The 288,358-nt window shown below is 39.3% G+C and overlaps 1 long non-coding RNA gene across 1 annotated transcript; it reads right to left on the bottom strand.

The window, feature by feature from the left end:
* Window positions 1-121,246: 121,246 nt before the first annotated feature.
* Window positions 121,247-259,023, bottom strand: LOC139030688 (uncharacterized). The gene is made up of 5 exons (XR_011483097.1): window positions 258,851-259,023; window positions 189,006-189,094; window positions 187,211-187,323; window positions 122,120-122,229; window positions 121,247-121,987 (listed from the first exon to the last, which is right to left on the bottom strand). It is a non-coding gene; the product is annotated as an uncharacterized lncRNA (long non-coding RNA).
* Between the last annotated feature and the right edge of the window lie 29,335 nt (window positions 259,024-288,358).

Below are 288,358 nucleotides of genomic sequence, written 5' to 3'. Positions count from 1 at the left end.
CCGGTTCAGGAATTTAAAGAACAGCAGACAGGAACTTTTTTCCTGCAGAAGGAGAGGATGATTTAGATGAGGGGTTGGGGAACTTTCTATTAAGGAACAGAGAGTAGAAGTTTTTGGCTCTGCAGGTCATATGATCTCTGTCACTCAACTCAGCCACTAACAGCATGAATGCAGCTACAGAGAAAACACAAACATGGCTGGGGGTGGGGGCCAAGGACTGGATTTGACCCAGAGATGGTAGTTTGCCAACTCCTGGTATGAAGTGCTATTTTTTGTCCTTGAACTATAGTGAGATAAACTATCTCAGAGTACATCAATTTTATCCTAATGAATAAATAACCAGACCTCCTAGGTGGCAGGGATGTGGCCTGATCAAGGCCATGGGTTCTTAACCTGTTGTCTGTGGGCATTCATAAGCAAGTTTCAGGAAGTCTACAAATTGGATACAAGAAAAGGTATTTTCTTTTATGTATTTCTTGGCATTTTGAAGATTTTGGAGGAAACATTGATGAGTTTGAGTTAAATTGTTTTAATCCAGACAAGAATAATGTGGCATGGACTGTAACTACACCCAGGTGAAAATATGCAGTCATCATCCTCTTCAGGTATGGACATCATACAGTTTCTTATTAATAGGAATTGAAGAAAACTACTTATAGCAGTATTATGAACTTTTTTCTTTGGCTTACACTGGGTGTAGTTCAGGTTCGGAACATAAAAGCAAGTATTGATGAATTCTTTGGCTTTTAAGTCAGATGTGTGCTCAAATCTTGGCTCCCTTCTTGGCAGCTGGGCCAATTTGTACAGCCTACTCACTCTTGCTGAGCCTCAGATTTCTCAGTGTAAAGTGGAATTACAAAGACTGAATTAAAATATGTCAACCATTGAGCACAGCATCCCAATAAATGAAAGCCCTCATCAGCCATATTGTGAGACATGGTGCTACGTATTTACACTCCTCATGTGTAAGGTTCTTGCCAGTGGAAACTGTGGGGAGAACTGTAATCCTGAAATACCCTGGACACTGGGACTCTTTAAAAGCAAAGAAACTCTTTTAATAAAGGCTGGAACTTGATCAGAATTTGATTTTTCTCCAAGACAAAGGCTTATAGTAAGGTATTTTGTAAGACTGATTCTTGTATTGCCAGCCAAAACCATCCCTTATAATTAGACAGGCGTTGGTGAAGCCATATGTCCTAGGAATGGTCCAGTAGGTTTATAGTTTGGAACTGAGGACAGGACCTCTGTCAAAACATTATCTTCACCCAAACTGTTGACATTTCTCCAAATTTGCTGAAGCAGATCTTGTTGAGATTGGCAGTTAGACCTTTGATGTGCAAGTGGACGAAATCACTGCAGATCTTCCTCAATTTACCATGGGGTTATATCCCAATAAGGCCATTATTAGTTGAAAATATCATAACTTGAAAATGCATTTAAGACTCTTAACCCATCGAACATTATAGCCTACATTACATGTGCTCATTATATTAGGTTGTAATTCAAACTCATCTGACCCAAAGCCTATTTTATAGCAAAGTGTTGAATCTCATGTAATTTATGGAATACTGTACTGGAAGTGAAAAACAGAATGGTTGTCTGGGTACAGAGCAGTTGTAGGTGTATTGGCTATGTACCTGTGTGACCAAGTGACTGACTGGGAGCCATGGCTGACCTTATTAGCTCTTGGGTTTTACCCATTATGGCCAATTAGGGACTTATTTTTTGAAATTTGATGTAGGTCTGAAAGAGAAGCATATTTGGAGGCCTGACTTTATGCTCTGACCGCATAGTTCCTGTGCAGATTTGTCTTCAGGGGTCTGTACCCCCTGCTGCAACCCCTCCAAGGCAGAGCCAGTCTTGCCATCTCTGTACCTCACTCCTTGGTGGTGGTTTAGCCGCTAAGTCATGTCCAACTCTTGCAGCCCTGTGGGCTGTAGTCCACCAGGCTCCTCTGTCCATGGGATTTTCCAGGCAAGGATACTGGAGTGGATTGCCATTTCCTTCTCCAGGGGATCTTCCTGACCCAGGAATCGAACCCAGGTCTCCTGCATTGCAGGCAAATTCTTTACTGACTGAGCTATGAGGGAAGCCCTTACTCTTTAGTTCATAGTAATGATACTAACAGCTGGCATGCTTTGTCTTATTTTATCCTCATACCCAATTTACAGATGAGGAAATGGAAGCCAGAATGGTTAGGTATATAATTCTGACATAACTCCAACACGTCTCTGACACTATCAAGCAATTCACTGACACCAGCTGAATGTCCTATTAGGCCCCACAGGTAAGGGTTCAGCCCTACAGTACTGCGGCATCACCCACTTCAGATGCAAATCACAAGTCCAGATTGTTATCCATGCTTCTGAACAACTATATATTGGAGGTTCCCACTACCTGCTCCTTGAGATTTATTTATTTGCTAGGATGTCTCACAGAACTTGGGTAAAAATATTACTTATGAGATTACCAGTTTAAAAGTGTATAACTCAGGAATAGCCAGATGGAAGAGATGCATAGGGCAGGGTATGGGGAAAGAATGTGGGGTTCCCATACCTCTTGCAGGAGTGCGTTTCCCTCCAATCCCCATGTGTTCACCAAAACTGGAGGCTCTCTGAACCCTACCGTTTTGTTTGTTAATGGAGGCTTCATTTCATAGGCATGATTGATTAAATCGCTGACCATTGGTGATTGATCTCAATCTCTAGCCTCTTTTCCTATTCAGGAGTGGTGGGGAGTGGGTGGAAGTGAAAGTTGCCACTCTTCTATCACACCACTGGTTCCCCTGGCAACCAGCACCACCCATCTCCCACTTCTTAGGTTACTGTCACCACACTGACATAACAAAAGACAGCTTTATTCCTTTCAATACTTTAGAAGCTTTGTTCCTGGACCAGGGATGAAGACTAAATATATATATTTCTTATTATAAATCACAATATCATAGTTAACTTGCCCCAAATCATATACATAGTAAATGGTAAACCCAGGAGAAGAACTGAAGAGATGTGGTTTTATGCAGATTCTACATAAACCAAAGCACTGTGCTGACTCATAGCAGTGACTGCTAAACTCATCCAAACATTACTCAGCATAGACAAATTTATAAAGACATCTGTACTTGAGGAAATAAGTATAAACTTAAAGTCTTAGGTTGTTAGATACTATTTAGTATAAGGAGTACAAAAAGATGATGTCATATGATCCTCTACATAGAAAACCCTAAAGACTTTACCATAAAATTACTAGAGCTAATCAACGAATATAGTAAAGTTGCAGGATATAAAATTAACACACAGAAATCCCTTGCATTCCTATACATTAACAATGAGAAAACAGAAAGAGAAATTAAGGAAACAATGCCACTCACCATTGCAACAAAAAGGATAAAATATTTAGGAGTATATCTGCCTAAAGAAACAAAAGACCTATACATAGAAAACTATAAAACACTGATGAAAGAAATCAAAGAGGACACAAACAGATGGAGAAATATACTGTGTTCATGGATTGAAAGAATCAATATTGTCAAAATGGCTATACTACCCAAAGCAATCTATAGATTCAATGCAATCCCTATCAAGCTACCAATGGTATTTTTCACAGAACTAGAACAAATAATTTCACAATTTGTGTGGAAATACAAAAAGCCTCAAATAGCCAAAGTAATCTTGAGAAAGAAGAATGGAACTGGAGGAATCAACCTGCCTGACTTCAGGCTCTACTACTAAGCCATAGTCATCAAGGAAGTATGGTACTGGCACAAAGACAGAAATATAGATCAATGGAACAGAATAGAAAACCCAGAGATAAATCCACGAACCTATGGACACCTTATCTTCGACAAAGGAGGCAAGGATATACAATGGAAAAAAGACAACCTCTTTAACAAGTGGTGCTGGGAAAACTGGTCAACCACCTGTAAAAGAATGAAACTAGAACACCTTCTAACACCATACACAAAAATAAATTCAAAATGGATTAAAGATCTAAATGTAAGACCAGAAACTATCAAACTCCTAGAGGAGAACATAGGCAAAACACTCTCCGACATAAATCACAGCAGGATCCTCTATGACCCACATCCCAGAATTTCAGAAATAAAAGCAAAAATAAACAAATGGGACCTAATGAAACTTAAAAGCTTTTGCACAACAAAGGAAACTATAAGCAAGGTGAAAAGACAGCCCTCAGATTGGGAGAAAATAATAGCAAACAAAGCAACAGACAAAGGATTAATCTCAAAAATATATAAGCAACTCCTGCAGCTCAATTCCAGAAAAATAAATGAACCAATCAAAAAATGGGCCAAAGAACTAAACAGACATTTCTCCAAAGAAGACATACAGATGGCTAACAAACACATGAAAAGATGTTCAACATCACTCATTATCAGAGAAATGCAAATCAAAACCACAATGAGGTACCATATATGCCAATCAGGATGGCTGCTATCCAAAAGTCTACAAGCAATAAATGCTGGAGAGGGTGTGGAGAAAAGGGAACCCTCTTACACTGTTGGTGGGAATGCAAACTAGTACAGCGACTATGGAGAACAGTGTCGAGATTTCTTAAAAAAAACTGGAAATAGAACTGCCATATGACCCAGCAATCCCACTTCTGGGCACAGACACCGAGGAACTAGATCTGAAAGAGACATGTGCACCCCAATGTTCATAACAGCACTGTTTATAATAGCCAGGACATGGAAGCAACCTAGATGCCCATCAGCAGACGAATGGATGAGGAAGCTGTGGTACATATACACCATGGAATATTACTCAGCCATTAAAAAGAATTCATTTGAATCATTTCTAACGAGATGGATGAAACTGGAGCCCATTATACAGAGTGAAGTAAGCCAGAAAGATAAAGACCAATACAGTATACTAACGCATATATATGGAATTTAGGAAGATGGTAACAATAACCCTATATGCAAACAGAAAAAGAGACACATATGTACAGAACAGACTTGTGGACTCTGTGGGAGAAGGCGAGGGTGGGATGTTTCGAGAGAACAGCATTGAAACTTGTATATTACCAAGGGTGAAACGGATCACCAGCCCAGGTTGGATTCATGAGATAAGTGCTCTGGGCTGGTGCACTGGGAAGACCCAGAGGGATTGGGTGGAGAGGGAGGTGGGATGGGGGATCGGGATGGGGAACCCATGTAAATCCATGGCTGATGCATGTCAATGTATGGGAAAAACTGCTACAATATTGTAAAGTAATTAGCCTCCAACTAATAAAAATAAATGGAAAAAAAAAGTAATTGAAAAAAAACCTATATAGAAAAAACATGGTGAGATTAGAAATAATCCCTGAAAGTAGAAGAAATGTTATCGTGATTAAAAATGTATTTTGATCATGGATAAAAAAAAGAAAAAAGATGATGTCATGGTTTCTAAAATAGTGATAACTTTTCTTTGCATAGAACAAAATTATTTCAGAGGCACTCCGCTGGTCTCTCAGATTGGAAAGTGTTTTTCATCACACAAGTGTAATGGCTGTGTTTGAAAAAATTTATTTATTATTAATTGGAGAATAATTGCTTTGCAATATTGTGTTGGTTTCTGCCATACATCAACATGAATCAGCTATGATATATCCCCTCCCTCTTGAACCTCCCTCCCATTTCCCACCCCACCTCACCCCACCCCATGTTTGTGTTTTAATAATTGAATCTTGTCTTACTATCAGTTCAGTTCAGTTCAGTTGCTCAGTTGTGTCCGACTTTTTGCCACCCCATGAGCCACAGTACGCCAGGCATCCCTGTCCATCACCAACTCCCAAAGTTCACCCAAACTCATGCCCATTGAGTCGGTGATGACATTCAACCATCTCATTCTCTGTCATCCCTTTCTCCTCCTGCCCTCAATCTTTCCCAGCATCAAGGGCTTTTCAAATGAGTCAGCTCTTCGCATGAGGTGGCCAAAGTATTGGAGTTTCAGTTTCAACATCGGTCCTTCCAAAGAACACCCAGGAGTGATCTCCTTTAGGATGGACTGGTTGGATTTTCTTGCAGTCCAAGGGACTCTCAAGAGTCTTCTCCACACCACAGTTAAAAAGCCTCAGTTACTCTGTGAACTGAGAGACTCTCTCAGCTCTCTGAGCTTTCTTTTTTTTTTTTTAATTTTTATTAGTTGGAGGCTAATTACTTTACATCATTACAGTAGTTTTTGTTATACATTGATATGAATTAGCCATGGATTTACATGTATTGCCCATCCCAGTCCCCCCTCCCACCTCCCTCTCCACCCCATCCCTCTGGGTCTTCCCAGTGCACCAGGCCCGAGCACTTGTCTCATGCACCCAACCAAGGCTGGTGATCTGTTTCACCCTAGATAATATACATGTTTCAATGCTGTTCTCCTGAAACATCAAAGTCCAACTCTCACATTAATACACGACTACTGGAAAAACCATAGCCTTGACTAGATAGACCTTTGCTGACAAAGTAATGTCTCTGCTTTTTAATATGCTGTCTAGGTTGGTCATAACTTTCCTTCCAAGAGTAAATGTCTTCTAATTTCGTAGCTGCAATCACCATCTGCAGTGATTTTGGAACCCCCCAAAAATAAAGTCAGACACTGTTTCCACTGTTTCCCCATCTATTTGCCATGAAGTAATGGGACTGGATACACTTTCTAAAAAGAAGAGCATCTTTTCAAATGAGAACTGAAGGAGGTTTCTTTGAATTACTGGCATCTGCTGTTTTATTGAATAGAACTTGGGTCTTCTTATCAACCAAAAAGCAAAGCCAAATTACCGACACTGGGCTGTGGTGAAGGGGAATACAGCATTTATTGTGGGGTCCAGCAAGAAGTAGGGGACGTTCATGCTCAAAAGACCTGAACTCCTTCATAGTTTCCAGGGGGGGGGTTTCTAAAGGCAACATTTGGGGTGAAGGTTACAGGATTCCTGACTTTCTTCTGATTGGTTGGTGGTGAGGTAACAGGGTTGTGTTTCAAGAATCTCAATTATCAGCCTTCTGGTTCCGACCATTTTATCTACTACTGTGGGCAAGAATCCCTTAGAATAAATGGAGTAGCCATCACAGTCAACAAAAGAGTCCAAAATGCAGTACTTGAATGCAACCTCAAAAATGACAGAATGATCTCTGTTCGTTTCCAAGGCAAAACCATTCAATATCACAGTAATCCAAGTCTATGCCCCAATCAGTAATACTGAAGAAGCTGAAGTTGAATGGTTCTATGAAGACATACAAGACTTTCTAGAACTTACACCCCCAAAAGATATCCTTTTCATTATAGGGCTGGAATGCAAAAGTAGGAAGTCAAGAAATATCTGGAGTAACAGGCAAATTTGGTCTTGGAGTACAAAATGAAACAAGTCAAAGGCTACCAGAGAGAATGCACTGGTCATAGCAAACACCCTCTTCCAATAACACAAGAGAAATCTCTACACATGGACATAACCAGATGGTGAATACCGAAATCAGATTGATTATATTCTTTTCAGCCAAAGATGGAGAAGCTCTATACAGTCAGCAAAAACAAGAATGGGAGCTGTCCGTGGCTCAGATCATGAACTCCTTATTGCAAACTTCAGACTTAAATTGGAGGAAGTAGGGAAAACCGCTAGACCATTCAGGTATGACCTAAATCAAATCCCTTACAATTATACAGTGGAAGTGACAAGTAGATTCAAGAGATTAGATCTGATAGACAGAGTGCCTGAAGAACTATGGATGGAGGTTCATGACATCGTACAGGAGGCAGTGATCAAGACCATCCCCAAGAAAAAGAAATGCAAAAAGGCATAATGGTTGTCTGATGAAGCCTGACAAATAACTGAGAAAAGAAGAGAAGTGAAAGGCAAAGGAGAAAAGGAAAGATATACCCATTTGAATGCAGAGTTCCAAAGAATAGCAAGGAGAGATAAGAAAATCTTCCTCAGTGATCAGTGCAAAGAAATAAAGGAAAAGTTTAGAATGGGAAAGACTAGAGATCTCTCAAATAAAATTAGAGATACCAAGGGAAGATTTCATGCAAAGATGGGCACAAAAAAGGACAGAAATGGTGTGGACATAACAGAAGCAGAAGATATCAAGAAGAAGTGGCAAGAATACACAGAAAGAACTATACAAAAAAGATCTTTGTGACCCAGATAACCACAATGGTGTGATCACTCACCTAGAGCCAGATATCCTGGAATGTGAAGTCAAGTGGGCATTAGGAAGCATCACTACGAACAAAGCATGTGGAGGTGATGGAATCCCAGTTGAACTCTTTCAAATCCTAGAGGATGATGCTGTGAAAGTGTTGCAGTCAATATGCCAGCAAATTTGGAAAACTCAGCAGTGGCCACAGGACTGGAGAAGGTCAGTTTTCATTCCAACCCTAAAGAAAGGCAATGCCAATGAATGCTCAGACTCCACACAATTGCGCTCATATCACACACCAGCCAAGTAATGATCAAAGTTCTCCAACAGTATGTGAGGCTTCAACAGATTGTGAACTGTGAACTTCCAGATGCTCAAGTGGACTTAGAAAAGGTAGAGGAACCAGAGATCAAATTGTCAACATCCATTGGATCATCGAAAAAGCAAGAGAGTTCCAAAAAAACATCTACTTCTGCTTTATTGACTATGCCAAAGCCTTTGACTGTGTGGATCACAACAAACTGGAAAATTCTTAAAGAGATGGGAATACCAGACCACCTGACCTGCCTCTTGAGAAACCTGTATGTAGGTCAGGAAGCAACAGTTAGAACTGGACATGGAACAACAGACTGGTTCCAAATAGGAAAAGAAGTACATCAAGGCTTTATATTGTCACTTTGCTTTTTTAACTTATAGCAGAGTATATCATGCAAATTTTTGGGCTGGATGAAGCACAGTCTGGAATCAAGACTGCTGAGAAAAATATCAATAACCTCAGATGTGCAGATGACACCACCCTCATGACAGAAAGGGAAGAAGAACTAAAGAGCCTCTTGATGAAAGTGAAAGAGGAAACTAAAAAGGTTGGCTTAAAACTCAACATTCAGAAAACTAAGATCATGGCATCTGGTCCTATCACTTCATAGCAATAGATGGGGAAACAATGGAAACAGTGACAGACTTTATTTTTTTGGACTCCTAAGTCACTGCAGATGGTGACAGTAGCCATGAAATTAAAAGATGCTTGCTCCTTGGGAGAAAAGCTGTGACCATTGTAGACAGCATATGAAAAGAAGAAACATTACTTTGCCAACAAATGTTCATCTAGTCAAAGCTATGGTCTGCCCAGTAGTCATGTATGGATGTGAGAGTTGGACTATAAAGAAAGCTGTGCACTGAAGAATTGATGCTTTGGAACTGTGATGTTGGAGAAGACTCTTGAGAGTCCCTTGGAAAGCAAGGAGATCAAACCTGTCAATCCTAAAGGAAATCAGTTCTGAATATTCATTGGAAGGACTGATGCTGAAGCTCCAATACTTTGGCCAGTTGATGCGAAGAACTGACTCATTGGAAAAGACCCTAATGCTGGGAAAGATTGAAGGCAGGAGGAGAAGGGGATGACAGAGGATGAGATTGTTGGATGGCATCACTGACTTGATGGACATGAGTTTGAGTAAGCCTGGGAGTTGGTGATGGATAGGGAAGCCTGGCATGCTGCAGTCCATGGGGTTGCAGAATTGGACAGGACTGAGCGACTGAACTGAACTGAACTGAGTCCCAACCAGTCTGGGATCTGTGTGTTTGTGGAAAGTGTGTAGTCACCATCCACCACCTGGGTTGGGTTGGTGGGGATCAGTGACTGTCTTAGTTCTTGAAGAACAACAGAAAGATACCTGTCAGATTGTTACGTATATTCCTTAAGGGGGAACAGGGATTGTGTTCTATTGCTGAACTATTGTCATTATTTTTCTGTTTATTTGTTTTTTCTTTGTTTCTAAATTCCCTCCTTTCCTAATTAATAACTTTCTGTGCCTGCTCTTTGGAACTTAGGGAAGGTCTAAGAGGCTAAAGCGTTTTCCTATGAACAAGAAATAGGGGGACATATAAGGGCTTTGGTACCTGGACAGGCTCCATAAGATCCTGCTTGGCTTTAATCTCTCCTTTTCTTTGATGTTCCTTAATCTTAAGGGGAAAAGTTCTGGGACAAGAAAGAATAAAATTTTGGATAAAGAAGTTAATCATAAACTCAGCAGTGGAATTCATTTTTAAGGGCACTTTGTTTCAACATGAGGGTTTGAACCCCATCTCATTATGCTTGAAATAAGCTTCTGTCTTTTAAAAGATCCACTCCCTAAGGTCACTTAGGTTAAGACACAGTTGCTGTTCAGGCAAAGGTATAACAAAGGGAGGAACTCTATTAAAGTTCTTTATAAAAGTTCTGGAAGTGTGAAAAGAATATTTTAAGATCAAAAAGAAGACTTAAAAAAAGACATTACAGTAGTGAATGCTGATGTCTGTTTTTTACAGAAAGACTTGGCCCCAGGTGGGGCCTGATCTCTGGCATCAGGTAGTCTTGAAGATTGAAAGGATTGCAGGTCCTGCAATGCACCCCAATCCTTATCAGCAACCCTGACCCCCTCCTCAACTATAAAACTCCTCGCAACCTCATGCACCCTGGGTTGGGACATACAGTTTTTGAGGGCACAAGCCTGCAGTGTCCTCCTTTGTCTGACAAAGCAATAAAGCTATTTGTTTCTACCTCACTCAAAACTCTGTCTCCAACATTTGATTCAGCGCTGGTGTACAGAGGCCAAGTTTTTGGCATTGATAATGATAGTGATGGCAGACTGGTGTGATGGAGACAGAATGAAACTCAAAAGCAAAGGTTGATTTATTTCACATTTAAAATTTCCATATTAGAAAATATAAGGCATGCATGCAAAATTGAATATCTTCTATCAAAAAAGTAAAATGGTCATTTTAAAATCAGATAAGTTTTTTTAAAAATGGTTTACCACAGTGGAATATGTAGAATATTTGTCACTTTTTGGGCATTCTAGAATCTTCCCTTAGCTATACACACCTGGATTTCCTATTGGAGTTTGTTTTTATGCCCACTGAGTGAAGTTCTGGTGAGAACTCAAGGTTTTCTGCTTCCTGCATCAGGGGCTCAAATGGGTCCTCTAAGCAGCTTTGGACAAGCCAGTCATCTCACCACGCTCGGGGGAATGAGTGTTCATGACCTGAAATTAAGCTCTGCTCATGGGATTATTTCTACCAGGACTTCAATATGAGGTGAGACAAAAATGGAGCAAGTTTATAATTTATTCCAGTGATGATTCTCAGATCTTACTGTCAATACCTCATATTAGTTTGCTAGGGCTGACATAACAATATATCACAGACTGGGTGATTTAAACAACAGATTACATTTCTTGTAGTTCTAGAAGTTAGAAGTCCACAACCAAGGTGTTGGCAAGTCTGGTTTCTCTGAAGTTTCTCTCCTGGACTTGCAGTTGGCTGCCTCCTCCCTGGACTTTCATGTACTCTTTCCTCTGTGTCATATCTCTGATGTCTCTCTTAGCATCCTACTCTATTCTTCGTATAAAGACACCAGTCAAATTGAATTAACTTCCCACCTCCCCCAGTTTGAAAAATCTGTGGTGGCTCAGACAGTAAAGTGTCTGCCTGCAATGTGGGAGACCTGGTTTTGATCCCTGAGTTGGGAAAATCCCCTGAAGAAGGAATGGCAACCCACTCCAGTACTCTTCCCTGCAAAATTACATGGATAGAGGAGTCTCGTAGGCTACAGTCCATGGGGTCGTAAAGAGTCGGACATGACCGAGCGACTTCACAGCACTTCACTTCACTTCCCCCAGTTTATGGCCTTACTTAACTTAACCACCTCTCTAAAGGCCCAAATATAGTCATGCTCTGAGATACTGGGGAATAGGGCTTTAACATACGTACTTGGGGAAACACAGTTCAACCCATAACATCTCTCATTTCTTGTTTACTCCAAGCTACCTTCCTCCACATTCCATTCAATTCTGTGCACTCCCTACACCCTTCACTGCATATTCTTCTTATTTAAGTTACCCAAAGTCATTTTTTGTTATTTCATAAAGTACACCCAGCATCAGGTAGACTGACAAGCATTCCTGTGGGATTATGTAAACCCTGATGTGCTGGAACAGTTTGACATAGAAAGGGTTAGTCTTTAGGAACTTCTTTTCCTGTCTAAAGTTTGTTTAGCCTTGCAGTTGAAAGGTACAAACTTCCAGTTAGACCATAAATAAGTACTGGGAGTGTAATGTAAAATATGATAAATATAATTAACACTGCTGTATGTTACATATGAACATTGTTAACAGAGTAAATTGTAAGAGTTACCACAAGGGAAAAAAACCACCCTTTTTTCTTTTAATATTTCTTTTTTAAAAATAATTTTTTTATTTATATAAGAGGATTCACCAACATTGTGATAATCACTTCATGATATATGTAAGTCAAATCATTATGCTTTATGCAGTAAACTTGGGCTTCCCATGTGGCTCAGTGGTAAACATTCTGCCTGGTATAATGCAGGAAATGCAGCAGATGCAGGTGTGATCCCTGGGTTGGGAAGATGCCCTGGAGAAGTAAATGACAACCCACTCCAGTATTCTTGCCTGGAAAATTCCATGGACAGAGGAGCCTGGCAAGTCACAGTCCATGGGGTCACAAAGAGTTGTACATGCCTGAACGATGGAGCACCCATATATTAAACTTATGTGGTGCTATACATTAATTATTTCTGAATAAAGCTTGAAGAGAAAACTAGTTTTTCATGCACACACAAAGTTTTTGAATCAAAATCTCCTTTCAAAGGCAACTAGTGAGAGAGACCCTGAGAGGCTGGAATGATTGGGGTGAACTAATGAGATGCTGTGATGGAAACTACAAATAAAATTGTATTCTTCAACATTTGCACTTATGAGTGAATTTTGTCATTTATCTGTGTAAATGATAAACCTTTCTTTTCAGAAACTTCCACTGACTTTTTACACCATTCACATTAGACACAACTTTTCCTCTAAGACAGTAAGGAAGGAGGAATCTGAAAAGAGCACTTGTGAAACAGAGAGTGTGCAAGGGCAGTCACCCCACAGGACTCCGTCCTTTCAGCAGAGTAAAGATGCACCTGTGAACTCTCCTCACAGATTTCGGGCAACTCAAGTAGTTTTATTTCAGTTAATGCTTGTAACCAAACTGTGGGAGGAATCAAGGTCACTCACAGGGTGAGGCGAAGGGGAATGAGGAACAAGCTTGCAAGGAGACGTATCCAGAGCCACCAACTAGAAATGAGCACATTTCCATCACAACACAGCTGAGGACAAAGGGAACATGTGTGAGGGAACAGTTCATTTTTAAGACATTCACTAGTAAACCTCATGGTTTTTCAATAGGAGAAGAAACACAAATTAGAGGATTTTTTTTTTTTTGGTAAGAGGCCCCAGTATCGGAGTTTGTCTTATTTTTCTCATGGTAAGACTCGTGTTGTGGGTTTTCGGGAGGAAGACAACAAAGATAAAATGTCATTTTTATTACATCGTATAGAGTACATTGCTGTTATTGTTGTTTAGCCATTAAGTTGTGTCTGACTCTTTTGTGACCCCATGGACTGTAGCACACCAGGTTTCTCTGTCCATGGGGTTTCCCAGACAAGAATACTGAGGTGAGTTACCATTTCCTTCTCTAGGGGCTCTTTCTGACCCAGGGATGGAACCTCATCTGCATTGCAAGCGAATTCTTTACTGCTGAGTCAGCAATGAGTCATGGTGTATATACTATCAGCAAATAATTTATGAATACTGATGCTGACTTTACTCACCTGGCTTGTTTGTCAGATTTCCCTATTTCAAAGTTACTCTTTTCCCCCTTTCCTTACAGTTCTCTTTAGAAGGAAGTCACTATGCATAGCCTGTGTCTAAGGAAGGGGGAGAGGATTCTTTTCAAGGTGCGGATTAACCAATTAAGTACAAGGGAAGTCAAGGGAGGGAAGTAAGGGTACCAGATGGAATGATGGGTGCATGTCTAAAATGACCAACCACTGGCTGGAGAAGGGGAGGAAGAGGAAACAGACTGATAGAATCGAGGACAGACAGCTAATTTAGCAGGAATAAGAAACTGTAGAAGAGTATAAACTGGCAGTCTCTTGGAGCTGGGTCAGTTAAAAATAATGTGGAGGTTAAAAACAGAAGCCAAGTGAGGGTCCCTGTTGCTGGAGGAGAAAACCCTGCTCACACAGCATGGTGAGTGAGTCCCAAAGAATGTTTATTTTTTACTACAAGAATTGGGCTGTGAATTGACATTGCTATATTCTACCATGTAAAAGCCTGTCAGGACATGAAAAAGTTTTTCATTTCCTTATGAAACAACAAGACTACAGATCACAGCTTAATATCTTGAAATAGTCTTAAAAATGTGCTACACTTCTCTTCTTTCTGTGTGAACACATTTGCCAATTGCCTGACTGAACAATGGCATTGTTTATAGCTGATTTTACAGCCCAGCTCATCATTTACACTGTTTCCATCTGAATTCATAGACCAGAAACCTTCCCACAAGTGTTATCTTCATAAATTCTCTTTAGAACCAGCCCAAATTTGATTTCATATAATAATATCTTTTAAAAAAAAACTACAGTTAAGGCCTCAAATAAATTATGTCTCCTATTCAGAGTACATTCCTATTCAGCTAAATTCTCCTGAATTAATGAATATTACTAGATCCCTATTACCTCATTTGTTTAGAAATGGATGTGTGTGCAAGAAATAAATGGGAAGAGATCATTTTTATCCATCTAATAATACTTGGGTAGAGTGGGACTTTCTTGACAGCCCAATATCACCCTGCTTTGTAGTTTTCCAGGAGAAAAGCAGCGGCGGCAGTGCTGTGGACACCACCTCGGGGTGGGGACCCCATGGCGATTCAGCCAGGCGCACCGTTTGCTCAGTCGTGCACGAAAAGGATGCAGTAGCCCATGCTGGAAAAGGAGGTGAAGAAGCAAATGAGTCTGAGGGTGTGACGGAGGCCCCTGCGCATTTCATCCCATGTAAGGAACTTTGTAAAAGCTCATTCTGATCCTTGAGAGAAGCTCACATATTTCACTATAGGCTACACTGCATGTCTGCTAGCTCTTCATTGTCACAGAGAGCATGAGAGGTTTGTATTGGGTGCCCAAACTGCCCTGGATTTCAGCAGCTCGGGCATCGTGACAAGTCTCACTAGCATATTCTCAGATCCTGAATGAGCCCCCTGACCCTTGCTCCCCACACATCACGTCACTGGCACTGTACACTACAGGCACTGTATGTTTGAGTTTGGACTCTGTGCTGCAGCAGGTCTTGTCTTGGCTTTGTGGGGTAGACAGCCCCTGGGGCTCCATAGCTGGTGTTGGGAGAGATACTGGTAACAATTGGTCTCTCTCTCCAGGGATGTGCTGCCTACTATGTCCACACTGTGGCCAGTCAAGTCCTTAACTTAAAGGAAAATACATCCAAAGACCAACTCGGAGCTCATCACAGGCAAGCTGTATTGATACAATTTTCATTCTGGCTCTGGCCTAGGTTTTACAACAGACACAAAGAGCTCACATGGTGTCTGAATGGACCTCTGGCATGTTGACATCACATTTCTAAACACCTTTGGATTGGGGGATAGAATGTGCTCCTTCCTGTCATCGCCTTATCTGCAGAGATACTTCCTGGACTCAGAAGAACATGTGAGTGATTTTAATATGTAACTGTGTACAATTAATTGGGCTCTTTGAAAAAGTGAAAACAATAATTATAGAACAGTTTAAGAATGAAGAAATCTGCAGTAAAGGCATCTATATTACATAAAAAAATAAGTCACCATATATATGGGAACATATATGTGTGTATATGTGTGAATATGTGCATCTATCTATCTGAGTATAGCCTATTCGATTATTCATTCTTTCAGTCATTCACTCTCATTTGTGTGTTAGCATGCTAAATCCTAAGGATATAATTGTGAATAAAACAAAGACCCTGTTATCAAAGAACTGAGTGAGGTTGGTGTGATTAAAGAGAACATTTAAATGTCTTCATTCCTAAACATGTATATCTCCTTTTAAAACACATCTTTCCACTTTTCTTCTGTTTAACAAGTTTCTTCTGTTGAAAATTCTGGCCTCAGGTAACCAGGAAGTAAACCAAGTGAGCTCCAACTCCAGGCTTCAAGTTGTTTGTAAGCTGGGGGGAGGGTTCCAGAATCCTGAGGCTTCAGAGTTTACTGCTGACTCAAGGGGTCACCACCCTACTTACTTCTGGGCAACAACAGCTTGATTGAAGAGTTTGATGCCCCTTTCTTCACCCTGTACCACCCACTAAAGTCAAAAGTACTTTGCATTGAGTCCTGTGCACACCAGAACTGAGATAGCAGCCAAATGGTTCTTGGGCAGATGAGAAGTTGATCCTGAGATTCAGAGGTTACTCATCAATACCCGGGAGTCAGCACATCTGGCCTGTCATCAATTTTTGAATAAGTTTTACCGAACAGAATGGTACTCATTTATTCATGTTTTATTGATGGTTACTTTCCCATTCTAACAGCTGAGTTGAATAATAGGAAGAGAGATCATGTGGCTCACAAATTTAAAAATAGTTACAATCTGGGTCTTCACAGGAACAGTGTGTTGATGCCTGCTACAAGGTGCTCCCACAGACATGTTGAGACATTTTGAGTCCTTGGTTTCCATTCAAAAATCACTGAACCCTTATTATGAATCTGGCCTCTTGTAGGCACTGAGATCATGTAAAAGAATAAAAATAGATAAAAATTTGTACTTTCTATACTGGTTTCCTAATACATCCAGTTATGTTCCCAATAATAACGAATCTCTATAAATGGTTTATAGATGGTTTAAAGCAACAAAAATTTACTCCCTGACAGTTCTGGAGGACAGAAACCTGAGGTCACGGTGTTGGCTGGATCAGTTCCTTTGAGAGGTTCTGGGAGAGAATCCATCTTGTGCTTCTCTTCCATCTGTCAGTGGCAGTGCACAGCTGCTTAGTCATGTCTGACTGCGGCTGCCAGCAATCTTCAGTGTCCCTTGGCTTGTAGACACCTTTCTCCAATCTCTGTCTCTATCTTCATGTCATTTGCCCCCAGGTCGTCTCTCCTCTCCTCTCCTCCCCTTTCCTCCCCTCTTCTCAAAACACTTTGGATGTAGGGCCAACTCTAACCCAGAATGATCTCATCTCAAGATCCTTAATTTTGTCTGCAAAGATCTTTTTCCTGAGTAAGGTCACATTCAAGTAAGGTTCTGGTGGACGTATCTTTTAGGGGAGGTACCATTTTCCTACTACTACATATTCATATGACTTATATTCTAATAATGTATTTTGGGGAGAAGACATGATTAACAAATTAGAAAGCATATAGTATACTGCAAGATGATGAAATGCTCTGGAGAAAAATAAAGCAAGGAAGGGCTTCAGAGAATGTGGGGATGGAGAGGAGATTGCAATTTTAAATAGGGTGGTAAGAGCAGGCTCATGTAGATGATGAATTTTGTCCAAAGCCCTGAAATAGGAGGGGAGCTAGCTCTACAAATCCCTGTGTGGCACTGAGGTCAACTCATTCCCTTCTTACCTGTGTACGTGCGTGTGTGCTGTCACGTCCAACTCTTTATGACCCTATGGACTGCAGCCTGTCAGTTTCCTCTGTCCATGGGATTCTCCAGGCAAGAATACTGGAGTAGGTTGCCATCTCCTACTCCAGGGTATCTTCTCAACCTAGGGATCAAAACTGTGCCTCTCACTTCTCCTGCATTGACAGGTGGGTTCTTTATCACTAGCACCAACTGTGAAGCCCTTACCTGTATACAGTAATACCACTAAGAGCAGATCTTTTTCTGAACACATGTGAGGCACTGAGGAGCTTCCATCCATTATCTAAGTTCATCCTCAAGCTACAAGTCAATACTTTTAATGTTATATTTTTATTAGTGAAGATACCTGCCAGCAGCTGCTCCTTGGCCCTTTCTCAGATGTGGTCAGATCTCAGGAGGAAAAATGCAGCAAGGAGGCTTGCATAGGCTCTGGAAGTGGGCCCAGGGTCATGTGGAATAGGGCTCTGGGGTGCTGAGTACACAGAACTTGGACTAGGAAGTGGGGACCTGAGTTCAAGTGACCACATCCCTTGGAGCCTCACCTGCCTCAGGTTCCTCTTACCCTATTAGGAAAGGTATTGATGAGGAGGCCCAGAGCCCTCAGATTCATAGGCCTCAGGATTGGCATTTATTATATAATTTAGAATTATAGTTCTTATAAAAATGCTGTGAAGGAATTACTAGTATCATTACCTTTTACAGTAAGGAGTTAAATAACATACACATCAGGGGAATCTGATGTGCTTATCTGACTCAGTGTTCTATAACCCAGTGATGCTATAACCCAAAAGAAAGAAAGAACTATTGCCTTCCAATTAATGAATCTTCCATAGGCATCTGAATTAAATAAAATCAAGATAATTCTTTCAAAGGCCACTGCTCTGAGATGTAGTTTGAACTGAGAGCCCATATAAAATGACCCTAATTATGGTTGAAAATTTCTTGGCAAGAATCATGTGACTTAAAAACCTGATACAAATATCTCAGAAGTCAAGATGTTTAATTTCAATACCTGCTTTAATTCAGACTATAAGAGTCAGGATTGTGCCAGGGTATTCTGAGAGGTGTGCTTACTTCACTGATCAGAGTAGGGCAAATGCTCTTTTTAAGAGTGGTAAATAAAGTGCATGAGAATCATGTGCTTTTCTGACCTTCTAGTAGATGAAATCAGAGGCCAGCTTGGCCTGGCTCTGGGAAAAGTTCTGGGCTGCTGACCAGAGAGCTTTTCAGTGGTGCCATTATGAACTACTGATATTTGACAAAATAACTGGAGATCCAAAAGCCAAACTGAAGGCTAGCTCAGTATGAAGAAGTCAAACTTAAGATGCTTTCTGAAGACCTGTTTGAGGAGCACTACTCTCATTGCAGAGGATGAACACCAAGACTCTTTCATTCAAAGCCTGATGGTATGTCTGATTACAAATGTGATTTTTTTGGACAAGCTGTTAAGCATGCAATGCCTATAACAACTAAAGACACTGGTATTTTTCACTCATGGTTTTCTGATGCATGACTAGTGGAAATTTATCAGGAAATACAAATCAACAACATTTAGCAAAGTGTTAAAACTGTCTCATTAAACTTTTAAATTTTGTTTAGTTACTACCTAAAGAGTATATTTTTGCTAACCACCCCCAGTAGTTTTTAAGTAGTGTGGCATTATTTTCTATTCTAATTTATAAAAATTACAATTTTCAAATTTTGAGGCAATTATTTTGCTCTTTACTACAGAATCACTGTTACAAAACTCAGATCCAGTTGCTAGCCATTTGAAAGTCAATATGAGAGACAAGTGTTAGTAGGAATGGGAAAGTTGCTTAAATCAGAAAGTGGTCAATTTGAGGAGAAGGTTGGACTCATGTCCCCAAAACAACTCAGAAGATACTGCGCAGGCATGAAAATTTTTAAAGAGACAAAGGGGAAGTAATCTCAGTTAATCATTGAGATGTGGGGAGTGTCATTACCATCTCCCATTGTGTGCAGGCTTATGTGTAGGCTTGTTGATTTCTTGTGATTTTTCTTTAGCTGCTATCTTGTTCACATGGCTTGTTTGTGAGATTACTGAAGGGGAAGCTGGGGAAGAGATCTGGTCATCTGTTAATTACTTATTCTTCATTTCTACTTCTTTGATCTAAGGAAAGAACTAACAGGTGAGGCGAGGTATTGTGTGATCAAAAGACTTGAAAGGTGTGCTTGGGCCTGAGGTTAGTTAAGATACTTTGGTAAGTGACAAGACAAAAGCAGCCTCAGGCAGAGGGCTCTTTTTTGCAAAGAGCTCTTTGCTGCAAAAAGTTTCTTATATCATTTATTATTTTAATTACACACAGTAATGAGAACTTCTTTTATATTGCAAAGAATGAAACTGGGCCTTTTTCACATGTAAATGTACATAGCAGCTTTCTAAGAGTATCTATAAATAACAATAGTGACAGGGACAGACACAATCCTACTATGTTTTTGTTAAGAAAATTCAAAGTTGCAAGTGAATTAATATCTTTTGCATTTTTTGAAAAGTAACATTCTAAAAAATGAAAAGCAACTGATTGGGTTTTGAGGCAGCAGCTAGATGGGCCCCAGCTTTGTCAACTGGAGTTGTCCCCTGTGGATAGATACTCTAGCAGAAGTGAGAGAAGAGCTGAGGACTGTCCAGATAAAAGACAGAAACCACATATTCTTCATTCTCAAGGTCAAGGAGACCTTTCCAACTACTCATGTGCAGAGATGCTCCTCAGAAATCAAATCACCTCATAGTAAGTGATGTCAACCTACTTATAGACTTCTTTGCTAGAATCCGTCTTGGCTAATAGCTGCATATGCACACATGGGAGGATCCTGATATAAACCAAATGTAGACTCAGAACCAGGCAAAGAAAGATGATTGGCCAAAGGAAACCTGGAAAAAATGGCCCATAAAACTGATTCAAACTAAGATACTCTCTCTGAGCCCACCAGTGTATCTATCTACATGTACTATTTTTCTGCCTAATAAACAAAACACTTTACTTGTTTCAGCACTTTGCATTTCTGTGTGGAAATTCATTTTCCTTGTCACTGGCCACTGGTCCCTGGTAGCCTAGTGCCTAGGATTCAGCGCTTTCACTGCTGTGGCCTGACCTCAGTCTCTGACTGGGAACCAAAAACCTCAAGCTGCTGCAGCTCAGGACACCCAAGATCAGCACCAGAGTAATCTGTATAACAAATCATACTCACTAGTTCTTATTCATCATTAGTTTCCCCACATATTTGCCTTCCATGAATGCTGCCCCCTTAGAAGCTTTAAGTCTTTTGCCTTTACCTTGTCACTTCTTTATAAATTGTCCTTTCCTAAGATGCTCCATAAGCTCAAGTTCCAATCATCCCTTTAGCTTATTCATCACTAAGTGCTCCCACACATAGGCATGAAAATGTGTTAATAAATGTTTTTCTTATCCTCCTTTTTGCCAATCTAGTGTTTAGAGCCTCAGTCAAGGAATCTAACACAGGTAGAGGAAAAATAAATTTCATCCCTACAAATAGAACCATATTATCTCATATGGTAATAAAATGCTACTGTGTATTCATCTTTTGGCCTCAGGTCAAACAACAGGGAGGGACACAGCCCCCCCCCCCCCACAACCCCAGAAAATTGGATTTAAGATTTACTGAGCATGGCCCCGCCCATCAGATCAAGACCCAATTTCCCCCTCAGTCAGTTTTTCCCATCAGGAAGCTTCCATAAGTCTCTTATCCTTCTCCATCACAGGGCAGACAGACTGAAAACCACAATCACAGAAAACTAACCAATCTCATCACATGGACCACAGCCCTGTCTAACTCAATGTAACTATGAGCCTTGCCATGTAGGGCCACCCAAGATGGGTCATAGTGGAGGGTTCTGACAAAATTGGTCCACTGGAGAAGGGAATGGCAAACCAATTCAGTATTTTTGCCTTAAGAACCCCATGGACAGTATGAAAAGGCAAAAATATATGACACTGAAAGATGAAATCCCCAGGTTGGTAGGTACTCAATATACTGCTGGAGATCAGTGGAGAAATTACTCCATAAAGAATGAAGGGACAGAGCCAAAGCAAAACCAAAGCCAGTTGTGGATGTGACTGGTGACGGAAGTAAAGTCTGATGCTCTAAAGAGCAATATTGCATAGGAACCTGGAATGTTAGGTCCATGAATCAAGGCAAATTGAAAGTGGCCAACAGGAGATGGCAAGATTGAACATTGACATTTTAGGAATCAGTGAACTAAAATAGACTGGAATGGGTGAATAACTCAGATGACCATTGTATTTACTACTATGGGCAAGAATCCCTTAGAAGAAATGGAATAGCCATCATAGTCAACAAAAGAGTCCAAAATGCAGTACTTGGGTGCAATCTTGAAAATAAATGATCAACCTCTGTTAGTTTCCAAGGCAAACCATTCAATACCACAGTAATCCAAGTCTATGCCCCAACCAGTAATAGTGAAGAAGCTGAAGTTGAATGGTTCTATGAAGACCTACAAGACCTAGAACTAACACCCCCCAAAAGATGTCCTTTTCATTATAGGGGACTGGAATGCAAAAGTAGGAAGTTAAGAAATACCTGGAGTAACAGGCAAATTTGGCCTTGGAGTACAAAATGAAGCAGGGCAAAGGCTACCAGAGTTTTGCCAAGAGAATGCACTGGTCATAGCAAACACCCTCTTACAACAACACAAGAGATGACTTTACATATGGATGTCACCAGATGGTCAAAATAGAAATCAGATTGATTATATTTTTTGCAGCCAAAGATGGAGAAGCTCTACACAGTCAGAAAAAACAAGACTGGGAGTTGACTGTGACTCAGATCATGAAGTCCTTATTGACAAATTCAGACTTAAATTGAAGAAAGTAGGGAAAACCACTAGACTATTCAGATATGACCTAAGTCAAATCCCTTATGATTATACAGTGGAAGTGACAAATAGATTCAAGGAATTAGATCTGATAGACAGTGCCTGAAGAACTATGGATGGAGGTTCATAACATTGTATAAGAGGCAGTGATCAAGACCATCCCCATGAAAAAGAAATGCAAAAAGGCAAAATGGTTGTCCGAGGAGGACTTACAAATAGTTGAGAAAAGAAAAGATGTGAAAGAGAAAGGAGAAAAGAAAAGATATACTCATTTGAATGTAAAGTTCCAAAGAATAGCCAGGAAAGATAAGAAAGCCTTCCTCAGTGATCAAGGCAAAGAAATAGAGGAAAACAATAGAATGGGAAAGACTAGAGGTCTCTTCAAGAAAATTAGAGATACCAAGGGAACATTTCATGGAAAGATGAGCACAAGAAAGGACAGAAATGGTATGGACCTAACCGGAAGCAGAAGATTATAAGAGGTGGCAAGAATACACAGAAGAGCTATACAAAAAATATCTTCACAACCCAGATAATCATGATGGTGTGATCACTCACCTAGAGCCAGACATCCTGGAATGTGAAGTCAAGTGGGCCTTAGGAAGCATCACTATGAACAAAGCTAGCAGAAGTGATGGAATCCCAGTTGAGCTATATTAAATCCTAAAAGGTGATACTGGGAAAGTGCTGCACTCAACACGCCAATTTCACAATTTCCAATTCAGAAAATTCAGAGTGGCCACAGGTCTGGAAAAGGTCAGTTTTCATTCCAATTCCAAAGAAAGGCAATGCCAAAGAATGCTCAAGCTACTGCACAATTGCACTTATCTGACATGCTAGCAAAGTAATGTTCAAAATTCTCCAAGCCAGGCTTCAACAGTAAGTGAACCGAGAACTTCCAGAAGTTCAAGCTGGTTTTAGAAAAGGTAGAGGAACAAGAGATCAAATTACCAACATCTGTTAATCATCAAAAAAGCGAGAGAATTCCAGAAAAACATTGACTTGTGCTTTGTTGACTGTGTCAAAGCCTTTGATTGTGTGGATCACAATAAACTCGGGAAAATTCTTAAAGAGATGGAATACCATACCACCTTACCTGACTCCTGAGAAATCTGTATGCAGATAAAGAAGCAACAATTAGAACTGGGCATGGAACAACAGATTGGGTCAAAATCACGTAAGGAGTATGTCAAGGCTGTATATTGTCACTCTGCTTATTTAACTTATATGTAGAGTACATCATGAAAATCACTGGGCTGGATGAAGCACAAGCTGGAATCAAGATATCTGGGAGAAATATCAGTAACCTCAGATATGCAGATGACACCACCCTTATGGCAGAAAATGAAGAACTAAAGAGCCTCTTGAGGAAAGTGAAAGAGGAGAGTGAAAAAGTTGGCTTAAAACTCAACATTCAGAAAACTAAGATCATGGTATCCGGTCCCATCACTTCATGGCAAATAGAGGAGGAAGCAGTGGAAACAGTGACAGACTATTTTTTTGGGCTCCAAAATCACTGCAGGTGGAGACTGCAGCCATGAAATTAAAAGATGCTTGTTCTTTGGAAGAAAAGTTATGACCAACAGAGACAGTATATTAAAAAGCAAAGACATTACTTTCCCAACAAAGGTCCATTTAGTCAAAGATACGGTTTTTCCAGTAATCTTGTATGAATGTGAGAGTTGGACTATAAAGAAAGCTAAGTGCTGAAGAATTAATGCTTTTGAACTGTGGTGTTGGAGAAGACTCTTGAGAGTCCCTTGGACTGCAAGGAGATCCAACCAGTCCATCCTAAGGGAAATCAGTCCTGAATATTCATTGGAAGGACTGATTCAGAAGCTGAAACTCCAATACTTTGGCCACCTGATGTGAAGAACTGACTCATTTGAAAAGATCCTGATTCTGGGAAAGATTGAAGGCAGGAGGAGGAGGGGACAACAGAGGATGAGTTGGTTGAATGGCATCACCGACTCCATGGATGTGTTTGAGGAAGCTCCAGGAATTGGTGATGGACAGGGAAGCCTGGTGTGCTGCAGTCTATGAGGTCACAAATAGTTGGACACGACTGAGCGACTGAACTGAACTGAACTGATTCTTTTCAATCACTATTCTTTCTCAAATATTTACTTTGAACTTAAGTGGCAACTCATATTCCAGGTACCAGTGAACCACTTGAATCTTTGCTTCAGAGGATTGAGATTTGCTGGGAGTGTGGTTAGTGGTACCCCCAAGACACATCCATGTTTGTATCTTGTAGTTTTGACATTATTTGGAAAAGGATCTTTTCAGATGTAATTACATTAAAGATCTTCAGATGAGATCATTCTGGATTTTTTAGGTATGTCCTAAATCCAGACAGGTGTTCTTGAAAGAGACTGTGTGAAATGGAGACACAGAGAAAAGAGAAGGCCATGTGAAGATGGAGGCAGAGATTGGAATTATGCAGCCACAAATCTAGGAACCCCTGGAGCCACCAGAAGCTGGAAGAGGCAGAGAAGGATTCTTCTCTAGAGTTTTTAAAGGGAGTATGGCCCTGACACCTTAATTTCAGATTTCTGGCCTTCAGTGTATGAAAGAACAAATTTCCATTGTTTTAAACCACTCAGGTTGTAGTAATTTTTTGTAGCATCTCAAGGAAACTGATACAAGGGATAAAGATGAGGACACAAGTAAGATATAGTGTGCGTGTGTGCTCAGTCACTTCAGTTGTGTCTGACTCTTTGTGACCCTATGGGCTGTAGCCCACCAGGCTCCTCCCCCCATGGGGATTTTTCAGGGAGTGGGTTGCCATGTCCTCCTCCAGGGAGTTTTCCTGACCCAGGGACTGAACCCATGTCTGCCTGTGTCTCCTGCATTGTAGGCAGATTCTTTATCCACGGAGCCACCTAGGTAACAAATATTAATTATTCACATAGCACCTGTGTTCTGGGGAAAGCTTTTTCTTCCATGTCTCTAAAATTTTTATAAAAAGTAGTATTAATTTAAGAGAAGGTTATACTGGGCCACAGAAGTCTATTGTTTAAGTTTCTTAAGGCCACAGTCGTGAGGAGTCTGGTACTGCAGGACCTACAAGCACATGCCTTATTGCTTATTTTTCTTGCATTGAACCAGTTGGTCTAGTATTGACCCAAAAGCCTCCATATATTTTATTAAGAACTGTATGTGTCAAACTTGGTGGTAAAAGAGAGAGAGAGAGAGAGAGAGAGAGAGAGAGAGAGAAGGAAAGAAAGAAAAAAGAAGGAAAGAACAGAAAAAAACAGGAACTCTGGTTTAATGTACAATTAAAGCAGGTATATTTTCCATATGCAGAGAGTGTGAGATATCTTTTAGATTGAATTCCAAATAAGTATCATATTTTCCTTTCTAAAAAATAGTCTATCCAATTTTTATCACATCTGCCTAAAATGGTATGTTATAGATGCATTTCTTTAATGTGAAGGGTTGTATTTTCTCTAATTTTAGAACAGTTTGGTAAAAAAGTGACTTGTACATGGTACTTGTAACAAGAAGACACCATGCAAAGAAAGCATTTTTAGTTCCCTTAATCATCAGTGTTTTAACTTAAGGCTTTGTCAAAAATTTTTCTCTAATATGCAGCCATTTTATAGGGTGAAAAACATTATTAGAATTGACACAGTATCTCTTCCTCTTTCTCTTCCTTTTTTCCTCTATTCCTTCCCCTCACCCCTCCCTACCACTCTCCTCCTTTCTCACCTGCTGCTGCTTCTGCTTCTCAAATATCAAAACCTCAGTTTAGCTACAAAATTTCAGGCTTCCGTTGAAAGTTTGATTTTATACTCCATGAATTAGAACTTTAAAAAAAGCTAGACAAAGCAACATAAAATTTTTAAAGCAGGCTTCAGATTTACCAAAATTTAAATTTACTTTAATTTAAAGAGTCTAGACCGAAAATATCCTTTCCTTGATTCTGATCTGTTGAGGTCTAACATTGACATGCACTTGACTGGGTGATAAGCTCTTATTTGGCCTCATGGATGTTGGTTACAGGGTAAAGTCTCTGAAAGCTGCAGCCAAGCAGGTATTTGAGGCTGAAGCATGGAAGGATCAAAGCCTCAGTGACTTCTGTGCAGTGGAGACTCCTTGGGTAAGATTTAATCTGGAAGCTGCTGGCTTCTGTGAGCTAAGATAAAAAGGATACTTGTGATTTTTTAATCCAGAAATCTGATGGATTGAAACATTTCTAGAAGATTGTATACAACTGCAATCTACAGCTTCTTCATATTCCCCAAATTTTCAGAACCATCTAACAAGTAATTTTCTAGTTCCCTATCCTATAAACAGGGTCCGAAGAACTTCATATTTCATATAGACAGATATAGAAACGTAGCTATATATTTTTCCTGCATTCTTTTTAACATATTCACAAAGCAACCTGAAGAGCAAGGTCATTCATTTTATCTTCTGAGAATCTATCTAGGTTCTAATTTACCTTTTAATATGAAACACCACTTTTCACCTTATTGATTTCTTATCAGCTCTATGTGACATCTCTAGGTATGAGAAGCAGTGTAGCCTAGTTATGAATAAGAGTTCAGGTTCTTGGGTGAGGAAGTCAAATTAAGTTTCCAGACCTGTGCTGTCTACTACTTTAGTCACTAGCCACTTGTGGCTATTGAACCTTTGAACTGTGGTTCTGTATTATTTTCCCATATGGCACAGTGGTCATGAATCCACCTGCCAAAGCAGGAGATGCAGAAGACTCCAGTTCCATCCCTGGGTCAGGAAGGTCCCCTGGAGTAGGAAATGGCGAACTGCTCCAGTATTCTTTGCCTGGAAAATTCCAAGGACAGGCGAGCCTGGAGGGCTACAGTCCACAGGGCTGCAAAGACATGACTGAACACACACACACACACACACACACACACACATATATCTGAATTGAGGGATGCTATAAGTATAAATAATAACATTACATTTTAAAGACTTGATTAGAAATAAAGAATATAAAATATCTTATTAATAGTTTTTTTTTAAAATGCTGATTCTATGTTGAAATGATGATATGTTGGATACATTGGGTTAAATATATGCTGAAGTTAATTTCATCTGTTTTCTTTTTTATTTATTTTTAATGTGACTACTAGAAACAAAAATTCCCCATGTGGTGTCATGAGTAATTATGAATATGGTTTACACTATGTCTCTATTGGAAGTACTGTTCTAGTTGATTTTAATTTCCTCATCTAGTAGGTGGGGACAACAATAGCAATTATTTTATATGGTTGTGCTAATGATAACATCTGGAGCATATATAATGTTTAATAAATGATAATAGGGTTATATTGGGCTTCCCTGGTAGCTCAGCTGGTAAAGAATCCACCTGCAATGCAGGAGACCCCAGTTTGATTCCTGGGTTGGGAAGATCCCCTGGCGAAGGGATAGGCTACCCACTCCAATATTCTGGTCTGAAGAATTCCATGGACTGTGTAGCCCATGGGGTCACAAAGAGTCAGACATGACTGAGCGTGTGTGGTTTTGCTAATGATAACATCTGGAGCATATATAATGTTTAATAAATGATGATAGTATACAAAAATACTTTTATTATATTAGAGTTTTCAGAGAAACAGAGCCAGCAGATATATCTGTATATACTGTATCTCTATTTTTCAAAGTCTCTATCTGTAGAGAGAGATTTGTTATAAAGAATTGGCTCACATGATTATGGAGACTGAGATGTACCACAATCTTCCCTTTGTAAGTGGAGACTCAGGAGAGCTGGTGGTATAGTTCCTATCCTAGCCTGAAGGTATGAAAACCAGGGATGCTGATGGGATATGTCAGTCTGAGTGCAGGCAAAGGCTGATGTCCCAGCTCTATTTGTTTCATTCGTGCCTTCAAAGGATTGGGAGATACCCATCCACATTGGGGATGGCAATCTGGTTTACTCAGTCTGTCAATTCAAATGCTAATCTCTTCCAAATACATCCTTACTGACACAGTGAATAATAATGTTTAACTAGATATCTGGTATTCCTTGAACCAGTCAAGTTGACACATAAAATTAACCATAAGTTTAATTAATCATAAGTTTACTGTTGAGCATTAATTTTTCTGAGGCAGAGAACTAGTGAAATATTTATATATTATGGGTAGAAGGTAGATGATTGTCAGCAATTCAATCTACTAGAAGTGTATTCATTTTTTAAGGATGCAAAGGTACTATAAAATTCAGTGCAATAAAAATGTTCCAGTTCAGTTCCTCAAAAGATTAAACATAGGGTTACCACAGAATCCAGCAATTCTACTATGAAGAAAATATCCAAGAGAAATGAAAATACATGTGCATAAAAAACTTGTACACAAATGTTCATAGAGCATTATTTAGCAATAATAGGTGAAAGAAGCCAGTTACAAGAGACCACATTTTGTATGACTCCGTTTATAAGAAATGTCCAGAACAGACAAATGTATGGAGACACAGACGAGACTGTGGTTGCCAATGGCTGGAAATGTGGTAAATGGGGAATAACAGCTAATAAGCATGGGATTTCTTTTGGGAGTGATAAAAGTGTTCTGGAATGAGATACTGGTTTTAGTTGCACTATTCTGTGAATACAGTAAAAATCATTGATTTGTATTCATTAAATGGGTGAATTGTTTGTGCATGTGTATTATATCTCAATAAAATTGTCATAAAAAAGCTTCTGCTCTCATACCCATTAGGACAACTCTTATTGAGAAATGGAAAACAGCACGTGTTGGCAAGGATGTGGATAAAATGGAAACTGTGCACTATTGGTGGGAATGTAAACAGTATAGCTGCTCTTGAAAACTTATATGGTGGTGCCTAAAAAAATTAAAAATATAATATGATCCAGCAATTTCACTTTAGGCATATATCCAAAAGAATCGAAAGTATGGTCTTGAAGAGATGTCCGTACACCTATGTTCATAGCAGCATTATTCATAATAGCTTATAAATTTTATAATATGTATAGAATATTATTGTCTTAAAAAGGGAGGAAATTCTAGTACATTTTACAACATGAGTGAATTTAGAGAATACTATGCCAAGTGAAATAAATCAGTCACAAGAAACACAATATTGGATGATTCCACTTATATGAAGTATCTAGAGTAATTAAACTCATAGAGACAGAAAGTAAAATGGTGGTTGCCATGGGCTAGAGGGAGGGGGAATTGGCAATTTATTGTTTAGAGTGGGCAGTGTTTCAGTTTTGCAAGATAAAAAGAGTTCTGTGGACAGATGATGGTGATGCTGGCAAAATAAAAATGTGAATATCCTTAATGCTATTAAAGTGTACACTTAAAAATGGCTAAAATGGTAAATTTATGTTATGTGCATTTTACCACAATTAAAAATTTAAAAGCTTCTAGTCAGGGCTTACTATTGCACGGTAAACATAGAAAAATGAAAACAGTGGAGAATAAACAGCAAATAGCACAGAGAACCAGAAATTAGGTGACTTAGGTTCTTATTTGTCTCTTATGAGCTCTGTGGTGACAGAAAGTTCATTCAAACACTCTGAGTCTTCATTACTTTTTCAAAAGGACATAGTATTTCCAAACATATGTACTTCACAGAGTTGTTGAAACACTTGAAATATATTTAAAGTGACCACTCTGTGAATTAAGGTGCAATGTCTTCAAACTAGGTCATATGTGTAGATATGTATTTTGGGTATGATTATTAGCTAAGCTGTCAAAGAAACATGGGACTACATCTGTGAATACATTTAAAGTGAATACATACATAAATTCCATTTATGAATGTCTGCAGTTACCAAAACTAGCTAGCTTTTTAACAGAATTTCCTGAAAGTATTTTAAAAATAGCAACTCCCCTATGGAATATTATTTATTTTAAAAGTTTTGATTCATACACAATTTTTCCAAGAACAAAATATTGTGTATAGTGAGTTCATATTTTATATGAGCTCATGTCCAATTCTTGGGACCCCACAGACAGTAGCCGATCAGGCTCCTCTCTCCATGTGATTTTCCAGGCAAGAATACTGGAGTGGGTTGCTATTTCTTTCTCCATATATATATATATGTGTGTGTGTACATAGATATATATACACATATATGAGATTGTGTTGTGTTTTAGGTGCTCAGTTGTGCCCGACCCTTTGTGACCCCATGGGCTGCAGCCCACCAGGCTTCTCTGTCCATGGAACTTTCCAAGCAAGGATACTGGAGTAGGTTGCCATTTCCTTCTCCATATTGGAGATAATATATATATTATATATATATGTAAAATTTGCATGTCTTTGTGTTTTAAAAATTCTTACTTTGTCTAGGAAATCTCTGTATCTGCTTTGCAGATTCTGGTGGAAAAAGAAATGACACATTTGTCAATAATGACAAGAAAATAAAATGGAAAAGAAATGGAAATATCAGTGCTAAATCCATTCATAGCCTCAGACTAATGTCACAGTCGACTTTAAGCCTGCTGGGTGTCACCTGCTTTTTAGCTTATCTCATCCATCCAGAGAAACACATTTCATAACCTTCCTCTCTGAGGGGTTTCAGAATCTGAAACTGCCAAAACTTATTTGTTAACCACTAAAAGCAAAAGAAGTTAGAAAAGAAATGAAGAGCTTTGCAGAGGCAAAGGAGAAGACAATGGCACCCGACTCCAGAACTGTTGCCTGGAGAATCCCATGGAGGGAGGGGAGCCTGGTGGGCTGCAGTCCATGGGGTCGCTAAGAGTCGGACACGACTGAGGGACTTCACTTTCACTTTTCACTTTCATGCATTGGAGAAGGAAATGGCAACCCACTCCAGTGTTCTTGCCTGGAGGATCCCAGAGACGGGGGAGCCTGGTGGGCTGCCGTCTATGGGGTCGCACAGAGTCGGACACAACTGAAGTGACTTAGCAGCAGCAGCAGAGGCAAAAAGAAGAGAGACAAGTGCCAGGGCCTAGTGTGATTTCTTTTAACTTAGACTAATTTATCAACTCATTTGTACTAATAAACCAAAATATTGCCTTAAAATTGCACATATAAATAATATTGTATAAAATATTATTTGTATTTTCACTTATGCTCATCTGAATTCATAATATTTTTCAAATTTTTCTTTAATTATTGGAATTACCATGACTTTTTTTTTTTTTTATTAGTTGGAGGCTAATTACTTCCCAACATTGCAGTGGGTTTTGTCATGCATTGGCATGAATCAGCCAGAATTACCATGACATTTTTTACTCACAATATAGGGCTTAATGAATATATACAGTTATCTTTCACGTCTAATATGACTCTGAGTTCAGGTCTCAAAGAGTTGGAACGGTTCATGTTAGCATAGCAAGAGCAGGGAGGCAAACAGTTGAAGTCAAATCTTCCCATCCTTATCATGTGCTATTCTAAACTAGAGTTTTAATCTATGTCTTAGCCTGAAGAGTAGGTCAACAAACCTGTGCTACACTCTGAGGCTAGGCTATACAAGACACTGTGGCTTCTGCCCTCCCTTGAGTGTTACTTACTCTTGATGGAAGCCAGCTGCCATACCTCAAGAATTCTTTTTTTTTTTTTTCCATTTATTTTTATTAGTTGGAGGCTAATTACTTTACAACATTGCAGTGGTTTTTGTCATACATTGAAATGAATTAGCCATGGATTTACATGTATTCCCCATCCCGGTCCCCCCCTCCTACCTCCCTCTCCACCCCATCCCTCTGGGTCTTCCCAGTGCACCAGGCCCGAGCACTTGTCTCATGCATCCAAAATTCTATGCAGAGGCCCCCATTGCAAGGAACTGATAACTCAGCCAACAGTCACATAAGTGAACCTTCATGCAAGCTGATTCTCCAGTCCCAATCAAGTCTTTAAATGAATGAAGTCTCACACAACAGCTTGACTGGAAACTCATTGGAGACCCTGATCCAGAACCATCAGTTGAGTCAGATTTCTGACCTCCAAAAAGCACACAACATAATAAACACTGTTATTTCCCAAGTTGCTAAAATTTATGGCAGTTTGTCTTGCAGGAGTACGTAACTAGAATAGCATTTTTTTCTGTGCTAAATGATCTTTTTTCTTTTCGTTTTTCCAACAATGAGAATTTTTGCTGTTTTCCCATCATTAACATGCTTAATAATACCTGAGTAGTATTTGATAAAACTTTGTAGTTTCTAGATTATATCTTTGCCTCATTCACTCAGATTTATAGATATTCACTTTATTCTGCAGTGAAATACTACCCAGTATATATTTTATTTTCTTGGAGGGATTTAAAAGCACTTTTTATTGAAATATTATTTTCATATAATAAAATAAATAGATCATAAGAATTTGATTTGTCAGTTACACGTACCCATGTACGTACATAGTCATTCAGTATGTATTATATATCTTCAATAACTCAGTGTAATGTTTCTGAGATTCTGCAACATTTTTTATGTATTGGTATTAATAGTTTTCTTCTTTTTATAACTGAGTAGTATTTCATTGCATAGATGTACTACAGTTTGTTTATCCATCCTCTTATTGATGGATACCTGGACTTTTCCCAGTATTTTACTATTATGAATAAGACTGCTATGAAGTTTCTTGTACAAATACTTTGTGGACATGTAGTTTTTTACTTTTCTTGAGTAAAATACCTAGGGGTAGAATTTTTAGGTCAAAAGATAAATGCACACATAGCTTTTATTTTAAAAATTTTTTTTCATTTATTTTTATTAGTTGGAGGCTAATTACTTTAAAATATCGTAGTGGTTTTTGTCATACATTGATATGTATCAGCCATGGATTTACATGTATTCCCCATCCCGATCCCCCTCCCACCTCCCTCTCTACCCGATCCCTCGGGGTCTTTCCAGTGCACCAGGCCCAAGCACTTGTCTCATGCATCCAACCTGGGCTGGTGATCTGTTTCACCCTAGGTAATATACATGTTTCAATGCTGTTCTCTCGAAACATCCCACCCTCGCCTTCTCCCACAGAGTCCAAAAGTCTGTTCTGTACATCTGTGTCTCTTTTTCTGTTTTGCATATAGGATTATCATTACCATCTTTCTAAATTCCATATATATGCATTAGTATACTGTATTGGTGTTTATCTTTCTGGCTTACTTCACTATGTATAATGGACTCTAGTTTCATCCATCTCATTAGAACTGATTCAAATGAATTCTTTTTAATGGCTGAGTGATATTCCATGGTGTATATGTACCACAGCTTCCTTATCCATTCATCTGCTGATGGGCATCTAGGTTGCTTCCATGTCCTGGCTATTATAAACAGTGCTGCGATGCACACATAGCTTTTAAAAAGCTGCCAAGCAATTTTCCAAGTGAGTCTATCATTTTGGAGCCCCTCAAAATAAAGTCTGCCACTTTTCTATTGCTTCCCCATCCATTTGCCATGAAGTGATGGGACCAGATGCTATGATGTTAATTTTCTGAATGTTGAGTTTTAAGCCAACTTTTTCACTCTCCTCTTTCACTTTCATCAAGAGTCTCTTTAGTTCTTCTTCAATTTCTGCCATAAGGGTGGAGTCATCTGCATATCTGAGGTTACTGATATTTCTCCCAGATATCTTGTTTCCAGCTTGTGCTTCATCCAGGCCAGTATTTCTCATGATGTACTCTGCATAAAAGTTAAATAAGCAGGGTGACAATATACATCCCTGACATACTCCTTTCCCCATTTTGACCCAGTATGTTGTTCCATGTCCAGTTCTAACTATTGCTTCCTGACCTGCATACAGGTTTCTTAGGAGGCAGGTCAGGTGGTCTGGTATTTCCATCTCTTTAAGAATTTTCCACAGTTTATTGTGATCCACACAGTCAAAGGCTTTGGCATTGTCAATAAAGCAGAAGTAGAAGTTTTTCTGGAACTCTTTTGCTTTTTTGGTGATCCAATGGATGTTGGTAATTTGATCTCTGGTTCCTCTGCCTTTTCTATCCATTTTGAACATCTGGAAGTTCACAGTTCACACACTGTTGAAGCCTGGCTTGGAGAATTTTGAGCATTACTTTTCTAGTGTATGAGATGAGTGCAATTGTGCGGTAGTTTGAGCATTGTATGGCATTGCCTGTCTTTGGGATTGGCAAATAGATGGGGAAGCAATGGAAACAGTGACATACTTTATTTTTTTGGGCTCCAAAATCACTACAGATGTTGACTGCAGCATTGAAATTAAAAGACGCTTGCTCCTTGGAAGAAAAGCTATGACCAATCTAGACAGCATATTAAAAAGCAGAGACATTACTTGGCCAACAAAGGTCCATCTTGTCAAAGCTATGGTTTTTCCAGTAGTCATGTATGGATGTGAGAGGTGGACCATACAGAAAACTGAGTGCTGAAGAATTGATGCTTTTGAACTGTGGTGCTGGAGAAGACTCTTGAGAGTCCCATGGACTGAAAGGAAATCCAACCAGTCCATCCTAAAGAAAATCAGTCCTGAATATTCATTGGAAGAACTGATGCAGAAGCTGAAACTCCAATACTTTGGCCACCTGATATGAAGAAGTGACTCATTTGAAAAGACCCTGATGCTGGGAAAGATTGAAGGTGGGAGGAGAAGGGGATGACAGAGGATGAAATGGTTTGATGACATCACTGACTCAATGAACATGAGTTTGAGTATACTCTGGGAATTGGTGATGGACAGGGAGTCCTGACATGCTGCAGTCCATGGGGTCATAGAGAGTTGGACCTGACTGAGCGACTGAATTGAACTGAACTGAACTTGTATCATTTTAAATTTCTAACAGTGATTTTTGTGTTCCATTGCTCTATATACTTGCTAACATTTTGTGATGTCAGGTTTTCTTTTTAAATTTTAGCTCTTCTAGTGGGTATTAAATTACATATATATATATATATTTCATTTATTTTTATTAGTTGGAGGCTAATTACTTTACAATATTGTAGTAGTTTTTGCCATACATTGACATGAATCAGCCATGGATTTACATGTGTTCCCCATCCTGAACCCCCCTCCCACCTCTCTCCTCATCCCATCCCTCTGGGTCATCCCAGTGCACCAGCCCTGAGCACTTGCCTCATGCATCCAACCTGGGCTGGTGATCTGTTTCACACTTGATAATATACATGTTTCAATGCTATTCTCTCAGGACAGAAAAAGAGACACAGATGTATAAATTATAACTTGTTTTTAATTAACATTTCTCTGATAACTAACAGAGAACTTTTCATTTACTCATAGTATATTCATATAACTTCTATTGTGACTTGTCCATTTAAATCTTTTAACAGTTTCTTAAAATTGTTAATATTTTGTTGTTGAATCATAGTTTATTATATACAATGGATATAATCCTTTGCTATTTGGTGTGCACAATGACTGTGTTTTCTCAGTCTATGGGTTACTTATTACTCTCTTCATGTAGATTTTTTCTTGTGTTTAATACTTCTGCATCTTGTTTAAGAAAGTTTGTGGTGGAACAGATATGTCACTTTTTTCTTCTAAGAGCTTTATGGTTTTGTGTTTTATGCTTATTTCTATTACATATCATGAATTAATTTTTATAAAAGGGGTGAGATAAAGGTCAAAATTTGTTTTGTTCCATAGGGATATTTAGCTGTTACGGCATCATTTACAGCTCACTGAACTTCTTCTATGTTTGGGATACTGCCTTTAAAAAATTTTGGAAAATTCTCACCTGTTATCTTTACAAGTATTTCTCTCCTCTCTCACTCTCCTGTCCTTATGGAATTTCAATTACACATATGCTAGATTATTTATTGTCCCAAATATCTTAGGTGCTCTGTTTTTTTCTCTGTTCTTTTGTGCTTCAGTTTAAAAACTTTCTGTTGTCCCGTCTTGATGTTTATTCATTCTTTACTGTGTCCAGTATGCTATAAAACCTATGTAGTGAATTTTTCTAATTCCATATGCCTTATTTGTACCACTTAAATTTCTTTTTTATAGTTTTCATGTTTACTGAAATTATTCATCTCTTCACATTCATTTTACTCTCTTTCCACTAGATCCTTTGGCATTTTTATGACAGTCATTTAAAAATCCTGGTCTGGCAATATATAGCTTCCTTTTTTGCTTCTATCGACTGTTTTCTCTTTACCACTGGCCACATTTCTTGCTTCTTTCTGTGTCCTATAACTTACAATTTTATGTTAGGCATTTTGTGTAGTAGAATAGTAGAGGCTGCGGTAAATAATATTTATCTCTATAGAAATCATTTTCCTTCTTGAAGGACATTGAAGAACTGAGTCAAACTGATCTGTGATTAATCTGTGTCTAGGTTTTCTTGAAGTTTCAGTTCATGCAGCTTATCACTGGTTTCAGATGTTTTAAGACTAGGATCAGAACTTCTCTCTTGCAGACTTTGAATGTAAGCTCTCATGAAATTCCAGTATTAAATATTTATGTATTTACCTATTATTGCTATGCATGGGTTTTCTCCACTTGCAGGGAGCAGGGGTTGCTCTAGCTGTGTTTCTTGGGTTTCTCCTTTCAAGGGCTTCTCTTGTTGCAGAGCACAGGCTCTAGGATGCACAGGTTTCAGTAGTTGTAGGGTATGGGCTTTGTTGCTCCAAGGCATGTGGAATCTTCTTGGACCAGAGATGGCACCTGTGTTTCCTGCATTGGCAGGTGGATTCTTAACCACTGGACCACCAGGGAAGTCCAAAATTCCAGTATTATCTTTGTGCTTTACATCCAAGCAGAAGCTTTCCAAACTGTAGGAAATATCTCTCAGCTTTAGAGCTCGTGATTGGGGAATTTGCTTTGATCTTCAGGCCCGCCCTAAATTTTCTGCATCCAGGGGGATGTCATTCTTCTGGAAATGCTTGTGAGGGGTCATACTTGCTCTCCTGTCTGCTTTTCATCCCTGCCATCTGAGTCTGGATTGCCTGCAGGAGTTTCTGTCAGCTCTCCTACTCCACTTGGAATATTTTCAGTTGATTTTTCTAAGCTGTCTGTTCTTTCCACAACTAGGCAAAGAATTGGGAAGTGCTGCTAAATTGTCAATACAATATTAGCTGATTTCGCCTGTTCTCATGGACTGTAAGCTCTCATGGTAAGCTGTTTGTACTATCACCTCTTGAAGAGCAGGGTCTTGTTACCTCTGTGACCAAGACCCCATTTCTTCCTGACACACATTCTTTGATGTTTCTTGCCAGTGTGAACTCCTAAGCTTCTCCTGTTGCTTTTGAAGACATCTTACTACCTCAGAGAGGAGGTCACATACTCATGCCTGACCACTGCCCTTTTCCCTAATTAGAGAGCTTGTCCTCATGGCATACGCACTTTTCCCTTTCTGGTCCCACTCACCCAACTCCAGGGGTGCATCTACCTTTCCTTACTGGACCCATTCTTCTTACTAAGCAGACTTATGCAGTCATGTTTCAAAATGTGAAAATCTTTGCACAAATCCTTTTTTTGGAATCTTCCATATATTTTCTATGACATTATTTTGACTCACAAATCAATGGAAATTTAGAGGTAGTTGAAATCTTAGAAATCATTTAACTTGATTTTGTAAACATTGAACCATAGTTTTTCAAATTAAATGTAAAAATCATTTGTATCATGGGCAGCCAGTTGATATTGTTAGGAAAGAAACTGGTTAATATTCAGTATCTGCCATGAAAAATATTAATTGAAAAAAACAAGTAGGATTTAAATTTTGAAGTAACCAATATAATGGAAAGTGTCCATTTCATGGTGTATATATTATGAATAAAGTCACATTTTCTTTGCATTTCTCAAAATGTCCTTACCTTTCTGATGGATCTTCATATTAGATTACTAAATTATGCTTGTGTATATTTTAGATAACTGAACTAAAATTCTCATTAAAGATCCATTCAAATGTTTCAAATGTGGGGGAGAAAAAGACAGGCAGCGCTGCCTATTTAGTGGCACCAGAATTTTAGGTGTTTTTTTTTTTCCCATTTATTTTTATTAGTTGGAGGCTAATTACTTTACAATATTGTAGTGGTTTTTGCCATACAGAGGCTGAATTTTAGGTTTTAAAAAACACTGTGGGAGACTGTCAGAGGGGTGTTAAGTAAGGATATAAATAATTAGCTATCAGGAAGCTTTAATTTTGTAAAGTAAAATATTATGAATAAAACTACCATTGGCCTCTATTATCATTTCACAAAAGAAAGGATTTCCTAACAGCAACAAAATAGAACCCACATAATTTCAAGATTTAAAAACTATTTAGATTTAGTTTCATGAAAAATTTGTTGTATTATCTTCCTTTAATTTCCATGTGGCCACAAGTCAGTAAAAGCTGTCATGGCCCAACAGTCCACAATGTTCCTTCAACTCTATTTGGAAGTCACTGGGGTACACCAACCTTCTCATTTATTATATCAGAAAGTAGTCATGTGGCAAATTTCAATGCTTTTCCAAGGTTACCAGCTACTTCAATGCTATTTTTACTACTTTCGCTAAATTAAGTTTCTGATAGCATAAAAACCTTGCCTGGTGATGACAACATTGGCGACTATTAGATTCAGGCTCAATTAACCATCTCTCCCCTCCAGTGACTCTGAAGCACCAGAGATTCACACGCAGAGAGAACACAACAGAATGGATCTCACATACTGTATGTAACATCCCTCAAGAAATAAATACGGAACTTCATGTTTATTGAGATTTTTATTTGACTAAAAATTTTCACCATATATTAATAAATAGGATTATTATATGTACCCTTCTGGATAAAAATAAGAGAACAAAAATTTTTTAATAGATCAATTTAAGCCATAAAAATGTTTGCCTAATCAAAAAGGATACTCGTAAACTGTCACTTGTCATCAAAATAAAAGATTATTCCCATATATTTTCCTGATGAAATTCTGACTCAAACACTATACAGTGCTAAGTAGGTGGTCAATACCAAGGAACCATTCCCATTCTCCATCCAGATTTCTGAGTGCAACTGAGAGGAGGGTAATATTGGGATACTTTTGAGGTTAAAATGGAGAGAAAACAGACAGCACACATAGAATATCTATAATTATTGACTTATTTTTATTCTTAAAACATCAAAAATACTTTCAAATAACTTTTATTGAAAAATAATAAGCTGTTTCTCAACTTGTGCTAGAGACTTATAAAGCACATAATGGGCTGACTGTTTCTGTAGTCAATTGAAAACAGTGTTTTGAGATATCTCAATTAAACTAAGATCTTGGTCCTTAAGGGCTTGACAATTTTGAAATCCATTTCTAATTAAAACACTTGATTTTGTTCATTATATTGCTAGCTCAAAATCATACAAAGTAATGATTTCTTGATAATATTTTGGCTACTGATAATTGATTTTCAGAAAATGGTTATTCTTATACATCGTTTCTAAAACGATATTATTTCAGAGTCTGTTGAGGCAATTCCAGAGATCATTTAGTCAAATGAGAAAACTTTGGCTTAAAGAAGCTTCATGTCTTGCTCCTGGACATGTGACTGAAAACTGCCAGAACAAAGACTGTGTTCCTTGATTCAGGGTTATTTCCAGGTATCCAAAAGGAAATGTCTTGGAATGCTGACACTTGAGAAGAGAAGAAGAGAAGGGAAGAGGAAAGAAGAGAAGAGACAAGCTTTAGTACAGTTTAAGGATTCAGAGGTAAGTGGTATTATGCAATCTCACATGTCTGAATGTCTTTATAATTTTTAAATCAATACTTTGAAGGACAGATTTCTTGAGATTATTCCCTTTATAATTTTATTTTAATTATTTAAAATTTGCATTTATTTATATATATAAAAATAAAATTGTGTATATTCAAGTTGTACAACATGATACTTAATATATATACATACATAGTGAAGTGGATTTTACAGTAAAGCTAATTAACATATCTTCTTTACATAATTATCATTTTTGTGTGATAAGTTTCCCTGAAATCTATTCTCAGTTTGTTTCCCATTTTTAAATTAAATAAAGAAGGGGGAAAGAAAGAAGATAAGAAATTAATTATAATCATTCTACTTAACATAGTTAATACTTTTACACAGATCAACAAATATTTCTAGGAAGTCACTACTATAATTATGCTTAATAAACACAGACACTTGGACAAAGAAGTCGTTGTAAATTATTGCTGCTAAAATCCCAAATTCCAGTCAATATTTCATGTGGAGCCCTCGAGCTTTTATCTGGAAGTAAGCACTGTAAGCTAGAGTGAACATGTGCAAACTTGATATCATCTAGCTTCCTCTGTGGCTGTTTTTTAAACTGAAGTAAACAGCTTAACTCTACAAGGTTGCAACTGTCATTATATATGGAAAGAACAGTCTCTCTGGAGTCATCAGTGCTGATGACAGAGGACAGGCCTCGTAAAGATGAGATCAGGACCAATTTACATTCCCATAATAGGGTAGGAAGATTTCCTTTTCTTCCACACTTTCTCCAGCATTTATTGTTTTTAGACTTTTGGATGGTGGCCACTCGGACCAGTGTGAGGTGATTCCTCATTGCGGTTTTGATTTGCATTTCTCTAAAAATAATAGCAATGATGAGCATCTTAATGTCTTCTTTGCAAAAATGTCTATTTAAACTTCTACTCATTTTTGATTGGGTTGCTTGATTTTGAGCTTTGTTTATTTTTGTTTTTATTTTCAAAATAAATAAGGTGAGTCAAAAAAAATCTTGCTACAATTTATGTCAAAGAGTATTCTGCCTATGTTATCCTCTAGGAGTTTCATAGTATCCAGTCTTACATTTAGGTACAGAGGTTCCTTTAGAAACTAAAAAAAATAGAGTTACCATATAATCCAGCGATTCCACTCCTGAGTAAACTACAGAGAAAACTACAGTTTTTCACCCAGAGAAAACTACAGTTTGAAAAGATACATGCACCCCAATGGTCATAGAAGCACTGATTATAAGAGCCAAGTCATGGAAGCACCCCATTGACAGATGAAAGGATAAAGAAGATTTGGTATATATATATATACAATGCAATAATACTGAGCCATAAGAAAGAATGAAATGATGTCATCTGCAGCAACATGGATGGACCTAGAGATTATCATATTAAGTGGAGTAAGTCAGACAAAGACAAATATATCACTTATATGTGGAATTTTAAAAGTGATACAAATGAATTTATTTACAAAAGAGAAATAGACTCAGACAAAGAAAACAAATTTATGGTTATCAAAGTGGAAAGGGGTGATAAATTAGGAGTTTGGGATTAAAATGTATACATCACTATAGATAACCAACAAGGACCTACTGTATAGTATAGGGAATGTTACTCAATATCTTATAGTAACATATAATGGAAAAGAATCTAAAAAAGAATAAATATGTATATACATACACGTATATATCTTAATCATTTGCTGTATACCTGGAACTAACACAACATTGTAAATCAACTATATTTCAATAAAATAAATAAAATTAATTGAAAAATTAATTAATTGAAAAATTAATTAATCCAGAAGCAGTAATTGCCTAGGCATGTATAGAACTCTCTTGGCCACTGTGTAAACCAGCCTGAAGAGCAGGTTGCAGGCTGGGATGAACTGGAAAACTGGAAACAACAAGCCCACCAAAACTTCCCTGTGTTCTGGCCTCTGAAACTCAAAGCATTGTTATTGTTTTAGTTGCTAAGTCCTGTTCAACTCTTCTGCGACCCCGTGGACTGTAGCCCACCACGCTCTCCTGTCTATGGGATTTCCCAGGCAAGAATAACGGAAAGGTTGCCATTTCCTTCTCCAGGGGATCTTCCTGACCCAGGGACTGAACCCGTGTCTCCTCTTCTCCTGCACTGGCAGGCAGATTCTTTACCACTGAGCCATCTGGGAAGCCTAAACACACAATAGTGGAGGACAAATTAATCTGGTTTTAATTCCACTGCAGTCAATACTTAACCATCTCTTTAATTTCAAGTTCTTATTGAAGGAATGAATAAATTAGACCAATGTAAACCTTTTGATCAGTGTGCTGAATTCATCAGAGAAAGCCCTCAGGCTAAAACCTTTGGCTTGTGGAGCTATATGCATGTACCCCAGACACACATTTGCTTCCCAGAAGCATCTGCTATTTGTATAAAATGATCAGTGACCATTACTTCTCCTTCTGGGCTGACCCTACAACAGTCCTGTTTCTTGGTCTGGCTCCTTTTAGAGTCCCTGTGCCCCCAGGCAACTCATTCCAGGGAGCAAAGCAGTTGGGTAGGATCAAGCTCACTAAGACATCATGGAGAATTATTGTCCTTTCAGAAAAAGAATGAATTTAAACAGCAACAGCAGCAGCATAAACAAAAACCCACCAGGAAAAACAAAGCTCATCATGAAGGAAATTAAACACTAATGGTGAAATCTGGTGTTAGTGAGGGAGCTCATTGGAGCCCAGTTCTTAGTACCTCTTTCATTTAACCAGTAAGCAAATATTTGTTCCATGACAATTGTTTTTGGAATAAAAACTTTACAACAATTTATTAAATTGAGGAAGAACTTTCTCTGATATTGTATATATTAATTTGTTGGGGTTTTCCTATCATTTTTAGGTAAGAGAAAAATGTCTATTTATTATTAGTAATATGTTGCAATGGACAATAAAAAATAGTTTTTATTTCCATGTGTATATACAATATATTGCAGTCAAAGGAAAGCCTATGTAAAATAGACTTTAATATATTGAATGGTCTTGTTTTCTAGTTTAAAAACTGTTTAACAATAAAACCATATAGAACTTTCTGTTTCCATTGAAAGTATTTCCCAAGAACATTTAAAATAGTTAATTGTAATTAATAATTACAGAAGAATGAAAAAATTTAAAAAAGAGCACTTAATACAAACTATTAATACTTTAAGAACACAAGAGGAAAGATTTTAAACATTTTGGGATATTTATTACCTGAATCTTCTTTAAAAATTTTGTTTTTGACTATAGAGTAATAAAATTTCTAAAAGGAATTGCATTTGAACAACTGTGCTTTGGATAGTTTCTTTTAAACAATGGTTTTGTAAGTAATTATGCTATTTTTTACCTAAAAGAACTATAGCTTTTAGATTTAAAATAAAAAGGAAAAAGAAAAAAAGCTAATATTAACAAGCTTTTATCTCAGATACAATAAGATGTTACATTTCGATCCTTGTTGTTCAGTCACTCAGTCCTGTCTGACTATTTACAACCCCATGGACTGTGGCACACCAGGAATCCCTATGCTTCACCATCTCCTAGAGTTTGCTCAAACTCATGTCCATCAAGTAGGTGATGCCATCCAACCATTTCATCCTCTGTTGTCCCTTTCTTCTCCTGCCTTCAATCTTTCCCAGCATCATGGTCTTTTTTAATGAAATGGCTCTACACATTGGGTGGCCAAAGTATTGAGCTTCAGCTTCAGCCATCAGTCCTTCCAAAAAATATTCAGGATTGATTTCCTTTAAGATTGACTGGTTTGATCTCCTTGCAGTCCAAGGGACTCTCAAGAGTCTTCTCCAACACCACAGTTCAAAAGCATCAATTCTTCAGCACTCAGCTTTCTGTATGGCCCAACTCTCACATCTATATATGACTAATGGAAAAACCATGGCTTTGACCATATGGACCTTGGCTGGCAAAGTAATGACTCTACTTTTTAATATGCTGTCTAGGTTTGTCATAGCTTTTCTTCAAAGGAGCAAGTGTCTTTTAATTTCATGGCTGCAGTCACCATCTGCAGTGATTTTGGAGCCTAAGAAAATAAAGTCTGCCACTGTTTCCATTGTTTCCACATCTATTTGCCATGAAGTGATAGTACCAGATGACATGATCTAAGTTTTTTGAACATTGAGTTTTAAGCCAGCTTTTTCACTCTCCTCTTTCACATTCATCAAGAGGCTCTTCAGTTCTTCTTTGCTTTCTGCCATAAGGGTGGTGTTATCTGCATATCTGAGGTTATTGGTATTTCTCCCAGATATCTTGATTCCAGCTTGTGCTTCATCCAGCCCAGCATTTCACATGATGTACTCTGCATATAAGTTAAATAAGCAGGATGACAATATACAGCTGTGACATACTCCCTTCCCAATTTTATTATTGTTTTTCATTTATTTTTATTAGTTGGAGGCTAATTACTTTACAATATTGTAGTGGTTTCTGCCATACATTGACATGAATCAGCCATGGATTTACATGTGTTCCCCATCCTGGTCCCCCCTCCCACCTCCCTCCCAATCCCATCCCTCTGGGTCATCCCAGTGCACCAGCCCTGAGCACTTGTCTCATGAATCCAATCTGGGCTGGTGATCTGTTTCACACTTGATAACATACTTGTTTCAATGCTATTCTCTCAGAACATCCCACCCTCGCCTTCTCCCACAGAGTCCAAAATTTTGTTCTATACATCTGTGTCTCTTTGTCTGTCCTGCATATAGGGTTATCATTACCATATTTCTAAATTCCATATAATGTGTTAGTATACTGTATTGGTCTTTATCTTTCTGGCTTACTTCACTCTGTATAATGGGCTCCAGTTTCATCTATCTCATTAGAACTGATTCAAATGTATTCTTTTTAATGGCTGAGTAATATTCCATTGTGTATATGTACCATAGCTTTCTTATCCATTCGTCTGCTGATGGGCATCTAGGTTGCTTCCATGTCCTGGCTATTATAAACAGTGCTGTGATGAACACTGGGGTACACGTGCCTCTTTCAGTTCTGGTTTCCTCGGTGTGTATGCCCAGCAGTGGGATTGCTGGGTCATATGGCAGTTCTATTTCCAGTTTTTAAAGGAATCTCAACACTGTTCTCCATAGTGGCTGTACTTCCTTTCCCAATTTTAAACCAGTCAATTTTTTCATGTCTGGTTCTAACTGTTGCTTCTTAACCTGCATACAGATTTGGCAGGAGGCAGGTACGGTGGTCTGACATTCCCATGTCTTGAAGAATTTTCCACAATTTGTTGTGATCCACAGAGTCAAAGGCTTTGGTGTAGTCAGTGAAGCAGATGTTTTTCTGGAATTCTCTTGCTTTTTCTATGATCCAACACATGTACTTATGTCCACAGATCCTCCGTCTATGGAACTACATTTCTGTCCCTCCAAAATTGAAAAAAAGAAAAAAGAGCAAGTGAGTTTATTTAAAAGCTCTGAGCTGTCTTCAAAATTTATAGTTTGAGCTTACAAACTACATCTAAATTCAAGAATTTAAAGTACTTAATTAAAACAACAACAACAACAACAACAAACACCCTTATAAGAGCTTAGAAGAATCCTGTAGTTCAGTTCAGTTCAGTTCAGTCCCTCAGTCATGTCTGATTCTTTGCAACCCCATGGACTGCAGCATGCCAGGCTTCCCTGTCCATTATCAACTCTCAGAGCTTGCTCAAACTCATGTCCATCGAGTCAGTGATGCCATCCAACAATCTCATCCTCTGTTGTCCCCTTCTCCTCCCACCTTCAATCTTTCCCAGCATCAGGGTCTTTTCCAGTGAGTCACTTCTTCGAGTCAGGTGGTCAAAGTATTGGAGTTTCAGCTTCAGCATCAGTCCTTCCAATGAACATTCAGGACTTATTTCCTCTAGGATTGACTGGTTTGATCTCCTTGGAGTCCAAGAATCCTGTAACATAAAGGAAATATTTCCCAAAAAAGTTGAGAATAAATCCTAGAGAATGTGGAGTGTTCCCCATGAACGCTCGGCCTAATAGTGATGTTCTTTTTTTATATATGCGCTTTTATTTTTCAGAGAGAGTTGACATTTTTGGACTCTTTTTCAAAAACGGAAATAGTTTCACAAAAGTATTATTGTGTCTTCCCAGAGAGATTTTTAAGAGATTGTAACACCCCCTATTAATTAATCCTAAGAAGACAAGGGCAGGGATTGACAAATTCTGACCGGCTCACTATCCACGTCCCTGGATCATGTTTTACCCAGTGAGCTGCCTCCCCGCCTCATCGCGATTGTTGGTGAACGGCCCTCACTGCGGCTCTGAGTCATTGCCTCACAGTCCCAGTGTCACACCTTGCTGCCTGACAAAGGCCTTCTTCACTGTGGTGGCACATGTTTATGCTCTTATGCCTCCGGGAGCCAGTAGGTGGGTAGGAGGCACGTGTCCCAGGCTCGCAGAGGCCCGATCGGCTGCCTCACTGCTCGGTTCTGGAGCCCCTGCAGCAGGTGATCAGAGTGCTGCTGCTGGTGGGATTGCAGAGTTGGGGCTGCAGGCTCCAGGCACCGCCCTTATTCCCTTCCTGGCTCTCATCCCAGTTGTAATTACATTTTTTTCTGTGGCCTCACGTTTACTAATGTCTTCACCAGACTCTGAGCTCTATGAGGACAGGAGCTGGTCAGCTGTATTCAGAGGTGCGTGGTTTCTGCTCAGCTCAGTGCCTGGCACTTAGTGAGTTTTTAGAAACATTTGTTGAGTAAATCAATAAATGAATAAATGTTCCAGGTGAGACAGAAAACTGGGTGTGAGAAAGGGAGAGGATGGAGAGGGTTTCCTGATGGAGGGGACAATCTGGGGTTGAAAACTAAGTGAGTGAATGCTCACATGGCAGAAAAAATTGAGGAGGGGCTCAAAGTGAGGGTCTTTCCAGACAGAAGGTAAAATGTGACAAGTGAGGCTTAAGGCTCAGAGCTCTGCCCAGCAGTGCTGGTTCCAAAGGTTCCTCCAGCTCAGACAGGTAGTGTTATGTTACTCTGTGATTTTAGGTCGTTGGGAGGAAGGGCAGTAAGAAAGGGGTGGGGGGGTTCCAGAGCATGTGGTTTGACAGGAGAGGAGGGGAGGTACCCTCCCTGTTTTTATAGGGTGTGCTGATCTGAAAAGGCAGGAAGCAGGCCTGTGTTTTTCTTTATTTTAAAAACATCCTCATTCCTTCCCTGCAAATAGGTTCATCAGTGCTATTATTCTAGATTACATTTGTTATTGTTCAGTTGCCCAGTTGTGTCTGACTCTTTGAAACCTCATGGACAGCAGCATGCCAGGCCTTCCTGTCCCTCACCATCTCCCAAAATTTGCTGAAGTTCACATCCTTTGCATCGGTGATGCCAACCAACCATCTCCTCCTCTGATGCCTTCTTCTCCTTCTACCCCCAATCTTTCCCAGCATCAGGGGCTTTTCCAGTGAGTTGGCTGTTCCCATCAGATGGCCAAAATACTGGAGTTTTAGCTTCAGTATCAGTCCTTCTAACGAGTATTCAGGGGTTGATTTTCCTTAAGATTGACTGATTTGATCTCTCTGCTGTCCAAGGGACTCTCAGGAGCCTTCTCCAGCACCACCATTTGAAAGCATCAATTCTTTGGCAGCCTCTGCCTTCCTTACAGTCCAGCTCTCACAACCATACATGACCACAGGGAAGACCATATCCTTGACTATATGGATATATCGTCAGCAGTGTAATGTCTTTTCTTTTCAACACAAGCTGTCTAGTTTTGTCATAGCTTTCCTGCTAAGAAGCAAACTTCTGATTTCTTGGCTGTAGTCACCATCCATAGTTATTTTAGAGCCTAGGAAGAGGAAATCTGTCACTACTTCCACCTTTTCCCTCTATATTTGCCATGAAGTAATGAGGCTGGATGCATAATTTTAGGTTTTTTTTTTTAATATTTAGATTAAAAAAATTTAATTAAATTTTTAATTGAAATATAGTTGCTTTACAGAATTTTGCTGTTTTCTGTCAAAACTCAACATGAATCAGCCATAGGTATATATATAACCCTTCTCTTTTGAACCTCCCCCCCTTAATATTTAGTTTTAAGCCCACTCTCTTTCACTCTCCTTCACCCTCATCAAGAGACTGTTTAGTTCCTCTTCGCTTTCTGTCATTAGATTGATGTCATCCACACAAATGAGGTTGTTGATGTTTCTCCTGCCTGTCTTGATTCCAGCTTGTAACTCATCCAGCCTGGCATTTCTCATGATGTGCTCAGCATATAAATTAAACAAACAGGGTGACAGCAGACAGCCCTGTCATACTCCTTTCTGAATCTTGAACGAATCTGTTGTTCTGTGCAGTTCTAACTGTTGCTTCTTGACCAGCATACAGGTTTCTCAGGAGACAGGTAAGATGGTCTGGTATTCCTATCTTTTTAAGAGCTTTCCACAGTTTATTATGATCCACACAGTCAAAGGGTTTGGTATAGTCAATGAAACAGTGAGAAGGAATACCCTCACTTTCTCTGTGATCCAGTGAATGCTGGCAGTTTGAACTCTGGTTCTTCTTTCTTTTCTCAACTCAGCCTGGGCATCTGAAAGTTCTTGGTTTGCATAATGCTGAAGCCTACCATGGAAGATCTTAAGTATGACCTTACTAGAATGGGAGATGAGTGTAATGGTCCAATGGTTATCACATTCTTTAGCACTATCTTTCTTGGGAATTGGGATGAGGATTGACATTTACCAGACCTGTGGTCACTGCTGGGTCCTCCAGATTTGCTGACATATTGAATGCAATACTTTGATGGCATCATCCTTTAGGGTTTTGAATAGCTCTAATGGAGTTCCATTGCATCCACTAGCTTTGTTAACAGCAGTGCTTCCTAAGGCCCACTTGACTTCACTCTCTAAAATGTCTGGCTCTGGGTGACTTGACTACACCATTGTAGTAATCTGGTTCGTTTAGATTTTTTTTTTTACAGTTCTTCCATGTATTCTTTCCATCTCTTCTTGATCTCTTCAGTGTCTACTAGATCTCTACAACTTCATCTTTTATTGTGCCCATCTTTGGGAAAAATATTCCCTTTATATCTCCAATTTTCCTGAAAGATCTCTAGTCTTTCCCCTTCTGTTGTTTTCTTCTAGTTTTATACACTGTTCATTGAAGAAGGCCTTCTTGTCTCTCCATGCTGTTCTTTGGAAATATGTGTTTAGTTGGATATACCTTTCCCTTTCTCCCTTGTTTTTTGCTTCTCTTCTTTATCTAGCAATTTATAAGTCCTCCTCAGATAACCACTTTTCCTTCTTGCTTTTCTTTTTCTTTGTGATGGCTTTGTTCACTGCCTCCTGTACAATATTACAGACCTCTGTCCATAGTTCTTCAGGCACACTGTTTTCTTGATCTAATCCCTCAAATCTATTCATCACCTACATTCATAGGGGATTTAAGGCATATTTAGGGCATATTCATAGGGGATTTAAGTCACACCTGGCTGGCCTAATGATTTTCCTCACTTAAGTTTAAGCCTGAATTTTGCTATGAGAAGCTGATGATCTGAGCCACAGTCAGCTCCAGGTCTTATTTTTGCTGACTGTATACAGCTTCTCCATCTTTGGCTACAAAGAACGTAATCAAGTTTGATTTTGGTGTTGACCATCTGATGATGTCCATGTGTAAAGTGGTCTCTTGTGTTATTTAAAAAGGATATTTGCTATGACCAGTGCATTCTCTTGGCAGAATTCAGCTAGCGTTTGCCCATTTCTACCCCCAAGGCCAAACTTGCCTGTTGTTCCAGGTATCTCTTGATTTTCTACTTTTCATTCTAATACCCAATGATAAATAGAATATCCTTTTTTGTTGTTAGTTCTAGGAGGTCTTCTAGGTCTTCATAGAATGGATCAACTTCAGCTTCTTCAGCATCAATGGTAGGGGCACAGACTTAGTTCACTGTGATGTTGAGTGGCTTGCCTTGGAAATGAATTGAGATCATTCTGTCATTTTTGCGGTTGGTATATAGGTTCCATATATATAGGTTAATATATGGTATTTATTTTTTTCTTTCTGACTTATTTCTGTCTGTGTAACAGGCTCTAGGCTCATCTACCACGTGGGAACTGACTCAAATTTGTTCCTTTTATGATTGAGTAATATTCCATTGTTTAAATGTACCACATCTTTATCCATTCATCTGTGAATGGACATCTAGGTTGCTTCCATGTCCAGGCTATTGTAAATATTGCTACAAAATAGAATGGACTTGTGGACCCAGTAGGGGAAGGAGAGGGTAGGACAAATTGAGAAAATAGTGTTGTCATAAATACACTATCATGTGTAAAATAGATAGCTAGTGGGAAGCTGCTATATAAAGCTAGGCTAGGGAGCCTAGCCTGGTGCTCTATGATGACATAGAGTGGTGGGATGGGATTGGGGAAGGAAATTTAACAAGGAGGGGATATATATATATATATATATATATATACACACACACACACACACATATAATTATAGCTAATTTTCATTGTTGTACAGCAGAAACCAATACAATATTGTAAAGCAATTATCTTCCAACTAAAAAATAAAATAAAAAAACAAAAATAAAAAACATTTCACTTAAGCTCAGGGCAATCTATCTAACTTCCATGAAGATAATTTTTAAAACAATAATATTCACAGATGATTCTTTAACCTAAACTTTAATTGTCCATGCTACTATTTGTCCTCCCTCCTCTTCAACCAGCTTAGTTAGATTTAAAATATGTCAGAAAGTATTTCTTTAAAACATGAGTGAACATGCCAAGCAGAAAATGGGAAGTTAGGAAATTTTTTTTTCATTTTTCAAGTAGGGATTTGGGGATATTTTCCAAAGGAAGCACTTTAATTTCCTAGAAGACTAATTTAATTTTTAGGAAAAGAGTTAAAAAAACTGGCTTATTTTAATTAACCAGGAAAGGGAATAGAGATTAGAATTAAAATAACTAATAATATTGCTACTAACAGCATATATTATTTTACCCATAAGCAACTGCATGACTTCAAGAAAATTGCTTTTTTTGTGCTTTAACTGGATGATCACCTAAAAAGAAAGGTAATATCTGATGTAGCCTGTCTTACAATGTACTTGTGAAAACAGAGGTGGAATATCAAAGCATTCTCCATGGCAGCTATTACCAGCTAGAGTCTTCTTTTCTGTCTTGGGAAGATACAGAAAAGTTTCCTCCTGAGGTGCAAAGAGGTAAATGCCTTCTCCCAACACCTGAGAAGAGTCTCCATGGTGACTTAATGTAGGCCAAGTCACTCAGCTTCTGCACAGCCACACATCTGCCAATGGAAGAACAGTAGTTTTATTCAGTGCTAGAAAAGATAGCTGAAGTGTAACCTGGGAGCTCCTGCCTGTCCCTTCTTCTTTTACTCTGAGCTCAGCTTCCTTATTGGGCATAGGTGAGGAAACAAAGATGCACATATAGATAAAAGTGGACACAGACATGTACACAGACACAGGCAGCAATGTGGGGCAGGAATATCTGAGGGGCAGTCTTATGGTGAACTGAAAGTCCCTCAGTCGTGTCCAACTTACTGTGATCCCATGAACCCGCCAGGCTTCTCTGTCCATGGAATTCTCCAATCAAAAATACTGGAGCTGGTTGCCATTCCCTTCTCCAGAGGATTTTCCCGACCCCAGAATTGAACTTGGATCTCCTACATTGCAGACAGATTCTTTACCATGTGAGCCACCAGGGAAGTAATAAAAGTTAAAAGCTGATTCTGAAAGTGCAGTCACTTCTGCCTTTTTTCTTAATGATTTTGTATTTGGCTGTGTCTCTCATTGAGGTTTGAACTGCCATAGTATTATGCCACAGAAGGAACAGGACAGATCTCCTATGACTTGAACACAGACCATATCTGTTTCTCAAATATAGACATGGTCGACCAGATGACCCATTTAGTTTTTTATTTCCTCTAAAAACAATAGAAGAAAGTTGAACTGGAGGAGAAAATGGTTGTTACAGGACATCAAACAGCATGGCTGCCAGCCCATGCACTACTTGGCTCAAGTTGGCAATTCATTTGATAAATTTTGTAAACTCTGAAATGCAATGATAAAATTTCAATGAAGTACTGAAATAGCTGGGAGACAGAAGTAGATTTATATACTTTGGTCTTCTCCCAGTCAATTCGAAACTTGCTTTTCCAAGGCTGAACTTTCTTCCCCAAGAGGCATCAATGAAAGACGAATGAAGGCAGATTAAAATCAGTGTGTTTATAAAATTACAAGACATACTATCTCATTCTTCTATCACTTATTATTGATTGTCACCTAGAAGATGGTGCCTTTGCTCTGTAAAGGAAATCAATAAGGAAAAAAACCTAATATAATTTATAGAATTTCACTCACTTGGTAAAGATTCAATTATTTTAGAGTTATATATTCTAATGAGAGTCAAATGTTCATGATATTTTATCAAACAAATATGGTGAGAAATTTCTGGCTTACTTCATGACATGTAAAAGTAACATTAAATTCAGTAAGCTTCTGTTTTAATAACTAAAAAGAAGCAAAAGATTTAATTATATTACAGCTTTGGAGGAGCGTCTATTAACAGGTTTGATTCCTGCTATCACGCCAGATTTATGCAAGGCAAAATATATTCTATCATCAAAATATGTTGAATTTCCTTGGAGAGAACCTGGTTTCCTGTTTCTTAGACATATGGCTAAAGTATGATGGATTATTTTGTTTTTTAAGAGGTATTTAAAAAGCTACTTTCACAGATAACTCACGTAAAAGAATAGTTCACTTTCTATATAATTAAATATACATTTAAAAAGTTGACCTCTATCATGTAAAATATCTTCATTTCTCATTTAAATTTATCATTTAAATAAATATCATTTAAAATAAAAGTGACTCAGATGTATGGAACAGACTTGTGGACTCTGGGAGAAGGCGAGGGTGGGATGTTTCAGGAGAACAGCATTGAAACATGTATATTATCTAGGGTGAAACAGATCACCAGCCTTGGTTGGGTGCATGAGACAAGTGCTTGGACCTGGTGCACTGGGAAGACCCAGAGGGATCGGGTGGAGAGGGAGGTGGGAGGGGGGACTGGGATGGGGAGTACATGTAAATCCATGGCTAATTCATATCAATGTATAACAAAAACTACTGTAATGATGTAAAGTAATTAGCCTTCAACTAATAAAAATTAAAAAAAAAAAAAAAAATATCCTGCAAGCCACAACTAAGACCTGACACAGCCAAATACATTTTTTTTTAAGTAGTAAAAAAAAAAAAAAAAAAAAAAAAAAAAAAAAAAAGATATTAAAATATCTTTAAAAAATATTAAAAATAAAAATTTAAATATCCCATTTAAAGTATCTTCATGACCCAGATAATCATGATGATGTGATTACTCACCTAGAGCCAGACATCCTGGATTGTGAAGTCAAGTGAGCCTTAGGAAGCATAACTATGAACAAAGCGAGTGGAGGTGATGGAATTCCAGTTGAGCTATTTTGAATCCTAAAAGATGATGCTGTGAAAATGCACTCAATATGCCAGCAAATTTGGAAAACTCAACAGTGGCCACAGGACTGGAAAAGGTCAGTTTTCATTCCAAATCCAAAGAAAGGCAATGCCCAAGAATGTTCAAACTACTGCACAATTGCACTCATTTCACAAGGTAGCAAAGTAATGCTCAAAATTCTCCAACAGTATGTGAGGCTTCAACAGTATGTGAACCATGGACTTCCAGATGTTCAGGTGGATTTAGAAAGGGAAGAGGAACCAGAGATCAAATTGCCAATATCCGTTGGATTATCAAAAACACAAGAGAGTTTCAGAGAAAATCTACTTCTGTTTTATTGACTATGCCAAAGACTTTGCTGTGCGGATCACAACAAACTGTGGAAAATTCTGAAAGAGATGGGAATAGCAGACAATCTGACTTGCCTCTTGAGAAATTTGTATGCAGGTCAAGAAGCAACAGTTAGAACTGGACATGGAACAGCAGACTTATTCCAAATTGGGAAAGGAGTATATCACAGCTATATTTTGTCACCTTGCTTATTTAACTTATATGCAGAGTGCATCATGTGAAATGCTGGACTGGATGAAGCACAAGCTGGAATCAAGGTATCTGGGAGAAATATCAATAACCTCAGATATGCAGATGACACCATACTTATGTCAGAAAGCGAGGAACTAGGAAGCCTCCTGATGAAAGTGAGAGAAGAAAGTGAAAAAATTGGCTTAAAACTCAACATTCAGAAAATTAAGACCATGGCATCTGGTCCCATCACTTCATGGTAAAGAGATAGGGAAACAATGGAAACAGTGACAAACTTTATTTCTTTGGGCTCCAAAGTCACTGCAGATGGTGGCTGCAGCCATGAAATTAAAAGATGCTTGCTCCTTGGAAGAAAAACTATGATCAACCTAGACAGCATATTAAAAAGCAGAGACATTACTTTAATGACAAAGGTCTGTCTAGACAAAGCCATGGTTTTTCCAGTAGTCATGTATGGCTGTGAGAGTTTGACCAGAAATAAAGCTGAGAGCCAAAGAATTGATGCTTTTGAACTGTGGTGTTTGAGGACTCTTGAGAATCCCTTGGACTGCAAGGAGATCCAACCAGTCAATTGTAAAGGAAATAAGTCCTGAATATTCTTTGGAAGGACTGATGCTGAAGCTGAAACTCCAATAGTTTGGCCACCTGATGTGAAGATCTTACTCATTGAAAAAGACCCTGATTCTGGGAAAGATTGAAGGCAGGAGAAGAAGGGGGGACAGAGGATGAGCTGGTTGAATGGCGTCACCTACTCAATGGACATAAGTTTGAGCAGGCTCCGGGAATTGGTGATGGACAGGGAGGCCTGGTGTGCTGCAGTCCATGGGGTTGCAAAGAGTTATACATGACTGAGTGACTGAACTGATCATTTAAAAGGACAGTTCGAATTGACTAATAGAATGCAGCAATGGATAGAAAAAGAAGCTCTGTATTTAAAAATTTTACCAAATACTTGTATTCATGTGACCTTAGCTTAGCAAATATTCACATGCACATGCATCAAGACATGGAAGTTGCATCCATAAAGGGACAGGTTTCCACCAAATGCTGTTCACCTAAGTCTTTAAAGCATATCTAAGAAAGAAGAAACCATATATATATATATATATATATATATATATATATGAGGCTTGCATGATATATATGCATCATGAGGCTTGAAAATGTAATTACTCAGTTGTGTTGGACTCTTTGGGACCCCAGGGACTGTAGCCCACCAGACCTCAGGCTCCTTTGTCCATAGAATTCTCCAAGCAAAAGTACTGAAGTGGGTTGTCATTTCCTTCTCCAGGGGTTCCTCCCCAACCCAGGGATTGAATCCTGGTGCCTCATATTTCAGGCAGATTCTTCACTATCCCAGCCACCAGGGAAGCCTGAAAATGTAGTAAAGACAGTAAAAACTCAACTCAATGATCACTAATTGGGAGTTGTTTTTTTCCTAGAAATTTCCTTCAAAATGCAAAAACAAATGGTTTGGTTAAAAGCACACAGTAAAACTAGTTTTCAGTAGTATTTGGCATTAATTTGTTGCCTAAAAAATGTCCTTGTTAAAAGCAACTTATTATGTCTTATCTATATATAGTATTGGTGTGTAGATGATTAGAATCCACTGGTTGAGTTACTAATATCAAAAGGGACTGTGATAGATTTGAATGAGTAGAATTTTTTAAAGATCCAGGAAGGCTGAAAATAAATGTATTTCTTACATTGGGTCACTTTTTAATATCAAATGCCAAAGGCCTGGTGTTGGAAATTGACTGAAGCCATTTTGGTTGCTTGAGGATTTCTGGGTACCTTTTGAACACTAGGGGCTACTTATATTTGGAGCCAGAGGGGATATAACACTGATAAAATACAGCTGGAAATACAAACATTTATCAACAAGCAAGTAAAACTCTTGGAGTCTCAGGGAAGTGCCCACTCAGTCTTGTAGCTCTCCTACACAGCGTTGCATGGAACACTCTCTCTGAGGAAAATGTAAAAATACTCTGAGGCATAGCAGCCACCTTCCAGTCACGTCAAGCTCAGAACCTTTGTGAATTGCAAGGACAAAGGACCCAACAGAGCCTGGGTTCTAGCTCAGTAAGGCTTCTGGGCTTCATTCATTCAAGGGAGATGTACACATTTTCTAGCAAACCACCTATTTTGCCCCCAGTTACTCACCAGTACAAAGTTACTTTCTAACAATTCTCTCTGTGAAGAACAAACCTCTGTTATGGATTTTGACAATAAAATTGAAAGAATATGTAGAGGCCCCTTAAGAGCAAGGACTTTTGAGTATAGTACTTTACTTTTTTCTTCTCATTGAAGTATAGTTGATTTACAAAGTTGTGTTAGTTTCTCATGTACAGCAAAATGACTGCTATATTTATATATTGTACATTAAGTTAACTAACCTCACATGAGGCAACAATGTTGACATTGATTAATTTTTAAAGTGACAATAAAATGTCCCATTTTATGCTGTTGTCCTTCCCTATTTACTTTGTGTCTCTTTTCAATCAACAGTCGACCACATGAAAATTTGACTTTCCTCCCAAAATATTTTCTATTTACTGTCAACTGGTTGCCATTTAGTCACTAAGTCATGTCTGACTCTTGCAACCCCATGGACTCTATCCAGCCAGGCTCCTCTGTCCATGAGATTTCCCAGGTAGGGAAACTGGAATGGGTTGTCATGTCCTACTCCATGTGATCTTCTGGACCCAAGAATTGAATCTGCATCTCCTGTATTGGCAGGTGGGTTCTTCACTACTGGGTTAGAAACTCTCCATACCTTTAAAATAAAAAGCTCCACAGATATACTTATGTAGGCAGTGATGTTAAAGGGATAATTCTGTGAAGATTTGTTTGACTGCTGTTATTTTTGAAGTGAACATAAGTTAGAAAAAATTTGAACAATGCACTGAAGGAGTCATTACAAGTCTGTACAAATACCCTTCTTTTCTGAAAGAGACACGTGCACCCCAATGTTCATCGCAGCACTGTTTATAATAGCCAGGACATGGAAGCAACCCAGATGCCCATCAGCAGACGAATGGATGAGGAAGCTGTGGTACATATACACCATGGAATATTACTCAGCCATTAAAAAGAATTCATTTGAATCAGTTCTAATGAGATGGATGAAACTGGAGCCCATTATACAGAGCGAAGTAAGCCAGAAAGATAAAGACCATTACAGTATACTAACACATATATATGGACTTTAGAAAGATGGTAACGATAACCCTATATGCAAAACAGAAAAAGAGACTCAGATGTATGGAACAGGCTTGTGGACTCTGGGAGAAGGCGAGGGTGGGATGTTTCAGGAGAACAGCATTGAAACATGTATATTATCTAGGGTGAAACGGATAACCAGCCCAGGTTGGGTGCATGAGACAAGTGCTCGGGCCTGGTGCACTGGGAGGACCCGGGGGGATCGGGTGGAGAGGGAGGTGGGAGGGGGGACTGGGATGGGGAGTACATGTAAATCCATGGCTAAGTCATTTCAATGTATAACAAAAACTACTGTAATGATGTAAAGTAATTAGCCTCCAACTAATAAAAATTTAAAAAAAAAACAAAAAAAAACCAAAAAAACAAATACCCTTCTTTAATATGTCTAAATCAACATTTCTCAAATAATATGCAAGGTATTTAATGACAGAATCCCTATTTTTAGTAAATCCTCAGTATTCAGAACACACTGAGAAATACTGGTAATAAACTATCCCAGACAGAATGAGGTTAAAAATAAAAGTTTCCACATAAAATCTTTTGAGAAAGGAACCATCTCAAAATCTGACAAATTATCTGAAATAATCCTTCTTGCCATATTTTGAACTAATTTTCTGCTTTCCTCTTTCTAGTATATATGAGAGCAACGGTTATCATTTTCATTGTAAGAAATCATTATTCCCTTAGAAAATCTCACAAACGCCCATCTATTCCTTCTGCTGCAACAGAATATATAGTCATTAAATATATCTTGAATTTTAATCTTCAGCGAGGGGTAATCTTCTTTGTGGCTGTGCTTGGAATGCCATGGTTCTTAGAGACCACCATATAGTCATATGGGTGTTAGATGCTACAAGCAGCACATAAAGCAAAAATCACATATAGTAAAGATTACTCCTGAAATTCCTTTAAAATGGCCCCATGTTTGAGAGTGACATACCATATCTCAAAAGCTAAAGCAAGAGAAATCATTCTTTATAACTGGAACACGTGGCTATTTTGTCAGTTGAGTACTAGAGTCTTCTCCAGCGCCACAATTCAGAAGTATCAATTCTCCGGTGCTCAAGCCTTCTTCATGGTTCACCTCTCACATCCATACATGACTACAGGAAAAACCTTAGCTTTGACTATGTGGACCTTTGTCGAAAAAATGATGTCTCTGCTTTTAATATGCTGTCTAGGTTTGTCATAGCTTTTCTCCCAAGGAGGTAACATCTTTTAATTTCATGGCTGCAGTCATCATCACTGTGATTTTGGAGTCCAAACTTATTTTGGTTCATTTCAATAAATGTTTTGCAAACACCCACTATATGTAAACAGTGAAGGAACTTTGGGGCAAGAAGATGAATATTCCCATAGACTTCAAAACTGATGTACATATGAACAAATAAAACTAGAATTCAAGAAAGACTGTTAAGGGCTGTAGCTGAACAAAATTTTCTTCCAGCGTAGCTCAGTCAGTAAAGAATCTGCCTGCAATGCAGGAGACCTGGGTTTGATTCCTGGGTTGGGAACATACCCTGGAGAAGGAAATGATAACCCACTCCAGTATTCTTGCCTGGAGAATCCCATAGACAGAGGAGTCTGGCAGGCTACAGTCCACGGTGTTGCAAGAGTTGGACACAACTTAGCAATGAAACCACCATCACAAAATCCTCTTAATTACCTAGTGTGTCCTGTCCTCAGCCGCTCAGTCATTTCTGATTCTTTGAAGCCCTATGAACTGCAGTCTGCCAGACTTCTCTGCCCTTGGAAATTTCCAGGCAAGAATACTGGAGTGGGGTGCCATGATCAAAAGCTTCAGTTCTTTGGCTCTCAGCTTTCTTTATAGTCAAACTCTCACATCCATACATGACTATTGGAAAAACCATAGCTTTGACTAGATGGACCTTTGATGGCAAAGTAATGTCTCTGGTTTTTAATATGCTATCTAGGTTGGTCACATCTTTTCTTCCAAGGAGCTCAAGGAAATAAAGTCTGTCACTGTTTCCATTGTTTCCCCATCTATTTGCCATGAAGTGATGGGACTGGATGCCATGATCTTCTTTTTTTGAAAGTTGACCTTTAAACCAGGTTTTTCACTCTCCTCTTTCACTTTCATCAAGACGCTCTTCAGTTCTTCACTTTCTGCCATAAGGGTGGTGTCATCTGCGTATCTGAGGTTATTGATATTTCTCCTGGCAATCTTGATTCCAGCTTGTGTTTTGTCCAGCCTGGCATTCTGCATGGTGTGCTCTGCATATAAATTAAATAAGTAGGTTGACAATATACAGCCTTGATGTACTCCTTTTCCAGCTTGGAACCAGTCTGTTGTTCCATGTCCAGTTCTAACTGTTGCTTCTTGACCTACATACAGATTTCTCAGGAGACAGGCAAGGTGGTCTGTCATTCTCATCTCTTGAAGAATTTTCCAGTTTGTTCCACAAACTGGACAAAAGTTTGCAGATATTATCATCAACATTTCGAAGTGTGAAAAAATTCACAGATATAAAATCATATAATTTGTATGAAGATTCAGAAATAATGTACCAGCTGCAGTTTTCCCGTATATTTTGTGCAACTAATTTTTAGCAATACCTTCTGGGGATTTGTTTTTGGTAGTATGTTCTCCCCAGGAAAGTGTGTTCATCATGTTCATCTCACTTTTATAGAGACTTCAGGCAGCATCTTTAAGAGTAGGCTGAAACACTAAGGATTTGATGATAAATTACATCTGTCTCTAATGCAGTAAGGCATTTCCAACAGTTTTTTTTTTTTTACTTTAGCTGCTTTTATCCCTAAGTACACTTTCTGTGATTTTTCTAGGATAGGAAAGGGTGATGATAAAATCAATTTACTGAAGAACTAGAAGGGACTTGATCCAGCAATTGTCCATTTCCATCATTTTATAGCTGGGGAAATGAGAATCCTCAGAGGTGAAGTAACTTGCTCATAGTTAGCATCACACTGGGATGGGAAGAACAGAAGAAACAAGGGAGGGGCCTTGCAGTAGATGGGATCCTGGTGAGTGGATGTTCATTAAATCTTTGCCAAATTAAAAATAATTCTCCTGTGAGTTTATAGATACTTTAAAATTTCTGATTTGTCTCATTTTCACTTAAAAAATGAAAAATTTTGACATAGTTTTAGCATGTTTCCTTTTGTGAGATAAAGAAAGCAGATTTTACCAGGATGAGTTGTTTTAAGATTTTAGCTTGTAATCTATGTGAGAAATGCATGTATGCATGTGAAATATAGACATATTTTCCTAGAAGCAATGTTTCAATATTTAGTAGCTCAGTGTTTGCTTCTGTTTTATAGAACATAACTACCACAAATAAAGAGAGCTGGCTGTTAAAATTTTTTTTATAAAATAAAATTTCTGGGGACTTTTCTGGTAGTATAGTGGCTAAGATTCTGTACTCCTAATGCAGAGGTTCCAGGTTCAATCCCAAATTAGGGAGCTAGAGCCCATATGCCACAACTAAGAGCTTGCATGTTGTAAATAAGACCTAATACAGGCCAATAAATAAAACTTTTTAAAAAAAAATTTCTGATTAAAATTTTTTCTTTTTTATTTTTAAGAGTGCCTTCTGGGCTCAAGTCAGACTGTGCAACTCTTTGTGATTCATACAAATTTCCCTCCCTGAAGTCATTCCCCAGGTTTGTTCACCCCCTTTCCACTTCCTGAAATGTCCAATTCCAGAATTTCACCCTTTTTTTCTTCATCATCTTCTTCCTGTGGACTCCTGCACCTGGATCCCTGACGTTGCTCTGGCCACTCTCCTCTGATCCTTCCAAACCAGGGTGACCTCAGGCTCTGAACAGTCCTCATGGGGCCAACACAGAGTCTCTTAAGGAAACAACTGTAAAGTGATACCATCAAGAAATGTTTGAATTGAATGGAGGGGGAGATTTCTAGAATTGTCTTAGGAATCTCTGCTACTGCTAAGTCACTTCAGTCGTGTCCGACTCTGTGCGACCCCATCCCTGGGATTTTCCAGGCAAGAAGCTGGAGTGGGTTGCCATTTCCTTCTCCAATGCATAAAAGTGAAAAGTGAAAGTGAAGTCGCTCAGTCATCTCCGACTCTTCAGTGACCCCATGGACTGCAGCCTACCAGGCTCCTCAGTCCATGGGATTTTCCAGGCAAGAGTACTGGAGTGGGGTGCCATTGCCTTCTCTACTCTTTCCAAAAAAAAAAAAAGAAAAAAAAAAAAAAAAAAAGAAGAAACAAATTCCATTAAGCATTCAAATGTAGAATTTAGAAAGAATGGAAAAGAATGAGATTGATTTACAAGGACATTCACAGGAAGGTTGAAGCAGTCCCAAAGTCGAAGATGGCAGCAGAAACTCTGAGATAATATATATTGTGTATGATCAAACAAATCACTTAAAAAAATACTAAGAGTAGGAAAAAAAAAATGTGTCTCCTGGGGCTGGGGAGTTATTGACTGGTTTGAGGCCAAGGAGAAGATTTTTTGTGTGAAGGCAATTTCCTGGGATTTTCACCCTGACAATAAATCACTCTTCGGAGAACATAATGGTCCATCGAGGGGAGGGAAGATGATGATAAATGTGTCCAGCTGCCTAGATGAATAAGGAGCACATTTAGGAAAGGTAGTTGACACTTTGCCGAGCTCTGCATTTGAACTCCGCTCAGCATAGTGTAAGGGATAGCCTAGCCCCTGGCTTACAGGCACTCAGATTGGGTTTTGTCCTACTCACCGTCTCATCTGACTCCTCACATTCATCCCCCAAATATCTTCTTATGTTCCTTAGGAGGTGTCCCTTCCCAGTTTTCCTTCTGCCTCAATTCTATCTGCCTCTTACTTCTAAGGGAGCAGATGCAGAAGCTAGAGTTACCACCCAAGTGAGTACTAAGTACTAAGTGAGCTCTGAGTCCCTCTCTGAAGACCTCCTAGTGAAAAGCGGAATCCTCCTTCTCCAAAACAACTGGGCTGTTTCAGTCATTGCAGTCTCCCCTGCACAGAGGGCTCTGCTTAAATGTCAGGAAGACTGAGATACAGGAAACTTATGGGCTTCACTTCTTTTTACTCTTACTCATTTCATTCCACTGACTTTTACTAAGCACCTACTGTGGACAAGGCTGTGTGTCAGGCAATGAAACAGCTGGGCCATTGCCATAACAACCATTGTTTTTGATTAAAAACCTCCAAAGACTGTGGGGGCAATTTTCAGTATGGTTCATGCAAATGTAAGGGGAATGCTTACTACAGATACTCATACTGCACTAAGCTGAAGATGAATTCTCACAGGTCTTGTCTTTGCCTATCTGCTAAGATAACCTGAGATTCTTGTTATATTGCTAATTTGAAAGGTATCTCAATTTTATTTTTGCTGTATATGTGTGTTTACTATATTTTAAATAAAAAAGATAGTCTGCAGGCAAAGGGTTCTCAGATGCTTTCAATTTGAATGAACAAACACTTATTGAGACTCATTCCTTCATCCATTCATTCAGCTAACATTTCCTGAGAACCTCCTAAGGTGTTGTCACTGTGCCAGGGAGTGGTGTAAAAACTAACGGCCAACCAACCTGCAGGAAAAGCATGGTTTCCAGGCTAGGGAAGGCTGTAGTTGAGTGGAGGGTTGATCTCATTTAAACTTACACATGTATGTGACCCTCCATTCTTATAATTTCTGATGTGATAGAGGGAATTGCAGAGATTAAAGTGTGTGCAGGATGCAATGAAAGCCTGAAGAGAGAATCTGCTTCCCTCTTAATGGAAACCTATTAGATGAGAAGTGGAGTCTCTACCTCTTAGCCTTTTATTCATAGTCCCCACATTTCTAACTCCATCATCTCTTACTTTCATATGCAAAACCCAGAGTAACCAGTGGCCTCATTTTTATCCAAACACATCACACACATTTCCAATTTCATGCTTTTGCTCACTTCCTTTTCCTGTCTGAAATGCTATTTCTCTAGTCCCAACTCATTTAAATTCTACTAGGGGCAAGCTCATATGACCTTTTAATAATAAAAACCTTCCATATCAAAACCCTCCCAGCTCAGTGCCTGGCACTGCATAAGTACAATTTCACTGATAGAGAAGATTAATTTCTAGCCTGAACCAAGCAGAGTCTGCCTATGTCACTTATTTGGTAATTTTCTCTGCACCCCTACATTCTGAATTATTACTTTATTTCTATATCCTGCCTTCCAACCTGACCCAAGGCAATTTCACATCAGAGATCACATAATTTACAGCTTTGTTTCCTCATGCCAGCAAAGGACTTGGCACAATTGATGTTTATTTTTGTTATTGTTCTTGAAGGGCACATTCTTTCAAATGTAACATGTTACTAAATTCTTTCATTTTTCCAATATTAATGGAGTGGCTGCTATGTTCTGGTACTATTTGTTCTAGTGCTGAACATAAAGGTCTACTCTTATGGAGGCTATATTCTAGTGGAGGAAGGCAGAAATAAACACATAAATGTATAATATGTCAGGTGCCAATTGATACTATGCAGAAAGATAGAAAGTTAAGGAAGATGGTGGCAAGGTTGCGGAGCGCAGTTTTTTATCCATCAGTCTAGGAAGGTACTTGTGATAAGGTGATATTTGAGAGGGGTCTGGAGTAAGTGAGGAAGTCACATAGCTATCTGGGGGAAGAGTGTTTTAGAAGAAGCTGGAACATGATGGTAATGGGGAAGAGTGGCAGGACATGAAGCCTCTGGGAGGACATCTCATTTACTCTGAATGAGATGAAACCTTTGTAGAGACTAGAGCAGAAGAGTGACATCACTTGACTAACATTGTATAAAAGGAGGTCCCTGATTCTGTGTGGAATGTAGGTTACCAGGGGCAACGGTGGAAGAGCAGAGAGTAGTCAGGGGGATTTTACAATGATTTGGACCTGGATAGTAGTCTGAGACAGAGAAGGCAATGGCATCCCACTCCAGTACTCTTGCTTGGAAAATCCCATGGGCCGAGGAGCCTCGTAGGCAGTGTTCTTGCCTGGAGAATCCCAGGGATGGGGTCACACAGAGTAGGACACGACTGAAGTGACTTAGCAGCAGTAGCAGTAGTCTGAGAAGTGGAAAGAAGTAGTCAGGTCTGTATGTATTCTGGACATATTTAAAGGTAGAGCCAATGGAATTTACTGTTGGAGAGTGAGAAAGTCAATTCCTAGGCAGGTTGATAAGAAGTCTGGGGGTCCCCAAGGAGAGAGGGCTCTGGAATTCTCAAGGAGGAGAAAAGGACAAATTTTTCCCCCCTCTACATTCCTTAGTCTTAGTCACATAAAACGTTGTTATCTTTAAGCCTGGAACTGATGATTATACAACAGATGACTCAGCTTAAACTCTGTACTAAGGATTATATAGCAACAATGTATCCTGCTTGAGGACAATTTCTCCTTCCTAAAAACATTCTGGCTAATCCTGTTATCTTAAAATGTAAATTATGAGAGTGGGTCTAGTAAGATCTTTACAACTTCCAGACATTCTTTTGATTCATTGTAATAACTAATTAAAAGGCATATGACTCCACTGCTATAACTAGCAAGGGGGTACTCTTTCTGCCCCCTTCTGATGTCTATATCAGAAGCATTCTCTATCTCTTTTATACTTTAATAAAACTCTATTACACAAAAGCTCTGAGCCATCGAGCCTCGTCTCTGGCCCTGGATTGAGTTCTCCTCCAGAGGCCGAGAATACTGGCGTCTTTTGTGATTCAGCAACAACTTTTCAGTAGGATATGGGTGTAAGAGAAATAGGAGTATAGATGATGGCAAATTTTTGGCCTAAGGAACTAAAATAATGAGCTTATTATTTATGGAGTTTCCAAAAGCTTGGTTTGATGATAGTAGGAATCAGAATATTTGTTCTGGACATGTTGTGTGTGAGATGCTCTTTAGATATCCATTCAGAGATGTCAGGAAGTTATTTGGGCATATAAATGTGTAGTTCAAGGAAAAATTCAAGCCAGAGATATAATTTTGTATTTGAAAGTGTATAGTAATTTTTTTTCCCCATTTATTTTTATTAGTTGGAGGCTAATTACTTTACATCATTGCAGTAGTTTTTGTCATACATTGAAATGAAACAATAAAAAATATTTTGCAAGTAAAAAAAATAAAAAAATAATAAAATAAAATATGCAAGACAAAAAAAAAAAAAAAAAAAAGAAAGTGCATAGGTGTTATCTAAAGCCAGGAGACTGAATAGGATCAAAAGAATGTTGATAGAGAGGAATTCCAAGGGTGGCACTTGGAGTACTCCAACATTTAGAGGAAATAGAAAAGAAGAGGAGCCAGTAAAGGAAACTGGAAATGGACCATGAGGGGAGGAGAGAACTAAGAGGGAGTACAGCCAAGGAGAGAAGAAGGGGCAGCACTTCTGTCAAATGTTGCATAGGTCTAGTAAGATGAGGACTTACAGTTGACCAGTAGGTTAGAAAATGGGGAAATCACTGGACACTTTGACAAGAGCTGAAATGGGCTGAAGTGATGCAGTTGGAAGACTGACAAGAGAGGATTCAGAGAGAACAGAGGACAGGTGTGTGAGCAAAGAGAAGAGATGTGAGGTAGTGGCTGTAGGGACATGTGGGAGCAAGGGAGAATTTTTAGATGGGAGATAGTACAGCATGACTATGCAATGATTATGCACAAAATAACTGAGTATTGAGTAAGAATGACTGAGAATAATTCAGTAGCATGAGAAAAATGGGTGATGCAATAGAAAGAGTGGCAATGATATTTCTGAGTAGATAACAGGGGAAAGGGTCTGGTGTAAAATGGAAGAATGTGGACAGTTTGCCCACATCAAAGGGAGAGAAGGCAGAGTCTACATAGGGTAAGTTGGGAGGTGTATGTGTATGGTCTGTTTTTGTGTTTTCTATTTTCTCAGAGAAATAGAAAGCACAGTCATGAGCTAAGAGTAATGTGGAAGGAGGAATTGGAAGTTTGAAGTGAGAGATGGAGGCATGAAATAATTATCTATTAAATGAGACAGTGAATTGGCAAAGAAATGAGTAGGATCACATGGCAGCTCCAAGGGCCCACTTGAGGCAGGTGGTCATAAACCTAAAGTGAGATCAAATAAAATTATAATGACAGAATGTGACTCACAATTTGCATCCTATATAAAGAAGAAATAACATAAATGTATCTGAGATATAAAAATAGTTGAGATAAAGCATTAGCAATAGGAATGGTCCTTTAAACATGTTTCATTTTAAGGTAATGTACAAATCTTGATTCTATATAGTTTTAAACACCATGTCAAATAAATCAGTAAGCTCATTTTAAAACACTGTTAAAATAATGTAAACACAAATTTCAGCTTTAGAACACAACCTAAGTACCAAAGTTAGTTACAGATACAGAACTGGAAAATGAACTGAGAAAGTAGCAGAAAGTTATCATAAGTAAACAGGTGGCAGAACTAGGAGTCAGTTCAGAATAGTGAGAAGAGGCTGACCCAGGTGAGACTGTGGTAACACTGAGGCCAGGGACACAGAGTGACAATGAACATGCCCAGGGCCCTCACTGGTAGTCAGAGATGGACAGAATATGGTGGTATATGGCCAGCACATCTATCAATGATCGCTGTGGTCTCAACACAGAATACGCTCGCACAGGCAGTAAATGGCCAGCATGCAGAGGATTTTCATGTAATAAGGTCAGGAGGTCAGGAGGAGGATGGGGAGCATGGTGTCTGGGGAGAGTAGAAAATGAAAGGTGAAATGTGATCTAGAGGAAAAAAAATGATTGACATTGGTATAGTGCCATTCACCATCCAAAACAATCTTCATTCTCTAAGTTCAACTTTATTTTCTATTTTGTATACTAAGTTGTTGCTGTTTCTCAGTCACTAAGTCATGTCCAACTCTTTGCAACCCCATGAATTGCAGCATGCCAGGCTTCCCTGTCCTTCACTGTCTCCCAGAGTTTGCTCAAACTCATGTCCATTAAGTCAGTGATGCCATCCAATCATCTCATCCTTTGTCTCCCTCTTCACCTTTTATCTTCAACCTTTCCCAGCATCAGGGTCTTTCCCAATAAGTCCACTGTTCACATCAGGTGGCCAAAATATCAGAGCTTCAGCTTCATCATCCATCCTTCCAATGAGTATTCAGGGTTGCTGTACTAAGACATGATGCTTATTCCCCCAAATTTCATGATTGTTCTTTCTGGAATTGGTAAATGTATTACAGAGTGTTATATGCACCGCAAAATCACTTGACTTTAGATATAGCTGAGCTAGATGCAAAATGCCTTTTGGTTTACTGCTCATCTATATCAGTGCAGTGGTCTCTGTACTGTACTGTATATCCATAATTTAGTCCACATCTATTTTGGAATGAGATGAGATATAATGAAGTAATCATTTCACAGTAGCTTGGTAGACAGGTTCTAAGGTGGCCCTGTGGTTCCTGTCTCCTGTGATTGATGTCTTCGTGCAATTTCCTTCCATGGCATGGGAGCTGAACTTGATTTTAGCCATTAGGTTATGGCAAAGCTGAGGAAATCACTCCTGTGATTACAACCTCTCCATCTTGCCAGCTGACAGGTACTAGAGACTTTCTCCCTTTCAGGTTTTGAGGAAGTAAGCTGTCTGCTGTGAGAAGGCCTATGGAGAGGGCCATGTAGCAAGGACCTACATGAGCTACAGTTCCTCTAGGAGCTGAGAGTGACCCCTAGCTGATAGCTAGCAAGAAGCCAGGGATCCCACCCTAAAGATACAAGGAGATGAATTCTACCAATAACTGAATGAGTTTGGAAGTGGGTAAATCTCAAGTCAAGCCTGTAGGTGAGAACCCAGCCCTGGCCAACACCTCGGTTGTAGCCTTGCAGAGGATCCAACTAAGCCAATGCCTGGACTTCTAACCTACAGAAACTGTGAGGTAATAAATGTAGATTGTTGTAACCTAAGTGTGTGATAATTTATTACACAGTAGTAAGATAACTAATAGTGGCTCAAATTCTAGTTTTATTTTCTGTTGGGGTGTGGGTATGTTGAGAGACAGACAGAGGTTTTTTTTGATAATCTCTGTTTTTCAGTAAGGTATCTTTTGTGTTATTTCAGTGACAAAATGGAGTTGCAGATAAATAGCCTGGACACAAGGATTGAGAAGATACAAGAAATGTTTAACAAGGACCTAGAAGAAACAAAAAAGAAAAAAAGAGTCAATTAATAATGAATAATGCAATGATCGAAAACACTCTGGAGGGAACCAACAGTAGAATAATTGAGGCAGAAGATAGGAAAAGTGAGGTAGAAGATAGAATGGTGGAAATAAATGAAGCAGAGAGGAAAAAAGAAAAAAGAATAAAAAGAAATGAGGACAACTTCAGGGACCTCTGGGACAATGTGAAATGCCCCAACATCAAATCATAGGAGTCCCAGAATAAGAAAGAAAGGCCATGAGAAGTTACTCGAGGAGATAATAGTTGAAAACTTCCCTAAAATGGGGAAGGAAATAGTCACACAGGTCCAAGAAACTCAGAGAGTCCCAAACAGGATAAACTCCAAGGTGAAACACCCCAAGACACATATTAATCAAATTAACAAAGATCAAACACAAAGAACAAATATTGAAAGCAGCAAGGGAAAAACAACAAATAACACACAAGGGGATTTCCATAAGGATAACAGCTGATCTTTCAATAGAAACTCTTCAGGCCAGAAGGGATTGGCAAGACATACTTAAAGTAATGAAAGAGAATAACCTACAATGCAGATTACTATATCCAGCAAGGATCCCATTCAGATATGAAGGAGAATTCAAAAGCTTTACAGACAAGCAAAAGCTGAGAGAATTCAGCACCACCAAACCAGCTCTTCAACAAATGCTAAAGGATTTCTCCAGACAGGAAACACAGAAAAGGTGTATGAACTCGAACCCAAAACAACAAAGTAAATGGCAATGGAACCATACTTATAAATAATTATCTTAAATGTAAATGGGTTGAGTGCCCCAACCAAAAGACAAAGAATGGCTGAATGGATACAAAAACAAGACCCCTATTTATGTTGTCTACAAGAGACCCACCCTCAAAACAAGGGACACATACAGACTGAAAGCGAAGGGCTGGAAAAAAATATTTCATGCACATGGAGACCAAAAGAAAGCAGGAGTCGCTATACTCATATCAGATAAAATAGAATTTCAAATAAAGGCTGTGAAAAGAGACAAAGAAGAACACTACATAATGGTCAAAGGTTCAATCCAAGAAGAAGATATAACAATTATAAATATATATGCACCCAACATAGGAGCGCCACAATATGTAAGGCAAATGCTAATGAGTATGAAAGGGGAAATTAACAATAACACAATAATAGTGGGAGATTTTAATACCCCACTCACACCAATAGATAGATCAACTAAACAGGAAATTAACAAGGAAACACAAACTTTAAATGACACAATGGACCAGCTAGACCTAATTGATATCTATAGGACAGTTCACCCCAAAACAATCAATTTCACCTTTTTCTCAGCTGCACATGGAACCTTCTCCAGAATAGATCACATCCTGGGCCATAGATCTAGCTTTGGTAAATTCCAAAAAATTGAAATCATTCTAAGCATCTTTTCTGACCACAATGTAGTAAGATTAGATCTCAATTACAGGAAAAAAACTATTAAAAAATTCCAACATATGGAGGCTACATAACACGCTTCTGAATAACTAACCAATCACAGAAGAAATTAAAAAAAATCAAAATATGCATAGAAATGAATGAAAATGAAAACACAACCCAAAACTTATGGGACACTGTAAAAGTAGTGCTAAGGGGAAGGTTCATAGCAATACAGGCTTACCTCAAGAAATAAGAAAAAAATCAAATAAATAACCTAGCTCTACACCTAAAGCAACTAGAGAAGGAAGAAATGAAGAACCCCAGGGTTAGTAGAAGGAAAGAAATCTTAAAAATTAGGGCAGGAACAAATGCAAAAGAAACAAAAGAGACCATAGCAAAAATCAACAAAGCTAGAAGCTGGTTTTTTCAAAAGATAAATAAAATTGACAAACTGTTAGCCAGACTCATCAAGAAAAAAAGGGAGAAGAATCAAATTAACAAAATTAGAAATGAAAATGGAGAGATCACAACAGACAACACTGAAATACAAAGGATCATAAGAGACTACTACCAGCAGCTCTATGCCAATAAAATGGACAACTTGGAAGAAATGGACAACTTGGAAGAAATGGACAAATTCTTAGAAAAGTATAACTTTCCAAAACTGAACCAGGAAGAAATAGAAGATCTTAACAGACCCATCACAAGCATGGAAATCGAAACTGTAATCAGAAATCTTCCAGTAAACAAAAGCCCAGGATCATACGGCTTCACAGCTGAATTCTACCAAAAATTTAGAGAAGAGCTAATACCTATCTTACTCAAACTCTTCCAGAAAATTGCAGAAGAAGGTAACCTTCCGAACTCATTCTATGAGGCCACCATCACCCTAATGCCAAAACCAGACAAAGATGCCACAAAAAAAAGAAAACTACAGGCCGATATCACTGATGAACATAGATGCAAAAATCCTTAACAAAATTCTAGCAAACAGAATCCAACAACATATTAAAAAGATCATACATCATGACCAAGTGGGCTTTATCCCAGGAATGCAAAGATTCTTTAATATCTGCAAATCAATTAATGTAATACACCACATTAACAAATTGAAATATAAAAACCATATGATTTTCTTAATAGATGCAGAAAAAGTCTTTGACAAAATTCAACATCCATTTATGACCAAAACTCTCCAGAAATCAGGAATAGAAGGAACATACCTCAACATAATAAAAGCTATATATGACAAACCCACAGCAAACATTATCCTCAATGGTGAAAAACTGAAAACATTTCCCCTAAAGTCAGGAACAAGGCAAGGGTGCCCACTCTCACCACTACTAGTCAACATAGTTTTGGAAGTTTTGGTCACAGCAATCAGAGCAGGAAAAGAAATAAAAGGAATCCAGATTGGAAAAGAAGAAGTAAAACTCTCACTGTTTGCAGATGCCATGATCCCCTACATAGAAAACCCTAAAGACTCTACCAGAAACTTACCAGAGCTAATCAATGAATACAATAAAGTTGCAGGATATAAAATTAACACACAGAAATCCCTTGCACTCCTGTATACTAACAATGAGAAAAGAGAAAGAGAAATTAAGGAAACAATACCATTCACCATTGCAACAAAAAGAATAAAATACTTAGGAATATATCTACCTAAAAAAACAAAAGACCTATATATATAAAACTATAAAACACTGATGAAAGAAATCAAAGAGGACACGAATAGATGGAGAAATATACTGTGTTCATGGATTGGAAGAATCAATATTTTGAAAACGAGTATACTACTCAAAGCAATCTACAGATTCAATGCAATCCCTATCAAGCTGCCAACAGTATTCTTCACAGAACTAGAACAGATAATTTCACAATTTGTATGGAAATACAAAAAACCTTGAATAGCCAAAACAATATTGAGAAAGAAGAATGGAACTGGAGGAATCAACGTGCCTGACTTCAGGCTCTACTACAAAGCCACAGTCATTAAGACAGTATGGTACTGGCACAAAGACAGAAATACAGATCAATGAACAGAATAGAAAACCCAGAGATAAATCTATGTATCTATGGACACCTTATCTTTGACAAAGGAGGCAAGAATATACAATGGAGAAAAGACAACCTGTTTAACAAGTGGTGCTGGTAAAACTGGTCAACCACTTGTAAAAGAATTAAACTAGAACACTTTCTAACACCATACACAAAAATAAACTTAAAATGGATTAAAGATCTAAACATAAGACCAGAAACTATAAAACTCTTAGAGGAAAGCATAGGCAAAACACTCTCCGACACAAACCACCGCAGGATCCTCTATGATCCACATCCCAGAATATTGGAAATAAAAGCAAAAATGAACAAATGGGACCTAATGAAACTCAAAAGTTTTTGCACAACAAAAGAAACTATAAACAAGGTGAAAAGGCCTTCAGAATGGGAGAAAATCATAGCAAATGAAGCAATGGACAATGAATTAATCTCAAAAATATGCAAGCAGCACCTGCAGCTCAATGCCAGAAAAATAAATGATCCATTCAAAAAACGGGCCAAAGAACTAAACAGACAGTTCTCCAAAGAAGACATACAGATGGCTAACAAACACATGAAAAGATGCTCAACACCACTCTTTATCAGAGAAATGCAAATCAAAACCTCAATGAGGTACCATTACATGCCAGTCAGAATGGCTACTATCCAAAAGTCTACAAGCAATACATGCTGGAGAAGGTGTGGAGAAAAGGGAACCCTCTTACACTGTTGGTGGGAATGCAAACTAGTACAGCCGCTATGTAGAACAATGTTAAGATTCCTTAAAAAACTGGAAATAGAGCTGCCATATGACCCAGCAATCCCTCTCCTGGGCATACACACTGAGGAAACCAGATCTGAAAGAGACACGTGTACCCCAGTGTTCATCGCAGCACTGTTTATAATAGCCAGGACATGGAAGCAACCTAGATGCCCATCAGCAGATGAATGGATAAGGAAGCTGTGGCACATATACACAATGAAATATTACTCAGCCATTAAAAAGAATACATTTGAATCAGTTCTAATGAGGTGGATGAAACTGGAGCCCATTATACAGAGTGAAGTAAGCCAGAAAGAAATATATATATATATTTATTATAATTTATATTATAATTATATAATTATAAGTATACATATAATTATAATTATAATTTATATTAATTATATATAATATATATATTTATTATAAATAAATAAATATATATATATACTGTGTACCAATACAGTATACTAACACATATATATGAAATTTAGAAAGATGGTAATGATAACCCTATATGCAGGACAGAAAAAGAGACACAGATGTATAGAACAAACTTTTGGACTCTGTAGGAGAAGGTGAGGGTGGGATGATCTGAGATAATAGCATTGAAACATGCATATTATCAAGTGTGAAACAGATCGCCAGTTCAGGTTGGATGCATGAGACAAGTGCTCATGGCTGGTGCACTGGGATGACCCAGAGGGATGGGATGGGGAGGGAGGTGGGAGGTGGGTTCAGGATGGGCAGCACATGTAAATCCATGACTGATTCATATCAATGTATGGCAAAAACCACTACAATATTATAAAGTAATTAACCTCCAACTAATATAAATAAATGAAAGAAAAAATAGATTTTGGCATTAATTCTCTTAAATAATAAAAATGTAACTGGCTATTTTCCTGATTAATGTCTCTATTTATTACAGGTATTATTATTTATTACAGGTATTACTAGGTATTATTACCAGTATACCTAGTTCAACTTGAATCTTCAAGAGTCATAAAGGAAATGCACATAAAGTGCATTTTAGCCTGATATCCTACTGGGATATAAACATTAACTATTCATAGAAGAAAATAGAATAATTAACCTTCACTGCTTAAATATCCTTCAATTCTACTGTATACATTCAAACAGAGTGATTATCCTAATCACAGTGTTGAGAGAAAATTAGTTCATTTAAAAATCATTTAAAAATCATTATTGACAAAGGAATTATTTCAATGGTGAATTTATAAATTGATCTCTCCATCATGTAAAATTAACTCAGCCTGAGTGCACAGGGTTGTGAGGAGTAGGAGGAGATGATGGAGAGGCATAGGATGGACCAAATTCTACATTAGGTAACAAGGGCCACATTTCTCTGAGATACAAACTGACATTTTTTTCTGACAAATAATAAACTACCACTCAAGCCAAAGTTTCTTAGGCTTTGAGAAAACAGACAAGGACACTTTATGTCTAGCTTCATCTTGTGATTGTTTCCCTAGGTTAACAAAACCTTGAATTCTGAATTTTGACTCTTTTTCCTCAACTACGGACAAAACTTTGACAAATTAAAAAATCTATGCTCTGTCAAACAAACGAAAACAACAATATTTCTGTGTTTAGACCCAGATGGCAGCAATAACACAATACTAAGATACCAGAGATGCTTTTGTTTCTACATTTAGTTAAGTCGCTTCTCATAGCACTACTCAGCCACGGCTAGTTTACAGGTAGTCATGAGAAATATCTGGCTGGGTCCACAAGGAGAGCCCTCTAGCGTAACATTCAAGGAGATGAAACTGTGGTGTGGATAACACAGCTATGCCCATGGCCCCATAGCTTTTTAGTAGGGATACTACTCAATAGCCAACATCATTGGTCACTTGATGTACGCTCTACTGGACCTATTTCCTTTCAGGATTGTTACAACCACGGATTTCTAAATCCACTCCTTGTTTCATCTTTTTCTTCTTTGTGATGCAATGCTGTGATTTGAAGTGTCACATAAAAAGACATGAGCTATACGTGTTCAACAAAAAAACCGTTGGATGAACTGAATTCAATAATTTTTTTAATGTTGCAAAAAACACCCCTAAATCTATGCTATGTATCATGTATTTATACAAATCCTCCTGATGTTGAAGTGTCCTGAATTCCTCTGCAACCTGAACAGTATCTAATTCAATTTACTTCTTAAACATACAGAAGTGTTTGTTTTATTGTGTTTGCTTTATTAACTGTAAAAATATACAAGAGCAAATATTCTATCCTGTCCTGGGAGGGTGGAATTTAGGGAAGGGAAAGATAATGCATCAGGAATTTTATTTTAATTGGTGTTTTATTTCTTAAATGTCTTGCTCTGTAGTTTTATAATATGTAGTTTAAATATACGTGAAGAAATGAAGCATTAAAGACAATCACAGCAGGATAGAATAGTCAGTCACTCACTTCCCTGACTCATAGCAAGGTAGAATGGCAGAACAAGATGTTTGTAAGTTGAAAAAGAGACAAGTTTGCAAACATAAAAATGCACCAAAACCAACATCAGTAAAGGAAAGATTTACATGTCTTGTAGGCTTTTAATTGACCCAAAGTCTATTTTTCCTATCGATCCCCATCCCATCTCTGCAAACACACCCAGAAACATCTGCAGAATCTGAATTCTTTTCCCCTAGTCTCCAATTTCTATCCCTGGTTCCCTTGACAGAACTGCTTGACTTTCAACAGAGAAGTCAAGTGGAAAGAAACATGGCAGGAGAGAACAGAATAAATGAGGCTTAAAAAGACAGAGGTTTGAGGAATCTACAGTATCAATGTAATCCCTGTCATATTACCAATGGCAGTTTTCACAGAACTAGAACAAACAATTTTAAAATTTGTATGGAAACACAAAAAATCCTGAATAACCAACGCAGTCTTAAGAAAGAAAAAGAGCTGGAAGAATCAACCTTTCTGACTTCAAATTATACTGCAAAGCTACAGTCATAAAGACAGGATGGCACTGGCACAAAAGCAGAAATATACATCAATGGAATAAGATAGAAGGCACAGAGGTAAACCAACCCACCTATAGGCACTTTATCTTTGACAAAGGAGGCAAGAATATATAATGGAGAAAAGACAGCCTCTTCAATAAGTGGTGCTGGGAAAACTGGACAGCTACATGTAAAAGAGTGAAATTAGAATACTTCCTAACACCATACACAAAAATAAACTCAGAATGGATTAAAGAACTAAAATGTAAGGCCAGAAACTGTAAAACTCTTAGAGGAAAACATATGCAGAACACTCTTTGACATAAATCATTGTAAGATTTCCTTTGACCCACCTCCTAGAGTAATGGAAATAAAAGTGAAAATAAATAAGTGGGGCCTAATTAAAGTTAAAAGCAGAGGAAAATATAAACAAGATGAAAAGACAACCCTTTGAATGGGAGAAAATAATTGCAAATGAAAAAACTGATGAAGGATTAATCTTCAAAGTTTACAAACAGCTCATGAAGCTTGATGGGCTTCCCTTGAGGCTCAGCTGGTAAAGAATCTGCCTTTAGTGCAGGAGACCTGGGTTTGATCCCCGGGTTGGGAAGATCCCCTGAAGGGAACAGCTACCCACTCCAGTATTCTGGCCTGGAGAATTCCATGGACTGTATCATCCAAGGGGTGGCAAAGAGTCGGACTTGACTGAGCAACTTTCACTTTCACTTCATGAAGCTCCATACCAGAAAAACAAACAGCTCAATAAAAAAATGGGTGGAAGACCTAAACAAACATTTCTCTAAAGAAGATATGAAGATGGCCAACAAACATATTGAAAATTTTTTTGTGGCAAATGAGTCATCTCTTTGCTATGTCATTAAGAGGGTTTGATCAACCATGGGTCAGATGCATGGGGTCACATTATCTCTACTATAAAGCTGACTGTAGTTATATATTATGTACAGTTGTGCAGAGTAAATAATAATCTTTGAAAAATACCCCAGGCTTCATTAATAAAACTCAACTAAACAAAAAGGACGGGGGTTTGATCTTATACATACACATGCACTGATATACACACGTGGACAAATGCTCCCTCACCTCCGATATCATTTTAAATGGCTCTATTTTGCCTCACCTTGTTCCAGCCAAGTCAGCCTCCTTGCTGTTCTATGTACACTTTCCTCATGGCTCTGCCACTCGTTTTTCGTCTGAGATGTTCTTCCCCAGGTAGCCACATGGCTCATTCCCTTACTTCCTTCATGCCATTGCTCAAATATTACCTTATATTCATGGTCTTTCCTGACTACTTCACAGTATGAATCAATACCTGACACACGTTATGTAAATACACATAAATAATATTTATGTTAATGTTTATATAAATAGTAAGTTAATATTTATATAAATTAATACTATATATTATTTTAACACAATATATTTCTATAAATATTAATATTTATATAAATATTAGCTTAATATTTATATAAATTTTAAGAATTTATATAAGTAAATGCTTCACATATATTATATATATATGCTGGCCGTGATAAGTTGCTTCAGTTGTGCCTGAAGCAGTTCATGTGCAACCCCATGAACTATAGCTGAACAGGTTCCTCAGTCCCTGGGGTTCTCCAGGTAGAATATTGGAGTGGGTTACCATTCACTCCTCATTATCCATATGAAAGAAAAGAAAGGTGAAAGTCACGTCCGACTATTTGTGACCCCATGGACCATACAGTCCATTGAATTCCCCAGGCCAGAAAACTGGAGTGGGTAGCTGTTCCCTTCTCCTGGGGGTCTTCCTAACCTAGGGATTGAACCCAGGTCTCCCGGGTTGCAGGCAGATTCTTTACCAACTGAACTACAAGGGAAGCCCAAGAATACTGACATGGATAGCCTATCCCACTTCAGTGGATCTAACCACCTCAGGAACTGAATCAGGGTCTTCTGCACTGCAGGCAGATTCTTTACCAACTGAACTCTCAGAGAAGAATCTAATACAAATATAAGATCCCCTGGAGAAGGTAACAACTATCCAATCCAGTATTCTTGCCTGAGAACTCAATGGATTGAGCAGCCTGATGGGCTACAGACCATGGGATCACGAAGAGTGAAACACAGCTGAGCAACTAACACTTTCACTTTTTCAATACAACTATACATATTTACTGGAAAATTTGGCCTTGGAGTACAAAATGAAGCAGGGCAAAGGATAACATGGTTTTACCCAGAAAACACACTGGTCACAGCAAACACCCTCTTCCAACAACACAAGAGAAGACTGTACACATAGACATCACAAGATAGTCAATACCAAAATCAGATAGATTATATTCTTTGCAGCCAAGATGGAGAAGCTCTATACAGTCCACAAAAACAAACCAGGAGCTGACAGTGGCTCCGATCATGAACTCCTTAAATTCAGACTTAAATTGAAGAAAGTCAAATTAATTGAAGAAAGTAGGGAAAACTACTAGACCATTCAGATATGAACTAAATAAAATCTCTTATGATTATACAGTGGAAGTGACAAATAGATTCAAAGATTAGATTAGATAGACTTCCATAGGAACTATGAATGGAGGCTCATGACATTGTACAGGAGACAGTGATCAAGACCATCCCCAAGAAAAAGAAATGCAAAAAGGCAAACAAAATGGTTGTCTTGAGTAGGCCTTACAAATAACTGAGAAAAGAAGAGAAGCAAAAGGCAAAGGAGAAAAGGAAAGATATATCCATTTGAATGCAGAGGTCCAAAGAATAGCAAGGAGAGGTAAGAAAGACTTCCTCAGTGATCAGTGCAAATAAATAAGGGGAAAAAATAGAATGGGAAAGATTAGAGATGTGTTCAAGAAAATTAGAGATACTAAGGGAACATTACATGCAAAGACAGGCACAAGAAAGGACAGAAACGGTATGGACCTAACGGAAGCAAAAGGTTTTAAGAAGAGGTGGCAAGAATACACAGAACTACACAAAAAAGGTCTTCATGACCCAGATCACCACCATGGTATGATCACTCACTTACAGCCAGACATCCTGGAATGCAAAGTCAAGTGGGCCTTAGGAAATATCACTGTGAACAAAGCTAGTAGAGGTGATGGAATCCTAGTTGAGCTATTTCAAATCCTAAATGATGATGCTGTGGAAGCCCTGCACTCAATATGCCAGAAAATTTGGAAAACTCAGCAGTGGCCACAGGACTGGGAAAGGTCAGTTTTCATTCCAATCCCAAAGAAAGGCAATGCCAAACAATGTTCAAGCTACCACACAATTGCACTCATCTCACACACTAGCTAAGGAATGTTCAAAATTCTCCAAGCCAGGCTTCAATAGCAAGTGAACCGTGAACTTCCAGATGTTCAAACTGGATTTAGAAAAGGGAGAGGAACCAGACATCAAATTGCCAACATCCGTTGAATAATTGAAAAAAGCACGAGAGTTTCAGAAAAACATCTACTTCTGCTTTATTGACTACACCAAAGCCTTTTGTGTGGATCACAAAAACCTGCAGAAAATTCTTCAAGAGATGGGAATACCAGACCACCTCACCTGCCTCCTGAGAAATCTGTATGCAGTTCAAAAAGCAACAGTTAGAACTGGACATGGAGCCACAGACTGGTTTTAAACTGGGAAAGGAGTACATCAAGGTTGTATATTGTCACCCTGCTTGTTTAACTTATATGCAGAGCACATCATGTGAAATGCTGGGGTGGATGAAGCACAAGCTGGAATCAAGATTTCCAGGAGAAATATCAATAACCTCAGATAAGCAGATGACACCATCCTTATGGCAGAAAGCGAAGAGGAATTAAAGAGCCTCTTGATGAAAGTTAAAGAGGAGAGTGAAAAACCTGGATTAAAACTCAACATTCAGAAAACTAAGATCATGTCATCTGGTCCCATAACTTCATGGCAAATAGATGGGGAAACAATGGAAACAGTTAGAGACATTTTTTTTTTGGGGGGGGGTTGCTCCAAAATCACTACAATTGGTGACTGCAGCCATGAAATTAAGACACTTGTTCATTGGAAGAAAAGTTATGACCAACCTAGACAGCATATTAAAAAGCAGAGACATTATTTTGCCAACAAAGGTCCATCTTGTCAAAGCTGTGGTTTTTCCAGTAGTCATGTATGGATGTGAGAGTTGGACTATATAGAAAGCTGAGTGCCAAACTGTGGTGCTTTTGAACTGTGGTGTTGGAGAAGACTCTTGAGAGTCCCTTGGACTGAAAGGAGATCCAACCAGTTCATCCTAAAGGAAATCAGTCCTGAATATTTATTGGAAGGACTGATGATGAAGCTGAAGTTCCAATACACTGGCCAACTGATGTGAAGAACTCATTGGAAAAGATCCTGATGCTGGGAAAGATTGAAGGCGGGAAGAGAAGGGGATGACAGCGGACTATATGGTTGGATGGCACTACTGACTCAATGGACATGAGTTTGAGGAAGCCCCAGGAGTTGGTGATGGACAGGGAAGCCTGGCATGCTGCAGTCCATGGGGTCGCAAAGAGTCAGACATGACTGAGATATTGAACTGAACTGATACATATATACTTATTCCAGATGCACTTTACATATTGCCATGGAGGCTTCCCAGGTGGCACTAGTGGCAAACAACCTGCTTGCCAATGAAGATGTGAGACCCAGGTTTGACCCTTCTGTGGGGAAGACCCCCCCTACCGAAGGGATAGGTTACCCACTCCAGTATTCTTGCTTGGAGAACCCCCATGGACAGAGTAGCCTGATTGGTTACCGTCCATGGTGTCGCAAAGAGTTGAGCAGGACTGAGCAAAGAAGCACACACATACTCATCCCGCCTCTCCCTGCTCTGATGTGGGGAAGGGTTCTTCTTACCTGCCAGAGGTCTGGCAATTGGGGAGTGCATGCATGGGTGTGCATGATGAACCCTGTGGTGAGCCCAGGAGGGGGACCCCCAGCCCCAGTTCCCTAGCCCTGCAGCCTGAAAGATGATGCTGTTAAAGTGCTCAATCCAATATGCCAGTAAATTTGGAAAACTCAGGAATGGGCACAGGGCTGGAAATGGTCAGTTTTCATTCCAATACCAAAGAAGGGCAATGCCAAAGCATGTTCAAACTACCACACAATTGCACGCATTTCACATGCTAGCAAGGTAATGCTCAAAATTCTTCAAGCTAGGCTTCAACAGTATGTGAAGCAAGAACCTCCAGGTGTGCTGGCTGGATTTAGAAAAGGCAGAGGAACCAGAGATCAAACTGCCAATATCCATTGGATCATAGAAAAAGCAAGAGAGTTTCAGAAAAACATTTACTTCTTCCTCATTGACCTTGATAAAGCCTTTGACTGTGTGGATTACAATAAACTGTGGAAAATTCTTAAAGAGATGGGACTACCAGAGCACCTTACCTGCCTTCTGAGAAACCTGTATGCAGGTCAAGAAACAACTGTTACAACTGGACGTGGAACAATGGACTGGTTCAAAACTGGGGAGGGAGTGCCTCAAGGCTGTATATTGTTACACTGCTCATTTAAATTATATTCAGGGTACAACATGTCTTCCCAACCCAGGAATTGAACCCAGGTCTCCAGCATTGCAGGTGGATTCTTTACCATCTTAGACACCAGGGAAACCCAAGAATACTGTAGTGGGTAGCCTATCCCTTCTACAGGGGATCTTCCTGACCCCGGTAATTTAGAACCAGGGTCTCCTGCATTACAAGTGGATTTTTTAAAACCAGCAGAACTACCAGGGAAGTCCTGTGAAATGTCTGGCTGGATGAATTACAAGCTGGAATCAAGATTGTCAGGAGAAATATCAACAATCTCAGATATGCAGATGATACCACCGTAATGGCAGAAAGTGAAGAACTAAAGAGCCTTTTGATGAAGGTGAAAGAAGAGTGAAAAAGCTGGCTTAAAACTCAACATTCAGAAAACTAAGATCATGCATGCCATCCAGTTCCATCACTTCATGGCAAAGAGATGGGGAAAAATGGAAACAGTGGCAGATCTAATTTTCTTGGGCTCCCCCATCACTGTAGATGGTAACTGCAGTGAAGAAATTAAAAGACACCTGCTCCTTGGAAGAAAAGCTATGACAAACCTAGACAGTGTATTTCTCAGGAGGCAGGTATGGTGGTATGGTATTCCCATTTCTTTAAGAATTTCCAACAGTTTGTTGTGATCCACACAGTCAAAGGCTCTGGCGTAGTCAATAAAGTACAGGTAGATGCTTTTCTGGAACTCTCTTGTTTTTTCGATGATCCAATGGATGTTGGCAATTTGGTCTCTGGTTCCTCTGCCTTTTCTAAATCCAGTTTGAACATTTGGAAGCTCATGGTTCACATACTGTTGAAGCCTGACTTGGAGAATTTTGAGCATTCCTTTGTTAGTGTGTGAGATGAGTGTAATTGTGTGGTAGCTAGAACATTCTTTGGCATTGCCTTTCTTTGGGGTTGGAATGAAAACTTACGTTTTCCAGTCCTGTGGCTACTGATGAGTTTTCCAAATTTGCTGACATTTTGAGTGCAGTGCTTCCACAGCATCATCTTTTAGGATTTGAAATAGCTCAACCAGGGTTCGATCACCTCCACTAGCTTTGTTCACAGAGATCCTTCCTAAGGCCCACTTGACTTCGCATTCCAGAATGTCTGCAGGTCAAGAAGCAACAGTTAGAACTGGACATGGGACAACAGACTGGTTCCAAATCGGGAAAGGACTACGTCAAGGGTGTATATTGTCACCCTGTTTATTTAATTTATATGCAGAGTATATCAAGCAAAGTGCAGGGCTGGGTGAAACACAAACTGGAATCAAGATTGCTTAGAGAAATATCAGTAACCGCAGATATGCATATGATACCACCCTTATGGCAGAAAGCGAAGAAAAACTAAACAGCCTCTTGATGAAAGTGAAAGAGGAGAGTGAAAAACCTAGCTTAAACCTCAACATTCGGAAAACTAAGATCATGGCATCCTGTCTTATCACTTCATGACAAATAGCTGGAAAAACAATGGAAACAGTGAGACTTTATTTTCTTATGCTCCAAAAGCACTGCAGATTGTGACCGAGGACATGAAATTAAAAGACACTTGCTCCTTGAAAGACAAGCTATGACCAACCTCAGTCCAGTTCAGTCGCTCAGTCGTGTCTGGCTCTTCATGGCCCCATGGCCTGCAGCATGCCAGGCCTCCCTGTCTATCACCAACTCCCAGGGCTTACTCAAACTCATATCCATTGAGTCCGTGATGCCATCCAACCATCTCATGCTCTGTCATCCCCTTCCTCTCCAACCTTCAATCTTTCCCAGCATCAGGGTATTTTCAAATGAGTCAGTTCTTCGCATCAGGTGGCCAAAATATTGGAGTTTCAGTATCAGCATCAGTCCTTCCAATGAATATTCAGGAATGATTTCTCTTAGGATGGACTGGTTGGATCTCCTTGAAGCCCAAGGGACTCTCAAGAGTCTTCTCCAGGATCGAGATGGGGAATACATGTAAATCCACGGCTGATTCATGTCAATGTATGACAAAACCCACTACAATATTGTAAAGTAATTAGCCTCCAACTAAAAAAAAAAAAAAAAAAAAGAGTCTTCTCCAACACCACAGTTTAAAAACCTCAATTCTTTTGTGCTCAGTACAACTCTTACATCTATTCATGACTACTGGAAAAACCATAGCTTTGACTAGTTGAACCTTTTTTGGCAAAGTAATGTCTCTGCTTTTTAATATGCTGTGTAGGTTGGTCGTTACTTTGCCAACAAAGTCCATCTAGTGAAAGCTATTGTGTTTCCCATAGTCAGGTATGGATGTAGGAGTTGGACTATAAAGAAAGTTGAGCACCGAAGAATTGAGGCTTTTGAACTGTGGTGTTGGAGAAGACTCTTGAGAGTCCCCTGAACTGCAAGGAGATCCAGCCAGTCTATCCTAAGGGAAATCAGTCCTGAATATTCATTGGAAGGACTGATGCTGAAGCTGAAACTCCAATACTTTGGCCACCTGATGCGAAGAACTGACTCATTTGAAAAGACCCTGATGCTGGGAAAGATTGAAGGTTGGAGAAGGGGAGACAGAGCATGAGATGGTTGGATTGCATCACCAACTCAATGGACATGAGTTTGAGTAAGCTCCAGGATTTGGTGATGAACAGGGAAGCCTGGCATGCTGCAGTCCATGGGGCTACAAAGAGCCAGATACGACTGAGCGACTGAACTGAACTGAACTGAACTGAGACAGTGTATTAAAAAGCAGAGACATTATTTTCCCTTTAGAGGTCCCTATAGTCAAAGCTATAGTTTTTTCAGTAGTCATGTACGAATGTGAGAGTTGGATCATAAAGAAGGCTGAGCGCCAAATAATTGATTGTTTATAAGTGTGATGCTGGAGAAGAGTCTTGAGAATCCCTTAGAGAGCAAAGAGTCAAACATGACCTAGCAATTGAAAAACAATCAGCTGTATTTACCTACTCTTTCAAAATCTAAGGACATAGCTAGGGTTATAAAATCTCTTGAAGGAAAGTCTCATCGATACAGCCCACATGTCACTTGCAAAACATTCTAGGTCAATAGAGTTATAGTTACTGTATTGACATTTTTGCATCTATGTCATCCATTGTTCATTTTTATTAGGAAAAGTGCCCATAAATCAGGATTTCTATTTTCACAGGCATTTACTTTTACTGTTTGTTATCACAGAATCAGAGCACTTAAAGTCATGTCTTTAGTGATTAATCTTTACACAGAAAAATGGTTGTTCCTCCCTTGAGAAATTACTAAGTATCAGGAGACTCTGACTTCTAAAGCCTTCCAATGTATAAATAGAACTGGGAAAGAGAGAAATAAGGGCACAAAAACATGAAATGGAAGCTAAATCTCTTTTTCCAAACTCTAAAAAAACCAAATGTAGCAGCATGTTGGCCTCCCTGGATTACCAGATGGATTAGTTAATGTTTAGCAAAGAATTTTAAAAATGAAATCCACCACAGAAGAGCTAAATCTTTCTATTAATCCAGTTGAAATTCTTTCTTGCTTTTTTCATGCTACATTAGTCTTTGACACAAATTACACACACACACAGGCAAATAATCTTCCATGGAAGACATTTTCATTCATCTATCACATTATCAAAATCACACTGGGAATCAAAAGGGCTTGCCTGTGTGGAGTCTATTGCCATCTTGAAGTTCATGTTTAACATATCGGGCCAACACGACAATCTCTAGGGGATCAGCACTTTCCTTCATTAGTTGAGAGGGAGTCAGAGAAAACCCTTACTGACATGCCAGTATAGTGCTCCATTACATTTGCTCCTACAGATCAATTATAATGTAGCAGGCATGTTAAACTATGAGTTAAGGCCAGATTCTAAAGAATTCATATTCATCCCCAACTTTTCATAAAGCTACTAAATTTGATTCTTTCACAGATCATACAAAATTTAGTTTAAAACATGTGGGGACTAAAATCCAAGTGAACGGTAGGTACCCAAAGCTATTGGTCTGGAATTGCCCTTCCCACCTCTTTCCTCCTGATTTTGGCCTTCCCCGCCCATTCCTTCAGGGTTGGAAAATGAACGTTATCAACAGTGATCAGGTTGAGGGACAAAGAGTGGGGTTATTCTTTCCCACTACTCTCCAGCCTCAATGTATAAATGGGCTGAAAGCAAGGATAGGTATATTTCAGTGGTGTTTCTCTATTCTTTCCCCTACAAATGTTATTGTTAAAAATTACAATTAGTACAGCATGTGCTTGACCATTGCTTTTTCCATTTTGGGTCTGGGTCATCCTTGCATCCTCCCACAGTAAGTCTTGCTTTTGCACAGTGTTCTGGCCAATGCTGTGTACTTACCAACTTAGTGAAGACTCCTGTGATGATCAGACTTTACAGGGAGATGGCACAATTTTGTCAGACATCATAACCACAGCCTGCTTCTTATAAATGTATTTTAAAAGTTACATTTCTTTTTCTTTTGAAATAATGGATCTAGGGCAATGATCCACAATGGCTGCTAAAATTTTCAAAGGCTGATTAAGATGGATCAGCCTGACAACACCAGAACCAACTTTAGTGCCACACAGCAGAAAAGCAGACATTCTCGTAATGGAAGTACAATAAACCTTTTACAAAGCACTCAAGCCGGGGTGGGGTGGGGGGGTGGGGAGGGTGGGTGGCGGGTTGGTGAGGGGGGAGGGAATCAGAGACTGATCTGACCAAGCCTCTAGGTCTAGCCTCTTAGAGTTTATAGTAAATACAGGAAGCAAAAATACAAGTCAACTGATAACCTCGGCATAACAATCAGTACAATCCAGAATGTGGGAAACTCTAAATAAAATGACCCAGTTGTCAATAAATGTACTGCAAGGAAAAAACAAGAGGAAGTAAGAGGAACTATAGATCTAAAATGACTTAAGAGATTTCTCAAGCAAATTAAATGTGTTGACTTGGTTTAATTTCTGATTTGAGCAAAACAACTGTTAAAAAATATTTGTAAGATGATTATTAGAGAAATTTAATCACCGCCTGGATATATGGTGACATTTAAAAATCATTAATATTTTAGAGTAATAACTGTTTAGATTATACTTTTTAAGAGTTGTCTTTTAGCAATTCATACTAACACATGTACTTATAAGATGATAAGTTGTCTGAGATTTGCTGCAAAATAACCATGTGGGATTGAGGTGGGAGAGTGGAAACAGAGATGAAATGAGGCTGGACAGATGTTGATGATTTGTGAACCTGGGTGCTGAGCACGCGAGTTCCTTATGCTATTCTCTCTACCTGTGTAAAGATTGTACATTTTTTATAATAACCACTTTTTAAAAAGAAAATTAAGGACATGGGAAATAATTGAAATAGAAACATTTTCAATATCTTATCTAGCTGCAGCTAGAACTATGGAATATTTGCAGCTATGTGTGGCATTATTCATGTTGGCTTTAAGCTCTCTTTTTGGCTTTGCCATGTGTGTTGTCTTCAGTCTCTTTTTGCATTCTAAAATTTCACTGTTGTATTAAAAAGGGAAATAGAAAGAATGTTTTTTAAAGTTATAATCTCAATGAAAATTTTTAGATCGGTATTTTAAGTGTATTCATTGTGAGTTTTAAAAAGGAGCTTCTGAAACAAAAATAGTTTTAAAATGGAAATAGAACTAAAATGAATCCTTTAATACTATAGAGCTATGGTTATTTACCCCAAATGGTAAATAGCTCCTTTTAAAATGCATTCATCCTAAGTGGAAACTGGTAGATACCCTCTATCTTGTAGTTCCTTTGAATTCAGATCAGTATTGCTAATAAATTGCTTAAATTTGGAAAGCTGGCATAGCATTGCAATTATTTTAACCTTAAAGGAAGCCATTTGGAATCACTCCAAAACTAATTACCTTTGGCAGGGAGGTGCTAGTAGAATCAGCTATAATCATTAACAAAAATATTTATTTTTAACCCATTGACTTGTGTATTACTTTCCAAACAATCATCTTATTTAATTCTTATTAAATTACAGAAGCTCAGTAATCTATTGAAAATCTGCCTTGCCAGGTCTCTCTCTCTTTTAAAAAACAAGAGTGAAACAAATTATTCACAAATATTCTATGAATTCTGTTAAAGGGAAGAAATGACATGCTAACAAAATGGAATATATAGCATTGGACTCCAGAAATTCAACTTAAGCGGTTTTGTCATATATTTTCATTGGTTCGCCTAACAAGATAAACTAAAGAGGCATTCTAACAGAAAAAGGAGGGGGAAGACAAGCTCACAGAAGAACTGGCATTCATCAACTGGTATTTAATGAAATTGCAAGGCTCTATAATTTAAACTCTTTTGTTTATCAAGTGAATTAAAGATAATGAAAAATTCTTTATGTTCAAAAAGATACTCATAGCTCAGCTTTTCACCTAAGGAATAGCAACAAAACAAATGTATTTCCTTGTCCCAGAAAGAGGCTTGTGATTGTACATATGAAAATGAATGCTGTGCAAACAAGCATTAGGAGCACTTACTTGCTTTATACTTCTTTCACTAACAAAAGCCCTTCCTTCTATATTGATATAGTAGTTGGGTCTGTTCTATAATTGGCACCCTTCTTGAGGAAGGTCATATTACACTGAATGAGTTTGCACTCCCTCTAACTAAATTCCACTATTGCCTTCCATTCACTAATATATCACAAATTATACCATACATTCTGAATATTACTTTCTTATTCAATTGTGCTTTTGCAAGAAAGACAAATGTACTAACAGCATTTTGTAGATCTGGAAATTGTCTTCTGATAATCCCAACTAACATGCTAGAGCTCAAATGGAAATATTCAATTCAAGTCACTGTGGAGACACTGTAAAGATCATCCAACCCCCTTCCTTAGTGGGTAGACAAGTCAAAGAAAATTGGTGAATGACATCACCAGAGCTTATCCATATAGAGAAGAAACGTACCTGGAACAGCTACATAATATGCAGTGCAAAATAAAAATGTGGGCATTTATTTTCAAAGGGTGCCCACTCTCACCACTACTATTCAACATGGTTTTGGAAGTCCTAGCCATAGCAATCAGAGAAGAAAAAGAAATAAAAGGAATCCAGATTGGAAAAGAAAAAATAAGAGTCTCACTTTTGCAGATGACAAGATCCTCTATATAGAAAACTCTAAAGATATTACTAGAGCTAATCAATGAATACAGTAAAGTTGCAGGATATAAAATTAATACACAGAAATCACTTGCATTCCTATATAGTAAAAATGAGAAAAGCAGAAAGAAAAATTAAGGAAACAATCCCATTCACCACTGCAACAAAAAGAATAAAATACTTAGGAATAAATTTACCTAAAGAAACAAAAGACCTAATATAGAAAACATTGATGAAAGAAATCAAAGATGACACAAATAGATGGAGAAATATGCCATGTTCATGGATTGTAAGAATCAATATAGTAAAAAAAAAAAAAAAAAAAAAAGAATCAATATAGTAAAGGTTTTCAGAAAAACTGGTCAGGGTCCTTAGCTAAGAGGAGACTCTGCCTTGGGCCCGCCAGCATAATGAACTGCACTCCACTAAAAGAAAAAAAAAAAAAAAAGAATCAATATAGTGAAAATGAGTATAGGACCCAAAGCAATCTATAGATTCAATGTAATCCCTATCAAGCTACCAACGGTATTTTTCACAGAACTAGAACAAATAATTTCACAATTTGTATGGAAACACAAAAAACCTTGAATAGTCAAAGCAGTCTCAAGAAAGCAGAATGGAACTGGAGGAATCAACCTTCATGACTTCAGACTATAACTACAAAGCTACAGTCACAAAGAGACTATGGTACTGGAAGAAAGACAGAAATATTGATCAATGGAACAAAATAGAAAGCCCAGAGATAAATCCATGGACTTATGGACACCTTATCTTTGACAAAAAGAGGTACAAATATACAATGCAGAGAAGACAATCTCTTTAACAAGTAGTGCTAGGAAAACCGGTCATCCACCTGTAAAAGAATGAAACTAGAACATTCTAACACCATACAGAAAAATAAACTCAAAATGGATTAAAGATATAAATTTAAGACCAGAAACTATAAAACTCTTAGAGGAAAACATAGTCAGAACACTCTCTGACATAAATCACAGCAAGATCCTCTATGACCCACCACCTTGAGTAATGGAAATAAAAACAAAAATAAACAAATGGGACCTAATTAAACTTAAAAGCTTTTGCACAATGAAGGAAACTGTAAACAAGGTGAAAGGCAGCCTTCAGAATGCAAGAAAATGATAGCAAATGAAACAAATGATAAAGAATTAATCTCCAAAATACATAAGCAGCTCATGCAGCTCAATATCAGAAAAACGAACAACCCAATCAAAAAGTGGTCCAAAGGACTAAAGAGACATTTCTCCAAAGAATACATATAGATGGCTAATAAACACATGAAAAAATTCTCAACATCACTCATATTAGAGAAATGCAAATCAAAGCCACAATGAGGTATCATCTCACACCAGTGAGAATGACCAGCATCAAAAAGTCTACAAGGAACATTGGAGAGGGTGTGGAGAAAAGGGAACCCTCCTACACTGTTGGTGAGAATGCAAACTTGTACAGTCACTATGGAAAACAGTGTGGAGATTACTTAAAAAACTGGAAATAGAACTGATGTATGACCCAGTAATCCCACTGCTGAGAGTACACACCAAGAAAGCTAGAATTGAAAGAGACATGTGTGTACCCCAATGTTCATCGCAGCACTGCTTACAATTGCTGGAACATGGAAGCAACTTAGATGTCCATTGGCAGATGAAGGATATGGAAGTTGTGGTACATATACACAATGGAATATTACTCAGCTATGAAAAAGAACACATTTGAGTCAGTTCTAATGAGGTGGATGAAACTGGAGCCTATGATACGGAGGAAGTTCAGTCACTCAGTCGTGTCTGACTCTTTGTGATCCAATGGACTGCAGCACGCCTGGTTTCCCTGTCCATCACCAACTCCCAGAGCTTACTCAAAATCATGTCCAAGTCGGTGATGGCATCCAACAATCCCATCCTCCACTGTCCCCATCTGCTTCTGCTTTCAATCTTTCCCAGCATCAGGGTCATTTCCAATGAGTCAGCTCTTTGCATCAGGTGGCCAAAGTATTGGAGTCTCAGCTTCAGCATCAGTTCTTCCAGTGAACATTCAGGACTGATTTCCTTTATGATTGATTGATTGGATTTTTTGCACTTCAAGTGACTCTCAAGAGTCTTCTCCAACACCACAGTTCAACAGCTTCAATTTCTTGGTGTTCAGCTTTCTTTATAGTCCAACTCTCACATCCATACATGACTATTGGAAAAACCATAGCTTTGACTAGATGGACCTTTTTTGGCAAAGTGATATCTCTGTTTTTTAATATGCTGTCTAGATTTGTCATAGCTTTCCTTCTAAGAAGCAAGCATCTTTTAATTTCATGGCTATAGCCACCATCTATGGTGATTTTGGAGCCCAAGAAAATAAAGTCTGTCACTGTTTCCATTGTTTCCCCATCTATTTGCCATGAAGTGATGAGACCGAATACCATGATCTTAGTTTTCTGAATGTTGAGTTTTGACATTTTTAGTCTCACTAAAAATGTGAGACTTTCACCCTCATCCAAGGACTTTTTAGTTCTTCTCTGCTTTTTTCAATAAGAGTGGTGTCATCTGCATATCTGAGGTTATTGCTATTTCTCCCAGCAATCTTAATTACAGCTTGTGCTTCATCCAGCCCATCATTTGTGTGATATATTTTGCATATAAGTTAAATAAGCAGGGTGTCAATATTCAGCCATGATGTACTTCTTTCCTGATACAAAGTAAAATAAGACAGAAAGGGAAACACTAAAGTAGTATATTAAGGAATTTGGAAACTATGGAGTTTTGGAAAATGGTAATGATGATCCTCTTCCAACAACACAAGAGAAGACTATCCATGGACATCACCAGATGGTCAATACCAAAATCAGACAGATCATATTCTTTTCAGCCAAAGATGGAGAAGCTCTATACAGTCAGGAAAAACAAGACTGGGAGCTGACTGTGGCTCAGATCATGAACTCCTTATTGCAAAATTCAGACTTAAATTGACGAAAGTAGGGAAAACCACTAGAACATTCGGGTATGACCAAAATCAGTTCAGTTCAGTTCAGTCTGTCAGTCATGTCCAACTCTTTGCCACCACGTAAACCACAGCACACCAGGCCTCCCTGTCTGTCACCAACTCCCGAAGTTTACACAAACTCATGTCCATTGAGTCGGTGATGCCATTTAACCATCTCATCCTCTGTCATCCCCTTTTCGTCCTGCCTTCAATCTTTCCCAACATCAGAGTCTTTTCAAATGAGTCAACTCTTCGCATCAGGTGGCCAAAATATTGGAGTTTCAGCTTCAACAACAGTCCTTCCAATCAACACCCAGGACTGATCTGCTTTAGGATGGACTGGTTGGATCTCTGCAGTCAAAGTGACTCTCAAGAGTCTTCTCCAACACCACAGTTCAAAAGCATCAATTCTTCAGTGCTCAGCTTTCTTCGTAGTCCAACTCTCACATCCATACATGACTACTGGAAAAACCATAGCCTTGATTAGACAGATCTTTGTTGGCAAAGTAATGTCTCTGCTTTTTAATATGCTGTCTAGGTTGGTCATAACTTTCCTTCCAAGGAGTAAGTGTCTTTTAATTTCATGGCTGCAATCACCATCTGCAGTGATTTTGGAGCCGAAAAATTAAGTCATCCACTGTTTCTACTGTTTCCCCATCTATTTGCCATGAAGTGATGGGACCGGATGCCATGATCTTAGTTTTCTGAATGTTGAGATTTAAACCAACTTTTTCACTCTTCTCTTTCACTTTCATCAAGAGGCTCTATAGTTCTTCTTTACTTTCTGCCATAAGGGTGGTGTCATCTGCATATCTGAGGTTATTGATATTTCTCCCGGCAATCTTGATTCCAGCTTGTGCTTCCTCCAGCCCATCATTTCTCATGATGTACTCTGCATACAAGTTAAATAAGCAGGGTGACAATATACAGCCTTTTCATACTCCTTTTCCTGTTTGGAACCAGTCTGTTGTTCCATGTCCAGTTCTAACTGTTGCTTTCTGACCTGCATACAGGTTTCTCAAGAGGCAAGTCAGGTGGTCTGGTATTCCCATCTCTTTCAGAATTTTCCACAGTTTATTGTGATCCACAGTCAAAGGCTTTGTCATAGTCAATAAAGCAGAAATAAATGTTTTTCTGGAACTTTCCTGCTTTTTCTATGATTCAATGGATGTTGACAATTTGATCTTGATTCCTCTGCCTTTTCTAAAACCAGCTTGAACATCTGGAAGTTCATGGTTCATGTATTTTTGGAGCCTGGCTTGCAGAATTTTGAGCATTACTTTACTAGCATGTGAGATGAGTGCAGTTGTGTGGTAGTTTGAGCTTTCTTTGGGATTGCCTTTCTTTGGGATTGGAATGAAAACTGATGTTTTCTGGTCCTGTGGCCACTGCTGAGTTTTCCAAATTTGCTGATGTATTGAGTGCAGCACTTTCATAACATCATCTTTTAGGATTTGAAGTAGCTCAACTGGAATTCCATCACCTCCACTAACTTTGTTCATAGTGATACTTCTTAAGGCCCACTTGACTTCACATTCTGGGTTGTCTGTCTCTAGGTGAGTGATCACACCATCGTGATTATGTGGGTCTAAGTGACAAATAGAACCGAACTGAACAACAATCTTATATGCAAGGCAGCAAAAGAGACACCGATGTAAAGAATAGCCTTTTGGACTAAATGGGAGAAGGTAAGGGTGGGATGACTTGAGAGAATAGCATTGAAATATGTATATCACCATATGTGAAATAGATGACTAGTGCAAGTTCAGTGCATGAAGTAGGGCACTCAAAGCCAGATGTCTGGGATAAACCAGAGGATGGGGTGTGGAGGGAGGTGGGTGGGGGTTTCAGAATGGGGGACATCTGTGCACCCATGGCTGATTCATGTTGATGTATGGCAAAAACCACCACAATACTGTAATGTAATTATCCTTCAATGAAAATAATGAAATTAATTGAAAAAATAAACAAAACATTTAAAGAATAAAGATAAGTAAAATAAATTATACAGACATACCCTGGAGATATTGCGGGTTAGGTACCAGACCACTGCAAAAAAAAAAAAAAAAAAAGTAGGCATTTGTGTTCAAAATGCAGGAAGTATGTAATTAAAGGTATTAAAGTGTAATGGTGTTTTCTTTAAAAATATTTTTATTGGTTGTAAAATGTATGGGGATTGTGATGCAAAATAACAAAATAATTTAACAAGTATGTTATAGTGTTATAATTCTATTCAAACAAAGAATACTTTAATAATGTGAAATTTGGTCAACCATAAGAGTTTTCTTATGACTTGATCTTCTGCAAATTCATTTATTGGAACATAACTCTTAATGATTTTATTTTTAAAAATTTAGATGTAACTGAATAGGATGCTGTATTAGTATTAGGTGTACAAACATGATTCAGTGTTTGTGTACTTTTCAAAATGAACTTGACAATAAGTCTAGTTAACATGCATCATCATACATTGTTATAATTATTTTCTTGTAATGAAAACAACTTCATTTTGAATAGATATAATTGAAACTGGTGTCAGACTCTTGGAAAATTCAAGATCACAATTTGTTAAATCAACATATAATTAGCTTACAATATTATATTATTATATAATTATTATATTTCAGTAGTACAAAGTAGTGATTTTATATTTCTGTAGATAATGCATCATACACAAATAATATTATTGACTACATCTCTGTGCTACACATACTTCCTTGTGACTTATTTATTTATTTTTCCATTATGTTTTTTCTCTCAGTTCTGTTGAGATTTAATTTACATATAATACTATATAAGGTTAAGGAGGATAGCATAATGATTTGACTTAAATGCATCATGAAATGATTACCACAGGTTTATTGAACATCCATCATCTCATATAGATATAAAATATAAGAAATAGAAGAAATTATTTTCTCTGTGACAAGTACTCTCAGGATATACTCTCTAACAACTGTCATATGTAAATACACCAGTGTTAATTATATTTATCACATTGTACATTACTTTCCTACTAATTATTTATCTTATAACTGGAAGTTTGTACCTCCTGATTCTCTTTGTCCAATTCCAATCCCCCAACTCTGGTAACCACAGGTCACATATCTTTTCCTATGAGCTTATTTATATTTTTTGAGTGTAATTGACCTAGGATACTGTTAGTTCCTGTTACACAGCATAGTGATTTGATATTTCTATACATTTCAAAATAATCATCATAAGTCTGGTTACCATCTGTTACTACACAAAGACATTACATAATTATTGACTGCAATCCCCACATTGTATATTTTATACCCGTAACTCACTTATTTTGATACTGGAAATTTGGACACTTTTAACCTCCTGCACCTATTTTTCTTCTCTCCCCACAATGTGCCCCTCTAGCAGTCAACCACGTATTTATATTCTGTATCTATAACTCTGTTTGTGTTTAGTTACACTGTTTTTTTTTTTTTTTAAACATCTTACAAGCAAGTAAAATAACATTATTTGTCTTTCTCTGTCTGGCTTATTTTACTTCATGTAATACTCTGTATGTCCATCCATTTTGTCACAAGTGGCAAGATTTCATTCTTTTCATATGATTGAGTAATATTCCATTACACACACACACACACACACACACACACACACACACACACTATATCTTCTTTATCCATTTATCTGCCGATAGGCACTGAGATTGCTTTCATATCTTGGCTATTGTAAATAACATTGCAATGAGCACATAGGTACATATATCTTTTTGAAGTACTGCTTTCAATTTTTTCAAATAAATACCCAGAAGTTATATTGCTAGATGGTGCAGTAGTTCTATTTTTAATTTTTTGAGGAACCTCTACCATCTTTTCCGTAGTGACTGTACCAATTTGTGTTCTCACTAACAGTGCAATAGGATTCCCTTTTCTCCACATTCTTGTTGCTAGCACTTATTTGCTTTTTAATAACAGTCATTCCAACAGGTATGAGGTGATATCTCATTGTAGTGTTGATTTGCATTTATCAGGTGATTAGTGACGTTGAATACCTTTTCACATGCCTGTTGGCCATCTGTATGTCTTCTTTGGAAAAATGTCTATTCAAGTCTTCTGCCCACATTTTAATTGGGTTATTTGTCTTTTTGATGTTGAGCTATATGAATTTTTGATGCAGTTTGAATATTAACTTTTTATCAGATATATCATTTGCAAAACTCTTCTGTTTAAGAGAGGGCTTTTTTGTTTTACTGGTAGTCTCCTGTACTGTGCAATACCTTCTTAGTTTAATGTTGTCCCATTTGTTTACATTTGATTTTGTTTCTCTTGTTTATGTAGAAAAAAATATATATGTATATATAAAAAATAGAATATATATAAATAGAATCTTGTATCTATATATATATGTATATATATATCTACATATAAAATAGAATACTGTTAAGACCAGTGCCAAAGTGTGTACTGCTTATTTTTTTCTAACAGTTTTATTGTTTTAGGTCTTATATTTAAGTCTTTAATCTGTTTTGAGTTTATCTTTCTATATTGTGTGAGAGTAGTTCAATTAAATTCTTTTGCCCAGTTTTCCCGACAGCATTTATTAAAGTGGTTTTCTTATCTCCCATGTATATATTAGTTGTCCATTTAAGTGTGGTTCATTTCTGGGCTCTCTATTCTGTTCCATTGATCTATATATCTGTTTTTGTGCCAGTAACATACTGTTTTGACTACTGTAGTTTTATAGTATAGTTTAAAGCCAGTATGTGCTTTGTCAGTCATGTCCAACTCTTTGTCACTGCATGGACTATAGACCATGAGTCTCCTCTGTCCATGGGGATTCTCCAGGCAAGAATACTGGTGTGCGTTGCCCTCCTCCAGGGGATCTTCCAAACCTAGGGATTGAACCCAGGTCTCCTGAATTGCAGGCAGATTCTTTACCAACTGAGCTACCAGGGAAGCCCAAAGACAGTATAGTTTTATTTATTTATTTGGATGCTCTGTCTCTCTTTCTTTTTTTGTTTTTTTTTCATAAGTCTAGCCTAAATATTTATTGCTTTTTGTTTATCTTTTCACAGAAACATCTCTTAGTTTCATTAGCTTTTTCTATTGATTTTTAAGTCTCTGTTTCATTTACTTCTACTCGTATTTTTACATCTTTCCTTCTACTAACTTTTTTTTAGCTGATGGTATTATATTTATTAAAATTTTTATCAACGTTATTTTCTGGAATTTGATCATTGTGCTGTCTTTGATTTTTAAGAAATTTATTGTGACATATTTAGGGCCAAAAGGCATTATGTTTTGCATCTTATAATCAAATGGTTCAGAAAAACATATGTATATATACATTAAAAGGGTATGATTAAGCAAACATTGTTAAATGTTAGCATTTGAAAATCCTGGCAAAGAATCTACTAGTTTAAAAAAAAATGTTCTTGAAACTTTTTGTAAGTCCAAAATTATGTTAAAATTAGAGGTTTTTAAACACCATTATTTGCAGTTGTTATGACAGTATGTGTAAAAAAAAAAACCTAAAATGTTTTGTAGATAGACTATTCAAATTGAATACTGGATCAATTTTTAAAAGAAACAATTATTCCAGGTAAAAACAAACAAGTGAAAAGCTTGAAATTGCACTATTTACAATAACATACATTTTATCATATGCCTAGAGATAGAGTTAATGAAAATATGTAAAAGCCCTCTACACTGAAAATGACAAAACATTGTGGAGATAAATTAGAGGTTGAAATAAATAGTTGAATATCCCATAATAAAGATATCACTTTTCTTGACATTGATCTAAATATTCAACACGGTTTCAATAAAATTCCTTGAAAGCTATTTTCTGTTTTGGAACACGACAAGTTGGTCCTAAACTTTATATGGAAATATAAAACGCCAAATATATCCAAGAAAATCTTGAAGAACAGAGGTGGAGCACTAATACTATCAGATACAGAGACCTATTATAAGATTATAATCATTTCAGTTCAGTTCAGTTCAGTCACTCAGTCGTGTCCGACTCTTTGCGACCCCATGGACTGAAACACATTAGGCCTCCCTGTTTATCACCAACTCCCAGAGTTTACTCAAACTCATGTCCATTGAGTTGGTGATGCCATCCAACCATCTCATCATTTGTGGTTCCCTTCTCCTCCTGCCTTCAATCTTTCCCAGTGTCAGAGTCTTTTCAATGGGTCAGTTCTTCACATCAGGCGGCCAAAGTATTGGAGTTTCAGCTTCAACATCAGTCCTTCCAATGAATATTCAGGACTGATTTCCTTTAGGATTGACTGGTTGGGTCTCCTTGCAGTCCAAGGGATTTTCAAGAGTCTTCTTCAACACCACAGTTCAAAGGCACCAATTCTTCGGTGCTCAGCTTTCTTCATAGTCCAACTCTCACATCCATACATGACCACTGGAAAAAGCCATACCCTTGACTAGATGGACCTTTGTTGGCAAAGTAATGTCTCTGCTTTTTAATATGTTGTCTAGGTTGGTCATGGCTTTTCTTCCAAGGAGTAAGCGTCTTTTAATTTCATGGCTGCAGTCACCAGCTGCAGTGATTTTGTGGGCTTCCCTGGTGGCTCAGGCGGTTAAGGGTCTGCCTGCAGTGCGGGAGACCAGGGTTCCACCCCTGGGTTGGGAAGATCCCCTGCGGAAGGAAATGGCAACCCACTCCAGTATTCTTGCCTGGAAAATCCCATGGATGGAGGAGCCTGGCAGTCTACAATCCATGGGGTCACAAAGAGTCGGACACGACTCTTTTCAGTGTTATGTCTCTATGCAAGCCTAGAGACATATCAAGCATATCAAATAGAGAGACTAAGAATCCATAAACAGAGCCAAATACATTTGCTCATTTAGTTTGTGACAAAAATTAACCACAAATGTAGGGGAAGAGTAGACTTTTTGAGAAAACAATGCTGAGTCAATTTGCATAACATACAGGGGAAAAAATAAATCTTGATCCATATCTCTACCTAACATGAATATCAATTCTAAATGTACTGCAGATGTAAATGCAAGGCAAGGTAATTTTCCCCTAAAACTCAGTCTTAAATCCAGAAATTTTGACCCCACATTTAGTATTCTTTTTAATAATTGCACTTCTTATGAGCCTTGAGAGACATCTTATGCAGAAAAAGAAGTCAAAGAAAAGTCAAAAAGAAACTAATAGGAATCACAGGCATAAAATAATTCAAAAGAGTAAGTATGGTGAAATTTAAAGCCTAAAACAAACAAACAAACAAACAAACAAACAAACCTGATTTTTTCTGGCTGAACAGATAATTCTTTGAAACAATGTTTTTTTTCTAGCTGGTTACAATGAATATTTTTAACATGAATCATCTGTTATTCACATTTCCTCTAGATTCTGGTTGTGAAACCTCCTTTCCCCCTCATTTTAAAATACCTTCATTTTGGCTCTAGGTATTAAAAATAAAGTGAAAAGATTGGCTTGAGCTGTTTTCATTATGAAAATGAAATTGGAGAACATAGGGAAAACTTAGGCTTAAACAGTATATTAATTACATTTAAAAGTGTTTCATAAAATATCAGGTGAAATATTCTAAAATTTAAAGAAATGAATCTAAGTGCTAACCTGGAAAAAGAAGTATTGTAACAAGTAAAATATTATTTATTGTATTTTTTTAAGGTTAACAATTAGACCCATTGTTTTAAATTTTAAGGTACTTCTCTTGAAAAGTTATTAGGATAATGAAGAAAGATATATTGAGCATGATATTTAACAAAGTAACAAATAACCCTTTATTTGGCTGTATTTATTTTTTCAGGAATGGCAGTGCTATTTTAAAAATTTTTTATTGACTCTTGAAAATAAATTTATTCCAAGCTTCTTGACTTTGTGACACCTTATACAATGTAACATAGTTTCCAAAATTTATTAACACTTTTCTATCTCACTTAAGGAGCAAAAAGCAAATGATTTAGGATTGCATTGATCTATATTAGGTGCCTCTCTTATTTGATGGTTTTCTTTGCTCTTTTTTTGTGAGGAACACTATAGTGTGCATTAAACATTGAAAAGACATTTTTGAGATTTTAATATAAAATGTGAGAAAACAAATTTTATTCTAATGTTGTCCTATTTTAAAAGTGGAATATAATAAAATTATGAGACAATAAAATAATCTATACAAATCTTGTTATTCACTGGCACAAAATTCAATTTGTAATTTTCTTAAAAATGATAAAAGTAAACTTTTTCATTGGTTATAACTGGCACATCAAAGAAAATGCTTGAAATAGATTTTCTCAACACTTATTTTCTAAGAGCTGATATAAATCATTGACTGTATGTTAATTTATGGGCTTTATTTTATTGTTTAACAAAACATGTTCAAGCAATATAAATAATACTGTGGTTTTTGTAACTCAATTAGAGAGAGAGAGGACATGGTGAGTTAGTAGTGTACTTGAGACTAGATCTCACTTTGAGGGGCTCTGGCCCCACATTCTGAAGACCCAGGAAATGTGTATTAAACAAAACAAGAAATGCCCAGCTTTTGGTTCTGGCTCGTTATCTGTAAAATAGGTTTGGTCTAGAGATCTCAGGCAAAACATCCAGATCAAAGGACCCATCTTATTTGCGCTTGTAATTTTTACTTTCTAACCCATTTTCTTATTACAATGCTATGTTTCTGTGTTTCATCTTTTTTTTAAATGTCATAATTTTTTTTAGTTAGACAAAATTCATGTTTTCTAAAATATATATATATTATACATACATATATATATAAGCTTTTGTATATATACAAAATCTTTTCTACTACACATGATAAGGCTTGAGAAAGAACATAAAAAAAAAAAAAAATGAAAAGACGGAGAATTTGAAGACCATAAACTAAATGAAGTGTGATCACTGAATATGAAATAGAAAAAGTGAAACAAACCAGGTAAAAGAAAAAGATCATCATATAGTCCAGTTGTTTTTAAACATGACTGCTCATTAGAAACATATCTGGAGCCCTGGAGTAAAAAAGTGACACTTGAATATTTACATTTTTCAAAATACTTCAAGATAATTTTGATATGCATCTGGATTTTGAAAAGTGATTGCAGAAACAGAAAAAGAGACTCAGATGTGTAGAACAGACTTGTGGACTCTGTGGGAGAAGGCGAGGGTGGGATGTTTCAAGAGAACAGCATCGAAACATGTATATTATCTAGGGTGAAACAGATCACCAGCCCAGGTTGGATGCATGAGACAAGTTCTCGGGCCCGGTGCACTGGGAAGACCCAGAGGGATCGGGTGGAGAGGGAGGTGGGAGGGGGGACCGGGATGGGGAATACATGTAAATCCATGGCTAATTCATTTCAATGTATGACAAAAACCACTGCAATGATGTAAAGTAATTAGCTTCCAACTAATAAAAATGAATGGAAAAAAAAAAAAACCAAAAACCAAAAAAACTAGACATCCAAAAAAAAAAAAAAAAAAAAAAAAACCAACTAGACATCCACAAGCAAAAAAATAAATCTAGACACGGACCTTAGAGAAAAAAAAAAGAAAAGAAAATGATTGCAAGTTTTTCTACTAGATCCTAGGTTTTGTGATTATTTTTCTGTTGACCAATCATTATACAATGGTATTAAGTGAATAATGGTTACATAATCATAAAAATAAAAGATGTTTGTCAGTTTTCACAATAAACAGCAAGACAAAAATAAAATATAATTACAATTGCAAGCCATAATGAGAACATGATTAATTTAACAATATAAAATAGCTACATGCAACATGACAGTGTCAAGAAGAGTGGTGTGGTAAGTGGAAGTGCATACATGCATGTATTTTCAGCCACCCGGCCAGTCTATATCTTTTGGTTAGTGCATATAATGCATTTCATTTATGATAATTATTGGTATTGTATGATCCTATATTGTATGACACATCTGAGTGCAGAGTTCCAAAGAATAGCAAGGAGAGATAAGAAAGCCTTCCTAAGTGGTCTATGCAAAGAAATAGAGGAAAACAATAGAATGGGAAAGACTAGAGACCTCTTCAAGAAAATTAGAAATACCAAGGGAACAGTTCAGGTAAAGATGAGCACAATAAAGGACAAAAAATGTATAGACCTAACAAAAGCAGAAGATATTAAGAAGAGGTGGCAAGAATACACAGAAGAACTATTCAAAAAAGATCTTCATTACTCAGAAAACTACGATGGTGTGATCACCCACCTGGAGTTCGAAGTCAAGTGGTCTTTAGGAAGCATCACTAAGAACAAAGTTAGTGGAGGTGATGGAATTCCAGTTGAGCTATTTCAAATCCTATAAGATGATGCTGTGAAAGTGCTGCACTCAATATGCCAGCAAATTTGGAAAACTCAGCAGTGGCCACAGGACTGGAAAAGGTCAGTTTTCATTCCAATCCCTAAGAAAGGCACTGCCAAAGAATGGTCAAGCTACCACACAATTGCACTCATTTCACATGCTGGTAAAGTAATGCTCAAAATTCTCCAAGCAAGGCTTCAAAAGTATGTGAACCAGAAACTTCCAGATGTCCAAAATGGATTTAGAAAAGACAGAGGAATCAAGATCAAATTGCAACATCCATTGGATCATAGAAAAAGCAAGAGAATTCCAGAAAGTCATCTACTTCTGCTTTATTGAGTACCCTAAAGCCTTTGACTGTTGGATCACAACAAATTGTGGCAAATTCTTCCAGAGACAGGACTACCAGACCACCTTACCTGCCTCCTGAGAAATCTGTATGCAGGTCAAGAAGCAACAGTTAGAACTGAACATGGAACAACAGACTGGTTCCAAATCAGTAAAGGAGCAGGTCAAAACTGCATATTGTCACCCTGTTGATTTAACTTATATGCAGAATACATCGTGCAAAATGTTGCTGGGTGAAGCACAAGCTGGAATCAAGACTGCTGGGAGAAATATCAATAACCTCAGATACGCAGATGACACCACACTTATGGCAGAAAGTGAAGAGGAATTAAAGGGCCTCTTGATGAAAGTGAAAGAGGAGAGTGAAAAGCTGGCTTAAAACTCAACATTCAGGAAACAAAGATCATGGCATCTAGTCTCAACACTCATGGCAAATAGATGGGGAAGCAATGGAAACAGTGACAGACTTTATTTTCTTGGGTTTCAAATTCACTGCAGATGGTGACTCCAACCATGAAATTAAAAGGCTCTTGCTTCTTGGAAGGAAAGCTAAGACCAACCTAGACAACATATTAAAAAGCAGAGACATTACTTTGCTGACAAAGGTCTGTCTAGTCAAAGCTATGGTTTTTCTAGCAGTCATGTATGGATATGAGAGTTTGACTATAAAGAAAGCTGAGCACCGAAGAATTGATGCTTTTGAACTGTGGTGTTGGAGAAGACTCTTGAGATTCCCTTGGATAGCAAGGATATCAGTCAATCCTAAAGGAAATCAGTCCTGAATATTCATTGGAAGGACTGATGCTGAAGCTGAAGCTCCAGCTGAAGCTTTGGTCACCTTATGTAAAGAACTGACTCATTGGAAAAAAAGCCCTGATGCTGGGTAAGATTGAAGGCAGGAAGATAAGGGAACGACAGAGTACGAGGTAGTTGAATGGCATTACTGACTCAATGGATATGAGTTTGAGAAAGCTCTGGGAGATTGTGAAGGATGGCGAAGCCTGGTGTGCTGCAGTCCATGGGGCTGCAAAGGGTTGGACATGACTGAGCAACTGAACTGATATCAATACTGATAATTATTTGGGATTTTCTCTCTGTAGGTCTTCTCCTCTTGTGTTTCCTGCCTAGAGAAATTCCTTTAGCAGCTGTTGTAAACCTGGTTTGGTGGTGCTGAATTCTCTTAACTTTTGCTTCTCTGGAAAACTTTTAATTTCTTCATCAAATGTGAAGAAGAGTCTTGCTGGGTAGAATATTCTTGATTGTAGGTTCTTCCCTTTCATCACTTTAGATATATCATGCCATTCCCTTCTGACTTGAAGAATTTCTGTTGAGAAATCAGCTGATAGCTCGATCGGAGTTCCCTTGTATGTTATTTGTCATTTTTCCATTATTGGTTTTACTATTTTATGTCTGTTTTTAATTTTTGTCAATTTGGTTGCTATGTGTCTCAGTGTGTTCCTCCTTGGGTTTATCCATCCTGAGACTCTGTGCTTTTCTGACTTTGTAGACTATTTTCTTGCCCATGTTCAGGAAGTTTTCAACTATCATCTCTTCAAATATTTTCTCAAGTCCTTTCTCCCTTGTTTTTCCTTCTGGGACCCCTATAATGTGAATGTTGGTGCATTTAATATTGTCCCAGAGGTCTCTTAGGCTGTCTTCACTTCTTTTTGTTCTTTTTTCTATATTCTGTTCTATGACAGTGATTTCTTCCATTCTGTCCTCCAGATCATTTATCCATTCTTCTGCCTCAATTATTTTCCTATTGATTCCTTCTCATGTGTTATTCATCTCTGTTAGCTTGTTCTTTAGTTCTTATCGGTCTTTGGGAAACATTTCTGGAATATTATTAACCTTTGCCTCCATTCTTTCCCTTAGATCCTGGATCATCTTCATTATCATTATTCTGAATTCTTTTTCTGTAAGGTTGCCTATCTCCAATTCATTTAGTTGTTTTTCTGGGGACTTATTTTGTCCCTTCATCAGGACAAAACTTTCTGCTTTTTCCTCATGATTAACTTTCTGTAATATGGATTTTGTGTTAGCCACTGTGAGGCTGTGTCTCTTGTTTCTTCTATCTGCCCTCTGATGGGTGAGACTAAGAGATTTGTGTAAGCTTCTTGATGGGAGGGACTGGTGATGGGAGAAACTTGGTCTTGCTCTGGTGGGCAGGGACTTGCTCAATAAAGTTTTAATCCAATTATCTGATGATGGGTGGGGTTTCACTCTCTCCCCAGTAGTTGTTCAGCCTGGGGTGACAGAGCCCTGGGGTCTATGAGCTCTATGGTAGGGTTAATTGTGAACTCCCAGAGTGTTTACACCAAGGGCAACCTTCTAGTGCCCCTGTCCCTCAGTGGGCCCCTGCTAACCAATGCCTCCACAGGAGGCCCTCTAACACTAGCGGGTAGTTTTGGTTCAGTTTCCTGTGGGTCCCTGCTCCTCTCCTCTGGGTCTTAGAGCAGGCAAAATTTAGTGCCCTCCAGACTGGAGTCTCTGTTTCCCCCAGTCCTCTGGAAATCCTATAATCAAATCCCACTGGCCCTCAAGGCCAGATTCTCTGGCCCTGTCAGATCCCCAGGCTGGGAAGCCTGATTTTTCTCCAGTCTGTGGGTCACAGACTGATGGGTATGATATTTAATTTTATCATGATGCACCCCTCCTACTCTCTCACTGCAGCCTCTTCTTTGTCTTTGGGCTTGGGGCATCTTTTTTTTGGTGGGTTCCAGCATCCTCCTGTTGATGGTTGTTCAACAGTTTGTTGCAATTTTGGTGCTTTCAAACGAGATTAGCATACATCCTTCTACTCCACCATCTTGAACTGGAAGCCTCCTTCTACTAACTTTTGATTTTGTGCTTTCTTCTTTGGTTTGTTAAGTGTAAGATTAGGTTGCTTATTTGGTATTTCTCTTGTGACCTGAGGTGGGCTTGTATCACTAAAAGCTTCCTTCTAAGAAAAGGTTTTGTTCTGTCCTATAGATTTTTGATCATTGTTTTTCTTCTTTCCTGTCAAGGTTTTAAAAAATTTTTTCTTTGATTTCTTTAGTGAACCATTGGTTTTTTGGTAGAATACTGCACAGCATTCACGTGTTTGTGATTTTTGCATTTTTTTCCCCTTGTAGTTGATTTCTAGTCTCACCACTGTCAGCACAAAAAACACTTGACATGATTTCAATCTTTTATACTTACTGAGAGTTTTTTCATGACCTGGCTTGTAATCTTTCTTAGAAAATATTCTATGTCCACTTGAAAACAATGTGCATTCTGCTGCTTTTGGATGGGCTCTATCTATTTAGATACATATTCAAATATCTACTAAGTCTATTTGGTCTAATCTGTCAATTAAGGCCAGTTTTCCTTTATTGATTTTCTGTTTGGATAATCTGTTGATGTAAGTGGAGTGTTAAATTCCCCTACTATTATTATGTTAATGTCAATTTCTCCCCTTATGTTTGTTACAATTTCCTTTGTGTGTGTTAGTTGCTCAGTTGTGTCCGACTCTTTGCAACCTCATGGACTACACAGCCCATGGAATTCTCCAGACTAGAACACTGGAGTGGGTAGCCATTCCCCTCTTGAGGGGATCTTTCCAACCCAGGGATCAAACCCAGGTCTCCCGCATTGCAGGTGGATTCTTTGCCAGCTGAGCCACAAGGGAAGCCTGTGGACTTCTTTGAGTACTTCTCATTTGAGCCTCTCTTTTCTTCTTAGATATGCATGTCTGTTTCCTTTCCAGGTTAGTAAATGTTTTCAGCTGTTATTGATCAAGTAAGCTATCTGTCCCTTTCTCTCTTTTTTCTTTCTCTGGACCCTATAAAGCAAATGTTAGTACATTTGATATTATTCTGAACATCTCTTAATGTGTCCTCATTTAAAAAAAAATCATTTTTCTTTTTCATGCTCAGCTAGGATGATTTTCAATATTCTGTCCTCAGTTCTCTGATCCATTCCTCTATACCATCTAATATACTATTGATTTCTTCTAGTATAATTTAAAATTTCAATTATTATATTCTTTAGCTGTGTTTGGTTCTTCTCTATATTTTGTAATTCTTTGTTAAACTTCTCATTGTGTTCATCTATTCTCCTGAGGTCTTTGAGTATCTTTGTTGATAATTACCTTTAACTGCTTATTAGACAGATTGCTTGTCTCCACTTTGCTTAGTTTTTCTTCTGGGGCTTTACTTTGTCCCTTTGTTTGAAACATACTCTTTTGTTGCTTCATTTTGCTTAATTCTCCATGTTTATTTGTATGTATTAGGTATATTGATACATTTCCTGACCTTGAATGGGTGATCTTATGTAGGACTCAACCTGTGTGTGACTCAGTAGCACTGTTCCCCTGGTCACCAGAACTATATAATTTTGGGATGTTCCCTTTGTGGGTTGTGTGCACCATCCTTTTGTGGTGGAGCTGGCTACTACTATGGGTATGCTGGTAGGTGAGGTTGATCTGCAGTTGTTGGCTGCCTGGCCATGCCTCATCTTGAGGCTGACAGTCACTGGTGGGCAATGTCAGTCCTGATATTACTAGCTGAGGTGTCCTGGGCATGGTACTGGCCAGCTGTTCGGTGGGACCAGGTCCTAGGGCACATTAGTGCTGGGCCTGGAGGTTCCAGGGTTAGTTCTGGCCCACGTGGGCCTTGGCATGGCTGGATGTGGGCCTGTGGGACCCAGGCCTGGTACAGTTTGTCTGGATGGTGGGACTGTGTTTTAGCACTAATAGTCAAGTGGGAAAACTCCAAACTGGCACTTACCAACACCAAGTGTCCTCATGGTTAAACAAGCTCCCCAAATGCTGCTCCCAGTGTCTATGTCCCCAGTTCCCGTGGCCTCCTGTCTTCTGGTAGTCTCTCTGTCTCAGTAGTTGGATCTGATCTAGGAGCCTTTCAAATGACTGTCTTTGTGTTGGGACCCAGTGTATGAGATGCCATGTGTGACATTTAAAGGTGTGCCATCTGTTTCCTATAGCTATCTGACTCTCCTGTACACAAGCACAACTGTCCTCTGAAGCCAAATGTTCTGGGGACTCACCTTCCTGGTGCAGGACCCCAACACTGGGGAGCCTAATATGGAGCTTGAACCTCTTGCTGCTTGGGGAGAACTTCTGCAATTTTGATTATCCTCTAATTTGGTGGTCACCTACCAGGGTGTGCGGATCTTAACTATACTGTGTCTCTGCCTCTCCAACATGTCTCAATGTGGTTCCTTCTTTTCTGCTAATTTTTAGGGCATTCTCACTGAAAGTGGCTCTGTAAAATTTGTAATTTTGGTGTGCCCATGGGAGGAGGTGAATTCAGTCTTCCTACTCCATGATCTTGGTCACTTTCCTGAAAAGTTTCAGACTTTAGTATGCCACTTTAGCAATACAGATTATATCTAATGCCATTATAACAATACTTTGGAGTCAACGACCCACTTTTAGTTTTGTCTCCTCTAAAATTGGAATATAATACCTCATAGGCTTGTGTATAGATTAGATAAAATAATTCATGTAATTGTATGCGACTCAGTATAATATGATGCTATAGCTTAGCACTGTATCTGGCACATTAAGAAAGAACTGAGTAAGTGAATTCAAAGAAAACAGAAAAAAGTACTTTGTCATTGTGTGCTCAGTCACTTAGTCATGTCCGACTCTTTGTGACTCCATGGACTGTAGCCTGCAAGGCTCCTCTGTCCATGGAATTCTCCAGGCAAGAATACTGGAATAGGTAGTCATTTCCTACTCAAATTTTGTCATTAGGGGCAGGAGTAGGGATGATATGCTTCCATGTGCAAGTAAAATAAAGTACATTTGGATAAAATGTTCTAGGGAAAATCTCAAAAATTTCCAAAACAAAAGTAGAAAAATAAAACCTAGAAGTGTAAGCAGAGGAATTCCTCACTTGCCTGAACCTGTTTATCTTTTCTCTGTGCTTCTTTCCTTGGTGCTCACACTCAGTCACTTCAGTTGTGTCTCTTTGTGATCCCATGGCCTATAGCCTATCAGGTTCCTCTGTCTATGGGATTTTTAAAAATTAATTAATTAATTATAGTTGGAGGCTAATTACTTTACAATATTGTGGTGGTTTTTGCTGTACATCAACATGAATCAGCCATGGGTACACATGTGTCCCCCCCATCCTGAAGCCCCCTCCTACCTCCCTCCCCACCCCATCCCTTGGGTTGTTTCAGAACACCAGCTCTGAGTCTCCTGCTTTATGCACCAGACTTGCACTGGTATCCATCTTACATATGGTAATACACATGTTTCAATGCTATTCTTTCAAATCATCCCACCCTCACCTTCTCCCATAGAGTCCAAAAGTCTGTTCTTTACTTCTGTGTCTCTTTTGCTGTCTTACATATAGAGTCATCATTATCATCTTTCTAAATCCCATATATATATACACCTTAATATGCTATATTGGTGTTTCTTTTTCTGACTTACTTCACTCTGTATAATAGGCTCCAGTTTCATCCACCTCATCAGAACGGACTCAAATGCATTCCTTTTTTATAGCTCAGTAATATTCCATTGTGCGTATGCACATCAACTTCCTTATCCAATGGACATCTATGTTGCTTCCATGTCCTAGCTATTGAAAACAGTGTTACAATGAACATTGGGGTACATAAATCTCTTTCACTTTTGGTTTACTCAGTGTGGATGTCCAGCAGTGGGTTTGCTGGGTCATATGACAGTTCTATTTCCAGTTTTTTAAGGAATCTCCACACTATTCTCCATAGTGGCTGTTCTAGTTTGCATTCCCACCAACAGTGTAAGAGAGTTCCCTTTTCTCCACATCTTCTCTAGCATTTATAGTTTGTGGACTTTTTGATGGCAGCCATTCTGACTGGCATGGGATGGTACCTCATTGTGGTTTTGATTTGCATTTCTCTGATAATGATTCATGTTGAGCAACTTTTCACTTGTTTATTAAATTTGTATGTCTTCTTTGGAGAAATGTCTGTTTAGTTCTTTGGCCCACTTTTTGATTGGGTTGTTCATTTTTCTTGTATTGAGCTACATGAGCTGCTTGTGTATTTTGGAGATCAATTCTTTGTCAGTTGTTTCATTTGCTATCATTTTCTTGCATTTTGAAGACTGCCTTTTCACCTTATTTATAGTTTCCTTCGTTGTGCAAAAGCTTTTAAGTTTAATTAGGTCCCATTTGTTTATTTTTGTTTTTATTTCCATTACTCTGGGAGGTGGGTCATAGAGGATCTTGCTGTGATTTATGTCAGAGAGTGTTCTGTCTATGTTTTCTTCTAAGAGTTTTATAGTTTCTGGTCTTACATTTATTCATTTTGAGTTTGTTTTTTGTATGGTGTCCCAGGTCTAAGCTGCTCAGATCTCTGGTGTTCCACAAGAGCATAGACCCGGATGGGCTGTGCATTTTGGGCCCTACCTAGGTCCAAGCAGCTCAGGTGATTGGGTGCTTGGTGAGCGCACTGTCTCAGGTGGGCCATTTATCCTTATTCACCTCCCCAGTCTTGCCGCTCGGTTTCCGGGTGTGCCATGAAAGTGCAGTCGCAGGTGTGCTGTGTATCTCCTCTGGGGAGCAGATCTCAAGCTGTGACACTCCGGGCAGACGTGAACCATCCAGGTTCCTAGGAAGACGGGGTTAGCAACTGGCAGCCTGCTCACAGTTTGGTGGAAGATGTGGTCTCTGGGGCGGAGATTGCAGCAGCCCCTTGCTTTCCAGCTCTGGCTGTTGCTCATCTGCCTCTGTGCCTCCAAGGAGGAAGGGCCCTATGCTGCCACCAGCTTGCTCTTCTTTGATATTCGCTCAATACTTTGTTCTGAGAGCACACCAGGGGTCACCATGCAGCATGAGAGCCTTTTGCAGGAAAAGTCTTTTTTTGTTGTTTTTGTTTTTGTCTCCCAGGCAATCCCACAGTTTGGGTTGCTATCTCCCATTAGCTCCCTCAGATTGTCCTGAGGGCATCCAGGCGGGCCCTTTACCCTAAGGACTAATGATGCAACCTGCGCCTCCCTGCCCAGCCCCCACTTGCTGGTGGCGGACTCCCACAGACACATCTGTGAGAGTTTCCTACTGTGTGGAGACTGCTCTTCCTTCACTACTCCCTCCCCAGGATGGGTCTGTATCCCTAAATCTTTTGTCTCTGTTTTTGTCTTTTATATTTTGTCCCATCTCCTTTTTAAGAGATTGGGCTGCCTTTCTGGGTGCCTGGTGTCCTCTGCTAGCATCCAGAAGTTGTTCTGTGGATGTTGCTAAACATCCAAATGATCTTTTGATGAATTTGTGGGGGAGAAACTGGTCTCCCCATCCTACTCCATCATCTTTGCACTGCCCTCTGTCCATGGGATTTTACAAGTGACAATTCTGGAGTGGGTCGCCACTTCCTTCTCTGGGGGATCTTCCTGACCCAGGGATAGAACCCACATCTCTTAGTCTCCTGAATTGCAGGCAGATTCCTTCTCACTAGCACCACCTGGAAACCCCTTCTTTCTTTAACAGAAATTCAAATGCAGTTGGTAATGAAGGCAGTCACAAGTAGACAACACTTTTTGTAGTCTTTTGTCTGCTTTCCAAAATGTGTTTATAATTAAAAAAAATTTTACATCTCCTTTTTAAGATAAAAATTAAAATGCTATTATTAAAACTTTTAATATTTGAACTTCAATTCTTTATTGTAAGATAGGTTTCTTATGGTTGCTATGATGTTTTAGTGATGCAATATATGGAAGCATAAAATATATTTAAAGCATTGTAGGGAAAGAGCAAATTAGACAAGATGGTGTCATCAGGCTCTCTTGCACCATGGCCTGTCAGTCTTGCCTCACATTTTGTAAATGATGATTATGTAACTGGGAGAAATATCAACAATCTCAGATATGCAGATGACACCACCCTTATGGCAGAAAGTAAAGAAGAACTGAAGAAACTCTTGATGAAAGTGAAAGAGGAGAGTGAAAAAGTTGGCTTAAAGCCCAACATTCAGAAAACTAAGATCATGGCATCCAGTCCCATCACTTCATGGCAAATAGAGAGGTAAACAGTGGAAACAGTGGCTGACTTTATTTTGGGGGGCTCTAAAATTGTTACAGATGATGACTGCAGCCATGAAATTAAAAGACGTTTACTCCTTGGAAGGAGTTATGACCAAACTAGACAGTATATTAAAAAGAAGAGACATTACTTTGTCAACCAAGTTCTGTCTTGTCAAGGCTATGGTTTTTCCAGTAGTCATGTATGGATATGAAAGTCAGACTATAAAGAAAGCTGAACATCAAAGAATTGATGCTTTTCAACTGTGGTGTTGTAGAAGACTCTTGAGAGTCCCTTGGACTGCAAGGAGACCAACTAGTCCATCCTAAAGGAAATCAGTCCTGAGTGTTCATTGGAATGACTGATGCCGAAGCTGAAGCTCCAATACTTTGCCCACCTGATGCAAAGAGCCAACTCACTGGAAAAGACCCTGATGCTGGGAAAGATTGAAGGCAGGAGGAGAAGGGGACGATAGAGGATGAGGTGGTTGGATGGCATCACTGACTCAGTGGAAATGAATTTGAGTAAACTCCAGGAGTTGGTTATGGACAGGGAGGGCTCCCTGCTGTGGTCCATGGAGTCGTGAAGAGTCGGACATGACTGAGCCCCTGAAATGAATTGAACAGCTTACATTTGTAAGATCACTTACAGCTCTGTGTATGCACATCAGGAGGTATTCACTTGACCACAGGCTTCTTCATGCCACATGCCTGTATAAGCTTTACCATGAAAGCCCTGGCTGCTGCTGCACTGGGGCAGCACTGGAGAGACATCATGGTTATGTTATATGAGGTTATGTTTTGGCTACATTATGGTTATGTTATGGCTGTTGCTATGGCTGCTGCATCAGCTAGGAGAGAGGCTATGTTATGATTGCCATGCCAGCCAGGAGAGAATAAATGTGTCTGAAGTTGCTAAGGCTCCTTGCATCTTCTTCCAGCCTCTTAACTTAAGCCTTTCCTACTCTGTGTTCATTGAACAGTGTGCACAGTGTGGACAGCAAGACAATTGGCATCATGAACAGGATCTGCAATACAAATAAATACAATATATTTAAATCATAAAATGCTTTATCATTATGAATGTGGAGAAATGATGTAAAGAAAGTAGATAATTCACAGCAGGAGGGCAGTTTCCCTTATACAGATATTAAGATTAATCTGCTAAAGGAAAGGTCAATAGTAGCAAATTATAAGCCAAAAATAAGTATTTTTGATAATTTCTCAGCAAATGAGAAAGACCCCCTCCCTATTGGTATAGTGTTCAATGATGCTCTTTTGTTTCTTCAGAGGCGCAAATAGAATCTATAGTTGATTTTTGTTTTCTTCATTTCTACTGAAATGTTCATTCTTTAATCAAGCAGCTGCCACACTGCTACCGGTGTAGTTTCCAGACTGAGCTACTCCAAAAGCAGCCTGCACCCCATTTCCAGGGTCTGCAGAGAATCTACAGGCCTGTTAGGACACAGTGGATACCTTGTAAGTCATTTGGCTGCTTGTGCTCCCAATTAGTCTGTGAGCTGCTCTCTTTCTGCAGCCATCGAAAGGCACCCCTATTTCAGGGAGGTCTCAGGACCACATGACTGAGACACCAAATGATGCTGATGCCTAGTGTTTGGCATCAACCTGGACCTCAAATGGCTTTGGCAAAACCTACCTTTAGAAAGTTATTTTCAGATGAAGAAGTATAAAATGTAAATATTTTACAAAATGAAGAATCATTTTTATGTTGGATTTAGAAGGGAGGATTATAAAAGATTTTGTGAAGACAAATAAGTTTTTGTGAGTTCTAAATTCTGCATTAGCACCATGATTTTCTTTTCTGTCTAACTTAACTGCATTATCCTTCTTCTAAAAAATTTAAATGGAATGTAAGATCTTAGTATAACTGGTTAGCTGAAGATGTAAACTGCAAATGGCACTATATTTCTAACATTGCTATAATGAAGTGAGGAGGACTGAATAGTTGGAGCAGACATGGGAGGTAGTCAGGGATTTGGGGCCTGGAGGCAGAACGTAAAGAGCTGCTGGAGTTTTGAAGGCTCTCAAATGCTCTGAATCACTTTACAAACAGCCCTGTTTCAGTGCAGCTTTTTCTTGAGAGCTACTCTCTAGCAGAACATAGATTTCCCCTCAAAGAAATCATACTTGGTAGAGAATCCCCAATTAATCAGCCTGCCCATCTCAGAACATTCATCTTATATCAAGTGGAGCCACTGCCAACCCTATTGTGGGGTGTACAAGCCACTTTTAAGTAAAAACACTTATTAAACACTTAGGTGTTCAGACACATTAGCATCTCAAAGTTAATTCCCAACACATGTCCAGCTTTAATGAGAATTATTCTTACTTCCTCTTGTTAAGTAATGGGTCCTCACCAAGGACCCAAACCTCAGTGGGGACCAAAATAAACACTCAGGCTTACAAATGCTAAATAAGATGTCTTCCTGATTCACATAGAGAGAACAGAGGACCCCTGGAAATATTCTTCACCCTTGAGCAGCCTGATGAGTGATGCCTTTCAAGTGTCATTCCATCTCTCTTTCCACACCCTAGCCCATTAACCCCACTGTGTAAAGAAAGGCACACTTATCTTGAATATAATGATGGTCCCCTACCTTGAAGGGCAAAATCCTCCCAGAGTGACAGACAGACATACAGTTCAAAATATTGGTGATGTCTGGCAGAGTGAAGTAATGGGGACCAGATTTATCTTCCACCCACAATAAACCCCAAATGGCAAAATATAAAACAACAGTTTTCAAAACACTGGACATCAGGCAGTAAAGGGCAGAGATCTCTGATAAATGGAAGACAGACAATTGCTGTTGCTCCAGCTTATTTCCTATAAGTGTTTCTAGACAGTAGTGTGGGGAGGGGTAGCTGAGGTAATCCCCTGAGGCGAGGAGATAGAGCTGAGCATCCAGGGAGACCAAGGAGCTAGAGTGCATAGGCAGGATTCCAGAGAGGAGAGAGTTGCATAGAAAGAAAAACCTGGGGAGCAACAGAAGTTTCCCTTCATACATTCATACATTTCCTACATTCTTAGGAAAAGAAACCCCTTTTCCTCCAGATTTGGGAAAGAACCGTCAAGAGAATTAGAGGAAACAGTGACTCATTATCATGAAGGACTGGGAACTACCTCTCTTCCCACTAGCCACACTGGAAAAACTCATGATTCATGCCTTGAGTAAGTACTCAGGAATATCTTGCCTCAGTAGAGAGGAATAATTAGCCTGGACTAGGCAGACTTTGTTGCAAATCTGCCTAACAAATCATAAAAGTAAGTTACTTCAAATAGTTTTCTCCTTTTGGGTTTTAATTACATATTAGAACAATGCTCAAGGAAAGTAATAAAAATACCAAAATTTCCATGACCCAGCAAGGTGACATTCATGATGTTCAGCATCCAATCAAGATTACCAGGTGTGTAAAGAGGCAAGAAAACACACCCACAATGAGAGACTAATCAAAGGAAAGCAACACAAAACTGGCCCTGAAATTAGAATTAGCCGTTCAGCTCAGTTTAGTTGCTCAGTTGTGTCCACTCCTTGTGACCCCATGGACTGCAGCACACTAGGCTTCCCTGTCCATCACCAACTCCTGGAGCTTGCTCAAACTCATGTCCATCGAGTTGGTGATGCCATCCAACCATCTAATCCTCTGTCATCCCCTTCTCATCTTTCAAACTTTCCCAGCACCAGGGTCTTTTACCAGTGAGTCAGTTCTTTGAATCAGGTGGCCAAAGTATTAGAGTTTCAGCTTCAGCATCAGTCCTTCCAACGAATATTCAGTACTTATTTCCTTTAGGATGGATGGGTTTTATCTCCTTGTAGTCCAAGGGATTCTCGAATCTTCTTCAACACCACAGTCCAAAAGCATCAATTCTTTGGTGCTCAGCTTTCTTCACAGTCCAACTCTCACATCCATACATGACTACTGGAAAAACCATAGCTTTGATTAGAAGGACTTTTGTTGGCAAAGTAATGTTTCTGCTTTTTAATGTGCTGTCTAGGTTGGTCATAACTTTTCTTCCAAGGAGCAAGCGTCTTTTAATTTCATGGCTGCAATTGCCATCTGTGATTTTGGAGTGATTTTGGAGCCCCCAAAGATAAAGTCTGTCACTGTTCCCACTGTTTTCGATCTATTTGTTATGAAGTGATGGGACCAGATGCCATGATATTAAGTTTCTGGCCCCAGGTAAATAACAGGGAAGGAACACATCTCCACTCATCAACAGAAAATTTGCTTAAAGATTTACTGAGCATGGCCCTGTCTGTCAGAACAAGACCCAGTTTCCCCTTCAGTCAGTCTCTCTCATCAGGAAGCTTCTATAAGCTTCTTATCCTTCTTCATCAGAGGGCAGACAGAATGAAAACCACAATCAAAGAAAGCCAACCAATCTGATCACATGGACCACAGCCTTGTCTAACTCAATGAAAGTATGAGCCATGCCCTGTAGGGCCACCCAAGATGGACCAGTCATGGTGGAGAGTTCTGACAAAACATTGTCCACTGGAGAAGGGAATGTCAAACTGATTCAGTATTCTTGCCTTGAGAACCCATGAACAGTATGAAAAGGCAAAAAGATAGGACACTGAAAGATGAATTCCTCAGGTCAGTAGCTGCCTGATATGCTACTGGAGAAGAGTGGAGAAATAACTCCAGAAAGAATGAAGAGACAGAGTCAAGGCAAAAACAACACCCAGTTGTGGATGTGACTGGTGATGGAAGTAAAGTCCAATGCTGTAAGAGCAATATTGCATAGGAACCTGGAATGTTAGGTCCATTAATTAAGGTAAATTGGAAGTGGTCAAACAGGAGATGGCAAGATTTAACATTGACATTTCAGGAATCAGTGGACTAAAATGGATTGGAATGGGTGACTTTAACTCAGATGACCATTATATCTATTACTGTGGGCAAGAATCCCTTAGAAGAAATGGAGGAGCCATCATAGTCAACAAAAGAGTCTGAGATGCAGTTCCTGGGTGCAGTCTCAAAAATGACAGAATGATCTCTGTTCATTTCCAAGGCAAATCATTCAACACCACAGTAATTTAAGTCTGTGCCACAACCAGTAATGCTGAAGAAGCTGAAGTTTAACGGTTCTGTGAAGACCTACAAGACCTTCTAGAACTAACACCCCCCAAAGATGTCCTTTTCGTTATAGGGGACTGGAATGCAAAAGTAGGAAGTCAAGAGACACCTGGCATAACAGGCAAATTTGGTCTTGGAGTACAAAACGAAGCAGGTCAAAAGCTAATAGAGTTTTTCCAAAAGAATGCACTAGTCATAGCAAACACTCTCTTCCAACAATACAAGAGAAGACTCTACATATGGACATCACAAGACGGTCAATACTAAAATCAGATTGATTACATTCTTTGCAGCCAAAGATGGAGAAACTCTATACAGTCAGGAAAAATAAGACTGGGAGCTGACTGTGGCTCAGATTATGAAGTCCTTATTGCAAAATTCAGACTTAAATTGAAGAAAGTAGGGGAAATCACTAGACCATTCAGGTATGACCTAAATCAAATCCCTTATGATTACACAGTGGAAGAGACAAATATATTCAAGGAATTAGATCTGATAGAGTGCCTGAAGAACTATGGACAGAGGTTTATGACATTGTACAGGAGGAAGTCATCAAGCCCATCCCCAAGAAAAAGAAATGCAAAAGGCAAGCAAAATGGTTGTCCGAGGAGGCCTTACAAATAGCCGAGAAAAGAAGAGAAGTGAAAGGCAAAGGAGAAAAGAAAAGATATACCCATTTGAATGCAGAGTTCCAGAGAATAGCACGGAGAGATAAGGAAGCCTTGCTCAGTGATCAGTGGAAAGAAATAGAGCAAAGTGATAGTATGGGAAAGACTAGAGATCTCTTCAAGAAAATTAGAAATACCAAGGGAACACTTCATGCAAAGATGGACACAAGGAAAGACTGAAATGGCATGGACCTAACAGAAGCAGAAGGTATAAGAAGAGGTGGCAAGAATACACAGAAGAACCACACACAAAAAAATCTTCATGATCCAGATCTCCATGATGGTGTGATCACCCACCTAGAGCCAGATCTGCTGGAATGCAAAGTCAAGTGGGCTTTAGGAAGCATCACTATGAACAAAGTGAGTGGAGGTGATCGAATTCCAGTTGAGCTATTTCAAATCCTAAAAAATGAGTCTGTGAAAGTGTTGCAGTCAATATACCAGCAAATTTGGAAAAGTCAACAGTGGCCACAGGACTGGAAAAGGTCAGTTTTCATTCAATCCCAAAGGAAAGCAATGCCAGAGAATGTTCAACTTACCACATGATTGCACTCATCTCACATGCTAGCAAAGGAAGGCTCAAAATTCTTCAAGCCAGGTTATAACAGTAGGTGAACTGTGAACTTCCAGATATTCAAACTGGATTTAGAAATGGCAGAGGAAACAGAGACCAAATTGCCAACATCCATTGGATCTTCAAAAAAGACAGGTTTCCAGAAAAACATCTACTTCTGCTTTATTGACTACGCCAAAGCCTTTGACTGTGTGGATCACAACAAACTGTGGAAAATTCTTCAAGAGATGGGAGTACCAGAAGAACTTATCTCCCTCCTGAGAAATCTGTATGCAGGTCATGAAGGAACAGTTAGAACTGAACATGAAACAACAGACTGGTTCCAAATAGGAAAAGGAGTACTTGAGGGCTGTATGTTTTCACTCTGCTTATTTAACTTGTATACAGAGTACATCATGTGAAATGCCAAGCTGGATGAAGCAAAAGCTGGAATCAAGATTGCTGGGAGAAGTATAAATAACCTCAGATATGCAGATGACACCACCCTTAAGGCAGAAAGTGAAGAACTAAAGAGACTCTTATGAAAGTGAAAGAGGAGAGTAAAAAGTTGGCTTAAAACTCAGCATTCAGAAAACAAAGATCATGACATCCAGTCCCATCACTTCATGGAAAATAGGCGGGAAAACAATGGGAACATTGACACTTTATTTTCTTGGGCTCCAAAATCATTACACATGGTGACTGCAGCCATGAAATTAAAAGACGCTTGCTCCTTGGAAAAAAAGCTATGATGAACCCAGACAGTGTATAAGAAAGCAGAGACATTACTTTGCCAACGATGGTCCATCTAGTCAAAGCTATGGTTTTTCCAGTAGTCATGTATGGATGTGAGAGTTGGACCATAAAGAAATCTGAATGTTGAAGAATTGATGCTATTGAACTGTGGTGTTGGAGAAGACTCTTGAGAGTATCTTGGACTGCAAGGAGATCAAACCAGTCAATCCTAAAGGAAATCAGTCCTGAATATTGGAAGGACTGAATGTTGGAAGGACTGATGCTGAAGCTGAAATCAAATACTTTGACCACTTGATGTGAAGAACTAACTTCTTGGAATAGACCCTAGTGCTGGGAAAGATTGAAGGTGAGGCAAGAAGGGGATGATAGAGGATGAGATGATTGCATGGCATCACCACCTCCATGGGCCTGAGCTTGAGTAAGCTCTGGGATTTGGAGCTGGACAGGGAAGCCTGACATGCTGCAGTCCATGATTTTGCAAAGCATTTGACACAACTGAACGACTGACCTGACGCTGAACTGATACAGTGAAATAGCATGTCTATCAAATTGGTGCTATTCAAAAATTTTACAGCAGTTGACACTATTTAATCATATCTCTTGCCTGGGAAATCCCATGCACAGAGAAGCCTGGTGGGCTACTGTCTACAGGGTCACAAAGAATTGGACATGACTTAGTGACTAGACAACAGCAACAATGCTGAATTAAAAAGCAGTCTCCAAAGAACACTTCTAGCATGATTTCATTGTACAGATTTCAAGAACATGCAAAACTAAACCATTGTTTAGAGGTACAAACACACAGTCAAACAATAATACAGACAAGAAAAGGAATAAATAACACAATTTTAAGTCACTTTATTTGAGAATTTATTTTATTGAATCATAGTCCATTTATGACATTTTGTTAATTTCTGCTGTATAGAAAAGTGATTCAGTTATACACACACATACCTTCTTTTTCATATTAATTTTCATCATGATTTATCCAGGAGATTGAATAGAGTTCCCTGTGCTCTGCAGTAGGACTTTATTGTTTATCAGTTCTCTATATAATAGCTTGCACCTGTTAATTCCACACTCTCAATCTATTTCTCCTCCACTCATCCCCCTCTTGGCAACTACATATCTGATCTCTATGTATGTGAATCTGTTTATGTTTCATAGATAAGTTCATCTGTGTCATATTTTATATTCCACATATAAGTGAATTGGTATTTGGTATTTACCTTTCCCTTTCTGACTTACTTCACTTACTATGATAATCTCTAGGTCCATCCATGTTGCTGCAAATAACTCTATTTCATTCTTATGGCTGAGTAGTATTCCATGATATATATGTACCTCATTTACTTTATATGTTATCTGTAGATGGACATTTAGGTTGTTTTCATGTCTTGGCTTCCCAGGTGGTGTAGGGCAAAGAATCTGCCTGCCAGTGCAGGAGGCACAGGGGACCTAAGTTTGATTGCTGGGTCAGAAAGATGCCCTGGAGGAAGATAGGGCAACCCACTCCAGTAATCTTGCCATGGAAAATGCCATGGACAAGGGAGCCTGGTCAGCTGCAGTCCATGGGGTCTCAGAGTCAGACACAACTTAGCAACTGAGAATGCGTGCACAACGTCTTGGATATTGTGAATAGTACTGCTGTGAACATAGGGGGCTTTATGGTTTTGAATTATAGTTTTGTCTGGATATATGCATAGGAGTGGAACTGTAGGATCATATAGTAATTCTGTTTTTAATTTTTTGAGAAACTTTCATACTGTTTTCCACAGTGATTGCTCCAACGTACATTCCCACCAACAGTAGAGAAGGATTCCCTTTCCTCCATATCCTCTCCAGTATTTGTTATTTGCACACATTTTTATGATAGCCTTTCTGATCAGTGACAGGTGATACCTCACTGGAGTTTAGATCTGCCTTTCTCTAATAATTAGCAATGTTGAGCATCTTTCCATGTGCCTGTTGACTGTATTATTGTTGCTTTTAAATGTCATGTGTATTCTACTAGAGTTCTTTCTTGTCTACTTAATAACTAGTACAAAATACAGTAAACCATCGAACAAAGAGAATTTAGAATGATAAACTAAAGAATGTATGATGAAATTTAAAATATTTCTTATTATGAAACAACAACCTGAAGTCTTTAAGAAAACTCATTTGTAAATCTTCCAAGTTCTTAAGGTGAAAATTTCTCATTTAAAATTATAGTAAAGGTATTGCTGAAATAATGTGAGTGAATAATGTTTTGTATAAAACAATGAACTCAGATAAATGTCATGGTACTGTAAAAAGCATTCTTTATTCCCAGCTCATAATTAATTGAATGCCCTATGGAGGCAAGTTGCACTAGTAGAAAGGTTTTTGTTGTTCCTATAAAGATATTCATTTGATCTATTACACAACTGTTGATTGTGTCTGTGAAGAATTTATCTTCTTTGCATAGCATTTCAAAGTCATCAGAAGTACACAGGAAATGATTTCCAGAATCAAGGGTGGTTGTGGTAGAAACAACATATAAGTTCTCACTCACTTCTAAAGAGCAGTTTTAAGTCTACAGCAAAATCGAGTAGAAGGTACAGAGATATTCCACATAATCCCTGCTTCAGTATATGCATGGTCTGCCCCACTAGCAACATCCTCCACTAGAGTGTCACATTTGTTACAGTTGATGAGCATACATCGATGCATCATTACAACTCAGAGGCCCATTTGAAAAAACAGCGTTCAAACGCACACTGTATTCTTTTCCCTCTAAATACTAATGTATCCTCAGTGTATATCTGTGTATGCACATGCCACTGATACCCAGAGGAAGAACATCTGAATCAGAGTATAGTTTGTCCAGGGAGAGAGACAATTCCATTCTGACATCTCAACTTCTAACAAGTCCCAGGAAGCCTTCATAAGCATATGTACCTAGCCCAAGTGTACCACAGCTTGACGAGTTACCACATGACTAAGTCTACCAAAAGGAAGGGAAAAGCCATAGACAGGGTTTTGTTCATCTAACATGGGCTTAAGAAAAGAGTGCAGTCTCAAGGGATGCCAACAAATGCCACAAGCCTGGAAGAGCTGCCAGTACTTCAGGGGGACTAGGTTAGGAGTGAGTAGAGTATAGGAGGTAGTTCTGGAGGGAAGAAGCAATCTTTCTTATAAAAGCACCCAGATTTCTGGCATAAATGTTTCACGTGTGTATTGTAAGTGAATCCATAAACTGCCTTTTTTTTTCCCTTGTGATGAGAACGCTTAGGATTTATTCTTTCAACAACTTTCATATATAACATACAGCAGTGTTAATCATGTAATTATATTAATAATGTTTTACATTACATTCCTAGTACTTATTTTATTTTATTTTTTTTCATTTATTTTTATTAGTTGGAATCAGCAAGTTCTCTCTTTGTCAGTGCTCAACTCTTGTTATTATATCTATAGCAGTTGAAGGCAAATTATGCAGAGTGCAGAGTTTAATCAATTTTTACCTTTATTTCAGTTAATACATTTATATTGTTTCAAAGATATACAGATGGAAACAGTTATTCAGATTATAGTGAAAGAAAAGAACAAAAGCTCATTTGCAAGCTTCTCTCCACAGTTTTCTTAACCACCATGAAAATCTCTTTCATTATGGTGTCTAATTTAGTTGCATTGAATATCAGCATCAAAATATTACTTTCTTTATTCAATCCAAGAGCTCAAGTAATGTGTCTGCTCAGAGAAAGGAGATCTTCTCAATGTCCAGCTCTGCATACAACCTCCAATTATGCACATGCCATTGAAATGCAGGTGTGTAAGTGTGAAAATGGCAGTTCAGCTCTGCAGAATTTGGTGGATAGAATAGACTTGGAAAAGTATCGAAAAATCTTGATCCACTTACCAGCTGAGAAAAACAGAGATCAAGAAGTTTTAATAACTGATCCAAAGTCACACAGGAAGCCAGGATCAGGTTGTAACTTTGTCAAACCCAGGTTTTCTGACCATAAAGCCATGGTTTTTTCCTTCCCTCTGTGTTGCCTTTTTCTCTGCCTCTTGTATTACTTGGAAATATCTATTCTCCATCTCACTATCTTTCAAAAGAACAAAAGAAATCAGTGGTTTGACAACATATAGATTTATCAGAATAGAAATGAGATATATTGGCACGTGCTTTAATTGTAAGACATTATATTCTCTTAGTTGTTAACTGTGATCACACCTGCATTTTTCTTCTGAAATAAGAACTCTGCTCTTTGAAGTGTTTGCCTGTCTTCTGGAGCAGGGAGTCCTCAACCTCCTGGATCTTATGCCTGATGATCTCAGATAGAGCTGATGTAAAAACAACAGAAATAAAATGCACAATAAATGTAATGCACTTGAATCATTGGGAAACCATTCCCCACTCCCCAGTCTGTAGAATAGTTATTTCCATGAAAATTGTCCCTGGTGACCAAAAACTTGGGGAATATTGTTCTAGAGCTATAAACGATGTGTTTTGATGAAGTATAATTGGGTAGAAAAACCTTCAGAAGGGAAAAATATACAGGATCTCATTGACTTAACTAAAAGCCAAAATTACAGCTTATTAAGCCAGGTCGAGAAGCAAGAGTTAAAACCGGACAACGGACCGGTTCCAATTGGGAAAGGGATATGTCAAAGCTGTATATTGTCACCCTGCTTATTTAACTTACATGCAGAATACATCGTGGGAAATGCTGGTCTGGATGAAGCACAGGCTGGAATCAAGATTGCTGGAGGAAATATCAATAACCTCAGATATGCAGATGATAACACCCTTATGGCAGAAAGTGAAGAGGAACTAAAGAGCCTCTTGATGAAAGTGAAAAAGGAGAGTGGAAAAGATGGCTTAAAACTCAACATTCAGAAAACTAAGATCATGGCATCTAGTCCCATCACTCATTGCAAATAGAAAGGGAAACAATGGAAACAGTAACAGACTTTATTTTCTGGGGACACAAAATCACTTCGGATGGTGACTGTAGTCGTGAAATTAAAGATGCTTGCTGCTTGGAAGAAAAGATATGACCAACATAGATAGCATATTGAAAAGCAGAAACATTACTTTGCCAACAAAGGTCTGTCTAGTCAAAGCTATGGTTTGGTGGTAGAGGTCTGACAGAATGTGGTCCACTGGAGAAGGAAATGGCAAACCACTTCAGTATTCTTGCCTTGAGAACCCCATGAACAGTATGAAAAGGTAAAATGATAGGATACTGAAAAAGGAACTCCCCAGGTCAGTAGGAGCCCAATATGCTACTGGAGATCAGTGGAGAAATAACTCCAGAAAGAATGAAGGGATGGAGCCAAAGCAAAAACAATGACCAGTTGTGGATGTGACTGGTGATAGAAGCAAGGTCCAATGCTGTAAAGAGCAATATTGCATAGGAACCTGGAATGTAAGGTCCCTGAATCAAGGCAAATTGGAAGTGGTCAAACAGGAGATGGCAAGAGTGAACGACGACATTCTAGGAATCAGCGAACTAAAATCGACTGGAATGGGTGACTTTAACTCAGATGACTATTATATCTACTACTGTGGGCAGGATCCCTTAGAAGAAATGGAGTAGCCATCACGGTCAAGAAAAGAGTCTGAAATGCAGTTCCTGGGTGCAGTTTCAAAAACGACAGAATGATCTCTGTTTGTTCCCAAGGCAAACCATTCAATATCATGGTAATCCAAGCCTATGCCCCAACCAGCAATGCTGAAGAAGCTGAAATCGAACGGTTCTATGAAGACCTACAAGACCTTTTAGAACTAACACCCAAAAAGGATATCCATTTTATTATAGGGGATGGAATGCAGAAGTAGGAAGTCAAGAAACACCTGGAGTAACAGGCAAATTTGGCCTTGGAGTATGGAATGAAGCAGGGCAAAGGCTAATAGAGTTTTACCAAGAGAACACACTGGTCATAGCAAACACCCTCTTCCAACAACACAAGAGAAGACTCTACACATGGACATCACCAGATGGTCATCATCAAAATCAGATTGATTATATTCTTTGCAGCTAAAGATGGAGAAGATCAATACAGTCAGCAGGAACAAGAGCAGGAGCTGACTGTGGCTAAGATCATGAACTCCTTATTGCCAAATTCAGACTTAAATTGAAGAAAGTAGGGAAAACCACTAGACCATTCAGGTATGACCTAAATCAAATCCTTTATGATTATACAGTGAAAGTGAGAAATAGATTTAAGGGACTAGATCTGATAGAGTGCCTGATGAACTCTGGATGGAAGTTCGTGACACTGTACAGAAAACAGGGATTAAGACCATCCCCATGGAAGAGAAATGCAAAAAAGCAAAATGGCTGTCTGAGGAGGCCTTACAAATAGCTGTGAAAAGAAGAGAAGTGAAAGGCAAAGGATAAGAGGAAAGATATTCCCATTTGAATGCAGAGTTCCAAAGAATAGTAGGGAGAGACAAGAAAGCCTCCCTCAGTGATTAATGCAAAGAAAGAGGAAAACAACAGAATGGGAAAGACTAGAGATCTCTTCAAGAAAATTAGAAATACCAAGGGAATATTTCATGCAAAGATGGGTTCAATAAATGACAGAAATGGTATGGACCTAATAGAAGCAGAAGATATTAAGAAGAGGTGGCAAGAATACACAGAAGAACTGTACAAAAAAGATCTTCACAACACAGATAATCATGATGGTATGACCACTCACCTAGAGCCAGACATCCTGGACGTGAAGTCAAGTGGGCCTTAGAAAGCATCACTATGAACAAAGCTAGTGGAGGTGATGGAATTCCAGTTGAGCTGTTTCAAATCCTGAAAGATGATGCTGTGAAAGTGTTGCACTCAATATGCCAGCAAATTTGGAAAACTCAGCAGTGGCCATAGGACCAGAAAACATCAGTTTTCATTCCAATCCCTAAGAAAGGTAATGCTCAAACTACTGCACAATTGCACTCATCTCACACACTAGTAAAGTGATGCTCAAAATTCTCCAAGCCAGGCTTCAGCAATATGTGAACTGTGAACTTCCAGATGTTCAAGCTGGTTTTAGAAAAGGTAGAGGAATCAGAGATCAAATTGCCCACATCCACTGGATCATCAAAAAACAAAGAGAGTTCCAGAAAAACATCTGTTTCTGCTTTATTGACTATGCCAAAGCCTTCGACTGTGTGGATTACAATAAACTGTGGAAAATTATGAAAGAGATGGGAATACCAGATCACAGACCTGCCTCTTGAGAAACCTGTTTGCAGGTCAGGAAGCAACAGTTAGAACTCGACATGGAGCAACAGACTGGTTCCAAAAGGAAAAGGAGTACGTCAAGGCTGTATATTGTCACACTGCTTATTTAACTTCTATGCAGGGTACATCATGAGAAACGCTGGACTGGAAGAAGCACAAGCTGGAATTAAGATTGCCGGGAGAAATATCAATAACCTCAGATATGCAGATGACACCACTTTTATGGCAGAAAGTGAAGAAGAACTAAAAAGCCTCTTGATGAAAGTGAAAGAGGAGAGTGAAAAAGTTGGCTTAAAGCTCAACATTCAGAAAACTAAGATCATGGCATCGAGTCCCATCACTTCATGGCAAATAGATGGGGAAACAGTGGAAACCGTGTCTGATTTCGTTTTTTGGGGGCTCCAAAATCACTGCAGATGGTGATTGCAGCCATGAAATTAAAAGACACTTACTCCTTAGAAGGAAAGTTATGACCAACCTAGATAGCATATTAAAAAGCAGAGACATTATTTTGTCAACAAAGGTCCATCTAGTCAAGGCTGTGGTTTTTCCAGTGGTCGTGTATGGATGTGAGAGTTGGACTGTGAAGAACGTTGACGGTCGAAGAATTGATGCTTTTGAACTGTGATGTTGGAGAGACTCTTGAGAGTCCCTTGGACTGCAAGGAGATCCAACCAGTCCATCCTAAAGGAGATCAGCCCTGGGTGTTCATTGGAAGGACTGATGCTGAAGCTGAAACTCCAATACTTTGGCCACCTCATGTGAAGAGTTGACTCATTGGAAAAGACCCTGATGCTGGGAGGGATTGTGGGCAGGAGGAGAAGGGGATGACAGAGGATGAGATGGCTGGATGGCATCACCAACTCAATGGACATGAGTTTGAGTAGATTCCGGGGGTTGGTGATGGACAGGGAGGCCTGGCATGCTGCGGTTCATGGGGTTGCAAAGAGTCTGACACGACTGAGTGACTGAAATGAACTGAACTGAACTGAACTGAATATTCCATTGTATATATGTACCACAGCTTGCTTATCCTTTCATCTGCTGATGGACATCTAGGTTGCTTCCATGTCCTGGCTATTATAAACAGTGCTGCGATGAACATTGGGGTACACGTGTCTCTTTCAATTCTGGTTTCCTCAGTGTGTATGCCCAGCAGTGGGATTGCTGGGTCATATGGCAGTTCTATTTCCAGTTTTTAAAGGAATCTCCACACTGTTCTCCATAGTGGCTGTACTAGTGTGCATTCCTACCAACAGTGCAGGAGTGTTCCCTTTTCTCCACACCCTCTCCAGCATTACTACTTGTAGACTTTTGGATAACAGCCACTCTGACTGGTGTGAAATGGTACCTCATTGATTTGCATTTCTCTGATAATGAGTGATGTTGAGCATCTTTTCATGTGTTTGTTAGCCATCTGTATGTGTTCTTTGGAGAAATGTCTGTGTAGTTCTTTAGCCCACTTTTTGATTGGGTCATTTATTTTTCTGGAATTGAGTTGCAGGAGTTGCTTGTATATTTTTGAGATTAATTCTTTTTCAATTGCTTCATTTGCTATTATTTTCTCCCATTCTGAGGGCTGTCTTTTCACCTTGCTTATAGTTTCCTTTGTTGTGCAGAAGCTTAAAATCAACACACAGAAATCCCTTGTGTTCCTATACATTAAGAATGAGAAAACAGAGAGATTAAGGAAACAATTCCTTTCACCATTGCAACGAAAAGAATAAAATGCTTAGGAATATATATATACCTAAAGAAACAAAAGACCTATATATAGAAAACTATAAAACACTGGTGAAAGAAATCAAAGAGGACAGAAATTGATGGAGAAATATACTGTGTTCATGGATCGGGAGAATCAATATAGTGAAAATGAGTACACCAGCCAAAGCAATTTATAGATTCAATGCGATCCCTCAAGCTACCAATGGTATTTTTCAGAAAATTAGAACAAATAATTTCACAATTTGTATGGAAATACAAAAAGCCTCGAATAGCCAAAGCAATCTTGAGAAAGAAGAATGAAACTGGAGGAATCAGCCTGCCTGACTTCAGTCTCTACTACAAAGCCACAGTCAGCAAGAAAGTATGGTACTGGTACAAAGGCAGAAATATAGATCAATGGAACAAAATAGAAAGCCTAGAGATAAATCCACACACCTATGGACACCTTATCTTCAACAAAGGAGGCAAGAATATACAATGGAGAAAAGACAACCTCTTTAACAAGTGGTGCTGGGAAAACTGGTCAACCACTTGTAAAAGAATGAAACTAGAACACTTTCTAACACCATACACAAAAATAAACTCAAAATGGATTAAAGATCTAAATGTAAGACCAGAAACTATAAAATTCCTAGAGGAAAACATAGGCAAAACACTCTCCAACATAAATCACAGCAGGATCCTCCATGATTCACCTCCAAGAATATTGGAAATAAAAGCAAAAATAAACAAATGGGACCTAATTAAAATAAAAACTTCTGCACTTCATTCATTTTCAAGAAAATATCTCTCAGATACCCAAATCCTAACAGACAGAGTTTGTGAAATTAGATATTCCCTGATAAATGCTGCCAGTCAGCCTGTAATGCTGGTGATTTACACAAGTGCTTTTTTTTTTTTTTTTTTTTTTTAAGACAACCATGTTTCTTTGGAATGCAGCAGAAGTGTTTCATGTGTACATCCCATTTTATCACACAAAATGTTAAGAAGTTTATGCAAGGCATGAAGATGTGATAAAATCAATAATTTCTTTGGTTTATCAGGGACTGCAAGTAGCTGGCAGTGAAGAAATACAGTGACTACTAGGCAGTTTTGTGCCATTGCCTTGATTTGAGCTAAGGTACAACCATTACCTTTGCACAGTTAGTGTAAATGCAATATAGTGATAAAGGCAAATATATAATATTTGTGGGTTCACTGAGAGTGTGATGGAGACCTCTAGGGTCTGATGGACTGCAATTTATTAAGCGCTGCTATTTTTTAGAAAAGAAAGACCTTATCATGAACTATTGAATTTCACAAAGGGGAGTGAAGATTGCAAGCACTGGTTCTCAATCGACATTAAGCAAAATGATCCAGGGTTATCATCTAGGAATCCCACCAACTGCTATCCATAAATTAAAATTAAAAATTTACTTTCTTAACACATGATTTATTTGGAAGAAGCTTTTAGTGCTAAGTTCTGAAAGAAGCCAAAAAACATCTTTTTGTAATGAGCAACATTTTAGTGTTGAGCTCAGCACCTAACTAATTTTCAATGAAATTCAGATGAACACATTAATTCTCTTTTACTGTATACTCTGGGTCTGACTCAGCAAAAGTAGCAACGTTCTCCACAAATGGTTAGGAAATACTAATAATGACTGAAGAATAAGGCCAAAAAAACCTTGCTTGAGCTCTTAATTTTTTTGTAATCTTTGTATTTGTATGAAGTCACTATATAGGAAATTGAGAATCCAACTTGGGTAAATCAATTAACCTAAAGAACATGAAAGTGAGGAGAGCTGTGTAGGACAAAACCCTGATCCCCAATGGCTTTCCTCCCAGGAACACAGACCATAATTAAGAAAATTAGCAACAGCAAAATAACGATTTTTTTTTTTAAGTTTCCCCATTTCTGTCTCTCCTATCACACAAGGCCATCGGGCCACCCTTCTCAGTTGGCCTCAGGTGAGTATTCCCTTTAGTCACCTCCCTCTCCAGGGCCTTAACCTGTGCTGTGTATGCCTGCAGTCCAGTGACATCCAGGGGTATTAAGTGTTAGCAGAAACAAGTTTCATTTCAATATACTTACAAAATATGTATTTTAGCTTTGTTGATTTTTGCTATGGTCTCTTTAGTTTCTTTTGCATTTATTTATGCCCTAATTTTTAAGATTTCTTTCCTTCTACTAACCCTGGGGTTCTTCATTTCTCCCTTCTCTAATTGCTTTAGGTGTAGAGTTAGGTTATTTATTTGGCTTTTTTCTTCTTTCTTGATGTAAGCTTGTAATGATATGAACCTTCCCCTTAGCACTGCTTTTACAGTGTCTCATAGGTTTTGGGTTGTTGTGTTTTCATTTTCATTCATTTCTATGCATATTTTGATTTCTTTTTTGTTTTCTTCTATGATTTGTTGGTTATTCAGAAGCGTGTTATTTAGCCTCCATATGTTTGAATTTTTAACAATTTTTTTTTCCTGTAATTGAGATCTAATCTTACTGCACTGTGGTCAGAAAAGATGACTGGAATGATTTCAATTTTTTTGAATTTTCCAAGACCAGATTTATGGCCCAGGATGTGATCTATTCTGGAGAAGGTTCCGTGTGCACTTGAGAAAAAGGTGAAGTTGATTGTTTCGGGGTGAAATGTCCTATAGATATCGATTAGGTCTAGCTGGTCCATTGTGTCATTTAAAGTTTGTGTTTCCTTGTTAATTTTCTGTTTAGTTGATCTATCCATAGTTGTGAGTGGTGTGTTAAAGTCTCCCACTATTATTGTGTTACTATTAATTTCCTCTTTTATACTCATTAGAGTTTGCCGTACATATTGCAGTGCTCCTATGTTGGGTGCATATATATTTATAATTGTTATATCTTCTTCTTGGATTGATCCTTTGATCATTATGTAGTGTCCTTCTTTGTCTCTACTCACAGCCTTTATTTGAAAGTCTATTTTATCTGATATTAGTATTGCGACTCCTGCTTTCTTTTGGTCTCCGTTTGCGTGAAATATTTTTTCCCAGCCCTTCACTTTTAGTCTGTATGTGTCTCTTGTTTTAAGGTGGGTCTCTTGTAGACAGCATATATAGGGGTCTTGCTTTTGTATCCATTCAGCCAGCCTTTGTCTTTTGGTTGGGGCATTCAACCCATTTACATTTAAGGTAATTATTGATAGGTGTGATCTCGTTGCCATTTACTTTGTTGTTTTGGGTTCACGTTTACACAGCCTTTCTGCATTTCCTGTCTAGAGAAGATCCTTTAGCATTTGTTGAAGAGCTGGTTTGGTGGTGCTGAATTCTCTCAGCTTTTGCTTGTCTGTAAAGCTTTTGAATTCTCCTTCATATCTGAATGAGATCCTTGCTGGGTACAGTAATCTAGGTTGTAGGCTATTCTCTTTCATTACTTGAAGTATGTCCTGTCATTCCCTTCTGGCCTGAAGGGTTTCTATTGATAGATCAGCTGTTTTCCTTATGGGAATCCCTTTGTGTGTTATTTGTTGTTTCTCCCTTGCTGTTTTCAATATTTGTTCTGTGTGTTTGATCTTCTAAAAGCTGGTTTTTTGAAAAAATAAACAAAATTGACAAACCATTAGCAAGACTCATTAAGAAACAAAGAGAGAAGAACAAAATTAATAAAATTAGAAATGAAAATGGAGAGATCACAACAGACAACACTGAAATACAAAGGATCATAAGAGACTACTACCAGCAGCTCTATGCCAATAAAATGGAAAACTTGGAAGAAATGGACAAATTCTTAGAAAAGTATAACTTTCCAAAACAGAACCAGGAAGAAATAGAAGATCTTAACAAACCCATCACAAGCAAGGAAATCGAAACTGTAATCAGAAATCTTCCAGCAAACAAAAGCCCAGGACCAGATGGCTTCACAGCTGAATTCTACCAAAAATTTAGAGGAGAGCTAACACCTATCTTACTCAAACTCTTCCAGAAAACTGCAGAAGAAGGTAAATTTCCAAACTCATTCTATGAGGCCACCATCACCCTAATTCCAAAACCAGACAAAGATGCCACAAAAAAAGAAAACTACAGGCCAATATCACTGATGAACATAGATGCAAAAATCCTTAACAAAATTCTAGCAAACAGAATCCAACAACATATTAAAAAAATCATACACCATGACCAAGTGGGCTTTATCCCAGGAATGCAAGGATTCTTTAATATCTGCAAATCAATCAATGTAATATACCACATTAACAAATTGAAAGATAAAAACCATATGATTATCTCAATAGATGCAGAGAAAGCCTTTGACAAAATTCAACACCCATTTATGATTAAAACTCTCCAGAAAGCAGGAATAGAAGGAACATACCTCAACATAATAAAAGCTATATATGACAAACCCACAGCAAGCATCACCCTCAATGGTGAAAAATTGAAAGCATTTCCCCTGAAATCAGGAACAAGACAAGGGTGCCCACTCTCACCACTACTATTCAACATAGTTCTGGAAGTTTTGGCCACAGCAATCAGGGCAGAAAAAGAAGTAAAAGGAATCCAGATAGGAAAAGAAGAAGTGAAACTCTCTCTGTTTGCAGGTGACATGATCCTCTACATAGAAAACCCTAAAGACTCTACCAGAAAATTACTAGATCTAATCAATGAATATAGTAAAGTTGCAGGATATAAACTTAACACACAGAAATCCCTTGCATTCCTATACACTAACAATGAGAAAACAGAAAGAGAAATTAAGGAAATGATACCATTCACCATTGCAACAAAAAGAATAAAATACTTAGGAGTATACCTACCTAAAGAAACAAAAGACCTATACATAGAAAACTATAAATCACTGATGAAAGAAATCAAAGAGGACACAAACAGATGGAGAAACATACCGTGTTCATGGATTGGAAGAATCAATTCTTGTCAAAATGGCTATTCTACCCAAAGCAATCTATAAGATCTCAATGCCAACACTTGTAAAAGAATGAAACTAGAACACTTTCTAACACCATACACAAAAATAAACTCAAAATGGATTAAAGATCTAAATGTAAGACCAGAAACTATAAAACTCCTAGAGGAGAACATAGGCAAAACATTCTCTGACATAAATCACAGCAGGATCCTCCATGATTCACCTCCAAGAATATTGGAAATAAAAGCAAAAATAAACAAATGGGACCTAATTAAACTTAGCAGCTTTTGCACAACAAAGGAAACTATAAGCAAGGTGAAAAGACAGCCCTCAGAATGGGAGAAAATAATAGCAAATGAAGCAACAGACAAAGGATTAATCTCAAAAATATACAAGCAACTCCTCCAGCTCAACTCCAGAAAAATAAATAACCCAATCAAAAAATGGGCCAAAGAACTCAACAGACATTTCTCCAAAGAAGACATACAGATGGCTAACAAACACATGAAAAGATGCTCAACATCATTCATCATCAGAGAAAAGTAAATCAAAACCACAATGAGGTACCATTACACACTAGTCAGGATGGCTGCTATCCAAAAGTCTACAAGCAATAAATGCTGGAGAGGGTGTGGAGAAAAGGGAACCCTCTTACACTGTTGGTGGGAATGCAAACTAGTACAGCCACTATGGAGAACAGTGTGGAGATTTCTTAAAAAACTGGAAATAGATCTGCCATATGACCCAGCAATACCACTTCTGGGCATACACACTGAGGAAACCAGATCTGAAAGAGACACGTGCACCCCAATGTTTATAGCAGGACTGTTTATAATAGCCAGGACATGGAAGCAACCTAGATGTCCATCAGCAGAAGAATGGATAAGGAAGCTGTGATACATATCCACCATGGAATATTACTCAGCCATTAAAAAGAATTCATTTGAATCAGTTCTAATGAGATGGATGAAACTGGAGCCCATTATTCAGAGTGAAGTAAGCCAGAAAGATAAAGAACATTACAGCATACTAACACATATATATGGAATTTAGAAAGACAGTAATGATAACCCTATATGCAAAACAGAAAAAGAGACTCAAATGTATAGAACAGACTTTTGGACTCTGTGGGAGAAGGCGAGGGTGGGATATTTCGAGAGAACAGCATGTGTATATATATATATATATATATATATATATATATATATATATATATAGTGAAACAGATCACCAGCCCAGGTTGGATGCATGAGACAAGTGCTCAGGCCTGGTGCACTGGGAAGACCCAGAGGAATCGGGTGGAGAGGGAGGTGAGAGGGGGGGATTGGGATGGGGAATACATGTAACTCCATGGCTGATTCATGTCAATGTATGAAAAAACCCACTGCAATGTTATGAAGTAATTAGCCTCTAACTAATAAAAGTAAATGAAAAATAAATTTAAAAAACAAACAAACAAAATATGTATTTTAAAACATGTAAAAACTTTTGGGTGCTTATGGAAGAGAAAATCAAAAAAGGCATGATGAAATTGGGATTATTAATATATTCAGATGATATGATCATTGGTTTAAAGAGAGATGAAATTGTTTTAATAGTAAATGGCTGTATAATAATTATGGTAGCTGATTTAGTACCAAGCACTTCTTTCAAGGTACTGCTCACTTAGGTCCCAACATCATGGCTTTCCTGACACCACTGATTCATTCTGCAGTGGTCTTACTGTGTCATCATCAGTGCAAGACCCAAGTAACTCCTAACACCAGAACGGAGGAATTCCACACCAGAAAATTCTTATGAGAAAGAATGGAAGAAATTGTGATGAAAAGCAAAGGAACTGTTATGATAATTTTAAAAGGAAATAACCTTTAAGTTAAAATATTAAATTACATCTGCTCTCATGAAGTGTGGCCTGAGTTAAGAAAAATATGTAAACAACTGGCCAACTTCTCCCTTTGATATCTATGTATTCATTAAGCTTAAATTTTCATGAAGATATTTAAAATGATGGGGTGTGGAGGTTTTAAAACACTTCCATAAATTCTTTAGCACACCTTCCATTGAAAGATAGAGTTTCTGTCTCCTTCCCTGTAACCTCAGCTGAGCATGTGGTAGCTTCAGCTACTGTAGCACAGCTGATGTGATGGTAAGTGGCTTCTGAGGCTGCAGATTTCACTTTGTTGACTGGGAACACTTGCTGATGGAGTCCTGAGGCACTGAGGGAGCAGTGGCCTAACCTTAAATGCAATGCCAGGGAGATCATGTTGGCATTAAGCTTGGCAGTCCGGTTGAGTCCGTACTTTCGCATCCTGGCCACAGTGCTGTTCATTGGGTGAAGAAGTCATCTTGGAAATGGGTCCTCCAGCCCCAGGCTCTTGGGCTGCCTGTAGCCATAGAAGTCATGCCAATTGAGGCTTCAAGAGACAATGGAGCAGAGAGGAGCCATCCCCACTATGCCCTCTCTGAGCTTCTAACCCACAGAACCCATGTGGGCTGTTGCTTTATATCACCAAGTTCTGGGATGGCTCATAACTTAGTGATAGGTGGCTGAAATGGGGGCGTGGGTACCTATTAGACAAATGTGAGGCCACACACTTCAGTTGGAATGAATGGATCCACCTTACGTGGTTCATTTGGTCACTTCATCAAAGGCGGAAGCTCAAGGAGGTGAGAACAGCCTGAGATCAATTGACAAGAAAGCTGTGCAAAAAGCTCAGCGAGTTTCAAAATTGATTTGTTGGTAATGATGATTTGATCTATTCATGTCAACATGTATATGTAACACAAAGCTTTGAAATACATCTTAGGATATCAAGTAAGACTGGGAAAATTCTTCACTTGTGAGATGAGAGTGCAGTGCAAGGTCTGTGAAAGTGAAACATTAAAATGACACTTCAACGACACTTCAACCACTCTAACAGTGAAGGTCATAATATTTATATGTCTCCTTAAATCCCCTGAATTTTAAATACCCCATGATTTTAATTTAATGTCCAATATGAAACTGTCCTCTACTCCCAATCCTGTCTTAATTTCTTGATTTACTCGCCTATGTAAAAAGGCAATAACAAGAAAGACCTTTAAGATCTACTTAATGCAAATCTAAGCCTTGCCTCATCCACAAAGGTAGAAAACTGAGCAAAAGCATCATAATCATTAGTAGAAGCTCCATGAGGATAGGTTTCGTTTTATGGTCTGCTAACACCCTCACCTTGCTCCTGGGCTTCCCTGGTAGCTCAGCTGGTAAAGAATCCACCTGCAATGCAGGAAACCCCAGTTGGAGTCCTGGGATGGGAAGATGCCCTGGAGAAAGGATAGGCTACCTACTCCAGTATTCTTGGGCTTCCCTAGTGGCTCAAACAGTATAGAATCTGCCTGCAACGTGGGAGACATGCATTAGATCCCTCGGTTGGGAAGACCCCCTGGAGGAGGGCATGAAAACCCGCTCCAGTATTCTTGTATTCTTGCCTGGAGAAACCCCATGGACAGAGGAGCCTGGCAGGTTACAGTTCATGGGGCTGAAAAAAGTTGGACACGACAGCAAATCCCCTCCCAGCACTTAGAATAGTGCTTAGCATACAGTACATGTTAATTATGTATTAAGTAAATGAATAGATGATCAAACATGACAGGCCCTGCAGGCTGGGCTACTGAGGAAAAGAGAAGAAAGGAAATGTTGATGAATTCCCTGAGTAAGAAACTATTTTCAGTGACTATTTCAGTTACTATCAAAGAAAGTGAAATAAATCAAGTGACTATCAATCTATCAATCTATCCATCTACATATATATATAACATGATATATAATATAGTATGCCTGATCAGTAGCTTAGTCATGTCTGACTCTTTGTGACCGTATGGACTGTAGCCTCCCAGGCTCCTCTGCCCATAGGATTTTCCAGGCAAGAATACTGGTTTGGGCTCCCATTTTCTTCTCAAGGGGATCTTCCTGACTCAGGGATTAAACCCACACTTCCTGGGTCTCCTGCATTGGCAGGCAGATTCTTTATCAATGAACCACCCAGGAAGCCCCATAATACAGTATATGTAACATATATATGCATAATATATTCTATACATACTAGATAGATAAGAGTTCATGTAGAATTCACCAAGTTTTCCAGCATGAAATGGAAAAGCTGTGGGCATGAATTTAGTATTTTGTGCAGAATTGGAAGTGTATAATGTGGAGTAACTCAATGAAAAGGCAAAATCAACTTAAATTTTATATGATTTTAGGACAGAGCTGTATATCCTCAGTCCCATGTTTCCATAATGTATTAAGTTTTCTGCTTTAAGACTAAGTGACATGTATATCTAAATGCAACTAAAGAAATGATATTTAGTAGGAAAGGATTTTTTCTTATGTTTGGTCATTTAAGATTTTTGGCAGATTTGTTTCAGTCTTGTGCCAGTACTCCCACTACAACTTCATATGAGGTTGTCACAAACAGCTCTTGAAGTTAAACAACAACTATTCTCACCTAATCTTATTTCCAGCTTGTAAAATGTGGATCCACCATTATTCACAATCAGAGCACACTCAGGAATAGTAATCATTCTGTTGCTTCTACTGCTGTGGTGAAGATGATAGCTACCCCTGTGTTGAGTAGTTATTGCTTGTATTATCACATTTAGTCCTTACATTGACTCTGTGGGGGAAGGTATTATTATCATAACTGTTACCATCACCTTTTTTTTTTGAGGACATGAAATAAAAAACGTTAAGTAACTTCCCCCAAACCAAATATATGGTGGAGCCAAGAACAAAACTCCAATCCTTTAGGCAGTAGAGTTACTGTTCTTAAGTCCTAGCCTATATCACTCCTCAGAAGTTTTATTAAGCTTATATGCCAGGAGAAATATCAATAACCTCAGATATGCAGATGACACCACCCTCATGTCAGAAAGTGAAGAGGAACTAAAAAGCCTCTTGATGAAAGTGAAAGTAGAGAGTGAAAAAGTTGGCTTAAAGCTCAACATTCAGAAAACTAAGATCATGGAATCCAGTCCCATCACTTCATGGCAAATAGATGGGGAAAAAGTGGAAACAGTGGCAGACTTTATTTTTGGGGGCTCCAAAATCACTGCAGATGGTGATTGCAGTCATGAAATTAAAAGATGTTTACTCCTTGGAAAAAAATTATGACCAACCTGGACACCATATTAAAAAGCAGAGACATTACTTTGCCAACAAAGGTCCATTTAGTCAAGGCTATGGTTTTTCCAGTAGTTATGTATGGATGTGAGAGTTGGACTATAAGGAAAGCTGAGTGCCAAAGAATTGATGCTTTTGAACTGTGGTGTTGGAGAAGACTCTTGAGAGTCCCTTCGACTGCAAGGAGATCCAACCAGTCCATCCTAAAGGAGATCAGTCCTGGGTGTTCATTGGAAGGACTGATGCTGAAGCTGAAACTCCAATACTTTGGCCAACTCTTCATGCGAAGAGTTGACTCATTGGAAAAGACCCTGATGCTGGGAGGGATTGGGGGCAGGAGGAGAAGGGGATGACAGAGGATGAGATGGCTGGATGGCATCACGGACTCAATGGACATGAGTTTGAGTAAACTCCGGGAGTTGGTGATGGACAGGGAGGCCTGGCCTGCTGCGGTTCATGGGGTTGCAAAGAGTCGGACACGACTGAGTGACTGAACTGAACTGAACCCATATCCTATTCCAAAAGTATAAGCATCACTCCTTCAATAGTTTCAATACTAAGTACATTTCTATATTAAAAGATGATAGTTTCTTTTTCATGAAAGTTAAATTTTGTCCTCCTCACTCACACAGGTCAACTTGGTAAACATCTGTCTGGCCCACTTGAGCAGGGCTGTGGGCCTTCCCAGTCAGGCTTGCCCTCCAAGTTAATGGGAGACCATGTACCAATGGGAAAATGCTGACTCCCTGGGCTACGCTCTTGTCAAGGACTCAAACTCCACTCTCCTGTGGCAGAGCAAATGGAAAAAGCACAGCCTCTGGTGTCAGACAGGATTGTTTCCAATTCTGACTTTATCACTTACTAATAACATTTTGAATGTGGACGATGTTATTTGATCTCTCAGATCCTCAGTTTTCTTCAGGTAAAATGGCAATCATGTAACCTGCCTCAAAGTAGAGTTGCCAGGTTTAACATGTAAAAATATAAGACCTGGTTAAATTTGAATTTTGGATAAACATTGGCTATTTAAAATATATAGGTATGTCCCAATTATTGCATGGGTCATACTGATACTAAAATTTTGCACAAGACATAATAAATTTGTTTTGTTATCTGAAAGTCAAATTTAACAGGGTGTCCTGTATTTTGTCTGGCAACTCTCCTCTAAAGGGCTATTGTGATGGTTGAGTGAGATAACAGATGTAAGGTGCTAGCCCACTTCCTGGAACATAATAGATGAATAATACTGTTAGCTTCCTCTCCCTGTGCAAAAAACTTAAGCATCAATTGTTCCTTCATTCACCAGCTTCTTTAGTATCTTATCTAGACTTATCTTTCTTGCAAACATCCAACTGTCCACTGAAAGAAACACACACAACCTAAAAGTTACAAGTTGGGTTTTTATTCAGGGACTTTACTGAGAACTATAGCTTGGGAGATAGCTTCTTAGACAGCTTTTAGGAAGCACTCTGAAGAGGTAATGGTGAAGCCAAGATACATAAGAATTTTTTCCTCCACTGGTAAAAAATACATGTAGTTGAACATCAAAAGATAACTGCTAATCAGAAAGAGCAAACATCTTCAGTTAATGATTTCAGGGCTTTGCTTTGTATGGGAGCATGCATGAATCAAGTCATTTGAAAATTTTTCTTAGATATGCATCTTAACTATCTAGGGGATAGTATATCCAAAGAACAGAAGGCTTCTTGTTTTTATCCATCCGGATGTCCTGATGTTCCTATCACTAGGTGAGTGCAGTGGCTAATGACTTGGCCCTTTTAGAATGCTAAATGGCAGGCAATATTCTTTTTTTTTTTTTTTTTTACACAAGTTTCTCTTAACCATTAAATGTAACTTTAAAAAAATTAAAATCTACTCTATCTGCCAGTTAGCATGGTACCTCTCCTTATTCCTTCATTGTCAAATTTACTATTTTGTTGAAGATAGTAAATAAATATTAGACTTGCCTCTTGAGAAACCTGTATGCAGGTCAGGAAGCAACAGTTAGAATGGACATGGAATAACAGACTGGTTCCAAATAGGAAAAGGAGTACATCAAGGCTGTATATTGTCACCCTGCTTATTTAACTTATATGCAGAGTACATCATAAGAAACTCTGGGCTGGAAGAAGCATAAGCTGCAATCAAGATTGCTGGGAGAAATATCAGATATGCAGATGACACTACCTTTATGGCAGAAAGTGAAGAAGAACTAAAGAGCCTCTTGATGAAGGTGAAAGAGGAGATTGAAAAAGTTGGCTTAAAGCTCAACATTCAGAAAACTAAGATCATGGCATCCAGTCCCATCACTTCATGGCAAATAGATGGGGAAACAGTGGAAACAGTGGCTAACTTTACTTTTTTGGGCTCCAAAATCACTGCAGATGGTGATTGCAGCCATGAAATTAAAAGACTCTTAGTCCTTGGAAGGAAAGTTATGACCAACCTAGACAGCATATTAAAAAGCAGAGACATTACTTTGCCAACAAAAGTCTGTCTAGCAAAGGCTATGGTTTTTCCAGTGGTCATGTATGGACGTGAGAGTTGGACTATAAAGAAAGCTGAACACTGAAGAATTGATGCTTTTGAACTGTGGTGTTGGAGAAGACTCTTGAAAGTCCCTTGGACTTCAAGGAGATCCAACCAGTGCATCCTGAAGGAGATCAGTCCCAGGTGTTCTTTGGAAGGACCAATGTTGAAGCTGAAACTCCAATACTTTGGCCACCTGATGCAAAGAGTTGACTCACTGGAAAAGACTCTGATGCTTAGAAAGATTGAGGGCAGGAGGAGAAGGGGACGACAGAGGATGAGATAGTCAGATGGCATCACCGACTTAATGGACATGGGTTTGGTTGGACTCTGGCAGTTGATGATGGACAGGGACGCCTGGCGTGCAAGGGGTCGCAAGGAGTTGGACACTACTGAGTGACTGAACTGAACTGACCCGAATACTTATTTCCCTCACACTCTCTCATTTATTCATTTCAAAAGTAATTGAAGAGCACTTACATTTGCCAGGCATTGTGCAAGGCCCTGATGTACAACTGTGAGCAAAAACTGCTGAGGTCCCTCCCTGTTTTCATGGAGCTCACCATCTCCTTAAAATCTCACTTCTGTCTCTCATTTTGGTGAAATTTCCACAATGACAGCCACCAATGCTCTCTTAAGTCCTCATTCCTCTCCTCCATCATCCTTCTAAACAGATTAATGAATCTTTTTCTCTCTACCTCAGGGATCTCACACTTTCTGTGACTACATCCTCTCTCTTCCTCTAGACCCTGCCCTCACAAAGTCCCCTCTCTAGTCTATTTCAGTAGAGAGCTTCCCCATCCACCCATTTCCTTAAGCTAGAAAATCAGAAATCATTTCCTTCTTCTTCTTCTTCTTTTTTTTTTTTTTAAATTTCCATTAACAAGCCCTGTTGACTCTATATCCAAAATATACTTCAAGTTGCCCACATCCTTTCATTGCCCTTGTTGCCAGCTTGGCTTCAATGCCTTTCAACTCTCTCTTGACAGTGTAATGGCCTCCTAAGTTGGTTTCCTGGTTCACACAGCAAAGAGACTGAACTTTTCAGAAGAGCAAATCAGACCATGTCACTTCCATAACCATAAGAAACAATATAATATAAATGAAACTTAAAGTGTTAAAGTACAAATGATATACACAGAATTTCCACATTTATTAAAGGTTTTATTTGTCTAGGACTTGAGATGCTTTAGAGGCAGCTTGTGCTGATAGAGAGATCAGTGTGCACATGCTTAGTCGTGTTCAACTCTTTGTGATCCCATAGATTGTAGTCCGCCAGGCTCCTCTGTCCATGGGATTTTCCAGGCAAGAATACTGGAGTGGATTGCCATTTTCTATTTCATGGGAGCTTCCCTACCCAGGGATCAGATTCTTTGCCACTAGTGCCACCTGGGAAGCGTGTCTATGCTGACAAGTTAAAATTCACAGTTGGGTTATGTTAAGAAAAATGTCTGTAAAGGCTTCAGAAAATCCCATGTTCTAAATGCATTTTACTACTTCTTCAAAACATTTTTGAGAGGCAGAGCCCCTTGGGTTCCCCCCATACATGTGCTGTAATAATTTCTGTCACACACCAAGAGCAGGGAGAGTCAGTAGGGAAAGGTAGAGCTCTCTTTCCCAAAAAAACCAAGAGCACCTGCTCTCTGATGCTCAGAGCTCTTCCACCAGGGATGCTGCTAAATGTTTCTTCTTGACTGATGTTTCACAGACTTCAATTTCTGCTGTAGCAGGAAGGGGGCTAGAGGCAAGAGCTTTACCAGGCTGAAAAAGTGATGGGATAGCTAGTTGAAGCCAGGGTCCCTGCAATGATACAAAGCAGAAGTTTTTTTTGGGGTGAGAGAGCATGGGGTGTTGTTGGGGTGGGGTGGGGGGTGGTGGGGGAGTCTGCTACATGAAGAAAGTCGCACCTCATAAAATCAATTGAACAAAGACTTCTCTGTTGGCTCAGACAGTAAAGAATCTGCCTGCATTGCAGGAGATGTGGGTTCCATCCCTGTGTTGGGAAGATCCTCTGTGGAAGGAAATGGCTGCCTACTCCAGTATTCTTGCCTGGAGAATCCCATGGACAGAGGAGCCTGGCAGACTACAGTCCATGGAGTTGCAAAGAGCTGCACACAACTGAGCAACTAATACTTTCACATTCTCTAACTTTGAAGTTAGTGATAACTAAGCAATAACTAACCTATCCTCACCACACGGCTCCACCATCTAACAAGCAATTTCAGTCTGCTGCTTGGGGAAGAAGAAGATATGCAAACAAACCATCCTTCATGCAGGCTTGCAGGCAGGGCTTATGGACTTCTGTGAGCAGAACAGGAATACTGGGAGAAAAAAACCCTCAGGCAATGCAGGCTTCAATCTACATACAAAGTAGGGGCAGTCCTTCATTGGCTGCATTTGAAGACTGTGGTGAACTTAATGTAACTATAGTAACACCATAGCAATAACATCCAGATTAACTACTAACAACCACTAAAGCTTGACAGAGAAAGCAGTGTGCCCATTTCCAGGTTATAAGCAATGTATGCCATTCAGTAAAAATTATGACACACCATAAGGAAAAAAAGATACCTTATCAAGTGATAAAACAGTTAAGAGAATCAGATTCAGATTCAAGTATGACTTAGCTGTTGGAATTATCAAATCAGAACTTTAAAAATAACTATGATTAATTTGTTAAAGGCTTTAGTGGACAAGGTGGGAAACATGCATTCACAAATGGAAAATTTTAGCAGAGTGATGAAAAGAAGAAAAAGAATCAAATAGAAATTCTAGAAAGTGAAATAAGTATAGACAAAAGAAAGGATCAGTGAACTTGAAGATAGCTCAATATAAATTATCCAAAATTGATCACAGAGAGAAAAAGGACTGGGAAAAAAAGGAACATATCTGAGAGAAGTAGGACAATAGCAAATGATCTAAACACATGTATCCCTGAATTCCAGAACAAGAGATAGAAAATAGGATTGAAGAATTACTTGAAGAGGTAACTGTCAGAGCTAATAAAAGACAGTAAACCACAGATGCAAGAAGCTCAGAGAGCCCAAGCAGTATAAAAACCAAGCAAAATCCACCTAGGCTCATCATAGTCAAACTGCTGAAACCAAAAAACAAAGTGAAAATCTTGGTGATAGCAAGGATAAAGAAACTTTTTCTACAAAAGCACAAAGATAGGAAGAAAAAGAAATTTCTTTTCAGAAATTAGGCGAGTAGAACACAATGGAGTCACATCTTTAAAGAACTGAAAAAAGAATTGGTTAAGTCAGAATTCTGTATTCAGTGAAAATACCTTTCAAATATGAGGGTGAAAAAAAAATGAGCATGAAATAAGGTTTTTTTTTGTCCAGAGAAACAAAGGCTGAGAGGATTGTTAGCAGACCTGCACAACAAGAAAAGTTAAAGATGTTCTTCAGGCTGAAGAAATCTGATACAAGATAGAATGGTTAATCTATACAAAGAAATAAATAGAAAATATGGGTAAATCTTACAAATATTTTTCTTATTTTACCCTTTAAAAATTTAATAATCTGAAGAAAAAATACTTAAAAGGCATGTGTGCCTTATAAAATATATTGAAGTGAAATGAATGAGAATAGTGGTATGAAGGACAAGAGGAGGAAATAAGTGAATATGACAATAAGATTCTTACTCAGTATAAGAAGTATCATACCATTATTTGAAAGTGAACTGTGGGAAACCAAAGATTGTAATATAAATCCTAGAACAACCAGATTTTAGAATGACTAAGATGGTTGAGTAAGAAGACTCTGAGCTTACCTCCTCCTGTGGGTACTCTAAAGTTATAATCATTTACAGAGCAATCATTAATGAGAATGATCTGAGGACTCACAGAAAATAATTTTCCATAATAAAGATATAGAGGAGGAACCACAACAAGATGGGGAGAGAGGTGGAGAGGCAATACAGTCAAGACTCATATAACTGGGTAGGTTACCTACAAACAGGAAGATAATCACAATTGCAGAGGTTCTCCCTAAGGAGTGAGGAGTTCTAGACAACATCAGGCTCCCCACCAGGGAGTCTTGCCCTGGGGAAATGAGCTCCCAGATCATCTGGCTTCGAAGGTCAGTGAACCTTGTGTGCAGGAGATCCAGAGGGGTGTAGAAAACAGAGGCTCCACTCCTAAATGCCATGAGCAAATTCTCACACTGTCTGAGACCCAGTGCACAAGTAATTATTTGAAAGGATTTTGGGGTCAGAATCACATACTGATCTTTGAGGGACTCAGAAAGAGGCAGGAGGTCTCTGGGATTCCTCTGGGGTACATCGATGCTATTTGGGGGAACTCCTTGTGTCATGAAGACACTGGTGCTGGCAAGTACCATTTTGGAGTTGTCTGTCTAGAATATTAGTTGTTGTTCAGTCACTAAATCATGTTTGACTCTTTGTGATCCCATGGACTGCAGCATTCTAAGCTCCTCTGTCCTCTACTGTCCTGAGTCATGTCCATTGAGTCAGTGATGCCATCCAATCATCTCTTCCTTTGATGCCCCCATCTCTTTTTGACTTCAGCCTTTCCTAACATCAGGGTCTTTTCCAATGAGTCAGTTCTTCGAATCAGGAGGCCAAAGTATTGGAGTTTCAGCTTCAGCAACAGTTCTTCCAATGAATAGTCAGGGTTGATTTCCCTTAGAATCAACTGGTTTGATCTTGCAGTCCAGGTCCCAAAGACAAGACTGGTCAGCACCAGTCCTGGGAGCCTCCACGTCACGTAGTTCAATCACATGGGGAGTTAGTTCCCACACCAGTAGGCAGGCAGCAGCCCTGGAGTCACCTAGGTCCAAAGTAGTGCACCCCAGAACCCGGCACTGCCCACAAGCAGCTGGCAGCCTCCAATAAGGCAGGGCCCAACAGTCAGTTGAGCTGGGGACCTGCCCTGCCTACTGGTGTGCTCACAGCATTTGTCTTCATCACAAAAGAATGGCCTAAACAGCTCACACAGTGGACACCCCTAGATCATGTAACTCTGATGAACAGAGGGGAGTATGATGTCTCCTACAAAAAACCACTTCTCCAAGATCAGAAAATGTAGCCAAACTAAAAAATACATAAAAATAAACACAGAGAATTAGGAAAAATGAAGTGATAGAAAAATATGTTCTAAATGAAAGAACAAGACAATATTCCTGAAGTGGAACTAAACGAAGTGGAGATAAACAATTTATCCAGTAACACAGATGTGCAATTTCCCAATTCAGGAAGAATTTCTCTCAAGTCAGGAAGAAATAGAAAAGCTGACCAGACTAGTTACTAGCAGTGAAATTATATATATGTATGTAGATACTCCCAACAAAAAAAGTACAGGACCAGATAGCCTCATAGGAGAATTCTACCAAAATTTAAATATTTATTAATTAATGCCTATTCTTCTCAAATTATTCCAAAAAAACTGAAGAGAAAGGAAAGCTTCCAATTCCATTGTATGAGGCCAGTATCATCCTGATATTTAAACCACAGAAAAATATAACAAAAAAAGAAACAGATGGGCCAGTATTACTGAAAAACACAGATGCAAAAATTCTCTGCCACATGTTAGCAAACTCAATTCAACAATACATTAAGAGGGTCACAGACCATGATTAAGTGGTATTTGTCTCAGAGATACAAAGATGGTTCGGTGTCCACAAATGAATCAATATGACAGAGAACAAATTTGTACACAGCAGGGGAAGGAGAGGGTGGGATGAACTGAGAGAATAGCACTGAGACATATACACTACCATTTGTAAAAAAAATAGCTAGTGGGAAGCTGCTATATAACACAGGTAGTCCAGCCTGGCAGCCTGGTGTTCTGTGAAGACCTAGAGGGGTGGGGTAGGGTGTGGTAGAGAGGCTTGAAAGGGATGGGATACACACACACACACACACACACACACACACACACACACATAATGTATGTATTGATGTGTATACATACTTATTGGTAATTTACATTATTGTACAGCAGAAACCAAAACTATATCATAACACAATTATCCTCCAATCAAAAATTTTAGAAAATTCATAAACATAAAAATATGATACTATACATTATCATATTGAAGAATTAAAAAATCATATAATCATCTTGATAGGTGCAGAAAAAGCTTTTGAATAAATTCAACATCCATTTATGATAAAAAAATCTATAAAGTGGGTATGGAGAAATACACATAAATACAATAAAGAACATATATGACAAACATACAGCCAATATCATAGTCAATGATGAAAAGCTGAAGTGTTTCCTCTAAGATCAGGAGCAAGACCAGGATGTCCACTCTTGTCACTTTACTTAACATAATATTGGATACCCTAGACACAGTAAATAAAGAAGAAAGAGAAATAAAAGCATCAAAATTGGTTAGGAAGAGGTAAAACCATCATTGTTTGTAGATGACATGATATTATGTATATAATATAAAGACACTACCAAAAAACAGAAGTAATAATTGAATTTAGTAATAACTGAATTCAGTAAACTTGCAGGATGCAGAATTAATATACAGAAATCTGTTGCATTTCTGTACGCAAACAATAAACTGTTAGAAAGAGAATAAAGAAAATAACCCCATTTACAATGGCATCAAAATAAATAAAATACTTTAGAATAAATATAACCAAGCAGGTAAATGTCTTGTACTTGCAAACTGTAAGATATTGATGAAGGAAATTTAAGATTACACAAAAAAATGGAAAGGTATATCATGCTCATGCATTGGGAGAACTAATATTGTTAAAAGAACCATGATCTCCAAGGCAATCTAAAGATTCAGTGCTATCCCCATCAAGATACCAATGGCATTTACCACAGAACTCAGTTCAGTTTCAGTTCAGTCCCTCAGTCATGTCTGACTCTTTGCGACCCCATGGACTGCAGCATGCCAGGCTTCCCTGTCCATCACCAACTCCCAGAGTTTACTCAAACTCATGTCCACTGAGTCGGTGATGCCATCCAACCATCTCATCCTCTGTTGTCCCCTTCTCCTCCTGCCTTCAATCTTTCCCAATACCAGGGTCTTTTCCAATGTGTCAGTTCTTCACATCAGGTGGCCAAAGTATTGGTGTTTCAGCTTCAGCATCAGTCCTTCCAATGAATATTCAGGACTGATTTCCCTTAGGATGGACTGGTTGGATCTCCTTGCTGTCTATGTTCATGAGAACCCCATGAACAGGACCACAGAACTAGAACAAGTAATTCTAAAATTTGCATGGCATCGTGAAAGAAACCAAAAGCCGAATAATCTTGAAAAAGAAGAATAAAGCTGGAGATACTGTTTCCTAATTTCAAATTCTACTACAAAGATACAGTAATCAAAACAATGTGGTACTGGCACAAAATAGACACCAGATTTATGGAACAGAAGAGAGAGCACAGAAATGAACCCACACTTACATGAGCAACCTACAACATAGGAAGCAAGAGTATACGATGTGGAAAAGACAGTCTCTTCAGGGAATGGAGTTGGGAATATGGGACAACTACATGGAAAAGAATCAAACTCAACTACTTTCTCACACCACACAAAAACATAAACTCAAAACTGTATTAAATACTCAGATGTAAGACCTGGAACCATAAGAATCCTACAAGAAAATGTAGACAGTATGATACTTGACATTGGTCATAGCAATATGTTTTGGATGTTCCTTTGACAAGGGAGCAAAATAAAAAGATAAACAAATTGGAATACATCAAGCCAAAGAAGTTTTGCACAGTAAAGGAAACTATCAACAAAGCCAAAACACTGCCTACTTAATGGGAGATGGTATTTTTCAAATGATATATCTGAGAAGAGATGAATACACAAAATACACAAAGAAAACCTCATTCAACTAAACTTCAAAAAGCAAACAAACCAATTAGAAAATACACAGAAGGCCTGAATAGTTATTTTGCCAAAGAAGACATACTGATGAACAATAGGCATGTGAAAAGATGTTCAGGATTACTAAACATCAGAGAAATGCAAATCAAAACTATACTGAAATAACACCTCACGTCTATCAGAATGTCTATTATCAAAAAAAACTACAAATAAGTATAGGCAAGGATGTAGAGAAAAGTGAACCCACAAACACTGTTCCCAGGTGGCGCTACTGGTAAAGAACCTGCCTGCCATTACAGGTTAGATATAAGAGACATGGGTTCAAACACTGGGTCTGGATGATCCCCTGGAGGAGGGCATGGCAACCCACTCCAGTATTCTTGCCTGGAGAATCCCATAGACAGAGGAGACAGGCCAGCTACAGTTTCAAAATGATTTGGACATGACTGAAGTGACTTAGTGTGTGCACGCACACACACACACACACACACACACACACACACAAACTGTTAATGGGAGTGTATATTGGTGTCACTGTGGAAAACAGTATGGAATTTCTCAGAAAATTAATAGAACTATAGAATACAGCCATTCTACTTCTGAGTATTTTTTCTGAAGAAAACAGGAACATTAATTTGAAGTATATGCTCCTCTATACTCATTGAAGCATTATTTTCAATAGCCAAGATATATGCAATGGAATATTACTCAGCCACAAAAAGGAATGCGATCTTGCCATTTAGTAGAGCATGGATTGAACTAGAGGGTATTTTGTTAGTGAAATAAGTCTGACAGAGAAAGACAAGTACAGGGTTATTTCACTTATATGCAGAATCTACAAAAAATGAAACAAGTGAACAAATATAACAAAACAGAAAAAGAATCATAGATACAAAGAATAAATAAGCGATTGTCAGAGGGGAGGTTTGAGTGAAATAGGTGAGGGGGATTAAGAGATACAAACTTTTGGTTACAAAATAAATCACATATATAAGTCAGTGATGAAATATATAGCATGTGGAATATAGTAAATAATAATGTAATACCTTTGTATAGTAGCAAATGGTAACTAGACTTTTACTGTGGCGATCATTCTGTAATGAATAGAAATATCACATCGTTACATTGTACACTGTAAACTAACATCATTAGTTAATTAGTTCAGTCGCTCAGTCATGTCCAACTATTTGTGACCCCATGGACTGCAGCATGCCAGGCTTCCCTGTCCATCAACCAACTTTGAGCTTACTCAAATTCACGTCCATTGAATCAGTGATGCCATCCAACCATTCTTGTCCTCTGTTTTCCCCTTCTCTTCCTGTCTTCAATCTTTCCCAGAATCAAGGTCTTTTCAAATGAGTCAGTTCATTGCATTAGGTGGCCAAACTAGCATCATGTTGTAGGCCAATTATACATTTAAAAAAAACAACAACAACCAACCAATTGACCAAACAAATTAATAGAAAAAGAGATCAGATCGGTGGTTCCCACAGTCTTCCCTGGTGGCTCAGACGGTAAAGCGTCCATCTAAAATGTGGGAGACCCGGGTTCGATCTCTGGGTCAGGAAGATCCCCTGGAGAAGGAAATGGCAACCTACTCCAGTACTCTTGCCAGGAAAATCCCGGGGACGGAGGAGCCTGGTAGGCTACAGTCCATGGGGTCACAAAGATTTGGACACAGCTGAGCGACTTCACTATGCTATACTATACCACAGGCAAAAGGTGGAATTCGATGAAGGCAGTCAAAAGGTATAGACCTCCCCAGTTATGAGATAGATACATGCCAGTGATGTAATCAGTTCAGCTCAGTCACTCAGTCATGTCCGACTCTTTGTGAGTTCATGGACTGCAGCACACCAGGACTCCCTGTCCATCTCCAGCTCCCGGAGTTTACTCAAACTCATGTCCATTGAGTCGGTGATGCCATCCAATCATCTCATCCTCTGTCTTCCCCTTCTTCCATCTTCAATCTTTCCCAGCAGCAGGGTCTTTTCAAATGAGTCAGCTCTTCACATCAGGTGGCCAAAGTATTGGAGTTTCAGCTCCAGCATCAGTCCTTCCAATGAACTCCCAGGACTAATCTCCTTTAGGATGGACTGGTTGGATCTCGTTGCAGTCCAAGGGACTCTCAAGAGTCTTCTCCAACACCACAGTTCAAAAGCATCAATTCTTCAGTGCTCAGCTTTCTTTATAGTCCAACTCTCACATCCTTACATGACCACTGGAAAAACCATAGCCTTGACTAGACAGACCTTTGTTGACAAAGTAATGTCTCCGCTTTTTCATATGCTATCTAGGTTGGTCATAACTTTCCTTCCAAGAAGTAAACGTCTTTTAATTTCATCGCTGCAATCACCATCTGCAGTGATTTTGGAGCCCAGCAAAATAATGTCAGCTACTGTTTCCACTAATTCTAAATATGTGTGCTTCTAATTATAGAGTTCAAATACACAGATAATAAAAGACAATACAATAATTCTGTTGGTTGGTTTAGTTTATGTCAGTTAGCAAGTGCTGCAACAAAACTACTGCTCCTTTACTGCCCACCACTGTCTCCTACCTGCTTCATCAAGTTTAGTGACAGTTGTCTTTATGTAGTCATCATCAGGTGTACAATTAAAGACAGACTATTTTTACCTCCCATGAGCATATATCCTAGCACATTTTTAAAGAGGGAAAGTTAACATGAGAATGAATGAAACAAAGTGAAAGAAAGTAGAAGTGTCACAAGGAGAAGTTGGGGAAAAAAAAACCTTTAAAAAAATCTGAAGACAGCTTGTGTACAATGTGTCTGAAGCACATTGTTTGTGCTCTGAGTTAAGAACATTCACCCATTAATTAGGCTTAAGCTGTTTATCTGGAGACTTTACAGTGAATCATATCTGTTGATTAAATATGATTCCACAATCATCATTGGCTGCATTTTCCATGTTGACTCATTATTTAATTTCACACCTTGTTCTTTCTGTAATTTCAATTTTGACAGGTAGCAACTCAGTGAAGTCAGGAGCTACTCATCTGAATCAAGTCAATAAGGAAAGGTGTTCAAACTGCAAGAAAGGAATGAACAATTTTGATCTGAAGAGAAGATTTTTATTTATTAACAATACCTAATTAAATCATAGATTTTCCCCCTGTAACCTGCAAACCTCACTTCACTAACTCAAGAGCCTCTAAAAATTGATATGAGGTTTTTAATGATGATCAGAACTATAATTGGCCTCTCTAGCATTATATATGTGAAATAAAACTTTAAAATTCTACTTTAAGAGGTTAAATAATACAGTAACTCCCATACATATGAGTGAATTGTGTTCTGAGATTGAATTCATAAGTCCAATTTGTTCATAAGCCCAACAAAGTTAGCTTAGGTGTTCCACCAACACTATCAGTAATATAGTACTGTGCTACAATAGGTTTATAATACTTTTCACACAAATAATACATTAAAGTAAACACAAAAAATAAAGAAAACATTTTAAAGTTATAGTACCTTGAAAAGTATAATAGTACATTCAGGGGCTGGCATTGAGTGAACAGGAAAGAAGAGTTACTGAGTGGAAGAGAGAGATAGGAAGTAGGAGATGGTAGAGCTGAAGGATCATTAGCAATAGGAGATGGAGGGCAAGCTGCAGTTTCACTCATGCCTGATGTTGATGGAACACACATTTGCATCTTTGAAAGTTCAAAACTTGAAGGTTTGTAAGGGACTTACTTTATGAGGATAATATATACACTGTTTTCTACTTTGGAGAAAAATAGTGAAATGCAAGGTATGAAAATAAAACATTAAAACAACACTTAAACCTACAGATGGCCAACAGGCACATGAAAAACTGTTTAGCATTGCTAATCATTAGAGAAATGCAAATCAGAACCACAATAAGATATCATCTCACACCTGTCAGCATGGATATCATCAAAAAGAACACAAACAACAAATGTTGATGAGGATGTGGAGAAAAGGGAATCCTTGTACACTATTAGTGGAAATCTAAATTGGTGCAGCCACTGTAGAGAACAGTATGGGGATTTCTCAAAAACTAAAAATAGAACTATTATATGACCCAGAAATTCCACTCTTGTATATATAACTGAAAAAACATAAAACACTAATTCAAAAAGATTCATGCTCTCCAATGTTCAAAGCAGCATTGTTTTTTACAGTTTCCAAGATATGGAAATAACCATTAACATATGAATGGTGAAACAAATGAAAAGAAAAAGTGGTATACACACACACACACACACACAATGGAATACTATTTGGTCATAAAGAAATTTTGCCACTTGCAGCAAGATAGATAGACTTGGAGGGGATAATGATAAGTGAAATAAGCCAGACAGAGAAAGAAATATACTGTATGATATGACTTATATGTGGAATCTAAAAAGTACAAAAACTAATGAATATAACAAAAAAGAAACAGACTCATAGAACAAACTAGTGGTTACCAGGTGAGGAGGAGGAGAGGAACAATGTAGGACTTGGAGGTATACAATATTGAGAGAGTTCATTTTTAGGTAGGTTGATAAGGGGTCCGGGGTCCTCAAGGAGGAAGGGTCCTGAGCCCTTGAGGAGGAGAAAGCGGTCCTATTATTCCATTTGCTGTTGTTCAGTTTCCCCATTGTGGCTGATTCTTTGTGACCACATGGACTATAGCACGCTAAGCCTCCCTGCCACTCACCATCTCCCAAAGTTTGCCCACGTTCATGTCCATTGCACCAGTGATGCCATCTAGCCAGTCATCTCATCCTCTGATGCCCTCTTCTCCTTCTGCCCTTAATCTTTCCCAGTATCAGGGACTTTTCCAATGAGTCAGCTGCTTGCATCAGATGATCAAAATACTGGAGCCTCAGCTTCAGCATCAGTCCTTTCAATGAGTATTCAGGGAAGGGTAATAACATATTAAAACATGTAAAAATATGCTAAATCATCTCAGGTTTCAGTATAATGAAGGTCTTGTACTTTGGAATGTCACCTTTCCCTTATATTCCCAACCTTGGTACATGCAGAGGTGCATGTCCTAAGGATCATTATATTGCTGATCTTGACTAGCAGGATGCAGGTCACATTTTTTCCCCCCATTTAATGGCCTGGGACATATCTTGTGCTTTTATTGCCTGATTTCATTGTTAAACAGCTCTGGTTTGTGTCATAAGTTTCTGACTGCTTTCCTGTAACGATCATACTCTACCCCTATCAGTTGGTCTTAAAAGAATTTAAAGAATTAAATTGGCAAGAGAGAGATAAACAGAAGTTCAAACAAAAGTTTAATAACATGTATGCCTGTGAGAGTCTTGGGAGAACAGAGTAACTTGCCAAAATAGCCAAAGCCCTCACCTTAAATACCATCTTCAACTGAAGAGAAAAGAGAATGCTGGGGGTAGTGGTTTGGATATTCTAATGGGAAGAAGCAAAGTCATGAGGAGATAGAAAAGCAAATATTTGGTAAATAAAGTTTGCTGGATCATTTAGAGACAAAGAGACACAGAATGGGACTCTGATCTCCGGGCCCTGCTGAGTTTCCCCCAACATAACTAGCCTCTGTTCTTTGCAGATATCTGTGGAGATAACACTATTCTGTTAGCAGGATATTATTCTATTCTGTTATCTACATTCTTTTAGGCAGCTAAGGGAGAGACAACAAGAAAAACTTCCTGAATCTTCTCATTCTTAAAAATAATCAGTCTAAATTAATCCTCATGTCAAAGAGACACATTTTTGGGTGGCAAATTTTGCTTCCCTATATAATCTTTATTTGAAGTTTGAAATTAAATCAAACTATGCCATTTGTTCATTATAGTTATATACTTAGTAGTAATTAAATAATTAAATAAATTAGTAGTAATAAAATATGCATAGTAATGATAAACAGCAAATTCAGTATCATAGTTACTTCTAGGGAGGGAGAAAACTGATGTAGGAAGTGGTACAAGAGATTTAAAATGTTTCTATAAGTTTTATAAAGATGAGGCATATATATTACAGTGTCAAGATTTAATAGAGCTTGTGGTGGGAACACAAATGTTCACTGTTTTTCTTTGTACTTTATGTTAGGAATTACATAGTTCTTTAAAACAAATGAAAATACACTTTCATAAAAATGTTCTCCCAAAAGAAGATATCTAGTAAAGAAATCCTCTTTCACACTTGCTGCCTGAATTTAATTTAGGAATAAATTTCACTGGTCAAAGTGCTTCCAAAAATTGTCTTTGCTTCTGTTTTATTTTCCTGTAGCCTGAGGCATAAAGCTGAAGCCCTCAGAAAATGTCTAGTGACCAGGCACTTTGTCTAGAATTAGCAGATAAATTTCAGGGATGTGGACCTTAAGATAGGATGAAAATAGTGTGCATATGTGCTTCATCGTAGGAAGAAGGTCTACTGCTTATATTAGATTCTCAGAGTATCTGCTGTGTAACAAACCACCCCATATCTAGGACAGTAAAATACCAAACATTTTCTTAGGTCACCATGCTGAGCAGGAATTCATGCAGAACACGGGGTGATTGGCTTGTGTGTGTCCCAGGAGGATTAAAACCCTGGCTGGAGTGGCCTGAATAGCTGTACATACTATATATGCTTGGGCCCTTGGCTCTGGCAGTCGACTTGTTTCTTGGACTCTTCTGGTTGAATCTGGTGGGCATGGAATGACTAAAAATTTCTTCACGCTTTCCTGGTGACTGGGCTCTAACAGCCCTAACAGTTAAGGCAGGCTGGGTAGCTCGCTCTTTCAACACAGCCTTTCTACACAGGTAGCTTGAACTTTCAGAACGGTAGTCTCAGGATGGTGGAATTTCTCGCCTGGTGGTTGGCGTCTCTCAGAAAGAGCTTCCCAAGAGATAGGAAATTGAAGTTGCCGGTCATTTAACATCTGGATATGGAAAGGAACACAGGAACTCGCTCCTGTCAAAGGTGTCCTGTTGGTCAGAGCAGTCAGAGTCTATCCAGATGCACTGGGAGGACCTTGACTAGCATAACTGTTTCAGGTACAAATGTGAGCCCAGGCCTTGCCAGCAGATGTGCCAGGAGGTCTCTCAACTTTTGTCCTGTGTTCCTTCCATGGGAGGAGGAGGCAGTGTCGCCCAAAGGTTAGTGACATGGTCTCCAGAGTCACACAAACTTAGGTTCAAACCCTGACTACATCCCCCATTAGCTGTTTCACTTTGGACCTATTATTCTTTGAGCCTATTTCCTCCTCTGAGAAATGAAAGTAGTATCTAGTCCTTATCTTCTGGGGTTGTTGGGAAGGTAAGCTTCCCTTGTGGCTCAGCTGGTAAAGAATCTGCCTGCAATGCAGGAGACCTGGGTTCGATCCCTGGGTTGGGAAGATCCCCTGGAGAAGGGAAAGGCTACCCACTTCAGTATTCTGGCCTGGAGAACCATGGACTGTATAGTTCATGGGGTCGCAAAGAATCAGACATGACTGAGAGACTTTCGCTTACATTTTTGGAAAGGTTGGATGGTTGTTGTTGGTCAGGCTCCCTGTTAAATGCTGTTGTGGCATTCTGAACTTCCCCTTTTAGCACTTGTCACAATTGTAATCAGTTTTACTGTACATACTATGTGGTATCTACATTATCCAGCCAACTAGAAGTTCTTTGAGGTCAGGAATCATCTGTCTTGTATTTGGCTTGACTCCTAATGACCAGCAGAGCAGGAAACACACAGGGTACATACTGAACGAATGAATGCTTCCATATAGACAGAGTTGCTGGGTTTCACTTTCACTTTTCATATGGTTTGAGAAGCACAGAAATTGAAATTATGCTTTGTGGGCCTTCTAAGCTACATATCAGCAACATTATTCTTTCCATAGGACTTCTGTTAATTTATTATGAAGAAGGTCAAGAAGGATTATTCAGAGAAAAATAAACAATTATTCCCTTGGAGAAAGGCCTGACTCCATAGTGATGGGTGAAAGAAGAGAAAGGGGTGTGGCTAACATTGGGCTGGAGAGTCAGGAGACCAGAGGAGACAAGACTTCAGTGGGGACTTTAAAATAGCTCTGGATGGGACTGAACAATGAGAGAGCGGGCACAGCTGCAGTCAGCTGTCGTATCCTTCTGCTGTCAGTGAGTCAAAGTTGAGAGAAGTTAGGACACAGAGACAACATGGATACAAGAAAAAAATGAGAAGCAAGGAAGGTTTATAGGTCACCCTCTAAAAAGTTAGCCAGGCAGTACAATTACTCCTATCAGTTGGGAGGAAAGAGAGGAGAGGCTTCCTCACATAAGCTGAAGGGAGGCCTCTGGCTCACTGCTCTCAGGCGCTGTTGAAGCTTTGCTGTCACATGTACGCCAGGCACGAGCCGGGTCAGTGTGATAACTGCCTCCTGCCTGGGCTTCCCCCTCTGGGATTTACAGAGCATCATGCTGTTAAACACTCTCCAAGGATCACATGCCCAGGCAGGAAGGTGATCAGAATGTAATGACTCATCCCAGTTTCCAGGCCCTCAATAGCACTGTTATCTTCATGTCAAGGAGAATAAAGACATAGGAGCTTCAAGCAAACAAACAAACCAAAAATCCAACAGTTTTTTTTTTTTCCCCCAGATAAAATTCTTCATCTGACAAGGCAGGAAAACAAAGTAATTGCAAAAATGAAAAAGTTTAAAAGATTTAAGGCTTTAATTATTACCATTAAAAACTTCAAAACCTGCATGTCAAATGACTGCTATTTATGGGTTTAATAAACTTGGCATGTACCTCCGCCATTCTTTTCACTAATTACCTACAGGTAAAAATGCATATATTTAATTTTTTAATGAAAATAGGCTACTAAATAAAGTTCTTATTGGAATATAACATGTGACTCCAAAGTATCACCTATTCTTCTGGTGTGTTTTGTGAAATTCTAACAGGCATAATGATCCTGGGCTTTTATGTTAACAATAATGTGCCTGGCTGTCTTCTAGTCTAACCAGGATAAGCTGCCCAGGGCTCAATCCGGGGAAGGAGGAGGAAGGTTGAAGAAGGTTGTGAAGAGAATATAGGTCAGATAGTGCACCCAGAGAGTGCTCAAGGGTTTGGGAATGGGGAAAAAGAGCTTAAGCCAAAGGATGTGTGGTTTCTCATTGTAGAAAATGAGTCTCTGTGATTGTGGCAGGTGACAAACACAAGAACATTCCCTCTGTGCTCACTCATTTAAAGCCAAATCAGACAGGTTACAAGACAGATCTTTGAAAGACATGGTTACACCTAATCTTCATGCTGGATTGTCACAAAAGCAGGCCACCTGTCTACCTGTCAGGAACAATCATCACCAGGCTGGGAAATCCTGGGTCAACATTCTTGCCCTCCCATGATCCCAGCTCATTGACTCTCCTCAGTTGGCCAAGCCCGGGATTTCTCTTTCTTGTCATCTCTTTGCATAATTGACAAATAAAAATTGTATACAATCAAGGTGCAGTTAACTGATGTTTTGATAAACATGTATGTTGTGATTATTACAATCAAGCTAGTGAGCATATGTTTTGACAACATTTTATTATAAATAGTTGCAATGATTACTATAGATATTTGTGGTTTTCTACTATCATTTCTATTATAAGTCATGTGAGCAGTTGTTATTCAAGGACACAACTCTGAAATCAAAATTTCTTATTTGATCTTTTTCAAATGTTTGGATATTTTTAATTGAAGACTATGAAGAAATTCATGATAAGATATAAAAAAACTTTTGCTAATAATTATCTGTATGAACTGAGAGTTTTCTCAATTATGGTTAACCAAAACAAAAACTGAAATAAACTAGGTACAAATAATACATTTGTAGCCTACAGGTAATTTTTAACTCCAAAATTTTTGTTCACCAAAAAAAACTTCATAATTCTTTATAAGAATTTTCTAAAAAGTAAATGTTGAAACCTGAATTTAAAATAAATTTATATTGGCAAAATACTTATTTTTGTTATGATGGGGTCCCCTATGAGATCACATTTGAAAAAAGTTCTATTCCTATTTATATTTTCAATGAGAATTTGAAAAGCAGCATTTTAAGAAAACTTTTCTGTACAGTCTTCCTGCTTGATATCAAAACAGCCAAGTAACTTATGGTTTCTTTTGCTTTGAGACTGAAAACCAAGTACAGTCCAAATACCATGATGCCCTTCTCACCTGCATCTCGCAGGTCCCCAGAAACAAACTGAGCAGCAGGAAGAAGAGTGGTATAAACCATGAACAGAAAACATTCCCCAACACAATACTGGCACATACTCCTGAAAAACGACAGATTCTTTTACTACAAGAAGAAATGTGGGTTGCTAAGAAACAACAAGTTGTAAATACAGGTCTATTAAGCAATTTAACTCTATTCTAACTCATCATTAGGTCGAGGAGCAATGATTTAGCTTCAAGAATGTACAGCATAAATTTTTTAAAATTTCCAGATTGAAATAGTTGGATACCCTGCAGTAAGGCATGAATAAGTTGAGATGTATGTTTATAAATAAGACCTACACAATCATTTAAAACTGATGGAGATATATAATTTTAATGATACAGGAAAGTGAAAGTGAAAGTCTCTCAGTAGTGTCTGACTCTTTGTGACCCCATGAACTATTCCATTCCAGTCCATGGAATTCTCCAGGCTAGAATACTGGAATGGGTAGCCGTTCCCTTCTCTTGGGGATCTTCCCAACCCAGGGATTGAACCCAGGTCTCCCGCATTGCAGGTGGATTCTTTACCAGCTGAGCCATCACAGTAAGATGTTCACAATAAGTTTTTAAGTGGATAAGTTGCTTTCCAAATATTAATAATATTCACACCATGCTCTCACGGGCTCTGGTAACAGGCTCTGTGTAACAGTACACAGTCATGTACTCTAAAAAGCAAACTAAGAAAATTGTGCCTCAATTCTACCGTGTGTAAAATAGATTGAATAATAGAAACTACCATATAAGGTTGTTGGGGTTTAACTAACTATGCATCTAAGATGATAAGAACATATTAAATGTTCAATAAGTATTAGTAATTATCACTATAGTCATTCTAGTAAGAATGTGTACATACATACTGCATGGTGCTCAGTTGCTTCTGAGCAACTGTGAACTGTATGTAGCCCACCAGGCTCCTCTGTCCAAGGGATTTCCCAAGTAAAAATGCTGGAGTGGGTTGCCATTTCCTTCTTCAGAGGGCCTTTCTGACACAGGGATTGAACCTGTGACTTCTTCATTGCAGGCAGAGCCTGCAATTACCAATTGAGCCATCAGGGAAACCCATTCACTAAAGACACATAATAAAAACTAACAGCAGTTCTTTATGGTTTTGAGACCACAATTGGGGGTGGTTTATCTGTATTTTCTAATTTGTTTCAATGAACATTTGTCAGTTTGGTAACATTTTTATCTCTAAGTGTAGTTTTGAAGAGACATTTCTGAACTTTTACTTTTAAAATAAAACTATTTTCATATCAAGAAATGGGACTGTGCCCTTTAGAAGTGGAATATTCATCTCCTCCTCTTGTTTTGAAATGAAGGCCATTAGTTCTATAGTTTTGTCACCTTACTCTTGTTCCTTCACCTGCTACAGTTCCATACATCCCTAAAATTATAGTTGCAATATTTGATAAATATGCATTTTCTAATGAGACATTGCATAATTTCAATGAAAAAGTTACAGATCAACTCATTTAGAAATATCTTCACTTCTAAAATGATACACAACAGTACACAAAATAGACACTTTCAGCCACATAACTTGTTACAGTACACAGACCTCATCACCCCTGGCCTCATGGAGCTTCTATAATACAATAACTACCCACTGGGAAAGTCTGAAGGAACATAGTCAAACTAAAGAGTGCGGTCGATCCTCTTTGGTAATCTGGGACTGTAGCATTATGTTGATTGAAGATTTCCACAGCACCACCTTCGTATAATTAGAAACTTGTTTAGAACAGTGTTCTTAGAGACACTGGATCATTCATGGAGCATGTTGTACAGATGTGGGTCAGTTAGCTAAGCTAAAGATTAAGTTTCATGAAGTAGAATCAGACATCCCTCCAGGAAGCACACCAGAATCATTTCCTCAAATGTCCCTTCCCTGATCCTCAGGAAGCTCTCTAATCCTTGCCCTGCAGAAGAACTGTATACCTGTCTTGGATAGCTGCTCATAGTCATATACATTTAACAATGGCTTTACATAGGGAGGGGTTGAGGGAGGATGGTGCACGATTTTAATGTTTACTTTAAACTTCTTTCTACTGGAGAGTCAATTTACCTCATCAAAATTTATTCACTCAGTTTTTCAAAAGTAGCTTTTGAGCAAACACTCAGTATAGTCAGCTTCCTGGGTTCTAAGGTATTAGGGTGTTTAAAATAATGAGATGAGAAGAGAGGCATAAATTACTAATCATAATGCCATGATAAAATTAAGGCACATTTATAAAGAACTATGTAATGGAAGAGCGCAATAATTCTGTCAAGAATTATTTGGAGGTGGGATATGGTTCAGGAAGTGCTTCAAAGATAAAGTCACACTTTGAGCTAATTCTTAAAGGGTGAACCAGAGTTCACCAAAGGAAAGAGCTCAGGTGACAGAAAAGAGCAGGAATGGAGAATCAATGATTGATTAATAGCAGATAATAATTTTCTGGGAAATATATTGGCAATTATCCTTATAAGATAAACCTGCTCACTTTGATGTTAAAAAGGCAGGATAGTTTAATGAGCATGGGTGTTGGTGCTAGTATGCATGCATGCTAAGTCGCTTCTGTCATGTTCAACTGTGCTACCCTATGGACTGCAGCCTGTCAGGCTCCTCTGGCCATGGGATTCTCCAGGCAAGAATATTGGAGTGGGTTGCCATACCCTCCTCCAGGGGAATCTTCCCTGGATAGAGGGAAGGGATCGAACCTGTGTCTCTTAAATCTACCTGCATTGGCAAGCAGGCTCTTCATCATTAGTGCCACCTTGGAAGCCCTTGTGCTTGTATAAAACATACTAAAGGAGATCAGTCCTGTGTGGTCACTGGAAGGACTGATGCTGAAGCTGAAACTCCAATACTTGGCCACATCATGTGAAGAGTTGACTCATTGGAAAAGACCCTGATGCTGGGAGGGATTGGGGGCAGGAGAAGGGGACGACAGAGATGGCTGGATGGCATCACCGAGTTGATGGGCATGAGCTTGAGTAAACTCCGGGCATTTGTGATGGGCAGGGAGGCCTGGCATGCTGCAATTCATGGGGTTGCAAAGAGTCGGAAACGACAGCGACTGAACTGAACTGAACTGAAATGGTATACTGAGAAATACGCAAAGTGCTTGGTCAACGCACAGTCAGAGGAAAATACATGCAAGTGAGTGACACATATTTCTACCTGGTTATTCAAATCAAGGTTTGAATCCACACACCATCACCTGCCAGTTGTCTGCCCATAGACAAGTTTATCTTAAACTTTTTAACCTCAGCTTATCATCTTAAAATGAGTAGAACACCTCCCATCTCCTACCTCACATAATTTGTATTTGTATTTAAAGAGAGAACACACACAAAGTAGATGCTCTATAAAGTTTGATGGCTCTCTCTCCTCCTTTCCACTTTCAAGGAAGAGGGCAGAGCCATAACTATTTCACCTGTTTTACTGTGTTTGGAAAAATCATTTTACTAATTTAAATTTCACCTGGATATTACTTTAAATTATCTTTATTACTCAGAGTAATAAACTAATCATAAATTTAAATAAAAAGGAATTAAATTATATACATACACATAGATTTACACCAAGTCATGTATAAAAAGAAATGCTCTACTGACCTACACCCAAAAAAACCTTGAAGACAGAAAAATATTTTCATTGAGAGCAGAGAGCTGAAAGCTATGACCACAGAGCTCCTGGTAGAACCACAGTCCATTGATTTGTGGATCTTTGAACAGTTAGAAAATTAGGAAGACAGAGAAGGGGAATGTGATATCACTGTGGTATAGGACCCTAGCCAAAGCCTTTGACTGTGTAGATTACAATAAACTGTGGAAAAATCTTCAAGAGATGGGAATACCAGACCACCTGACCTGCCTCCTGAGAAACCTGTATGCAGGTCAGGAAGCAATAGCTAGAACTGGACATGGAACAACAGACTGGTTCCAAATAGGAAAAGGAGTACGTCAAGGTTGTATATTGTCACTCTGCTTATTTAATTTATATGCAGAGTACATCATGAGAAACTCTGGGCTGGAGGAAGCACAAGCTGGAATCAAGATTGCCAGGAGAAATATCAATAACCTTAGATATACAGATGACACCACCCTTATGGCAGAAAGTGAAGAAGAACTAAAGAGCATCTTGATGAAAGTGAAAGAGGAGAGTGAAAAAGTTGGCTTAAAGCTCAACATTCAGAAAACTAAGATCATGACATCTGGTCCCATCACTTCATGGCAAATAGATGGGGAAACAGCGGAAACAGTGGATGACTTAATTTTTTCGGCTCCAAAATCACTTCTGATGGTGATTGCAGCCATGAAATTAAAAGATGTGTATTCCTTGGAAGGAAAGTTATGACCAACCCAGATAGCATATTAAAAATCAGAGACATTACTTTGCCAACAAAGGTCCATCTAGTCAAGGCTATGGTTTTTCCAGTGGTCATGTATGGATGTGAGAGTTGGACTATAAAGTAAAGAAAGCTGAGTGCCAAAGGATTGATGCTTTTTTTAAAATTATTTTTTAGAATTAATGCTTTTGAACTGTGGTGTCGGAGAAGACTCTTGAGAGTCCCTTGGACTGCAAGAAGATCCAACCAGTCCATCCTAAAGGAGATCAGTCCTGGGTGTTCATTGGAAGGACTGATGTTGAAGCTGAAACTCCAATACTTTGGTCACCTGATGTGAAGAGCTGACTCATTGGAAAAGACCCTGATGCTGGGAAAGATTGAGGGCAGGAGGAGAAGGGCATGACAGAGGATGAGATGGTTGGATGGCATCACCGACTCGATGGACATGGGTTTGATGGACTTTGGGAGTTGGTGATGGACAGGGAGGCCTGGCGTGCTTCGGTCATGGGGTCGCAAAGAGTCGGACATGACCGAGTGACTGAACTGAACTAACTGAAGACCTAACTCTGACCCTCAGGCTGAAGGCAATGATTATGAGTAGAACAGCTGTGAGGCCCAATCTGTTCCATCTACATACAGGCACTTAGCTCAGCATCACCTGCAAGGCATCCTAAAGGTTAAACAGAGAACCAGGCTCATCAGTGATGAGGTCCTGGGGTGAAGCATGTGCCTGAGCTTGGATGAACACTCTCTCTGCATATGTGTATTTGTAAAGGGAACACTGCATGTGCAAGGGCCCCTGGGGCAGCAAGTTGGAATGAGGAAATCATAAACTGGGCAAGCATGGCTCAGGCTTCAGTGATGCCCTGAGGCCCTGCTTCTCACTCCATGGTCCAGCCAGGTGCTACTGGAAAGCCTCACTAGCAGCAGAATGTGCCAGCCTCATGAACCCTGCTGTGAAGGATGTAGCACTGGAACTTTCCTAGAGGTCCAGTGCTTAAGACACTGATCTTCCAGTGCAGGGAGCATGGGTTTGATCCCTGGTCGGGGCACTAAGAGCCTACATGCTGTGCAGTGTGGCTGAAAATAAAGATAAATATATCTTCTTAAAAGAATGGAGCATCCCCTGGAGTAGAGACTTGGAGAATAAAGTAAGATGTCAGAGATGCTAATGCTGATGCCAGACCTAAAGCCAATTACCATGAAGGAGAAGGAGCTATACACGTGGCCTCTTCAGTCACACCTGACATTCAGATATGAGCACTTAGCATTCATTTAACACTTACCCTGTGCTCCAGTTTGTGCTGGGAACTGTGGGGACACTAGGGCTTTAAAAAATAAGGTGCTTGTCATCAACGGATGTAAGCTGATACCTGAATCACATTAGCAGATGTCACCATCTTCAAATTAGTATTTCATTCCCGTCAACAAACTTTTCTCAACTTCCTCCTACTAGTCCAGTGCTGTGACAGTGAGAGGGGAACAACTTGCTTCAAGGAGTTCGCCTCCTAGTGGGGAGGCAAAGAAGAGTATTAACTATGGTATCAGGACACTGCACATGCCATCAAGAGAAAAAATAACTGCCACAGGAGGACAGAAGATTGGGAGGAACTTGGACTGGAGGATCTGGGAAGGCTTCATGGAAAAGTTGGCCTATGAACTGAGACTTAAGAAAGCAGAAGTGAAGGGAACATTCATTTGAGGGCAGAAGGGTGAAAAGATGCACTCCAGACAGAGGAAACAGTCAGAGCTAAGGAACAGGGATCTAAAGCAATATAGGGAATTTCCAGGAGGGGAGGCACAAACTGACCAGACACAGAGTGAATGAAAATGGGAGGAGGGCCATGGGAGGCAAAGGTAGAAAAGAAATTGAGACTAGAATATGAAAAGCCTTGAATGCCACACTAGAACAGGTGGACTTTATAATGAAGAAATACTAATGAGATACTGAGAAGATTGTAAAAGCCTTGGTCAACTTACAGTCAGAAATGCTTGCAAATAAGTAACACGTATTTCTGCTTCAAACTGGAGGCTGCCATTGCAGGCAGGTGGACTGAGCTGGGCAAATTTCAGATGCCATCAGCACTTTCAGGAAGCTCCTCCAGGTATCCCCAGGATTGACATCAGGGCAGGGATGGGGTCTCTGCTGCACCAAGCAGTCTATGCTGGCATGAAATATGGGCATGAATATTTGTGGGAAGAATGAGCAAATGAATAAGCTCTTTCCTGTTACCCAAGTTGGAATCAAATTCTCTCCCTGCTGAGGTTCTTGTTTATGTCACAACAAACTGCTATTTCTTGTAGCTATTTTTGTGTTCTTTTTCTTTCCTATGAGACTGTAAACAATTCCTGGGCAGGGACCAGTCTGTGGGAGCCATGTACCCGGTGGGCATTTACTAAACAGTGGTTGAGTGTGTAATTAGTATGGCAGATGAATGCTCTGGTGAAGTCACATGAATAAAAAGAGATTTTTAAAAATTTCCCATCTTTCCTTTTGTTAGTTATGATCTAGTTTTTTGTTGTTGTTGTTTCCAACTCAACAAAAGGGAATTATTCTCGTTACCCCTTTATTTCTACATGATCTTCAATTCTTTATTAAATTATATTTATATTAATTCTATCTTGCTGGTGAAGGAAAAATTCCAGGTAAGTGCACAACTCAATATTCAAAAAGCTAAGATCATGGCAACCAGTCCTATAACTTCACAGCAAATAGATGGGGAGAAAATGGAAAGAGTGACAGGTTTTATTTTATTGGGCTCAAAATCACTGTGAATGGTAACTGCAGCCATGAAATTAAAAGACACTTGCTCCTTGGAAGAAAAGCCGTGACCAACCTAGACAGCATATTAAAAAGCAGAGACATCACTTTGCCAACAAAGGTCTGTCTAGTCAAAGCTATGGTTTTTCCAGTAGTCATGTATGGATGTGAAAGTTGGACCATAAAGAAGGCTGCGTGTAGGAGACAGGAAGAATAAAAGAAAAGCAGGCCCTGGCAAGGGCCACAAAAGAAATTTATAATTATTGATAAATTGGATGCTATAAGGCATGAGACTCTTGGAACAAGTCCAGAGGGAACAGTTCATAATCTTGAAAACAGGATGTGATCCTGGGGTCAGAAAACCGACCCCAGACTGTTTCTCAACTGGTGTCTCAGAGTCACACGTTTTACATATCTGGTGGAAAATCTGTAGATAAGAATATTAGTCTTAGTTACTGATTTGTTATTGATTAGTTTCCTAATTACTCAATGGTTAATGATCATTTTTGTTCTTTGGCCCTGAAGGCCACATGAGTTATAGTTTAACTCCCCACATATTCTTTCACTCATGGCTGCAAGTATAATAAAGCTGGCTTGGATTCAGTTTCGGCACCTTCACCTTGGAGCAACGTTGGTACACTCATCCTCACTTTTCTCTGAATTCTTGTGTCTCATTTCTCATTCTCTCGTCGTATCGCGCTTTCAGAAACCCTGCTTGTCGAGCTGGTCTCAATAGCTGAGCACCAAAGAATTGATGTTTTTGAACTATGGTGCTGGAGAAGACTCTCGAGAGTCCCTTGGACTGCAAGGAGATTAAACCAGTCAATGCTAAAGGAAATCAACCCTGAATATTCATTGGAAAGACTGATAATGAAGCTGAAGCTCCAATACTTTGGTCACATGATGCGAAGAGTTGACTCATTGGAAAAGACCCTGATGCTGGGAAAGATTGAAGGCAGGAGGAGAAGGGCATGACGGAGGATAAAATGGTTGGATGGCATCACCGACTCGATGGACATGAGTTTGAGCAAACTGTGAGATGATGAAGGACAGGGAAGCCTGGTGTTCTGCAGTCCATGGGGTCACAAAGAGTTGGACACGACTGAGCAACTGAACAACAACATTCTCACAAAGGATAGCATGTCATCAGCATACTACCTTCCTAAATAACTCTTTATTGACCAAGGGGTTTTTGCAGAAACTAGTGCCTGTGGTTGGCAATGTGTTATGTAACTGGGTATTGAAATACTCTGGTTAATAATTCATTTTTAAAATATAATTTATCCTTATGTTCTGTGCAAAGTGCATCTCTTTTCCTTTTTCTCTCTTCTTCCTTATGACATGAACTGAGGTATATATTTTTCAAATGAGTCTCTTGGGTTTAATTTTCCAGTGTAATTTGTCTCATGAAAATTTTCTGGACTTCTTCTGAGACCTCTCCCATCTTCTCTAACACCCTTCCTTAAATGAGTATCTGCTCCCTGTCTCCATTGCCCCTTTCATCTAATTCCCATGGATTTTTTTCATTTAGTACTAAAATGTGATGAAAAAAATTAAGATTATTTTATTAATAGGGTTTTCCTTTTTCCTTGGAAATTGACCTAAACTCCCCCAGCTTGTGATCCTGCTGCTCAATGTGATCTGTAGTTTCATGCATCCCATCTCTGCAGGTATTGAATTCAGATGGTTACCTGCTCTGCTTAATTGTTCTTTCTTCTAATAATTGACTCCAAGGTACTCTAAACATGGATTTGCAACTAAAACTATCTCCTGTCAGAAGTATAATGCTGACATTTAAAGCAAGGTGACATGCTGCCAGTGACACTCTATCAGAAATACTAGTTTACAGCAGAAGCATTTTACCTTTTTGCCTCAAAAGGTTTTTTTTATTTTATTTTAAGAAACTATGCATCCTCTCTCATCTTTTAGGTTAATATTTAAATTTACATGATAATTTTAAATAAAAAGGATTTCAGTTTATGGTATATCTGACATTTATGAGACAAGTGCTCGGGCCTGGTGCACTGGGAAGACCCAGAGGGACCGGGTGGAGAGGGAGGTGGGAGGGGGGACCGGGATGGGGAATACATGTAAATCCATGGCTAATTCATTTCAATGTATGACAAAAACTACTGTAATGATGTAAAGTAATTAGCCTCCAACTAATAAAAATAAATGGAAAAAAAAAAAAAAAGAAAAACTCAAAAAAAAAAAAAAAAACTTTTAATGTCACTGTGTTAAATGTACCCAGTGGACTCAAAATGCCATGGTGATATGAAACCCCATCATCTTCCATTTGCACAAACACGAACAAGCTCTTTGTTAACAGTTGGGATATTTTATATCCTTTCTTTTCTCTTAAAAGAAATATTTCTGTTCTATTTCTCTCACAGCATTTTAGCTTGCTTTAATATATATATTTATTCTGGAATATCTCTTATTAATTGCTTCATCTCTCAACATCATAAATATGTATGTAAATTAAAAATTCTATTTCCTATAGCTGTAAGGCTCTAAGTGTTAAAAATTTTTAATTTGGATTAAGTTGTCATTACTGTTGTTGATACAGATTTGATCATTCCACACACACACATATATGTGCACACACATAGTACATTTTTATAATATAACTTTATTAAGTGTAAAAATGCACTTTGGGGGATGTTTCTCTTGCATCTGTGGGTGAATGTTACCTACTGCTAGAACAAAACAGTGAGCACAACCAACAACATTCCTAATTTTTTCTTTACCAGCTGCTCATGTGTATTTTGTCCTAGCAATTACTCCGTTCTTTGAACTCCTTTCAGAATGCCAAAATTCACACAGTGATTTATCATCAGAAGCAGTTTTTTAATGTGGTGGCAGCTGACAATTCAATTCCTTTGTAGGAAGCAAATTACTGGAACCCATCTGACATAAAGTGATTTGTAACTCTGTCATGAGAGTCTTTCATTTGCCCAGTTTCTGGAAAGTACCCCATAAGGTTTTATCTTTATTAAAGGAGTTTTTACTGATGTCTGTTACTTCTTCACCTGGAGACACCTTAATTAATCCAACAAATTTAGAATGGATTGTAAAATGGAAACATCAAAAAAGCAAAAGAGTTCCAAAAAAAATCTACTTTTGCTTTATTGACTACGCCAAAGCCTTTGACTGTGTGGATCATGACAAACTGTGGAAAATTCTTCAAGAGATGGGAATACCAGACCACCTTACGTGCTTAATGATAAATCTGTATGCGGGTCAAGAAGCCACAGTTAGAACCAGACATGGAACAACAGACTGGTTCCAAATCGGGAAAGGAGTACACCCAGGCTGTATATTGTCACCACGTTTATTTAACTTATATGCAGAATACATCATGCAAAATGCCTGGCTGGATGAAGCACAAGCTGGAATCAAGATTGCTGGGAGAAGTAACAATAACCTCAGATATGCAGATGACACCACTCATATAGCAGAAAGCAAAGAAAAAGAGCCTCTTGATGAAAGTGAAAGAGGAGAGTGAAAAAGTTGGCTTAAAACTCAACATTCAGAAAACTAAGATCATGGCTTTGGGTCCCATCACTTCATGGCACATAGATGGGGAAACAATGGATACAGTGACAGACTTTATTTTTTTGGGATCCAAAATCACTGCAGATCGTGACTGCAGCCATGAAATTAACAGATGCTTCTTGGGAAAAAAGTTATGATCAACCTAGACAGCATATTAAAAAGCAGAGACATTATTTTGCCAACAAAGGTCTCATCAAAGCTATGCTTTTCCCAGTAGTCATGTAGGTATGTGAGAGTTGGACCATAAAGAAAACTGAGCGCTGAAGAACTGATGTTTTTGAACTGTGGTGTTGGAGAAGACTCTTGAGAGTCCCTTGGACAACAAGGAATTCAAACCAGTCAATCCTAAAGGAAATCAACCCTGAATATTCATTGGAAGGACTGATGCTGAAGCTGAAACTCCATAATTTGGCCACCCGATGTGAAGAACTGACTCATTTGAAAAGACCCTGATGCCAGGAAAGATTGAAGGTGGGAGGAGAAGGGGACGACAGAAGATAAGGTGGTTGGATAGCATCACCGACTCGATGGATATGAGTTTGAGTAAGCTCTGGGAGTTGGTGAAGGACAGGGAAGCCTAGTATGCTGCAGTCCATGGGGTCTCAAAGAGTCGGACATGACTGAGTGAATGAACTGAACTGATAAGACATTTTTATAATACAGTTTTATTAAGTGTAAAAATGCACTTTGGGGGATGTTTCTCTTGCATCTGTGGGTGAATGTTACCTACTGCTAGAACAAAACAGTGAGCACAACCAACAACATTCCTAATTTTTTCTTTACCAGCTGCTCATGTGTATGAGAATAGGGGAACTTGTATTCCAGCAGTTACTTCATTCTTTTGAACTCCTTTCAGAATGCCAAAATTCACACAGTGATTTATCATCAGAAGCAGTTTTTTAATGTGGTGGCAGCTGACAATTCAATTCCCTTGTAGGAAGCAAATTACTGGAACCCATCTGACATAAAGTGATTTGTAACTCTGTCATGAGAGTCTTTCATTTGCCCAGTTTCTGGAAAGTACCCCATAAGGTTTTATCTTTATTAAAGGAGTTTTTACTGATGCCTATTATTTCTTCACTTGGAGACACCTTGATTAATCCAACAAATTTAGAATGGATTGTAAAATATAAACACCTCTGCCAAATTAATACTTTAAAAATATGAAATATTTTAAATAAGTACTGTTAATATATTTATTATTTTTTGTATATTATACAAGTATTATGATTTAAATATTTTCATCAAAATTTGGAGTTTTAACTCATTCAATTTATGAAAGATATCTAACAGCTTAACTGAAAAAGGCAGTCTCCACTATCAAACCAATTGCAAACTAATGTGCTTTCTGCCGCAAAGTCCTGTTTTGTGTTTTTAAATTGAGTAAACCAATGATACACATTCCCAGGAGAACTGTCTCCCTTCTGAATTTAAAACACCCCAATACAGGCCCAAATACCCTATTTCTAATGTCATTTTTATCCATTTGAGAAAGAGACTGGGAGAAAGAAATGAGGTTTACTTTTGTTTTATGGGGTCTTGATTAAAGAAGGGTTTTTTTTGACCCCAATACTTCAAATTATCCTTCTGCTTGTCTCAGGTTTTTATACCAGAGTCAAAGGTAAGGGGTGACTAATTGGTTGAGTAAAGATGATGATATATATACATAAAGAAGAAAAACTTACTGTCAGCAGGGAAGAGGGATAAGAGAATCATCATGGTGTCATGGCCACAGGCATATTCTCAGGCAAGTCAGTTTTAGGAGAGTGTGCAGATGGAAGTTAAGGCTGTGGGAACTGATTTTCTAAAAATGTCAGGCGCATGTGCCCCTGGGGAAGTGTTTGTCCTCCCTAAGATGTTTGGGACCCATTCTAGCTTCCTGAGAATGGGCTGCCTACGGTATTGTGATGGGTAAAAGGAGCTGAATAATTCCAACTTAGTACACCATCAAAAGAGGGTTGTAGGACCAGAATATCTCTAATTTATAAATCAGTAACTTTTTGTCCCCACAAAATAACTTGACTTCTTATAAAATAATTTAGAAAACAATGTCTAGATCACAAAGTCTGTCATTATAACATGAAGAATGGGATACTAACTTTCTCATGGTCCTCTCAGAACATTCACAATCCTGCATCATAAACACTATGAATGAAAATGTAGCAAGAGGACAAAGTAAAATATAAATTTAGGACAAGAATAATGAGTCAGAATTATCATAGGCACCTCAAAAGATGTTCAATGCTTAAAAAAACCCTGGGATATCAATTTTCTGCAACGAAAGACTGTGGGTCTTATTCATATTTCTAATGATAGGGATGTTTAATAATTTTAAAAATTCTGGTCATCTTGGATGTTCAATAAAGGCGGTGTGATCACAAAAGAAAGTTCCCAAGCAGTTACATGGTATATTATTTAGGAAGATAAAGAAAATTTTACTGACTTAAAAAAAAAAAAAAAAAAAAAAAAAAAAAAAAAACCCTGGCCACCAGCTATTACTTCAAGTAGAGAAAAACATCAAATTAGCTTGTACTTATTTTTTAGTTCATCATTTCATTGAGTTCCTCAGTGGGAATAGAGTACACAGTGAAAAGCAATACTTTATAAAAGCAAGTCCACGATTCTTGAAAACAGATTTGTCACAGGTATATATGAGCTCAAGAGCCATAAGACAGTGTAAAATCACATTTACTGCTTAGAAATAGATGGTTTATGCCTGTCAAAATAGGTTTTTCCAAGGATTGGAGATCAAGATGGCAGAGTAGGGGGATGCTGAGCTCACCTTCAACCACAAACCCATCAAAAATGCACCTATATTTGGAATTCTCACTGAAAAGAAATTGGTGACTGGCAGAGAGACTCTTATGCAATCAAGGATGACAAAAAAGATCCAGACAGTGTACAGTAGGGAGGAGAAGTGATAATGTTGGGTTCCACACCCCTAGGAGGGGATTCAGAAGAGGAGGGGGTTACATGGGCTCAGAGAGCATCCCTGGGGAGTGGGGTTTGAGCCATATATTGGTTACTGCAGCATGGGGTGTGAAACTGAGAAGAATCCCCTTAGCTGGTCTGAAAACCAGTAGGATTTATAGGAGGGCTGTAAGAAACTGAGACGTTACTTCTGAAGATCACACATGCACTTGCTTACTCCCAGGAAACTACCAGCCAGTTTTTCACAACTGTCCCACATATGCCAGGTCACTCTAGTTCCTGAGCAGCTTCCCACTCAGAAGAAGGCTGCCCTTGCCAAGGAGTGTGAACACTTGAGGAGAAAAGAGGAGGCTTAGACTTAGCACTGTACCTGAACTGGGTCAGGGTGGACGCTACTGGCACTCATGAAAGTGAACAAAAGTGTTAGCCACTCAGTTGTGTCCAGCTCTTTGAGACTCCATGTGCTGTAGCCTGCCGGGCTCCTCTGTCCATGAGATTTTCCAGGCAAGAATACTGGAGTGGATTGCCACTTCCTTCTTTAGGGGATTTTCCCAACCCAGGGATCAAACCCGGGTTTCCTACATTGTAGGCAGAGTCTTTACCGTCTGAGTCACCAGGGAAGCCTTGGCAGCAGCAAATCCAGAGTGGTCTGGAACCCTGTTTGACATGTCAGAACCATCCCAGTGTACATTCCAGCCCACATTGAACCCCCATTCTGGCCCCTCTTGCTCCAGCACTGCTCCCCTCTGGGGTGACAGTGTCATTGCCAGGAGTGAGAAGAGCATATACTTAGAGGAAATAGAACCAGCTCAGGCCAGATCTCAGGGTTTTTGCTCCAGAACCTTGGGAACCAACCTTGTCCTGATAGGGTAGTGATGGCCCTGAGGATAGGAGAAGCCCCAGTTCACACCTGGCTCTGGCTCTATCCTCTCCATCTCCAGCCCCTCTTCTCACCAAGGTGATAGCTGCTAGTACACCTGGGGCAAGATGGAACCTTTGCTCATATCAGATCCAACCAGCTTGCCCGCCAAAGGCATTGGGCACATGCAGACTGCATAGAAACTCTCCTACAGAAGGACACCCCTTCAAGACTGGGACAGGAAACTGTTTCACCTAATTTCACAGAGACAGAGAAAGTAAAAATGAGAAATATGTTTCAAATGAAAGAACAAGTAAAAAAAATCCTGAAAAAAAACACCTAATGAAACAGAGATAAATAATTTACCATATAAAGAGTTCAAAGCATTAGTAGTAAGAATAGTAATTGAATTTAGGGAAGGAATAAACAAATACAATCAAAATTTAATAAGGAACTAGAGAATATAAAAACTATCAGCCAGAGCTGAAGAATACAATACCTGAAATAAAAAACACACTAGAAGGAGTTAACAGCAGAATAGGTGATACAGAAGAACACATGTGATTGAAAAGATAGGATAATGGAAATCACCCAATCAGAATAGTAAAAAGAAAAACAAAAAATGAGACCAGCTTAAGGGACATTTGGGACATCAGTATTCTAACATTTGCATTATAGGGGCCCCAGATGGAAAAGAGAGATAGAAAAGAGTAAAAACATGTATTTGATGAAACTATGGCTGAAAAATTCACAAAGTTGGAGGAAGAAGCAGATTTCCAGGTACAGGAAGAACAAAGAATCCCAAATAAGATAAAGCCAAGGAGACCCACATGAAGACATGTCATAATTAAAATGGCAAAATTAAAGATAAGGAAAGAATTCTATGGACAGCAAGAGAAAAACAAAGAGTCACATACAAGGTAACCCCCAAAGGGTATCAGATGATTTTTCTGCAGGAGACTTGCAGGCCAGAAGAGTAGCATGATGTATTTCAAGTGCTGAAAGGATAAGAAACCTATGACCTAGAATATCTTAACCCTCAATATTATTGAATTCAGAATTCAAGGACAGAAAAAGAGATTCTCAGACAGGCAAAAACTAAAATAATTTATCACCACTAAATAAGTCTTAAAAGAAGTAGTAAATGATCTTCTTTAAATGAAAAAGAATAGGATACAAGAAGAAGTAAGAATTTATAGGAGGAAAAAATTCCATTAGTAATGGCAAGCATTTAGTAAGTGGTGTGGATCAGCCACTTAAATAAGATGATGATTAAAAGTCTAAAATTGTAAAAATCAGTTATAATTGCAATAAACAGTTAAGGACTAAATTTGGAGATGAAAAATAATGACATCAAAAACAACAAGGAAACAAGTAACAAAGTGGCAAGAAGTGCATATCTATAATCACTTTAAATGTCAATTAGCTAAATGCTCTAATCAAAAGACATTGGGTAGAGGAGGAGCCAAGATGGCGGAGGAATAGGACGGGGAGACCACTTTCTCCCCTACAAATTCATCGAAAGAACAATTGAACGCTGAGCAAATTTCACAAAACAACTTCTGATCACTAGCAGAGGACATCAGACGCCCAGAAAAGCAACCCATTGTCTTCGAAGGGAGGTAGGACAAAATATAAAAGATAAAAAGAGAGACAAAAGAGCTAGGCACGGAGATCTGCCCCGGGAAGGGAGTCTTAATAGAGGAAGTTTCCAATCACCAGGAAACCCTCACACTGGCGGGTCTGGGGGAACTTTTTGAATCTCGGAGGGCAACCTAACTGGGAGGAAAAATTAAATAAGGCCCACAGATTACGTGCCTAAAAGCAACTCCCAGCAGAAAAGTACCCCAGACGCCCGCACCCACCACCAACAATTGGGGGCAGAACGGAGAGGAGCGGGTGGCATTGCTTAGGGTAAGGACCGGGACTGAAGGCCCTGAGAGCAATTGGAGGGAGCTCTTTTAAACTGTGGGATAGCAAGGGAGAAAATTAACCGTCCAAACACACTGCCGGCCATTCGCAAAACAAAGGGACTGAGAAACTCCAGAGAAGAGCCGGCCCATCCCCGCCGGAGGTAGGAGGCAGGGGGGAGGGGAAAGGGGCAAACTCTGCCCCAGACAAGGCACCCCCTCCCACACTGCAGACAGGTCTCCAGTTTCCATCTAAAGACTTCCTGAGATTCTGGATAGTCGACATTTGCCGCTGGGAGGGTCGAGGCTAGAGGCCCGCTCCTGAGAACAAACACAAGCCGCAGGCACCCGACCGGCACGCGCGGAAATTGAGGCTGGGGCCGCGGAGGAGAAAGCGCGCACCGCACCTGGGGAAAGTGCACCTGTCAAGTCCCTGGCTGCCTGAGCCACTCAGGCCAGGAAAGGCACAAAACGCAGGCGCAACCAAATCCGCGCTTGCGTACCCGAAAACTGGAACCGCACGCAACGCAGGGCCCACTCCATATAGAGCACCCGGGAGCCTGAGCAATGTAGACGGGGAAAGCACAGACGCCCCTATTCGGGGCAAACCCAGTGTGGCCGGAACACGGTGAGTGCTATCCACAGGCAGTGATATCTGCCTACAGTGCCCTGCCCTCTCCATAGCAGGACTGAACTGAACTAGCGAACCTAAATAAGAGATCACCTCCACCCACCTGTATCAGGGCGGAAATTAGACACTGAAGAGACGGCAAACAGAAGCCAAATAAAGGGATCTACTTCAGAAAGGACCGGTGCAACAGATTAAAATCCCTGAAGGTAACACCGACTACACCGGAAGGGGCCTATAGATATTGAGAAGTGCAAGCTTGAAAGAGGAGCTATCTGAAATTGAACAAAACCCACACTGACCGCAACAGCTCCAGAGAAATTCCTAGATATATATATATATTTCTTTTTTAATTAAAAAATTTTTTTTCTTTCCTTTTTTAAAATTTTTTCTCTTTTATTTTCTTTTAAAATTCCCTATTACTCCCCCATTACTCCTCAACTTTCATTTTCATATATTTTTATGATTTTTTTTAATCAGGGAAAAAAAATTTTTTTTTCTTTTTCTTGTTTTTCTCTCCTATTTCATTTTAAAGTCCTCTAATACTCCTCTATTATTCCTTAATTTTCATTTTCATTTCACTATAACCTTGCAAAAAAAAAAAGAGAGAAACCCTATTTTTAAACCGAACTTCATATATATTTCTAAATTTTTTGTGTTTTAGTTTTTAAATATTGTATTTCAAAGAGTCTAACCTCTATGCTGGATTTTTAATCTTTGTTTTTCAGTATGTGATATAAATTTTGGACATTTAAGAATCCAATATTCAGTTCCCATTTCTACTCAGGAGTGTGTTGATTACTCTCTCCCACTTTTGACTCTCTGTTTTGTACCTCAGAACACCTCTATTTCCTCCTTTCCCCTTCTCTTCCCAATCCAATTCTGTGAATCTCTGTGGGTGTCTCGGCTACAGAGAACACTTTGGGAACAGATAACTGCATGGATCTGTCTCTCTCCTCTCGAGTCCCCCCTTTTCTCCTCCTGCTCACCTCTATCTCCTTCCTTCCTCTCCTATTCTTTATGTAGCTCTGTGAACCTCTCTGGTTGTTCCTCATGGTGGAGAATCTTTTCACCATCAACCTAGAAGTTTTATTATCAGTGCTGTATAGTTGGAGAAGTCTTGAACTACTGGAAGAATAAAACTGAAATCCAGAGGCAGGAGACTTAAGCCCAAATCCTGAGAAAACCAGAAAACTCCTGACTACAAGGAACATTAAGTAATAAGAGACCATCCAAAAGCCTCCATACCTACACCAAAACCAACCACCACCCAAGAGCCAATAAGCTCCAGAACAAGACATACCACGCAAATTCTTTAGCAACGCAGGAACATAGACCTGAGTGTCAACATACAGGCTGCCCAAAGTCACACCTAACACATAGACCCATTGCAAAACTCATTACTGGACACTCCATTGCACTCCAGAGAGAAGAAATCCAATTCCACGCACCAGAACACTGACACAAGCATCCCTAACCAGGAAACCTTGACAAACCAATTGTCTAACCCCACCCACTGGGTGAAACCTCCACAATAAAAAGGAACCACAGACCACAAGAATACAGAAAGCCCACTCCAGACACAGCAATCTAAACAAGATGAAAAGGCAGAGAAATACCCAACAGGTAAAGGAACATGAAAAATGACCACCAAGTCAAACAAAAGAGGAGGAGATAGGGAATCTACCTGAAAAAGAATTTAGAATAGTGATAATAAAAATGATCCAAAATCTTGAAAACGAAATGGAGTTACAAATAAATAGCCTGGAGACAAAGATTGAGAAGATGCAAGAAATGTTTAGCAAGGACCTAGAAGAAATAAAAAAGAGTCAATTAAAAATGAATAATGCAATAAATGAGATCAAAAACACTCTGGAGGGAACCATGAGTAGAATAATGGAGACAGAAGATAGGATAAGTGAGGTAGAAGATAAAATGGTGGAAATAAATGAAGCAGAGAGGAAAAAAGAAAAAAGAATCAAAAGAAATGAGGACAACCTCAGGGACCTCTGGGAAAATGTGAAACACCCCAACATTCGAATCATAGGAGTCCCAGAAGAAGAAGACAAAAAGAAAGGTCATGAGAAGTTACTCGAGGAGATAATAGCTGAAAACTTCCCTAAAATGGGGAAGGAAATAGCCACCAAGTTCAAGAAACCCAGAGAGTCCCAAACAGGATAAACCCAAGGCGAAACACCCCAAGACACATATTAATCTAATTAACAAAGATCAAACACAAAGAACAGATATTAAAAGCAGCAAGGGAGAAACAACAAATAACACACAAAGGGATTCCCACAAGGATAACAGCTGATCTATCAATAGAAACCCTTCAGGCCAGAAGGGAATGGCAGGACATACTTAAGAGTAATGAAAGAGAATAACCTACAACCTAGATTACTGTACCCAGCAAGGATCTCATTCAGATATGAAGGAGAACTCAAAAGCTTTACAGACAAGCAAAAGCTGAGAGAATTCAGCACCACCAAACCAGCTCTTCAATAAATGCTAAAGGATATTCTTTAGACAGGAAACAGAAAGGTCATATAAACGTGAACTCCAAACAACAAAGTAAATGGCAGTGGGACCACACCTATCAATAATTACCTTAAATGTAAATGGGTTGAATGCCCCAACCAAAAGACAAAGGCTGGCTGAATGGATACAAAAGCAAGACCCCTATATATGCTGTCTACAAGAGACCCACCTCAAAACAAGGGACACATACAGACTAAAAGTGAAGGGCTGGAAAAAAATACTTCACACAAACGGAGACCAAAAGAAAGCAGGAGTCGCAATACTCATATCAGATAAAATAGACTTTCAAATAAAGGCTGTGAAAAGAGACAAAGAAGGACAATACATAATGATCAAAGGATCAATCCAAGAAGAAGATATAACAATTATAAATATATATGCACCCAACATAGGAGCACTGCAATATGTAAGGCAAATGCTAACAAGTATGAAAGAGGAAATTAATAGTAACACAATAATAGTGGGAGACTTTAACACACCACTCACAAGTATGGATAGATCAACTAAACAGAAAATGAACAAGGAAACACAAACTTTAACGGACACAATGGACCAGCTAGACCTAATTGACATCTATAGGACGTTTCACCCCAAAACAATCAACTTCACCTTTTTCTCAAGTGCACACGGAACCTTCTCCAGAATAGATCACATCCTGGGCCATAAATCTAGTCTTGGTAAATTCAAAAAGATTGAAATCATTCCAGTCATCTTTTCTGACCACAGTGCAGTAAGATTAGATCTCAATTACAGGAAAAAAATAATTAAAAATTCAAACATATGGAGGCTAAACAACACGCTTCTGAATAACCAACAAATCATAGAAGAAATTAAAAAAGAAATCAAAATATGCATAGAAATGAATGAAAATGAAAACACAACAACCCAAAACCTATGGGACACTGTAAAAGCAGTGCTAAGGGGAAGATTCATAGCATTACAGGCCTACCTCAAGAAACAAGAAAAAAGTCAAATAAATAACCTAACTCTACACCTAAAGCAACTAGAGAAGGAAGAAATGAAGAACCCCAGGGTTAGTAGAAGGAAAGAAACCTTAAAAATTAGGGCAGAAATAAATGCAAAAGAAACTAAAGAGACCATAGCAAAAATCAACAAAGCTAAAAGCTGGTTTTTTGAAAAAATAAACAAAATTGACAAACCATTAGCAAGACTCATTAAGAAACAAAGGGAGAAGAACCAAATTAACAAAATGAGAAACGAAAATGGAGAGATCACAACAGACAACACTGAAATACAAAGGATCATAAGAGACTACTACCAGCAGCTCTATGCCAATAAAATGGAAAACTTGGAAGAAATGGACAAGTTCTTAGAGAAGTATAACTTTCCAAAACTGAACCAGGAAAAAATAGAAGATCTTAACAAACCCATCACAAGCAAGGAAATCGAAACTGCAATCAGAAATCTTCCAGCAAACAAAAGCCCAGGACCAGATGGCTTCACAGCTGAATTCTACCAAAAATTTAGAGAAGAGCTAACACCTATCTTACTCAAACTCTTCCAGAAAATTGCAGAAGAAGGTAAACTTCCAAACTCATTCTATGAGGCCACCATCACCCTAATTCCAAAACCAGACAAAGATGCCACAAAAAAAGAAAACTATAGGCCAATATCACTGATGAACATAGATTAAAAAATCCTTAGCAAAATTCTAGCAAACAGAATCCAACAACATATTAAAAAAATCATACACCATGACCAAGTGGGCTTTATCCCAGGAATGCAAGGATTCTTTAATATCCGCAAATCAATCAGTGTAATACACCACATTAACGAACTGAAAGATAAAAACCATAGGATTATCTCAATAGATGCAGAAAAAGCCTTTGACAAAATTCAACACCCATTTATGATTAAAACTCCAGAAAGCAGGAATTGAAGGAACATACCTCAACATAATAAAAGCTATATATGACAAACCCACAGCAAGCATTACCTTCAATGGTGAAAAATTGAAAGCATTTCCCCTGAAATCAGGAACAAGACAAGGGTGCCCACTCTCACCACTACTATTCAACATAGTTTTGGAAGTGTTGGCCACAGCAATCAGGGCAGAAAAAGAAGTAAAAGGAATCCAGATAAGAAAAGAAGAAGTGAAACTCTCTCTGTTTGCAGATGACATGATCCTCTACATAGAAAACCCTAAAGACTCTACCAGAAAATTACTAGAGCTAATCAATGAATATAGTAAAGTTGCAGGATATAAACTTAACACACAGAAATCCCTTGCATTCCTATACAACAACAATGAGAAAACAGAAAGAGAAATTAAGAAAACAATACCATTCACCATTGCAACAAAAAGAATAAAATACTTAGGAGTATATCTACCTAAGGAAACAAAAGACATATACATAGAAAACTATAAATCACTGATGAAAGAAATCAAAGAGGACACAAACAGATGGAGAAATATACCGTGTTCATGGATTGGAAGAATCAATATTGTCAAAATGGCTATTCTACCCAAAGCAATCTATAGATTCAATGCAAACCCTATCAAGCTACCAACGGTATTTTTCACAGAAGTAGAACAAATAATTTCACAAAAACCTCGAATAGCCAAAATAATCTTGAGAAAGAAGAATGGAACTGGAGGAATCAACCTGCCTGACTTCAGACTCTACTACAAAGCCACAGTCATCAAGACAGTATGGTACTGGCACAAGTACAGAAATATAGATCAATAGAACAGAATAGAAAGCCCAGAGATAAATCCACGAACCTATGGTCACCTTATCTTCGACAAAGGAGGCAAGGATATACAATGGAAAAAAGACAACCTCTTTAACAAGTGGTGCTGGGAAAACTGGTCAACCACCTGTAAAAGAATGAAACTAGAACACTTTCTAACACCATACACAAAAATAAAATGGATTAAAGATCTAAACATAAGACCAGGAACTATAAAACTCCTAGAGGAGAACATAGGCAAAACACTCTCCGACATAAATCACAGCAGGATCCTCTATGACCCACATCCCAGAATTTTAGAAAGAAAAGCAAAAATAAACAAATGGGACCTAATGAAACTTAAAAGCTTTTGCACAACAAAGGAAACTATAAGCAAGGTGAAAAGACAGCGCTCAGATTGGGAGAAAATAATAGCAAACGAAGCAACAGACAAAGGATTAATCTCAAAAATATACAAGCAACTCCTCCAGCTCAAGTCCAGAAAAATAAATGACCCAATAAAAAAAGGGCCAAAGAACTCAACAGACATTTCTCTAAGGAAGACATACAGATGGCTAACAAACACATGAAAAGATGCTCAACATCACTCATTATCAGAGAAATGCAAATCAAAACCACAATGAGGTACCATTACATGCCAGTCAGGATGGCTGCTATCCAAAAGTCTACAAGCAATAAATGCTGGAGAGGATGTGGCGAAAAGGGAACTCTCTTACACTGTTGGTGGGAATGCAAATTAGTATAGCTGCTATGGAAAACAGTGTGGAGATTTCTTAAAAAACTGGAAATAAAACTGCCATATGACCCAGCAATCCCACTTCTGGGCATACACCCCGAGGAAACCAGATCTGAAAGAGACACGTGCACCCCAATGTTCACCGCAGCACTGTTTATAACAGCCAGGACATGGAAGCAACCTAGATGCCCATCAGCAGAGGAATGGATGAGGAAGCTGTGGTACATATACACCATGGAATATTACTCAGCCATTAAAAAGAATTCATTTGAATCAGTTCTAATGAGATGGATGAAACTGGAGCCCATTATACAGAGCGAAGTAAGCCAGAAAGATAAAGACCATTACAGTATACTAACACATATATATGGAATTTAGAAAGATGGCAATGATAACCCTACAAGCAAAACAGAAAAAGAGACTCAGATGTATAGAACAGACTTTTGGACTCTGTGGGAGAAGGCGAGGGTGGGATGTTTCAAGAGAAGAGCATCGAAACATGTATATTATCTATGGTGAAACAGATCACCAGCCCAGGTTGGATGCATGAGATGAGTGCTCGGGCCTGGTGCACTGGGAAGACCCAGAGGGATTGGGTGGAGAGGGAGGTGGGAGGGGGGATCGGGATGGGGAACACATGTAAATCCATGGCTGATTCATGTCAATGTATGGCAAAAACCACTACAATATTGTAAAGTAATTAGGCTCCATTTAATAAAAATAAATGAAAAACAAAACAAAACAAACAAAAGACATTGGGTCACTGATGGGATTACTAAACAAGACCCATGGGATCTGCAGCAAGCTAGAGGGGTGGCATGGGGAGGAAGGTGGGAGGGGACATAGGTATACCTATGGCTGATTCATGTTAACATTTGGCAGAAACCAACACATTACTATAAAGCAAATATCATTCAATTAAAAATAAATTAAAAAACAAAAAAATAAGACCCATCTATAGATATATATGATGTTTATAAGGGATTCACTTTGGAGATAAAGACACATATATATAGAAAGCAAGGGGGTGGAAAAAGATATTTCATGCAAATGGAGATGACAAAAAATGTGGAGGTAGCAATAATCATATCAGACAAAGTAGGTTTTAAAACACATCTATAACAAAAGACAAAGAAATGCATTACAAAATTATAAAGGGATCAACTTGAGAAGAGGCTATAATGTTGGTTAACATAAATGTATATACCTAACATAGAAGCACTTATATATATTGTAAATATTTAACAGACTAAAGGGAGAAACTGACAATAATACAATTAATTGTAGGGGACTTTAACACCCCACTTTCATTATTGGAAAAATCATCCAGACCAAAAATAGTCAATCAATAAGGAAACAGTGATCTTTGAAAAGTCACATATTAGACTAATTGGACTTAATAGATACCTATAACATTCCACTGAAAACAGAAGAATACACATTCTTTTCAAGTGCACATGGAACACTCTCCAGGATAGATCACATCACCATAAAACAAATCATAAGAAATTTCAGAGGATAGAAATTATATCAAGCATTTGTTCTGACCATAATGATATTAAACTAAAAATTAATTACAGGAAGAAAAATGGACAAAACACGAATACACGTACACTAAAGGAGACACTACTGAAAAACCCAATGGGTAAAAGAAGAAATAAAAGAGGAAATCTGAAAATATCTTGAGACAAATGAAAATAAAAACACAACTTTCCCCAGTCTGTGAGACACAGTAAAGGCAGTTATAAAACAGTAGTTTATACTGATACAGGCCTACCTCAAGAAATAAGAAAAATCTCAAACAAACAACCTAACCTACCATATAAAGGAAGTAGAAAGTGAAGAACAAACAAAGCCCAAAATCAGAAGGAAGGAAATAATAAAGATCAGAGCAAAAATAAAATAGAAACAAGTGAACAAACAAAAACAATGGAAAAGATCAAATGAAACCAAGAGCTGTTTTTTTTTTTGAAAGGTTAAATGAATCTGATAAACTATTGGCCATCAAAAAACTATAGGTTCATCAAGAAAAAAAAAAAAAAAAGGACCCAAATAAACAAAATAAGAGATAAAAGAGGAAAAATTACAACTAATATCAAAGTCATACAAAAACTTTTAAAAGAATACTATGAACAGTTATATATCAACAAATAGGACAACCTAGAAGAAATGGATAAATTTCTAGAAACACACAATCTTCCAAGACTAAATCAGGACTAAACGGGTAATCTGAACAGAGCCATCACTAGTAATGAAATTGAATCAGTAATTAAAAAACTCCCAGGAAACAAAACTCAAGGACTGGACAGCTTTGCCAGAGAATTCTACCAAACATAAGGAAGAGTAATACTTATCCTTCTCAAATATTCCAAAAAATCAAAGAGGAGGAAATGCTCCTAACTTTATTCCATGAGGCCACCATTACCCTGATACCAAAACCAAAGATACTAGAAAAAAAGTTAAAATTACAGATCACTATCTCTGATGTATATAGATGCAAAAGTCATCAACAAAATATTAGTAAACAGAATTCAATGACATAGAAAATTGATCATATACCATGATCAAGAGGAATTAATTTCAGGGATGTAAGGATGGTTTAATATTCACAAATCAAGCAATATGATAGTCTACATTAACAAAAGGAAGGATTAAAACCACATGGTCATTTCAATAGACTCAGAAAAAACATTTGACAAATTTCAAATTTATGATAAAAAGTTCTCATCAAAGTTGTTATAGAGAGAATATATCTCAATACAATAAAGGCCATTGACAACAAACCCACAGTTAACATCATACTCAAGTCCTAACCTTAGTAACCAGACAAGAAAAAGTAATAAAAAGCATCCAAATTGGAAGAGAAGAAATAAAACTGTGGCTATTTGCTGATGACATGATATTACATACAGAAAGCCCTTAAGTCTCCACCAAAATATATTAGAACTAATAAAAAGTTCAGTAAATTTTCAGGATACCAGATTAATATAGAGAAATCTGTGGCTTTTCTGTACATTAATAACAAACTATCAGAAGAGAAGGCAAGAAAAAATTATTGTTTTAAATTTCATCAAAAAGAATAAAATGTTTAGGAGTAAATGAAGGTGAAAGACCTATATTCTGAAAGCTATAAGATACTGATGAAGGAAACTAAAAATGATGGAAAGAAAACTACCATATGACCCAGCAGTTCCACTCCTGGGTATATATATCCAAAGGGCAGTAGACTTGACTAATAGGAAAGTACAACTAGATCTTCCACATTCCCTGTCAGGAGGGTCTGTATGTGGTGGGTTGCCTTAAAGAATCTGAGAGACCCTGGAGAGAAGGACATGACAAATTCCCATCCTCAGTGAAAAACATTCAGGCTCATTTCCCTCAGGGTGGCCAAACTGACATTGTTTTATACTTCTTCAGGCTAAGTCTTCCTCACCAATTAGGCCATTCACTTAAAATCAGGTGTTGATAAAGAGAAGCATGTACTTTCAAAGGCTTGAGTTTTCTGTAAAAGGCTCAGCATAGAGATGAAAGATAGACAAAAGAGCAAATTTGGAGGGGCAGGGGTCTATATCATATTTTCCGCTAATAGCACAATGCTTGGCTTATAGTATGCACTCAATAATATCAGAAAGCATACATGGATGGTGGAGAAGGGAATGGCTAACCCACTCCAGTATTCTTGCCTGGAGAATTCCATGGACAGAAGAGCCTGGCGGGCTACAGTCTATGAGATCACAAAGACAGAGTAACTAAGTTTCATACTTGAATGTAAAAATGCATGAGTGTGAGTGCTAAGTTGATTCAGTCATGTCTGACTCTGCCACCCTACGGACTGTAGCCCACCAGGTTTCTCTGTCCATGAAATTCTCCAGGCAAGAATACTGGAGTGAGTTGTCCGTACCCTCATCCAGGGAATCTTCCAGATCCAGGGATCAAACTCGTGTCTTTCATGCCTCCTGCACTGGCAGGCGGGTTCTTTTCCACTAGCGCCACCTGGGAAGCCCAGAAGAATGCGTGAATGAATGCGTGAAACACTGAAAGAGTATATTTGTTTGAGTAGCTCTCAATGGAGAAGTTCCTTCTTTAGCGCTATTAAGATCATGATTTATTCAGATGTGGCAAATAGGCTGCTCGAGGGGCAGGTCTAGTCTGTGAACTTATTTTGATTAGCTGTAATTAATTGTAATTCTGTGTAATAGAATACACAGAAGAACTATACAAAAAAGATCTTCACGACCCAGATAATCACAATGGCATGATCACTAACCTAGAGCCAGTCATCCTGGAATGTGAACTTAAGTGGGCCTTAGGAAGCATCATTATGAACAAAGCTGGTGGAGGTGGTGGAATTCTAGTTGAGCTATTTCAAATCTTAAAAGATGATGCTGTGAAAGCGCTGCACTCAGTATGTCAGCAAATTTGGAAAACTCAGCAGTGGCCACAGGACTGGAAAACATCAGTTTTCATTCCAACCCCAAAGAAAGGCAATGCCAAAGAGTTCTCAAACTACTGCACAGTTGCATACACTAGCAAAGTAATGCTCAAAATTTTCCAAGCCAAGTTTCAAGGGTACATGAACCATGAACTTCCAGATGTTCAAGCTGGTTTTAGAAAAGGCAGAGGAACCAGAGATCAAATTGCCAACATCTGTTGGATTATCAAAAAAGCAAAAGAGTTCCAGAAAAACATCTATTTTTGCTTTATTGACTATGCCAAAACCTCTGACTGCATGGATCACAACAAACTGTGGAAAATTCTTAAAGACATGGGAATATCAGACCACCTGATCTACCTCTTGAGAAACCTGTATGGAGGTCAGGAAGCAACAGTTAGAACTGGACATGGAACAACAGACTGGTTCCAAATAGGAAAAGGAGTGTGTCAAGGCTGTATAGTGTCACCCTGCTTATTTAACTTCTATGCAGAGTACATCATGAGAAATGTTGGACTGGATGAAGCACAAGCTGGAATCAAGATTGCTGGGAGAAATATCAATAACCTTAGATATGCAGATGACATCACTCTTACAGCAGAAAGCCAAGAACTAAAGAGCATCTTGATGAAAGTGAAAGAGGAGAGTGAAAAAGTTGGCTTAAAGCTCAACATTCAGAAAACTAAGATCATGGCATCTGATCCCACCACTTCATGGCAAATAGATGGGGAAACAGTGGAAAAAGTGGCTGACTTTATTTTGCTCCAAAATCACTGCAGATGGTGACTGCAGCCATGAAATTAAAAGACACTTACTCCTTGGAAGAAAAGTTATGACCAACATAGATGGCGTATTAAAAAGCAGGGACATTACTTTGGCCACAAAGGTCCATCTAATTAAGGCTATGGTTTTTCCAGTAGTCATGTATGGATGTGAGAGTTGGACTATAAAGAAAGCTGAGAACTGAAGAACTGATGGTTTTGAAATGTAGTGTTGGAGAAGACTCTTGAGAGTCCCTTGGACAGCGAGGAGATCCAACCAGTCCATCCTAAAGGAAATCAGTCCTGAATATTCATTGGAAGGACTGATGCTAAAGCTGAAACTCCAATACTTTGGCTACCTGATGTGAAGAACTGACTCATTTGAAAAGACCCTGATGCTAGGAAAGATCGAAGGTGGGAGAAGGGGATGACAGAGGATGAGATGGTTGGATGGCATCACCGACTCAATGAACATGAGTTTTGAGTAAACTCTGGGAGTTGGAGATGGACAGGGAAGCCTGGTGTGCTGCAGTCCATGGAGTTGCAAAGAGTTGGACACGACTGAGTGGCTGAACTGAACTGAACTGAAAATGTTTAATAAGCCAACATCTAGAAGTCATATTTTAAATTAAAAAAATTATTTCTGGTCTCTCGAAATAGCAGAACTGGTATGGTGGGGACTGTATTATTAAACATGAAAAATTGAAATGACAAAAATGGCTGCTTCTCTCAATGATGGAAAATGTCTCGAGATGAAAAATAGAAAATATACTTTCTTTGAAAGAGGAAAGTATTTTCATGTGCTGGGTAGCTCAAATGGTCAAGAATCTGCCTGTAATGTGGGAGACCTGGCTTCGATCCCTGGGTTGGGAAGATCCCTTGGAGAAGGGCATGGCAACCCACTGCAGTATTCTTGCCTGGAGAATCCCATGGACAGACGAGCCTGGCAGATTACAGTCCATAGGGTTGCAAAAAGTTGGACACAATTGAGTGACTAACACTTTCACTTCTTTATGTAAGCTGCCCTGAATTGAAAGAATACATCCAACACTTAGCTTGATTATATACCAGATTGACCCTTTGGGTATTTATACTCAATGTTTTGGTATCCAGGAAGCAATTTCATTTCAGTCAAAGAAAGAATTGATGCTTAAACCGGGGGATAGGTGTTTGTAGTACCAAAAATGTCCATATAAAAGCCTGATGACAGTACACCTGAAATACTACCTAAAGAGGAAACTATCTCAGGTCCCACATCACCTTGAACAGACCCCCATTAAAGTATGTAACCAGCTTTTAAAACTCCTTAACTGTTTCTTTTAATAGATAACGGGCAGATTTTTCATAGTTTATCTTGTCATCATTGTATCCTCCACACTTAACACAGAGTAGGCTCTAAATGAAAGTTTATTGAACGGATGAATAACTATTGTATTGAGCTGGAAGCTGGAAAAGACTGTTTCTCAGTTTTATGAGTCTCCAACTCTATTTGGCTTAGTGTTCATTTCTCACTAAAAAATATGCCAGGTAGTAGGAAAATAATTTTTTTTCCTTGAAATAATTTTGATAGCAACCTCTTACAAACAGTCTTCCAGACAGCGGCAAATATGAATGCAAATATCCTCTGCTCCATGTAAACTTCTGCTTACCTCCTTGGAAAACAGCCCAAGAAAGAAGGGCACAGTGAGCTCACAGATGCCAGAGGGTGAGGGTGTTGGTTTCTGAGAAGGTCTTGGGCACATGGGCTGAAAAATCATGGGAACTGTGTATGAAGAGAAAGGGAAAAACAGACATGTGTTATCTTCTTCACATTCTCAGGAGCCTGGTGCTTGAGATACAGTACATCTTTCTCTTTCATTCTTCTTTGAAAAATAGCTCAGGTTTAAAAAAACAAAAAGACTGTACCCTGGAAGAGAGACTTGTGCCAAGGAATACAAAAGCAACTGCTCTCCTGGGGATGACTGAAGACCAAGCTGTTTCTTATAGATCCCTTTGGGAGCTTCCCTGGTTCAGATGGTAAAGAATCTGCCTTCAATGCAGAAGACCCAGGTATGATCCCTGGATCAGAAAGATCCTCTGGAGAAAGGAATGACTACTCACTGCAGTATTCTTGCCTTGAGAAGCCTGAAGGAGCTTGAAGGGGTATTGCCTTGGGGAGCCTGGAGAGGTATAGTCCATGGGGTCATAAAGAGTTGGACACGACTGAGTAACTAACACGTGCAATGAAAGCTAACAATATTCTCCCCAGAGAAATGCACAAGTACTCACATGAACAACATTTTGCCTGTATTTTCAAGGAATTCAAAGATTACCTCCCTTTGGGCACAAGTTAAGAAACTCTGTTTGAAACACTTTGAATGTCTCTTCATTTGAATGTCCTACATCATCCTGATGTTCCTACAGTCACTAAATTTTGATTCCAGGTCTTGGAAGGCCCTGCCTTGGTCTGCCCTCTTCATCCCTTTCCTTCCCACCTCCCCTCTTCACTAAGGCTCCCAAAAAACTTTCTCCTTGTGTGAAAAGAGTTTTCAACATAACATCAGTTCAGCATTCCCTGGGGAGATAACCAGAATAAATGACATGATTCAGCAACTCACTTCTATTTATTTAAAATCACTTGGAGAACATTTCCAAGGGGCCTGTACACTGTAAACACTTCAGATAGTTACCCTCCTTAAACAGGAACTGTGCATGTAAATACATGGTTCCCTGGGCTAGTGGTAAATTCACATTAACACACAGGAAGAATATGATGTGTTCATATTTCCCTGGGGGATTTCTAAGGCTCCCAACCAACAGGAAAGTCTCACTCCCATTGACGGGAAAGGGATATAAATAGACTGAGTTGCATTTCAATTCCTTCATGTGGATGACTAGATAACATGCCCAGGCTGAGGGGGAGAAAACAGCTCAGGTCAGGAATCAGGAATGTTCAAACAGGATGCCAGGTAGATATGTCCTGGGAAACTTGATATAAGAGACTAGGAAAGAGGCACTAGAGTGGACGTTCTCCAGTGAGCATCAAACTGTCAATGTTATCCCAATGCTATGTTTTCCAATGTTAACTTATATATTCGTTCATTTTAAGAAACTCACTCTGTATGCTCTTGTGTTCAGTGTTTTTCTACAATATTTATTTTCTCCATGGTCTGGAGTAGTAGGCCAATATGCTCTTATAAGCATTTATTCTTTGTCTTCCACCACTAGCATGTAAGCTTCCTTTGGGCAGAATCTTCTTTTGTGATAAGGTAGTTAACAATCCAAGCTCTTAGAGTGCCTTGGTTCATCATTATAAATATGATTATTCTATGTTAAATAGTATGAGTTGAAAAATATGGACATAACAGTTGGAAGAAGAATCCCCCTTAGTAACATGACACCAAAAAACCCCACTCCCCCCCCCCCCCAAAAAAAAACACTAAAAATTTTTAAAATACGAGTTACCATTTAAAGAATGCCAACTTGGAAACTTCTTTGAGGTCTAGTCTCTTAAGCCTTGAACTGAAGTTCTCTTGCAGGCAGGCAATCTCAACCTAGTGTTTTGAAAAGCAACAAAAATTCTCATAAAGGTTTTTCACTATTTCAAATGAAGGAGCTGCTTTTCAAAATCAAATCTCTCCTAGACATTAACTGCTGAAACAAAAAGACATAAATTCCATGATCAAGTTGTCAGAAAATAAATCAGCATTTTCCAGTTATAGGTGCCCTCACATATTTCACGTGCACACCCAGGACCTTAAACCGTTCATTCTGTTCTGTTTACAAACAAAAAGAAAATGTGACATGTGAATTCACCTTTAATAAAAAAGGGAGTGTAAACCTCTTCCCCTGGCTGTTCCATCCTATGAGGCTGACAGGATTTCAATTTTAACTGTACTCAGAGGAGGCCCCCTGGTATGGTGAAGAGCCTGAAATGAGAAGCCAGACTGCAGGCGAGGGCAACCCTGGCTCTGATGCTCCTTAGTGGTATCAGCTGGACAAGTTACTGACCCTCTTTGAACTTCAGTTTCCTTTATCTGTAAAACTGTATCACTAATAATACCTAATTCTTGGGGTTCCATGATAATTCTTGAGGAATAAAATGGTTGAAGATTTAAAACAGTAAACACTGCTACACAAATAAGTGTTAGCTATTACCATAAACTGAAGTGATCTATGCAACGCAAAAGGCAAAGAAGAAAAGGAAAGATACATCCATCTGAATGCAGAATTCCAAAGAATAGCAAGAAGAGGTAAGAAAACCTTCCTAACTAAACACTGCAAAGAAATAGAGGAAAACAACAGAATGGGAAGGACTAGAGATCTCTTCAAGAAAATCAGAGATACCAACGGAACATTTCATGCAAAGATGGGCTCAATAAAGCACAGAAATTTTATGAACCTAACAGAAGCAGAAGATATTAAGAAGAGGTGGCAAGAATACACAGAAGAAACATACAAAAAAGATCTTCATGACCCAGATTACCATGATGGTGTGATCACTCACCTAAAGCCAGACACCCTGGAATGTGAAGTCAAGTGGGTCTTAGGAAGCATCATTATGAACAAAGCTAGTGGAGGTGATGGAATTCCAGTTGAGCTATTTCTAATCCTAAAAGATGATGCTGTGAAAGTGCTGCACTGAATATGCCAGCAAATTTGGAGAACTCAGCAGTGGCCACAGGACTGGAAAATGTCAGTTTTCATTCTAATCCCAAAGAAAGGCAATGACAAAGGATGCTCCAACTACTGCACAATTGCACTCATCTTACATGCTAGCAAAGTAATGCTCAAAATTCTCCAAGCAAGGCTTCAACAGTACATGAACCAAGAACTTCCAGATATTGAAGCTAGATTTAGAAGAGGAAGAGGAACCAGAGATAAAATTACCAACATCTACTGGATCATAGAAAAAGCAAAAGAGTTCCAGAGAAACATCTATTTCTGCTTCTTTGATCATGCTAAAACCTTTGACTGTGTGGATCACAACAAACTGTGGAACATTCTTCAAGAACTGAGAATATCAGACCACCTTATCTGCCTCCTGAAAAACCTGTATGCAGGTCAACAAACAACAGTTAGAACCGGACATGGAACAACAGACTGGTTCAAAATTGGGAAAGGAGTATGTCAAAGTTGTATATTGTCACCCTGCTTATTTAACTTACATGCAGAGTATATCGTGCAAAATGCCCAGCTGGATGGAGCACAAGCTGGAATCAAGATAAATATCAATAACCTCAGATATGCAGATGACACCACCCTTATGGTAGAAAGCGAAGAAGAACTAAAGAGCCTCTTGATGAAAGTGAAAGAGGAGAGTGAAAAAGTTGGTTTAAAACTCAACATTCAAAAACCAAGATCATGGCATTGGCTTCCATCACTTCATGGCAAATACATAGGGAAACAATGGAAACAGTGACAGACTTTATTTTTGGGGGCTCTAAAATCATTGCAGATGGTTACTACAGCCATGAAATTAAAACATGCTTGCTCCTTGCCAGAAAAGCTATGACCAACCTAGACAGCATATTAAAAACCAGAGACATTATTTCACCAAGAAAAATCCTTATAGTCAAAGCTATGGTTTCTCCAGTAGTCATATATGGATGTGAGAGTCGGACCGTGAAGAAGGCTGAGCACAGAATTGATGCTTTTGAGCTGTGGCATTGGAGAAGACTCTTGAGAGTCCCTTGGACAGCAAAGAGATCAAACTGGTCAATCCTAAAGGAAATCAATCCTGAATATTCATTAGAAGGACTGATGCTGAAGTTGAAGTTCCAATATTTTGGCCACCTGATACAAAGAAGGGACTCATTGGAAAAGACCCTGATGCTGGGCAAGATTGAAAGCAGGAGGCGAAGGGGACGACAGAGGACAAGATGGTTGTATCGTGTCACCAACTCAATGGACATGAGTTTGAGCAAGCTCTGGGAGATGGTGAAGGACAGGGAAGCCTGGTGTGCTGCAGTCCATGGGGTTGCAAACAGTCAGACATGACTGAGCAACTGAACAACAACAATTACCATAACCAGTGGTTTCTGAGTTTTGAGTATCTGGGAATCACCTACTGTGCTTGTTGTGAAGCAGGTCCTCTGAGGTATCCTCTATAAATTTTCACTTGATGGAGCTGGAGGGGGCCCAGAAATCTATAAGTTTAAGGGCGGGACGCAGAGAGCTAACTGCCATGCTTTCCAGCTGAACCCAGCTCTCTTGTAACTGAATACATCCATTTGCAATTTAAGCTAAATCCAGGGAAGAAAAAATTGAAATGTATGCCTTCATCACTTGTTTCTGGTGTCTCAAATGATGCATTCTATGATATTTTCTCAGTGAGTTTTCACAGCCCAATACTAAACACGCACCCCCTTCTTCTTTCTCTAAAGTTACTGGTCCAAATCTTATAAGTGGTTTCCAGAGTCTTCTTGGATCACTCAACCAATAAATAACATCATCTGGTTTTTCGTGTTTTCCTCGAAACTAAGTCTCTCTGGCTCTTTATCATTCTGGTTGCTCTTCTATATTCCCTCTAGTACCAGGAACAAATCAGCAAATCATCACTACTTCATGTCTCTGAAGTACCAAAGGAAGTGATTCACAGGAACAAATGCGCCAGTGCAAATATTATTGTAGGTTATAGCAAGGTTCATCATTGTAGTTCAAGTTTAAAGCATGGCATCTTCACAGGGCTTTAAAGGGAACGGGAGAGAGGGAGCGTGAGAAAAGGGTGAGGGGGAGTGGTTAAGAGGAGTCCAAACTCATGACCAAGCTCAGAAGTAGTTATTATCACTATTGTCACCTTAGTAGGCACATGAACAATTGCACCAAAGAAAGGATGTGAAAATCAAGGACAAAGAACATCACTAATCCAATGTAGAAGGTGGCAAGTCCCAGAAGAAAGCCCTCATAGGAGGAGATCAACAAATATTTTAAAATTAGATTATCTCAATGCCAAATATCTTCTTTATAATTGATTGCTGAGCAATTCGTTTTAGTAATAATCTAGCTGTCATATAGAGATGTGTGTTTGCTAGACTGCTGGGGGTGGGTGGTGGTGGAGAGGTGCATTAATTCCCATGGGGCAGACTATTCACAGGTCCTTTCATTCCATTTAATCCAACCTAAAACAGTATTCCACGGTCCCACCCCTGCCCCCACCCTTTTTTTGTTTTACTTCAAATAAACGTGAACACTCCTTAGAGAAGGCTATAATGGAAAACAGCTCACTAATAGAAGACTTGGAGAGAATCCCTCTGGTTGTGGATTGACCTTGGCAGGTAAGGATTTGACAGTAAGGTCAAATCCATACGATTAGGTATGATGACTCTAGGTACGATGACTCTTAGGTATGATGACTCTAAGAAATTATTACGCTGATAACAGTATTTCTACCCCTGGCTCCCGGCCCCATCCACATACCCCTCTGGAGAGGCTGTACGGGGACTGGTCCGCTTAGTCACTGTGGGGCCCAAGATGTGGGTAAGGAGGTGAGCCTGCTCTCGGCTCTATCCAGAGACAGCCATCTCCTAGAGCGAAGGTACTTGGGGAAAACGCCCCAACTCCCCAAACTTCTCCTCCCGAACTGCCCCAGGAGCTCAAAGAAGCGCGGCACCGGGACGACGGAGCAGAGTGGTGTGGACAGTCTCGACAGGAGGGAGGTGTGGAGGAGAAAGGGCAGCAAGAGAGAGAAACTCTCCTCCAGCCAGACTTGCAACTTCTATCACCAGCACGTTTGAAGGTGAGGACGCAGAGCGGCCGGTTGGACTTGTGGCTGGTATTCTCGGCCATGCCCTTGCCCCAGAAATCGTTGGAGAAGATGCCCCAGCGCAGCGGGGCCCTGGGCCGCACGTCGGGGTTGTTGACGATCGCCCACACGTCGTCGTGCACGAACTCGCCCCTCAGGGAGCGGCCGCAGCACAGGCAGCTCGCCCCGGCCAGCAGCACCGCGGCTCCCGCCAGGCGAGTCCGCAGTCCCGCCGCTGGGAGGCCGCGCGGTCCCCGCCGCCGCCTCGGGCAGAGCGGGTCACCACCATCGCGCCGCCGCCGCTGTCCTGGTTTCTCCCGGGCGTCTAGCATTCTCCCCGGCCGGGGCCCGGACGGTGCGCGGGCATGGCCGGCCCAGCTGTCCCTCCCCGCCTCCTCGGGCCATCGCCACGTCCTCTGCCCCACTGCGTTCGTCCCGCTCGCCATTGCCTCCACCTCGAAATCCCGGGACCCGCGCCGCTTCCCTCCCACGCCCCGCACCCTCCGCCCGTGCCGGGCTGGCCTCGCGCTCAGCCTGCCGGCGCGGCGGTAAGAGACGGCGAGAGTCCGCGTGCAGGTGGAGAGGTCGCTGCGTGGGGCCGCCCGGAACGGCGGGAAGGGGGCACCGGGATCCTGTACGCTGTGCCCGCGATGCCCTCCGTCCCTCATCATTTCACCATTAAGGGTCTGCTGTGAGGACCTCACCGGCGGGCACCTCCAGGCCCCGGGCCAGGACGGGCTGAGCAGGTGCGCAGCCGGAACCCCCGCCCGCGCTCCGGGAGAGGCAAGTGGCGGCCGCCGCCGCCCGGGACGTCCCCGGCTTTTCAGCACCCCGGACTACAGCGGCGGCCCCCGGGCCACGCTCTCTCTCCCGCTCCGCGCTCCTGTCCCGTCTCCGCCTGCGCTGTCTGCTTCCCCGGCTTTCTGTCCCCACCGCCCCGCATCCCGCGGTTGCAGCCTCGGAGCGCAGGTGGAAACTGCAGGGAAATGGAGCTTCGAAGAGTCCTGAAAACCGAGAGTGGGTCTCCCTGAGGTGGGCTTCCTGCCCTCCCTGCCCCGGTTCGTTTACCGGCTGTTTTCCTTTACCGTCCGTTGCTCTGCTTGCCTTTAAATTCTCAGGTTCAATTTTTGGTTTGGGTTTGGGGTCTGTTGATTACTGAAATATTTTTCCTAATTTTATTTTCTAAAGAGATGATGCGGGAAAGGCAGAGCAAATTCATCTTCACTTGGTTTTGAATATTATTTTCTGGTCTTTGCATCTGAACTGTTCCTGCCCTCGTTATGCAAAGAACTGCTCAATTTCTCTCGCTAAACTGACCTGTCTGATTTTTGTATTTTGTATTTTAAACATCAATTATATATATATATAATTTGTTAGATATATATATATATCTAACAAATTAGATATCCCAGGGTTCTTATTACTCCATCTATCTTGAAGTTTGAAAATTTGTTAACTCTTTGATTTGAAATGTAACATTGGTAGATGTTAGTCACCTGGAATTTGACATCCAAATAAAAAACTGTAAAATGCTTTCTTCACCACTGATTTGGTTGTTTTCTACCCAAATTTATTCCAAACAAAGCATTTGAGGCAAATTGTTTGAGTAGTTGAACACTCACTAAATGGAGTGACACATTCACTTGGAATAAAAATATTCCGACAGGCAGCATTTTATCCATTTTTGGTAACTTAAAAATTAGTGAATGAGATTGAAAATTTGAAGCTGAACATTCCCAATTTTCATCAAATGATTTCACACTCTGGCAGCTTTCAGTTCAGTTCAGTTCAGTTGCTCACTCTTTTCGACCCCATGGACTGTAGAATGCCAGGATTCCCTGTTCATCACAATCGAGTCAGTGATGCAGTCCAACCATCTCATCCTCTGTCATCCCCTTCTCCTCCTGCCTTCAATCTTTCCCAGCATCAGGGTCTTTTCAAATGAGTCAGCTCTTCACATCAGGTGGCCAAAGTATTGTAGCTTCAGTTTCAGCATCAGTCCTTCCAATGAATACTCAAGACTGATTTCCTTTAGGATGGACTGGTTTGATCTCCTTGCTGTCCAAGGGACTCTCAAGAGTCTCCTCCAACACCATGGTTCAAAAGCATTAATTCTTCAGTTCTCAGCTTTCTTTATAGTCCAGCTCTCACATCCATACATGACTACTGGAAAAACCATAGCTTTGACCAGACGGACCTTTGTTGGCAAAGTAATGTCTCTGCTTTTTAAAATGCTGTTTAGGTTGGTCATAGCTTTCCTTCCAAGGAGCAAGTGTCTTTTAATTTCATGGCTACAGTCACCATCTTCAGTGATTTTGGAGCACCCAAAATAAAGTCTCTCACTGTTTCCATTGTTTCTCCATCTATTTGCCATGAAGTGATGGGACTGGATGCCGTGATCTTAGTTTTCTGAATGCTGCATTTTAAGCCAGCTTTTTTTTCACTCTCCTCTTTCACTTTCCTTAAGACACTCTTTAGTTCTTCTTCACTTTCGGCCATAAGGGTGGTGTCATCTGCATGTCTGAGGTTGTTGATATTTCTCCCAGCAATCTTGATTTCAGCTTGTGCCTCATCAAGCTCAGCATTTCACATGATGTACTCTGCATATAAGTTAAATAAGCAGGGTGACAACATATAGCCTTGACATACTCCTTTTCCTATTTGTAACCAGTCTGTTTTTCCATGTCTGGTTCTAACTGTTGCTTCTTGACCAGCATACAGATTTCTCATCTGACAGGTATGGTGCTCTGGTATTCCCACCTCTTGAAGAATTTTCCACAGTTTATTGTTATCCACACAGTCAAAAGTTTTGGTATAGTCAATTAGCAGAAGTAGATGTTTTTCTGGAACTCTCTTGCTTTTGTGATGATCCAACAGATGTTGGCAATTTGATCTCTGGTTCCTCTGGCTTTTCTAAATCCAGCTTGAACATCTGAAAGCTCACAATTCATGTACTGTTGAAGCCTGGCTTGGAGAATTTTGAGCGTTATTTTGCTAGCATGTGAGATGAGTACAACTGTGCAACAGTTTGAATGTTGTTTGGCATTGCCTTTCTTTGGGATTGGAATGAAAACTGACCTTTTCCAGTCCTGTGGCCATTGTTGAGTTTTCCAAATTTGCTGGCATATTGAGTGCAGCACTTTCACAGCATCATCTTTTAGGGTTTGAAATAGCTCAACTGGAATTCCATCACCTCCACTAGCTTTGTTCGTAGTGATGCTTCCTAAGGCCCCCTTGCCTTCACACTGCAGAATGTCTGGCTCTAGGTGAGTGATCACACCATCATTTGGAAGGAAAGTTCTGAAGATATCAGTTAGGTCCATTTGGTCTAATGTTTCATTAGATTTGGTCTAATGTTTCCTTCTTGATTCTCTGTTTTGATGATCTGTCTGTTGGTGTAAGTGGGGTGTTAAAGTGCCTAGTACTGTGTTACTGTCAATTTCCCCTCTTATGCCTGTTAGTGATTGCCTTATGTATTGTGGTGCTCCTATGTTGGGTGCATAAGTATTTACAATTTTTATGTCTTCTTATTGAATTGATTCTCTTGATCATTATGTAGTGTCCTTCTTCGTCTCATAATAGTCTTTATATTAAAGTCTATTTTGTCTGAAACAAGGATTGCCACTCCGGCTTTCTTTTGGTTTCCATTCGCATGGAGTGTCTTTTTGCTTCCTTTTACTTTCAGTCTGTATGTTTCTGTAGGTCTGAAGTGGGTCTCTTATAGGCAGGATATATATGAATCTTGTTTTTGTATGCATTCAGTCAGTCTGTATCTTTTGGTGCATTTAATCTGCCTATATTTAAGGTAATTATTGATATACATGTTCTAATATTGACATTTTCTTAATTGCTTTGGGTTTATTTTTATAGGTATTTTCTTTCTCTTGTGTTTGTTTACGGGCTATGTAAGTCCCTTTAGTATTTGCTATAAGGCTGGTTTGGTTGTGCTAAGTTCTTTAACTTTTGCTTGTCTGTGGAGCTTTTTATTTCTCCATCAATTTTGAATGGGCTTCCCTTGTAACTCAGTTGGTAGAGAATCTGTCTGCAATGCAGGAGACCTGGGTTTGATTCCTGGGTTGGGAAGATCCCCTGAAGAAGGAACTGGCAACTCACTCCAATATTCTTGCCTAGAAAATCCCTGTGGACAGAGGAGGCTGGCAGGCTACAGTCCATGGGGTTGCAAGAGTCGGACATGACTTAGTGACTAAACGACCACCACCATCAATTTTGAATGAGATCTTTGCTGGGTAAAATAATCTTGGTTGCATTTTTTTTTCTTTTAGTACTTTAAATATATCCTTTAATGACATATGTGTGTATGGATGTGTGTGTGTATGTTCCATTATTTCTGTAATTACCAGCTTGATCTGCTGGGAATGAAAAGATATCCTTTCACTCCCTTCTGGCTTGCAGTTTCTGCTGAAAGACCCAGTCTTAATCATATGGGTTTTCCCTTGTATGTTACTGGTTGCTTTTCCCATGCTTTTTTAAAATAAACTTTCTTTGTGTTTAATCTCTGTTAGCTTTCCTAATATGTCTCGATGTGTTTCTCCTTGGACTTCTGTAAGGAACTCTGTTCTTCTTGGACTTGATCGACTATTTCTTTCTCCATGTTGTGGGAGTTTCAACTATAATTTCTTCAAGAATTTTCACAATGCCATTCTTTTTTCTTCTTCCTCTGAGTTTACTATAACTTGAATGTTGGTGCATTTAATATCAGCCCCAAAGTATATGAGGCTATCCTCAGTTCTTTTTATTCTTTTCCCTTTATTCTGTTCTTCAGCAGTTATTGCCACTATTCTATCTTCCAGCTCACTTGTCCGGTCTGCCTCAAATTTTCTGCTATTGATTCCTTCTAGAGTATTTTTAATTTGAGTAGTCATGTTGTTCATCTCTGCTTGCTTATTCTTTATTTCTTCTATGTCCTTGGTGTTTTATTGACTGTGTCAATTATTTCTTGCATTTTCTTCATTCTATTTTCAAGTCTTTGGAACATCTTTAGTATCATTATTCTGAATTCTCTTTCAAATAGATTGCTTATATAGTTTTCATTTATTTATTTGGTCTTGTGAATTTCTAACTGTTTCATTTGTGATGGTGAGGGTGGGATGATATGGGAGAATGGCATTGAAAAATGTGAATTATCATATGTGAAATGAATCGCCAGTCCAGGTTCAATGCATGATACAGGGTGTTCGGGGTTGGTGCACTGGGATGACCCAGAAAGATGGCATGAGGAGGGAAGTGGGCAGGGGGTTCAGGATGGGGAACACATGTACACCCATGGTGGATTCAAGTCAATGTATTGCAAAACCAATACAATATTGTAAAGCAAAATAAATAAATAAAGTGAGGGGGAAAAAATAAGGGCCTTAGGATTTATGTAATGGCAAAAGAATATTGATTTTAACTTAGAATCACCAACTGTATTAGCACCTAATAAGAGAGTTAGCCTATTGTTTGAAGGTTTGAAGCCAGGCCTTGACTTCTCTCTGGCTATGAGTCCTCAAAGGCTGTTTGCCTACTTTTAATATCTATTGATTAGTACTAATTTTGTTAGCTAGATCTTCTGAATAAAGTGATATTCCACTGAACTCACAAATGATAAACAAGTGAAATAGCTTTGTTGCTGATATGGTAAAAGTTGTAGTGGTCTGCATGGAACATCAAACCAGCTGCAACATCCCTGTAAGTCAAATTTTAATTTGTGCATAGCAAGACCTTGTTGCTGTTTGTTGTTTAGTCATTAAGTCGTCTGACTCTTAGTGACCCCCATAGAGTGCAGCATGCTAGGCTTCTCTCTCTTTCACTATCTCCCAGAGTTTGCTCAAATTCATATCCATTGAGTCAGTGATGCCATCCAACCATCTCATCCTCTGTCACCCCTTTCTCCTCCTGCCCTCCATCTTTCCCAGCATCAGGGTCTTTTCGAATGAAAAGGTGACCAAAGTATTGGAGCTTCAGGTGGCCAAAGTATTGGAGCTTCAGCTTCAGCATCAGTCCTTTCAGTGAATATTCAGGATTGATTTCCTTTAAGATTGACTAGTTGGATCGCCTTGCACTCCAAGGGACTCTAACAAGTCTTCTCCAGCATCACAATTTGAAAGCACCAGTTCTTCAGTGCTCAGCCTTCTTTATGATCCAGTTTTCACATCCATACATGACTACCAGGAAAACCATAGCTTTGACTCTATGGAACTTTGTCAGTAGATTGATGTCTCTGGCTTTTAATATGATTCTAGGTTTGTCACAGCTTTCCTTCCAAGGTTCAAGACCTTAACTCTCTTCAATTCTATAAATCTTGAGAATGGTGAGGGCACTGTAGCTGGGCCTCTTGCAGTGAACAGTTAGCAAAGTTTTGGATGCAAAGGCAGCTGCAGAAAAAGGTTTGAAACTAACAGAGGTTGGTTCGTGAGATTCAAGGAAAGAAGCTATCACCATAACATAAAAGTGCAAGATGAAGCAGCAAGTGCTGATGTAAAAGCTGCAGCAAATTATTCAGAAGACCTAGCTAGCAAAGTTTATTTGTTTATTTATTTGGCTGTGCTGGGTCTTAGTGATTCATGTGGGATTTAGTTCCCTGACCAGGGATTGAACCCAAGCCCCCTGCATTGGTAGTATGGACCACCAGGGAAGTCCCTAATACATTCTTATTTGATCTGTAAAGGCAGAAAAATGTTAGGTTGACTGAAAAACATGTCTAACTTGAGTTGTAAAAACAGTCATGGCCCCTCAAGCAATTTCCTCACTCGAGACAGTTTATAAACTCAGAACTCTTTGAATGAGGGGAGAGGCAGGATCTTCTTGAAGAAGGGTCTTGGTACACTGCCAAAATGTATACTATTGGTCTTTCTCCCAGCCCTTCCCAAAAGGACCTACAGGGTAAATGTACAGTGGGGAAAAGGAAATAATGAGAGCTTTAGAGGACTTCTAGACACTAATTTTGTTTTTTTTTTTCCATTTATTTTTATTAGTTGGAGGCTAATTACTTTACATCATTACAGTAGTTTTTGTCATACATTGAAATGAATTAGCCATGGATTTACATGTATTCCCCATCCCAGTCCCCCCTCCCACCTCCCTCTCCACCCGATCCCTCTGGGTCTTCCCAGTGCACCAGGCCCGAGCACTTGTCTCATGCACCCAACCTGGGCTGGTGATCTGTTTAACCCTAGATAATATACATGTTTCAATGCTGTTCTCTTGAAACATCCCACCCTCGCCTTCTCCCAGAGTCCACAAGTCTGTTCTATACATCTGAGTCTCTTTTTCTGTTTTGCATATAGGGTTCTCGTTACCATCTTTCTAAAGTCCATATATATGTGTTAGTATACTGTAATGGTCTTTATCTTTCTGGCTTACTTCACTCTGTATAATGGGCTCCAGTTTCATCCATCTCATTAGAACTGATTCAAATGAATTCTTTTTAATGGCTGAGTAATATTCCATGGTGTATATGTACCACAGCTTCCTCATCCATTCGTCTGCTGATGGGCATCTGGGTTGCTTCCATGTCCTGGCTATTATAAACAGTGCTGCGATGAACATTGGGGTGCACGTAGACATTAATTTTGAAATGACAGTACTTTCAGGAACCAGCCCCACTCCCCGCCAAATATCACTGTGGTTTATCTGTTGCATGGACTATGTAGTTCATGTGATCAATGAAATTTTAGCTTATGTCTTTCTTACAGTGGGACTGGTGGGTCCTCAAAACTGTCCTGTAGTTATTTCCCAGGTCAAGAATGCATAGTGTAATAGATACACTCAGCAGCTTGCCGAATCCTCACATTGGTTGCATGATCTGTGGAGTGAGAACTATTATGATGGGAAAGGCCAATTGGAAGCCATTAGCCCCAGGAGAAGAGTAAACCAAAAGCAATACTGCATTCTTTTTTTTTGTTTGTTTGTTTGTTTTTCCATTTATTTTTATTAGTTGGAGGCTAATTACTTTACAACATTGCAGTGGTTTTTGTCATACATTGAAATGAATTAGCCATGGATTTACATGTATTCCCCATCCCGGTCCCCCCTCCCACCTCCCTCTCCACCCCATCCCTCTGGGTCTTCCCAGTGCACCAGGCCCGAGCACTTGTCTCATGCATCCAACCTGGGCTGGTGTACCCAGCAAGGATCTCATTCAGATACGAAGGAGAACTCAAAAGCTTTACAGACAAGCAAAAGCTGAGAGAATTCAGCACCACCAAACCAGCTCTTCAACAAATACTAAAGGATCTTCTCTAGACAGGAAACACAGAAAGGTGGTATAAACGTGAACCCCAAACAACAAAATAAATGGCAACGGGACCATACCTATCAATAATTACCTTAAATGTAAATGGGTTGAATGCCCCAACCAAAAGACAAAGGCTGGCTGAATGGATACAAAAGCAAGACCCCTATATATGCTGTCTACAAGAGATCCACCTCAAAACAAGGGACACTTACAGACTAAAAGTGAAGGGCTGGAAAAAAATATTCCACGCAAACGGAGACCAAAAGAAAGCAGGAGTCGCAACACTTGTATCAGATAAAATAGACTTTCAAATTAAGGCTGTGAAGAGAGACAAAGATGGACACTACCTAATGATCAAAGGATCAATCCAAGAAGAAGATATAACAATTATAAATTTATATGCACCCAACATAGGAGCATCGCAATATGTAAGGCAAACACTAACGAGTATGAAAGAGGAAATTAATAGTAACACAATAATAGTAGGAGACTTTAATACCCCACTCACAACTATGGGTAGATCAACTAAACAGAAAATGAACAAGGAAATACAAACTTTAACGGACACAATGGACCAGCTAGACCTTATTGACATCTATAGGACGTTTCACCCCAAAACAATCAACTTCACCTTTTTCTCAAGTGCACACGGAATCTTCTCCAGAATAGATCACATCCTGGGCCATAAATCTAGTCTTGGTAAATTCAAAAAAATTGAAATCATTCCAGTCATCTTTTCTGACCACAGTGCAGTAAGATTAGATCTCAATTACAGGAAAAAAATTATTAAAAATTCAAACATATGGAGGCTAAACAACACGCTTCTGAATAACCAACAAATCATAGAAGAAATCAAATCTTCATTCAGTTCACTTATTTGGCCTGTCCAGAAGGCAAATGGATTTTGAAGAATGACAGTGGATAGTCATAAGCTTAACTAGGTAACTCCAACTGCAGTTGCTGTACCAGATGTGGTTTTATTGCTAATTAACACATCCCTGGAACCTGGTGTGCAGCTATTGATCTAGCAAGTGCCTTTTTCTCCATGCCTGTCAATAAGAGCCACCAGAAACAGTTTGCTTTCACTTTTAACCTCAAGGGTATATCAACTCTTCAGCCCTATGTCATCGTTTAGTTTGTAAGCATCTTGATTACCTTTCTCTTCCACTGGATATCACACTGGTCCTTTAAATTGGTGACATTATGCCAGTTGGACTTAGTGAGCGAGAAGCAACTGTAAACTTATTTTAGACATTTGCATCTCAGAAAGTGAGAAATAAATCTGACAAAAAATTCAGAAATATTCTACCTCAGTGAAATTTCTAGGATACCAGTGGTTTGGGCATGTTGAGATAACTCTTCTCAGGTGAAGAATAAGTTATTGCATTTGGCTTTTCCTGCAAGTAAGAAAAAATATAGTGCCTACTAGGTTTCTGGATTTTTGCAGTAACATATTCCTCATTTGGAGTGTGTTACTATGGCCCATTTACAGAGTGACCCACAAAGCAGCTAATTTTGAGTGGAGCCAGAATATGAAGAGAGGACTGTGCCACAGGTCCAGGATGCTGTGCGAGCTGCTTTGTCACTTGGGCTATGTGACTCAGCAGATGCAGTGGTCCTTGAAGTGTTGGTAGATAGGGACACTGGGGCTTTTGGCAGGTCCTTAAAGGAGAATCACGGGTTTCCCCAGTGACTCAGTGGTAAAGAATCCGCCTGTCAATAGAGGAGATGCCAGTTTGGTCCCTGGGTCAAGAAGATCCCCTGAAGAAGGAAATGGCAATCCACTCCAGCATTCTTGCCTGGGAAATTCCCTGAACAGAGGATCCTGGAAGGCTAAAAGTCCATGGGGTCACAAAACAGTCAGACACAACTTAGCGACTAAACAATAACAACAAAGATAGGAGAATCATAGTGCAGGTCCTTAGCATTTTGGACCAACACCCTTTCATCCTCTGTAGATAACTGGTCTTCTTTTGAGAAACAGCTCTTGGTCTGTTATTGAGCCTTAGCAGAGATTGAATGCTTAACCATGGGCCCCCAAGTTATTATGGTGACTTGAGCTGCCCATGATGAACTGGGTATAACATTAGGTGTACACAGCAGCAATCCATCATCGAATCTCAGTGGTATGTATCTGATCAAGCCCAAGTAGGCCCTGAAGGCCTAAGTATGTTACATGAAGAAGCATCCCAAATGTTCTTGATCCCCACTCCTGCTCTACTGTTTTTTCTCTCTCTACCTGCTCTCATGACCACAAGGGGAATTCTCTATGATTAGTTAACAGAAGAAGAAAAGACTAGGACATGGTTTATAGATTTTGCATGATATGCAAGCAGCACCTAAAAGTGGATGGCTGTAATACTATAACCCCTTTCTGGGACATCCCTGAAGGACAGTGATGAAGAAAAGTCCTCCTTCTCAGTGGAACTTTAGGCAGTTCATATGGTTGTTCACGTTGCTTGAAAGGAGAAATGACAAGACATGCAAATGTTCACTGATTCATGGCCTATGACCAGTGGCTTGACAGGATGGTCAGGAACTTAGAAAGAGTATGATTGGGAAAACCTCTCTGAATGAGTTGAAAAATGTGAAGATTTCTGTGTCTCATGTGAATGCTCACCAAAATGTGACTCAGAAGAGAAGGATTTTAATAATTCACTTGATAGAATGACCTGTTCTGTGTAGTTCAATCAGCCTCTTTCCTCAGCCAATCCTGTCATCACCCAATGGACTTATGAACAAGTGGCCATGGTGAAAGGGATGGATGGTATGCATTGGCTCAGCAACATAGAATTCCATCTACCAAGGTCGACCTGGCTACAGTCCCTGCTGAGTATACAATCAACAGCAGAGATCAACACTGTGTCCCTGACATGCACCATTCCTCAGAGTGATCAGCCAGCTACCCAGTGGTGGATTCATTACATTGGGCTGCTGCTTTTGTGAAAGGGCAGTATTTGTTCTTACTAAAATAGACAGTCTTGATACAGATTTGCCTTCCTTGCACACAATGCATTTAAATCGGTACAGAGAATAAAACGGATTTCCCTCTGCAATATGGATGGAAATCACACAATTTGTTTAGAGCATGCATAGAAGAAACAGACAGAGAAATGGAGAATTCACTCTTTATGCCTGACTCTTGAACACAGACATTTGTCTTAGTTTTCCCTCAGACCAAAACTTATACCACCCACCATAAGCTGTCCTGGTCTTCAGGCCTTCAGATTCAGATTGGACCTACACCACTGGTTTCCTTGGTCTCCAGCTTACAGGGAAGAGATCATGGAACTGCTCAGCTTCCATAATTATGTGGGCTAATTACTAATAATTAATCTCTTTCTTATATTCTCTGTGTATGCATAAAATTATCTATCTATTGATCTATCTATCTACCTATCCATCTATCTATCTCCTATTGGTTCTGTTTCTCTGGGAAACCCTGAGTAATACAACTTCACAAGAAGAATTGTCACTGACTTTTAAGAGGCAAAATTATACTTTTCTTTTAGATACAGGTGCTTAAAATTTGACAATGAATTCTTCTACTATGTTATCCCTATCCCTCAAAGTCAACAAATGACCCACTTGGTAGACATCTACAGCAACCATTCACATGATACTTCTGTCAAAATTTACAAACCATTCACATTCATTTTGCATGATGCTTCTGGTCACCCAACCAATAATTGGTACCCTTGGTCCTTTGACACAGAAACATGGCTTTTATCTTCTGTAATGCCACACTAGCCAAATTAATAAGGAGAGATTCATTTTATTTTATTTTTTTTCCATTTATTTTTATTAGTTGGAGGCTAATTACTTTACAACATTGCAGTGGTTTTTGTCATACATTGAAATGAATTAGCCATGGATTTACATGTATTCCCCATCCTGGTCCCCCCTCCCACCTCCCTCTCCACCCGATCCCTCTGGGTCTTCCCAGTGCACCAGGCCCGAGCACTTGTCTCATGAATCCAACCTGGGCTGGTGGAGATTCATTTTATAATTGAATTGTCAGATTAAGTGGTCTTTAAAATCTCTGAGAGCTCCCTTATTCATAATCAGATTTGGCTAAACTGGACACAGACGTACCAATGACTTATGCCTAAATCAGACACAAATTGAAGAACTATGTGAAGCTTCAAATTTCTTATGGGAGAAAGATCCTGCTGATATTGTTAGGACTATTGGAGCTGAGTCCTACCCAATCTTGCAAAATACCCTTTGATACCAGAATAAAAGGAAGGAATAAGGTCTATGATAGGAAAGATAGTAGAAGACTATTTTACTTTGCACCAGTCTTTGTGATGTTCTTTACTACCTGTTGAAAATAAGCAGAAAAGGAGGTACGGATTTGTTCAAGACACCAAGCTATCAGTAGAATAACTATAATTGTTTCCTGGTAAAGCTGATAATTTTAAATTTTAAAATATTCCTCCAAATTTAAAATTTAAATAACAATCTGCAAATTTAACCTACATTTAGAAACAGTCATGGGTAGAGAATTAGGCATTGTGGAGGTGGGAATATTTTTGTTGTCACTGGTTTTGGTTGAGAAATACCCCATGGAGGTGTATTGTCAAGTCTTTTAATTTGTAATTAAAATTCTCAGGAAAAAATATGAAAGATTTTTGAAGTGGAAAAAAATTACTGGGTGTCCTTTCAATCAAATGATGGGCATTGTCTAGGTATCCTGGTTGAAATAATCTGATTCTGTAGGATTTTATACCTTTCATCATTTTCAGCTATTTTAAAACTATAATTTGCAGTAAAATAATAGTAATGCAAATTATTTTAATTCATAGAGAGGCAAATGAATTTTGTCAGAGATGTAAATGATTATTACTCTTTGGATAGTGACCAGTTTTTATATTTGTATTACATATGTTGTGAATATATAAATGAATTATATATATTTGTAACTTTTGGTCAATCAATAGATCTTTAGAAGAATATTTTGGAGATATTAGTGACCATGATGGGAAAACATTGTTTCTATTGTTAAACACATAGATTTTTGTTTCTTCAGATTCTTTAGGCCCTTCATCTAGTCAGAATATATAACTTCCCTTGTTGACTCAAAAGAAAGTGAAATACCTAATGTGTCACCTATATATTTTGTTCAATGGTTGGCAATTCTTTCAAGATTTCTTATCTAAACATGACAATAGTCCCGTGTTGCTGAGTTAATATACTAAAAGGATTATAATTTTAAAACTATGAATGTTTTTTACTTTTCTACTTAAATATTTAGAGGCCAACGATTTATTTAAATACACAGAAAAAATATTGGTTGTATAGAAGTATTTCATTAACATCAGAAAACATTGTCTTTTGGAACACTTAAATATATAAAGCAAATACTATCAGAACTGAAGAGAGAAATAGATAACAATGCAATAATAGTAGGAAACTTCAATACTTCACTTTTAGCAACAGATAAATCCTTCAGAGAACAAAATATTGAGCTTAAATTACACATTAGCCCGTATGAACCTAAAACACATTTTGAAAACATTCCATCCAACAGCAGCAAAATACACATTCTTTTCAAGCACATGTGGAAAATTGTCCAGGATAGGTCATATGCTAGGCCACAAAACATTAAAGAGAAATAAAGAGCTCAAATAAACAACCTAACTATACACCATACGAAAGTAGAAAAGAAGGAAAAACTAAGCCCAAAGTTAGCTGAAGGAAGGAAGCAGAAAAGGTCAGAGAGGAAATAAATAAAATATAGACTAAAAGGACAATAGGAAAAAGTCAATGAAACAAAATTTTTTTTTTAAAGATAAGCAGAGACAAATCTTTAGTAGACTTACCAGAGGAAAAATGGAATTCAAATAAATAAAATACAAACGAAGGAAAAGACATTGCAACTGACACCACACAATCACAAGAGATTTTAAGAGACCACTATGAGAAATTATGTCAAAAAATTTGACAACCTAGAGGACGTGGATAAAATTTCTAGAAATGTATAACCTACCAAGACTGTGCCATGAATAAATAGAATGTGTGAACAGACTAATTACTTGTTTTCAAACCATGAGCATGGAAATATATAAGGAGATAGAGCCAAAATAAAAAACATACCAACAAATGAAAGCCCAGGACAAGATGACTTCTTTGATGACTTCTACTAAACATTTAAAGAAAAAGTAATAACAATTCTTCTCAAACTCTTCCAAAAATTAGAATAGGAGGGAAACACTTTCTAATTAATTTTACAAGACTAGCATAACCCTGATACAAAAACCAGATAAGGACAGTACAACAAAAAAAAGTTAGAGACCAATATTCCTGATGAACATAGATTCAAAAATCTTCAACAAAACAGTAACAAACTGAATTCTACAATATATTGAAAGGAGCATATACCATTCTCAAGTGAAATTTATTCCAAGAATGTGAAAATAGTTCATCATACTCAAGCTAATCAATGTAGTACCCCATGCTAATAAAGGATTAAAAATCACATGATCATTTAAGTAGATGCAGGAAACACATTTGACAAAATTCAATATCCTCTCATGATAAAAATCTTAACAAACTGAGCATAGAGGAAATGTATTAATACCTCAATATAATAAGGACATATATCATAAGCCCACAGGTAGCATCATGCTCAATGGTGAAAAACTGAAGTCTTTTCCTCTAAGATCATGATCAAGACAGGGGTGTTCAGTCTTACCACTTTTAATCAGCACAGTACTGGAAGTCCTAACCAGAGCAATGAGGCAAGAAAAGGAAATAAGGGGCATCCAAATCAGAAAGGAAAGTTTCTATTTTCAGATGACATTATATTATATATAGGAAACCCTAAAGACTCCACCAAAACTGTTAGAACTAATGAATGAATTCAGCGAAGTTGCAGTATACAAAATTCATATACAAAAGTCAGTTGTATTTCAATATGCCAACAATGAGCTATCATAAAGAGAAATTAAGAAAGCAATTGTATTTACAATTGAGTCTACAAGGATAAAACAGTAATAAATTTAACTAAGAAGATAAAAAATCTGTACACTGAAAACCATGACATTGGTGAAAGAAGCTGAAGAATGCACAAATAAATGGAAATATATTTCCATGCTCATGGTTTGAAAAAATATTGTCAGAATGTCTATGCTACCCGAAGTAATTTACGGAATCAATGCAATCCCTGTCAAAATTCCAGTGGCATTTTCCACAGAAATCTAACAAATAGCCTTAAAATTTTTATGGAACCACAAAAGAGCTTGAGTGGCCAAAACAATCTTGAGAAAGAACAAAGCTAGAGGAATAATGCATCCTAATTTCAAACTGTATGTAAAAGCTATAGTAATATAAACAGCATGGTCTTGACATAAACACACACACACACACACACACACACACACATCGATCAATAGAAAAGAACAGAGAACCCAGAAATAAATCCATGCATGTGTTGATTAGTGTAAGACAAAGAAACAAGAACATACAATAAGGAAAGATAGTCTCATCAATAAAAGATATTGAGGAAACTGGATAACAGCATGCAAAAATATGAATCCTTACCATACATCACACGCAAAAGTCAACTCAAAATCAATAAGACTTGAGTGTGAAACCTGACACCAAAAAACTCCTAAAATAAACATAGGTGGTAAACTCCTTGATATAAGCCTTGGTGATGATTATTTGGATTTAACACCAAAACAAAGGCAGCCAAAGCAAAAATAAACAATAGGACTACATCAAATTTTTAAAATTGACACAACAATAAAATCAGCAACAAAATGAAAGGGCAACCTGTGGAGTGGGAGAACATATGTGCAAATCATATATAGGATAAGAGAGAGCTCATATAACCCAATGGCAAAAAAATTAAAATTTAATAATTTAGCAGAGGAACTGAATAGGCATTTTTCAAAGAAGACATAAATGTACAACAGGTATATTAAAAAGTGCACCACAACACGAACCATCAGTGAAATTCAAACCAAAACCACAGTGAGAGATCACCTCATATCTGTTAGAATGGCTATTATCAAAAAGACAAAAGACACAGGGGTTGGTTGTGAGGATGTGGAGAAAAGGAAACTCTCGTATGCTGTTGGTGGGAATGTAAATTGGTGCAGCCTCTATGGAAAACAGTATGTATATTCCTCAAAAAATTAAAGATAGAACTAAACCATACTATTTGGCAACACTTTTGGCTTTATTCAAAGTAAATGAATATAGAATATTGAAGATATATCTTCACTATCATGTATACTGTATCATTTTTTACAATAGTCAAGATATGGAAACAGCCCAAGTGGCGTTTGTCTAAGTTGAGTGGATAAAGCTCAGCAAATAGAGATATCGATCTATGTTGCTGTTGCTTTGTCTGACTCATTGCTACCCCATGGACTGCAGCATGCCAGTCTTCTCTGTCGTTCACTATCTCCTGGAGCTTGCTCAAACTCATGTCCATTGAGTCGACGATGCCCTCCAACCATCTCATCTTCTGTCTTCTCCTCCCACCTTCAATCTTTCCCAGCATCACGGTCTTTTCCAATGAGTCAGCTCTTCACACCAGGTGGCCAAAGTATTGGAGTTATAGCATCAGTCCTTCCACCGAACATTCAGGATTGCTTTCCTTTAGGATTGACTGGTTTGGTCTACTTGCAAACCAAGGGACTCTCGAGAGTCTTCTCCAATACCACAGTTCAAAAGCATGAATTCTTTGGTGATCAGCCTTCTTTGTGGTCTGAAAAACCATAACTTTGACTATATGGACCTTTGTTGGCAGTTATGTCTCTGCTTTTTAATACACCGTCTACATTTGTCATAGTTTTTCTTCCAAGGAGCAAAAGTCTTTTAATTTCGTGCCTGCAGTCATCATCTGCAGTGATTTTGGAGCCCAAGAAAATAAAATATGTCACTGTTTCCATTTTTTCCCCCATCTATTTGCCATGAAGTAATGGGACCAGATGCCATGATCTTAGTTTTCTGAATGTTGAGTTTTATTTTATTTTATTTTTTTTTTGTTTTTTTTTTCCATTTATTTTTATTAGTTGGAGGCTAATTACTTTACATCATTACAGTAGTTTTTGTCATACATTGAAATGAATTAGCCATGGATTTACATGTACTCCCCATCCCGATCCCCCCTCCCACCTCCCTCTCCACCCGATCCCTCTGGGTCTTCCTAGTGCACCAGGCCCGAGCACTTGTCTCATGTATCCAACCTGGGCTGGTGATCTGTTTCATCCTAGATAATATACATGTTTCAATGCTGTTCTATTGAAACATCCCACCCTCGCTTTCTCCCAGAGTCCACAAGTCTGTTCTATACATCTGAGTCTCTTTTTCTGTTTTGCATATAGGGTTCTCGTTACCATCTTTCTAAAGTCCATATATATGTGTTAGTATACTGTAATGGTCTTTATCTTTCTGGCTTACTTCACTCTGTATAATGGGCTCCAGTTTCATCCATCTCATTAGAACTGATTCAAATGAATTCTTTTTAATGGCTGAGTAATATTCCATGGTGTATATGTACCACAGCTTCCTCATCCATTCGTCTGCTGATGGGCATCTGGGTTGCTTCCATGTCCTGGCTATTATAAACAGTGCTGCGATGAACACTGGGGTGCACGTGTCTCTTTCAGATCTGGTTTCCTTGGTGTGTATGCCCAGAAGTGGGATTGCTGGGTCATACGGCAGTTCTATTTCCAGCTTTTTAAGAAATCTCCACACTGTTTTCCATAGTGGCTGTACTAATTTGCATTCCCACCAACAGTGTAAGAGGGTTCCCTTTTCTCCACACCCTCTCCAGCATTTATTGCTTGTAGACTTTTGGATAGCAGCCATCCTGACTGGCGTATAATGGTACCTCATTGTGGTTTTGATTTGCATTTCTCTGATAATGAGTGATGTTGAGCATCTTTTCATGTGTTTGTTAGCCATCTGTATGTCTTCCTTGGAGAAATGTCTGTTGAGTTCTTTGGCCCATTTTTTGATTGGGTCATTTATTTTTCTGGAGTTGAGCTGGAGGAGTTGCTTGTATATTTTTGAGATTAATCCTTTGTCTGTTGCTTCGTTTGCTATTATTTTCTCCCAATCTGAGGGCTGTCTTTTCACCTTGCTTATAGTTTCCTTTGTTGTGCAAAAGCTTTTAAGTTTCATTAGGTCCCATTTGTTTATTTTTGCTTTTATTTCTAAAATTCTGGGATGTGGGTCATAGAGGATCCTGCTGTGATTTATGTCGGAGAGTGTTTTGCCTATGTTCTCCTCTAAGAGTTTGATAGTTTCTGGTCTTACATTTAGATCTTTAATCCATTTTGAGTTTATTTTTGTGTATGGTGTTAGAAAGTGTTCTAGTTTCATTCTTTTACAGGTGGTTGACCAGTTTTCCCAGCACCACTTGTTAAAGAGGTTATCTTTTTTCCATTGTATATCCTTGCCTCCTTTGTCGAAGATAAGGTGACCATAGGTTCGTGGATTTATCTCTGGGCTTTCTATTCTGTTCCATTGATCTATATTTCTGTCTTTGTGCCAGTACCATACTGTCTTGATGACTGTGGCTTTGTAGTAGAGTCTGAAGTCAGGCAGGTTGATTCCTCCAGTTCCATTCTTCTTTCTCAGGATTACTTTGGCTATTCGAGGTTTTTTGTATTTCCATACAAATTGTGAAATTATTTGTTCTAGTTCTGTGAAAAATACCGTTGGTAGTTTGATAGGGATTGCATTGAATCTATAGATTGCTTTGGGTAGTATAGCCATTTTGACAATATTGATTCTTCCAATCCATGAACACGGTATATTTCTTCATCTGTTTGTGTCCTCTTTGATTTCTTTCATCAGTGTTTTATAGTTTTCTATGTATAGGTCTTTAGTTTCTTTAGGTAGATATACTCCTAAGTATTTTATTCTTTTTGTTGCAATGGTGAATGGTATTGTTTCCTTAATTTCTCTTTCTGTTTTCTCATTGTTAGTGTATAGGAATGCAAGAGATTTCTGTGTGTTAATTTTACATCCTGCAACTTTACTGTATTCATTGATTAGCTCTAGTAATTTTCTGGTAGAGTCTTTAGGGTTTTCTATGTAGAGGATCATGTCATCTGCAAACAGAGAGAGTTTCACTTCTTCTTTTCCTATCTGGATTCCTTTTACTTCTTTTTCTGCCCTGATTGCTGTGGCCAAAACTTCCAAAACTATGTTGAATAGTAGTGGAATGTTGAGTTTCAATCCAACTCTTTCACTCTCCTCTTTCACCCTCATCAAGAGGCTCTTTAGTTCCTTTTCACTTTCTGCTATCAGAGTGGTATCATCTGCATATCTGAGGTTGTTGATATTTCTCCTTGCCATCTTGATTCCAGGTTGTGATTCATCCAGCCTGGCCTTTTGCATGATGTGCTGCACTTTTAAGTTAAATAAGCAGGGTGACAATACACAGCCTTGACATACTCTTTTTCCAATTTTTAACCACTCCATTGTTCCATGTCTGGTTTTAACTGTTGCTTCTTGACCTGCATACAGATTTCTCAGGATACAGGTAAGATGGTCTGGTATTCCCATCTCTTGAAGAATTTTCCACAGTTTGTTGTGGAAATGCACACAGTCAAAAGCTTTAGCATAGTCAATGAAGCAGGAGTAGATTTATTTTTTGAATTCTCTTGCTTTTTGTGTTGCAATTTGATTTCTGGTTCCTCTGCCTTTTCGAAATCCAGCTTGTACATCTGGGAGTTCTTGGTTCACATACTATTGAAGACTAGCTTAAAGGATTTTGAGCATTACCTTGCTAACATGTGAAATGAACACAGTTGTGCAATAGTTTCAACATTCTCTGGTATTGCCCTTCTTTGGAATTGGAATGAAAACTAACCTTTTCCAGTCTTGTGGCCACTGCTGAGTTTTCCAAATTTGCTGAAATATTAAGTTCAGCACTTTCACAGCATCATCTTTTAGGATTTGAAATAACTCAGCAGGAATTCTATCACCTCCACTAGCTTTGTTTTTAGCAGTGGACTTGACTTCGCATTCCAGGTGAGTGATCACACCATTGAGATTATTCGGCTCATTAAGACCTTTTTTTTGTACAGTTCTTCTGTTTATTCTTGCCACCTCTTCTTAATGTATTCTGTTTCTGTTGGGTTCATGTCATTTCTGTCTTTGATTGTGCTCATCTTCACATGAAATGTTCCCTTGGTATCTCTAATTTTCTTGGAGATCTCTATAGATTTCCATTCTATTGTTTTTTGTTATTTCTTTGCACTGTTCACTTAAGAAGCCTTTCTTGTTTCTCCTTGCTATTCTTTGGAACTCTGTGTTCAGATGGTATATCTTTCCTTTTCTCGTTTGTCTTTCATGTCTCTTCTTTCCTCAGCTATTTGTAAGGCCTCTTTAGACAACCATTTTGCCTTTTTGCATTGGTTTCTCTTGGGGATGGTCTTGATCAATGCCTCCTGTACAATGTTATGAACTTCTGTCCATAATTCTTCAGGGACTCTGATTGTCAGATATATTCCCTTGAATCTAGTCACTTCCACTGTATAATCATAAGGAATTTGATTAAGGTCATACCTGAATGGCCTAGTGGTTTTCCCTGCTTTCTTCAAGTTAAGTCTGAGTTTTGCAATAAGGAGTTAATGATCTGAGTCACAGTCAACTCCCAGGCCTGTTTTTGCTGACTGTATAGAGCTTCTCCATCTTTAGCTGCAAAGAATATAATCAATCTGATTTTGGTATTGACCATCTGTTGATGTCCGCGTGTAGAGTCATCTCTTGTGTTGTTGGAAGTGGGTGTTTGCTATGACCAGGGCATTCTCTTGGCAAAACTCTGTTAGCCTTTGCTGTATTTCATTTTGTACTCCAAAGCCAAACTAGCCTGTTACTCCATGTATCTCTTCACTTCCTACTTTTACATTCCAGTATATCTATATCCATATATTTTGACCATGAGAAAGATGAAGATTCTGATGTGTGCAACAATGTGAATTGAACTTGACAGCATTAAGCCAAGTTAATAATGTCAGAGAGAGAAAAACAAATACCATGTGATGTCACTTATATGAGGAATCTAAAAATGCCGAACTCATAGAAACAGATACTAGAATGGTGGCTGCCATGGGGTGGAGGTGAGGGATAGAGGGGAAAGAGAGTACAAGCTCCCAGTTATAATAAGTTCTGGTGATGCAAGGTACAGCATAGTGATCATAGTTAATAATACTGTATTATATACTTGAAAGTTGCTAAGAGATTAGATCTTACGTGTTCTTACTACAGAAAAAGGAATGGTAATTATGTAACATGATACAGGTGTTAGACACTGCTATGGCGGTAATCATTTTGCAATATGCAAATCAAAATGTTGTACACCTTAAAGTTATACAATGTTATGTGTCAATTATATCTCAATAAAAGTGAAAGTTATTCTCTTTAACACATATTGATATTGTAATGTGTTGTAAGAATGTCTAGAGAAGTAAATCTATAAAAAAATTTCCAACTTTGCTTTTACCTTCTTGCATTTCCTAATTTGTTTTCCCAACTCAACAAATCTAGAAATTTGATATCAGTTTATCCAGATTCTTGGGTGGGAGAAGTCAACCTAACTGGCCCAGTGCTCATTAGTTTAATTTTTATTTGAAAATCAATTTAATAATTCACAACATAAATGATTTTTTTTCCAATTTGGAACCATATTTTAGAAACCAAAGTAGTTTAGTGAGTACATGAATCAGAGGATGCCAGGGGAAGGCCCTCCTTTCTTCATCTAAAAGCAGAGATGCACTACTTCCAGTTCCTCTCCACAGTCTTCAACATGCCGATTGCTTCATTGTGTGCATGGGTGTGAAGGTGCTTCAGTCCTGTCCTCTTCCTTGAAACCCCCATGGACTGTAGCCCACCAGGCTGCTCTGTTCATGGGATTCTCTGGCAAGAATACTGGAGTGGGTTTCCATGCCCTCTTCTGGGATCTTCTGACCCAGGGATCGAATCCCAGTCTCCTGTGTCTCCTGTAGTGCAGGTGGATGCTTTATCCCTGAGCCACTGGGGAAGCCCCAACTGATTTGTTAAGTTCAATCAAATTACTAAGAGAAATATTTATAAACTACAAAAAATTATCAAAATATTAGGCATTAAATTTAGAAATACCTTTAATGTGAAAGTGTTTCCCAGGTGGCACTAGTGGTAAAGAATCTACCTGCCAATGCAGGAGATGTAAGAGACATGGGTTAGATCCCTGGGTCAGGAAGATCCCCTGGAGTAGGAAATGGAAACCAGCTCCAATATTCTTGCCTGGAAAATTCCATGGACAGAGGAGCCTGGTAAACTACAGTCTGTAGGGTTGCAAAGAGTCAGACCCAACTGAGCACACACTTGCTATATTTCTCTTAACAGCTAGGAAGTTTGACTTTCATCTGTGAATATCTATGTACTTTTTTTTTTTTTGAACTTTTAATACTTTATTTTGAAATATTCCCAAACTTACAGAGACATTGCAAAAATAATATAACAAACTTCCATTTATCCTTTATTAACTTTTAACATTTTGCCTCACTTGCTTTATTAGTTTTTGTTCTGTTTCTCAGAAAGATCACAGGAGGTATGTGATGGTATACATATATTTTTTTTCCCCTTGAATCATTAGTAAGTTTTATGTACTTTTAATAGGTAAGAGTTATGTAATTTTGGTTCCAGTTTTGTTTTGGCTTCCAGGAAATTCTGAGTTAGATTTTCTGTTTGATTGCAGATTTTCAAAACAATGATAACTTCCATGTTGTTACATAGCCCTTGTTCTTTCACAGTTTGTGCTATGGATTTATTATAGTTGTATGTTATTATAAACCCACATCAATATTGACACATAGCAAGGATATACATAATGATACATGAAAAGAAGAAAATATTAGCCTTAACATAAGATAAATTTCCCATATATGACAATTTCTGACCTTTGAAAATATTAGTTTCATAAGATTTAACCTAATAATGGACAAATGAAGATATTACCTATAATTATTTTAATTAATTTTTGAAAGATGTTGTTTACCAACCTCTTTAACAAAATTTGTGTCTTAATAAGAATATTTTCAAACTACAGATGTATTCACTCCTCTATATTATCCCTTCTCCCCATTACTATGGTGATTGAAACTAGAAAATATCTTTGAAACCATTTTGATAGCAACTATCAGACTTTAATCACTTAGTAGCTCTTTTTACCTACCACACATATCCCATATAGTTTGAGTAAAATATCCTCATAAACATCTTACAACCTCATTTTAATAAAAATTACGCAAATAAAAAATACTTTTTTTCTTTTCTTCTGAGTGGAAATAAAACATGCAAACTTCTTTAGGTATGTATACAATTTGTTGAAAATTTCCCAAAAGCTGTGTGAACATACACTTAAAAATCAAATGCAAGTCACCCTTGTTAACAATGTATGAAGTAGTAATGAAATATTAACTTAGACAATTTATTTTTAAAAAACAACTAGTGTTTAGTTTACAATTACAACAGCTGGAGCTATCCAACTGCCTGTGTGAAATTCTTGTTCCTGATTTTTTTTTCTGGCATAAACTCACTGTGGCTGCATTGAAATAATTAAGAGGTTCACTTTGCCTGCTGTGGACAAGGAATCATACAGGAAGCAAACATCTAGGCACATCACTACAGAATGAGGATAAAATTTGTGTTTATGGGAATAAAGGCAGCAAAAATGACAACATAATGACTAAGTGAAAAGACAGTCGCTCATTGGTGTCCAACTCTTTTCAGCAGTTCTCTAGGCCAGAATACTGGAGTGGGTAGCCTCTTCCCAACCCAGGGATTGAACCCAGGTATCCACCTTGCAGGCGGGTTCTTTACCAACTGAGCCATAAAGCAAGCCCAATTACCACGTAGCCTTTCCCAGTTTTTTCCTGTTATGTTCCTCAAGGAGATCCAAAGTACTGAATTAGTTGCCAAGAAGTAGTTTAATTTCTAAATGACAAGCCAGGGCATTTTATAGCAGCTGATGTACAACGCACACCAGAGACAGTTTAGGTGAGGTTTAGGCACTTTTGCTACCTTGTGATGGTGGATTTTATTCAGGGAAATGATAGTTCATTACCCATTAAATATTAAAAATTCTCAACATATTCCAAATTTAGAGCTTTTATCTTCCAGCTAAATTATTGACATTGTTTTCTGGACAACTCATGCTATTCAGATACCCGGAGAAAAACTAAAAAGTGCTTAAATAAGATAGTTTTAAAGGGGGAAATATCTGATGACCCATTACTGCAATAAAGATTATAATAATCCTGGGTTTTATAGAATCCAGTTTCCAGAGAGAAAACAATGATTCATTTCCTTTTAAAATTCCCCATGGCTTTGACTCCATTCTCCACTTGGAGCGCACACACACACACACACACACACACATGCACACACAAACACACTCACATGTAGTTATTTTAAAAGTTGCCTTCACAACAGTGTTTCACATCATTTTTAGCTAGAGGAAGCTGCAAGAAGGAAATGTCCAAAATTTGGTGTTTACATGTACCATGTCATTAACATTTCCAATTTGCTGAGTGATTTTCATGTTTCCCAGAAGCCCTCATCCTGTAAAAGCTGATGGATGGGCTGATAGAACCTTCCAGGCTTGTTGGTATAATATGAGCTGAGTGCCTGGAAACAATAAAGCAACAATTTTCTGAGAGATTTACCTGCAGGAAAAGCCAGGAACATAAAGGCCGTTTTCAGTTTCCTGCCTTAAGCCTCTTCTCTCAGTTTGGGAGGACTGGATCCTGTCAGGTTAATGGAGGCTGCCATTAAATGTAATCTCAGCAGCAGCAACTGGGATGGCTCCAAGGGAAAGACACTACAGCAGGAATCAGAGAACTGGGCTGTGGTCTGACTAGAGTGGAGGCTTCATATCATGAGCAACAGAAACAAAAGCTGAAGGGGTTTTGAAATGTTAAATCTTTTCTCTTGAAAGTTGGAAGGGTCATCCAGTCATGATTTGATAAGCAATGGTTCTGGCTTCAGGCTTCCCAGGTGGCGCTAGTGGTAAAGAACCTGCCTCCCAGTGTAGGAGACGTAAGAGACACAGCTTGATCCCTGGGCCAGGAAGATCCCCTGGAAGAGGGCATGGCAACCCACTCCAATATTCTTCCCTAGAACATCCCTTGGACAGAGGAGCCTGGTAGGCTACAGTCCATAGGGTCTCAAAGAGTCATGTATGTCTGAAATGACTTAGCACGCATGCACAAACAGTTCTGGTTCCAGTAGCAAATACAAACCAAGAGAAGGGTCCTCTCAAGTTAAGCTCATCACAGCTGGGCCAGATTTTTTGAAATTCATATTGGACGTCCTCCACACCACTGAATTCTCAAAGCTGGACCTCTTTATGTCACAAAACAAGAAGGAATACTCATCCTGGACTCAGTGCCATAAGGAGGGATTAAGATTAAGGAGATATGGACTAAAGTGATGTGAGGGCTACCAGAAGGATCTTGACTAGGAGGACATGGAATTTGCCTCTCTTCACAAGAACATCAAGAATACTCCTATAAATGGGACAATTCTCAAAAAGCACCAGCTAAACACTAGTGGAAGACCTTGGACACCTAAAAGGATAAGAAAAATCCTCATCTGACCAGTTAGAATGAAAAAAAAGAAAGACAAGAGGAAACGGAAGAAGACCAGCACCACTGGTGGGGAACCGACGGTGAGGAGAGGTTCCCGCACTCGGAACAGCCCATCCATGGTGAGGAAGTCAGCTGGGGCAGAAGGGAAACCTTTGGGGGCTCAGAGGAAAATGAAGCAGCCTGTTTGTGGAAGGCAGGACAAAGTAAGAACTGCACACATGGTCTATGCCACTTGCCCTGTGCACCACATCCTGAGTTATGTGTCTCCTGATGCAGACGGGAGCTCGGTGCTGGAAAGTGGGGCTTGGGGTGTGGACCCAGGGAGGGGACAGCTGCTGGCTGTGAAGAGAAAGCCTGAGGGACAGGAGGAAGAAGCTCCACTACTGGGAACATTTTCAGAAGAAACCTGGAGCATGATAGATCAAGGAACCATTGTTGAGTAGTGTGCAAGGCATGGGGTCGCCCCTGCAACTCCCTTCTCCACCTGCTGGCCCCTTGCCCCCATGGGCACTGGGAGGGCACCCCATTTGAGGAGGTTCATCCACCCTTCAAGCCAAGGCCTCCTCAACCCATGCAAGCTCCAGAGTCCTGAGCACTGCCACCATCAAAGCTGGAATCAGCCCTGGGCACCCCGGCCTGAGACAGGAAGCTTCCACCGCTGGTGGGGCCGAGTGCTAAAGCATGCAGTTAGGAGAGTGGATCTGGGGAGAGGACTGCTCTTGGCTGTACAGAAAGAACCTGAGGGGATGGGAGTGAGGGTCTCCATGGCCAGGAATGCTCTTAGAGGAAGCATAATCTACCTAGGAATCAAGGCATCACTGTTGAATGTGCAAGGGGCCATTACAACCCCTTGCCCATTGGACAGCTCCTGCCTCTGTGCTTACTTGGAGGGACTCCCACCAGAGCGAGCATGTCCCAATCTGTTATTTTTCTGTCAGTTTCTGCCACCTCAGGGTCTTTGCACACACCCCAGTTGTGGCTGCCTTATTCCTCCCAAGCCTGTGTGAATAAGTTCCCCAATCAGACTGAGAGCCCCAATCAGCTGCTGCTTTTGTCCCCTCTCACCTGGGTGGGGAACAGACACCTGAGTGTGGCCCACACCTAGAGGTGGGGCCCAAACTAAAGCTGAGTCTCAAGGGCTGTGTGACTAAGGAAGAGGGACAGAAATATCTTTGTGCAGCCACGCAAGATGTTTTGTAAATCCTGGATCTGTAGAGTATCTGAATGGATAGTAAGTACTCCCACAACTGAGATCAGTCTAATTTTGGCAGCTGTGGACTTTGGGGGCAAGTTCACAACAGGAGATGGACAAGGTCAGAGTCTGAGCTGCCCCACAGTGCCCTTGGTGGGTCCAGAGACCTACCCAGAAATATTGGAGGGCCTCCTAGAGAAGTGGAGTTTGGTTGTGGCTCACTGCGGGGACAGGGACATTGACAGCAGAGACTTCAGGAAAATAGCATTATTACTATTCTTTATTCTGTTGTAGTTTTACATTTTTTAACCTACTTTTTTCTTTTTAAAAAAAGTTAACTTAAAATTCTTTTCCTTTTTTTTTGTTTTACAATATTTATTTATTTATTTATTTTTTCCATTTATTTTTATTAGTTGGAGGCTAATTACTTTACAACATTGCAGTGGTTTTTGTCATACATTGAAATGAATTAGCCATGGATTTACATGTATTCCCCATCCCAGTCCCCCCTCCCATCTCCCTCTCCACTCGATCCCTCTGGGTCTTCCCAGTGCACCAGGCCCGAGCACTTGTCTCATGCATCCAACCTGGGCTGGTGATCTGTTTCATCCTAGATAATATACATGTTTTGATGCTGTTCTCTTGAAACATCCCACACTTGCCTTCTCCCACAGAGTCCACAAGTCTGTTCTATACATCTGAGTCTCTTTTTCTGTTTTGCATATAGGGTTATCGTTACCATCTTTCTAAATTCCATATATATATGTGTTAGTATACTGTAATGGTCTTTATCTTTCTGGCTTACTTCACTCTGTATAATGGGCTCCAGTTTCATCCATCTCATTAGAACTGATTCAAATGAATTCTTTTTAATGGCTGAGTAATATTCCATGGTGTATATGTACCACAGCTTCCTCATCCATTCGTCTGCTGATGGGCATCTAGGTTGCTTCCATGTCCTGGCTATTATAAACAGTGCTGCGATGAACATTGGGGTGCACGTGTCTCTTTCAGATCTGGTTTCCTTGGTGTGTATGCCCAGAAGTGGGATTGCTGGGACATATGGCAGTTCTATTTCCAGCTTTTTAAGAAATCTCCACACTGTTTTCCATAGTGGCTGTACTAATTTGCATTCCCACCAACAGTGTAAGAGGGTTCCCTTTTCGCCACATCCTCTCCAGCATTTATTGCTTGTAGACTTTTGGATAGCAGCCATCCTGACTGGTGTGTAATGGTACCTCATTGTGGTTTTGATTTGCATTTCTCTGATAATGAGTGATGTTAAAAAAGTTAACTTAAAATTCTTTTTCTATGTTTGCTTTTTTGTTGTTTTGTCTTCATTTTGTATTGTACTGTTTTTATTGTTCTTGCATGTTTATTTAATGTTTGGGTTTTTTTTTTTTTTACTTTGTGTTATGTTATTGTTCTGTTTTTTGTGTTTGTTAGTTTAGTGTTGGCTTTCTTTTGCATGTAACGTTGTCCTTGGTTGTTTTTTCTTTTATCATTTTCTCTTGTTTTTTTTTTAATCTGTTTGTTTTCTTCTCTTCTTTTCTTGTTTTTACTGGCTGCACCACATGGCTTGCAGGGTCTTGTTTTCCTGGGGTTGGGTCTGAACCTCTGGGGTAAGAACAGCAAGTCCAAGATGCTAGATGACAGAGAATTCCCAGCTCCAAGGAATATTAATTGGTGTGACCTTGTCTGGAGATCTCCATCTCAAACCAAGACCTGACTTAATCAAACTGCCCCTAGGCTCCAGTGCTCAACACCTCATACCAAACAACCAGTGAGACAAGGAACGCAGCCCTGCCTAATAGCAGATAGGATACCTAAAGTCATACTAAGCTTACAGACACCCCAAAGCTTACCACGTGACACAGCCCTGCTCATCAGAGAATCAAGACTCAATTCCATCCACCAGAGCACAGGCACCAGTCCCTCCCATCAGGAAACCTATACAAGGTCTTGGACCAGCCTCACCCACCAGGGGGCAGACACTAGAAGAAAGAGGAACTGGGATCCTGCCACCTGCAAAAAGGAAATCACAAACACAGTAAGATAGACAAAATGAGAAAACAGAGAAATATGTTATAGATTAAAGGGGCAAGGTAAAAACCCAAAAGATCAAATAAATGAAGAGGAAATAGATACTTAACCTGAAAAAAGATTCATAATGATAGTAAAGATGATCCAAGATCTCAGAAATAGAATGGAAGCATGGATTGAGAAGATATAAGAAATGTTTAACAAGGACCTAGAACTAAAGAACAAACACTAATGAACAATACAATAACTGAAATGAAAAATATATTAGAAGGAGCAATAGAATAACTGAGGGAGAAGAATGGATAAGTGAGTTGGAATATAGAATAGTGGAAATAACTGCTGCAGAGAAGAATAAAGAAAAATAATGAAAAGAAATGAGAACAGTCTCAGAGGCCTCTGGGACAACATTTGTTGTTGTTCGGTCATTAACTCGTGTTTAACTTTTACGGATGTCATGAACAGCAGCACACCAGGTTTCCTTGTCCTTCACAATCTCTGGGAGTTTGCTCAAACTCATGTCCATTGAGTCAGTGATAGTCATCCTCTGTCTCCCCCTTCTCCTGGCCCTCAATCTTTCCCAGCATCAGGGTCTTTTCCAATGAGTCAGCTCTTTACATCAGGTGGCCAAAATATTAGAGCTTCAGCTTTAGCATCAGACCTTCCGATGAAAACTGACATTTTCCAGTCTTATCATGATGGACACAAGACCAAAGGCCCTTCTTCATTTTTCTGGATTGAATATATCCCTCAACCTTCTTGTAAATTAAGATATTAAATATCCTTAATGAAAATGCATGCAAAATTTAACTTGATTTGGAAAAATTTTGGAATGCAGTGATTCTTGCCCCATGTACTGAGGAGACAGCTTACACATATTAATGAGGATCCAGAGGTTTTATTTTCCACTTACCCAGTCCACAGCATACACTGTTGTTCTCAACTAATGAGCAGTGGTCTCTGCATGAGCTCAGCAGAGTGACCGTTAATAAGGGAACTGATGGAGCAAAGTCAGTACAAAGCTACAAGACAAGTATGAGTCCAAATGAAAATTTATTCAGAAAAATTAGGGTATGCTTATCAGCCGATGGATATAATGCATAGTAGCAAACAGCAGAGACTTTGGGATCTACTTCCTACTTGCTGGAATGCAAAGTAGTTTGAGCCTTGGTTGGCTCTAACTTTACCTCAGAAAGTTCATAATCAGCTGTAGGCCAGAGATCAGGTTGCAATTCCCAGGTCTACCCAGGAATGCTCCTAACCTTCAGTCCTGGGTCTGGGTCACACCTCTGCCCTTGGCCTGGATATTGACCCCAAAGCAGCAAAGTGTTGGACATCATCAACTTCTTATGCAGAGCAGTAAGGGGAAGACTATATGGAGCCATCTTTCTAGCCATAGCTAGAAGGCACAGAACAGGCTGGACAGGCAGCAGCAGAGTGGACTTCAGAGGCTATGGCTTGGTGTCAGGAACTGCGGCCAGCTGTGCCACAGTGCATGAACACTGTCTGGCTGTCGTGAGGTCTTTCCAAACTGTGATCGTGCTGGCTGGGACTCCCACCTCCTGTCTAACCTTCCTGGCATCACCTCCAGGCTTCCACTGGCAGTGATGCTTTCCAGGCTGATTGTTCCCATTAAATGAGTTTCACATGCTGATTTTCTCTGTTACAGATGAGCAAGCATTTCCCTAAGTTGCATCTCATTTTATCAACATCACTAATTTCTCTGCTTTCTTACATCCAATCAATCATTTCTCTTCAACTGTGCATTTTATTAATGAGCCATTGATTTCCTCTTCCAGATGATTAGTGAAGATATCAGCTTCTAACTGGACCTGGTACCAGTTCCCTGGGGCTCAGTTCTGGCTTCCCTGAGAGCTCCCTGAGGAGACATTATTCACTCCCCTTCTAGCTCCTTCATATCCTAAGCTACTTTAACATGCTTATTAATTCACTTTCAAGCACTTTTTGGGATGTGCACATAAATGTTTACCCAGGAAGCTCCTGTTTGTGGGAAGAATGAGCAAATGGTCATAGGATACACAACACACATAGCCATGAAATTCCATCTTCACTAAGCATACAGAGCAGACTCATCTATTCACTTGCTTTTGTCTAAAGAGCAGAAGAAGGATTTGACTATATTCCTTTGACTGTGACTGCCTCCGCTGTTTCTGTCCTTCCAGCACTTACACACATATGCTGATGTGCCTGTTATACTTGACAGAAGCTTCTGATTTCAGTATACCTTCCTGGCTGGCTCTCAGGGTATTTCCTGAATAATCACAGGTTATTGGCTGGCAGTGAAACTTACTCAGGTGGCTAATGGGTAACTTTGGACAAGCCAAAGTTTTCATGACTAGAAGAGCTGGAATTATTTGCTGGGCTTTGTTTGTCTGCCTTCATCTACACTCAGTATAAATATGGCTTTAAATTTGTGGCTTAAATAAAAGGAAATAACACATTAGATGAAGTTGATTTTCTTTTCTTTGTATTTACAGGTTTTAGGTACAGAAGATATGCAAGTCCTAGGTAAGCCTCATTACCAACTCTTTCATCTTTGACCACTGGAAACACCTTTTATCCTTCTATTAAAATACTTTGAAAAACTTGATATGATGAAAGCTGAATATTAAATTGTATCTGTCCTATCATTTTAACATCTAAAAATATACATTTGGATACAGCTGAAAGAAAAAAGAAAGCACAAATGATTTTCTGAGGTCGCATAACTCTGGGTAAATTATTTTTTACTTTAGAATAATTTCCTTATTATAAAGAGTTATTTATGCAGTATACTTTTACATGTTCCAGATTGGGATATGTTCTTCCAAAACTGTTAAAATTATGGATGTTTAAAAATATAATTTTGGCGAAAGAATTTTCCCCAAATCTTTCAGTTTGGAGACCAAAGTGAATATGGACCTCACATTAGTTAAGAATTGTGGTGTTCCCTGCATGGAAGGAAGCATTAGACATCTCCTGGGCAACAGGTTTTCCAATGCTATAGCTTTGCCACTTAATGCTAAGTACCATGTGATCAACAGACCATTCCAGAATGTTAAACATCTCTTCCATGATGACCTTGTGTGCATGTTCCAGTTACAAAGATGCTCATATAAATTATTAAATTATACTAAAGAGCATAGCATAATGTAATGAAGTATAATATTCATATAGTTATATGGCCAATATATTTTGGCATAGTATATTCTTATATCTTAATGTGGTATATTACACTATAGTATAATAAAGTATACTATAGCACATATTTATATTTTATATTATACTTATTATATAATATATATATTATAATATTATATATGTAGTATAATATACTATAGCACAATTAGCTTCCTTTGTAGCTCAGTCAGTAAAGAATTTGCCTGCTAAGCAGGAGATATGGGTTCGATTCCTGAGTTGGGAAGATCCCCTGGAGAAGGAAATGGCGACCCACTCTAGTGTTCTTGCCTGGAGAATCCCATGGACAGAGGAGCCTGGCAGGTCACAGTGCATGGGGTCGCAAGAGTCAGACACGACTTAGCAACTAAACAACGATGACTATAGCACAGGGTAGTATAGTGCAATATAGAGTGGTCTGGTGTAGAGCGTAATAGCCTAGAATAGTATGGTAGAGTACAATACAGTACAGAGCTGCATAGTATCTATATAGCCTAATAGTTAGAACAATGACTTTAGAATCCTTGACTTTAGACCTAGTTTCAAATTGTGATCCTTCCACATACTAAATGTACAGTCTTAAGCATTTTACTTAGTGTCTCTGAGCCACAGTTTCTGCATCTGAAGAATGAGGATTAAAAATACTTACCATGCATTGTGAGGATGAAGTTGTTGTGAGGACTGTGAAGGTAATATATGTAAGGAGGAAGCACTAACAATTCATAAGCTCTCAATCTCCACTCTCATTTTATGTATCTCACTGACGGTGAGATGAGTGATGAAAGTGCTTGCTTTAAGGAAACTGCCTTGCTAAAAGCATTCTAAAAGGACTGGCTAGGATATTTTAGACTCAGGAGTGATTGAGTAGTTGCATATCTACTTCTTAACTCTAGCATCCTAAGTGAACCTCCCAATCACTTACTATATTTTGCAAAGATAGGAGGTGACCCTGGAATAATATGGAGCAATTGAATCTTGGCACTGGTGATGACAACAGGAGAGAAAGGCTTTTAGAAATATTCATAGATGACAAACAGCTGCAGAGCTCTCTATCTTGGGAAAAGCAGTGCCAACTCCATAAACAAGTGCATATATTTTATTTTGCACTTGTCTCTTTCAAAACGTCCAGAAGGAAATGATCCAGATATGCTCAAAGATTTGCTCTCCAAAATAGTGGAGGTAGAGAATGTGTACAACCAAAATCAAGTGAAAGTCCAGTGGAAAACACTGTGGAAATCAATCAAATGTTCAAGACATTAAAGTGAACAAAAATAAATTTGACTCAAATTTCTTTCTGACTGGACTACTAATAACAGCCTTGCCTCTGACTGGCTTTGATATGTTTCAGATTTAGACGTGCTTGGCCAAGATATTTGTACCCTTATACCCAAGAATGTCCATGCCTGCACCAGAAAGGAAATCACCCTTAAGAGAACACTCAGGGCTCAAGAACACAGACAATGAGAGCGAGACCCTTTGCGGCAGTGCTGCAAGGCTGTACATGGACAAACCTCTCCGAACCACAAAACGCAAAGATACTATATGAAACTAAAAATAACTGCATGAATGCTCAGTTGGGGAAAATTATGGACAAAAGATACAAAGAGACAAAAAAGACTAATTGTTCTTATTAGGAACTTCCCTAGTAACTCAGATGGTAAGGAATCTGCCTGCAATACAGCAGACCTGGGTTCCATCCCTGGGTCGGGAATATCCCCTGGAGAAGAGAATGGCAACCGCTCCAGTATGGTTACCTGGAAAATTCCACAGCCTTTTGGATGTTCAGAAGAGTATTGTGTTCGTCACTCAGCTACATCCGACTCTTTGCGACCCCATGGACTGTAGCCCGCTAGGCTCCTCTGTCAGTGGAATTTTCCAGATAACAATACTGGAGTGGGTTGCCCTGCCCTCCTCCAGGGGATCTTCCCAGGGATCTTGTCAGGGATCCAACCTGAGTCTCTTATGTCTCCTGCATTGGTGGCAGATATTTATTTACCACTTAGCACCACCGGTGAACTGCCACTTGTCTGGCCTCTAGTCATTTTCTAATGATGGGGGAAGGCTAAGAACTCTGGTTGGTATCAAATGTGAAAGAAAAATATAGGTGTTATTAATTTAGGGTCAATTTGATGTTTCAAAATGAGATACAATGAAAATCACATTGAAGAGGGGATTGGAAAACTGAATTCAACACCTAATTTGACATTTCAAAGGTTTGTGACTTTGGGAAAGTTTCTGAATTGTTTCTTCCACACCTCTGTTACAGAGAAACTATCATGGCCTTTTCCTATGATCCAGAGAAGCTGTGGTTATCAAATAAAACCACGTATGTATGGGATGTTTCAAGAGAACAGCATCGAAACATGTATATCTAGGGTGAAACAGATCACCAGCCCAGGTTGGATGCATGAGACAAGTGCTCAGGCCTGGTGCACTGGGAGGACCCAGAGGGATGGGGTGGAGAGGGAGGTGGGAGGGGGGACCGGGATGGGGAATACATGTAAATCCATGGCTAATTCAATGTATGACAAAAACCACTGCAATGCTGTAAAGTAATTAGCCTCCAACTAATAAAAATAAATGGGAAAAAAAAAAAAACCACGTATGTGAGACTCCTTTGAAAAATGAAAATGTTGGCCTGATTTTTCTTATCAGAAAGAGGAGGAGAGAGGCAGGGGGGGGAAGTGGGAAGAGTAAGTAAGGGCTTTGGAATGGAACCTACCTGTGTTTCATAGTGACTCACTCATAAGAGAGTCCCTCCTCTTAGCAAATTTGTGACTACAGGTGAGTCATTTATTTCTTGGATTTAGTTTCCTTATATGTAACAATGGATATAATATGTACTATATCTCATAGTTGTTTTAAGGATTAAGAGGAAAAAAAAGTAGATAAGCTCAAAGATATTTTGGTTTGCAGGTTTCAAGCTATGCCTCATGCCCCTGGAGGTGTCAGGCCTATTTCTTAATCATCAAAGTGCTTAAATTTCAAGAGTCTGAGTGACCAGCTCAGGTATATGCCAGCAGATACAGAATTCCTGATGGAAATCTCTTGATCAGATAGATTATTTAACAATAAAAACACTTTTAGAACCCAAGACCTTGGGAAAAATACCTGTTTTGATTCAAGTTGTGATGACTATCACTCACATGAATACAGTGAAGTACATCTTACAATTTAGGAAAACGGAATATTTTAGAGGTTTTTTCCTCTTATGTTGAATGTTTTTCCTGCCACTGAATTTCAACTAAGCATCAATTGCACTCTTCTTTCTTTGCAGATCAAGTGTTCCAGTGTTAGGAAACAAAGGAAGAGGTTAGTGAGATTCACATAGTTTTAGATTTCCTAAGCAAACCAGATATTTTTAAGAGCACACTGAAGGGTTTGTGCCTCATCTGGTGACCCTAGTCATGACCCTTCTGGTGTCAAAGTAGAACATTTTCCTCCATATCCCACTGAGGACTCAGCATTCTGGACCACTGTCACCAGGGGGAGGAGAGGGATGGAGGAAAGGATGCAGCCCATCAAGCTCAGGTATCCACTCCCACAATTTATAATATAAATATCAGGTTCTCCAGAAATATAGTCTTTTTTCTCTAGATGAAAAATTGAAGAAATGTTTCTCTTTATTCACTTCTATTTCAATTTAATTCTCATGTATTAGAGGCTAAATGAAACAATAGACAAAAATTCTTCTAAATTTAGAAAGGATTATCCCTTGTTATTATAATCAATCCATTGTTACATGAAGGCTATGCATAAGCTGAGGTCCTGAATCTTGTTTTCCTTCACTTTTGTGTCTCCAGAACCTGCCCTTCAGCCTGTGTTTAATAATATTTGCTAGAAACACAAACAGACATATCTTTCTGCTCAAAACCACTGCTGTGGATTATATTGTTGTTGTTTAGTTGCTCAGTTGTGTCTGACTTTTTTGCAACCCCAAGGGCTGTAGCCCACCAGGCTCCTCTGTCCATGGGATTTCTCAGGCAAGAATACTGGAGTGGGTTGCCATTTTCTTTTCCAGGGGATCTTCCCGACCTAAGGATTGAACCTGCATCTCCTGCATTGGCAGGCAGATTCTTTACCGCTGAGCCACCAGTGAAGACTCACATACTCTTCAAAACTGATATGTTGAAGCCCTTATTTTCCAATGTGATTGTATTTGGAGATAAGGCTTTTAGGAGGTAGTTAAGTTTATATTGGGTCATAACAATGAAATCCTAATCCAATAGGACTAATGGCTTCATTTGAAGAAGGAGAGAGTTCTCTGCCCAATTGTACTGGCCTACGGCCGTATAGGACCTCAGTGAGAAGGTGGCTGTCTGTAAGCCCTGAAGAGACCTCTCACCAGAATCAGACCTTGCTGGTACCTTGATTTTGAATTTCCAGCCTCCAGAATTGTGAGAAAAGTTTCTGTTGTTTAAACCACTCAGTCTATGGTATTTTGTTATGACAAGCCAGGCAGACTAAAATAGTCACCAAAAGTAATGATTGAAATTTTTGTCTCAGTGGAAAACTACCTTTTGAATCATGTACATAGATGCACATATACAGGTGGTGCTAGTGAAAAGAACCCATCTGCCCATGCAGGAGACAATCCCTGGGTAGGGAAGACCCCCTGGAGGAGGGCAAGGCAACCCACTCCAGTATTCTTACCTAGGGAATCCCCATGGATAGAGGAGCCTGGTAAGCTGCAGTCTGTGGAGTTGTAAAGAGTTGGACACGACATGGGTTTGGGTGGGCTCTGGGAGTTGGTAATGGACAGGGAGGCCTGGCGTGCTGTGGTTTATGGGGTTGCAAAGAGTCAGACGTGACTGAGCGACTGAACGGAACTGAAGCGATTTAGCATGCAGCACACATGCACATGAATCCACTTATATCCACCCCTAAAAATGTACAAAAATGTGGACTAAGAAACCTAGATGTATTAAATATATCAAATGTGACTCTATAATGAAATGATGGCAAATACCACACACACCTGATGAGAGTAGAACAAGCAAAACCCCTGGTCAGTAAATTTGAAATACAGTTAGAACCAAACAGTTGAGTGGACACTAAATCAGCAAAGTAACTCATCTGCGTCCTACTGAGATAGTATTTTTCTTTTGGTCCTCCAGTTTGCCCAGGGAACCTCTGGAGCTGGCTTAGAATGGAGCACTTGATGGGGTACATTCCTATTGGCATATCACAGTTTCAGCAAAGCCAAACTTACGTGTAACATATCTTTTCTAATCTCTCTCAGTGATGGATTTCAATGGAAACTTTACTCAGGTAAATAGAAAGACATCACGTCTCAGTATTATTGCATTGAGCTAAGGACAATTTCCCTCTTGTAATACTTTTCTCATTGGAACTAAAATGCTCTTATGCTATTTAATTGATGGTTGCATCTGGACTTGAGGTGGTAGGAGACAGGAAGACAGTGCTGTTTGGAAAGCAGCACACTTCCCCAGCATTCGCGGTGCTGTGACCCACATCACTCTTGCCAAGCACATTGGAATGGACAGGCTGGAACATCTGTGGTTGTGTGATGTCAAAGAAGCATTTGCCGCAGGCTTTGGCTTGACAAGCTTTGAAATATTTCCTGGCTTTTCAGAGGTATTACTGTATTTTCCATCTTTTAGAATGTGCCAAAAGGGAAAGAAAACATGGAAAGTTGCCTCTGCTTACAGGATTCTAATTACCATACATTTCTGTGTTCTACACATGCAAGTCAGGACGTGGGCTCAGTCAGGAGAGCAATTACCAGTAAGCTGTTACATTGCTGATTGATCATATGGGGTATCTAGGCATTCAGACCACAGAGCCCAGGTAGCACAGGTTGTGGCTAAGAACGGGACCTCACAGTCAGGTTGATTAGTTGCGATAATTCACTTGTAATTACTAAAAAGTACAATTCAGGAAAAAACAGCAAACTGAAACACGTACACACATATACACACATGCACACACGTGAAACTTTCCACAGTGATTAAACATTTAAAAGAAAAATGGTACAGATGAACCTATTTTCAAGGCAGGAATAGAGATGCAGACATAGAGAACCAATATGTGGACACAGAGGGGAAAGCAAGAGTGGGATGAATTGAAAGAGTAGCATTGACATATACGCTTTGCTGTTGTTCAGTCACTAAATTGTGTCTGGCTCTTCTGTGACCCCATGGACTGTAACCTGCTAGGCTCCTCTGTCCGTGGGATTTCCCAGGCAAGTATACTGGAGTGAGTTGGCATTTCCTTTTCCAGGGGATCTTCCTGACCCATGATTGAACCCATTCCTCCTGCATTGCAGGCAGATTCTTTACCTCTGAGCCACCTGGGAAGCCCTTATATACACTACCACGTGTAAAATAGATAGCTAATGGGAACCTGCTATAAAGCACAGGAAGCTCACCTTGGTGCTCTTTGACGACCTAGATGGGTGGGATAGGGTATGGGAGGGAGGTCCAAGAGGGAAGCGACACATGGATAGTGAAGTGAAGTTGCTCAGTCATGTGTGACTCTTTGTGACCTCATGGACTGTAGCCCACCAGGCTCCTCCATCCATGGAATTTTCTAGGCAAGAGTACTGGAGTGGGTTGCCATATAGCTAATTCACTTCATTGTACAGCAAAGCTAACAACATTGTAAAGCAAACATATTCCAATAAAAATAAATTTTAAAAAAAGATACAAGTTATTATTTCCTCTGTACTTCTTTAAAAAACTGATGGTATCTTTCTAATTCTTTTAGTACCATAGAAAGTGTCTTTTGTGAATATAATTTTCAACTTTTTGTTGTATAAATTTATAGATGATAAAACATACCTCTTTAAGTTCAATAAGTTTTGACAAAAGTATACCCCTATGTAAATTTCACTCCAGTGCAGATATAGAATATTTGCATCATCCCCAAATCTTCCCTCATATTGTTTACATTCTACTCTACTCTTTTTGCCCCATGTAACTACTAATCAGCTTTCTGTCACTGTAGATGAATTTTGTCTCATCCAGAAATTCCAACAGAGTGTCCTATTATCTGTGTCTATCTTCTTATACTCTGCATAGTATTTTTAAGATTCATCCAAACAGTTATGTTTATTAGTGGCTGGTTCCATTTTGTTGTTGAAAACAATCTCTGTCTTCTCATTATGAAAATCTCCTTTCCCATCTAACATCGATGCATTTACTCATTTATTTTATGAAAAACACATTATTTCATAATTATCTGTTAGCCTATTAACCTTATTTTCATCTTTTTCTTATCAATACTATTTTCTAGCTGAAAGATGAAAATGTACAATAAGTTAGGCCTTGTAAAATGTTCTTAAAGGTCCACTGAGGCTGCCAAATTTAGATCAATGGGATGTCATGGCCATTAAGCTTGGCTTTGATGATTTTCTAGAGATGTGATCACTCCAGTATTCCTAAACTGGGGTACTTGAGGTGGCTTTTTTTGGCTCCAATTGCTTTATAGAATTGCTATCATATTAACATTTTTGGCACCAAGCATGTCAACTGCTATAATAAAAGTAAAGGTCTGTGTAGCTCAGCACTCTATACCTTACCTCATTTAATCTTTGTAATAGCCCGCAAAGCATGTCTCATAGAGCACTCAGTGTTTCTCAGGTCTCATGGAGCTTACAGTCTAAAGGAGAAAGCTGACTTTAATGACAGTATTATCCTTGTTATGCAAAGATTGGAAGCTATAAAAACATATGTCAGGGGGGCCTAATCTAATTGAAGGGATAGCTAAGACCTTGCTGAAGAAATGAACTTTCAGCAGGAACTTGGAGAAGAAGTAGGATTAGCCAAGCCAGAAAGGAGATTAAGAGTATTCCAAGGACAGCATGTGTGCAGGCTTGGGGCTGAGAAAGGCAGGTAGATGAACTTAATAAAAGATTTTGTATGTTTGGAATCCAGAGTTGGAGGCAGAAGGGGGGCCGGCTGAGCCATGCTGCACCTGAGCTGGGATTGGATCCACTGTGGAAGCAGTTTGGGGATAGTAAGACTGGGTTGGGAATGTTGCTCACTATGGAATGGCAGTAATGTTCTATAGACCCCCTATGTATGAAGACTCAGAGAACTAAATTCCAGTGGATTGGCAAGCGGGTTCAGAGGAGAAAAAAATCCAGTGGTTTCTCAGGTGAATATGAGAATAACATGATGTCAATTTATTACAACATTCACTTCATAAATTACTTAATTATTGAAATTAGTTAATATTATTTCCTCTTAGGAAAATAGTTCTTGGTGGTTGAAGTGCTTTTTCTGAGGTAGGATTCAGAACACGTAGAGTGAGGACTGGATTCTATCATTGTTCTGTTTTTAGGTAAAAACGTTTAATATGCAATGTTATTAATATAGTACTTTTCACTGATAATATTTTATTTTTAAAAGTTAACAGTTACCACACAGACCATTTCTGTGTGCAAAAATCCAAGAAATGTATTAAAAAAGTCAATGATAAATATCTGTATATTTTAAGGGCAGCATTTACATTGAAAATTGCATCTCTGTTTTGCATTTATAATAAGTGAATAAATCTAGTATTGCACATTCTCAAGGCAATTGTGGGGAGACCAAGATAAGTTTGGTCGTTAATCATATTGGTAAACTAGACACGGGAGGAAAGAAATTGAAATGAAAGTCACTGAACCAAGATAACACATATTAGAAAATGTATCGATTGTCTGGTCCAGTATGAGATTCAAGTTAATGTTTGTGATTCTGAACTCTGTCCTGACTTAGAACAGAGAGCGATGAAAAGGAAAACATTACCAATTTCCTCTTGGAATGAAAAGGTTAAGACTTAGGGGAATATGTTTTATATGTTGCAATTATCATAAAATTAAAATGAAGTTAACATTCACATCAGTATTGCCCTAATATATGGGGGGTTAAAATATAGGTGAAGTCTGAGATTTGGGTCTTTGACTTAATTTCAACAAAATGTTTATCCCAAGGTTTATCACATATCCCAAGAATATGTGTTAATATAAAAGTAAAATGTTGGATGTAACCTGACATTAGTGGAAAAAATAAACAGTTGAGAAATGGATTATTTAAAGATGTTCATTACTAGTGAGCTATCAGTTTGATACAAAACTTTTCTTTAATGTTTGTTTTTGTTGCTAAAATGGATTTCCAGGTACCAATTTAGGTTGTTAGAAACATCATAATCATAGAAAAGCTGAAAAACACCAGGGTTATGTTGTTAGGACTACAGTTCTGTTGAAATTCCAGATATTTAAGGTGCTAAAGGACTAATCCCAAAAGATTTTATTTCCTTTTTGCTTTCATTTTTTGATGTTTCCTAAGGCCCTCATTAACCTTTTCCTTTCCTCCTTTCCTTGCCATAGTTTCTCGAGGAGTGTTTCCTGGTCTCCACCTACCTGAGGCTACACAGGTACCACCCTGGGGGCCCCATCAGACCCAGCCTGGTAGCAGCCACAGCATCTTGGCCAGTCTCTTGTTTCTTCTTCCTTTGTTAGTGTGTTCTATGCCCACAGGCAGAACAATTCTGCAAACAGTTTTCAAGGTGTCAGTTCTGGGTGGAGAATCTACAGAGGTTCCTTTTGTTTTCACTACATGAATCTAAATCCTTTGACCTGCCTTTGAAATGACCACTGCATTCTTTCTTCTTTTCACCAACAGTCAGCTCTTATTTTCTAACACGGATGAACTATAAGTTTCATGGATTCATTCAGCAAATATGATTGAGGAAAAAGCAACATCAGATCACTCAAGATGGGGGTGGGTGTGCCGAGACAAGCTGGCTGTGATCAACTGGGGCCTGTGCAGGGGTCCTTATAGGAGATGGTAATAGCATGAGGCAGGCTCTTGGCAGGGTAGAAGGCATGAAATGAACTGCTTTGCAACTGACTTAGGGAGTTTATATCCCCCAGACTTATCAGAAGCAGTCTTTTTCCTTTCAAATCCCACTTTAATGGCCATTTCTTCCAACTGTGTGACCCACCACTTTAGCTGTGTGATCTTGGAAATTAAAAAAAAATTTTTCTGTTTCAAAAAGGAATATAATAATAATGCCCCAAATAGTTGTTTAAAGCTGAAATGGTTCAACACTTGTAAAGATTTTAGTTCAATGTCTGGCACATAGTAAGAACTCAGTGGAAGTTAGCTACTAGTACTGCTTTTATGTGGAGAAGGAAATGGCAACCCACTCCAGTACTCTTGCCTGGAAAATTCCATGGATGGAGAAGCCTAGTAGGCTACAGTCCATGGGGTCGCAAAGAGTCAGACAGGACTGAGTGACTTCACTTTCTTTCTACAGTTCCTTTTGGAGAAGGAAATGGCAACCCACTCCAGTACTCTTGCCTGGAAAATTCCATGGATGGAGGGGCCTGGTGGGGTACAGTCTATAGGGTTGCAAAGAGTCAGACACGACTAAGCAACTAACACACACACATATACACACTGCTTTTATGTCTTTCTTGATTAAGCTATAGCATTTGGTTTATCTTCATAGGAAAGATCCATTTAATCTTAGATTGTAGAGGTCTTACAAACTGTCCCATCATAGTCTCACACATTTAGAAACAGCACAGGGATGGATGGGGGAAGTGACAGCTCCTCGCTGCTAGTTCCAGGACCAGAGCCTGGATCCCCCAACTCCAAAATCAGTGTCTTTTTGCTCTGGACCATGGACCTTTTTATGTAGATCAGTATGTATTTAATCTAAGGTATAATTAAGCCTGTTGAGGTGTGGCCTCTATTCTGCCGATTGGTCCATTGCCCTGCCAGAAGCTTTGCATCAAAATGCCTATTGTAATACAGAAATAAAATCTTTCACTTCATATTACAAGCTAGATTAAATGGATTTATGGGTTAAATCATTTTCAGTTCCTATTCACCACATAATAGGAGAAATTCAAACAACCTAAATGAGTTAGACTTTATTCAATAATCATCTTACCAGGAGTACTTTCTCAATTATTGGACCTAATACTCTCTTATGAGCTAATAGTTGAACTACTCTCTGGGAGGAAGTGAGGCATTTCCAGGGCTGTTGCAATATGGTAAGGATACCTGAGTTTACTCAGGTGAGCTCCTGCAAATTTGCTTTTTCAGTTCACTGGGCTCTGCAGGAGAATCCTGTTCACTGTCTCCTTAGTTCTCAATACCCCTTACGAAATCTGGGACTGTGGTTAAAAACACACATGCCAGTTTTTCATTGCATAAGAGAGGAAGCTTATGCAGTTTCTGATATAGAGTTTGACTGTTTCTTCTCTAACTTAGTGGTTCTTTGCTTTTGTGATCATATTAAACTAAGCATTCCTCATAAGAGGACTAATTGGGGTCAGTAGAATGTTTATTCTCCCAAATGCAAAACACAGGGATTTAAATCTGCTGGCTTATCTGCTTAGGATTCTGTCACACTGAGGGGATAATTTTGAGATTTTTCCCAGGGAAATAGATTTATTCACAGTCACCATCTTGGGAAACTTGTAGTCTTTAACTCAAAGTATAAAGTTTTTGTATCATTTGTAGTTCCTTTTTCTTACTCTCTTGATTCCATATTTTTAATATCTTTTTCATTCTCAGTGTCTAAGATTTTACTTCTTTCCCTTACCTCTGTTTTTAGCAACAAAAATCTTTCTAAATTATCCCCCAAAACAATAATAACTATAGCATAGAAAGACTATCAATTTGTTTTTTATAATGTTTAACTGTAAAAATTCTGATTTTCATAGGATGATAGAATTTTGAAATTGGAAGTGACCTGAGAGAATTTGACAGACATTTGAATATTCTTGTCAAGTGCTTGCCCTAACCCTTTGTGCCTGGAAGAAGGTTGGATTATGGCCCTCAAAGATATCCCTGAAGCTGTAAATGTTACTTTATTTGGAAAAAGGGATACTGCAGATGTGATTATGAATCTTGTGATGGGAAATAATTCTGGATTATCTGGGTGAGGTAGAAGTGCCGCCGCCACCGCTAAGTCACTTCAGTCGTGTCCGACTCTGTGCGACCCTATGGATACAGCTCACCAGGCTCCTCCATCCACAGGATTCTCTAGGCAAGAATACTGGAGTGGGTTGCCATTTCCTTCTCCAGTATAAGTGCAATCACATGTATTCTTATAAAACAAGCAGTGGGAAATTTGACATAGAAGAAGAGAAGGTAGACAGAAGAAGAGAATGCAATTGACTATAGGGGCAGAGACTGGAGTGATGTGGCCATAAACCAAGGAATGCCAGCAGTCATCATAAGTTAGAGGAGGTTCTTCTCTACAGTTTTCAGAGGGAGGGCAGTCCTGCCAGCACTTTGATTTCAGATCAGTGATCATGATTTTATGCTTCTAGAAATGTGAGGGAATAAATCTGTCATTTTTAAGTCACTAAGTTTGTGGTAATTTGTTCTAGTAGCCATGGGAAATGAATATACTCCTTTTCTAAAACTTTGGTTATCTTTTTGTTGCTGGTTTAAAGGAATTTGATATAGATTCTGGACATAAGCCCTGTATAGGATATGTAAATCACAAATATCTTCTTTCATTTAGAGCCTTGCATTTTCACTCTCTGAGTGGTGTGTTTTCATAACTAGCTGTTCTTATTTTTAATGAAATCCACTTTCTTAAACTTTTCATTTATTGCTGGTATTACTGGTCTTGCTTGAAAAAGATCCCTTTATTACTCTCAACATTTAGATTTAAAATCCATCTAGAATTGACTTCAGTGTTTGAAGTAGAGAAGGAGTCAGATTTATGTTTTTCCAATATTTCATTTGTCCAATGTTTCATTTGGACATTTCTTAGTATACTGCACTTGTATCTGTCATAAATCAAGTGACCATATGAATCAGCTTTGCTTGTCTGGGTAGCAGATGCCAAAATGGAATTAGAAGCATGAGAGATTTATTGGAGGTAAAAGATAAAGGTAATAAAGATAAATGGGAGAAAGGAATAGCAATAGATGGGAGAAGTCTTCATACCTGTGAAGATCTGACATTTATGAAAAGAAGGAAAAAAGGAAGAATGCAGAAGAGCCTTAGAGAGCAGTCCTGGCCAATTCAGTGGAGAGCTTCAGAGCAGAGATGACTTAGAACTCAACTGCACTGGGTTGATATAGCAAGACCTAGAATTCTACTATGCTCAGTCACTAGCTGAAGCTTCCCATGGAGAATGTGTCCTCTGTCTCAGTGCTGCGGAGCCCCTTAGTCACTGTAGCTAGTATAGACCTGGGGTGGTTTGCTTGAAGGAAGATCTGAGCAACACACTTACAAACCTTCCATATTCTACTTTTGCACTGTACAGATTCACTTTTTTTTTAATTGGGGTATATTCACTTTACAATGTTGTGTTAGTTTCTGCTGTTCAGCAAAGTGAATCAGCTACATGTACATATATTCTCCCCCGACCTCCCTCCAGTCTCCCTATCCCAGCCCTCTAGATCATCACAGAGTACCGAGCTGAGCTCCCTGTGCCACAAAGCAGCTTCTCCCCAGCTATCTGTTTTACACATGGTAGTGTGTATGTATATACATATATATAGCAATCCCAATCTTCCAATTCATTCCACCTCCACTTCCCCCTGGACCCTGTTTACATGTCCATTCTCTATGTCTGCATCTCTATTCCTGCCAGGCAAGTAGATTCATCTGTATTACTCAGCCATAAAAAAGAATGAAATTGGGTCATTTTTAGAGACATGAACGGACCTAGAGTCTTTCATACAGACTCACTTCTCATGCATTTTCAGACTCCAAGTTTCCCGGTTGGCCTGTCTTCCTGAGAGGACACTCAGAGTATGATGGTTAGTGGGATGAATGACAGATCTCAGTTTTGCAGTTCTTCTTTCAGTGCTGCAGGTGGTATTCATTGTCTTTACTCCTCCATTATCTAGTCTAAATTCTTCTCACCCTCAGCTCTCACTTCTGCAGGTCTTGGTGATTTACCTGGGTGATATTGCAATTTATAATAGAAAATATATGTTTGGTCTTTGTCCCTGTTCCTGGCTTAGGGCTTTGAAAACCCTGGTATTTCCTAAGAGATAAGAGGGAGGGGTGAAAAAAGTATTTTTTGTTATTCATAACAAGTGTCTTTCGTCTTTCAACCACACAAGTTTATGTTAATGAGATGACTTTCAGAAAAGCACTTATAGATAAGGGACAGGTTGCAAGGAACCAATCACATGATTAGAGGGTTAGAACTTTCATCTCCACCTCCCAACCACCAGGGAAGGGAGAGGGGTTGGAGGCTGAGTTAGTACTCAATGGTCAAGCATTTAATAAATCATTTCTACTTAATAAAGCTCCATAAAAAACCCTGACTGAAGGAAATTGAAGAGCTTCCAGGTTGGTGAATACATGAGGTGCTGAGTGGGTAATGCACTGGGAGAGGGTATATAAACTGCACCCTTTTCCCAATACCTTGCCCTATGCCTCTCTTCCATTTAGCTGTTCCTGAGTTGAATTATTTTTAATACTATAATGGTAATCTATTAAATAAAATGTTTTCCTAAATTCTGTGAGCCATCTTAGCATATTATGGAACCTGAGGTGAGGATCATGGGAAACTGAATTATAGCACATTCCTCAGAAGCACAGGTGACAACCTGGGCTTGCAGTTGGCATCTGAAATGGAGGCAGTCTTATGAGGCAGCTTTAGCCTATGGGAGTTGACACTGTCTCTAGCAAAATAGGGGCTTCCCTTGTAGCTCAGTGGGTAAAGAATCTGCCTGCAATACAGGAGACCTGTTTGATTCCTGGATCAGGAAGATCCCCTGGAGAAGGAAATGGCAACCCATTCCAGTATTCTTGCCTGGATAATCCCAAGGACAGAGCAGCCTGGCAGGCTGCTCATGGAGGCGCAAGAGTAGGACACAACTTAGTGGCTTTTCAACCGGGAGAACAGTGTCAGGATTGAGTTATAGTAAACTCAGTTGATGTCAGAGAATTACTTGGTATGGGAAGAGCTCCTATCCATTTGGTGGCCAGAAGTATATAGTATAGTAGTGGAAGAAAGCAGAGTGTGCGAAAGGGGAGGCTTTCTTTCACAATCTGACAATGTGACTCATATCTTCATATCAGAGGGCTTTGAGCCCTTGGTAATCATCTCCTTCTCAGGCCAGGATTCCTGTGCGTGTCCCTTCACAGTAACATTTCGGCAAGGAAATACCGAGAGGCACCTCAGTGTATCACCAGAGTTTCACACATGTTCCCTTCTACCTCATGTAGGAGCAACTTTATCTCATCCTGCTGACCAGGGTCAATTACCCCTGGTATGATGCTGGCTCCTTTCTCAACATGACAGGTCTGGACACAAGGAGCCCAAAGTGCCAGGGAACAGCCTTAGGTTGATGGGTTCCTTGCTTCATCCTCTGAAGGATAAGCCCCATTTGAGGATAAGACATCTAAGCATGGGGAACCCAGAGGTTGAGGACAGAGAACACAATATTCCCCCAGAGCACAGAGAGTCATGATAAGTGGGACCATTCCTGCTTCCCATCTTTGTCTCCTGAATCCATGTGTCCTTCCTATTAGGACATGGCATCATATGAAGGACTCTGGAAGATAGCACTTTATATACACCTAGAGGGACTTCTTCGGAGCTGGTACTTCAGCTGCACTTATAGCAGGATAATACAATGGCTGCTTCTGGATGGTATGGTTTGTGATACAACCAAAGCACCCTATGAAATGGATCTGTGCCCACACTTCATTCACCGAGGGGGGATCCCTGGCTGGATACTATGTTATATGGAAACAGGCAGTCTGTAAGCTCCTGGATAGTGATTCTGGCTGAGGTTCTGTGGGCAGCAAAGGCAAACGCACACCTAGAAGAGCTATCTATTCCTATAGGAAGAAATCACTGGCCCTTCCAAAATAAGAAAAGACCTCATGATATAAACTTGCTACCAAGGAGCCAGATGGTATCCTAGAGGAACAGTGCCACACTGGATCTTCATTCCTATCAGTTGTATATTCAGAGGTGATGATAGCTGGATCAGCTCTCATTAGTAAGTGCCCAAGCTGTTGGGCTCATTTGTAGCCATTCTTGAGTGGCACTGTAATGCTTGTACCTGTCTACCAAGCAGATTCAGAATGAAGCAAGCTTTAGGGTTTTTCTTTTTCTGGCAGATGGTCAAAAGGAGCCCCCGCATGTGGCTATATGTATGAGAAGGAGGTGAAGAACTGGTACAAAATTAGTGGATGACACTGAGGCCTGTGCTTCCTTTAGCCAGTTTAACCAATGACTCTCAAAAAAGGTATATATATCAGACTTCCATGGTAGAATACTGGATGGCTTATAAACAACAAAGATTTATTAATGTTTTTCATGGTTCTGGAGGCTGGGAAATCCAAGCAGGTTTCCAGCAGATTCAGTGTTTGGTGAGGCTCTGTTCTTGGTTCACAGATTGTCTTCTTGCTAAGTCCTCATATTAATATGATGAAGAGGGCAAAGGAGCTTCTGGGATGTCTTTTGTAAGAATAGTAATTTAATTCATGAGGATCCATCCTTATGGCCTAATCACTTCCCAAAGTCCCCACCTACTCAAATTGGGGATTAGGTTTCAACACATGAGTTTTGGGGGGATATAAGCATTCAGTGTATAGCAGTATACATCAATAGATTTATTATAAATCAAATTAATACAAAGGATGTATAGTATCCAATTTATAATCAATGATTTTATAAACAATCCAATGAACCAGTGAAGTTGCTCAGCTGTGTGCAACTCTTTGTGACCCCATGGACTGTAGCCTACCAGGCTCCTCCATCCATGGAATTTTCCAGGCAAGAGTACTGGAGTGGGTTGCCATTTCCTTCTCCAGCTGATCTTCCTGACCCAGGGATTGAACCCAGGTCTCCCGCATTGCAGGAGACACTTTACCGTCTGAGCCACCAGGAAAGCCCTATTTTAAATTCTATATAGCCAAATTATTTTTAGAGAATGTTTTTATTGATTTTTGGAAAATCCTTGCCTCCATAGCCAACTTTGTTGCAATCAACAAGTTAAGATAGTTCTGACATGAATGTTGATTGATATTTTATAATGAGTAAGACAAAAATGAAGCCACAAAAATGTGGGTTAGAAATTGACTTCTTTGCTAATGATGTGACTGACCTATTGGCTGAAAGGGATAATAGTTCTCTGATACTAAGATAACATTTTCTCAATTTTTTGTGCTATTCACAATGTAATAGCTATATAAATGATACACTTTATTTAATATATGTAATTAAGATTTTTCCTATTACATTCTGTATAGTCATTCAGTAAAACAATAAATCAAATTGTCTTTTGTAGCAATTACCCATTTATATGGTATAAATATTTCCAAAATGGTCAATTTCAAACTACCAACATGACAACACTGAATGTGGAGTTATGAAAAGATGTACTATTAGACAGTCTGTCCACTTTGTAGACACAAAGTCATAAACAGTCCTCCACAGCATGAGTAATAGTGAAATACAGTAAAATAATCAGGAAGTTTTAAAGTTCGAGTATTTCTTGCCTTTATTTTAAATATAATGTATGTAATTGTATGTAATTTAATTCTTAATAATGGTTGTGCTTGCAAAGTTCTTGGATATTTCAGAACTGGCTCTGTGAAGCAGTACATGCAGCTCTACTACCTCTGGGCCTCCTTATGCTTGAACCTGGACATACCACTTCTAATCATGTGTCAGAATGCTTTTATGGCTGCCCAGCCTGTGACTTGGTGGGCTTGGAAGAATCCAGATAACCAAGGACCCTTTTGACCCTCGGTCACTTGATGCCCCATGAGTCTAGTACCCTATCTCTACTAGGCCCAGTAACACATTAGGAGCTGTTTTGGAGTGTGTGTTTAATTGGTATAAAAGGTGGCATGGCCTTGTCCCAGAACCCCATGGGTCTGCATTGTGATTCTTCCCCAGGGCTTTGCCAAACACTTCATACAATGTCTTCTCCCACCACTGAACACTAACGTAGTGTCTCTTAGATGCATGGCCCAAGGGTGAGGGCAACTTGTGCTGTAGCCTAGATCTGCTGCACAGTCCTGTTCTGCTTTGGGCCTCTCTAAAATGGCAGTGTGTGCATCCCACTGGCTGGAATAATATTCCTAGGTATGGAATATGCTGCCTCCAGAACCCTATGGGGCCTTGTGCTTCCTGTTCGGGGAGGGGAGGTTACAGATGCAGTGATTTGTCTTTTATTTAGGAGGGGATGTCCTGGATATTTGTTGTCTAAATAGTTACTGATATGACAGGTCTCTGAATCTTTGTAGGATTTTCCTCCCACCTTCAAGAGAGCATGTGTTTTATCAAGGGCTCCAGCCTTAGTGGTGAAAGTAAAGTGGAAGTGGGTTTTGATGGGTACACAAGTTTTCTTACTCACATTGTCTTAGTAGAGCTCTTAGGATAGAAATCAGGGTGGAGAAAGGAAAAGTTGGGTCATAATATGGCCTCAATGAAGGCCCTTTGTGGACACCTGAAGCTGGGATGGCCATCAAAATTGGCCCTAATTAGCGTAAGAGGGTCAAGTTGGCCTTCATAATACAACATCCATCAGTCATTGGTTATATGCTACTCCAATGGGGAGGTGACCTTGGTTGCAATGACCCTCTTCAGCCAAGGCAATTCTGAAGAGAACTGACACCTGAGGGTTCCTTCCTGCAACACTCCCAGGAACTGAGGGATTAAGTCCTTCAGTTCTGAAGGAGAATCTGGAAGGCTCATCAGAGGCCTGCTGCTAGTATGCAACAATGTCATTTACAAGGGATCTGGAAGAGCTAACAAATCTCCTTTTTAAAAAAGAAATTAGGATATAGCTGCTTTACAGTGTGATATTAATTTGTTCTGTACAGTGAAATGAATCATCTATATGTGTACATATATCCTTTTCCTCTTGGATTTCCCTCCGCCCCCACCCCACCCACCCAGTCATCACAGAGCACCTAGCTGAGTTCCCTGCCCTATATAGCAGGTTCCCACTAGCTAACTGTTTTACACAAGTCAGTTCCAGTCACTCAATTCATCTTGCCCACTGCCATCCACATGTCCCTTCCCTACATCTGTGTCTCTATTCCTGCCCTGGTAATGGTTCATCTGTACCATTTTTCTAGATTCCACATACATGTGTTAATATGATATTTATTTTTCTCTTTCTGACTTACTGACCTCTAACAGAATTTCAAACACTAAGACATATTTAGCAAGCAACGTCCTGGAATATCTATCAATAATTATTGATACTTTATAATTGCTATTTTAAAGAGAAAAACATGCATCCAACCCGGGCTGGTGATCTGTTTCACACTTGATAATACACATGTTTCAATGCTATTCTCTCAGATCATCCCACCCTCGCCTTCTCCCACAGAGTCCAAAAGTCTGTTCTATACATCTGTGTCTCTTTTTCTGTCTGGCATATAGGGTTATCATTATCATCTTTAAAAATTCCATATATATGCATTAGTATACTGTATTGGTGTTTATCTTTCTGGCTTACTTCACTTTGTATAATGGGCAAAAACCACTACAATATTGTAAAGTAATTGGCTTCCAACTAATAAAAATAAATAAAAAAAAAGAGAGAAGGAGAAACAACCTTTGAAGATGATAGGGAAGTTTAGGAGTTAAAACCAGAGACCTTTGCATTTGTTTACATAATGTTAGCAGGAACAGTTCAAACAAGTGTACAGCCCAGAAAATAATAGATCTAGGTGATCCATTTAGATGGGAAGAAAAAGTAATTTGCTCCGCACCTCTCAAATTGGTTTAGGAACCGCAGTAAAAAACTAAAAGGAGGAGAAATGTTTCAGAAGCCAATTCGGCCCTCAAACCCAAACCAAAAATCAAACCTGAGACTTTTTATAAGGGCAAGCAGTGCAATGGGCGGTCAAGGAAAACAGCCGGGGTCGTCTCTGAACAAACCGGGGCAGGGCGGGCAGGAAGCCCACCTCAGGGAGACCCTCTCTCGGTTTTCAGAAGGACGCTTCGAAGCTCCATTTCCCTGCTGTTTCCACCCCCGCCGTGAGGCTGCAGTCACGGGAGTCGGGGCGGTGAGGGCAGAAAGCCTGGGAAGCAGACGGCAGAGGTAGAGATGGGACAGGAGCGCGGAGCCAGAGGGAGCGCGTGGCCGGGGGCCGCCGCTGTTGTCCGGGGTGCTGAAAAGCCGGGGACGTCCGGGGCGGCGGCCACTTCCCTCCGCCTAAGCGCAGGCGGGGGTTCCGGGTGCGCACCTGCTGAGCCCGCCCTGGCTAGGGGCCTGGAGGTGCCCGCTGGTGAGGTTCCCCCAGCAGACCCTTAATGGGGAAATGATGAGGGCGCAGAGCATCGCGGGGACAGCGGACAGGTGCCCCTGTCCCCTTCCCGGCCGCTCGGGTCAGCCACGACCCCTCCACCTGCGTGCGGACTCTCTGCCTCGTGCCCGGGGTGAGCTGCAGGCAGCACCTTGCGAGGCAAGTTCCTGCACGATGACGTGTGGGCGATCGTCAACAACGCCAAGGTGCAGCCCGGAGCCCCTCTGCGCTGGGACATCTTCTCCAACGACTTCTGGGGCACGGGCATGGTCGGGAACACCACCCACAAGTTCTACCGGCCGCTCTGCGTGGTCCTTTACAGTCCATGGACGACCTGCATCATCCCTTACCCTGGGCTTACTCGCAGCCGCCCCTCTGGGTTGGGGAGATTATGGAGCTCTTCCTCCCTCTCACAGCCATCCTTCTCCTTAATGTTCTCAGCCCGTCTGGGCTTCTGGGACTAGGTTTGCCAGGTAAGGCCCAGGATGTCCTGGCGGCCAGCTCCAGAGGCACAAGTGGGGAGTTGGAATGGGAGTTTCCCTGGTGTTTGCCCGCCCACCCCATCCACAGACCTGGCCCACTATGGCGAAGGAACACCTGCATGGATGGACTCAGCAGCCTTTGTTGGGGAGTGGGTGCTGCTTCCCAGTTGGGAATTTTTACAGGTTCCTGGGCTTCCAAGATAACTCAGTGGTAAAGAACCCGTCTGCCAATACAAGAGATGTAAGAGACTCTGGTTGGATCCTTGGGTGGGGAAGATCCCCTGGAGGAGGGCATGACAACCCACTCCAGTATTCTTGCCTGGAGAATCCCATGGACAGAGGAGCCTGGTGGGCTACAGTCGCAAAGTCAGACACGACTGAAACAACTTAGCACACAGGCATCTTCACAGATGAAGAGGAGAATCTTGGCAGAAGACTATCCTGAGCCATTGGTAGTTATCAGCAGGAACTGATAAAAAAAATCTTCTCTGTCAAGAGTTGAAAGTGTGCAAAGTAAAGGAAAACAAAGGTCTGTGTCTTCCCATTCCTGGCCTCCCAATTGAAATTGTCCCCCCACCCCGCCCCATCTCCCAGCATTTCTGGTGTGAATAATTTACAAGTGTATTGAGAAACCATGATTTTCCCCCTTTAAAGGGCCCCATCAGAGTTTTTGCAGGATCCTTAGCAGTGCCTTTATGAGCAAGTGAAGATCTTCCTCTACAAGAAAGAATTATAGAGGGTGCTGGTAATCTTTAGACTTTTGCCTTAAATGTACATAGACTGTTTTCAGACCTTTGAAGACCACTATAGGCCCAGGAAACAAGGTCCCTGTGTTACAGTTGGTCAAATACCCTGTTCATTCATTTATTTAACGAGTGTTTATAATCTTTATGTTGCCTTTGAGATGTAATCTTGTATGCATCTCCAAATCTCTCACTCCACACTTCATGACATCCTAGATCCCATGCTTTCTGGACAGGCCAAGCATACTACTTCTTCAGGGCTTTTGTATTTTCTGATTTCTCTTCCTGGAATTTACTTCATCCAGATATTTTTCCAGGTTTGCCTTCAATATGGGGCAAGCCCAGTGAAGTGAATCCCTAGCCCTAGTTACTTGCCCACAGAACTGATGCTCAGTCAATGTTAGTGAATGAATGATGATTTTTCTGCAGATGTTCAGGAACTTTCCTAGGTGATTATAAGGTTGGTTTCTACCTTTCACCCCCACCCCTTTAATATAGGTAGTAAAGTTTTCATGGTCCTATTTTTCAACTAGGGTGTCACTGGGTGCCCCAGAGGTCTGGCTACTGGGGAGTTCAGGAGTCAGTCTGATTCCCCCTGGGAGTAGGGGGGTGGAGGATGGGGGTAGGGGTTGGCTCTTGTGGCTCTCAGCTGGAATCTGCTGAGGTTGGGACTCTCCATGGAGAATGAGGTTCTTTAACACTGGACAGCACATTGAAGTATGCTTGTTGATGAATCTCCCTGTGAAATTCAAATTACTAAATACCCTGAGGTGAAATACAGAACTCCAGGGAGTTCTCTTCCTCCCCACTAAACAAGAACTAAATTCCAGCCATATCGGTAACCTTTATTCCTAAGGGTGGTCATTCTCTCTCGCTCAGTCCACAAGCAGAAAGAAAGGGTAAGTTTTTCCCTCTTGGATTAAACAAAGCATGAGGACCTGAAAATGGCTTCTTTTCAAAGTAATGAGAAGGTAATAGGCAGGAAGGCTAGGGGTCTCCAAATGGAGGAAATAGGCTGCAAGTGTCAGACATTTCTTATCTCTCCCTTAAGTGGCAGGAGGAAACAAGCTATAAGTGTCAGATTTTTTCCCTTCTGTATACAAAATTAAAAGAGAGTTTCTTTTAAAATTCTGTGTTGCCATGATGACACCTGGTTCCACCTGAACTTAACTTTTCTCAAACCTTGAGCTAACCAATGCATTTTTCTTATGGAAATGTTTTTCTTAAGCTATGTTAATGAACTATGTATTTACCCTAGACTCTCTTTCTTCAAGTCTGCTCCTCCTAAGACTTAGAACCAATAATGGCTCAACAAAGCAGTATGTTTTATCCATACAATTGTTCTCCTAATCTATGTTAATGAGACTATGTATTTACTTGGAAACCTGCCTTTTTTCAAGATTCATGTCAATGGTTTTATGGCCTGGGATGACTCATCTTGTGCCAATGTTATCTCAAAATGCATGCTGTGAGTGAAGGGCCTGGTGCCGCTCTCTGAGTTTTGAGACATTTCCTTTCTCTAATTAGCAGCCTGTTCGTAGGTATATAGCTTCTTGTTAAAGACTAGCACTCTTTCTGCTCCCTTCTGATGGCTGTGTCAGAAGCCTTCTCTAACTCTTTTATACTTTAATGAAACTTTATTACACAAAAGCTCTGAGTGATCAAGCCTCGTCACTGGCCCTGGATTGAATTCCTCTCCTCCAGAAGCCAAGAATCCTGGTGTCTTTCAAAGCTCAGCAACAGCCTTTCAGTAATGAACATGACTCCTTCACCAGTCATAGCCCTTTAGAAGAAAGGAAAGCCTTTGCTAAAGCTATCAACCCAGTCATCACTTTTAGAGAAAATACTTGACATTTTTTTCTGATCTGACTTGTATTATTTGCCTACTTCCTTTCTTGAGGTTTTTCTTCTGGGACTTGCCACCTTCTCTATGGTGTTAATGATCTTCCTTGTCCTTTGTTTCCATACCCTTCCTTTGATGTAGTTGTTCTTTGAATGCTAAGGTGACAGTAGTGACACTGACTACCCCTGAACTTGTTCATGGGTGTGGGCTCCTCTTAACCAGCTCCCCTTCTTTTTTCACATGCTCCCTCCTTCCCCTTTCCTTTAAAGCCATGTGAGGATGTCATGCATTAAATTTGAATCCTAGACTTTGCTTTCCCTTTCAAATATACTATGTTTTTCACATTGGTGCCTGTGACTCAGATCCTCTGGCACTTCAGAGATGAGGTGATGATAATTTGCTGATTTGCTCCTGGTACTAGAGGGAATGCAGAAGAGCACCAGAATGATGAAGGACCAGAGGGACTTGCCTTAGAGGAAGAAAAAGAAGAACCAGATGTTGTTATATGTATTGGTTGAATGATCGAAGAAGACTGTAGAAAACCACTTATAAGCATTTGAGAGCTGAGATGATGACAAGAGATGGGGAAGAAGACCAGAGGAAGGCAGGAGAATGTATCATGTGTTTGTATTAGGCTGTGAAAACTCAGAGAAAGTGCTATAGAGCCCCATCATTTGAGACACCAGCAACAGATGATAAAAGTATTCTTCAGTTTTTTCTAGCTGGAATTTTACCTTAAATGGGAGTGAGTGCATAATGAGTTACCACTCTAGGCTCTTCACCACCACACCAGGTGACCACTCTGAGGACAGTTAACTTTGAAATCCTGACAGCCTCAAAGGCTGGAACAGCCAGGGGAAGTGGTTTACATTCCTTTTCCATCAAAGGTTAATTCACTTTTTCATTGTAAGAAGAGGCTAATGAATGGTTTCACACTCCCACCCCCTGTCTGTGTGTGAAATATGTATAAGCACAGAGTGAAACCAACTTTGAATGGAAAACTCTGGATTTGTCATTTATTTTAACAGTAAAAGGCTTTAATCCTGATAAGTGGTTTCTACAATTGAAACAGGGAGAATATTTCAAGAGAATATTTATTGCTTCTCCAAAAAAGAGCTTGAGATTACCTGCCTGCAAAAGCCTGAGAGACTGGACCTCAGGAAACCATATTGTACATGCCCTTCCAGGTTAGAATCCTTCAAATCACTCAAATTTCAGGTTAGAATTCTTCTACTCTCAAGTCTATATTATTTGCCACTCTCAATTATTAGTTCTACACATCTTTCACACGATACTGTAATAATTAATGTGGTAAGGTTTTGAAGTGATTTTTCTATTATTAATGAAAGATTAGATTACGTTCTTTACATTTTTAATGTTAAAAATGTCAGGAATTAAAAAAATATTAATTTACAAGCATTTAATGAACACTGATCTTGGTGTTGGCTATAAACTATTGAGCATGATAAATGAAGTTCTTGCCCACAGGGCTTTAATAATCTATTTGACTGAACTACATGGAATTGCTAACATTTAAAAGATTTTTGAATTTCAGAAATGGCAGTTTCATATGATTTAACTAAATAGTAGGGAAAGGCAAACCACAAACAAATATATAAATGAATAAATAAGTAAAATAAAAGTGGGAAGTGGTGTGCCAGAAACCAAGCTATTTTCTTTCACCTCAAACCTTCTCTACTCTCCATTCTCTACTCAGCTTTTTGTTACTGGGGATGGCATTCTGCATGGCACCATGGGCTATGGTTCTTTGCATCAGGTGGCCAAAGTATTGGAGCTTCAGTTTCAGCATCAGTCCTTTCAATGAATATTCAAGACTGATTTCCATTAGTCTTGAAGGGAATCTCAAGAGTCCAAGGGAATCTCAAGGGTCTTCTCCAACACCACAGTTCAAAAGCATCAATTCTTCAGCACTCAGCTTTCTTTATGGTCCAACTCTCACATCCACACACGACTACTGGAAAAACCATAGCTTTGATTATATGGACCTTTGTTGGTAAAGTAATGTCTCTGCTTCTTAATATGCTGTCTAGTTTTGTCTTATTTTTTCTTCTGTCTTTTAATTTCATAGCTGCAGTCGCCATCTGCAGTGATTTTGGAGCCCAGGAAAATAAAGTCTGTCACTGTTTCCATTGTTTCTCCATCTATTTGGCATGAAGCGATGGGACCAGATGTCATGATTTTTTGTTTTTTGAATGTTGAGTTTTAAGCCAGCTTTTTCACTGTCCTCTTTCACTTTCATCAGGAGGTTCTCTAGTTTCTCTTCTCTTTCTGCCATAAGAGTGGTGTCATCTGCATATCAGGTTATTGATATTTCCCCTTGCAATCTTGATTCCAGCTTGTGCCTCATCCAGTCTGGCATTTTGCATCATGTACTCTGCATGTAAGTGAAGTAAGCAAGGTGACAATATACAGCCTCGATGTACTCCTTTACTAATTTGGAACCTGTCTGTTGTTCCATGTCCAGTTTGAACTGTTGCTTGTTGACCTGCATACAGATTTCTCAGGAGGCAGGTAAGGTGGTCTGTTATTCCCATCTCTTGAAAATTTTTTCACAGTTTGTTGTGATCCACACAGTCAAAGTCTTTGGCATAGTCAATGAAGCAGAAATAGATGTTTTTCTGGAATTCTCTTGCTTTTTCTATGATCCAGTGGATGTTGGTAATTTGATCTCTGGTTCCTCTGCCTTTTCTAAATCCAGCTTGAACATCTGGGAGTTCTTGGTTCATGTACTGTTGAAGACTTTCTTGGAAAATTTTGAGCATTACTTTGCTAGTATGTGAGATGAGTGCAATTGTGTGGTAGTTTGAGCATTCTTTGGCATTGCCTTTCTTTGGGATTGGAATGAAAATTGACCTTTTCCAGTCCTGTGACCACTGCTGCGTTTTTCAAAGTTGCTGGCAGCACTTTCACAGCAACATCCTTTAGGATTCAAAATAGCTCAGCTGGAATTTCATCACCTCCACTAGCTTTGTTCATAGTGATGCTTCCTAAGGCCCACTTGACATCGCATTCCAGGAGGTCTGGCTCTAGGTGAGTGATCACTCCAACCATGCCTATCTGGGTCATCAAGATATCTTTTGTATAAGAGCTGACTGTGGCTCAGATCATGAACTCCTTATTGCAAAATTCAAGCTTACATTGAAGAAAGTAGGGAAAAATCATTGACCATTCAGGTATGACCTAAATAAAATCCCTTATGATTATACAGGGAAGTGACAAATAGATTCAAGGGATTACATCTGATAGAGGGAATGCCTGTAGAACTACAGACAGAGGTTTGTAAAATTTTATGGGAGGTGGTGATCAAAATCATCCCCAAGAAGAAATGCAAAAAGGCAAAATGGTTGCCTAAGGAGGCTTTACAAATTGCTGAGAGAAGAAGAGAAGTGAAAGACAAAGGAGAAAAGAAAATATATATCTATCTGAATGCAGAGTTCCAAAGAATAGCAAGGAGAGATAATAAACCTTCCTAAGTGATCAATGTATGGATGTGAGAGTTGGACTGTGTAGAAAGCTGAGCACTGAAAAATTGATGCTTTTGAACTGTGGTGTTGGAGAAGACTCTTGAGAGTCCCTTGGACTGCAAGGAGATCCAACCAGTCCATCCTAAAGGAGATCAGTCCTGGGTGTTCACTGGAAGGACTGATGCTGAAGCTGAAACTCCAATACTTTGGCCACCTCATGCGAAGAGTTGACTCATTGGAAAAAACCCTGATGCTCGGAGGGATCGGGGGCAGGAGGAGAAGGGAATGACAGAGGATGAGATGGCTGGATGGCATCAACGACTCGATGGGCATGAGTTTGAGTAAACTCCGGGAGTTGGTGATGGACAGGGAGGCCTGGCATGCTGTGATTCATGGGGTCACAGTCGTATACGACTGAGCGACTGAACTGAAGTGAAGTGATCAATGCAAAGAAATAGAGGGAAACAATAGAATGGGAAAGATTAGAGATCTCTTCAGGAAAATTAGAGACACCAAGGGAACACTTCATGCAAAGATAGGCACAATAATGGAGAGAAATGGTATGGACCTAACAGAAGCAGAACATATTAAGAAGAGGTGGCAGGAATACACAGAACTATACAAAAAATATAGAGGGCCATACATACAGAGAATTAAAATAGGGTGAGATGAAGAATGACTACTTAAAATTGAGTGGTCAGAGAAGTTCTCTGCAGAGGTAACGTTTAAACTAAAATCTCAAAGACCAAAAGCTGAGGGAGGATATTCCAGGTGCAGGATGCAATGAGTTCCACCAAGGTGAGAGCAGGTGGATTGCAGGGGGAGGGAGAGAAGGCTAGAGCCCCTGGTTGTTTAGGGGGACAGATAGGAGGCAACAGAGAGATTTGTCAGCCATGGTAGGGAGTTTTCATTTGGCTGTAGAAATTTGGAGAATTTTAAGTAGAAGAAAGGCATGATCTACTTTAAGTTTTAAAAGGTCACTCTGGTTTTGTGTTGAGTAGGGAGTGTAGAATGAGAACCAAAATAGAGGACTGGATAGGAGGGTTTGCTATCGCCCAGGTGAGAGGTGGTGGTGGTTTCAATGAGGTGGTAGTAATAGAGATGATGAGAGGTAGACCAATTGGGTACATGTGTTGGAGAAATTAAAATTATGAAGAATTAATTAATCATTAAAATGAAGCATTAATGTGTGGGGTAAGAGAGAGGAATTGAGGAAAATTTGTGATGCAATGTACGTATGTGTGTGCATGTGTGTGTTAGCTCTCTATTAAGCCCTCTCACCCATTCTTGCATATGCACACATACACACATCCCTGCACATCCACACACTCACACACATATAAGCACATGTTCACACACTGGAGGTTTCCATTCAAGATGATGTGGACTCACCAATCATTATTTCTGCAAATCCTACCAGTCTACCTTATTGGATTTTCCTCTAGTTCACCTTTCTCCATCTTATATGTGGAGATTTTATGAGAGATTTTGGTAAATGACTTTTCAAAACTAGATATGCAGATATATCTCTAGAGCATCCCAATTTAAGGAGCCTGTTTTAAAAAATGAAGTTAATAATAATTATAACTTTATTTTTCTGTGAACCCATATTGACTTCCAGTCTAATCAGAGATCCATTTCTAAGTGTTCACAAATCATCTGGTTAGCAATCCACTCCAGAATGTTTTGTTATTTACTGTCAAGCTTGCTTGGTCTTCTATAGTTTTAGACTCTGCCTGCCACATTTTAGAAAACTAGGAAATTGTTTGAATTCCAGGTTTCTGGCCCTCTTTATTTCTGAGTGATTTTTATGTAATAAATTATTTAACTAGTTAATTTATGATTTTAAAATATATTAAGTTCTGCACTATCTGAAGCATTATGAGACATTACTTCACAGTGCTATCTCATTATTGCAGTTGCTTCATATTTGGCAATGCCTTTTGATATTCTAAAAATCTAAATGAGCACACTTCAAATACCAAGTGCTCTCTCTTAATCTACTACTACAAAAAAAAAAAAAAAATTAAAAAAAAGCCCATGTAAAAAATAAAATCCACGTACATTTTTATACCCATGGAGGAGGGCATGGCAAACCACTCCAGTATTCTTGCCTGGAGAATCTCATGGACAGAGGAGCCTGGCTGCCTGCAGTCCAATGGGTCACAAAGAGTCGGACATGACTAAGTGACTAGCATGCACAGACACACATTTTTACATAGGATGCATGTGGACCACCAAAGGTGGCGTGTATCTGTTATTTTACATCATTTTTTGTAACTCACATGAGTTCAGTAATATATATCATGCCTGCATGTGTACTAAGTCACTTCAGTCACGTTTAACTCTTTGCGACCTATGGACTCTCGGCTCCTTTATCCATGGATTCTCCAGGCAAGCATACTGGAGTGGCTTGCATGCCCTCCTCCAGAGGATGTTCCCAACCCAGTGATTGAACACGCATCTCCTGCATTGGCAGGCAGGTTCTTTACCACTAGCGTCACTTAGGAAGCCCAATATGTATCACATACGTGTATGTATATAAATAAAGGGTGGGAGGATATATATATGATCTATCAAGATGTTTTTATTTTTCAGAAATATAATAAGTTCTTTGTCTTTTTCAAATGAAAGTGAAACCAAGCAGGACCTTCTGGCACTCTCTTGGGTACAAATCCTTTCCATGTCCCCCATTTCTGGTTTGTAGAAAATACACTTCCTTCAGCCTCCTTGAACTTCCCCAAGTTCCAATGGGCAGACTCAAAACAGTTGCTAATTAGAAAAGTGAGGGAATGCAGAAACAATGGAGGAACAATCAAGAAACAATAATGCAGCAATGGGGCAGTGTCTCAGTTCCTCCTCAAGGGATGTACATAACAGTATCTTTGAGTTCTTCTTTAAGAACTAAGGCGCTCCACCCAGGTGGAGGCTGAGCAAAAGAGTCCTGGAATGCCACCCTATTACCTCAAAGCCGCAATCTGAAGGTCTACACACAGTGGAAGATAAGGAAGACTTGACCCCCTCCCCACATGAATAATGGTGATTAACTTCCCCTTTTTGCCTTTTCATACTGTTCATGGGGTTCTCAAGGAAAGAATACTGAAGTGGTTTGCCATTCCCTTCTTCAAATGATTTTTTTGAGCTCCAAAATCACTGCAGATGGTGACTGCAGCCATGAAATTAAAAGACACTTACTCCTCGGAAGAAAAGCTATGACCAACCAGGACAGCATATTAAAAAGCAGAGACATTACTTTGCCAACAAAGGTCCATCTTGTCAAAGCTATGGTTTTTTCAGTAGTCATGTATGGATGTGAGAGTTGGACTATAAAGAATGTGGAGCGCCAAAGAAGTGATGCTTTTGAACTGTGGTGTTAGAGAAGACTTGAGAGTACCTTAGACTGCAAGGAGATCAAACCAGTCAATCCTAAAGGAAATCAGTCCTGAATACTCATTGGAAGAACTGATGCTGAGGCTGAAACTCTAATAATTTGGCCACGTGATAGGAAGAATTGACTCACTTGAAAAGACCCTGATGCTGGGAAAGATTGAAGGTGGGAGGAGAAGGGGACAACAGAGGATGAGATGGTTGGATGGCATCACCGACTTGGTGGACTTGAGTTTGAATAGGCTCTGGGAGTTGGTGATAGGCAGGGAAGCCTGGCATGCAATCCTGCAATCCATGGGGTCACAAAGAGTCGGACACAACTGAGCAACTGAACTAAACTTCCCTTTAAAAGCTTTCATGGTCAAGCAGAATCTTTGGAATTGGTTCTTGGACACAAATTCACCTTCTCCTCATGTTGCTGGCCTTCTGAATAAAGAAATCTTTCCTTTCTGGTCAATGCTTATCTTTTGAGCATTGGCTCTGAAGTGGGAAGCAGCCAAACCTGAGTTTGATAGCAAAAGTGCTTTGTTGTGTAATCTGAATATTGGTCTGTGGGAGTCAGTTATAACAGCAAGGATTTGACTTAATGGGTGCCTAATCTTGTTTCCCTCTTTCACATCTAGGCTTTCACTATCAAAAAAGAAAATGTGAAATGACCAGTGTTTAAATATCATAGTATGGGAAGCCAGCAGCTTTCATTTGCAAAGGAATGAGCAGGAACATTGTAGGTAAGAGGTAAAGAGTCATTGTTTTCTTCTGATCATGAAAAATAAATACTTATAGAAAATTAGCAAAATTCAGATATGTACAAGAGTGAAAAAAAAAAAACCCATGTATAATCCTACCACTAACATTTTGGTATACAGTCATCCCTTAGTATTCACAGGGAATTTGTTCCTCCCTTGGGTATCAAAATCCATGGATGCCCAAATAAAATGGTATAGTATTTGCCTATAGTCTACTCATATCCTCCTGTGTACTTAAAATAATCTCTGTTAACTACAATATCTAATTTTATTAGATATTAGGTATAATATCTAATTACTAATGATGTAAATGCCACATTAATAGTTGTAAATGCAATGTAAATGCTATGTAGTTACTGACATGGCAAATTCAAATTTGGATTTTTGGAATTTTCTGGGTTTTTTTCTCCAACATTTTTGATCCATGGTTGGTTGAATTCAAGGGTGTGAAACCCTAGAATATCTTTCCCATAATTTATTTATATACATGTATATGATATATATAATATATATGCTTAATGAACATAATTTATATTTAATAAACACACACTATATATATGTGTGTGTATGTGTGGGTGCTTAGTTGCTCATTGATGTCCAACTCTTCATTACCCCATGGACTGTAGCATGTCAGGCTCCTCTATTCATAGGATTTTCCAGGAAAGATTACTGGAATGAGTTGCCATTTCCTACTCCAGGGGATCTTCCTCACCCAGTTATTGAACCCGCATCTCCTAAGTCTCCTGCATCAGCAGGTGGGTTGTTTACCACTGTGCCATATATATATGTGTGTGTATATGTGTATATATATATATGTGTGTGTGTGTGTGTATATGTGTGTATATGTATATATACACACAGATAAAAAAATTGATCTAAGAAAGAAATGAAAAATTTTATTCAATCTAAATTGCGGATTATAGTCTGGGAACAGCATCTCAGAAAGATCTGAGTACTACTGTTCTACCCATCAGAAGTCAAAGCAGTTATAAAAGTTTTTGAGACAGAGGGTTGTACATTAAATGATGCGTTACTGACACAATCCAGATCTGCAAGTACAAAGCAGTGGGTCTTGTGATCCCTTACAAGATCAGGAAGGAAGGTTATTCTTTCAGGAGTTGTCTTGTTGATACCAGGAGAATGTTGCTCTTTGTGGTTGAGCAGGTATTTCTGTATATACATGTATTTCTTTATTTACATGTATATAAATAAAGTATAGGAAGATATATATTTGGCTGACCATATTCTAGAGTTCCACATCCTTGAATTCAACCAACTGTGGATTGAAAATATTGGGGGAAAAAACCCAGACAGTTCCAAGGGGAGGTTTTGTTGGTGCAAAATGCAGGTACACAATGCACAATAAAAGGAGAGGGGGTAAAAAAGCAGAGAAAAAATTTTCATGTCTTGTCATCAAAGTTAAATTTTATTTCCATGTAAGTGTACATATCATACATACATATGATTATTTTATTTAATGGTGTATTATAAAGTAATAGTGTTCTGAAATAGTGTTTAAACTTAATAATAGATTATCAGGTGCTTCCTTGGTGGCTTAGTGGTAAGAATCCACCTGCCAATGCATGAGACACAGGTTAAATCCCTGATCTGAGAAAGTCCCACAAGCCCTGAAACAACAAAGCCCAAGTACCACAATTATGGAGCCTGTGCTCTAGAGCCCAGGAACTGCAGCTACTGAAGCCCGTGTGTCCTAGATTGTGCTCTGCAACAAGAGGAGCCGCTGCAATGGGAAACCCACACAGGGCAACTAGCAAAAAGTCTGAATGGCAACGAAAAGCGAGCAGAGTTGAAAAATAAAGAAATAAATCTAAAAAAAAAAAACTTTTAAAAATAACAATTCAGTTTATAACTTTTTTTGTTACACAATATAGGGGAGCAAAATTTGCCACTTCAAAATATTTTTTGGCATCAGGGTTATTTTAAGCTAATTATTTTTAAGGAGTACTTCCTGGGTGGTTCAGTGGTACAGAATCAGCTTGTAATGCCGGAGTCACAGGAGATGCAGGTTTGATCCTTGGATTGGGAAGATCCCCTGCAGGAGGCCATAGCAACCCATTCCAGTATTCTTGCCTGGAGAATCCCATGGACAGAGGAGCCTGATGGGCTACAGTCCATAGGGTCGCAAAGAGTCAGACACAACTGAAGCAACTTATCATGCACACATTTTTAAGAAACACAACACTTAAGAAATCTTTCTTTTTGCTTCCCTTGGCAATGGCACCCCATTCCAGTACTCTTGCCTGGAAAATCCCATGGATGGAGGAGCCTAGTGGGCTGCAGTCCATGGGGTCACCACGAGTTGGGCATGACTTAGCGACTTCATTTTCAATTTTCACTTTCATGCATTGGACAAGGAAATGGCAACCCACTCCAGTGTTCTTACCTGGAGAATCCCAGGGACGGGGGAGCCTGGTGGGCTGCCATCTATGAGGTCGCACAGAGTCGGACACGGCTGAAGTGACTTAGCAGTAGCAGTAGCTGCCTAAAGACTTCAGATAAAGGGTCGATCCCTGGAGCAGAGCTACCAGCAGAGGTTTCTGCAGAGAAGATGGGCTGAGTATGGTGGGGAAACTCAGCAAGTTCTAGAGATCAGAGTCCACTCTGTGTCCTATTGCCTCTGCATGGCCCAACAAATATTTGTTTATCAAACATTTGCTTCTCCATCTCCATGTGAACTGCTTTTCTCCCCTTTGAAGGTCCAAAGCACTATCCCCAACATCCTTTTTTGTTTTAGCTGAAGATGGTATTTAAAGTGAGGGCTTCAGCCACTTGGGTGAGTTACCTAATTTTCCTGGGTCTCTACTAGGTACGTTGTTGTTGTTCAATTGCTCACTCATGTGCAAATCTTTTGTAACCCTATGGACTGCAGTATGCGAGGCTTCCCTCTCCTTCACTATCTCCTGGAGTTTGCTCAAACTCATGTCCATTGAGTTGATGATGCCATCTAACCATCTCATCCTCTGTTGCCCTCTTTGCCTACTACCCTTAATCTTTCCTTACACTGAGCTCTTCTCCAGTGAGTTGACTCTTCCCATCAGGTGGCCAAAGTATTGGAGCCTCAGCTTCAGCATCAGTCCTTTAAATGAATATTCAGGATTGATTTCCTTTAGGATTGACAGGTTTGATCTCCTTGCTGTCCAAGGGACTCTCAAGAGTCTTCTCCAACACCACAGTTCAAAAGCATCAATTCTTTGGCTCTCAGCCTTCTTTATGGTCCGACTCTCACATCCATACGTGACTACTGGAAAAACCATAGCTTTGACTGTAGGGACCTTTGTTGGCAAAATGATGTCTCTGCTTTTTAATATGCTGTCTAGGTTTGTCATAGCATCTCTTCCAAGGAGCATGTGTCTTTTAAAAAAATATTTAGTTATTTAATTGGAGGATAATTGCTTTACAATGTTGTGTTGATTTCTGCCATACAATAGCATGAGTCAGTTATAACTATATATATGTCTCTTCCCTCTTAAGCCTCCCTCCCAGACCCCACCCACATCCCATCCCTCTATGTTGTCACAGAATGCCAGGCTGGGTTCCCTGTGTTATATAATAGCTTCCCATAAATAAAAAATAAGACATAAAAAAAGAGGGGATATATATTATGTATGGCTGATTCACTTTGCTCTACAACAGAAATTAATACAACCTTGTGAAGCAACTATACACCAAAAAAATTAACCAAAAAATAAAAAGATATTAGAAAAAACAGCATTTTATAAATGCAATGTTAGCCTAACATTTTCCCCACAGGTTTTTTTCTAATTAATTTTTTTGAAGGATAGTTGCTTTGTAGAATTTTGCTGTTTTCTGTCAAACCTCAACATGAATCAGCCATAGGTATACATATATCCCCTCACTTTTATATCTCCCTCCCATCTCCCTCCCCATCCCACCCCTCTAGGTTGATACAGAGCCCCTGTTTGAGTTTCCTGAGCCAGACAGCAAATTCCCGTTGGCTATCTATTTTACATATGGTAATGTAAGTTTCCATGTTACTCTTTCCATACATCTCACCCTCTCGTCCCCTCTCCCCATGTCCATAAGTCTATTCCCTATGTCTGTTTCTCCATTGTTGTCTTGTAAATAAATTCTTCAGTACCATTTTTCTAGATTCTGTATATATGCATTAGAATATGATATTTATCTTTCTCTTTCTGACTTACTTCACTCTGTATAATAGGTTCTAGGTTCATCCACCTCATCTGAGCTGACTCAAATGCATTCCTTTTTACGGTTGAGTAATATTCCATTGTGTATACATACCACATGTACATATATTGTGGTACAATATATGTATATTTACCCATTCATCTGCTGATGGACATCTAGGTTGCTTCCATGTTCTGGCTGTTGTAGAATAGTGCTGCAGTGAACATTGGGGTACATGTGTCTCTTTCAATTTTGGTTTCCTCAGGGTATATGCCTAGAAGTGGGATTGCTGGGTTATATGGTGGTTTTATTCCTAGTTTTTTAAGGAATTTCCATACTGTCTTCCATACTGGCTGTATCAATTTACATTCCCACTAACAGTGTAAGAATGTTCCCTTTTCTCCACACCTTATCCAGCATTTATTGTTTGTTAACTTTTTGATGAGGGTCATTATGACTGGTGTGAGGTGATATCTCATTGTAGTTTTGATTTGCATTTCTCTAATAATGAGCGACGTTGAGCATTTTTTCATGTATTTGTTAGCCATCTGTATGTCTTCTTTGGAGAAATGTCTGTTTAGGTCTTTTCCCCACTTTTTGATTGGGTTGTTTTTCTAGTATTGAGTTGTATGTTCTGCTTGTATATTTTGGATACGAATCCTTTGTCAGTTGTTTCATTTGCTATTATTTTCTCCCATTCTGAGGATTGTCTTTTCACCTTGCTTATAGTTTCCTTTGCTGTGCAAAAGCTTTTAAATTTAATCAGTTCCCACTTGTTAACTTTTGGTTTTATTTCCATTACTCTAAGAGGTGGGTCATAGAGGATCTTGCTGTGATTTATGTCATCGGGTGTTCTTCCTATGTTTTCCTCTAAGAGTTTTATAGTTTCTGGTCTTACAGTTAGGTCTTTAATCCATTTTGAGTTTATCTTTGTGTATGGAAAATCCCATGGATGGAGGAGCCTGATAGGCTGCAGTTCGTGGGGTTGTGAAGAGTCGGACACGACTGAGCAACTTCACTTTCCCTTTTCACTTTCATGCATTGGAGAAGGAAATGGCAACCCACTCCAGTGTTCTTGCCTTGAGAATCCCAGGGAAAGTGGAGCCTGGTGGGCTGCCATCTATGGGGTCGCACAGAGTCAGACACAACTGAAGCAACTTAGCGACAGCAGCAGCATGATGTTAGGGACTGTTCTAATTTCATTCTTTTACATGTAGTTGTCCAGTTTTCCCAGCACCAGTTATTGAAGAGGCCGTTTTTGCCCCATTGTATATTCTTGCCTCCTTTGTCAAATATAAGGTACCCATAGGTGCATGGGTTTATCTCTGGACTTTCTATCTTGTTCATTGGTCTATATTTCTGTTTTTGTGCCAGTACTATAATGTCTAGATGACTGTAACTTTGTAGTATAATCTGAAGTCAGGAAGGTTGATTCCTCCAGCTCCATTCTCCTTCTCAAGATTAGTTTGGCTATTCAGGGTCTTTGTGTTTCCATATGAAGTGTGAAATATTTTGTTCTAGTTCATTGAAAAAAAACATTGGCAATTTGATAGGGATCACATTAAATCTGTAGATTGGGTTTGGTAGTATAGTCATTTTCACAATATTTATTCTTCCTATGCAGGAGCATGGAATATCTCACCATCTGTCTATGTCATCTTTGATTTCTTTCATTAGTGTCTTATAATTTTTGGTGTATAGTTCTTTTGTCTCCTTAGGTAAGTTTATTCCTAGATATTTTATTCATTTTGTTGCAATGGTGAATGGGATTGATCCCTTAATTTCTCTTTCTGATTTTTCATTGTTAGTATATATAAATGCAAGTGATTTTTGTGTATTGATTTTGTATCATGCAACTTTGCTAAATTCATTGATTGACTCTAGTAATTTTCTGATACTATTTTTAGGGTTTCCTATGTACAGTATCATGTCATCATCACACAGTGAGAGCTTTACTTCTTCTTTTCTGATCTGGCTTCCTTTTATTTCTTTTTCTTCTCTGATTGCTGTAGCTAAGACTTCTAAAACTACGTTGAATAATAGTGGTGAAAGTGGACAGCCTTGTCTTGTTCCTGATCTTAGGGAGAATGTTTTCAGGTTTTCACCACTAAGAATAATGTTTGCTGTAGGCTTATCATCAGTCAGTTCAGTTCAGTCGTTCAGTCGTGTCTGACTCTTTGTGACCCCATGAATCGCAGCACGTCAGGCCTCCCTCTCCATCACAAACTCCCGGAGTTTACTCAAACTCATGTCCATCGAGTTGGTGATGCGATCCAACCATCTCATCCCCTGTCATCCCCTTCTCTTCCTGCCCCCAATCCCTCCCAGCATCAGGGTCTTTTCCAATGAGTCAACTCTTCGCATGAGGTGGCCAAAGTATTGGAGTTTCAGCTTCAGCATCAGTGCTTCCAGTGAACACCCAGGACTGATCTCCTTTAGGATGGACTGGTTGGATCTCCTTGCAGTCCAAGGGACTCTCAAGAGTCTTCTCCAACACCGCAGTTCAAAAGCATCAATTTTTTATATATGACCTTTATTATGTTGAGGTAGGTTCCTTCTATGCCCATTTTTTGAAGAGTTTTAATCATAAATGGGTGCTGAATTTTGTCAAAGGCTTTTTCTGCATCTATTGAGATTATCATATGGTTTTTAATCTTTCAATTTGTTAATATGGTGTATCACATTGATTGATTTTTGTATATTGAAGAATCCTTGAATCCCTGGAATAAACCCAACTTGATCATGGCATATGAGCTTTTAATGTGTTGCTGAGTTCTGTTTACTAAAATTTTGTTGAGGATTTTTGCATCTATGTTTATCAGTGATATTGGCATGTAGTTTTCTTTTTTTGTGTTGTCCTTGTTTGGTTTTGGTATCAGGGTGATGTTGGCCTCATAGAATGAATTTGGTAGTGTTCCTTCCTCTGCAATTTTTTGAAAGCATTTTAGAAGGATATGCATTCGCTCTTCTCTAAATGTTTGATAGAATTCTTCTGTGAAGCCATCTGATTCTGGGTTTTTGTTTTTTGGGAGATTTTTGATCACAGCTTCAATTTCAGTACTTGTAATTGGGTTGTTCATAATTTCTATTTCTTCCTGGTTCAGTCTTGGAAGATTGAACTTTTCTAAGAATCTGTCCATTTTTTCTAGTTTATCTAGTTTATTGCCATGAGCACGTATCTTTTAATTTCATGGCTGCAGTCAGCGTCTGTAGTGATTTTAGAGACCAAGAAAATAAAGTCTGTGACAGTTATTAAACTCTTGTTTTATTTTTCTTATTAGTTTGTCTCATATTAATTTAATTCTTAGACCAACCAGAAGAAGTCAACAAGATAGAGGAAAATTTCTTCATCCCTAATAACAAATAAGACATATAAAACTTTTCCTGTGCATTCATATCTTTTAAATACAAAATTGGAAGTGAGAAATGGAATATTTCCTGCTGTATCAGCAAACAAGGATGTCACAGTCACCAGCGATTCTAGCCACCATGAGCCCTGAGGGAACTTAGGAAGGAAAGAATACCTGCCATATAGCAGCCATCAGACTGCAGCCATTCCCTGAGGAACTCAGGATGTGAAAACAGGATACTGGCCCCAAATAGCTGAGGTGTATTTCAAACTAATGATTTCAGGGAGCACAGACTCTTGTATCTTCCCATACATAGAAAAGTGCCAAATTCCTAAACTTGGATTATCTGGATTTCTTTAATTAAAAATAATCTTTCAATGTTCAGACTACTTGCCCTTTGTTGCAAAACTATATAACCAGCTCCTCCCCTCGTCTCCTTGGAGCAGATCTCTCAGGGTCACTTGAGATGCTGTCTCTTGGGCTTGAAGTACTAAAAACTCCCACCAGATATAACACAACTCCCAACTTTAGGTTGTGAATATTTTTTAAGTTGACAGAACCCACTGCACTCTTATAATCTCCTTTTAAAACTAGATATATAATAAAGATATATTTCCATGTCATTATAGTTTCAAATTATTATTTTAATTGCCTAATAGTGTATGGTATGATGCTAACAAAGTTATTTGAATATTTCTGTATGGTTAGACTTTTAGTTTTTTATTTTTCAACTTTTGCTTCTCTAATTAACGTGGTGAGGAGCATTCCTATACATAAACATCTTTATGTAATTCCCTAGTTATTTCTTCTTATCAGAATGCTGAAAGTGAAATTATAGAAGCATTATGTACTTTTTAAAGCTTTTGATACATATTGCTGTATTCTTCTCCAAACTGGACATCCACCAATGATATGAAATTGCCTGTTTCCTCTCACTGTGATTGTGAAACACAGAATGCTGCTCACTATCTGAGGGTTCTATAAGAATTAAGGGACTTCTCTGGTGGCATAGTGGTTAAGAATCCACCTTCCAATGCAGGGAACATGGGTTAAATCCCTGGCTGGGCAACTAAGATCCCACATGCCACAGGAAAACTAAGCCCAACTAGAGAAGCCCACGTGCCACAACTACTGAGCCCATATGCTCTCGAACCCATGCTCCACCAAAAGAGAAACCCACAGGCTGTAACTAGTGAAAGCCCATGTGCTACAACAATGACCCAGCACAGCCAGAGAAATTTTAAAAAATGATGATAATTAAGTCATCAGTAACTGCAATTATTGACCAACAGTGCACTCTGAGAGGAATTCAAGATGAAAACAGGATGAAGCACTCTTTGCTTTGGAAAAACAGGCCCTTAAATAGACACAGACCTCAGGAAAAATTATAATGAATCCAGGTTCTTGTATCTTTCACATTCAGAACAGGTGCTAAAATTATTGACTGAGATACCTCTTCCTTGTGACTAGCAGTAACATTTTACCAAAATGTATGCTTAACTGCAAGGGCTACCCAGGAGGTTCTGTGGTAAAGAATGTATCTGCCAATGCAGGAGATGCAGGAGACTCGAGTTCAATCCCTGGGTTGGGAAAATCCCCTGAAGGAGGAATGGTTACCCACTCCAGTATTCTTGCCTGGAAAATCTCATGGACGGAAGAGTCTTGTGGGTTACAGTCCATGGGGTTGCAAAGAGTTGAACATGACTTAATGACTAAGCACAACTGAGCATGCATGCATGATTGAGTGCACACATTCCCTAACCAGATCATATATATACTAGCTTTTCCCCTACCTCAGCAGAGCAGTCCCCTCAGAGCTACTGAGGGGCTTTGTCCCAGACTATAGTCCTTAGTAAGACCCTGACTAAAACTTAACTCACAGCTCTTATGTCATGTGAACTTAAGTCAACTTTAAGCTTCCATGGTGGCTCGGAGGGTAAAGAATCCAACCGCAATGTGGGAGACCTGGGTTCAGTCCCTGGGTTGGGAAGATCCCCTGGAGGAGGGCTTGGCAACCCACTCCAATATTCTTGCTTGGAGGATCCCCATGGACAGAGGAGCCTGGCTGGCTACAGTTGATGGGGTCACAAAGAGTTGGACATGACTGAGTGACTAAGCACAGCAAATCAACATGATCATAAATGTGAATGAATTTTAAACAAATGGCCTTGTCGTTCTGAAAAGCTCAGCCTGCTGAAGATGGAAATTGTGTAAAGGCAGCCACAGGGGCCTGGGCTCCACGTGGGGTGAGACTGTTCTCTGAGGCCTGAGACCTTGTCCTGCCTTTTGCTCAGGTTTGTTTTCCCAATGGTTTATAATTTCCAGCAGTGCTCTCACTATTGCACTATTTAGTGGGATGCTTTACCTGTGTCTTAACTGGACTTCCTAGTTGTCCACTGTTCTTTCCTGATTTCCTCTGGGTGAGGTGTTTGAAGCGAGTTATTTCCCATCAAGCTGGCTCAACACACAGTTGGGTCAAATCTCACAGCAGATCACTGGCATGAGGTCCCAGCCAACATGTAATTGTGCTAGTGGGAATGGAAATGAAATGGACAGCAAGATGTCTTCTATCCCTATTATATCTGTCAGACATAATCTTGGTTGTTCCAAACTTTGTGGATTATAAATTATGTAGCTATCAGGTATTTAGTATAAGTATACACCATATGTAAAGTCTAGACTTTCATATTCTCAAATTATTTGGCAAAGAGGAAGTGTTTATATAAGAGAAACAAGTCAAGGTCATGAGAATAAAGACATGGGACTATTGCTTTGTAAAATGGTTTGGAGTGTAGATAATATAGACAGCTTCAGTGTGATTGTATGCATTCTCCTCCCCATCCTCTACCTACCTCCTACCATCTGCATGTAAATTTCCCCACTGGGAATATTGAATCCTATTTTAAAAATCTAAGAAAACCTTTAGAAGTCTCTGTTCTACATTTCTATCTCATGAAATTTATTTTTTTAAAAGAAAGTGAAAATATATTTCTTTCATTTTTCTCTTTTCCTATCAGTTCAGTTCTGTTCAGTTACTCAGTCATGCCCTATTCTTTGCGACCTCATGGACTGCAGCAGGCCAGGCCTCCCTGTCCATCACCAACTCCCGGAGTTTACTCAAACTCATGTCCGTTGTGGAGAAGGCAATGGCAACCCACTCCAGTACTCTTGCCTGGAAATCCCATGGACGGAGGAGCCTGGTAGGCTGCAGTCCATGGGGTCGCTAAGAGTCGGACACGACTGAGCGACTTCACTTTCTGTTTTCATTTTCATGCATTGGAGAAGGAAATGGCAACCCACTCCAGTGTTCTTGCCTGGAGAATCCCAGGGACGGGAGAGCCTGGTGGGCTGCCGTCTATGGGGTCGCACAGGGTTGGACACGACTGAAGTGACTTAGCAGCAGCAGCAGCAGTAGCAGCAGCATGTCCATTGAGTTGGTGATGCCATCCAACCATCTCATCCTTTGTCAGCCCTTTCTCCTCCTGCCTTCAATCTTTCCCAGCATTAGGGTCTTTTCAAATAAGTTAGTTCTTCACATCAGGTGGCCAAAGTATTGAAGCTTCAGCTTCAGCAGCAGTCCTTCCAATGAATAATCAAGACTGATTTCCTTAGGATGGATTGATTTGATCTCCTTGCAGTCCAAGGGACTCTCAAGAGTGTTCTCCAACACCACAGTTCTTTTCCTATAGTTTATTTTTAATATTGAAATTCTGTTACTCAAGTCAGTGGGGATTTATATTAGCAGACCTTACTAAAAATTCCAAATAGCTATGGTTTTGCTATTCTTTGAAATCTCAGCTGCAGTTACTGATAAGTCTTTTGATGCTCCAAGGACTCCCTTGCGGGTGGCAATTAGATGATAGTTGCAGATATATAACCTGGAAAGTTGGTTCCTAGCGGCACCCCAGGTGAGAAGACACACTCATGCCTGATTTGTCCTAATGGCAGGTATGATCATAGGAGGAAATCTCGGTGATTTCTGCCTCATCTCTGGTTACTGTGACTCTGATCCAAAGTGCGACAGGACTTGTCTTTGAATAATCAGCAGTCTAGGAAGAACCAACAGTGTGATCTCAGAAGTAGAAGGACTTGGATTGCATTTTGTGTGGAGTGAGGGGAGGAACTGTATCAGCAGCTGTCACTTGCTACTTATGTGAAACCAAAGTTTCTTGACATAGTATTGTACTGCATTTGTAGTTATTCTCCACAATTTTGTTTGGGACAAGAATTAAGATTTACTCAAATATACAGAATAATGATGTTGGAGGCCATATTTAACTTATTAATTGAATGGCTTATCTCCATAATTAGCAGATTTCCTCTTTCTTTATGGTAATCACTGGTATTGCTTGAATGCAAGAATCACATATTCTGTTTTTAGCTAATGTATTTTCATGCATATGTATCATTTTACACTGCCTAGTGACTCGTGTTGATAAGTCACTGACTGTTGATAAAACTGGCTGCAAGAATTGTGGACTTGCTTTTATTATGGTGTTGCCTATTGCTGTGTACTTTATTCACAATGGAGTGATAAGTGTAATTGGAAATGGACCAAAAAAAGGCAAAGCTAAACTGATCTTTTTCCTCTCAAAATCAAATGTTCCACTTGAATTGAAATATGTGATGAGCAGAGAAAAGAAAGTTCCACCAAAATAGTTTCTTTATCATTATAAATCACTGACTGGATCTGTTTGACAGTTTCCCTTTATTAGAGCACACAGTTTCCTTTATAGTAACTCCAAGATCAGCTGCTTTTCTAATTAACCACTATTATCATTGTAAGTAAGAATAAGGGCTATAGTTTTTAATTGCAGAAATGTCAAGATCCTACGTGTTCTAAGCAGCACCTAGGAGTTGAGTTTCCCATCATGCTGAGTTATTACTCTCTCTTCTAAATGTATGCATTTCTCTCACCCTTCTTTTATATTTACTATATCATAATGCAGAACTATGATGTTTTACAATCACCAAATAAATTTAGCATTTCCTCAAATTAGAAAGACAGAATTCTGTGACCTATACATTATATTTGAAGCTACTGAAAATCCAGCACAGTTGTATTGTGGGGAAAAAAGACAGTTTTTTGTCTAAAAATTATAGATGTTCTGGTTCCATGACCTTTCTGTGGTCATGCACCAAGATGGAGTTATGAGATCACTTTTTTCTTCTCACAGTACCCACAGCCAGCAGGTGTATGTGCATTGCTCCAGACACACAAAGACTTTTTAAGGGAGAGGTGGGGCTTAGATGTAAATAAACATATTTTAGTGCCTCAGTGTCCATTTTCCTAAAGTTACCTGTAATCATGACAATAAATTTGTTCTCCTTTCTCCCCTCCCTTCCACAATTATCTTTCTCTCAGCCTACAAATATAAGGTATACTTCTTAGCCTCAGTGGTATTGTATCACAGGTGTAAAACTGCTGAGGCACCAGACAAGCCTCAAAGCACAAAATCTGAAAATCTGGTGTCAGCAAACAATCCTTCCATTAAGGCACAAACAATTCAGGAAAGAGCTTTGTGTCTTTCCTGCTATATTTCTATTTCTGTGAAGGATAAAGCATTAGAAACAGGATGCTTTGACTCACGTCAGTTTTCGCATGAATGGAAATCAGAAGGGTTCTGATCATTATAGAAGTTATTAGTAGTATTTACATGAATTTTTAAAAATGAAGTAACCATTTTTTCTAACAGAAAGAAGTTTTATTTGGCCAACTGATTTGGTAACCAAAAATGATTTTTGTCAGTTAAGTTGTATGGTGGGTATTTTCCATAATTTGAATAAATGAATCTGTAATTCCAAGACTTTAATTAAGTTAGATTCGAAGCACATGTTTGGGAGATAGTTTTCCATACATAGCTCATGTTCCAGCAGAGTCTGAACCTTCTGAGCAAATGACATGTTTGACTAGCAAATAGCCTTGGAAGCTAGAGATATACATCAGGTGGGATTTAAAGACATACTGCCACTTTCTGAGTATGTGAGTTCAATAAAGTGCTTTTAAGTAAAAGATTAAAAGATGTAAGCAGTAATATTTTGTTAAGTCTAGGAAAGCTCTATTTATGTTCCTCCCAGTAGCTGAAAAGGTGAAGGACTCTGAGAAAAGAGCAGGAAATCAGTTTGCAATTATGCAGAGTACTAATTATTTGCTTTCAACAAAATTGGATGTGAATCTATTGAGTTGTCAGCTGACACTTTAATAAATATGTGTTCAACATAAATCATAACATAAATTTTAGCATATAACATGAAATAAGTTTAAAGAATTGAGCCATTGCTATAACACAACTTCTTTTTCCACTTTCACTAGTTCATGTGAACCATTTACAAAGTGAAAAATTAGAGGGCAAGTCTATGCTGCATGTTCTCTCCTTTTGGCAACCAGTAGTAGTGATCTCAGATATAAGGATTAACAACCAAAACAAACCAAGCCTCCAACATTCAGAATAGCCACATCCATCTTATTGGGAGATGCATATTTTATATTTATACTTCTGAATAATAAATTAGAATATATTTGCTATATTGATTATGTATTAATAACTTAATGACAACTGAATCTAAGGTAATTTTTAACATTTTATAAAGCCTTATGGTCAAAAGGAAAATTTTAAATTTATGTGCATATTTTGATGCAGAGAAATAGGACAATCACCAAAAGAATTTATTTATTTTTTTTATAATTTATTTATTTTTATTTGTTGGAGGCTAATTACTTTACAACATTGCAGTGGTTTTTGTCATACATTGAAATGAATTAGCCATGGATTTACATGTATTCCCCATCCCGGTCCCCCCTCCCACCTCCCTCTCCACCCCATCCCTCTGGGTCTTCCCAGTGCACCAGGCCTGAGCACTTGTCTCATGCATCCAACCTGGGCTGGTGATCTGTTTCACCCTAGATATACATGTTTCGATGCTGTTCTCTTGAAACATCCCGCCCTCGCCTTCTCCCACAGAGTCCACAAGTCTGTTCTATACATCTGAGTCTCTTTTTTCTTTTTTTGCATATAAGGTTATCGTTACCATCTTTCTAGATTCCATATATATGTGTTAGTATACTGTAATGGTCTTTATCTTTCTGGCTTACTTCGCTCTGTATAATGGGTTCCAGTTTCACCCATCTCATTAGAACTGATTCAAATGAATTCTTTTTGATGGCTGAGTAATATTCCATGGTGTATATGTACCACAGCTTCCTCATCCATTCGTCTGCTGATGGGCATCTGGGTTGCTTCCATGACCTGGCTATTATGAACAGTGCTGTGATGAACATTGGGGTGCACGTGTCTCTTTCGGATCTGGTTTCCTCAGTGTGTATGCCTAGAAGTGGTATTGCTGGGTCATATGGCAGATCTATTTCCAGCTTTTTAAGGAATCTCCACACTGTTTTCCATAGTGGCTGTACTAATTTGCATTCCCACCAACAGTGTAAGAGGGTTCCCTTTTCTCCACACCCTCTCCAGCATTTATTGCTTGTAGACTTTTGGATAGCAGCCATCCTGACTGGTGTATAATGGTACCTCATTGTGGTTTTGATTTGCATTTCTCTGATAATGAGTGATGTTGAGCATCTTTTCATGTGTTTTTTTGCCATCCGTATGTCTTCCTTGGAGAAATGTCTGTTTAGTTCTTTGGCCCATTTTTTGATTGGGTCATTTATTTTTCTGGAGTTGAGCTGGAGGAGTTGCTTGTATATATTTGAGATTAATCCTTTGTCTGTTGCTTCATTTGCTATTATTTTCTCCCAATCTGAGGGCTGTCTTTTCACCTTACTTATAGTATCCTTTGGTGTGCAAAAGCTTTTAAGTTTCATTAGGTCCCATTTGTTTATTTTTGCTTTTGTTTCTAAAATTCTGGGGTGTGGGTCATAGAGGATCCTGCTGTGATTTATGTCAGAGAGTGTTTTGCCTATGTTCTCCTCTAGGAGTTTGATAGTTTCTGGTCTTACATTTAGATCTTTAATTCATTTTGAGTTTATTTTTGTGTATGGTGTTAGAAAGTGTTCTAGTTTCATTCTTTTACAGGTGGTTGACCAGTTTTCCCAGCACCACTTGTTAAAGAGGTTGTCTTTTTTCCATTGTATATCCTTCCCTCCTTTGTCGAAGATAAGGTGACCATAGGTTCGTGGATTTATCTCTGGGCTTTCTATTCTGTTCCATTGATCTATATTTCTGTCTTTGTGCCAGTACCATACTGTCTTGATGACTGTGGCTTTGTAGTATAGTCTGAAGTCAGGCAGGTTGATTCCTCCAGTTCCATTCTTCTTTCTCAAGGTTACTTTGGCTATTCGAGGTTTTTTGTATTTCCATACAAACTGTGAAATTATTATACAAATTGTTCTAGTTCTGTGAAAAATACCATTGGTAGTTTGATAGGGATTGCATTGAATCTATAGATTGCTTTGGGTAGAATAGCCATTTTGACAATATTGATTCTTCCAATCCATGAACACGGTATATTTCTCCATCTGTTTGTGTCCTCTTTGATTTCTTTCATCAGTGTTTTATAGTTTTCTATGTATAGGTCTTTTGTTTCTTTAGGTAGATATACTCCTAAGTATTTTATTCTTTTTGTTGCAATGTCACCAAAAGAATTTAAAGCATAAAAATATGTTTACAGTAAGATAAAATGCTGAGAGGGAAATGGAATAGAAATAGGAGTTTTAGGAGAAGAATGAAATAAAATTAGTTTGTTCACATTGTGTAAATAGAATATCATCAGCTTTAATCGTTATTACATTTAGATACCATGGAGTACATACAAAGCAGTGATATCACTTATTTTGTAATGGCTAGAATAAGCTGGAAACAACATCCTTTCAGCTAATTAAAATCATGAAGAAATTTAGACATCAGTTTAAAAAGGTGAAATTTAATACATAATTTAAAAATTATATTAGGAAATAAATGAGCAAAAAAAGACAAAAGACAACTATCCAAAGTTCTTAACAATATCCCCATGACATTCTCTACAGTCAGTGTCTTCCTTTTTTTAAAAAAGTATTGGTAGTATTGTACTTCTAGCAAGTGATTTGTTTTTAGCACAGTTGAAAATCTGTGCTAATAGTAGTAGGGGAAAATTATTGGAATAAAGAACAAATGAATAGGGCAGGTGAATATTATGGTTCAAAGTTTGCAGAGAAGGAGTACCTTAAACCATAGGGAAGATGGGGCAATATAATCACAAGCTGATAGAATTTAGATTTGAGACTATGAAAGTCGAATATCCTATTAGTTAAATGACCTTTCAAAAGATTTCAACATACTTTAGCACTAATTGAAAAGAATCCATGGAAAAAAGATAGAAGAGCAAAGTAATTGGAGACTGGGATTTTTTTTAGAGAAATATGTTAGAGAAGGTGATTTATGTTCACAAGATGGGAGAGATGTGGGAAAGAGGTGAGAAAATTTGTCTGAAGAATCAGGTTACAGTAGGAGATGAGAAACCAAAGACCCATTTAAGTAGACCCTAGCTCAGGTTTCTAAGAAGCAGAGCATGAAATAGGAAAAAAGAACCGTTTTGTAGATGACAGAGATGGAAAAGTTTTCATGTACACTCACATAAAATGATCACAGAGAGAAAGAGAGTAATGGGAACTATCACTTTATTGCTAAATATTGAACAAAAATCAAAGACCCTGAATGATACCAGGCATGATGGCAAATTTATCAATCTACTTCCAGTTTTATTGAGATATAAGTGACATATAACTTAGTTTAAGGTGTACAACATAATGATTTGATACATACTGTAAAATGATTATCACAATCAGTTTAACATCACCTCATATAGTTACACATTTTATTTCTCTGTGAAGAGAATTTTTAAGATCTACTCTGTTAGCAATGATCAAATATAAAGGCAGTATTGTTAACTATAGTCACCAGGCTGTACACTAGATCCCTGGAACTTATTCATCTTATAAGTGGAAGTTTGTGCTTTTGCCTCCTTTTGCCCATTTCACCCATTCCCTGCCCCTTACTTCTGGCAACCACCAGTCTGTTCTCTGTATTTATGAGTTCAGGTTTTTAGATTCTACATGTCAGTGAGAGCACACAGTGTTTTTCTTCCTCTGTCAGACTTATTTCTCTTAGCATAATGTCCTCAAGATCCATTCACATTGTAGCAAATAACTATTTCTTTTCTCACGGCTAAATAATATTTCATCATATTATCTGTCTAGCTATATCCATTTATGCACTGATGGACACTTGGTTTGTTTCTATGCCTTGGCTATTGTAAATAATGCTGCAGTGAACACAGGGATGAGATACTTTTTTTGACACTTTTTGTTTCCCTCACATATATTTCCAGAAATGGAACAGCAGATTTAAATAGTTTTCTTTTTGGCCTAGATTGAAATGTTCATGTAATTAGACTATTTTATCTTCCATATTATCTACACAGTCAATAAATAATGACTTTGCTTATCACTCTGCTTCCCATGTGATGCAGTGGTAAAGAATCTGCCTGCAATGCTGGAGACGCAAGAAACATGGATTCAATTCCTGGGTTGGGAAGATCCCTTGGAGAAGCAAATGTGCTACCCACTCCTGTCTTCTTGCCTGGAGAATTTCATGGACAGAGGAGCCTGGCAGGCTGCAGTTGATGGGGTTGCAGAGAGTCGGACACAACTGAATGACTGGGTGCACAGCCTGCTAGATATCAGGGGGCTTGTGAATAGACACAGCCTGGTCCCTGCCCATAAATTCCTCAGAATCTCAGAGAAAAAGCACACAAATGGCTATAGTAATAAGCAGTAAATTGTGATGCAAGAGGAACAACTTTCAACTTGGGTAGACAGGAAAAACTTCACTTACTGCCTCTCTTTGTAAATAGTCACCCAGCAGCATGGAGAGGAGCTGGGCCACATCAGTGGTTGTGATGGATCCAGTCCCCACCCTGCTGGTGGTGCTGAGGTGTGAAGGCCATGTGAATTTCTCCCTGGTGGTGGTAGCTTGCAGTTTGAGGCAGAAATACTCTTTTCCCCATTCTCATGCATTTTTCTAGTATTTTGAGTTGTTCTTTTTGTCCTTCCAAGCATCCCACAATCTAGCACTACTTTATAATCCCACCTGTCTGAACATGACATTCAAGACTTTATGGTGTGGCCCCAGATTCCTTCCCAACTTTGCCTCCAGTTACCCTCCCTCACTCCTTCCATTCACTTCATTCTCTTATCACCTGATGCTTCACCTTCCAGAAACACCTGTGTTGCTTTAAACCCCTGTTCCCTTGTTTCTCTTGCCTACTCTGCCTGGAATGCAATCTATTTCTCAGTTGCATGTTTCCTTGGCTTCAGCTTTTTGAAATCCTCTTCATCTTTCCTTTGAGTCTCAGGGCACAGCCATGTCTTCCACATTGATGCCTCAGATCTTCCAGTAAAAAATATTCCCTTTCTTCTGTGTCTTCCCATGGTACTTAGTTCCCTTAACGATGTGTGCAGTTTCCAGATGTCTTGACTTCGCATAAGATCTTAAACTCCTTATAGAGCACCTGACAAAAGCTACTTCAAAAAATACTTGTTCACTGAATAAAACACCCAACTGTTGAGTCTGAAGGAGTTCACTAATTGAATCAATGTGTGCCTCATGTAAATATATAGTGGCTGATTTTCAGAAATCTGTTCTCACTATCCCGGAATTTCCAGAAAAACGTGGGACACAAGGTAAAAATTCAATATGTGCTGTTAATAGTAATTGTATCCGAATGTCAGGTGTGGCTGAAGGGTCCAGATGAACAGCTTCGTCTCTGTATGTTCACTCGTGTTGTGATTGGTTTTCAATCTGGCATCAGTGTGAGTAGCTCTGATGCTATTTTCCTCTCTGAGGTTTTGCTCTAAGGATGCTACATTCTTTACAGCAAGGTTCATTGGGCTGGCATATGCTGCTGCTGGAGACTTCTCAGCAGTGCCTAACTGGACAATGGAATGAGGAAGAGTGTTTCAGGGCATCATGAAAGCCTGAACCATGCTTGCCCAACCCATGATTGCCTCATTCCAACTTGCTACCCCAGGAGCACTTGCAGATCCAAGTGTTCTCCATGTCTTGTGTATCCATATGTGCAGTGAGAGTGTCCATTCACATTCAGGCACCTGGCTTCAGTCCAGCACCTCATCACGGATGAGGCTGGTTCTCTCTTTAATGCTGGGCTGGGCTAAGTTGATTCAGTCATGTCTGATTCTGTGTGACCCTATGGACTGTAGCCCACCAGGCTTTTCTGTCCATAGAGTTCACTAGGCAGAATACTGGAGTGGGTTGCCATTTCCTTCTGCAGGGGATCTTCCAGACCCAGAGAGCAAACGCTTGTCTCTTAAGTCTCCTGCATTGGCAGGTGGGTTCTTTACCACTAACGCCACCTGGAAGTCCTATTAAATGCTGCTGCTGCTGCTGCTAAGTTGCTTCAGTTGTGTCCGACTCTGTGTGATCCCATAGACGGAAGCCCACAAAGCTCCCCCATCCCTGGGGTTCTCCAGGCAAGAACACAGGAGTGGGTTGCCATTTCCTTCTCCAATGCATGAAAGTGAAAAATGAAAGTGAAGTCGCTCAGTTGTCTCCAACTCTTAGCAACCCCTTGGACGCAGCCTACCAGGCTCCTCTGTCCATGGGATTTTCCAGGCAAGAGTACTGGAGTGGGGTGCCATTGCCTTCTCCACCTATTAAATGCAGGTGATGTCAAAATAAGTGCTCAAAGGAGTCTGTGTGTAGAAGGAACAGATTTTAACCCTCACAGCTGCCCTGCTTAAAATCATTACTTTCAGCCTGTCGGTCAGATCTGAGTCTTAAACTGTGGTGACACTACACACCCCTTGCCCACTTTCCTGATTTCCTAGTTCCTCTCGGATTCATGCATCAGTGGACTGTGTATGTTCTAACAGCAGCACTATGGTAATGGTTTTCAATTCTCGGCTCCCAGTGAAATTATTCAGCTATATTCAGGGTTTTCCTGGTTGTTCAATTATCTATTGTTGCTTTACAGACTATCTTAAATGTAGTGGCTTAAAATTATTTTATTATTATTCTGTGTCTATGATACTGTGGGTCAGGAACTCAGGGCACAGGGAGAAGTATTCGTCTGTCTCAGGTTTCTTGGGGCTTCATCTTTGTTACTCTAAATAGCTAAAGCTTCAACAACCAGAGTCAGTGGAGCACAGTTAGATTTTTTACATGGAGGCCCAGGAGTTAGTTTTCTAAGACATGGGAAGTAGAGGCTGCCAGTCTCTTAAGAGCATGGAAACTGACACTACTTTGATCAGAGGAGAAGTGGCCAAGATGCTAGAGCAGGAAGCTTTTGAGCTTAGCTCCACTCATGGGCACACCAAAGTCAAAACTACTCTCAGAGCAACTGTTGATGAAAAAGGACAGGGATCTAGTATAAAAACTTCAAAACTGAAAATATAACTAAAGAACCTTATCAAGATGGCTAGAGGGATGGATGGGTACACCCATATCCTGAGATGGGCAACGCACAATCAGGAGGGAAACAGAATGACAGAGGCTCTCCCCAAGAAGCAAGGGTCACATCAGTCTCCCCAGTCTGGGGGCTTTGGTACCAAGAAGATAAGCTGCTAGAGCCCTGACTTGGAAGGCTAGTGGGGCTTACTTTCTGGAGAGCAAGAGGGCTGTAGGAGAGAGACTCCACTCTTAAAGAGCACACACAAAATCTCACTCGCTTCGTGACACATGGTAGAAGCAATAATTTGAAAGGATTCTGGGCCAAACCCACTTGCTAATCTTGGAGAGCCACCTGGAGAAGTAAGGCAAGTGGGGCCCACCCTGGGGACATGCACACTTTTGGCAGCAGCTTTGGGGAGCTCATTCTACCATAAGGACACTCGTGTTTGCAATTGCCATTTGGAACCCTCCCTCCAGCTTATTAGAAGCTGGACCTGGTCTGCCCATCAGTGTGTTGCCACCAATATGAGGAGGCCTCCAGTCCTAGCAAGCCTGCTTTCTTAAGACCTCCTGAGCCCCCAGCTAGTCCAGGACCAGCCCTGTCTATCAGAGGATTTAGGATGCAGCCCCATACACCAGTATGCTGGCACCAGCATTGGGACACCCAGGGCCCTGCAGTCAGAGACCATGGGACCCAGTTCCACCCATCAGTGTACCAGAACTAGGCCTGGGACCTACCTTACCTACCAATGGGCAAGTACCAGCCCCTAGGACCCCTGGGCCCTGGTCCTGCCTACTAGCAAGCTGATACCACCACTAGCAAAGTGACGCAAGACTCTTTGAATCCCTCAACCAGTTGCCTTGGAATCCAGCCTCAATCACAGTGGGATGAAACTAGCTCTGGGAAACTCCAGACCCCACAATCAGCTGGTCAGGAAACAGCATGGTCCATCAATAGTTGAGATCCAGGTTCCCCAGTTCCACAACCAACCACCACAGGGCCTAGCTCCACACACTGGTGAGCCAACACTAGTCCCAGCACCACCTGGGGCTCTACAGTAAGCAGCTCATGACCTGGCCTCACTCTCCAGCAGTAGGCAACTTCTGCACAAGGAAGGACCTTGCAATCAACCAGAGCAAGGGTCAGCCACGCTTAGCAGACAACACACAGTAGCCTACCCCAACAGAAGGACCCATGCAGTCCACAGAGCGGGCACCCCTAGAACATAGAGTTCTGGGGTCCTGAGGGGGGTGCACTGCTAAAGTGCACTGTACAGCAGAGATCCCCAGCACCCAGGCTACAGACTGCTGACCTGTTAGGAAGTGGGCCTCACAGCAGGAAGTGAGTGGTGGGTGAGCAAGTGAAGCTTCATCTGTATTTTCAGCTGCACCCCATTACTTGTATTACTGCCTGAGCTCTGCCTGCTGTCAGATCAGCAGTGGTATTAGAGTCCCATAGGAGCAGGAACTCTACTATGAACTAGAGATCTAGGTTGCTTGGTCCTTTTGAGCATTGAATGTCTGATGATCCACGGTGGAGTTGAGGAGTTGATGCTAGCACCAGGTGGGGGCTGCAAATACAGATTATCATTAGCAGAGGTTTGACTGCACCAAGGCTGTGATAAATCAATTGCTTACAGACTCATATTAAAACCCTATCAGTGAGTGGCAAGTTCCAATTAAGCTGTGTCTGGTGGCAGGCTTTAAGTCAGAATCTGACACTTATTTCGGTCTGCTTGAGGCCTGCCCATTATTTTATTTACCACTTCCATCCATACCGCTTTCCCACATTGTGCACTTGCCTCAGTCACAGTTTTTATAAGCCCACAAGCTAACCCCCGCCAAAATGAGTGAAAAACAAACGTTATGGTAGGGCTTCTTTGAAAGGGGAGAAAGATCCAATGATGAGAGATCAGAAGACTCTAAGACTGCCAACAAAAAGAAAGCTTCATTTAAAGAAAATACCAAGAATCCTACTTAAATTATGGGTTCATTGCAACAGGTGATTCACATTCTCCAAATCTGCTCTGTATAATATGTGAATCCAAGGAAGTCATGAAACCTTCACAACTGCTTTGCCACATGGAGACCAAACACTGTGCATTAAAACACAAGACTTTGGAGTTTTTCAAAACAAAAATCATGAACACAAGGAACAGAAGCAGTTATTGAAGGCCACCACTTCATCAAATGTGTCTGTACTGACAGCATCATTCTTAGTGGCTAACTGCATTGCTAAAGCTAAGAAGCCCTTTACTATTGCTGAAGAGCTGATCCTGCCTGCCACTAACAACAATTATCATGAACTTTTAGGAGACACTTAAAAAGGTGGCACATGTTCCTCTTTCAGTTAGCACCATAATTAGGCAAACTGATGAAATAACAGAGAATTTTGAGGCGCAATTGTTAGAGAGGATTCACGAGTCATCATGGTACACAATCCAGGTCGATAAGTCTGCCATTGTTAACAATGAGGCAATGATGCATGGTTTTGTGATATATTTTTCAGGAGGATGTGCATAACTTCTGTTGTCAACCAATACCACAGTTACAGAACTATTCAAGTCTTTTAATGATTACATATCAGAAAAACTGAGTTGATCATTTCATATCATGGGCAGAGGGGCTGCCACGACTGGATGACTTTCTGGTTTCACTACTCAGATCACAAAAGTCGATTCTAAATGTGAGTCTATGCACTGTGTCATCCATAGGGAAATGCTAGCTAGCCATGCTAGCTAGTCACCTGAACTTAACAACGTTTGGCAGGATGTGGTTAAAATTATCAACCATATTAAAGTACATGCCCTTAACTCGTGTCTGTTCATGCAGCTCTGTGAGGAGATGGACGCAGAGTACACATGTCTTCTCTTATACACAGAAGTGAGATGGCCTTCTAAAGATAGATCACTAGCCAGAGTTTTTGAGTTATAATACCCACTCCAGAGATTTCTTTTAGAGAAACAGTCACCTACTGGCAGCACATTTGTGTGACAGAATGGGTTGCAAAACTTGCTTATTTATGTGACATATTCAACCAGCTCAAAGAACTCAATATGTAACTTCAGGGAAGAATTAACAACTACATTCAAGTCAGCAGATAAAGTGGCTGCATTCAAAGCCAAACTAGAATTATGGGGGTGACAAGTGAACATTGGGATTTTGATATTTTGCAAACATTAGCAGATTTTGAAAGAGACTGAGCCAGGGACTTCTTTCTTCCAGCTGGTGCATCATCACCTAGCTCAGCTTTCAAAAGGGTCTGAGCATTACTTCCTAACCACAAAAATACCCCAAACTGGGAAGGATTGGATCCACGACCCATTTGTGAAAAAGCCAGGTGAGTTTGTCTGTGCTAGAAGAGGATTATCTGCTTGAGATCTCAAATGATGGTGGCCTTAAAAGTATGTTTGAGACAACTTCAAATCTCCATACATTCTGGATTAAAGTCAAGGTGGAATATCCTGAGATTGTCACAAAGGCACATAAAGCCTGCTTCCATTTCCAACATTTTATCTTTGTGAAGCAGAATTTTTGGTTGCAAGGACAGTCACCAAAAGAAAATTATGGAGTAGACTGGACATAAGCAACACATTCCGAGTGTCACTGTCTCCCATAATCCCCAGACGGGGCCGTCTAGTTTTAGGAGAACAAGCACTGATTCCACATTATGGTGAGTTGTATAATTATTATATTACATATCACAATGTAATAATAATAGAAATAAAGTACACAATAAATATAAGCTGCTTGAATCATCATGAAACCACCCCCCATCCTTCTTTCCCTCATCCATGGAAAAATTGTCTTCCACAAAACTGGTAGTTGGTACCAAAGTGGTTGGGGACCACTGAACTATAAAGCATCTCCTACAAAAGTCCATTTCTCCAAGGTTGGAAAAGGTAACATACTTGCTAAATACATAGAAATAAAAACAGCAAATTAGGCAAAATGAGGTGACAGATGCACATGTTCTAAATGAAGGAACAAGGTAAGACCCAAGAAGAAAAACTAAGTGAAGTGGAGTTAAGCAATCTGTCCAATAAAGATTTCAGGGTAATGATCTTTAAGATGAAAAAAGAACTTTGGACTCTGGGGGAGAAGGCGAGGGTGGGATGTTCTGAGAGAATAGCATTGAAACAAGTATACTATCAACGGTGAAACAGATCACCAGCCCAGGCTGGATGCATGAGACAAGTGCTCGGGGCTGGTGCACTGGGAAGACCCAGAGGGATGGGATTGGGAGGGAGACGGGAGGGGGGATCAGGATGGGGAACACATGTAAATCCATGGCTGATTCATGTCAATGTATGGCAAAAACCACTACAATATTGTAAAGTAATTAGCCTCCAACTAATAAAAATAAGTGGAAAAAAAAAAAAAAGAACTTGGAGGAGATTGGATGAGCAGAGCGAGAAGCTAGCTGAGATTATGGCAGAGGCGGAGGCAGGAGCAGGGTAGTGACCTGCACCTCGAGTTTCTAGCGCAAAGGAGTGGGAGGCTGCAGAGAGCTGCCCACCCGCCTCAGGGCAGCCGGGCTCCCCAGGCCTGGACAATAACACTGAGGAGCCAGAGGTGAGGAAAGGCCGGGGCCAGACCACAGCCTGTGGCAGCCGTGTGGTCAGCAGAACAGCCTCAGGGCAGCCAGCAGCAGCTGTGAGGTGGGGAGCCCTCTGCTCATGGGCCTCTTCCAACCTTGACTCCAGCCTTCCCTGGACCACTTTCCCAGCAGCTCCAGCAGGGCCTTTCCCTGGTCCCCCAGGAGCTCAGTAACCAACACTCAGTGGCCAGTGAAGGTTTACACGCTTAACAAGGACCAGCAGTGGGACAATGGCTGCCAGGCATGTCATCCAGCTATGCGGAATGGTTGAAGGGCACGTCCCTCTTAGTCAGGGCTGGACAAAACATAGTCCACTGGAGAAGGGAATGGCAAACCACTTCAGTATTCTTGCCTTGAGAACCCCATGAACAGTATGAAAAGACAAAAAAGATATGACACCGGAAGATGAGAGCCTCAGGTTGGTAGGTGTCCAATATGCTACTGGGGAAGAGCAGAGAAACAGTTCCAGAAAGAATGAGGAGTCTGGGCTAAAGCAGAAATGTCACTCAGTTGTGGATGTGTCTGATGGTGAAAGCAAAGTTCAGTGCTAAAGAACAATATTGCATAGGAACCTGGACTGTTAGGTCCCTGAAACAAGGTAAATAGGACATGGTCAAGAAGGAGATGGTAAGAGTGAACATCGACGTCTTAGGAACATTGACATCATTTTAGAACACTGATATCATCTCAGTGAACTAAAATGGATGGGAATGGGCGAATTGAATTCAGATGACCATTTTATCTACTACTGTGGGCAAGAATCCCTTAGAAGAAATGGAATAGCCCTCACAGTCAACAAAAGAGTCCAAAATGAACTATTTGTGTGCAGTCACAAAAATGACAGAATGATTTCGGTTCATTTCTAAGGCAAGGCAAACCATTCAACATCACATTAATTCAAGTCTGTGTGCCAATAACTAATGCTAAAGAAGATGAATTTTAACAGTTTTATGAAGACCTACAAAACCTTTCAGAACTAACACCAAAAAAAAAAAGATGTCCTTCTCATCAAAGGGGACTGGTATGTAATAGTAGGAAGCCAAGAGGTACCTGGAGCAACAGGCAAGTTTGGCCTTGGGGTACAAAATGACACAGGGCAAAGGCTAACAAAGTTTTACAAGAGAATGTACTGGTCATAGCAAACATCCACTTCCAACAACAAAGAGATGACTCTACACATGGATATCAACAGATGGTCAATACCAAAATCAGATTGATTATATTCTTTGCAGTAGATGGAAATGCTATATACAGTCAGCAAAAACAAGACCTGAAAGTGACTGTGGCTCAGATCATAAGCTTCTTACTGCAAAATTCAGGCTTAAATTGAAGAAAGTAGGAAAAATCACTAAGCCATTCAGGTATGACCTAAATCGAATCTCTTATGATTATACAGTGGAGGTAACAAATAGATTCAAGTGATTAAGTCTGGTAGATAGAGTGCTAGAAGAACTATGGATGGAGCTTTGTGATATTATACAGGAGATGGTGACCATAATCATCCCTAAGAAAAAGAAATAGAAGAAGGCAAAGTGGTTGTCTGAGGAGGGCTTTAAATAGTTGAGAAAAGAAGAGAAGCAAAAGGCAAAGGAGAAAGGTGAATACCCATCTGAATCCAGAGTTCCAAAGAATAGCAAGGAGAGACAAAGTCTTCTTAAGTGAACAATGCAAAGAAATAGAGGAAAATAATAGAATGAGAAAAACTAGAGATCTCTTCAAGAAAATTAGAGACACCAAGGGAACATTTCATGCAAGGATGGGCACGATAAAGACAGAAGCAGTAAAGATCTAACAGAAGTAGAAGATATTAAGAAGAGGTGACATGAGTACACAGAAGAACTGCACAAAAAGATCTTAATGACCCGGATAACCATGATAGTGTGGTCTCTCACCTAGAGCGAGACATCTTGGAGCATGAAGTCAAGTGGGGCTTACAATAAAGAAAGCTAGAAGAGGTGATAGAACTGCAGCTGAGCTATTTCAAGTCATAAAAGATAACGCTGTTAAAGTGCTGCTCTGAATATGCCAGCAAATTTGGAAAACTCAGCACTGGCCACAGGACTGGAAAGTTCGGTTTTCATTCCAATCCCAAAGAAAGGCAATGCTAAGGAATGTTCAAACTACCGCACAATTGTACTCATTTGACATGCTAGCAAGATTATGCCCCAAATCCTTCAAGCTAGGCTTCAGATGTACAAGCTGGCTTTAGAAAAGGCAGAGGAACCAGAGATCAAATTGCCAACATTTGCTGGATCATAGAAAAAGCAAATGAATTCCAAAATAAAAAATCTGCTTCATTGATTATGCTATAACCTTTGACTGTGTGGATCACAACTAATTGTGGTCAATTCTTCAAGCAGTGGGACTATCAGACCACCTTTCCTGTCTCCTGAGGAGCCTGCATGTAGGACAAGAAGCACCAGTTAGGGTGGACATGGAACAATGAACTGGTTCAAAATTGGGAAAGGAGTATGCCAAGGCTGTATATTGTCACCCTGTTTATTTAGCTTACATGCAGAGTACATCATGCAAAATGTTGTGCTGGATGAAACACAAGCTGAAATCAAGATTGCAGGGAGAAATATCAATAATCTCAGAAATGCAGATGATACTACCCTTATGGCAGAAAGCGAAGAGGAACTAAAGAGCCTCTTGATGAAGGTGAAAGAGGAGAGTGAAAAAGCTGGCTTAAAACTCAACATTCAAAAAACTAAGATCATGGCATCTGGTCCTATCACTTCATAGCAAATAGATGGGGAATAAATGGAAACTGACAGATTTTATTTTCTTGGGCTCCAAAATCACTGTGGAAGGTGACTGGAGCCATGAAAAGAAAGACAGCTTTCTCCTTGGAAAAAAAGCTGTGACAAAAATAGACAGCATATTAAAAAGCAGAGACATTACTTTGCTGACAAAGGTCCACACAATCAAAGCCATGGCTTTTCCAGTAGCCATTTTTGGATGTGAGAGTTGGACCATAAAAAAGGTGGAGCACAGAAGAACTGATGCTTTCAAAATGTGCTGGAGAAGACTCTTGAGAGTCCCTTGTATGGCAAGGTGGTCAAACCAGTCAGTCCTAAAGGAAATCAACCTTGAATATTCATTGGAAGGACTGATGCTGAAGTAGAAGCTCTAATACTTTAACCACCTGATGCAAAGAGCCAGCTCATTGGAAAAGACCCTGATGCCGGGGAAGATTGAAGGCAGGAGGAGAAGGGGGGCAACAGAGGATGAAATGATTGAATGGCATCCCTGACTCAGTGGACATGAGTTTGAGTAAACTGCGGAAGATAGTGAAGGACAGGGAAGCTCAGTGTGTAGCAGTTCATAGGGTCACAAAGGGTTGGACATGTTTGAGCAACTGAACAACAACAACAGCAAAGAGTTAGGAAAAATAAAGATGAACCTGAGATGAAGAATACAATATCTGAAATGGAAAATACACCAGAAGGAATAAAATGTAGGTTAGATGATACAGAAGAATGTATCAGAACACTAAAATACAGAGTACTGAAAATCACAGAAGCTAAACAAGAAAAAGGAATTAGATACAAATAACTTTTTGTTAACTAAATTAATATTTTAGATCACATTCTTAAACTGTGTTCTGTAGAAACTTTAGATTCTTAAATGCCCTTCAGATATTCTACATATTTTTTCTTGTTTTCAAAACTAATTAATGAAGTACCTACCATGAATTCCAGCCTTGCTCTTAGTGCTTAATGCAATCACTAGTCACTGTGTTTCCAGGATTTTAGAGAGGTTTTTGTCTGTTTAGAGAGGTTTGGGCTTCCCAGTTGGTTCAGATGGTAAAGAATCTACTTGCAATGCTGGAGACCTGGATTCGATTCCTGGGTTAGGATGTTACCCTGAGAACAGAATGGCAACCCACTCCAGTGTTCTTGCCTGGAGAGTTCCATGTACAGAGGAGCCTGGTGGCCTATGGGGTTACACAGAGTCAGACGTGACTGAATGACTAACACTTTCACACTTTGGCTGTTAGGGGATGAAGTTTCAACTGTTCACTGTGAGTGGAAAGTTCTCATGTGCACTTTTCAGTGATTCAGGCTCTGTGTTAAGTACCAGTGGACTCATCTTCCCACTGGCTCTCATCCTTCACTGTTGGCCGCTACCCTGTAATGTGTAGAGTTTGTCATTAGAGGTGGATTTGGCTTTTTTGTGATGCACGGGATGGGAAAGTATTAATCAGGGAGTGTTCTGGGGGGTTTTAATATCAAGTGGCCCAGCAGATGTGTAGATTGCATTTGAATCTCTATTCTCAGCCCAGTGATGAGCTGCTTCAGTTTAAGGAAAGTGTCTGTGACCTTAGAGTCTGGCACAAAACAAATGACAGTTACATCAAATGTGAAGGGTGGCATGATGTCATCATCATGGGTGATTAATCAAGCCACTGAATATTTTGAGAGTAGATAGCTCATCCAAGGAGATTCCCTGGTGGCTCAGATGGTAAAGAGCTCATCCAAAAGGTTTTAGTCTCATCATCTCTTTGGGGCAACCACAACAGATTTAGGCAGCTGGACCCATTTGCAAACCAGTAGGCTATCTTTTTAGATCACCAGCACACAATGATGAGATGCTAGCCTATTTAGCACCCCATTTCCTGCCCATAAGTTAATTAATAGAGCAAAGCTGGACTGTTTATTCACTCCCAGGGAGAGAACAGGTGGTGAGCACTCCTGCTTCATTGAGCGGACACTGATGGCAAAGAACAAACTGATTGAGGCCAATGTTTTGTTTTGGTTAATACTTTGTTTTGTTTATTTTTAAAATCTGTGAAGGCACATTAAAGGTTTTTTTCACTTCTCCCTAGCAATTTATAAACAACACGATAAAAATCCATAAACTAAAAAGAAATGATGGAACTAGGTAGCTTAAAATTTCTTCTCAACAATTATTCGTTTATTTGGCTGCATGGGGTCTTAGTTGCACTGTGTGGAATCTAGTTCCCTGACCAGGTATTGAACCTGGGCCCCCTGAATTGGGAGCACCAAATTTTAGCCACTGGACTACCAAGGAAGTCCCAAGGTAGCCTTTTAATTTGTGAAGGAGAAATAAGATTCATATTGTACTCAAAATCCCTTTTGCCTTCTTCAGTGTAGCAAATGAACCCTAGATCTAGAACATAATAGCTTTCAAGGTTTTGTGTTGTTGTTCAGTTGCTAAGTTGTGTCTCACTCTGCAGTCCCATGGATTGCAGCACACCAGTCTTCCCTGTTCTTCACCATCTCCTGGAAATTGTTCACATACATTGAGTTGGTGATGCTATCTAACCATCTCAGCCTCTGCTGCCCACTTCTTCGTTTGCCTTCAGTCTTCAATCTTTTGTCAGCATCAGGGTTTTTTTTTTTTTTTTTCTTCAGTAAATTGGCTCTTCACATTAGGTGGTACGTTTTTCAAAAACTGGATCACACTAGAAAAATATAGAGAATGGAAGAATTGGGACCATGATTAACCACATAATAACAACATGCTGTAATCACAGGATTCTAATTGTATAACTCTTGATGGTTTCAAAAGTACTTCCACATAGATTATGCCATTTGTCTTTTACCCCTGTAAAATGAACAAGGTGGGTATTTCTCCCACTTTAGAGTTGAAAACACTGAGGTCAGATGCCTACCATCAGTTGATATCTGGGGCACAGACTCTGGAAAAAAAAATGTAGTCTCATGATATTTATTAAGGAGTGTCACTGAGATTAGTATCTGTGGAGGAGGGGGAGGAAGCAGAACTGGGTCAAGGGAATCATTAATGTATGAAACAGACCCAATGTCAGTCTAGGTGAGAGCTCTTTGGCTAGCATGGCTCTTCAGAGTTGTTCTGAGCTGGGCTGAGATGGCCAGGCTTGTACATCCTTGCATCAGTCAGTCATGGGATGTGAGCCACTTTGGGAAAGGATGTGACCTTGGACAAGACAGTGTTCTGTTTCTAGGGCAGTCCCTGAGTAGTGTGACAGCTAATGGCTGTCTGCTGACAGCGTTCTCAGGATCAGGTGAATTTTCACTGGAGGGAGATTTGGTGGTGGTGGTGGTGGTGGGGGCACCCATTTCCTGGTGGCTCATACGGTAAAGAATCTCCTGCAATACAGGAGACCTGGGCTCGATCCTTGGGTTGGGAAGATCCCCTGGAGGAAGACATGGCAACCCACTCCAGTATTCTTGCCTGAAGAATCCCCATGGAGAGAGGAGCCTGGTGGCTATAGTCCATGGGGTTGCAAAGAGTCAGACACGACTGAGCAACTAAGCGTACAGCACACATTCCTCATACTATGTGAATCCAGTTTTGCCTATTCATTCTGGGACAGCTCTTCCAGGATTCCAGCAGACCTCTTCCTGGAAAAAACTTGGAAGAGAAAGATGAGTGGGATGAAG

The sequence above is a fragment of the Odocoileus virginianus genome, chromosome 23, assembly GCF_023699985.2.
Source record: "Odocoileus virginianus isolate 20LAN1187 ecotype Illinois chromosome 23, Ovbor_1.2, whole genome shotgun sequence".
NCBI classification, from domain to species: Eukaryota; Metazoa; Chordata; class Mammalia; order Artiodactyla; family Cervidae; genus Odocoileus; species Odocoileus virginianus.
Note: the sequence above shows the minus strand (reverse complement) of the source record. Positions and strands in the feature narration are given on the sequence as shown.